Source organism: Malus sylvestris, chromosome 10, assembly GCF_916048215.2.
Source record: "Malus sylvestris chromosome 10, drMalSylv7.2, whole genome shotgun sequence".
Lineage (NCBI taxonomy): Eukaryota > Viridiplantae > Streptophyta > Magnoliopsida > Rosales > Rosaceae > Malus > Malus sylvestris.
The window spans coordinates 25904263-26191037 of NC_062269.1; the positions used below are offsets into that span (position 1 = coordinate 25904263).

The following is a 286775-nucleotide window of genomic DNA, read 5'->3' on the forward strand; positions in this document are numbered from 1 at the left end:
GTACGAATCCCATATCCTTAACTCCTTATAAAATGGCTCATGCTGAGTTACAGGAATTAAAAGTGCAATTACAAGAGTTAGTGGATAAAGGTTTTATTCAGCCAAGTACTTCACCTTGGGGAGCTCCAGTTTTATATGTGAGGAAGAAATATGGAACTTTGAGGCTGTGCATTACAGGCAATTGAATCGGGTAACCGTTAAGAACATTTATCCATTGCCTCGTATAAATGATTTATTTGATCAACTCAGAGGTGCCTGTGTATTTTCTAAGATTGACTTGAGGTCGGGATACTATCAGTTGAAGATTAAAAATGAAAATGTCCCTAAAACCGCATTCAGGACTCGATATGGTCATTATGAGTTTCTTGTGATGCCATTCGGGTTAACAAATGCACCGGCAGCTTTTATGGATTTGATGAATCGAGTATTCCAGCCATATTTGGACATGTTTGTTATTGTCTTCATTGACGATATCCTAGTATACTCTAAGTCTAAGGTTGAGCATGCTAGACATCTGAAGTTGGTATTGAGCAGTTTGAGGGAACACCAACTATATGCTAAGTTTAGCAAATGTGAATTTTGGTTGAATCAAATGGCATTTTTGGGACATGTCATTTCTGCTCAAGGCATTCAAGTGGATTCTCATAAAGTAGCAGCTGTGGAGAATTGGGAGCAACCTCGAACCGTCACCGAGGTACGGAGTTTTCTTGGCCTAGCAGGCTATTATAGACGATTTGTTAAGGATTTTTTAGTGATTGCTTTGCCACTGACGAGGTTAACGCGAAAGGATGTTAAGTTTGAGTGGGATAATAAATGTGAGCAAAGTTTTCAGCAATTAAAGTACTATCTCACTCATGCACCTGTTCTAGCACTTCCAAATGATAGTGGTAATTTTGAGGTTTATAGTGATGCTTCTTTGAACGGTTTGGGTTGTGTATTGATGCAACATGGCATGGGTAATCACTTATGCTTCGAGATAGTTGAAACCTCATGAGAAGAATTACCCTACACATGATTTAGAGTTAGCGGCTATCATCTTTGCTTTGAAGATTTGGAGACATTATCTTTATGGTGAGAAATGTAAGATCTTCACAGATCATAAGAGTTTCCAATATCTGTTTACTCAGAGAGATCTTAATCTTCATCAGCGGAGGTGGATTGAATTACTTAGTGATTATGATTGCACGATTGAGTATCATCCTGGTCGTGCAAATGCAGTGGCGGATGCACTTGGTAGAAAGACTCCAACCAGACTTAATGCCATTTATGATTGTCATGTTGTTCTTCTAGCAGATTTGAGGTCCATTGGAGTGGAGCTAGGAGTGGAAGATCGAGGAGAAGCCTTGCTTGCTAATTTCCAGGTTAGGCCAGTTTTAATTGATCGTGTACATGAGGCTCAGATGATTGATGAGGAGACCTAAGAAGTAATTCAAGCAAGGAACCAAGGTAAAAAGAAAGATTTTGAGATTCGAGAAATTGATGGCATGCTTATGCAGGAAAACAGGATGTATGTGCCGAATAACGCAGAATTAAAGAAAGAAATTTTGGATGAAGCACATGTTTCAGCATATGCAATGCATCCAGGAGGCACTAAGATGTATCATACCATAGGACCATTTTATTATTGGCCTGGTATGAAAAGAGAAATTGTTGAATATGTGAGTAGGTGTGCCATTTGCCAACAGGTTAAAGCTGAAAGAAAGAAGCCGTTTGGATTGATACAACCACTTCCCGTTCCATAGTGGAAATGGGAAAATATTACTATGGATTTTGTGTACAAGCTCCCTTGTACACAGAATGGTTATGACGCCATTTGGGTAGTAGTTGATCGGCTGACAAAGTTAGCGCATTTTATTCCAGTGAGGGAGAAGTATTCGTTAAGCCGATTAGCTAAGTTATTTATATCACATATTGTGAAGTATCATGGTGTGCTAGTTAATATTATCTCATATCGGGATCCCAGATTTACTTCCAAGTTCTGGATAGCATTCCAGGAAGCTCTTGGTACGAGATTGCTTTATATTACAACATATCATCCTCAGACAGATGGACAATCTGAGAGGACCATTCAGACATTAGAGGATATGTTGAGATCTTCAGTGCTGCAGTTTGGAGATGGTTGGCATGGTTGTTTGGATCTGATGGAGTTCGCCTACAACAACAGTTATCATTCGAGCATTGGTATGGCACCATTTGAGGCACTTTATGGGAAATCTTGTCGTACACCTCTATATTGGTTAGAGGTTGGCGAAAGAGTTTTGGTGGGCCCTAAGATTGTGGATGTGACTACTCAAAATGTTCAGGTAATTAAGTCTAACCTGAAAGCGGCCCAAGATCGACAAAAGAGCCTAGCAGACAAGCATGCCACTGATCGGAAGTATGATGTAGGTGACTGGGTATTTCTGAAGCTAGCACCTTGGAAATGTGTTGTACGATTTGGAAGGAAAGGAAAGTTGAGTCCTAGGTACCTTGGACCATATGTGATCACCGAGGGAGTCGGTGAGGTTGCTTACAGGCTTGAGTTGCCATCAGAGTTGTCAAAAGTGCACGATGTATTTCATGTTTCGATGCTTCGACATTATGTATCAGATCTTTCACATGTGATTCCTCCTCAACCTTTGGAAATCAATTCAAACTTGACTTATGATGAAGAACCAGTGACTCTGTTAGATTCGAAGGATAAAAAACTGAGAAACAAGACAGTTTGTTTGGTAAAAGTGTTATGGAGAAATCATTCAGTGGAAGAAGCTACTTGGGAGACAGATGATCGGATGAGAGAGATGTATCCACGCATGTTTTATGATTATTAGTGGATGTATTGGTTATATGTAATTTCGAGGATGAAATTTTATAAGGTGGGGAGATTGTCACAGCCCGCCCCGGAAGATTATTTTCGATGACAATTTTACCTTTGGATGTTAAAGTGTATTGTGTGATTTAAGTTGGATTTGGTCCCATTTATTATTTTTCCCTAAGTTGTTAGACCCAATTGGAAGTAAGGGAATTATTGGTTTGTGATTGGTGTGCATGTTTGGACCACACACATCCATACCTTTCTCTCTCTCACTCCCCCGTGCTCTCTCTTCTCTCTCTCAGTTTCACTCTCTCCCTCTCAGCATTGTGTACGGACAACACCAAAAACTTTGCAAACATGACAGATCGAAGTGGAAAATGGCACCATTGTGTTCGTGAAGCTCAGACGAACACATCTATACCATTTTCAGGTAAGGACAACTTCGTTTTCACATGAAAACCCTAACCCCAAATGAGGTACTGTTCATGCAAAAACTTATGACTTGTTTTTATGGAATTTGAAGCTTATAGGAAGCTTTGTAAGGTCCCTAGGAGGCTAGGGATAGTTTGTTTGAGGATTTTAGACGTCGGAAAGTGGAGATCGACACGTTTTAAAGCCAGAAAGTCGAGGTAATTTCCGACGCGTTCTCGTGAATTTCAAGGACCCAAATTGTTATATTGTGTTTCTACTTGTCCTTAGCTTCATTTTGGTTTAAATTTCATAAGTTTTGGTGAAGAAATGAGTGAGAACAAGAGTTTTAAAGTTTTACCCAGTTTTCCAGCGACCAACAACTCGCCGGAGAAGATGACAGCATATTCCGTCAGTTTGGACGGAATATGCTGACGTCGTCAGTCAAATGTAACGGAATCTGTTAGGTTTAAAAATATTTCGCCGGAGAAGATGACGACATATTCCGCGAGTGGGGGCGCGTTTTACCGTGCCCTTGCCAACGCGTGGTGGCGCGTGGGAGGTCCAAAAATATTTCTAAAAATATGAGGATGATCCTGAGGTTGTGTAGATCACTGTGGTATATTCATATACCTTTTTTGAGCAATGTATGAGAAGTTATTAGCTAGTATTGCCTATGTGCTTTAAAAATAATGTTTTTATAGTTAATTCGCATATAGGTGAGGCTTATCCCGAGGACGAGCGTATCCACGGGCGACTCGGGGGCTACGACCTTTCAACATATCAGTGAGTGGGCTTTTGTTTTCAGTATATATTTATATACTTGATATATTTCCCATAAATGCATTTTTAAGGAAAGTATGCTTTGAAATAATATGTCAAATGCTTCTATATTTTGAATATGCATTGCATGGTTGCATATATATATATATATATATATGGTGCTGTGGAGGCACAAGTGAGTTCAGGTAAGTTATGTTTGGTTGTGTGAATCATCGATGATGTGATATGTGATTAAGTAATGTTGAGCTCATAAAGCTACACCTAGGGTGATTGTGAATTAGCTAGAGATATGAAGTACATGCCTATTTATTTACGTCACCTCCCGCACTATATGCTCATATTGGATCCAACTTAAGTGCACAGTCTTGTCATATAGACCTTATTATGGTTCCGACTCGTATGTGACTAGCGATTTATCGCCCGACTATTATGAGAGAATAGAATTGAGCATAATTATATTTCACCCAATCTTGTCGTACATACCATTTTCAGTGGTTCCGACTTATGTGCAGTATATTGCCGTATAGGATATCGTAGTGACTCCGGCTAGATTAAGTTTGAGCTATGAATTCAGCCGTACAGACTACCACCGGCGTTCCGGCTAACATATCACGTTTCTATGAAATTGTTCTTACCTGAATTGTTTACTCTATTATATCTTGGCATGGCATATATACCTATGAATATGATTATGTGAAGCATGAACTGAATTGATATGATTTCAGATATATATATATATATATATATATGTATGTATATGCTTATATCTTGATTATGGGAAAACTATACATGTTTTACAGCAAGGGGTTAGTATATTGATAAATGAAATGAATTTGTACAACATTTGTTTTTGCCCACTCACGTTTTCTGTTTTGCACCCCTCCAGGTTTTAAGTAAGCTTGTTGTCGATGGCTCAGGATCGTCGGCAGTTCTGACCTATTTGAATAATAGTAGGACATTCTTGGTACTGTGTAACTAGTACTTGTCCTACTGGACTGCACCTAGACTTTATGCTCTGATTAGGAGGGTTCACTGTTGTAACTAATTCCTATCACTTTCGTTTAGTAGTGCATTCTAGTAATCTGGTTTTTAATTATTCGTATAGTTGCTATCTTTATCGCTTCCGCACTGTGCACATGGCTACGTCACCCTAACATGACGGCCAGCATGCCTTGACCTCAGTCGGGGTGTGTCAGGTTCCGTCGTCACCTTAACAATCCTATGTACTTATGAATTACACATGCAACTTTGGAGGTTAGGTTTTCCTAATTCATATTCTTCTTGTGATATTCAAGCAAGAATGTATATCTAACATGCAACCCGTCTATGATATTCAGATCAAATATGAACATGCAAAACTCATTAAGTTCTGTAAAAACCCTTTGAAAAACCATGCCACCCCTAAGAGCGTAATATTCATCTAAAGTGAAATTACAATTATCAACCACAAGAAGCAATACTCAATCCTCTAGTGATATTCTGACCAAATTGCATCCGATTACTTATCTAAACATCATAATGGTAGTTAAGCATTAAGATATAAAGACAGTTTAAACACAGTGATTAATAATTCAAAATATACATGCATAACATCATAAGCAGTTGAATAAAGACTACATATTCATGTTATGGCTCGTGGCCTTGCCTGATCAAACGAAAATTAGTAACGAACAACCATAAAACAAAAGGAATTTTATTAAAATATAAGAAGTATAGAAACCACCTTGAAAGAAAAGTACAAATCGTCAAAACTTAGCTAAGTTCTCCAAATTGATGCGTTCTCTAACCCTAATGGCTAAATAGCCTTATTTATACTATTACAAAATAAAATTCTACCAAGAAAAGGTCTTAGGATAAAACTAGGAAACACAATAAAATAATAAACTAGTAAATAATAGGTTTCCTATTTGAACTAAAATTCAGACTTCTAAAAAAAATAGACTTTTGACTAACCAAATCAATTCCGATTTGGTCCTAGAAGGTTTCTTTTGAAAGCTTAAGTCGATCCCAAAAAATCCTTAGAAGGATATTCCTCAAAATATGTCATCTTGACCTTCAAAATACCCTAAGCATCCAAAAACGTCAATCGGGGAAAGCTACGCGCTGGGCCACCATCCTCTAACTGAAATCACTTCAAAATTCATCCGTTTGATCACTTTTTGCTCAAGAGGAAGTCAAATGTCTTACATTAAAAATATAATTCAAAGTATCAAAATTCTTATAAAATAACCAATAAAATAATACTAAAATTAGGGTAAAATATATAGTATAATAACAACTCATCAATAATCATTCAATTTCACATCTCGGTAATCCAACAACATTGCCTGGGTACAGACAAAAATACCATAGAAGTTATTTCAATCTTGCAATCTCCACCCATGGACATGTACCCAAAGAACATAGCACTTCTTGGACTTTCATTAGACATTGATAGACATTCTTCTAATTCCTGATACATATCAAAATCCCACTTAGTCAAATGAAATCAATTAGTAAAAATAATAGAGCCTCACACCAGATTTAGGAACCCAAACAAAGATTAAAACCCAAAATAAAGAAAAAAGAAATAAGCTACTTTATTGAGGAACAGTTTTTCTCTCCTCGGCGAGAGCTCTTCCCTCCACTTGTGGGGGTCTATCTCTCCTTTTGTGAGAGAATTTTAACAGTTTCAATTTCTCACCATCCCTCCCGTTTCTTCAATTTCCCCATCCGATTGCCGTTTTGAAAGTCGGAGGCTTGGAATTATTCTTTTTACTTTCTATGTTCTTTTCATACCTTAGTCCCCATCTTGTAGCCCCTTTTCCTCAACCTTACCCCTTCTATATTTCCATCACCATCCTGCACATCAGTCCATTTCAACAATTTTTTGCCCACCATCTTCCTTCTCCCAAAAATTAGATCTTAAAGTTTTGGACCCGATCTGCAATTTCGATTTCTATACTTTAAGATTTGATTTTTGCTTTGTATATGCTTGCCATTTTTGGGTTGATTTTGCTGTGCCTTGGACTTTGCACCCACTCTAGTTTTGGATCTTCCATGGTGGCTTTTCTAGTGGTTGCTGGCCAGAGACAAAAGGCATAGGACTGTTTCTATTTGTTGGGGATTAAGGTTTTTTCGGATGTTTTGACTTTTGGGCTTAATGCTTTTGATGTTTTCTTGTTTTAGTTTGCTGCTGGTGACCCTCTTACTCATTTGTACATTTGTACATTTGTGGATTTCACATCTACAATGGTGGGTTGGACCTTTCGAGAGTCATGTTTAACTCATCATTTAATCGCTTGAAGATTACGCATGTTGCTAGTTCTAGTTGGATGCTACAATACCATATTCTACAGATCTCCCATTGAGGCTTCGGTCTCTTCTTTGTTTCACTGGTTTCTGGCAGCGGCGATTGCAGGAAAATTGAAGAAGTTCTTTGTCTTCTGTTTTTTCTTGTTTTGGGTTCCAATTTTTGTTTTGGCCCAAACTCCTGTTTGTTTAGGTCTTTTCTTTTCTCTTGTGCTTGCTTTTGTTTTTGGACTTCCTTTCATGTAATCTTGCTTTGTTGGTAATGACATTACCCTTGACAAAAAAAAAAGGATTAAAACAAATTCTCGATATAAAAAAGGATTAAAATGAATTCAAGTTAAGATAAGGTCAAAATTTAAAAGAAAACAAATATCACAACATGGAAGGAACCCCTGACTTCAAACATGGAGAAGAGTATCTCTAGCTTGAGGATCTCTATGTATTCATGGCTTTTTGAAAGAAATCACCCCACCACATTTTTCCTCTGAAACGCACAAAGGCTTTCCTAGCGGGATTTGGATTCTATTCGGATTCTCTTTGTGAGAATTATAGGAATTCGAATTCTCACTAGATTCTCCTTGTGAGGATTCCGAAGATTCGTAAATCATGTCCGTTCATCGTACATCGTACAGTCAGAAATCATTTTAAATATTTTTATTTAAAATTAAATACAAACAGTACCTAACAAAAACTGACTGCACGATATACGATGAACGAACACGATTCACGGATCCCCAAGCTCCTTACCAAAAGGATTCGGAAAGGATTTTGTTGGGAATCATAGCAATCCTCACATCCAATCCGTTTATCGTACATCGTACAGTCATAAATCATTTTGAATTTTTTTTATTTAAAATTATACACAAACTGTATCTAACGAAATCTAATCGCATAATATATGATAAACAATTAGATATGAGGATTCCTAAGATTTTCATAAGAATGATCCGTCCTCATCCCTGCTAGGATATCTTAATTGTATCTATGGCTTCTATTTAAAGGACTAGGATTCTCTCTTCCCCTCTTTCCTTTCCCTTTCATCCCCTCCTCTCACGTTCTTTTATTTTGTTATTCTCTTGTTATAAAAAAATTAATATAAGATATTGACGTGGCTTAACCGTAACCGTTCAAATAGGAGGGGATGGAAGGGGAGGGAAAAAAAAGAAGGGAAGGCGTAACCGTTTGATCAAATTTCAAAAGCTTAGATTAATTGATCCCTGAATTTAGGAGGGAGAGATCCGGAGAAAATCTATTTCCATATTTTATTTTTGCAAGTTTACATAAGCTGTACTATTGTCCAAAAAAAAAAATATTACTCTTGTAATCATGTCAAATGATTTTCTAGAAATTTGCAGGTGCATATTTATATGGATTAGTTTACAATTTAAAGGGCATATTGCATTTCAAAAGGGTATTGAATCCTCACCGGACCCTCTCCCTAGGGATCTTAGGGATCAATGCACACGGACCGTTAATAAAAAATTATGCAGTCACAATTTTTTCTTTTTTTATATTTTTCACGCAAAACGAAATTACTTTACTTTTAAAAATATAAAAAACATTTAATTCAGACATCATAATTTTTTATCAACGGTCTGTGTGCGTTAATCCCAAGGATCCCCAAGGAGGGGATCCGGCGAGGATCCAAATCCTTTATGTTGATGCACAAAATCAGTGAGGACTTTGGTACAACAGAAAGTGTCAAGTTTGTGACCTTCGCTAGATTGCTCTAGTCACTAGTGTGGATAAGTATGTAAATGGATAGAGACAGGGAAGCAAATACAAGATGTACGTGGTTCACCCAGATTGGCTACGTCCACGGAGTATAGGAGTTCTTATTAATTGTGAAGGGTTTACACAAGTACATAGGTTCAAGCTCTCCTTTAGTGAGTACTAGTGAATGATTTAGTACAAATGACATTAGAAAATATTGTGAGAGAATGATCTCTATTTATAGAAGAGAGTTTCTAGTTTCATTATGACATTAACACGTGTCGTGTTGTGATTAACTTTTGATGTTGACACGTGTCGCACTATGATTGGCTTCTGATGTCGACACGTGTCGTGCTGTGATTGGCCTCCTGGTTAGAGGGAAACTCTTTTGGGTTCTTGACAGTATAACGTTGATCGATGCTCAGTAGTTTCAGGATTGGTCAAGTATGGTACAAACAGTGCTCCTTTAAATTCCCAAGTGAAGGAAGCTCCTCGGTTGGGGACTTGCAAGATCCAAGCCATTGAATAATCACGAAACTTCTAAGTACTAAAGTGTGGTATCGTCTTCACTTGCCTTATTTGTTTCATAGGTGATGTGGCATCTTCTCTGGAAGTACTTTTCCTCCATCCGAGAGTGGTATCTTTAATCGGTGGAGATACACAAGGTAATGTATCTATTTCACTTGAAGCTTACTTGTAGTTTCAGGCTTGGTCAAGCGCGATACAAACCATGTAGCAAGAGTCCCCCAAGTCGCCGAGCTAGGAGATTTGCCGAATGAAGTAACAAACAAGGTAAGCAATCAGACTTCCAAGCAAGCATCTTGGATCGGAGGTTCGACTTCGGCTTCCAGTTGATTGTTCTCATTTTCCTTATGTCGTAAATAGCAACAAGGATAAGGAGAAGCTAATGGAGAAGAAATGATATGAGATACTTTTGCTTTTGAAGAAGTAACTTTCCACAGGCTTATTCTTGAACTGGGCTCGAAGGTTTTCTGGTTTCCTCCATAGTATAAGGCCTACTCAAGAATTTGAGGGTCAAAACAAGTCCATCAAATCTAGAGTACATTCGACCCTGATGATATGGGATACTTTTGCTGTTGACAAAGTAGTGGATGTATCAGCACGTGTTCTGTTACGCTTGTCTCCACATGCTTCCTTGTATTTTTCTCACTTGCCTTATCTGTTCATTAGGCAGATGTGGTATCTTCGCTGGAAGCATAAGATGTTGAAGATGGGTACTTGAGAGTAATGCCAAGTAAGTAATCAGGCAAGGGGTTCCAGGCAGTCAGTTCATGACTGGAAGCTTGATTCCAAGTGCTGACTGATTGCTCTCTTTCACCTTGTCTTGCAGGTAAGAACAAGGCCAAAGGAAAAGGGAAAAAGCATGATATAGGATACTCTTGCTTTTAACCATGATGATATGAGATACTCTTACTCTGGTGTGGCTTGTTTGCAAAGGTATTATCGGGGGGAAAAGAAGCTGAGTATTTCGAGAGACTCTGCAGAGAGTGCCCTCTCGTATGTGAAGAAAAGTTGAGCATTTTTTTTATTTGTAGGTCTGCCTGGCTATGGAGGATTAATGTCGGCATATATAGGAATTGTCCCAACAACGAGTGGTAAAGCTGTTCCTTTACCCTTTTCGGTATAGCAATGTAGTGGGAGCTGCAAGATTCATGTATTTTAACTTTGTCAAAGCACTTTGAAAAAGTGGTCTGTGGTATCTGGAAAGCTGATGGTGCGTGTGAAGATTGCAAACAAGCTTTATCCAAGGAAATCTAGCTCTCGAAGTTCAGAGAGCGATGCCTCTTCGGTTTTCGAACAAGCAATCCTATCAGGGATCTGACTCTCGAGATTCAGAGAACGGTGCCTCTTCGATTTTTGAGCAAGTAATCCTGTTCGGAGGCTGGCTTTCGAGATTAGGAAAGATGTGCCTCTTCGATTTTTGAGCAAGTAATCATGTTGGGAGTCTAGCTCTCGAGATTCGGATAGCATTGCCTCTTCGATTTTTTAGCAAATAATCCTGTTGGGAGTCTGGCTCTCGAGATTCGGATAGCGTTGCCTCTTCGATTTTTGAGCAAGTAATCCTATTGGGTGATTGGCTTTCGAGATTCGGAGAGATGTGCCTCTTCGATTTTTTAGCAAGTAATCTTGTTGGGAGTGTTTTCTCGAATGTAAGTAACGGTTGGGCATTTTTGCCAGTCTGCTTTGCCACGGAGCACCGAGGTTAACACACATAGGGACTTTCCAATTATCAAGCAGTGGTGTTGTTCTTTTACCCTTGTGTGTAATAGTAAGGTAGCTGGACCTTCAAAATTTATGTGTCTAAACTTTGTCAGAGATCTTTGGCAAAGTTATATGTGGTACCCGATGAGCTGATGTTGCGTGTGAAAAGTGGTGCCTCTTCGGAATTCAGAGAGTGGTGCCTCTTCGATTTTTAAACCAACGGCCCCGTTGCCTTTTATTTTATAAGGGCACCAATTGTGTGCAAGAAGTACATTCAGAAAGTTATTGCTTACAGGAATTTTCCCCTTACTTCAGAGATTTATTGCACCTCATTTCTCCTTCATTATTTCTGAGAATGTCTGGCCCATCCGACCGTCGTTTTGACTTGAACTTTGGTGAAGAGGCAACCATGCCTTCTCAAGACAACATATGGCGCCCATCCTTCTTATCCCCTACTGGTCCTCTTACCGTTTGAGACTTTGTGATAAAGAATGATATGACCGCTGCGGTGGTGGCCAAGAAACTTCTCACTCCTAAAGACAACAGACTACTTTCCAAACGGTCTGATGAGTTGGTTGTTAAGGATTCTCTGGCTTTCAATGTTCAGTGTCTAATATGGCCCAACGCCTATTTGCTGGAACCCGCCAAGTTGAATCATTGGCGGCTGAAGTGATAAGTCTCAAACAGGAGATCAAAGGGCTCAAGCATGAGAATAAACAGTTGCACATGCTCGCACATGACTATGCTACAAACATGAAGAGGAAGTTTGACCAGCTGCAGGAATCTGATGGTCAGATTTTACTTGATCATCAAAGGTTTGTAGGTTTGTTCCAAAGGCAGTTATTGCCTTCTTCTTCTGGGGCTGTATCGCATAATGAAGCTCCAAATGATCAACCTTCGGTGCCTTCTCCTTCTGGGGTTCTGCCTAGTACTGAGGCTCCGAATAATCACCCGGTGCCTCCTGTTTCTGGGGCTCTGCAAACTACTAAGACTTCTTCTGAGCAACCTTTGTGAAGGCTCCCTCTTGTTTGTTTATTTTGATTCATGTATATGTACATATTTGTAACTTAGCGAAGATATCAATAAACAAGCTTTGTTTCATTTCAACGTAATGTGTTAAATACACCAAGGCCTTCTTCACTAAGTTCTTTGAGTTTTTCTTTTGTTGAAGCTTGTATGCTGAAGCTTTGTGAGTGAAGCATGTATGTTGAGGTAGTGCTCCCTTAATTTCCCGAGTGAGGAAAATTTCTGGGTTTGAGACTTGAAAAATCCAAGCCACTAAGTGGTCGTGAGATTTCCGAGTATTAAGGTGCAGTAGCATATGGTAGGAGAGCCCTAAATCTCCGGTCGAGGAAGTTGACGAATGAGGTGTCTTGCTAGTAGCCAAGTTTCCAAAGTAACAAAACTTCACCATTTTCCTTTCTAAGTGGTAGCCCAAAACTCCTCATTCATATATATTTGTTATTAAAGTTGTTAGGCCCAAAGAAGATGAGGCATAGGCAATTTTTTTTTTTTTTGAATTTTTTTTATTATTTTTTTGAATTTTCAAATTTTCGAATTTTCGAATTTCTGAATTTTCGAATTTTCAAAAAAAAAAAAATATATATATATATATATATATATATTAAGCTTTGAGGTTGAAGCTTTATTGGATACCATGAATTGATTTTGGTTCACACTATCTTGAGAATTTGTAGTTGTCCTCCATTGATGAAGCTTTTGTTGGTGAAGCTTTTGTGGTGAAGCTTTGTTGGGTACCACGAATTGATTTTGCTTCACACTATCTTGATCAAGATAGTGTGAAGCTTTTGAGAATTTGTAGTTGTCCTCTATTAATGAAGCTTTGTTGAATTTCCCTTTTTTTTTTTTTTTGTTGGGAAACTAGAAATTTGAAAATGTAGGAAAGACAACATATACAAATTTTGCTTCCACATTATTGAGCAAGAGATTGTGATGCAAGCCACACCTTGTAGTAGTCGAAGGTTTGGATGAACCATATAAATTGAATTTGCTTCGAACAGTCTTGAATTTGCTTCAAAGGTTTGAGAATTGTAGCTGCCCTCCATTGATGAAGCTCTTATTGGCACCATAAATTGGTTTTGCTTCACATTGTCTTGATCAATAGTGTGTGAAGCTTTTGAGAATTGCGGTTGCCCTCCATTGATGAAGCTCTTGTTGGCACCATAAATTGGTTTTGCTTCACATTGTCTTGATCAAGAGTGTGTGAAGCTTTTGAGAATTGCGGTTGCCCTCCATTGATGAAGCTCTTGTTGGCACCATAAATTGGTTTTGTTTCACACTGTCTTGATCAAGAGTGTGTGAAGCTTTTGAGAATTATGGTTGAACTCCTTTGATGAAGCTTTTGTTGGCACCATAAATTGGTTTTGCTTCACACTGTCTTGATCAAGAGTGTGTGAAGCTTTTGAGAATTGTGGTTGCCCTCCATTGATGAAGCTCTTGTTGGCACCATAAATTGGTTTTGCTTCATACTGTCTTGATCAAAAGTGTGTGAAGCTTTTGAGAATTATGGTTGAACTCCTTTGATGAAGCTTTTGTTAGCACCATAAATTGGTTTTGCTTCACACTGTCTTGATCAAGAGTGTGTGAAGCTTTTGAGAATTGTGGTTGAACTCCTTTGATGAAGCTTTTGTTAGCACCATAAATTGGTTTTGCTTCACACTGTCTTGATCAAGAATGTGTGAAGCTTTTGAGAATTGTGGTTGCCCTACATTGATGAAGCTCTTGCTGGTACCATAAATTGGTTTTGCTTCACACTGTCTTGATCAAGAATGTGTGAAGCTTTTGAGAATTGTGGTTGAACTCCTTTGATGAAGCTTTTGTTGGCATCATAAATTGGTTTTGCTTCACACTGTCTTGATCAAGAGTGTGTGAAGCTTTCTACGAGTTGTAGTGTTTGCATTGTTATAGAGGGGAAATGTCTGAATTAGATGCAAGAGGGCTGAATAGTTTGATCTTCGTATGCCATGCACTAAAGTTGTTGTTGGCTTGCAATAAGACTTTGTTGGTAACTATAACTCTTGTTAGGCATAAGTGTTCCCCTAGTTGAGTTGTCAAGCTTGAGAGTCTTTTATTATTTGTGAATGCTAGGAGTTCACATGTAGAAGTTGTACAACTTGTCTTCTGGCAGGTGGAATGAATGGTGAGTTGCTTTCATCACTTGGTTGGTGGTACGAAGGTGAGTTCCTTCATCACCTTTCATCACATTTCATCACCTGGTTGGTGGCACGAGAATGAGTTCCTTCTTCACCTGGTTGGTGGCATGAATGGAAAGTTGTCAAATGATATTAGAGTACGGGTTATACATTTCATCACCTGGTTAGTGGCATGAAGGAGAGTACGGGTTGTACATTTCATCACCTGGTTGGTGGCATGAAGATGAGTTCCTTCTTCACCTAGTTGGTGGCATGAGTAGCAAGTTGCCAAATGATATTAGAGTACGGGTTGTACATTTCATCACCTGGTTAGTGGCATGAAAGAGAGTACGGGTAGTACATTTCATCACCTGGTTAGTGGCATGAAGGAGAGTATGGGTTATACATTTCATCACCTGGTTAATGGCATAGATGAGTTCATTATTCACCTGGTTGGTGGCATGAGTGGCAAGTTGCCAAATGATATTAAAGTACGGGTTGTACATTTCATCACCTGGTTGGTGGCATGAAGATGAGTTCATTCTTCACCTGGTTGGTGGCATGAATGGCAAGTTACCAAATGATATTAGAGTACGGGTTGTACATTTCATCACCTGGTTGGTGGCATGAAAGAGAGTACTGGTTGTACATTTCATCCCCTGGTTGTACATTTCATCACCTGGTTGGTGAGAATAAGGGCAAGGTGTCTAGGCACATTGTAGCAAGTGTCGAATGACACGAAGTATGTTGAACCCTTTCAAAACACAGTTGGCTTATGTATGAATGTGTTGGAATGTATGATTGAACGAATATATTGTGAAGCTGTTCGTTTATTTGTATAGTCTTGTTGACATATACTTAGACTTTGTTTCATGTTGAAGCTTTGAACACAAGTGTTTCATTGCTAGGAATGTAAGAGGATTAGGACCGAGTTGTCTAAATAACCTCTTTATTGAATTCATGCCAAATAGTTTTCGTTATATAGGATGCCGAACGGCTGAAGCTTAACACTTGTACAATGTGAGTTTACTTGTAATAGTACTTCAAGTGATCAGCGTTCCATGGATGGCCAAGGGTCTTGCCATCGGAGCTTCTAAGCTTGTAGGAGCCAGGGCAACTGATGCTAACAACTTCAAACGGTCCATCCCAGTTTGGACTAAGTGTTCATTACTCGGGACTCTGTTGTAGAGTAATCTTTTCTTCAATACCCAGTCCCCCACTTTGAAAGAACGAGGTTTGACCCTTTAGCCAGTAATATCCTTGGTGAAAAGCCTTATGTGCTAGGGATTGAGATCCAACATGATATCCGCAGACTCCTTCATGTATTTCCAGAATGACAGTTTCCGCCTCTACGGGCATAAGGCATCTTAAGTATTGTAGGTTAAAACCCCGCTTGTAAAGTTGGTCATTAATGATCAAGTAACGGGTAGCCTTGTATCAAATCTGCTTAGCTTGGACTTTGTCATTTGGAAGGGTGCCATGAGCAAGGAATCTATAAATTGGGGTAACCAACTATCCCCATGTTGTAAGTTGCACACTTTCACAGCCATGGTGCTTGGTGCTGCCAACAATTCGACCTGAATTTTTCTCCCAATCTTGTCTTTCACCGCTGAGGTGAGGCGAGCCAAAGCATCTGCATGACTGTTTGCCACTCGAGGAATTTGGGTGATCTGGTAGTGGAAGTGCTTGAGTAACAATTGTGTTTGTGCCAGATATGCTGCCATAGAGCTATCCTTAGTGTCAAAGTTGTTGATGACCTGGTTAACCACCAATTGGGAGTCACTGAAGATATCAATTCGTTTAACCCCAAGGTGTTTGGCCAAACATAAGCATGCTAGGAAGGCTTCATATTCGGCCTCATTGTTCTACGCCTTGAATTTGAAACGAATAGCATACTCCATTGCCACTTTGTCAGGGGTCGTAAGGACTAGTCCTGTTCCACAACCCTGTTGGTTGGACGAGCCATCAACATATAGACTCCATGCTGGGGCTGTTGGTTTTATTTTCTGAGCTTCCGAGGGTAATGAAACCACTTCTTTAGTCGTAGAAACAATGTCAACAGGATATGCGAAGTCGGCGATGAAGTCTGCCACTGCTTGGCCCTTCTCAGCTGGCTTTGATTAGTAGGAGATGTCAAACTCACCCAATGCTATCACCCATTTGATCATTCGCCGGAAGTGTCAGGACTTTGGAGTATCTGTCGAAGATGATGATTGGTAAGCACGATGATGGGGTGTGCTTGAAAGTAAGGGCGAAGTTTTCGAGCAGACATGACCAATGCTAGAGCCAATTTCTCAATGTTGGAGTATCATGTCTCCGCATCTTGTAAGGCCTTGCTAGCATATTAGACAGGCCGTTCGACATCACCATCCTTTCGAATGAGAACAGAACTTACTGCTCAAGCCGATACCGACAGATAGATAATGAAAGTGTCACCAATCTTAGGTTTGGAGAGAAGATGAGCTTTACTTATGTAGTCTTTGAGGTTCTTAAATGTCTCAGTACATTCATCAGTCCATGTAATGTACTTCTTACTTCCCTTAAGTGCTTTGAAGAAATGAGCACATATGTCTGTGGCCTTAGAGATGAACCTAGTTAAGGCTGCCACCTTGCCAGTAAGGCTCTAGATGTCTTTTGAAGTGACCAGTTTCTTCATGTCGATGATTGCTTTAATCTTCTCGGGATTAGCCTCAATGCCTAGTTGGCTTATCATGAAGCCTAAGAATTTGCCAGAGCCTACGCCGAAGGCACATTTGTTGAGGTTCAACCTTATTCGATACCTCTTTAGAATGGTGAAAGTTTCAGATAGGTTGGTGATGTGTTGGTCAGCATGTTTGCTCTTGACTAACATATCATCAACATAAACTTCCATGCTCTTCCCAATCTGTTCGGCAAACATTGAATTGACCAGACTCTGATAAGTTGCTCTTGCATTCTTTAAGCCGAAGGGCATGACTTTATAGCAATATAATCCCCTGTCAGTAGTGAATGCTGTGTGTTCTTAGTCCGGAGAGTTCATGAAGATTTGGTTGTATCTTGAGTAAGCATCCATGAAGCTCAGGAGTTCACACCCTGACGTAGAGTCTATAAGTCTGTCTATGAGAGGAAAAAGAAATTTATCATTCGGGCATCCTTTGTTTAGGTCGGTGTAATCGACACACATTCTCCACAAGACCTTTTAGAGCATAAGACTTTCCTTGGTCGAATTCTTCTTAACAAGGACAACATTTGCTACCCACATTGGATAATTGACTTCACGAACGAAACCTATGCCCTTAAGTTTTTCAACTTTTGCCTTGATTGCCTCGTACCGTTCAGCGGCATAAGATCTTCGCTTTTGTCTCACTGGCTTGATCTTGGGGTCAATACTTAAGCGATGACAGATGATATCGGGAGAGATGTTTGGCATGTCCTCGTATGACCAGGCGAAGACCTCAGTGTTCTCTTGCAAAAAAGAGATTAATGCCAACCGAATGGGTGGTGACAAGGTGGTGTCAATCTTCACCATGCGATCCGGATAATCTTTTAAGATAGAGACCTTCTCCAACTCTTCAGCGGGTTATGCTTGTTGGGTGAAAGAGTGATCTCGAGGATCGTCGGGTTGACTGTTGCCACCGTGAAGATCCAAGTTGGCTTCGTCTGGGCTGGTCTTTATGACTTGGTCATGTATAGAAAGGGTTTCCTTGGGCACAGGCAGGTGTTGTTGCTTGACCGAAGTGTTGTAACTGATGTGAAAATTAACTTAACACACAAATTAAACCCTCTTTTATCAATTGTAGTAAAGTATGTAAGTAGGGATCGTTCTAGGCCGGGGATTAGGAGGGATTGCTAAATCACTTGGAAACTGACTTGAAAACGTAAAAACAAAGTTTAAAACACTAAACTAGACTCAAAGAATGCAAAACTATACTTTAAAACACTAAAACAAACCAAAAGACTCAAAACAGCACCTAAACACTCAAAACTGCCTTAAAAACACAATCTGGGCAGTTTTGAACACTAAGGAAGAATTTGAACGAAAACATGTTATAACTTGACTCAAGACACTTAAAAACACAAACTAAATTGATTTCTAACTAATATGACTCAACAAAATAAAGGGGGATTGATTTTAGACGAATTTGAAAACAAAACAAGAACTTTGTAAAACAAAATAGGTTTTAAAACGAGATTGATCAAATTGAATGGATGAGAAGCTAGCTAAGGGGTTCTTCTCCACACATGTTATACTTGCATACAAAATGATTTCCAATTGCTCTTCGACAAACCATGAATACTCAACGCCCCAAATTAACCGTGAATTGCACTAATTAACCCTCAGTTTTTCCACAAGTTATTAGGTTGGATGATTGCATACGACAACCCAAAACATTCCCTACAAGTTCCCTACATGAATTGCATAATAGAGATACACGCAAGAATCATTAAGTTCTATGAAAAACATAAGCATTGACGAGGCACTCGTTACTATGAATTGCATGAAACTTATGCCAAGAATTTACTTAACACGATTGTGATCAACAACCTTTACTACTTATGAATATAAGTTCATAACGATTAGGTGAAACTTCCTTATATCCTAGCATCAAACTTATGCATGAAAATTAAGCGTGCACTCTCAACCAACATACACAAATTAGTTTTAATTCATAGAGATAAGTAAATTAAATTCACAATTCATGAAACGCAATTGGAAGTAATCAAATCATTTAGCAAGCATAAATATGGTTTTGAATCCCCCCCTAGCCAAGGGGGGTTTAGTTCCTCATACTCGCAATTACACAAAGATAACTTAATTTAAACATTGAAATCAAAGATAGAAAACACCTAGAAACGCTCCAACACTCCCAAGGCTTGGGCATAGGCACGGCACAAGATGTTCCTTCTCTTTACATTTACACACACATGCTTCATCATTTCAACCACAACACACACACATTTTCTGCCCTATTTTCCTTTACATTTACACACACATGCTTCATCATTTCAAGCACCAAACACCCACATTTTCTGCCCTATGCCATGTGCTCCCATGTGGTTGCTTCAATGTTCTTCTCTTTGCCATGTGTTTGCTTTCTTTGCCATGTGTTTGCTGCCATGTTTTCCCCTTTACATTTACACACACATGCTTCATCATTTCAGCCACAAAACACACACAATTCCTTCTCCTTTGCCGTGAGTTTTGTTTTCACTTTGCATGTGGGTGTCTTTGCATGTGTTTTCTCCCTCTCTTGCCATGTGTTTGCATGTGTATGAGTTGTCATTGTTTATCCTTGCAATTGCACACACATGCACACACATATGCCCAAAACGTCCATCCTCATGCATGCAATCCATTTCAACCCAATATTGATCCAACATGCACCAAAATGCACTTTTCTTGCCAAGGTTGTTATTAAGACCTACAAACAAATGAAAATGGCTTTAAACACTAAAATAACTAAGGAAACACAACGTAAACGCACGAGAACAAGACAATTAAGTCGCATAAATATGCTCATATCAGTAACATGATCGTGCACTAAGTTGATCTCCTCTGATGTAACCATTGCCATAGAGGGTTGGAAATTTCATTAACAACATATGTGTGGATACCATGGCCTTGAGATCATTGATGCCTATGTCTCCGAAGATGACATTGTATGCCATTGGGCAATCAACCACCAGGAAGTTAGTGGTAATGGTAGTTGTGTAAGGGCATGTACTAATGGTGAAAGGTAAGTGTATACTCCCCAAAGGTTGCACGATATCACCGGAGAAGCTTATCAGAGGGGAAATCGAGCAATTGAGCAAGTGTTCAACTACATTAAGTGCCCTAAAAGCTTCAGCAAACATGATATTGACCAAAGCCCCCGTGTCTACCAGGATTTGTCGTACTTCAAAGTTGGTTATGTGAGCTTCCACGATCAGTGGGTCGTTGTAAGGGTAGATGATACCCATTTGTTCCTCAGGGTAGAAACATATTGGATCCCAGTTAGGCTTTTGATACTTACCTCCCCTGATGTCTTCCACGTGAAACACTTGGTGGCCAGACCTTAAAGCTCATTCCTTATTTTTCATGGCCCTGTTGGATGATTTAGATATGGGTGTGCCACCACTTATGGAATATATCACATTCACCTGGCGTTGGTTACGGTTACCCCTTAGAGGATGAATGAGGAATTGATCAATTTTTCCTTCATATGCCAAAGCTTCAATATGATCACGAATGGTGATACACTTCTCGCCGTCATGGTCATTATACTCGTGGTAGCAACAAAACGTGCCCGTGTTCTTCATGGGCTTGTAATCTGGGTGCCTCGGCTTTAGCTTCGGTATCAGGTGTGTTATGCTAGGGTAAATGGCCACACATGTGGCGTTCAAAGGTGTGTATGCCTCATACCTCGGGGTAGGGGCTGTCCTGATATGTGCTTGACCTATTATGTTGACTGCTTAGGGTCGGGGATTATCATAGCGATACCCTTGGTTATCGCGGTAGTGTCCCTTACTCCTTTTACTAAAATGAGACCGGTGAGGATGGAAATCTTTCCTTTTGCCCTGAGATTGATATGTCTGTTGACTTGGCAAAGTATTAAGTAAGGCAGGGGAGGCACTGCTACTGTTTCGAAGATCGAGGTCTTCTCATTTGGTTGGATCTGGCTTCCACTCCCTACTTGCTGATAAGGGGTGGCTGTGGGGGGTTTCCTTTGATATGTCCTTGCCTCGGCGGAGGCATGGTTGTAAGCCTATGCCATCACCTCAGAGTAAGTCTTCCAAGTGTTGGCATTGATCATGTACTTAAAGAAACAGTCACGTAGCCCTACCGTGAAGGCTTTGAGGGCAGTCTTGTCATCTGCCTCGGCACAACGAGAATACTCATGGCTGAAACGACCGACATACTCTTGTAGTGACTCGTCCAGCTTCTGACAAATAGTGTACAAGTCATCTGCAGAATGCAAGCAATCGGTGTGGAATATGTGTTAAGAGACAAATAGTTTCCTCAGTTCCTCAAATGAGTCTACTGTCTCAGGTAGAAGACGACAATACCAGTTTAGAGCTCCGTCAGATAGGGTGGAGGAGAAGAGAAGACATTGCTCTTCGTCGGTGTGCATCCGATATGCCATGGTGGACTCAAAGAGGTTAAAGTGTTCAATTAGGTCCTCCCTTCCAGTATAGAGTTGTAAACCAAGCTTTTGTTTTGTCTTTGCTTGAATGGGGGTGTCGAGGATCCTCCTTATGAGAGGGCCAGGCCTGGGTTGGTTCCAGTCAAGTATCTCGGCCTGACGTTCAGCCTTCAACTTGTTTACTTCCTCAATGAGTTGTAGGACAATGAGGTCTTGAGTAGAGTCATGTACCACTGGGATTTTCTTTCGTAAGTCTCCATCGCCTCTTGGAAGTAGGAAAGTTTAAGTAAGGGCATGTGATTTTTCCTTGGACTCGCCGTACTGACTTCTAGGACTAGTCTGTCGAAATACCTCAGAGTCCCATTTACCTTCATGTTCATCTGGGACTTGTCGTTTCTTCCCTAGATTGGCAGCTGGCCTGGGTTGTGCGAGAGGACCGAGTCTTTCAGAAACCTTTGGGTCATTGATCTTCAAGCATATGTGGAGGGGATTTTCTCGATGTTGCTTTACGAAGTCTCGGCAGTCACGATAAACGGCTTTCGATCTTTCCAACCCTTCTGTAATGAGGTGTTTTCCTCCACTTCTCCTGCTTCGGGTCGAAGCAGCTGGGTTGAGAGAAGTCTCATGTTGATTAATGTTTTGATGATTAGCTCGCTCCTTATCAGAGATACCCATGTCGAAGGAAGGTAACCCTCCGTGTTGGGGGGCACTCAGATGATGGTTGATGTCCACAGGGTCAACGAGCTCGCGTGTTTGAGTACGCCTAGTTTCGTGGAGCTTCTCATACTGCTCCTGGATGACCTCATTTTTCATTACTATCTTGTTGTTTTAAGCTTCTAGCTCATCCACTTTAGCTTAAAGAGCAACCCTCTTTCATTCCTTATTTCGTTGCTTCGCAATAGGTGCAAAATAGGTGTCATTCTGTGTGTTGTGGCTTCCTTCGCTCCCCATGTTGAAGAGGGATACCTGGTCAAAATAGAGTGTACGAATGGTGGAAACCAGCTTGAGAAAGCTGAAAAGAGTGGGAATAAGTGTCGTTCCCACAGACGGCGCCAAATGTTGATGCACAAAATCAGTGAGGACTTTAGTACAACAGAAAGTGTCAAGTTTGTGACCTTCACTAGATTGCTTTAGTCACTAGTGTGGATAAGTATGTAAATGGATAGAGACAGGGAAGTAAACACAAGATGTACGTGGTTCACCCAGATTGGCTACGTCCACGGAGTAAAGGAGTTCTCATTAATTGTGAAGGGTTTACTCAAGTACATAGGTTCAAGCTCTCATTTAGTGAGTACTAGTGAATGATTTAGTACAAATGACATTAGGAAATATTGTGAGAGAATGATCTCTGTTTATATAAGAGATTTTCTAGTTTCATTCTGACATTGACACGTGTCGTGTTGTGATTGGCTTCTGATGTTGACACGTGTCGCGCTATTATTGGCTTCTAATGTCGACACGTGTCGCACTGTGATTGGCCTCCTGGTTGGAGGGAAACTCTTCTGGGTCCTTGACGGTATAACGTTGACCGATACTCAGTAGTTTCGGGATTTGTCAAGTATGGTACAAACACTTTCAAAAGAATTGTTTTCATGTGTTGATTATGATTTTAGAATGTTTAGTGGAGGATTAAATAAATAAATGTGTAAAACAAAAAAAAAAGGTGTAACATAAATAATCATTTCCAAACATCCTGTAGAAATGTCATACAAATATAATATGGGGTGTAATATCCACACACCCCATTTTACTTCTCACACACCCTTCTAATTTTCGACCGTCGGATCAGATGAATGGAAGAAGATCAACGAACAGAAATTAACAAAGGCGTGTAGAAGTAATTTGGGGTGTGTGGATAGCACACCCCTATAATACACACACACACACACACACACACACACTCGCGATCTTCGTTCCCTTTGAAGCAAAGATCCAATCCAATCCAATTCAAGTTTTTTTTTTTTTTTTGAGGGAACAATCCATTTCAAGTTGAAGACAGAAAAGGGCGTAACAGAGATTATGCCCCGACTTAGTGTAAAAAAAGTCAACAAATTGAATCATTTTATATATTTTCATCTTTGTTTATTGGGAAAATATATAATATAAGATGAAGTGCGCTTTAATCCTTGAACTATTATTTAGTAAAAATTAAGTTTTGGAATTATTTTTTTCAATAAAATAAGTCCTTAAATCAATTAAAAATTACTAATTTCATATTTACTATTATACTTAAAGTTAATTAATTTATTACATTTTTCGTCAACTTAAGTCACTTGACATATTATAAAGTGTAATACCGTCATTTTCTCACATATAAACCCTTAATATTTTATATAGGTTGCGAATCTAATATCTAATTTATTCTTCAAAGTTAACTCTATACATTATTTATTTGTGTAAAATTATCAATCTATCATTCAATATGTATTACATGCAAGTAACGTGATTTAAATTAACGAAAAATTGAATATAATAACTTCAAATATAATATTAGAATATAATTGACAAATTTTTATAATTCAATGATTGATTTTTCTAAAAAAAAATTAAGTACCTAATTTTTACATAAATGATAATTCAAGAACTAAATTCATAGTTTCTATAATATATACTTAAGATCTTCATTCCCTTCGAGGCAAGATCCAAATCTCGACTATATAAGATTGTATTGAAAATTGCCATCTGACTACAACCTGTCACCGCAATAATGGTACGGGAGGGCAAGGGAAGTGGGAGGGCATAATTAAGTCATGTCAACATTTTATAAAACTATTTATTTTTGCCTTATTATCTCTATAAAAAAAATATAAAATGTTAACGTGGCTTAATCGTGATCACACAAAACAAGAGAGCACGGGAGTGCAAGGGAAGTGGGAGGGTAGAGAATCTGCCTACTAATGGTACATAATATATAAGGATTATATAATGGAATATGATTTTCTCTCCTCCTATTTTCATCTTCTTCTCCTCCATCATCTCACATATTATTTTTTGTTTTATTGTCTTTATAAAAAAAATCAATATAAGATATTGACGTGGCTAAACTATAACCATTCAAATAGGAGAGGAAAAAATGTGAGAGATTAGAAGGGGAGATAATAGAGATGGTTTTCATACGTTACTTAAAAATTTTGAATATACTTTAATATATTTTGTCAATTGAATAAATTAAACAGTAAACAAATTAAATACATGTGTATAGGAGGTTAAAAAGTTGTGTATATGTCATTTCTCATTATATGCAATTAAAAGGGATTTGTTTACACAGTCCATTCTCCACCAAGCTAACAGTTGGGCTAAGAAGTAGACCTAGTTTTGTAAGTTAATTGTAACAGTGTGTTTCTCTTAGGCTTACAAATTCGTAAAACTGTTTATATAGTTTAGATTAATTTGATACAGACTCTCTCATATATCAAAAAAGATGGGGCTAAGAAACTTACTGATTATATGCTTTGCTTGAATTAATCTAAATTAGGTCTGAGAAGGAGTTTCTATATCGAATATATGGGGAAACTATCTGATAAGCTCATATTTATATATATTTTACATCAAATTCACTTGTCTTTTCTTAGTTAGTTCCTTATATTTTTGAGCTATTTACTTTGTTTTTTTTGTTTTGTGGGATTTGTCAAGCAAATAAAAAAACAATAGCACAAGTAGGATTTTTAGTAACAAATTCGTCAAAACTGCCTGTGCAGATCAGCTGACTTTGGAAGCAAGTTGCGAATAGCTCATAATGAATTAGAGAATGAACCTTATATGCTTGGAAAGCTACGGATGTCTATTTTCTAGAGAATTTTGCGGATTGTTAATATCATTTTTCTAGAAGAAGTTATGGCTGTTTAAACACTAAAATGTTACCAAGAGGCTGAGCAGTTTGTAACTGCTCTGAAAGCAATAAATCCAATAAATCTAGCAGCTGAAACTGATGCAGTCAAGAACAAGTCAGCTGACACCTATTCAAATATTAGAGGAAATGGAATTAAAAATGAGGATTAAGAGGGAGTAATTGGCATAAAGGCTACCTAAAGTGTTACAAATGTTTTACCACATTTCCTCTCACTTATTGTCATCACTAAATGGCTATTAGAAGAAAATGATGCAGCAAGAATGGGTTTAAAAGCAGCATTGGGGAAGGAAGGAAGAGGAGAGGAGGCCTCGGTCGATTTCTTTCAGTTTTATCTTCTCAAACTCATGTCTATCTTTTGTTTTAACTTAAGGATTGTGTGTAACTAAATTTTTAGTAGTTAGGGGCTATTTTGAAGCCCGAATATGATTGCAATTTTGTTATGACATTTCGTTGAATTACTTTTATGAATGGATGAAAATTGGTTCACTACTTGTTTCATTGATGAATTCTTTATTTGTTTTCTATGGATGCATACGTAGTAAGCATATCTAGGATTCTAATGCTATGAATATGGGATTCTAATGCTATGAATATGTGTGTGCTTGCCCTTGTCGAATGAGGACCTACATATATTCTAGAGTAGTACTTGTTAATTGCGATTAACATGTGAACCAATTTCTAGGATAAGTAAGACAACGCCAGTACTTACGATGCCTTGTGATGACTCAAACTATTTTCGTTCTTAATGATTTCTACTTGTTAAATCTATGAACATGCCATTCTAGATTGCATGCTAGGGACTAAGTTAAGTTAAAAACGTCATTCTCTTAACATACTACGTAAGAAAGAGTAATAGGTTGAGTTCTAACATTGAGCCAACTTGAGCATCTTCATCCGGAAATAAAAGGAATTTGAATGAAACATAACATGTTTGCATGATTATTTGGTGGTGGATAGCAATACCCCTAACTCGTTTTTCTTAATTTGTGAACTACTTAATATCTGTTTCTGTCCTATTTTTGTTCGATTTAATTTAAATAGCAAATCAACTCCAAAAATCCCAAAAATTTGTGTATAGTGGTAAGTATTCCCGTCTGTCACGCGGGTGACCAGGGTTTGATCCCCGGCAACGGCGCCAAAAATTTGATAAGATTAAAAGCACACCACAAAGTAGCACACAAATGTCCTATTGATTTTCCTTACCCCCAAACCTAAACTGGACATTGTCCCAATGTCAGAAAACACAATAATGCATAAAATAAAAATAAAATAAAATAGTAAGAAACAAAATAAAGCATTTGGATTGAAAACTTCCCCAATTTGTATTTAAATCAAGCGTATGCATCCATAGAAAACAAATAAAGAATTCATCAATGAGACAAGTAGTGAACCAATTTTCATCCATTCATAAAAGTAATTCAACGAAATGTCATAACAAAATTGCAATCATATTCGGGGCTTCAAAACAGCACCTAACTACTAAAAATTTAGTTACACACAATCCTTAAGTTAAAACAAAAGATAGACATGAGTTTGAGAAGATAGAACCGAAAGAAATCGACCGAGGCCTCCTCTCCTCTTCCTTCCCTCCCCAATGCTGCTTTTAAACCCATTCTTGCTACATCATTTTCTTCTCCTTAACTCACCCACTAATAGCCATTTAGTGATGACAATAAGTGAAAGGAAATGTGGTAAAACAATTGTAACACTTTAGGTAGCCTTTATGCCAATTACTCCCTCTTAATCCTCATTTTTAATTCCATTTCCTCTGATATTTGAATAGGTGTCAGCTGACTTGTTCTTGGCTGCATCAGTTTCAGCTGCTAGATTTATTGGGTTTATTGCTTTCAGAGCAGTTACAAACTGCTCAGCCTCTTGGTAACCTTTCAGTGTTTAAACAGCCATAACTTCTTCTAAAAACCTGATATTAACAATCCGCAAAATGCTCTAGAAAATAGACATCCGTAGCTTTCCAAGCATATAAGGCTCATTCTCTAATTCATTTTGAGCTATTCGCAACTTGCTTCCAAAGTCAGCTGATCTGCACAGGCAGTTTTGACGAATTTGTTACTAAAAATCCTACTTGTGCTATTTTTCTTTTATTTGCTTGACAAATCCCACAAAACACAAAAACAAAGTAAATAGCTCAAAAATATAAGGAACTAACTAAGAAAAGACAAGTGAATTTGATGTAAAATATATATAAATATGAGCTTATCAAATACCCTCACACTTAGCTTTTGCTAGTCCTCGAGCGAAACGAAGAAAATATGAAAAAGTAGCAACAAGAAAAACATTAGCTTCCCTCTTTGTGACCCTCATAGAATTTCATTCAAGAAAACAAATCATCAAGAACCTTAGCTAGCACCAAACAAGCTAATCCAAATTCATCTTCCTGATTCAAATGTTAGCAGAAACCTTTTAATCATCCATGAAGTGTAGTGTGTGTAATAGCCATGCTAATGCAATTTCAAGTTTTTTTTAAAACACCACACGCAAACTAGTGACCTTCTCACGGGACATACACTCAATCACACACATGTTTAGTTTAACGTGTTTCGCTCAAAGAATTAAATGTGAAAGATCTACCATAAGCTTGCATAAAGATCTCATCTCCACAATCATAATTGCAAAACTTAAATCAAGAGGACTTTTATTGGTTGTAATGAGGCTTAGGGAGAGGGTTATAGAAATGAAATGATAGGTAAACACAAGTTCCAAGCTACATTGCAAGCAATTCTCTTGTTGAGATTTACAAGAACTCAAGCTCCAACCACTCTACTAATACCTCCAAACTGAAACTTAAAAAAAAAAACTTTTATTTGCTTTGTATACAATTTTTCTTTTTTTTTTTTTTTTTTTTTTTTTTTTGAACCAATTTTGCACATAACTAAATACAAACATGAAATACCCCCACACTTATTCTTTTTCCAAACTCCTTCAAAGTACTTCACAAATATTTCTCATAAGACAATCTCACATTGCTCACTAGCTAGCTTAGAAAGGGTAAGGAAAAATGTTTAAGGTATAAGGGTAAACATATCTGGTGATAAGAAATAAAAGGCTCAACATATACGGCTCCAATTGGCAATCTAATAATATCATTTTTCTTTAGGAAACATGCTTATTTGGGCCATGGTGATAAACCTAATGCCTCTATCCTTTTCAAGTTCATGCAATCAATGACCAACATTTCAAAAGATCGTTACGCAAGTTCTAGAGATGTAAGTCATATAAGTTCATCACACATGAAAGAATATGAGTGTATGAAAAATGCACACACTTTCAATAGGCTCAAAAACTCACATAGGTTGTATATGGTCACTATATTCACATGCGAAGTTTTAAGTCATACTTTAGTTTCACATCAATAAGGCTATGTGCATTTGGTTTTTCAAAGATGATTAAACATGTACAAGGCTAACAAGAGAATAAGGAATTTCACACAACACATGCTTACTAAGTTCTTGATCACCGTGGTTCAAATTCAATCTAATTATATCATTGGGTCAGGAAACTAACAAAAATCTAATTCAAAATAATAAATAAAACAAGACAATATTTTTGGATTTTCAAATTTTCTGAATTTTCTCTTTTTTGGGTTTTATTTTGGTTTTTTTTTTTAGAGTAAACAGAACTAATTAAGAAAACAAAAAGAAACAACACGGAAACAAATCAAACCAGTTCTTAGTCGAAGGTATGAAAATTTTCAATTTCGTCAGTTTTTCAATCCTTACCCCCAAACCTAAACTGGACATTGTCCCCAATGTCAGAAAACACAATAATGCATAAAATAAAAATAAAAATAAAATAAAATAGTAAGAAACAAAATAAAGCATTTGGATTGAAAACTTCCCCAATTTGTATTTAAATCAAGCGATGACCCCCAAACTCCAATTTTACAATCAACTTCAAGGGTGGACATGATCAAACTTTCGGAGAGTAATCATCCAAGGGGGGTTGGTTCTTGGACCTTCGAGTATGCATATACTACAAAGAGTACCTGACATAAAAACAAAAACAAAAACACTAATTAGACAAGAAAAGAAAACAATAGAGAAATAAGTAATTAGAAATAACAATCCCCGGCGACACGGCGCCAAAAATTTGATAGGATTAAAAGCACACCACAAAGTAGCACACAAATATCTTATTGATTTTCCTTTTTAAAGCTAAGATTTGTCAATTGTAGCATATGAAAATAAGGGTCTTTCCCGCAGAAGATTGTTTTATCTAACTACTTAAAATGTCACAAAAACTGGTTGATGTCCCTACTGACCAGCCACCGAAAAATAATTATTAGACTGACTTACACTAATCTAAAGTCTACGAAATTTTATAAGCAAACACTAGACACACAGAGCTACACTTCTACAAATTTTTGAGATTTTTGGAGTTGATTTTCTATTTAAATTAAATCGAACAAAAACAGGACAGAAACATATATTAAGTAGCTCACAAATTAAGAAAAACGAGTTAGGGGTATTGCTATCCACCACCAAATAATCATGCAAACATATTATGTTTCATTCAAATTCCTTTTATTTCTGGATGAAGATGCTCAAGTTGGCTCAATGTTAGAACTCAACCTATTACTCTTTCTTACGTAGTATGTTAAGAGAATGGCGTTTTCAACTTAACTTAGTCCCTAGCGTGCAATCTAGAATGGCGTGTTCATAGATTTAACAAGTAGAAATCATTAAGAACGAAAAGAGTTTGAGTCATCACAAGGCATCGTAAGTACTGGCATTGTCTTACTTATCCTAGAAATTGATTCACATGTTAATCGCAATTAACAAGTACTACTCTAGAATATATGTAGGTCCTCATTCAACAAGGGCAGGCACACACATATTCATAGCATTAGAATCCTAGATATGCTTACTACGTATGCATCCATAGAAAACAAATAAAGAATTCATCAATGAGACAAGTAGTGAACCAATTTTCATCCATTCATAAAAGTAATTCAACGAAATGTCATAACAAAATTGCAATCATATTCGGGGCTTCAAAACAGCCCCTAACTACTAAAAATTTAGTTACACACAATCCATAAGTTAAAACAAAAGATAGACATGAGTTTGAGAAGATAGAACCGAAAGAAATCGACCGATGCCTCCTCTCCTCTTCCTTCCTTCCCCAATGCTGCTTTTAAACCCATTCTTGCTGCATCATTTTCTTCTAATAGCCATTTAGTGATGACAATAAGTGAGAGGAAATGTGGTAAAACAATTATAACACTTTAGGTAGCCTTTATGCCAATTACTCCCTCTTAATCCTCATTTTTAATTCCATTTCGTCTGATATTTGAATAGGTGTCAGCTGACTTGTTCTTGGCTGCATCAGTTTCAGCAGCTAGATTTATTGGGTTTATTGCTTTCACTTGGTGCGATAGCAAGTGTCTTCGCCCATGAGCGGTAGGTCTTGGGTTCGAGACTTGGGAGCAGCCTCTCTATAAATGGGGGTAAGGCTAGCCGACATTCACCTCTCCCAGACCTTGCGTAAAGCGGGAGCCTTGTGCACTGGGTACGACCTTTTTATTGCTTTCAGAGCAATTACAAACTGCTCAGCCTTTTAACCTTTTAGTGTTTAAACAGCCATAACTTCTTCTAGAAAAATGATATTAACAATCCGCAAAATGCTCCAGAAAATAGACATCCGTAGCTTTCCAAGCATATAAGGCTCATTCCCTAATTCATTCTGAGCTATTCGCAACTTGCTTCCAAAGTCAGCTGATCTGCACAGGCAGTTTTGACGAATTTGTTACTAAAAATCCTACTTGTGCTATTTTTCTTTTATTTGCTTGACAAATCCCACAAAACACAAAAACAAAGTAAATAGCTCAAAAATATAAGTAACTAACTAAGAAAAGAAAAGTGAATTTGATGTAAAATATATATAAATATGAGCTTATCACTATCAATGCCGGAGCAACGACTATAACATTCACAGACACTGTTGGCTACAATTTTCCCAGTGAAGTGGAGCAATTTGTTAAGGACTTGAAGGCCAATGTAGTAGGGATTGAAAATGCAATCATATAAGTGCATTGCCATAACGATCTTGGCCTCGCCAATGCTAATACACTAGCTGTATGTGCACCTATGACTCTCGTGCTGAGTTTAAGTTAATCACTCTCTCACTTGTAAAGAACTCGACACAGAACTTGAACTTGCTTTAGGGTGCATATGCGGGTGCTAGACAAGTTGAAGTCACAATCAATGGCATTGGTGAGAGAGCTGGAAATGCTTCGCTGGAGGAGGTAAATCTCTATTTTGGTCATCAATATATAATGGAGAATGATCATAAAAAGACACAATTTTAGACACCAAGATCGTTACGGCAATGCATGGATATGTCTGCATCGTCACCTAAAGACTCAAAACTTGTGTCTAAAATTATCTTTCATAGCATCATGGATCCTTCCCCATATATAATTATTTCTTATATTATGTAATTTAAGAATGAATTAACTAATCGATTATCTAAATTCATTATATAACACAAAACATGCCCATACTATTCTTATATACACTGTAGTTTGTGATAGCTGTCAAATCTCGTGGTAAGGACATACTCAGGGGCCTTCACACAGGAATAAATACAACGCATATTGTACCTGTTAGTAAGATGGTAATTCTTCTTTGTCTTCATTATTATTTGTCTTGTGGGTGTTGCTATTTGCACTAAGAAAAATTCATCATCCATTCCTTCGTAATGTTAAAAGTTAAAGAAGAAAGAAATGCGAGATGATTTTTTTAAAATACTAATACCAATTCTCGTTCTTTATATTGTAACTTTGTACTACGTACTTAAATGATAAAACTTTTTACATGCACTAAAAATTAGGTGGAAGAGTACAGTGGACTATCTATACAACCACATAAGGCTATAGTTGGAGCTAATATTTTCTCTCATGCCAGTGGAATTCACCAGGTTATATTTCCATATTAACTTTTAATTTGCAGTTGAAATAAATAAATTAAATAATTTCATAAAATATAGTTGAAGAGAAATCTCATCCTCTCCCTCCGTGTGTGTGTTTTAGGATGGAATTCTTAAAAACAAAAGTACCTATGAGATTATTTCGGCTGAAGAAATATTGGCTACGTCCTTTCTAATGAAACTGGCATTGTCCTGGGAAAGCACAGGTTAGCGATAAAAGATAATACTTTCGTCCACCTCATGAGTATCACAGTAGCGTTTAAACATCTCGCTTTCTTTTCTTTTTTTCTTATTAGTGGCCGTCATGCTTTGAAGTCTCGCCTCTTGCAGGTATTAAATTCTTTTTAGTATCTTTTTTGTATGAACTTTGAGATATTAATGATATGGACGATAAGACATTGGAGGAGGTGTTTGGACGTTTCAAGTCATTGGCTGAGACAAAGAAGGTAAAATTAACTTTTAAGTTGATAAGTAGTCATTGACATGTTCTAGTTTCGATTTTAGTGTTAGTGAGTCACATGATGGTAGTCGGGGGAGGCTAAAATGTCTTTGTGAGTCTTCCCAGACCTGAAATAATGAACTACCGTGACAAAGTCACCAACTGGTCTCCTTTTCAAAAAAGATTATATAGTTTTATGTTTTAATAGGTTAATGGAACATAAGTCAACAAATTAATCTTAATTCTACCATCATGGACATGACTTTAAGAACCTACTGGCCATTATGGTCCGATGAACCGCCGTGGTCATAACCATCGGTATCGCTAGCGGTCTTGACAAAGGAATACAAGCCGAAGTTGATTGTTGCCACCAATGTGGAGGCATAGATTGACGGTGTTCTTCTCACAGTGGAGGAAGAGGAAGATGACATGAGGGTTGGTCAAGCCCCGGTTGTGGGGAGGGTGGCCAAGGCTAGTCGGATCGAGGTGGTGGAAATCAGTAGGAGATGCTTAATGGTGGAGATCCGTTCGGAGATGCGAATTTTTACACGGTTATGGTGGACGCGGTGAGGTTGATGGTTTGATTTGGGCTGTAAACGTTGTATGGCTTTCACTTTAGTTTATAGGGTTTGGATTTGAAAGAGATTCACTTTGATGTTTCTCGTTTTGTACTTCAACAAATCTACTGACAGCCACCCATGCACGAAACAAGAATCTACCTTTCAATGCTGAAGTTCACTTAGTTCATAAAGTGAGCAAAGAAATGAATCAAGAGCTAGAACAGCTCGACGAGCTATTCATCGTGCTTGAAAATAGTCTCATAGGACTTGCCGGACAAATGATGAACTAAGCTTGTTGCATGTCTAATCGAAAACTTTTAACTAGAAAGCGATTTCATGAAGAATGACAACAAAGTAGACGACGACAATACATAACCTCAGAGATTGATAATTTACCATCACCTACAAAAACATAACACAGCACGACTTTCAAAGTTCTGAAACCAAAATACCAAGATGTTTTCTCCTCCAAGAATCTTGTACCAGCGTTTGTGGTAATATCCCGGCAAGCAGACATAAGATTTTCAAATAAACCTAATAAAAAGCTCGCAATAAGTTGAGAACGAGAGATGAACCTCCTTCTTCATTAATAATTGGAGTAATTTGCTTGCATGCCCCCCTGCCTCCTCTATTCTAGATCAACTAATTTGCTCACATGCCTTTGTCGAGTTCAGAAACATAACATGATTCTATTGGTAATAAAATAATCACCTGAAAACGAAAATCATGTAAAGACCGGACAGCAGTCTTCACGACTCTTATTGTGTTTTGTGTTTCTTCGACTTCTTGACATGATGGTCATTATTGACTGAAACTGTTTCAACACTGGTTCTACTAGGCTCTTGCATAACTGATTCTCCATCGTTTCCTTTCCTCCTCTTAGCACTCCTGCAAATTCTTTCAACAATTACAATGCAGAATCTACTTTTTTCCTTTCTCAAAATGGATTATATACTGTTAAATGCAGACTCTTTCAAGTTAAATTCCAAGGTCAGAGAAGTACCCATCTGTTAGCGAAGTATCTTCAGTTTGTTTATCCAACCAGATAATGTTTCCCGTGTGAGCTGGAAGCAAGGAACCATAAATGTACAGTGTTTCCTCATCCACACTGCAAACATCAATGTTATGAAAGTACACAAGTATAATAACACTTTTTTTTTTTTTGAAAAGGCGAAGTACAATAAATCTATCACTTAGTTGAGAATCTACAACGTGAGCAAATGAGTACCTAACCACATATATAGTGCACGAAAATATAGTCAACCAGACATTTTTAGTTTACAAGATATGCAGAATCCCCACAATATGAACACTTAAGCAAGCATGCTACCTCTCTCCCTCATCACTATTTCGTGACTCAAGCATCTAATTCACAAATCTCGAAAATGATTGTGAGTTGTGACTTTTTGGAGTACACTTTAGAATGTGTTACAACCTGGCTTTAAAACCGTAATGCACACTATTCCACTAAGTGAACGAGAACACCATTCCTCAGTTAAATAAAGAAAAGAAAAACCGCAAGGACTAAACCACGAAGAGCAATGCTAGAGTGACCATTTTTTCAGACCACATTCTGTGGCAGGTGGGGTTAACTTATGACATCAACCATTATGACCGGTTGGTAGTTGACTGATCAAAGAGGTCGCACTTGGTGCGATGGCAAGTGCCTTCGCCCATGAGCGGTAGGTCTCGGGTTCGAGACTTGGGAGCAGCCTCTCCATAAATGGGGGTAAGGCTAGCCGACATTCACCTCTCCCAGACCCTGCCTAAAGCGGGAGCCTTGTGCACTGGGTACGACGGTAGTTGACTGATCACCTGCCAGTGCTACATTTCATGTGGTCTAAAAATGCAGTCTCTTCAGCATTGCTGCTACCAAATTTCAGTTTTCTTTCAAATCACAAGAAGGTAATTATAATCAAAGGTCACCTTTTGACTAATAGTCGTATCATCGTTCCAACTTTTATTACATGCCGCTTGTGAGATCTGCTAACAAATAATTGCTTGCCATGTTTCTATAAGAACAATGGTGCACCAGAAGAAGGATGAATTAATAATGGGAAATATTAAGGATATGAACGCTGAAACACAATGATGAAGAAAGCACTTACAGATTTATATTGAAATTCCTCGCGAATATCTCTGTCTGTTATGACAGCAGACGAGAAGCCAAGGATAATGACATGAATTGATTCTTGTGTGACTTTCACAACCTTTCCTTCTGCAGTGGCAGAACATCACATAACAAGCAGCAGGATCACCATTAAAGAAGTGTATCATTTGATAACAGGATGCATTTTTTATAACAAAATAAATCAAACTTTGAGCATAGTATTCTCGCAAGGTATAAAATTTGTATGTATGTTACTTCATTAGTTAACACAGAACAAGAATACTACCTACAAGCATATCGGGCTTTGGAGAATAAAGTAATAACTTTGCTTTTAGTCTGACAGTAAAATAAGGATGAACTCCGGGAAGAATCTTTGCGTCCTTATCTAAAATGTTGAATTCATAAGCCAATACAATACCATCAAATGTATCATTGTACCTGCATGAGAAACCAGAGACAGAAAATTAAATACCAAAGTTGTTACCACATCACAAAGACTCTTAACTATGATTCTCATAATTACACAAACACGTGAAACGGAATATTACTCCAACGCGGGCTACAAACGCCCTCAGCACTTGAACAATACAGAGTAGCCAACTAATGAATTTGGAGACAGTAAAAACGAATCCGAACACACTGCATGAAGATATCATTCCTTAAATCTAACAAATCAGCTCTCATTTGCAGTCTTTCTTAAGCAAATTACTTATTTGTTGCAAGGCATTGAGGAAAAGTTTAAAACCCAAACAAAGATTTAGGAACCCAAACAAAGATTAAAACCCAACATAAAGAAAAAAGAAATAAGCTACCTTATTGAGGAAAAGTTTTTCTCTCCTCTACGAGAGCTCTTCCCTCTGCCTGTGGGGGTCTATCTCTCCTTTTGTGAGAGAATTTTAATAGTTTCAATTTCTCACCATCGCTCCCGTTTCTTCAATTTCCCCATCCGATTGCCGTTTTGAGAGTCGGAGGCTTGAAATTTTTCTTTTTACATTCTATGTTCTTTTCATACCTTAGTCCCCATCTTGCAGCCCCTTTTCCTTAACCTTACCCCTTCTATATTTCCATCACCATCCTGCACATCATTTCAACCATGTTTTTCCCCACCATCTTCCTTCTCCCAAAAATTAGATCTTAAAGTTTTGGACCCAATCTGGAATTTCGACTTCTATACTTTAAGATTTGATTTTTGCTTTGTATATGCTTGCCATTTTTGGGTTGATTTTGCTAGGTCTTTGCACCCACTCTAGTTTTGGATCCTCCATGGTGGATTTTCTGGTGGTTGCTGGCCAGAGACAAAAGGCGTGGGACTGTTTCTATTTGTTGGGGATTAAGGTTTTTTCAGATGTTTTTACTTTTGGGCTTAATGCTTTTGATGTCTTCTTGTTTTAGTTTGCTGCTGGTGACCCTCTTACTCATTCTTACATTTGTGGATTTCACGTCTGCGATGGTGGGTCGGACCTTTCGAGAGTCATGTTTAACTCATCCTAAGAGCAACTCCAGTGTAGGAGCCCTCCCCCCAGGCAATTCACTATTTAATCCACCTAGTGAACAGTAACTGCCTTTAATGAATAGTGCATTCCCCTGGCAATTGCCTTTTGCATCTCCACCCCTGCACTGAATAGCCCTGGCAATTGGTAATAAAATATTAGTATTTTTTTATTTATAAAATAATACATAATAATTTTATTTGTAATTTCGGATAAGATTTTTAATCGTTCTCGTTGCGCCACGTGTCATTATCCGAAAAGCCAATAGCAATAAAATTTTTGTATTTTTGTATTTATAAAATAATTCAAAATAATTATATTTGTTATTTCGGATAAGATTTTTAATCGTTCTCGTTGCGCCACGTGTCATTATCCGCAAAGAAAATTATTGGTGATGGATTTCCGATAAGATTTTTAATCGTTGTGTCAAGGCACGTGTCATTATCTAAAAAGACAATTATTGGTGATGGATTTCTGATAAGATTTTTAACCAATCACGTCATGCCACGTGTCACAATCCGATTACAATCTTTGAGGATAGATTTCCACCAGATTTTTAACGAATGACGGCATGCCACGTGGCATTATCTACAACATAATCCCTTCTGAATCCTCCATATAATCCCCCATCCATCCTCATAAATCTCACACCAATTTTCTCAAGATCTCTATCATTATTCATAGTTTCTGCTTCCTTCTTCGCCAAAATCCCTATCATTATTCATAGTTTTTGCTTCCTTCTTCACCAAAATCTCTATCATTATTCATAGTTTCTGCTTCCTTTTTACAATGTCTTCTTCTTCTTCTTCAAAGATGATGTGGGAAATCGAGCAAGAAGAGGAAGAATTGTTTAACCAATCACAAGGAATGTTCAATGTTAAGGATTGGGCCCAAAATGAGATGGAAGAGGATGACGAGCGTAGACGGAGAGATGACGAATCAAGAATGGCAGGAGCCTCACAATCCCGTCGAATCGTCTAAGCTGTGGCTCATATCTGCAGGCCCAACCGTGCTGTAAACATTGATAGAAACAGGCAACGACGAGGTCAGGAGCTCTTGGACGATTATTTTGTCTGTAACAGTGCATTCCCTGAAACATACTTCCGACGTCGTTTTAGAATGGAACGACATTTGTTCAACAAAATCATGGGCGCTGTTTGCAACCATGATTCTTACTTTGTGCAAAAGCCGGATGTTTTTGGTGCTATGGGTCTCCTGCCTCAGCAAAAAATTACTGCTGCCTTGCGGATGCTTGCATATGGAGCAGCTGCAGACCAAGTGGACGAGATAACGAGGATGGGACAATCAACCATTCTTGAGTCCCTCATGAGGTTTTGTTCGGCAATCGAATCTATCTACACCGCAGAGTACCTCCGGAGACCTACTCATATGGACTTGCAAAGGCTTCTGAAGAAAGGCGAGATGCGAGGTTTTCCAGGGATGATTGGAAGCATTGATTGTATGCACTGGACTTGGAAAAACTGTCCAAGTGCATGGCAATGCGCTTATGGGGACAGAAAAGGATCAAAAAGTATCATTTTGGAGGCGGTGGCATCTTTTGATACATGGATTTGGCACGCCTTTTTCGGGGTTCCGGGAGCTCAAAATGACCTCAACGTCCTTGCCCAATCCCCAGTGTTCAACGATGTCCTGCAAGGAAAGGCACCAAAAGTCACGTATGAGGTCAATGGACGTATGTACGACGGGCCATACTACCTAGCTGATGGCATTTACCCAAGGTGGTCAGCATTTGTCAAAACAGTGCCACGTCCGCGCAGTGCAAAGGAAAAACACTTTGCAAGATGTCAAGAAGGGTGCAGGAAGGATGTGGAGCGTTGTTTCGGTATCCTCCAAGCTCGCTGGGCGATCATCAGGGGTGCTGCCAGATTGTTTGATGTAGAGTCGCTTCGATCCATCATGATGACGTGCATCATTCTTCACAACATGATTGTGGAAGATGAGTACGATTATGAAGCCGTTGATGAATATGAGCCAGACACGATGAACAATTCAAGAACACGTATATATTATGCTCATGACGCCACCGATGAGCCCGTGCAACATGAGCCATTAGAAAGGGATGGACGTTACAATGAAATGATCATCCAACGATATACTGCACTTCAAAGGTCAAATATGCACAATGCCCGCCAACTTGACTTGATAGAGCACCAGTGGGAATTTAGGGGTGCTGACGATACTTAAGTTCATTAGTGTTTGTTTTTATTTGGTGTGTTTATTTTATTTTATGTGGTGTGTTTTTTTAGTTCATTTAGTGAGTTGAAATGTAATTTTATTTTATTTGGTGTTTGTTTTTATTTGGTGTGTTTATTTTATTTTATGTGGTGTGTTTTTTTAGTTCATTTAGTGAGTTGAAATGTAATTTTATTTTATTTGGTGTTTGTTTTTATTTGGTGTGTTTATTTGGTGTGTTCATGTTATTTTATTTGGTGTGTTTAAATGTGTTTTGAATAAAGTACTAAGTTCAATAAATTGGAAACAACATAAAGTACTCTATTCAATGAATAAGAAATTACAACCCGAATAAGAAATTACAACCCGAATTGATTGGAAAATTATGGGTTCGTGAATGGATGATAACCATCACCTAACCAATTTGTGGTGCTAGGATGATCTTCTCTTGTCATGCTAGGATAATCTTCTCTTGTGGTGCTAGGACCATCTCCTCTTGCTCTCGCTTCTCTTGCACGCCTCCTTCGCAACACATCCGCTTTCTCTGACTTCCAAAAATATTTAGAGTCTGGAGACTTCCCTTCTAAAGGCTCCTTCATAATATCACGATCTCGTTCAGCCATTCTTTCTTCTCTTCTATGTTCCCTTTCTTGCCGAAGTAGTTCTCTTTCTCTCTCATCAGCTTCAAATTTTCTCTCAAAAGCTGCAGCTTTTGCATCCTCTCTAGCCTTATCAGCCTCAAATTTAGCCATTTCCCGGGCCAAATTCAATTCACCTTGGCGGGCAAGATCTTCCATATACTTTGCATAATCATTATTGGAAGCATTACCTTTTCTCTTTGAAGCCTTCTTACCTTGAGGCCTAATTGGATAACGGGTCGACCCCGACGCTTGTTCAACGGGGGGCGTTTCAGGCACTTCTTCATCATCTTCATCATGATCATGCGAGGCATGCTCAGGTGTAGAGTGTAGAGGGGTGCTGTTCATGAAAACTTCTGGACCGACATGCACAACTCTAAATTTAGGACAATCTTTGACAATATTCCAACATTCAAACCGGGTGAATGTTTTGTTTTTGCTTTTGGTTTTGGCACCATACCAAGCTTGTGCTTGAAGTTCCTACACAAACAAATAATTATAATGAGAATAGGTAACAAATAAATAATTATAATGAAAGTATGTAACAAATAAATAATACAAACAAATAATTATAAATGAAAGTAGCTAACAAATAATTATAATGAAAGTATGTAACAAATAAATAATACAAACAAATAAATATAATGAAAGTAGCTAACAAATAATTATAATGAAAGTAGGTAACAAATAAATAATACAACCAAATAATTATAATGAAAGTAGGTAACAAATAAATAATACAAACAAATAATTATAATGAAAGTAGCTAACAAATAATTATAATGAAAGTAGGTAACAAATAATACAAACAAATAAATATAATGAAAGTAGCTAACAAATAATTATAATGAAAGAAGATAACAAATAAATAATACAAACAAATAAATATAATGAAAGTAGCTAACAAATAAATAATATATTGTTACCTGATCCGTTAAATTTTCCCCACTTCGAAGATTACCACTAGCTTGTGCCAAGGCGTCTCTCCACGTACTAAACGATTGACTAAGTAATTTCCAACGACTGGACATCGATTCCTTAGTTCTTTGCCCACCCATTTTCTCAAGATAATTGGTATGAATAAGACTCCACATTTCTCGCAACTGCATCTCATTACCCGTAATCGAATCATGAGTAACTTGAACCCAACTAGTACACAACGCAACATCTTCAAGAAGCGTCCAATTCGTACCTGGTTGAGTAGTCATTTTGTTGGAAAAAAATTGGATTGAAACTTTGAAAGAAAGATAGGAATGTGGTTGAAAGTAGTTGAGAAAATATGAAATTGTGGTGTAGGGTAGAAGATAATGAGAAGGTATTTATAGGTGAAGTGAAATCAAAATTTTTTATAATTTTTCATAATTTTTTTTCGGATTTTTTCGGATTTTTTTACATTTTTTTAAAATTTTTATTCACCTAATTAATCTCTGCCGTTGGATTTAAAAAAATTTAAATTCCAACACTCCAGATTGTGCCACGTGTCACAACGGTAACATTTTAGATTTTTAAACTTTTTTTCTTTTTTTTTTAATTTACAAAGCCTAATAACGTGGACCGTTGATCTTAGATCAAACGGATGAAATTAAATTAGATTTTTAAATGTTTTTTACCGTTGGAAATCCAACGGTCCATAAAATAGGACCGTTTCAATCGAACGGACATGGGGAAGCCACGTGGCTTCCCCAACGGTAACTTTTGATAACTGAAATCGCGGGCCCCTGCCCTGTTTTTTTGTCGGACGACTCGCACCCACGCGCGCGTGAAACGCACGCGCCTGACGCAGCCCTCAGGCTCTCGGGCTGGCAATCCTCGACGGGCCTGCTCCTCGGGCCTCGCCTGTCGCTCGGGCTTCCATACGCTGGAGGTCATCCCCCCAGCAATTTGCTACTGTTTGACCCACTGGCCCCCGAGCAACCTCCCCCGCTGGAGGTGCTCTTATTGCATAAAGATGACGCCTATTGCTAGTTCCAGTTGGATGCTACAATACCATCTTCTACATATCTCCCATTGAGGCTTCGGTCTCTTCTTTGTTTCACTGGTTTCTGGCAGCAGCAATTGCAGGAAGATTGAACAAGTTCTTTGTCTTTTGTTTTTTCTTGTTTTGGGTTCCAATTTCTGTTTTGGGCCAAACTCCTGTTTGTTTAGAAGGTCTTTTCTTTTCTCTTGTGCTTGCTTTTGTTTTTGGACTTCCTTTCATGTAATCTTGCTTTGTTGGTAATGACATTACCCTTGACCCAAAAAAAAAAACAAGGATTAAAACAAATTCTCGATATAAAAAAGGATTAAAACGAATTCAAGTTAAAATAAGGTCAAAATTTAAAAGAAACAAAAATATCACGACATGGAAGGAACCCCTGACTTCAAACATGGAGAAGAGTATCTCTAGCCTAAGGATCTCTATGTATTCATGGCTTTTTGAAAGAAATCACCCCACCAGAGTCTTCCTCTGAAACGCACAAAGGCTTTCCTAGAGGGATTTGGATTCTATTCGGATTCTCTTTGTGAGAATTATAGGAATTCGAATCCTCACTAGATTCTCCTTGTGAGGATTCCGAAGATTCATAAATCATGTCCATTCATCGTACATCGTGCAGTCAGAAATCATTTTAAATATTTTTATTTAAAATTAAATACAAACAGTACCTAACAAAAACTGACCGCACGATATACGATGAATGTACACGATTCACGAATCCCCAAGCTCCTTACCAAAAGGATCTGGAGAGGATCCTGTTGGGAATCACAATGATCCTCACATCCAATCCGTTTATCATACATCATACGGTCATAAATCATTTTGAATTTTTTTATTTAAAAATATACACAAACTGTATCTAACGAAATCTAATCGCATGATATATGATAAACAATTAGATATGAGGATTCCTAAGATTTTCACAAGAAGGATCCGTCCTCATCCCTGCTAGGATCTCTTAATTGTATCTATGGTTTCTGTTTAAAGGACTAGGATTCTTTCTCCTCCTCTTTCCTTTCCCTTTCATCCCTTCCTCTCACATTTATTTTGTCATTCTCTTGTTATAAAAAATTAATATAAGATATTGACGTGGCTTAACCGTGATCGTTCAAATAGGAGATGAGGGAAGGAAAGGGAAAAAAAGAGGGAAAAGAATCTTACTCCCAGTTTAAAACGATGAGAGCTTTTCTTCTCTGCCACATGTCATGTTTCAAATGGTGGATACTATCAGGGACTAGTTCAACCATCTAATAAATTATGTGTCGGTAAGAGGAAGAGGGAGAGAGAGCATGAGATTAAAGTGAGGTAGACTGTCATGGCAAATAAGGGAAGATCCAATAATTGTAAAGGGAAAGAGATTCCCTCCGGATCTCTCCCATCAAAATCCACAAATTAATTAATCTGGATCTTTAAAATTTAATTCAACGGTTACAAACAGAAAGTTTCTTAAAAAATTATAATAATTTTAACCTTTGAATCAAATTTCAAAGTCCAAATTAATTGATTAGTGGGATTTAATGAGAGAGATCGAGAGGGGATCTTTTTCCTTGTAAAAGGTCTCTTTCAATAATTGTCCACCATATTAATAGTCTATGTTAATCATTGTCCTATTTTATCACTGTTTCTGTCGATCAAATCGACCAGCTGACCCACGAAGACATCATAAAATTTTCATCTATAGCTTTGGAGCAGGTGTATAAAATATATTATATGTTTTATGTATGAATAAATAAATAAAAAGATAATATTGACTTTGTTTCTTTGTTTATATTAATGTATAATTTGATATGTCAAGTAATTTGTATAACTTGTGTGAATTAAAAAAATATATATATATATATAAAATTTCCTTCATTTTAGTTTTACATCATAAAATAATTGCTTGCCATCAATTGCAACATTATACAATACTTTTAAAATATTACAGTATCATACATTTTTTATTATTTAAAATATATTAAATTAACCTTGAAATGACCAGTGCCAAATATAAGATTCACATTTGTATCCGTGTGAATGCCACTTGCTCCACATGTCAAACAGTTAATAAGAATATTTATTTTTTTAAAGATTGTTTTATTTCATTTAATATTTACTTAAAAAATAATAAAGAAACCATTGCTCTTCGCAGCGCACCATCGCCATTGCTGCCAAGTCCAACAGTGCTTCAGCACCTCATCGCAACGAGAACGGAACACGCCCCGCTCGCCTTGAACTGCAGCTGTGATGGGTGATGCAGGTTTGGGTAGAACTGAATGTGCGGCAGGATTCGTCATCGACCTCTGCTCCACTCTGTCTGAACCACCACCACAAACTTATTTTTTAGGCTTTTCTAAACTTATTTTTCTTTTAATTTTATGCGTCGTCTTGTCGCATGATGATCTGTTCGGGTTTGTGGTGGTGGTTCAGGCAGAGTGGAGCAGAGTTCGATGACGAATCTGGTGCCGGCGGTTCAGGTAGAGCACAACAGAGGTGAACACCCAAAGGCAGCCGAAGATGTCGTCGACCAAGACGACGCCGTCTAAACTGGACGAGATAGAAATAGAGATTCCGGAAGTGTTACGGGATGATGAGGCAGCCACAGGGAACGACGAAGCAAGAAATTACCTCCACAGATTCGATAAAGTACGAATCCAGAGAAGCCAACAACAACTCCACCATTGACGCCAAATCTAGAGTTTCCGTCGCCAATCTCGAACTCGCCGTGTGTGGTTCCTCAGCTGGCGTCTTATTTTCCTCATTATTCTAGCTCCTCCGACTTTGAATCGTCCTATTTTAAACCGGATTGAGCTGACGGGGGAGGTTTCGGCCGGGGAAATTGTGTCGGAGGAGGGGCGGGCGGGGCTGGGTAGAGTGATAGGATATAAAATTGCGAGCCCACTTTTTTCTTATTTAATTATTTGGCATATAATATTATTTTTCTTTTTTAAATTGATTTATTTTATATTTGTTACCAATTTGATTGCTACATCAACATAAATGTGAACTTCTATATTTGACACATCATTACTTAGTATAAAATTGAAATGAAATAATAAGAAATGTACGAGATTAAAATATTTTAATGAATTTTGCCCAAACATCGGTAATAAAATGCTAGGAAACCAAATTTTTAAGAATCCCAAGGGGATCAAAATTTGAAGGATACCGATATAAAGATCAAATTTGTAAATTAATTATATGTCACAAATAAGATATAAGCATGTTAACCAATATTTAAATAATAATTTAATCATCAATATCCACATTATTTAGTTTACAAAATTGATGTAAAAATTTCATCTGCCTAGTATTATCCAAATATAATTTACTCTTTTGTTATTGTACTAAGGTTTTTTTCTTTTTTTTTACACCCTTTTGTTATTGTACTTTGTTTTTTTTTCGGGTAAGATTACATTCCTTTAAAATGGGCAAAGCGCAAAGCTATTCCATTGCCAGAAGCATTAAGCATACACAGAGAGGAGAGAAGGGTTTGGTTTTTGTGCACACCATGACCTTCTCAGCAGAAAACCTTCTTTTCATTTCATCCCCATCCACAGCTTCCCTAATCAAACCTTCAAAACCCACAAACTCAAACCAGTTCACCTTCCTCTTTCCCAAACCCTCATCACTCTTCCTTTTCTCACAACAACGCGCCGTCTTGAGAACAAACACGCGCTGCTCCGCTTTCTCCCAAACCCCCACTCACCCAGATTACATTCCCAACCGAATTCCAAACGAAACCTATGTCCGAGTCATGGACACGACCCTCCGGGACGGAGAACAAGCCCCAGGGGCGTCCATGACTAGGACGGAAAAGCTGGCCATTGCACACCAGCTGGTGAAGCTGGGAGTGGATGTTATCGAGGCTGGGTTCCCCGCTTCATCCAAATATGATCTGGAGACAGTGAAGCTCATAGCAAAAGAGGTTGGAAGCCGAGTTGACGAGTGCGGCTACGTGCCTATCATAGGTGCATGTTGTAGGTGCGTTCGCAGCGACGTCGACGCTGCATGGGAAGCGGTGAAGGACGCGAAACGTCCGCGAATATGTATATTCATATCGACAAGCGAAATCCACATGAAGTATAAGTTGAACAAGACTGCCGATCAAGTTCTCGAACTTGCGGAGGAGTCGGTGAGGTATGCTAGAAGCCTTGGAGCTGAGGACATTACATTTATCTGTGAAGACGCCGGAAGGTTTAGTTAACTCTCTATCTCCTTCTTTCCGAGACCAATTTGTACAAAACGAGTTTGTTGTCAAGTGATGTTCTAGTCTAATAAGTGATGATATGTGAAAAATATTTACACATAAACTATATTATTTGATGTTTACCCAAAAAAAAAAAAACTATATTATTTGATTAAGAAAGTCATGTTGCCGATATACAATAGTTGCATTTAGTTTTTAAAAGTTTTTATTAACTTCTCTATTTTTAACTATTTCATCAAATTTCAAAAGCTCAAATTAATTGATCCCTAAATTTATGAGGAAGAAATCAGAGAAGATCTCTTTCCATATTTTATGTTTGCAAGTTTACATAAGCTGTACTCTTGTCCAAAAAAAAAAAAAAAAAAACTGTATTCTTCTAATCATGTCAAATGATTTTCTAGAAATTTGCAAGTGACTATATTTATATGGATTAGTTTACAATTTAAAGGGCATATTGCATTTTCAAAAGGGAATTGGATCCTCTCTTAGGAATCAACGCATACGGACTGTTGATAAAAAATCATGCGGTCATAATTTTTTTTTTTATATTTTTCATACAAAACGAAATTACTTTACTTTTAAAAGTATAAAAAATATTTAATTGAGATATCACGATTTTTAATCAACGGTTATGCGTTAATCCCTAGGATCCCCAGAGGGGATCCGGCAAGGATCCAAATCCTTCAAAAGCATTGTTTTCATGTGTTGGTTATGATTTTAGAATGTTTAGTGGAGGATTAAATAAATAAATGTGTAAAAGAAAAAAAAAGGTGTAACATTAATAATCATTTCCAAACATCCTGTAGAAATGTCATACAAATATAATACACACACACACACTCAGGATCTTCGTTCCCTTTGAAGCAAAGATCCAATCCAATCCAATCCAATTTTTTTTTTAGGGAACATTCCATTTCAAGTTGAAGACAAAAAAGGGCGTAACAGAGATTATGCCCCGACTTAGTGTAAAAAAGTCAACAAATTGAGTCATTTTATATATTTTCATCTTTGTTTATTGGGAAAATATATAATATAGGATGAAGTATGCTTTAATCCTTAAACTATTATTTAGTAAAAATTAAGTTTTTGAATTATTTTTTTCAATAAAATAAGTCCTTAAATCAATTAAAAATTACTAATTTCATATTTATTATTATACTTAAAGTTAATTAATTTATTACATTTTTCGTCAAGTTAAATTACTTGACACATTATAAAGTGTAATACCGTCATGTTCTCACCTATAAACCCTTAATATTTTATATAGGTTGCGAATCTAATATCTAATTTATTCTTCAAAGTTAACTCTATACATTATTTCTTTGTGTAAAATTATCAATCTATCATTCAATATGTATTACATGCAAGTAACGTAATTTAAATTGACGAAAAATTGAATATAGTAACTTCAAATATAATATTAAGATATAATTGATCATTTTTTATAATTCAATAATTGATTTTTCTAAAAAAAAATTTAAATACCTAATTTTTAGGTAAATGATAATTTAGAAACTAAATTCATAGTTTGTATAATATAATATATACTCAAGATCTTCATTCCCTTCGAGGCAAGATCCAAATCCCGACTTGATATGATTGTATTGAAAATTGCCATCTGGCTACAACCTGTCACCGCAATAATGGTACGGAGGCAGATTCTCTGTCTCTCACATCCTTCTGTATCCTCCTATTTGTGTGATCACGGTTAAATCACGTTAATATTTTATATTACTATTTTTTTTTATCTTTTTATCTCTATAAAAAAATAATACAAAATATTAATGTGGCTTAAACGTGACCACACAAAATAAGAGGGCACGGAAAGGCCCTAAAAGTAAGAGGGCAGAGAATCTGCCTTCTAATAGTACATAATATATAAGGATTATATAATGGAATATGATTATCTCTTCTCCTACTTTCATCTTCTTCTCTTCCCTCATCTCACATATTGTTTTTTGTCATATTATTTTTATAAAAAAATCAATATAAGATATTGACGTGACTAAACTATAACCGTTTAAATAAAAGGAGAGAGAATAAAAGAGAGATTAGGAGGGGAACGAATCCCCTTTCTTATATAATAGAGATGGTTTTCATACGTTACTTAAAAATTTTGAATATACTTTAATATATTTTGTCAATTGAATAAATTAAACAGTAAACAAATTAAATACATGTGTAGAGGAGGTTAAAAAGTTGTGTATATATCATTTCTCATTATATGCAATTAAAAGGGATTCGTTTACACAGTCCATTCTCCGCCTAGCCAACAGTTGGGCTAAGAAGCAGACCGAGTGTTGTAAGTTAATTGTAACAGTGTGTTTCTCTTAGGCTTACAAATTCGTAAAACTGTTTATATAGTTTAGATTAATTTGATACACACTCTCTCATATATAAAAAAAAGATGGGGCTAAGAAACTTACCGATTATATGCTTTGCTTGAATTAATCTAAATTAGGTCTGAGAAGGAGTTTCTATATCGAATATATGGGGAAACTATCAACGCCGGAGCAACGACTATAACATTCACAGACACTGTTGGCTACAATTTTCCCAGTGAAGTGGAGCAATTTGTTAAGGACTTGAAGGCCAATGTAGTAGGGATTGAAAATGCAATCATATCAGTGCATTGCCATAACGATCTTGGCCTCGCCAATGCTAATACACTAGCTGTATGTGCACGCATGACTCTCGTGCTGAGTTTAAGTTAATCACTCTCTCATCACTTGTAAAGAACTCGACACTGACCTTGAACTTGCTCTAGGGTGCATATGCGGGTGCTAGACAAGTTGAAGTCACAATCAATGGCATTGGTGAGAGGGCTGGAAATGCTTCGCTAGAGGAGGTAAATCTCTATTTTGGTCATCAATATATAATGGAGAATGATCATAAAAAGACACAATTTTAGACACCAAGATCGTTACGGCAATGCATGGATATGTCTGCATCGTCATCTAAAGACTCAAAACTTGTGTCTAAAATTATCTTTCATAGCATCATGGATCCTTCCCATATATAATTATTTCTTATATTATGTAATTTAAGAAGGAATTAACTAATCGATTATCTAAATTCATTATATAGCACAAAACATGTCATACTATTCTTATATACACTGTAGTTTGTGATAGCCGTCAAATCTCGTGGTAAGGACATACTCGGGGGCCTTCACACAAGAATAAATACAACGCATATTGTACCTGTTAGCAAGATGGTAATTCTTCTTTGTCTTCATTATTATTTGTCTTGTGGTTGTTGCTATTTGCACTAAGAAAAATTCATCATTCGTAATGTTTAAAGTTAAAGAAGGAAGAAATGCGAGATGATTTTTTTTAAATATTAATACCAATTCTCGTTCTTTATATTATAACTTAGTACTACGTACTTAAATGATAAAACTTTTTACATGCACTAAAAATTAGGTGGAAGAGTACAGTGGACTATCTATACAACCACACAAGGCTATAGTTGGAGCTAATATTTTCTCTCATGCCAGTGGAATTCACCAGGTTATATTTCCATATTAACTTTTAATTTGCAGTTGAAATAAATAAATTAAATAATTTCATAAAATATAGTTGAAGAGCAATCTCATCCCTTCCCTCCGTGTGTGTGTTTTAGGATGGAGTTCTTAAAAACAAAAGTACCTATGAGATTATTTCGGCTGAAGATATTGGCTACGTCCTTTCTAATGAAACTGGCATTGTCCTAGGAAAGCACAGGTTAGCGATAAAAGATAATACTTTCGTCCACCTCATGAATATCACAGTAGCGTTTAAACATCTCGCTTTCTTTTTTTTCTTCTTATTAGTGGCCGTCATGCTTTGAAGTCTCGCCTCTTGCAGGTATTAAATTCTTTTTAGTATCTTTTTTGTATGAACTTTGAGATATTATTTGATAAAAATGTTTTTTTTTCTTCAGTAATTACAAATTATTTGGATTATTTGGTTTTGTCAACCAGCTTGGTCATGATATGGACGATAATACATTTGAGGAAGTGTTTGGACGTTTCAAGTCATTGGCTGAGACAAAGAAGGTAAAATTAACTTTTAAGTCGATAAGTAGTCATTGACATGTTCTAGTTTCGATTTTAGTGTTAGTGAGTCACATGATGGTAGTTGGGAGAGGCTAAAATGCATCTGTGAGTCTTCCCAGACCTGAAAGAGTGAACTACCGTGACGAAGCCACCAACTGGTCTCCTTTTCAAAAAAGATTATATAGTTTTATGTTTTAATAGGTTAATGGAACATAAGTCAACAAATTAATCTTAATTCTACCATCCATTCCTAATAATTGATAGTTTACACTGCAGAGTCTTACGGACGAGGACCTAGAATCATTGGTTCATCAGGTGGCCATCCATCCCTAGCCGATAGAGGGAAAATTCTTCATTGCCGATCCTTGTCTGGTGTTGAAGACAATCTTTCTTAATATTTTTCTTTCTCTTGTCTTTGCTTATCTTATTTTCCAAGTATCTTCTTGTATCGGTTGTGGTTGCTTTTTCGCTCTAATGAAGATAGCTTTCATGGTCATGGTAGTTCCCTCTGTCCATGAGATTCTTGTGTTTTTTTGTGGTTTGTACTCTTGAAAGTAGACTATTAGTACGAAGCTAAAAATAAAAAATAAATGAAAAAAGAAAATCATGTATGGGAGGTGACTTATGCATGTGTGTTTTTGCTAACACTTTCAAGATCATTCGAGGGTGGTGCCGACCTTCTTTATGGTGCCTTTGCAGTGGTTATCCAAACATGCAAGGTTTAATCTTCGTGAGTGTTATTTCATGTTAGTTGTGTAGAAATTCATGATTCTTTGAGAGAACAATCAGAGATAGAAAGAGAAAGAATTTTAGAGAGAGAGAGTATTGAATAGAATGATTTTCATTATATTCAGACTATGTACAATACAATATATATAGATACAACCACCTACTCTATCAACTATATCTTAACAGATAAGAAATCTTTTTAATCAGATATGGGCTTAGTTGGTGGTCCTATTGTATCCTTAACACACCCCCTCAAGCTAAAGTTAGGGGGTCTAACTGAAAGCTTGGAAGTAAGCTCGACAAAACGAGGAGCAGGCAAGGATTTGGTGAAAATATCTGCCAGTTGAAGAAGAGATGTAACATGATGAACACTAACAGTGCCACTGAGAACCTTTTCCCGAATATAATGGTAGTCGATTTCAACATGTTTTGTCCGAGCATGAAAGACCGGATTGAAGGCCAAGGCAATTGCACTCTTGTTATCACAGAAAATCGCAGGCGTATGGAGAAGAGGAAAAGAGATATCATGCAGAATCTTACTGACCCAACTGAGTTCAGCAGCTGTATGGGCCAGAGACCTGTACTCAGCTTCAGTAGACGAGCGGGCAACAGTGCATTGCTTCTTGGCACTCCAAGAGATGAGATTAAGGCCAAGAAAAACACAATAGCCACTTGTGGAGCGTCGATCAATAGGACAGCCTGCCCAGTCCGCATCAGACCACGCAGTAAGGCTTTGACAACCTTTAGTGAAACACAAACCAGAATCAAGAGTACCCTTCAAATGACGAAGGATTCGTTTGACTGCCTGCAAATGAATGGTCCGAGGAGAATGCATATATTGACAGACTTGGTTAACAGCGAAAGCCAAATCGGGTCGTGTCCATGTGAGATACTGCAAGGCCCCAACAATTGATCTATAAAATGTAGGATCAGAAAGTGAAGTACCAGAGTGATCCAGTTTGGCAGATGCAACAGGAGTGGAGCAAGGTTTAACACCAACCATATCAGTCTTCTTTAACAAGTCAAGAGCATATTTAGACTGGTGAAGAAAGAGTCCTGTAGCAGATCTGTGCACCTCAATTCCCAAAAAGTAATGAAGATCACCCAAATCCTTGACAGGAAACATAGTTTGTAATTGAGAAATGATGGAAGTGCAGACAGAGGTAGAGCTCCCGGTGATGATAATGTCGTCGACATAGACTAAGATGAAGGTGATGGTAGAATCCTTTTTTATAAACAAGCTGGTATCAGAGGAAGAAACCAAGAATCCCAAGGACAAAATAGCTTTGTAAAAGGCTTCATACCAGGCCCGAGGGGCCTGTTTTAAACCATAGAGAGAACGCTTGAGTTTACACACATGGTGAGGGTAGTTGGAGTCAACAAAACTAGGGGGCTGGATCATGTAGACATCCTCTTTTAAAGTATCATGCAAGAATGCATTACTGACATCAAGCTGATGAATGAACCAGTCATAGGAAACTGCAATGGACAGTAAAATGCGAATGGTAGTTGGTTTAGCAAATGGACTGAAGGTCTCAGTAAAATCGAGGCCCTCTTGTTGATGGAACCCTTTAGCCACCAGCCGAGCCTTATACCGTTCTATTGAACCATCTGGTCTATGCTTGAGTTTAAAAACCCATTTGCAACCGACTAAATTCAAGGCAGGCTGAAAATGAACTAGATCCCAAGTCCCAGTATGCTGCAAGGCTTGAAACTCGGCCTCCATGGCAGCCAGCCAGTGCGGATGCTTGGAAGCTTGTACAAATGTGGTAGGGGTTGGAGGAAGACAAGTAATGGAATCAACAGAAGCAGGAAGAGAGTGTTTAGTAGCAGTGAAAACCTTCGGCTTGTGAATTCCAGCTTTAGCCCTTGTAGTCATTGGATGAAGATTAAGAGGAGTAGGTGTGGGAGTAGGGGAGGAACCCGCTGGTATAGGACAGGGAAGAGGAGAGGAAGAAGCAGCAGAGGGTGAAGAGGTGGAAGATGGGTGTAAAACACTGTCGGGATGTGCCAACTGAACTGTACTTGGGTAAGAAGAAACAGGAATAGTCAGAGGTATAGGGGCAGGAACAGTACTTGGAGGAGAAGCATCAGAAGACAGAGGAGAACCTGAGAACAACCCAGTCTTGAACGGAAATAAGTGTTCATCAAATGTAACATGTCGAGAGACATACAGCTTATTAGCCACAGGATCAAAGCATCTGTAACCACTATGATGAAGACTATATCCCAAAAATACACACAGTTTGCTCTTGGTATCCAGTTTATGCGATGAGTAGGGCTGCAACCAAGGATAGCAAGCACAACCAAAAGCTTTCAAATTATGATACTTAGGAGGCGCTTGAAATAGTTTCTCCCAAGGACTAACTGAAGAAGCTTGAGGTGGCAGGCGGTTGATGAGGTACACAGCAGTGTGAAAAGCTTCTACCCAGAATTTTGGTTCCAAACCACTCTGAAAAAGAAGAGTCCTGCCCATTTCAACAACATGGCGATGTTTCCTTTCGGCACACCCATTTTGTTCAGGGGTATGAGGGCAACTTAATTGATGTGTGATCCCTTGTGCATTAAGAAACCCCTGAAATTCCTTGCTTAAAAATTCACCACCAGAATCAGACCGTAAACATTGTATTTTACAATCGAAAAACGTTTGAACTTTGTGTACAAAAGTCTTGAAGACAGAGCAAACATCAGACTTATAGAACAATGGATATAACCAGCTGTATTTCGTGTAATCATCTACTACAATGAGATAGTATTTATAACCAGTACAGGAGGAAGTGGGAAAAGGACCCCAAACATCAGTATGGAGTAAATGAAATGGCCTATTTGAAGTACACGGCAAAATGGAAAAGGGTAGTTTAGAGGCCTTTCCCAACTTACAAGCAGTACAAATAGAATCTGTGTTAACAGAACCAATCACAGGTAGTTGGTGTTTATTCACAACATTATGAAAAACTAGACTCGACGGATGACCGAGGCGTTGATGCCAGACATGAGCATCCGCTTTAGTAATCATCAATGCATGAGGAGAGAGAGCAATGCCTGAGATTCCATTGGATGCATCCCAGTAGAAAGGATATAAGCCACCTTCACAGGGGCCCTGGAAGAGCATCTTCCCAGTACTTAGGTCCTTGATATAGAACCCAAACGGATCAAAAGTCAGAGAAGCCCAATTATCACAAACAAACTTGTAAACAGATAACAAGTTATGTGAAGCTTTGGGAACTAACAACACATCATTAAGTCGAAATGTAGCATTCATAGTGCGAATTAAAGCAGATCCAGTGTGAGAGATACACAGACCTTTACCATTACCAACAAAGAGTTGATCATTGCCAGTGTAGGGAATGGCAGAATTGAGAGAAGCAGGATCCGGAGTTACATGATGAGAAGCACCACTATCAGTTAACCAATAGCTTGGTGGAGGAGAAGTAGAAGCGGTCATACCAAGAGGAGGTCCAGGATGAGATCGTTGAGATGCAAACTGAGAGAGCTTCTCACAATTGAGAGCTTCATGACCAGATTTGAGGCATAACTGACACTGAAGAAACCGACCAGAATAAGAGGTATTATTGTGCTGACCAAATCCATTGTGCTGACCAAATCCTGTAGATCTTGAATTTGGACCCGAGCCAAGCAGACCACTAGAATTGTTAGGAGTAGGACGATTGCCTCCAAACGTGCGATTGTTATGATAGCGATTACGATTCTGAAAGCGACCTCGAGAATGACCTCGGTAAGAGTTGATACCAGAAGATCCTTGTTGAGCCGTATAGGCGTGAAATGGTGCAGATGATGAAGAAGAGGCTCTGGTCTTTCGTTTCTGAAGAGAAATTTCCTTACCAAGAAGTAATCCATGAAGTTCATCAGTGTTGATAACCTCAGTTCTTGTTTCAATAGAGTCAACGAAGGAATCATACTCATCAGAAAGACCAGAAAGGATGTAGGCAACAAGATCGGATTCAGAAATCAGATCGCCAGCCGCTGCAAGTTTATCAGAGATCTCCTTGAGAGAGTTGAGGTAATCCGTCATCGAGGAGTCACCTTTCTGAATTGTTTGGATCTTCGAGCGTAAGCTGTGAATATGAGTGCGAGAAGCACCAGAAAAACGACGTTCAAGAGACTGCCAGAGAGACTTGGAATCATCCATGCCAACCGTCAAAGGAAGGAGATCTTCAGATAAAGTCGAATTGATCCAAATCATCAAGAGTTGATCGCGTTCACACCAAGTTTCATACACCGGATTAGGAATTTGAGCGCCGGAAGAATCAAGCACAAACGGAGAAGGACACACATCAGTGCCATTGACAAGCCCTAAAAGCTTGAATCGCTTCAGAACAGGGAGGAAGAGACTACGCCAGGTGATGTAATTGTGACGAGTGAGTTTCGTCGCCACCATACCAGTAATGTTCTGAACGGTAATCGAAGAGAGAGATTGAGCTGACAAATTTGGACCGTCGACATGAGAACCAGATGAAGCAGCCGGAGAAGAAGAGGTCGCAGCCATCCAGAAGAGTAGAGAAGAAAAATTCAAGAATTTCAAGAAATTGAAGAAATTAGGGCAGAGAAGATCTGTTTGGGAGAAGAGAAAGAGGTGAGAAAATTCAAGAAGATGGAAGCGGTGGATCGAAGTCGATAGACAACGGCGAAGATACCATGTAGAAATTCATGATTCTTTGAGAGAACAATCAGAGATAGAAAGAGAAAGAATTTGAGAGAGAGAGAGAGGATTGAATAGAATGATTTTCATTATATTCAGACTATGTACAATACAATATATATAGATACAACCACCTACTCTATCAACTATATCTTAACAGATAAGAAATCTTTTTAATCAGATATGGGCTTAGTTGGTGGTCCTATTGTATCCTTAACAAGTTGAATGCAAGTCATCCATGGCGAATGAATTGTACTATAATTCTTTGCATGTGATCAATATTCTAATAAATAGGGTGTTAGGTTTCTACCTATACGTTCTGAGTTCCAGACTCACTCTCTCTTAATTATTATAATATTTTCTAACCCTCACCCCCACCCTTTAATAAAAAGAATTCTTTTAAAAATTGTAAAATTGTGGCGTGTTGGGTATCCCGTTTGAATTCTTCCTGAGTAAGGTTTGCTCTTAGACCTACTCCAATGTTTGGAGTAAAACTCAAATTTTAGGTTCTAAACTTACCCCAACTTGCTCCAACCCTTGGACCAAATATGAGTTTTAATCCAAAACTCATTTCTGGGGCAAATTGAGTTCATAATTCTCCCTGGGACCATGTAAGTGTCCCTTTTTTGGTTTTATCTTTATAAATTCATTGAATCCAACGGCTAAAAAAATGATCTAACGGTCCAAAATTTAAATCCAACGGCTAAATAATTAAAAAAAAATCTTTCTTGTGTTTCATATTCTTTTATAGTATTCCACGAGTTTCATGGTATCGGTTTAGTGATTTTTCAATATTTATCAAAATATAAATATTTTAAGGTTAAAATATTCATAAAATTAAATTAGGATAGTCTACATCATTCTTTTTCTAAAAAAAGAAAAAATTATCATAAATTTATTCTTTAATAATTTCAGACTAAAAATTTAACCCAGAAGGGTTGGAGCAGAAAAACTGTTTCTAAGTTTTTAGGTTTTAACCAAAAAATTGAAGATGTTCTTAGGATCCCGTTTGACATGCCTATTCAATGTAAGTTCTTGATCGTTGTTAATAAAATTTCATTTTATCTAAAAAACTAAAGTTGGGCTATGTAAATCTCATGTTGTTTTTGCGCAGCAGTACGATGGCATACAGTAATGCACTCAGAGTATCCTCAAGGGGAGAAATTATAGTACAGTACAAGAGTACGACGTAGACCTAGTTTGGGAGTGAGGTGCTTAAAAAAAAGCTGTGAGGGTTTTAGGTGTTTGGTAAACTGAAAAAAAAAGGGCTTATTTTGGAAGCTGCTGTGAGAATAAGCTGAAATCAAAGGAAAAAACTGAAGCTGCTATTTGCAGCTTTGGAAAACTGGCTTTTTTTTCAAAGCACACGGAGCTACAATGCTCCTTTAATGAAAAGACCCACTATTAGACTGTTTTTTTTTTTCCAAAAGCACTTTTACAAAAAAGTTTACCAAACACTCTGCTGATTTATTTCACAGCCGCTTATTCTCACAGCAGCTTTTTTTCAAAGCACAGCAATACCAAACCAGCCCGTAGTCGGATAGAGCCCATAAAACTTGGTTTTTGCCAAATTTGAAGAGCCACGTAGGTTTGTAAGCTCCAACAGAATTGATAAACTGGTCGTTCAAATTTTGGGACTTTTACTTTACTCTACACTTAGAGACCCCTGCCCAGTCAGCGAACATATTTTACAATCATTCAAATCTATCTTTTCGTCATTGGACATGACTTTAAGAACCTACTGGCCATCATGGTCCGATGAACCGCCGTCGTCGTAACCATCGGTGTCGCTAGCAGTCTTGACAAAGGAATACAAGCCGAAGTTGATTGTTGCCACCAATGTGGAGGCATAGATTGACGGTGTTCTTCTCACAGTGGAGGAAGAGGAAGATGACGTGAGGGTTGGTCAAGCTCCGGTTGTGGGGAGGGTGGCCAAGGCTAGTCGGATCGAGGTGGTGGAAATCAATAGGAGATGCTTAATGGTGGAGATCCGTTCGGAGATGCGAGTTTTTACACGGTTATGGTGGACGCGGTGAGGTTGATGGTTTGATTTGGGCTGTAAACGTTGTATGGCTTTCACTTTAGTTTATAGGGTTTGGATTTGAAAGAGATTCACTTTGATGTTTCTCGTTTTGTACTTCAACAAATCTACTGACAGCCACCCATGCACGAAACAAGAATCTACCTTTCAATGCTGAAGTTCACTTAGTTCATAAAGTGAGCTAAGAAATGAATCAAGAGCTAGAACAGCTCGACGAGCTATTCATCGTGCTTGAAAATAGTCTCATAGGACTTGCCGGACAAATGATGAACTAAGCTTGTTGCATGTCTAATCGAAAACTTTTAACTAGAAAGCGATTCATGAAGAATGACAACAAAGTAGACGACGACAATACATAACCTCAGAGATTGATAATTTACCATCACCTACAAAAACATAACACAGCACGACTTTCAAAGTTCTGAAACCAAAATACCAAGATGTTTTCTCCTCCAAGAATCTTGTACCAGCGTTTGTGGTAATATCCCGAAAAGCAGACATAAGATTTTCAAATAAACCTAATAAAAAGCTCCCAATAAGTTGAGAACGAGAGATGAACCTCTTTCTTCATTAATAATTGGAGTAATTTGCTTGCATGCCCCCCTGCCTCCTCTATTCTAGATCAACTAATTTGCTCAAATGCCTTTGTCGAGTTCAGAAACATAACATGATTCTATTGGTAATAAAATAATCACCTGAAAACGAAAATCATGTAAAGACCGGACAGCAGTCTTCACGACTCTTATTGTGTTTTGTGTTTCTTCGACTTCTTGACATGATGGTCATTATTGACTGAAACTGTTTCAACACTGGTTCTACTAGGCTCTTGCATAACTGATTCTCCATCGTTTCCTTTCCTCCTCTTAGCACTCCTGCAAATTCTTTCAACAATTACAATGCAGAATCTACTTTTTTCCTTTCTCAAAATGGATTATATACTTTTAAATGCAGACTCTTTCAAGTTAAATTCCAAGGTCAGAGAAGTACCCATCTGTTAGCGAAGTATCTTCAGTTTGTTTATCCAACCAGATAATGTTTCCTGTGTGAGCTGGAAGCAAGGAACCATAAATGTACAGTGTTTCCTCATCCACACTGCAAACATCAATGTTATGAAAGTACACAAGTATAATCACACATTTTTTTTTGAAAAGGCAAAGTACAATAAATCTATCACTTAGTTGAGAATCTACAACGTGAGCAGTACCTAACCACATATATAGTGCACGAAAATATAGTCAACCAGACACTTTTTAGTTTACAAGATATGCAGAATCCCCACAATATGAACACTTAAGCAAGCATCCTACCTCTCTCCCTCATCACCATTTCATGACTCAAGCATCTAATTCACAAATCTCGAAAATGATTGTGAGTTGTGACTTTTTGGAGTACACTTTAGAATGTGTTACAACTTGGCTTTAAAACCGTAATCCACACTATTCCACTAAGTGAACGAGAACACCATTCCTCAGTTAAATAAAGAAAAGAAAAACCGCAAGGACTACACCACTAAGAGCAATGCTAGAGTGACCATTTTTTCAGACCACATTCTGTGGCAGGTGGGGTTAACTTATGACATCAACCATTATGACCGGTTGGTAGTTGACTGATCACCTGCCAGTGCTACATTTCATGTGGTCTAAAAATGCAGTCTCTTCAGCATTGCTGCTACCAAATTTCAGTTTTCTTTCAAATCACAAGAAGGTAATTATAATCAAAGGTCACCTTTTGACTAATAGTCGTATCATCGTTCCAACTTTTATTACATGCCGCTTGTGAGATCTGCTAACAAATAATTGCTTGCCATGTTTCTATAAGAACAATGGTGCACCAGAAGAAGGATGAATTAATAATGGGAAATATTAAGGATATGAACGCTGAAACACAATGATGAAGAAAGCACTTACAGATTTATATTGAAATTCCTCGCGAATATCTCTGTCTGTTATGACAGCAGACGAGAAGCCAAGGATAATGACATGAATTGATTCTTGTGTGACTTTCACAACCTTTCCTTCTGCAGTGGCAGAACATCACATAACAAGCAGCAGGATCACCATTAAAGAAGTGTATCATTTGATAACAGGATGCATTTTTTATAACAAAATAAATCAAACTTTGAGCATAGTATTCTCGCAAGGTATAAAATTTGTATGTATGTTACTTCATTAGTTAACACAGAACAAGAATACTACCTACAAGCATATCGGGCTTTGGAGAATAAAGTAATAACTTTGCTTTTAGTCTGACAGTAAAATAAGGATGAACTCCGGGAAGAATCTTTGTGTCCTTATCTAAAATGTTGAATTCATAAGCCAATACAATACCCTCAAATGTATCATTGTACCTGCATGAGAAACCAGAGACAGAAAATTAAATACCAAAGTTGTTACCACATCACAAAGACTCTTAACTATACAACAACAACAACAACAAAGCCTTTTCCCACTAAGTGGGGTCGGCTATATGAATCCTAGAACGCCATTGCGCTCGGTTTTGTGTCATGTCCTCCATTAGATCCAAGTACTCTAAGCCTTTTCTTAGAGTCTCTTCCAAAGTTTTCCTAGGTCTTCCTCTACCCCTTCGGCCCTGAACCTCTGTCCCGTAGTCACATCTTCGAACCGGAGCGTCAGTCGGCCTTCTTTGCACATGTCCAAATCACCGGAACCGATTTTCTCTCATCTTTCCTTCAATTTCGGCTACTCCTACTTTACCTCGGATATCCTCATTCTCAATCTTATCCTTTCTCATGTGCCCACACATCCCACGAAGCATCCTCATCTCTGCTACACCCATTTTGTGTACGTGTTGATGTTTCACCGCCCAACATTCTGTGCCATACAACATCGCTGGCCTTATTGCCGTCTTATAAAATTTTCCCTTGAGCTTCAGTGGCCTACGACGGTCACACAACAATGCTGGATGCACTCTTACACTTCATCCATCCAGCTCGTATTCTATGGTTGAGATCTCCATCTAATTCTCCGTTCTCTTGTAAGATAGATCCTAGGTAGCGAAAACGGTCGCTTTTTGTGATCTTCGCTAAATTGCTCCGGTCATTAGTGTGGATAAGTATATAAATGGATAGAGATAGGAAAGCAAACACAAGATGTACGTGGTTCACCCAGATTGGCTACGTCCACGGAATAGAAGAGTTCTCATTAATTGTGAAGGGTTTACACAAGTACATAGGTTCAAGCTCTCCTTTAGTGAGTACAAGTGAATGATTTAGTACAAATGACATTAGAGTACAAATGACATTAGGAAATATTGTGGGAGAATGATCTCGTAATCACGAAACTTCTAAGTATCGGAGTGTGGTATCATCTTGACTTGCCTTATCTGTCTCATAGGTAGATGTGGCAGCTTCTCTGGAAGTACTCTTCCTCCATCCAGGGGTGGTATCTTTAACTGGTGGAGATGCACAAGGTAATGTATCAATTTCACTTGAAGCTTACTTGTAGTTTCAGGCTTGGTCAAGCGCGATACAAACCATGTAGTAGGAGTCCCCCAAGTCGCCGAGCTAGGGGATTTGCTGAAAGAGGTGACAGACAAGGTAAGCAATCAGAGCTCCGGCTGATTGTTCACCTTCTCCCCATCTTGCAGCAGCATGAAGGATAAAGAGAAGAAAAATGAGAAGAGATGATATGGGATACTTTTGCTTTTGAAGAAGTAACTTTCCACAGGCTTATTCTTGAACTGAGCTGGAGGGTTTTCTGGTTTCCTCCAGAGTATAAGGCCGACTGAAGAATTTGAGGGTCAAAACAAGTCCATCAAATCTAGAGTACGTTCGACCCTGCTGATATGGGATACTTTTGCTTTTGACAGAGTAATGGATGGATCGGCACGTGTGCTGTTACGCTTGTCTCCACATGCTTCCTTGTATCCTTCGCACTTGCCCTATCTGTTCCTCAAGCAGATGCGGTATCTTCCCTGGCAACATAAGATGTTGAAGATGAGTACTCGAGAGCAATGCCAGGTAAGTAATCAGGTAAGGGGTTCCAGGCTGTCAGTTCCTGGCTGGGAGCTTGATTTCCAGTGCTGACTGATTGCTCTCTTTCTCCTTGTCTTGCAGGTAAAAACAAGGCCAAAGGAAAAGACAGGGAAAAAGCATGATATGGGATACTCTTGCTTTTAACCCTGATGATATGAGATATTCTTGCTCTAGTATAGCTTGTTTGCAAAGGTATTATCGGGGGGAAAGAAAGCTGAATATTTCGAAAGGCTTCGTTGGGAGTGCCCTCTCAGATACGAGGAAGGGTTGAGCATTTTTGCAGGTCTGCCTGTCCGTTGGGGATGGAGGTCGACATATATAGGAGTCTCCCTAACAACAAGTAGTAATGCTATTCCTTTACCCTGCTTGGTCATAGCACGGTAGTGGGAGCTGCCAGCTTCACATGTTTTAACTCTGTCAGAGCACTTTGAAAAAGTGGTATGTGTTATCTGGCTCTCGAGATTCGGAGAACGATGCTTCTTCGATTTTTGAGAAAGCAATCATGGTGGGGGTCTGGCTCTCGAGATTCGGGGAGCAGTGTCTCTTCGATTTTTGAGAAAGTAATCATGTTGGGAGTCTGGCTCTCGAGATTCGGAAGGCGGTGCCTCTTCGATTTTGGAGTAAGCAATCTTGTTGGGAGTGTTTTCTCGGATGTGAGTAAAGGTTGGGCATGTTTGCTAGTCTACCTTGCCACGAAGCACGGAGGTTGACACACAGGGACTTTCCAATTATCCAGCAGTGGTACTGTTCCTTTACCCTTGTGGGTAATAATATGGTAGCTAGACCTTCAAAATTTATGTGTCTAAACTTTGTTAGTGCTGTTTCTTTGCTATTCTTTTACCTTTCTTGGTCAGAGCGATGTAGTGGGAGCTGCAAGCTTCACGTGCTCAACTTTGGCAGAGACTTTGACAAAGTTATCTGTGGTACCTATGAGCTATTGTTGCGTGTGGGAAGTGGGTGATTGAACAGTAAGATTCATGTGCTTTCTACTTCACCAGAAGTCTTCGACAGAATGCCCATAATTTCCGCAAAGCTAAGTGTGCGTGTGACAGGTGCTGACAAGGCTAGAAAAGAAGGTGCCTCTTCGATTTCTGAGATCGGCCCTCGTGGTCTCTGAGCAGCCCATCTTTTGAGAAAGCGAGCGCCTCTTCGATTGATTCGGATAACGATGCCTCTTCGATTTTTGAGAAAGCGATCATGCTGGGGGTCTGGCTCTCGAGATTCGGGGAGCAGTGTCTCTTCGATTTTTGAGAAAGTAATCATGTTGGGAGTCTGGCTCTCGAGATTCGGAGGGCGGTGCCTCTTCGATTTTGGAGCAAGCAATCTTGTTGGGAGTTTTCTCGAATGTGAGTAAAGGTTGGGCATGTTTGCTAATCTACCTTGCCACGAAGCACAGAGGTTGACACACAGGGACTTTCCAATTATCCAGCAATGGTACTGTTCCTTTACCCTCTCTTCGATTTTTGAGAAAGTAGTCATGTTGGGAGTCTGGCTCTCGAGATTCGGAGGACGGTGCCTCTTCGATTTTGGAGCAAGCAATCTTATTGGGAGTGTTTTCTCGAATGTGAGTAAAGGTTGGGCATGTTTGTTAGTCTACCTTGCCACGAGGCACAGAGGTTGACACACAGGGACTTTCCAATTATCCAACAGTGGTACTGTTCCTTTACCCTTGTGGGTAATAATATGGTAGCTAGACCTTCAAAATTTATGGGTCTAAACTTTGTTAGTGCTGTTTCTTTGCTATTCTTTTACCCTTCTTGGTCAGAGCGATGTAGTGGGAGCTGCAAGCTTCACGTGCTCAACTTTGGCAGAGAACTTTGGCAAAGTTATCTGTGGTACCCATGAGCTATTGCTGCGTGTGGGAAGTGGGTGATTGAACAGTAAGATTCATGTGTTTTCTACTTCCCCAGAAGTCTTCGACAGAATACCCATAATTTCCGCAAAGCTGAGTGTGTGTGTGACAGGTGCTGACAAGGCTGGAAAAGTAGGTGCCTCTTCGATTTCTGAGATCGGCCCTCGTGGTCTCTGAGGAGCCCAGCTTTTGAGGAAGGGAGCGCCTCTTCGATTTCTGAGATCGGCTTTCGTGGTCTTTGAGCAGCCCAACTTTTGAGAAAGCAAACACCTCTTCGATTTATGAGATCAACCCTCGTGGTCTCTAAGCAGCCCAGCTTTTGAGAAAGCAAACGCCTCTTCGATTTCTGAGCAGGCGCCTCTTCGATGTCTGAAGCTCCGTTGAGTGCAGCTTTTTATAGGGGCTGGCATTAAGTTCCAAAGCACACTTGAATCTCCACCAGTAGAAGCTCCATTCTTGCACTTCTAAGATCTTGATTTGTCCGACCTCTTCTCTCTTCAATACCTTTGAAAATGTCTGGCCCCTCCGACCGTCGTTTTAACTTGAACCTTGTTGAAGAGGCAGCCCCGCCTTCTCCAGACAACATATGGCGCCCATCCTTCGTCTCCCCTACTGGTCCTCTTACCGTTGGGGATTCCGTGATGAAGAATGATATGACCGCTGCGGTGGTGGCCAGGAACCTTCTCTCCCAAAGATAACAGACTACTTTCCAAACGGTCTGATGAGTTAGCTGTTAAGGATTCACTGGCTCTCAGTGTTCAGTGTGCAGGTTCTGTGTCTAATATGGCCCAACGCCTATTTGCTCGAACCCGCCAAGTTGAATCATTGGCGGCCGAAGTAATGAGTCTCAAACAGGAGATTAGAGGGCTCAAGCATGAGAATAAACAGTTGCACCGGCTCGCACATGACTATGCTACAAACATGAAGAGGAAACTTGACCAGATGAAGGAAACTGATGGTCAGGTTTTACTTGATCATCAGAGATTTGTGGGTTTGTTCCAAAGGCATTTATTGCCTTCGTCTTCTGGGGCTGTACCGCGTAATGAAGCTCCAAATGATCAACCTCTGATGCCTCCTCCTTCTAGGGTTCTGTCCAGTACTGAGGCTCCGAATGATCCCCCTCCGATGCCTTCTCTTTCTGGGGCTCTACCGACTGCTGAGACTTGTCCTAAGCAACCTTTGTGAAGGCTCCATCTTGTTTGTTTATTTTGACTCATGTATATGTACATATTTGTAGCTTATCGGGGATATCAATAAATAAGTTTTCCTTCATTTCAACGTATTGTGTTAAATACACCAAAGCCTTCTTCGCTAAGTTCTTTGAATTTTCTTTTGTTGAAGCTTGTATGTTGAAGCTTTCTGAGTGGAGCATGTAGGTTGAGGTAGTGTTCCCTTAATTTTTCGAGTGAGGAAAACTTCTCGGTTGGAGACTTGGAAAATCCAAGTCACTGAGTGGGATCGGCTATATGAATCTTAGAACGCCATTGTGCTCGGTCCTGTGTCATGTCCTTCGTTAGATCCAAGTACTCTAAGTCTTTTCTTAGAGTCTCTTCCAAAGTTTTCCTAGGTCTTCCTCTACCCCTTCGGCCCTGAACCTCTGTCCCATAGTCGCATCTTCTAATCGGAGCGTCAGTAGGCCTTCTTTGCACATGTCCAAACCACCGTAACCGATTTTCTCTCATCTTTCCTTCAATTTCGGCTACTCCTACTTTACCCCGGATATCCTCATTCCTAATCTTATCCTTTCTCGTGTGCCCACACATCCAACGAAGCATCCTCATCTCCGCTACAAACACGTGAAAAAATGGAATATTACTCCAACGCGGGCTACAAACGCCCTCAGCACTTGAACAATACAGAGTAGCCAACTAATGAATTTGGAGACAGTAAAAACAAATCCAAACACACTGCATGAAGATATCATTCCTTAACTCTGACAAATCAGCTCCCATTTGCAGTCTTTCTTAAGAAAATTACTTATTTGTTGCAAGGCATTGCAGGAACATTCAGAAATTACAATTAAATGGGGAAAATTGTCTGCTTCTGTTCGAAATTCTGACTACATAATCGGTATTTTACAAACATAGTCTCCAAAAAACTCATGTTTGTTGCAAGGCAGAGTCCAAACAGAGGCATACATTGTGGGAACATTCAGAAGTTACAAAAAAATCGGTAGCAAACATCTCTCTTCAAAACACCGAACAAAGTAACCCGCTGTTTCGCAACATAGCCTCCGAAATGCTCATGCTTTTTCCCGAAATTCAACTCAGTTGACTCAGCCAACAAAAAAAACAAGAACCTTTACGAGCAATCCTTACGCGGGCAACATTGAAACCAATCATACAAACAGTGTCAAGCTTACAAATCCTCAAAAACATAAAAAATTAGAAACATCGAAGAAAGGTTGCTGAGAAAGTACCTCAAAAGCATCGAGCTGAGCTCGCGCAGGATTGCTTTGTGGACATTGTTGCTCGTCGACGGATGCAAATACACAACCAAATTGGCATCCGAAACGCTCAGCCCCTCCATTGCGTCCCCAAACCAAACCGGAGTGGGGTTTTTGCAACTATGGCGGAAAGCCTAAAACCCTAGCAGATCGCCACAGACTCTTCAGCACGCGTTGGAACGTTTGATGGGTTTACTCGCCATTCTCCAAGATTCAAACTTTATTTGGGCTGCGCCAAAGTTGGGCCGTAGTCTTCAAACCGGGTCCATGACTAATAAGTGTCAAGAGGGTCCCACCGCACATTACATCAGAGCCGTTAAAATATGTATGTAGATCAAGAGAGACTGGGTTTTCACAAATTTCTTCTCCCAAAGTTGGAGGCAGAAGGTCAGAGACGAGCGTGAATGCAATCACTGGCGGAAGGAAGCAAGTAAGTTTCCATCTGGCTTTTGAGAAATGAGCTTATTCAACTAAATATACTAATTTTTCAATTAAAAAAGATAATCTTTTAATTACAAATGATAATTGGGGATTAAAGGCCCTTCCTTTTGATTATGCGTGGGCTAGGGTTATGCAGAAAATTGGATTAAATTAAGCCTGTGTTGCAGTGTTAGCATCTACTGGAATATTTATTGGGAAAATTAGTTAAATTTCTGCACTTTTTGTTTTTTGTTTTATCTGGGCTTTGATTGCTTAATATATGATGCTGTTAATTTTGGCGGGTTAGTATTTTGGACCCTTTTTCTTCCTCCTAAATTTGTTGGCTTCGAGTCATTGGATGTTAAAGTTTTATTCTTGGCAGAAGTCTGAAGCATCTGCATTGTCATTTAGGATTCTGATTTGTGCAAATTGAAATTCATGAAAATCGCGTATTTGAAACGAAATTTACTTTTTTTTTTTTTTTGGTGGATAACTTATCTGCATACAAATGGCCCCAACACGTTCGTTTTCAATTTCATATTATCCAAACACTGGACTTATTACGTTCGTTTTCAATTTCATATTATCCAAACACTGGACTTATTGCCTATCATATGACTAGCAAAAGCCGACACTCGCGTGCATGAATTTTTTGGGAGAAAAGCAATGCAGAGGAAAACATATTCCCTATAAATGGATACTTGTGAAGATGATTAATTTGTTTTTGTGTTCAATTCTCGTTTTCCAATTTGATTTTTGGAATTTTCCATTCGATTTCCCTATCGTTTGCTTTGATTTTGCATTACGAACGTGTATCACATCCATTTACTTGCATTGGTTCTGTAAATGTAGTTTATATTTGTACGATGTTGTGAACTTCACAGCTTATGGAAGTGAGAATTACAGAATGGCTGCAGATCCTACTCCAATGGAATCTGAAGCGGATTTGAACAGGCTGGTCGTGGAGAGTCCAGTTGAAAGGGATATTCCGAACGCTGAAAGTGGAGAAATGCTAGACTCAAACAATGTGACAGACTTGAATGAAAATGAAGTAGATGGTATTCTAGAACCTTATGTTGGTATGGAGTTTGACTCTGAAGAGGCTGTCAAGGAATACTATGATGCATATGCCACGCGTGTGGGTTTTAGAATCCGTGTTGGTAATTTCCATCGTTCAAATCGTGATGGATCCATTAACAGTCGTAAGTTTCTTTGTAACAAAGAAGGTTTTCGTGACAATAAGCAGTCAAAAAGGGGCGAAGTAAGGAGGCCGAGGGAGGAAACTAGGGAGGGCTGCAAGGCAATGATTATGGCAAGGAAAGAGAAGTCCGGGAAGTGGGTTGTTACAAAGCTTGAAACAAAACATTGTCATCCTATGTGGATTTCTAGAGGCAAGAGAGTCACCATTCCGGCTCCATCACAGGTCAGTTGCTCTAATAGACACAGTGTGAGTTCTTTGATGCATGAATGGAATAATATTTTCCTGGGAAGCTTGTGAAATAGTAGTGTCACAAATAGACCTTTGATTGATTTCGAATTTCTGAGTTCTGCAATATTATACATTTATGAAATAATATATATCATGTATGTGCAGGACGAGAAAGATAAGAAAATTCGTGAGCTATCTGCAGAGCTTTATCGAGCGAACCAACAGTTAGCAGGGTGTAGAAAAACACTTGAAATGGTCCTGAAAGAGGTAGACCAACATGCAGACCGCCTTACTAAAAGTGTTCAAGACATAGTTAAGAATGTAAAACAGATTGAAGACAAGGATAGAGAGAATTTATAACATTCTTAGTTATAACAGTAAAACTTATATCTCCTATTGTGCCAATGAAAAAGCCGGAATTTGGTACGCCTTTTAGACAGTCTAGTAGACGAAGGAAGAGACAGCGAGCCTTATTGCTAGGTTCTGTATCATTTTCTGTACATTTTTCATTGGTTAAACAGAAAAGTTCTCTCCAGTAATGTGGGATGACCTCCTGCATTAGTATGTTGTGGTGGTGGCTGTTATTCAGTAACTCGAAGGTATGAAAGCGAAATACAGTTATGCAAGGACAAGGTTCCTGGTGTCCGGAGATGCCATTCTCTTTTACACAGGTGCAGAAGTCGTCGTCAGCATCGGAATTGGTAGAATGGCTAGAGCGTATTAGGCCTTGCATAGTCGGAGCCTGAAAGTGTTGAATAACTCGAAGGAAAATACTTGGTTCATTCGCTTGGACGCAGCCATGTCTACTTGCATGCTAATCACGGTTTGACATTGTGCGTAGAAATCTTACTTTCTTGTGTTTTATAAAGTTAGCTAGTAATTGATTTTCCCAACAGGACATCGAAATTATACAAAAAATATACATCTTAGAAAAATGAATTATAGACTAATCCCTTTTTTGTGCTACAATACTGTTCATTCCACGGTATTTTGACCTTTTTGCCTTGTTTTGCTGTTCTTTTTCTCATTTATTTTTCATCCTGCACAGTAAAGTTACTAGAATTCCCCTGTGGGGCACGAAAGGGTCAATTTCTTGACCTGTCCGATTAAGATTCTCTCCCTTTCTATTTCACTCTCTTTTCCTCCCCTCCTTCACATTGTATTCTTCAATGCAACATTGTTGTTCATTTACTTACCTCTCAAGCTTGCTTAATATACCAATGTCTTGTCTTCCTGTATTTGCTATTATTAATAATGCTTGCTCATAATGTTGAGGAATCACTTTCAAGGATATACACCAATTTATATTTTTCGTAGAGTATTTATCAATAATAGTCAAAATTTGACACCTTATTACATAAATATCACATTTTATAAAAACTTTCAAATATAGCAAAAAACTCATGTAAATAGACCTAAATACCCTCAAAATCCCAAAACATATTTACACATAAAAGCCAAAGCACTTGAATAGATCTCCTCTACATCGTTGTTCAAAGTGTGAGGCCACGAGGACCGTTGGTAAATGTCGTGGAGCAGTTGCGGGTGTTGTCCAACTGTCAACTAATTGAGCACCGACTTGAAAATTTGTTGGTCATGTCTGAAACTCAAACTCAATCGTTGCTGTTGATACAATATCGTCACGGCAAAATATTATTTGTACAATCATTTTAGCAGACATGATATTAGTTGAGGATTCTAACTCATTGAAACCAAATTCCAATCCGATTGTGCTTACGAATTTGCCTTAAATTTGATGGATGACAGGGATTTAAAACCATAACAGTTTTCACAAGAGGATCATTCCAATTAAATTCGTGCTTCTCTTCCCCGCAAATATAATTAATCTATAACCCCTATTAGCAAGTTCAAAATTGTACCGGATCTCACAAACCAATCAAAACTAAATAATGGAGTGAGGGTGTGCGAAAATGCTGCTCTCAACAATGGGGTTAAAAATATTAATCCATGTGCAGAAAGTTCTAAATTTTTAAACATGAAAATGATTGGGAAGTTCAGCAATGTTGCTGCTTGTATATATAGTTGTGGGGTGAGAGTTTTGCCACTAATTTTTATTTGGTTTTAATTTTGAGGGTATTTAGGTTTATTTAAGTAAGTTTTCTGTTATATTTGAAAGATTTTATAAAATATGACATTTATGAAATTAAATGTTAAAATTTGGCTATTATTGATAAAAACTCGTTTTTCGTAAGGGAAGTGACGTGAGGTAACTAGTTTGACAAACTTTATCATTTCTGCATGTAAATAGCACAAGCTTCTACTGCTTTTTGTGTGTAAGTGCCTGTGTGGAATGTTAAATCTTTTTATGATAAGAATAAGGGATTATTCTATCATAAATACGTTTGACTTTTTTTACGGGTAGGGATGCCTTGAATAGTCGTTGATCTTTGTATGCTCTACCTCAGCTGTGCATGGTGAATGAGGTTGCTCCCTGCTCATTTAATAGGGGCATCCTTGTCTTTCTTGGGAAATAATCCACGTGTTAGCTCCATGATTTTTGGGATTATTTTTTGCTCCACACCGTAGTAATACGGTCTTGTAGTATTCTTTTTCACTTGTAAGTGAGAGGTCTTAGGTTTGATTCTCACCAAAAACAAATTTAACCACATTATTGGTAGTCCATTATGAGGCTTAGCTCACTCGTATACCTCATTAGTGTAAATAATATCATTTGTTCAAACAAAACAAAACAAAAAACAAACAAAAAAAAAACAAAAAATGTTCATTGTGTGTAGGCGTATGCTAATATTCTTATCACACCTCAAAGCCCACATCCAAGGTTTAAGCCCAAATTTCATTTCTAAGTCTATTTATCCAATTTTTTGGTAAGAATAACAAAGTGTGAAAAATGTTTTAGCTTGACCAATGTAAGACAAATGAGTTACAAGGAAAATTTCACTCAAAAAGTCCAACACTACCAGCTATCGGTGCCACGTGGTGGTACCGTACAATCTAATGATTTAAAAACCTATCATCATAATATGGATAGATCCTATATCTGGTAATTATCAATACTTCTTGTTATTTTTCCTTAAGTAAAAAGGAATAAAGTAAAGTGAGATTATGATTAGTAGAAATAACGTGGTAATTAGTTGATCCAGAATAGAGGAGGCATGGGTAGGGATGACAACAGGGCAGATCAATTTTGGATGTGCCATCTCCATACCCGAACCTGAAACCGAAGAATCTCCGAACGGGTTTTCCCAATAACTAAACCCGTCGGATAACGGATTTATCATTGGGTAATGATTTTTTCCATTATGATATTTATATTTTTAATGGTTGATGTCCTTAGTGTTTGTAAGTTGCGTTATGATGAGTTGGGTTAGGTTGGTTGGGGTTTTTTTACCTGTCTTTCCGTTATCTGGGATATGTATGATTCATCACCTACTGAATTTTCTCATCCTTGTGGATTACACGTAACGAGAAATGTTGGATAAAAAAGACGAACCCAGTGATTGAGGGTTTTGGTTTTCTAATAAATGCTGCTCCATTTAGTTGTAAATATTGAATTCTAATGCACTCTCCATGATGCATGCATGTGTACTAAATTCTGGCTATTAACTATTGACTATTTATATTTTTAATTATATAATGCGTATAATTACTAGCGCAGATTTTCATATTTAATAATGTATAATTATTGATAACACATTTAATAACTCATAATTAATGATAATTCGTTTCTCCATATTATATTTTTTTTGTTAAAAAATGAAAACGGTTCGGTTTTGGGTATGGGTTTGGGACAGATACACCAATAACAATAACTGAAACCGAAACCGAACAAATTTACCCAATGATTACCCATAACTGTAAAAAACTTGAAAATTAATCCCCAAAACCGAACCGTTCAAGATGGTGTTTGACAGGTTAAATTGACATCCCTAAGCATGGGGTATGCAAATTTATATAACATTGTACAACACATATTTGATATTCAATTAGTCAATCCAAAAAGTGAACATTAACAACAAAAACGTGGTTTCTCTCCTCTCTCTAAACTTTCCTCCCCTTTGCCTTCAAGCTAAAAGAAACTCTCCTAGCCGCAGCTCCTTGCTCCGGCTGGTCTAAAATATCAATATTATCCCCATATTTCCATCAAAATTTCCGTGTTTTTGGACTACCGATATTTTAGACCTTGATAGGAACTCTATGTGATACTAAGTTACTCATGTATCTTACCATGCAATGTATAAAGTATAAAATATTGTACTAATTCATTATATATAAATGATTATGGTGTGTTTAAACTTCTTTCATTAATTACTACATGTACTCACAATGTTTGCCAGCTCGCTATATAATCAACTTAAATCAGTTAAATCTATCATGCAATGCATTTCCTTCCAATTTTTTTTGTGATAAACTAATAGATAATTGACTAAATAAACATCCTGCAAAGTTTGAATAAAATTTTCCAAGTTTTTCTTACAATTTCCGTGGTTTTTATTCAATTTTTATCGATATCGATAATATCTCGATATTTCCATCGAAATTTTTGTGTTTTTGGACTACCGATATTTCCGATATCATCGATATTTTAGACCTTGGTGGCAGCCCAACTCCCCATCTTTCTAGTCTTCCTTCCCCCTTTCTCTTCCTTCTTCACCCTCTGCATCTTCCCTATTCCCCTTCTTTCCTCCATCCTTCCCACCTTTTTCTAGCTCTTCTTCCCCCTTCCCATCCACCTCCACTCTCTACTTCTTTTACCCCCTACTTTCCTTCATCCTTCACCCCCATTTTCCATTGATCCATTTGTTCTGTTGGTTCGTTCTCTTGATAGTGGTGGTGGCCTTGAGATGGAGGTGCATCTGGTGGCTGCTGGTTTCGTTCCATTCTTAGGGTTTTTTTTTGTTGTTCTGCTAGCCACTTTTTGGCCTATCTATTGTAATTTTTTTTTTGGTTGGGTTTGTATTTAGGTAGTGGGCTACCCTTTGAGCCCTTATTTTTTTCCTTGTACTTGCTTTATTATTTAATGAAAGTAATTTAGTTTGATCGGAAAAAAAAAATAGTCGATGGAGCTATTTAAGGGTGGTTGGTGGGAGGTAATGGGTGCAAATTAAAGAGAGGAATTTGGCTCTTTAAGATTGTTGAGGAATTCTTTCTTTATTTATTTCGTGTTTATTTTCATAACTGTTTATGCTGTAAATCATTTTGTAAAGATCATTTTTATAGAGAATCAATTAAATTAAAGTCGTTAAATCAATTAATTATAGCAAATTAATAGACGGTTTATAATGTTTTTACCGAATCTGTCCATCTTTTGTATAGATTTGATGACTAAATGATCTCATATTTTAGCAATTTTAGCAGAGATGATCTTTGTGGAGTGATTTCTAATATTAATGGTTCCACTCATAAGTGCAAAATTCCGGAAACGATTACAAAGTGAATTGAGGAAGAAGTCTCATGTCCAGCTCTGTTTCTGGCTTTTCATTAGGGCTGCTGTGGGTTCTGAAGGTTTGATTAGGGCTGCTGGGAATGTCGATAGAAAGAAAAGTAGGTTTTGTGCTGAGACGGCCATGGTGTATAAAAAAACCGAAGCATGTGTGTAATGGCACAGCTTTGCACTGTGACGATTTTTAAGGAATGTAATTTGACAAAAAAAATCAGTAGATTAACAAAACTGTAACATTTAGTGATTTACACAATTCAACTAAACTTCAAGAAAGAGAGATTCGGACCTGGGTGCAAACTGCAAAAGTGGGAGATTCATAATTGACCTTTCAAACGTTATCGTTGTATTTTCTTGTTATCGGAGATTCGGAGAGTTTATATAATAAAATAAAATAATTGAAAATCAGGGTAAAGAAACAATATATATACTTGCTGTTAGTATGAAGTTTTCTTTTTCACCAATAATCAGCACAAGAACAAACCCCACTCTCAAAATGGTGGAACCTATTGCGATCCCTAACGACAATCTTTCTGTTGGTGATCTTAGCTATCAATTTGATCATTGAGTGGCAGTCACTGCAAACCCTTAAGTTATTTACAATCCTCAAAGTCGTACCTCGTTTTGTAGCAATTAGCCCGTAGCATATGGCAAGCCTCTCGCTATGTATCGACAGTGCCAATTCCTTTTGTGTATCTTCAATATCATGCAAAACCGCCTCTGTTGCAGGCAAGTATCCTTCCGATTTCAGTTCATGGATTAGCTCCGTTAACTTTTTGTAGATTTCCTCTCTCTTCGGGTGTCTGAGGTCTCCCAAGAGGAACTCATGGATCTCATTGTTTACTTCAATCAAGCTACAACCAGGCTCCTTTGGGGTTCCACCTTCCTTCATCTTTGCTCTCACTTGTGCAGCCTCTTTCCACCTCCCCGATGAAGCATATACATTTGATAGCAGTACGTAAGTTCCCGAATCTGCATTACCACAATTCACCAAGATTTCGGCTACCCTTTCTCCTAATTCAAGGTTCCCATGGATTTTACAAGCACTTAGCAAAGCCCCCACCATGATATGATCCGGTGCCATTTTCATTCTTGCAATGAAATTGTAAGCTTCTTCAAGCTGACCAGAGCGACCTAGAAGATCAACCATGCATCCATAGTGTTCTATCTGTGGTTGAATGCCGTGAATATTAGTCATGGAATGAAATATCTCAAAACCCAAACCCGACAAACCTCCATGACTACATGCATTCAATACTCTAACAAAAGTAATGCTATTTGGCCTTAGTCCTTGTTTTATCATTGTCTGGAACATTTGGATAGCCTCCATGCTCTTCCCATGCATAGCAAGCCCCTCAATCATGGAATTATAACTACTCACATCTCTCTCTTTCATCTTACCAAACACCGCCAGTGCCTCATCAATATCGCCACACCTCGAGTACATATTAATCAGAGCACCACCTACAATGTAATTGAATTCGATGTCATACTTATCTATGTAAGAGTGAACCCATCTTCCAAGCTCCAACGCTCCCAAATAAGAACAAGCAGATAAAACACAAACAACAGTAACTTCATTAGGCCTCACATTATTCCTCTGCATCTCCCTAAACGCCTCCAAAGCCCTATTCATCTCCCCATTCTTAACCAACCCATCGATCATAGCAGTCCAACAAACCGTATCCTTACTCCTAGCCCGGTTAAAAACACCAATCGCCTCCTCAATCAACCCATAATCAGCATAAGAAGTGATCATCACCGTTGACGCAACGACATCCTTATCAGGCATTTCATCGAACACCCTCCGTGCACACTCAAATTCACCACACTTCCCATAAAGAGCCAGAAGCTTCATCCTCACCGATCGATTCGATGACAACCCAAGCTTCAAAACCTGCGTATGGACTCCTCTCCCCTCCTCCAACGCCAACCCAAAGCCACAAGCTTTTAACACAGAAGTTACCGCGTAGTTATCCGGCGAAACAAACCCGTTAACCATTCGACAGTAAACCCGAATCGCATCGAGGTAAAACCCAGATGACACGAACCCATCAATGAGAGCAGTGTAGAGGTAGACATTTGGGGTTTGAACTTGTTGGAAAATCGTGGTGGCGTAGTCGATTGAGTTGAGGTTGGAGCAGAGGCGAAGAAGCTCGAAGACGACGAATGGGTCTTGGTCTTGGAAATTTCTTATGATTTTTGCGTGGATTGGTGGAATCTGATGAATGTGTTTGCATTTTTGTATTAGAGAGATTGTTTCTCTCCGGTTTTGAGAATCCTTGGCTTTTGGATTTGAATTTCGCGGGAATGCTGAGTTCAATGTAACCGTTGTCGCTGAGTAACTCATATTTTTGGCGGTTCATTCACCAAGTAGCCAAGGCGGCCGAGGTCCAACGCACCACTCTTTCATGCTGTCGAGGGACTTTCCAGTCCCAAAAACATAATGCGGTACTCCAATCCAAGTGTCATAATACAAGTGGTTAAAAACAAAATTTATATCTCCAATCGCTTGTATTATGACAATTATTGCACCAGACTGTGTTTCTGGCACATTGAATTTTTTTTCCAAGTTAATATGTTAACACTGTAGTGGGGTATTCGGTATTTTTCTCATTTGTAAATTATTATGTCAGGTCATAGTGTGCTTTGCGTGACCTTAGATTCAAATTTGGGATGACGAATTTAATACCTAATTATTATGTCAGGTCATATTGTGTTTTTTCTAAAAGTGCTTTCATTGAAAGCACGTTTCAAATTCATATTAGAACTTAAAAGGGGGCTTTGTATTTCTTAAGAAAATGCTTCTACAACCCCAAAACATTTTTAACTATTTAACCAGATGCTTACATGAATGCTTATAGTTGTAACCTTTCCAAATCCGTCCAAAACACAAATAGACATAAGTTGTATTATAACATGTGAATTTGCTATGCATGCGATAGTCGCAGTACTTGTTTGCTCCCTAAATCCGTCATGAGCCTCGCGGGCAAGCTGGGGATTTACTTCACATATGAGATTGGTGGGTGCGGGCGTGCCACTACTAGATGCCGCTAGTAGACGGGATTTGAATGATTGAGGTTGGGCCTTTTGACTTCAAATCAAGAGATTGTGTCATTTGAGTGGGAGTTGCTCAAATCAAGGTTCTTTCTTTGTCTTAAAAATAAGGATTTTACTTATATGGAGAGATAGAACAATATGTAAATGACAAGGTTGCTCGGAAATGTAAATGATAGAGGAAAGTGACTAATATTGCAGATTGCTTGTAATTTATATGACTGGAAATGAGTACATAAAAGCTACAAATGAGATCGATACCGCAAGTGAGCAGCAAAGCTAATAAACTAGATAAAAGAAGGCTTTTGGCAAATCTGGTTTAAGCAGAGTTTGTGCTTGTATTTGTTTGGTTGTTTGATTGTGTCCATAATCCTTCTCCATCTGCTTCTTACTTGCCCGAAAGAAGCTTGGGCAGCTTGCATTGCATTTGCCAACTTGCATGTAGAAACAATATTTAAAAGGGAAACTTGCATCTCCACCACATGTTTTTAGCACATGTCTCCTCACTTGTAATAAACTAACAATTAAAAAAGAAGCAAGTTGCATCTCCACCACATGTATTTTCCCATTTGCAATAAAATAATTAAAAGAAGCAAACTAGCTTATTTCACTACCCATTCTTGCCCGAAAGCATGCATGGTATCTTTCCATCCACTTGCATGAAAAAGCATGCACTTATCTTGATTAAACAACTCTCTTGGCAAATATCCACCACCAAAACAAATGGGAGAAACAATATTATAGTGCCAACCTATCCCACTTGATAGCTAAATATCTTTCAAGTTAGTCTTCTTGCTCATTAATCCTCCAAATGCCATATTTTACCCAAATTGCCCAAATAAGTAAAAATGGGTATATTTTGAGTGCAAACAGTGCCCCCCAAGTTTTACAAATTTGAGCAAAGTTTGTGAAACTTACAACTCCAATAAGCTCATCCAGAAGATTGATGATATAGCAGGCATAAGAGACATTTGAGCATGAAGAACACTTGATCACAAATGGCAACTTTGTTTGCTATGACTTCCCAAAAGCCTTGGAGGCTCCAGTGCTGCTAGAAAGGAAGAGGCACGTCTACCTCTTCGGTCCTTCTGTCGTTGATAAACATGGCAAGATGAGCAAGGCAATTGGTAGTGCAACTAGCATTGGAAAGAATGTTTCTGTCTGGCTTGTATTCCTTCTTGTGGATACCAAAAAACATGGGAGCAACCTCACTGGTTACATAGATAATAAACTGGACAAATGCCCGAAGTCGGGCAAACTGGAAAACACAGAAAAAGATAGAGAAGAGAGAAATTTGGGCAACTTTTCTTTTTATTGTTCTTTTTCTTTTTTGCCTCTATTCATATGTAATATAATATAATATAATATAAATACAAATATATATATATATAGAGGGCCCATTCGGGCAAAGTGTTGCTCTGTCTCTTTTTCCTATAATCTAGTATAATAATATATATATATATATATATATATATATATATAGACCTTTTGGGGAAAGTCGAAAGAAAGAGGGAAAGAAAGGGACAAGGAGACAAGAGAATGGAAAAAAAAGAAAAGAACAGAAAGAGAAAGAAATAATAAAAAAGTGAGAATGAGGTGCCTTTTCAGGCAAAGAGGAACATAAGAGAGAGAAAGAGGAAGAAAGCCCTTTCGGGCAACAACAAAACAACCCATCTATATATATATATATATATATATATATATATATATATATATATATATTTTTTTTTTTACTTAACAAAATATAATATAATATAGTCTATTGCCCTTTTGGGCCAAGTGAAAGACAGACTTGAGATGGAGACAGAAAGGAAGAGAAAGAGAGAAAGAGAGAGAGATCCCTTCTTTATATACTATAATATAATACTATATAATATATATAGGGAGCCCTTTCGGGCAAAGTAAAGGAAAGAGAAAGGAAGAAAGGAAAAGAAAGGGAAATGAGAGAAAGAAAAGGAACCTTGCAGTCAGGGCCTTCCTTCTCAGATCAAAGAGAACCCCACTGGCTTCTATCCGTGAGTGAAACGAGTGAGCCGACTACTACCCAGGGAGTGTGTGGTGGGGGAGTGCGGGGGAGTGCAGGGCTTGGGAGGACTCTCTGCGATTTGGGGCAGATCTGAAAGTTTTGTTTCTTCCCAGATCTAGTTACAAGGTGGGCAAAGGGCGGTTTGCCGGGGGAGGGCCTAATCTCCTGCATGGTAGGAAGTATCAACAGGGAAGTGATGGACGAGCTAGGTTCCAGATTTGGATCTAAGCTGAGGTTGTCGGAGAAAGAACACGGTGGCATCATAATAGAGAGAAAGGATGTTGAAGGCGCTATTCTTGGACTCCAATATACTTTGATTGCTGAAGTACTTACATCTAAGGAGGTCAATGGGGAGGTTTTTACTGATCGCTTCATGTCACTCTGGAGGGGTCGAGAGGGGGTTTCAATCAGAGACATCGGGAATCGAAGATTTTTAGCCAGGTTTGCCGGCCAACGAGATCTACTGAGAGTGGTGGAGGCAGATCAGCCATGGACGTTCAAAAATGATCTAGTAATGGTGGCGGACCGAAAGGAAAATGGCAGGAATCGATGGGCACCCTTATCCGAAGGTACCTTCTGGGTCCAAATGCACAATGTTCCGGTGTTAAGTATGACCCAGGCAGTAGCAAAATCTATTGGAGGACTGATGGGTGTTGTTAGTAAGGTGGATAAATCCGGAAGTAGGGATTGTATTGGAAGATTTCTCAGGGTAAAAATCAATTTCAATGTCCGTGAACCCCTTATGCGTGGGACTTTTGTGAACTTTCCCGACGACGGCAAGATATGGGTTGACTTCAAGTATGAAGCTCTACCCAAGTACTGCCTGGCTTGTGGAATGCTTGGACATGCTACCAGGATATGCCATGAAAATCAGAATGCTAATAGGGATGATGGAGGGAGCTCAGAAGAGAGGAAAGAAGAGTTCGCGTTCCAGGGTTTAGATGCAACATGCGACTTGCGAGGAAATCCTCTGAGCTCTGGAGGCAAGAGTAAGGTATCTCAGGGATCAAATGAGGGGAGGAAAAACACGGACAAATGGCAGGATGAGAAGAGCGAGGACAGGGACGGGGGATGGCGATCGGCTCGTTCCTCCACAGCCTCTGGAGCACGAACTCATGCACAACATTTTGGATCTAGAACCCATAGTGAAAGTGGATGTACTGATAAGGCAGATGAAGATGAGATGGATATTGCTATCTCCCCAAATAAGCCTCGAGGATCATCAAACAAACAAAAAAATGACCGTCTAGAGCTAGCAACGAAAATCCGGAACCAAAGGAAGGGAGAGGAAATTGCAAGGGAAGCCAGAGAATTAGCTTTTGACGCTGGTCTCATTGGATCGGGGGGAGTCGTTGCTCATGGAGCTGAACATATCACCCTACATGACCCCCCTGAGCATGAAGCTTGGATGCCTGTACCTGAGGTATCTCCAGAAAACGAACAGGGCTTTGATCTAAATGTAGAGCCTGATATTGCTGGGGTGGGAGCTTTTGTCGTAACGGAAGGGGGGGTGACGATTGCTGACAAGACTAATGAGGAACTATCTGCAGGAAACGGGAAGCACATTGATGATGATCCATTCGATTTGGAGGAAATCATTGAAGCGGTAACGAAGGAAAACAAAAGTAGGAAAAGATCTTTCCGTGATGTAGAATCCACGGTGCCGGTTCTTTGCTTAGAACCGAGGTGCACTAAACAAAGAAGGAGTTTATTTGCAGAGGCGGAGGAGACCAGCCTTACAGGGTCTCCCAATGCCCCATGAAGCTAATCACATGGAACTGTCAGGGTATCGGGGGTGACCTGATAGTTGACAATCTGCTGGAATCAAACCGGCTTCACACCCCTGACATAGTGATACTGCTGGAAACTAAAAACAAGAGTCATCGCTATGAGTTTTTGAAAAAGAGTCTAGGTCTGGAATATATGTTTGCTGTGGAACCTCAAGGTCTCAGTGGCGGACTATGTGTGTTCTGGAAAGATGGCTCTCAGGTTACTTTGCTAAAGTCTGAGGAGTTTGTGATTGAAATGAAGATATGGGATGAAAATTTAAACAAACAGTGGCGTCTCTTCGCCATCTACGCTAGTACAGATGAGAAGAAGAGGAAGGAACAATGGAAGATGTTGGGTAAAAGAATCGAGCAGGATTTGGATTGCTGCTTTCTAATTGGAGACTTTAACGACATCCAATGCAATGAAGAAAAGGAAGGAGGAAATTACAGACCGGCTTCCAGTATGAGAGACTTCAGGGAGTTCGTGGCCAGGAATGAACTCATGGATCTTGGATACGAAGGATATCCCTTCACTTGGAGAAATAATAGAGAGTCCCTACCTATCCAACAAAGGCTTGACCGGGGGCTAGCAACGATGGGTTGGAACAACATCTATCCGGACACTACAATCAGACATACGGTGCTCGAAGGATCTGATCATGCCATGCTTTTTCTTTCCACTGAAAAGCTTAAAGCGTGGAGAGGAAGAAAATTCTCTTATGATGCCCGTTGGAGCAAACTGTAGGAATGCCGGGAGCTTGTGGCACATGAATGGGAAGGTAATCTTGGTGGATCCCATGCTTTCCGGATCTGTGAAAAACTGAAAAAAGCTCAGGAAGAGCCTCAAGGTGTGGTATCAAGGCAGGGGTAGAAATTCAAAAAAAACCATTGATAAGCTGAAAGAAGAGATCAGGAGGGCTTACATGTCTAACCAATTTGCCTCTGAGGAGGTCAAGCTGAAAGAGAGAGATCTTCGGTATGCCCACAGAAACGAAGAAGCCTAGTGGAAAGCTAAATCTAGAGTTCAGTGGCTGCGAAAGGGAGACAAAAACAAAAAAAATTTTCATGCTCAAACTTTGAAAAGAAGAAGATACAATCAGATAAAGGGTCTGGAGGACTCCAACGGGAAGTGGCATGATAGTGACAAAGATATCTGTGATATTGCCAACTCTTATTTTACTGGTTTATTTCAGTCCTGCAGGCCCAGCCAAATCAAGGATGTAGAAGACTGTATGGAGACTAGGGTGTCACCGGAGGATAACCGTGACTTAGTGGCACCTATCACTGATGAAGAAATAAAGGAGGCGGCTTTTCAAATTCCATCTGCAAGAGCCCCGGGGCCTGACGGATTTTCTGGATGCTTCTATAAAGATCATTGGACGACAGTGGGAGAGGATGTGGTGAAGGCCATCAAAGCTTTTTGGCACTCGGGAAACCTGCTGAGGAAACTTAACCACACAAATTTAGTACTTATTCCTAAGGTAAAATGCCCAAAGAACATGACGCAATTTAGACCTATTGCCCTCTGCAATGTTATCTACAAGATCCTGGCTAAGGTGATCACCAACAGACTCAAAAAGATAATGCCTAAGGTGATTGGCGAAAATCAATCGGCTTTTGTTGCTGGGAAGCAAATTCAAGACAATATTCTGGTGGTACACAAGATCCTGCACTCCCTGAACCATCAAAGCAAAGATATTCAAAAAGGAATGGCCATCAAGTTGGACATGGCAAAGGCTTATGATCGTGTGGAGTGGGATTTTCTTCTCACCATGATGTCTAAATTGGGGTTTGCGCCGATGTTCTGTAATAGGGTAAAGGAATGTATTTCTATTGTATCTTTTAGTATCCTCATCAATGGCTCACCGACGGGTTACATCCAACCGAAGCGAGGTTTGAGACAAGGGGACCCCCTATCTCCTTTCCTTTTCCTAATCTGCACTGAGGGTTTCTCCAGTTTGATCAGGAAAGGGCTGGAGCGTGGAGTCCTCCATGGCTACAAGTTTACACCTAACGGGACTCCTCTTACCCATCTCTTCTTCGCAGACGACTCGGTCCTCTTTGGGAATGCTACGGTTGAGGAGACCCAAGGTGTGGCAGATATCCTGAATGTGTATGCTAGCGGATCTGGGCAGGAGATTAATATGTCCAAGAGCTCGATTTTCTTTGGAACTTCGACTTCTAAGAGGACCAAAAAGAGAATAGGGGATACACTGGGGATACCATATAAGGATGGTTTCGGGAAGTACCTTGGTCTGCAGGCTGATTTTGGACTCTCCAAAAAAGCTGTCTTTGCGGAGATTCGGGATAAGATTGAAGCCAGGTTAGCTGGTTGGTCAGAGCAATTCCTATCCCAAGCTGGAAAGGAAGTCCTGGTAAAGGCAGTTGCTATGGCTTTGCCAAATTTTGCCATGAGTTGCTTCAAACTCCCCATTGGGGTCTGTAGGGATGTGGAGAAAGCAGTCCGGAGCTACTGGTGGAGAGGCAATGATCAGAGAAGGGGATGTCATTGGATTTCATGGGATCGACTAATGAAACAAAAATTGGCCGGTGGTTTGGGGTTTAAGGATATCCAGTGTTTTAACCTTGCCTTCCTGGCTAAAATTGGATGGCGTTTGATCCAAAACCCCACTTCCCTTCTGGCAACTGTCTTGAGAGATAAATACTTCCCAGGGAAAGGTTTCAAGGATGCTGGAAGAGGGAAGAACACTTCGTGGGGATGGAAAGGCATCTATGAAGGTCGCATGGTACTTCAACACGGTGTAAGGTGGCGGGTAGGAGACGGGGAAAGCATTAATATTCGAAAGGATCCGTGGTTACCGACACCTCAAACCTTCTTGGCTAACCCGATGGATAGCCTAGAAGAAATTAAGGTACGAGATTTAATTGATCCGGTCTCAAAGTCCTGGAAGGATGAAGTTATCTTGGCTGGTTTCAATCGGGATGAAGCGAGGAAAATTTTAAGTATACCCCTAAGTCAATCTGGCTGTCATGATAGATTAGTTTGGCATTATACGGTGAATGGCGATTATTCTGTTAAAACTGGGTATGGAGTGGCAATGAATTTGATGGAGAACGGCGCCCTGGGCAGGAAAGGTCGGGGTGCGCCTAGTGAGCACCGTAAGAACAACTTGATATGGAAAAAGATTTGGACGTTGCAGGTTCCCAACAAAATTAAATTCTTCATCTGGAAGTGCTGCAACAATGCCCTGGCGGTGCGTCACAATCTTCAACGTCGTCAAATACTAGTCGAAACATCTGTGGGGTATGTAACACCTTTGATGAATCGGAAAATCATTTATTCTTCCATTGTGATTTCAGCCATCGATTTTGGTTTGGTTCTCCTCTACATTTAAACTCTCACGAGTTGGCGGGAGCCGACTTCCTAGAAAGTTGGGATATAATTTGTACCAGAATCAAGAATTCGGAAAAGAAATAGGAGATTCTCCAGGAGGTTGCTTTTGGTCTGTGGCGACTCTGGAAAAATAGAAATGAAGTGGTTTTCAATGGTGTACACAGACAACACCTGGAAGTCATGACGCTATGGAGAAAGAACATTTCTGAGTACCGTGAGGCCCTGTCCCCGAGTCTCGAGGGAGAATGTCAACTGATCTCCAAACCCCACAAGATGGTGAATCGTCCGCAGTCTCAATGGAAGAAACCTAAATTTGGCACCATTAAGGTGAATACCGATGCGGCCTGGTGCAGGTCTTCTTTGCGAGCTGGAGTGGGATGGGTGGGCCGCGACTTTGCGGGTCTGCTTCAAACTGCTGGAGGATCGGGAACTGGTATATGTCATAGCGCGGCAGCTGCTGAGGCATGTGCTATCCGGAGTGCTCTGATGGCCTGTATCGAAAATGGCTTTGATAAGGTGGTAATTGAATCTGATGCTTTAGCTATTATTCAGATGCTAAAAAAGGAATCTACACAAGACTACAGCATTGAATGCATCCTTGGTGACATCGAGATTCTAGTACAGAGGTTAACGTCAGTGACGTTTTCGTTTGTACCTAGGGAGAGCAACCGTGCGGCTCACTCGGTGGCGAAGTTTGCCTTGCAGCAAGGTGGTGATTTTGTTTGGGATTGTATTGGGCCGGAATTTTTGTTTAATGTTTTAGCCCACGATGTAAACATTCCTTTTCGTCTTTAATTTATCCTATCTCCGGTTTAAAAAGAGAAAGAAAAGGAAAGATAGTGACATCCACTTCGAGCAAGTGGAAATAAAAACAGATAAAAAGAGAGACTTGCCAAGCTACTAAAACAGTAAAACATAAAGAATATAAAGACAAAACTCTTTTGGGTGAACCAAAACAACAAAAAGAAAGCTCTTAGTCGGGCAACAGAAATGCCTACTCGGGCAAGATGAAAAAGATTACCCAGATTTTTTAAAAGCAAAAGAAAAGGAGAGAGAGAGAGAGAGCCATTTTCGGGCAAATTAAAACAAACCAAATTTTAATTAATTTTTTATATTTTCTTTGTTGTCTTTTTCAAAACTATAATATAATATACTATATAATATATATATATATATATATATATATATATATATATATATATAGTAAGCCCATTCGGGCAAATTACTTCCATTTCCCTCTCTTCATATATAATATATAGGGTAAAAGACTGTTTACTACCCTCATGTTTCGTTGTTTTCAACATTTAATACATTAAGTTTTTTTCGTCTCAGAGTCATACCTAAAGTGTAAATTTTGGGACAGTCTCATACATCTGTTAATCAAACTGTTAAATGTGCCGTTAATTGTGACGTGGTGCCCATGTGGACAATGACTGGGCGCTACGTGTCAGCCACGTTTTTTTTTTTCTTCTTCTTTCTTCTTCTTCTTCTTCCTCCAACTGCAACTTTTTTTTTTCTTCTTCCTTCTCCTTCTTCCTTCTTCCTTCTTCCTTCCCCTTCTTCTCCTTCTTCCTTCTTCTTTCTTCTCCCTTCTCCTTCTCCTTCTCCTTCTTCTTCCTTCGAATCTGGGGAAGTTTTTTTTTTTTTTCCTTCTTCCTCCTCCTTCCTCCTTCTTTCTTCCTTCTCCTTCATCTTCTTCCTTCGAATCTGCCCAGATTCGTTTTTTTTTTTTTTTTTTTCTTCTTCCTTCTTCTTCTCCTTCTTCCTTCCCCCTTCCTCCTTCTTCCTTCTTCCTTCTTCCTTCCCCTTCTTCTCCTTCTTCCTTCTTCTTCCTCCGAATCTGGGGAAGATGAAGGTTATTTTTTTTTTGAGGAAGATGAAGAAGAAGGAAGAAGGAAGAATGAGAAGAAGGGGAAGGAAGAAGGAGGAAGGAATAAGGAGAAAAAGAAGGAAGAAGGAGGAAGAAGGAGAAAGAAGAAGAAGAAAAAAAAAAGTTGCAGTCGGAGGAAGAAGAAGAAAAAAGAAGAAAAAAAAAAGGCGAATCTGGGCAGATTCGGAGGAAGAAGAAGAAGAAGAAGAAGAAGAAGAAGAGGAAGGAAGAAGGAAGAAGGAGGAAGGAGAAAGAAGAAGGAGAAAAAACAAACTTCCCCAGATTTGGAGGAAGAAGAAGAAGAAGAAGGAGAATGGGGAGGAAGAAGGAGGAAGAAGGAGAAAGAAGAAGAAAAAAAAGAAAAAAAAAACCGAATTTGGGCAGATTCGGAGGAAGAAGAAGGAAGAAGGAAGAAGGAGGAAGGAGAAGGAAGAAGGAAGAAGGATGAAGTAGGAAGAAGAAAAAAAAAAAAAATCCTTCCCCAGATTCAGAGGAAGAAGAAGGAGAAGGAGAATGAGGAAGAAAAAAAAAACGTGGCTAACACGTGCCGCCCAGTCATTGTCCACATGGACGCCATGTCACAATTAACGGCAGATTTAACAGTTTGACTAACGGATATATGAGACTGTCCCAAAATTTACACTTTAGGTATGACTCTGAGACGAAAAAAACTTGATATACTAAATGTTGAAAACCATGAAATATGAGGGTAGTAAACAGTTTTTTACCCTAATATATATATATATATATATATATATATATAGCCCTTTTGAGCAACCTGTTTTTCATTGTGCCTCTTTTTTTTATTTTTTATAATATAGTATATGATATATATACATATATAGACATAGCCCTTTCGGGCAAAGTAGAGGACAGGACAGAAAGATATAGAAAGAGACAGGAAGAAAGAAAAAGGAAAGAAAGAGAAAAGGAGGAGAAGGGTACTGGAGAGAATGCACAAAAGAATAACACCAGAGAAAGCCATTCGGGCAACTTGGATGAAGCCCCTTGGCTGCTCAAATGTTATTTTTCTCTCAACACTCAAATCTTTTCCTCTTTTTAAAATTGAGTATAGAGAGATCAGATCCACCATTTAAATTGGTCATGCCATGTAGCTTGGGAACCATAGGAGGAGGCCATTCATGTTTCACTCCAAGCTTTGTCCTTTTTGAGATCTTGGTGTGGACAACATGCTTGTGTTGGCGGAGAAGAGTGTGGGAACTTTTTTCTTCTTCTTCGGGCTCCACATGAGGTGTGAGTTCGAGCCTCCCGATCGTTGGTGTTTGGCCTACAACGGCTTGGTCTTCTACAACCATATCCATTTTCATGGATTTTTCATTGGGTGGGGCCATTGTTTGGCCTTTATCAATATGTATGATTTGTTCTTCCTTGGTTGGTAGTAGGGTGAGTGTGCTTTGTACAGGGGATTTGACACATTTGATCTATCAACTTTCTCAAAGTTTCTCCAAAAGTTGTATAACTTTCCTCCACCCTTTTAAAACACTTAGTCACCTCTTCACCAGACTTGATGTTTGCCACATGGAGTTTGGACACCTTCTCTAATTTGACCACATCCTCTTTGTAGAGCTTTTCATCCGGATGATCATGAGTTGGCATCTCATATATTGGCTCTATGTACTCATTGGAAGCATTTTGATACTCAAAGCCATTTGTTGGCCTATCATAGTATTCATGAAAGTGATTGTCTTCAAAAGAATAATAACCTTCATCATAGCCATAAGTTGGCCAATCTTCAAGATTATTATTTATTTGATGGCCATTAGTTGGCCGACAATCATATTCCATGGGACTTCAGTACTCTTCAGCCATGTACCCATAAGTTGGTAACTCATAGGTTGGCTCTATGTGATAGCCATAGCTTGGACGCTCTTCCACACCGTCATCCTCTGAAAAAGTAGAAAAATCATGAACATAAGGATTGTTCATGATCTATCTTCATATAAGGGTCCCACCGGGCGTGCCAAAATATGTTTGCTCCCTAAATCCGTCATGGGCCTCGCGGGCAAGCTGGGGATTTACTTCACATACGAGATTGGTGGGTGCGGGCGTGCCACTACTAGATGCCGCTAGTAGACGGGATTTGAATGATTGAGGTTGTGCCTTTTGACTTCAAATCAAGAGATTGTGCCATTTGAGTGGGAGTTGCTCAAATCAAGGTTCTTTCTTTGTCTTAAAAATAAGGACTTTACTTATATGGAGAGATAGAACAATATGTAAATGACAAGGTTGCTCGGAAATGTAAATGATAGAGGAAAGTGACTAATATTGCAGAGTGCTTGTAATTTATATGACTGGAAATGAGTACATAAAAGCTACAAATGAGATCGATACCGCAAGTGAGCAGCAAAGCTAATAAACTAGATAAAAGAAGGCTTTTGGCAAATCTGGTTTGAGCAGAGTTTGTGCTTGTATTTGTTTGGTTGTTTGAGTGTGTCCATAATCCTTCTCCATCTGCTCCTTTATATAGAGGTCTGGAAGAGCCCCCTTGCTGAGATCTTTGTACTTGCCCTAAAGAAGCTTGGGCAGCTTGCATTTCATTGCTTGGGCAGCTTGCATTGCATTTGCCAACTTGCATGTAGAAACAATATTTAAAAGGGAAACTTGCATCTCCACCACATGTTTTTAGCACATGTCTCCCCACTTGTAATAAACTAACAATTAAAAAAGAAGCAAGTTGCATCTCCACCACATGTCTTTTCCCACTTGCAATAAAATAATTAAAAGAAGCAAACTAGCTTCTTTCAGTACCCATTCTTGCCCGAAAGCATGCATGGTGTCTTTCCATCCACTTACATGAAAAAGCATGCACTTATCTTGATTAAACAACTCTCTTGGCAAACCCTCACCACCAAAACAAATGGGAGAAACAATATTATAGTGCCAACCTATCCCACTTGATAGCTAAATATCTTCCAAGTTAGTCTTCTTGCTCATTAATCCTTCAAATGCCATATTTTACCCAAATTATCCAAATAAGTAAAAATGGGTATATTTTGAGTGCAAACAGTACTCTTTCTGCTAAGAAATCAACTTTCCTTTGCCAATGCCATGAGCCCCTTCTGTCGTTAGCAATTGTGAGAAATGCCCTCAATGTGAGCACAACTGCATCTCTAACACATGTATTGTCTGTTTTCAAGAGATACCTAGCACAACCATCACTAGTACCTGAACCGGTAACTACTGTGAATTCTGCAGGACTTCCACGACGAGGAATCGTAACTACCGTGTTTGTCGAAAACTTTTCTGCAACCACGGAACTCCCCTTAATTTTGTAACCTTTCCTGGTAATGTCCAACGTATAGCAGGCTGCCATATATTAAGGTATCCGATGCATTGAAATATCTTGAATGAAGCATGGCCCTCGCGAACCATCTTCTCTATCTGGCTTTGCATTTCAGGGAAAGAAGTAATCATTTTCCGCTCACTGGCGAAGAGCTTTACGGCCGTCCCCCTGCGCTTGTTGTTGTCCCGAGGCTCGACTTCAACAGTAAGGTACGTACCAACATCATTGGCAGTAATAAGGTAGTTTGGTTTATCTCTGCTCCTTCAATGGGATTAAAAGATCCATTGTCTAGATGTCGAAACCACTGAAAATTGCAGACGGTGGTTCCATTGATGGGGGTATATGCACGCTATGACGAGGCTCTCTATGACGAGGTCCGTTTCAACATGCACTGAAATCTCTTCAACAATGTGCTGAATACGTCTAGATTCAGAATCATGCCTGCCAAAGCAAATGATAGATTTCTTGGAATGACGTTTTATGTTTTATACGACAACGAATATAAAACATGAGTTTTGTAGATGTGCACATTAATAGATTCTTTTTTTTGTAAAGGAAAAATGTGCCGAGACAACATCACTTATATTATGTTCGATACAACTGAAATTTTCTTAGACACATTTGTCTTTGAAAGAAGAACATAATGCTATGTCTAGAGAAGATCGAGTTCTATACACATTCATTTAATTAAGTTTTACACTGGAGTGACACTTGGTATCAATATTATCACTGGAGCGATTCTTGATATATATCGTTATTATGAAGGACCACCCCAGAACAAAATTTGGATGGATGGATTTTTTTTAGTGCTAATTGTTAATACCTCCTAAGACAATATCAGTCACTCAAATTCAATCCACAGAAAAACGAAAAATTACAGCCCACGCTCGTCCTTGTATATTCAAAGCATAGCTAGAGTTAAATTGTTAATTTTTCAATTTTCTTTTAAACAATCATGAGATAACTTAATAAGAATAAAATACTACTACTACTACTAAGGGAAGGATAGAAATTTATACTCCCAGAGGCCACCTGATAAGTTTGCTGCTTCCGTTAGAGCTTTCCTCCATTTGTGCACATTCTTTATGTCGTCTTTATATTTGCCTTCAAGTTTAGCAAGTGCATCACCAAAACTACCTCTATGTTTTCTTACGTCCGACGGATTCACTTTGTAAAAAACTGGCCAAACCATTTGTTTCTTCGATTCTTTGCATTCGAGGGTCTTGACAAGTTCATCCAAGCACCAATTCGAGGACGCATAGTTTTCGGAGAATATGATGATAGAAATCTTAGAATCTTTTAACACTTTGTAAAGGGCAGCGGATATTTATTCTCCTCTTGTAAGCTCATCGTCTATAAAAGTTTTGATTCCTTTTTGACACAAAGCAGTGTATAAATGATCTATAAAATTATTGCACGTATCTTCGTCTCTGAAACTCAAAAACACGTTGTACTCCCATGAACGGGTCAGAGAAGAAGCACCTTCAATATCAGCCGTGGAAATATTATAACACACCTTCAAAAGCTTTCGATCTCTCTTGCTATACCTCTACAGACATACATACATAATGTGTGTGTGTATATATGTGCGCGCGCGCGCGCGTGTGGAGTTAAGTAATTCTTTGAAACTTCAAAGTCTTCGACGCGTTTTCAGCCCACCAACGTGTAGACCTGTGATGATAGAAATCTTAGAATAGAATCTTCTATAGCTTTGGAAAGGGCCGAGGATATTTCTTCCTCATCGCCTATGAAAGTGTTTGATTCATTTTTGACACAAAACAGTAAAAGTTTACAACAACAAAAAGTGTAGACTCTTTCCTCTCTGGGTGTTTCGCAAAGTCGTTTCCATATTACCAAAAAAAATTCATATTTCGATAGTAAATTATTTTTTTCGTAAAAACGAGTGCAACAATGGCTTGTTTTGTTAATACTCTACATATTTTTTAACACATCCCACATTTGCTTTTCTAATCAAAGTTTATCTTAATGCATTCTACATAGTTTCCCATAATACCCTCACACCCTACACTTTTAATATACACCCCACATTTTCTACATACACACCACGCTTCACATCTTAAGTGCATATACATATTTTATAGTTTTGTTTTTATATCTTAATTATGTAATCATAACAATAAAATCGGGTTAGAGAAGAATGTGAAGTGTATGTAGAAAATTGGATCGATGCCTTCATGAATCAATGGGTTTTTATATTCTTAGCAATAAAGGTGTCCATTTTTAACAGCAGTCTTCTTGTGATTATATTCTTACCAGCAGAGGTGTCCAGGCTTTCTGCTTGAGTCTAGAACAAGAGACTTCCAATTTGAATACTGGTGGCAGTTGAATGAGTGAATTTGGCATGCAGCTCTTTAACCAAAGAATACATAGTTGTCCAACTGACATGGCCGCTGCAAACTTGGTATTCTTTGCTCATCAAAAGATACAAGCAGGAGGTGGACGTCCAACTGAAAAAGAAAAAAAAACAAAAACAAAAAAACGTTTGATCCAACCATCTCTCGGGATGTTTATGTTAAAGGCCGAAATTATCATTGCATATTAGGGTATAGAACTATACAAGTTATTCGGTATTAAATTTTGAGGTATATTCAATATCATGTGGAGTACTAATAAAACAAACCCTCCATTTTTTATGGCAACTTTCAAATTTAATTCAAACCATTGATCTCCAAATGTAACAAAGTAAAAAAATAAAAGGGTTTTTATCACAAATGGTCCCTGAGATTGATCAAACTCATCATTTTGGTCTCTCACTTTCAAAATCAATCAAAGTTGTCTTTGACATTCACTACTGCACATCAATTTGGTTATTATGTTAAGATTCTCTCACATATTCTGTTAGTTTGTATGTAGGACCCACAAATCCAATTCAATGGTGACACGTGGATTACACAAAATAAGAGTTTTTATCGTAAGTAGTCCCTGACATTGATCAAACCCCTCATTTTGGTCCATGAGTTTCAAAAATCAATAAATTTGGTCATTGACTTTCAATACCACATGTCAATTTAATCATTCTGCTAAAGTTCCGTCAATATTTTTTGTCCCACTATCCAATCATCTGGCGTCACATGAATTAACTATAAGAAACTATTTTTTTTAAGATTTAAAACTAAAAGTAAAATAAGAAACTAAAAACCAAAACTAAAAGATAAAAAAAGGAAGGTGGATTGTCTGCCCTATCATTTCCATAATCTCCTCATCATCTCTTGTTTGTGTGGTCAATGTTAAGTCATATCAATAATTTATATTGATTTTTTTATAAAAATAATAAAATAAAAAGTAATAGGAATATAAAATGTTGACGTCACTTAACTGTGATCACACAAAACATGAGAGGATGGGAAGAGTATGGAAATGGGAGGGCAGACAATCCACCTCCTAAAAAAAGTCATCGTTGTCTTCATCAAGGTCTCAAAAAAAACAAAAAACAAAAGGAGGCACCATGACACCACAAAAGTACTTGGCCCCCTGAACTCACTCCTCATTCCCTGTAGTTAGTTATAATCCTATTAAATTTGAATTGAATTTGGATTCAATTTTTATCGAATTTAGATTGAGTTTTTTTTTTTTTTTTTTTTTTTTTCAATTGGGTGCTAGAAATGTTAGCGCATAATACTCATTCGTTGGTTCACTCTTAAAAAAAATAGTTTCTTATAGTTAATCCAAGTGGAGCTGTATATGATTGGATTAGCGGGACCACATCAGAACATAAACGAAAAATATTAATGAAATTTTTAAGAAATGACTAAATTGATGTGCGGTAGTGAAAGTCAAGGACCAAAATGAGGAATTTGATCAATGTTAGGGACCATTTGCGATAAAACCCTTATTTGGTGTAATCCACGTGTCACCATTTCATTGGATTTGTGGATCCACATACAAACTAATAGAATAGTTAATGGAATCTTAACGAAATGATCAAATTGATGTGGAGTAGTGAATGTCATAGACGACATTGATTGATTTTGAAAGTGATGAACCCAAATGATGAGTTTAATCAATCTCATTGACTATTTGTGATAAAAACCCAAAAAAAAAAAATACACCCTAATGCACACTGCACTAGGTCACATTTCAAGTTTTAAAATTGTCCCAGTAGTTTTACATAGTTTCAGACATAACTTGTTCGTTATAGCTCCGAATTGAGTTCTGTCTGCGGTCACGTGTCCATAAAAATGAGTACTATTCGAAACTAGTAAAATAAGACTAGAAAAGTGAAAGGAAAATTGAGGTCCACATGGAAGGCCTACGTGGCCTCTCAGGGGCATTTTAGTCATTCCACTACTATTAAGAATAAAATATAATAAATCTCGGGACAGGATGTCCCACTACCAACTTCTCATCGGTTGGTGTTGGAGTTGAGATTGAACTTCTCAACAATTTTAGCCTACAAAGTTTCTTATTTTGATTCGTGTCAACGACACTATATTTGCTAGTACAAAACTCATGCCAAGCACAAAGCAACATCTTCATCATGTGACCAAGTACGCCCTCTAGTATGATCTTGTGCCATCTTGAAAAATTTGGGAATGGAAAGAAATGGTTTTGGAAGTGGGTAGAAAGAAAAATTGAAAGAATTGTAAGCGAAAAGTGAATTTTGTGTGGATGTTTGAATAAATACATGTATTTATAGAGTTTTTTGGTGAATTTTGATTTAGATAAAAAAAATTAATTGTTTTAGCCGTTGGATTTAATTTTTAGCCGTTAGATCTTTTTTTAGTTAGATTTGATCATATTAAAGTTCAGCCGTTGGATTTAATGAATTAATAAATTAGAATTAAAATATTAAAAAAATTGAATTTGGACCTTTGGATAAACTATCTCCAACGATCCATTAATCTTAGTTGTTGGATCATGAAAAGAGCCGTTGGGCTCCAGCTGGTGGCCAACAACTGCCTTGACAAGGAAGCCCACAGTTGCTAAGCGCTGCAGGCCAAGCGTGAGTGAGGCGCGTAGTGGGCTGCCAGATTATTTTTATTTTATTTTTTTGACGTATATACGCACATAGGTAGGCCAATGGCTTTACCTTAATCTTTTTCTTGAGTTAAATTTGCCCCAAAAATCCCCAAAACTAATTTTTGGTCCAAAGATTGAAGCAAGTTGAAGGGGAGTTTGGTTTGTTTTGAATCACGTGACCAAGACAAAACTATTGCTTGAACGTCTTCATCCTACTTTATAGGTTAGGGACACTGATCCTTTTGCGAGAGTAATTCAACAAACCCCACACTTTTCAATTTCTTTAATCCCTCACCTACTTTTTTCAAAGTCTCAAACCTTTTTTATTGGTTGCTATTATTTTATTATTTCATATGTTCATTAAGATCTGTCATCCAGTTCGTATCCTCCCGAGCATAGGGAGCTAGCTGAGCAACCTATTCAAACATTAAAATTTGATTACAATTATTATAATTTTTTTAGAGATCTTTATTTGTAATCGTCGGATTAAATTTTAAGAGCCTGATAAGTTGCTCAGCACGCTCTAGTCCTCATGCTAAGGAGGCGATTCAGTTCCATCTTTTTCAATCTATCAAGTTCAACAGTTAAAAATAAAAATTAAATTATAAAAATTAAAAATAAATGTGTAAATAACACTATTTTTTTTTTACAAAAGTCTTACAACTTAAAAACCAATCCAAAGTCTCGTAACCAAAAAAAAAGTAAATTGTAACAATAGTTCATCAATTAAAAATTCATTACCATTGGTTCATTGATTCATCAAAACATGTAGCTATAGTCATTTTCGTCAACGTCGTCAAAATTTTGTCAAACTTAGTTATGTTGGAGTGACCATTGCTACAATTAGGTTAAAGTTGACAGATTATTTCTCCAATTGGGTTAAAGTTGAATGATCATTTCTCCAATTGGATTAAAGTTAAGAGACCATTGGTAATGAATTTTTAGTTGAGAGACCATAGCTGCATGTTTTGATTAGTTGAGAAACTAATGGTAATAAATTTATAGTTAAATGGTCATTACTCCAATTAAATTAAAATTGAAGAATCTTTGCTATAATTTACACGAAAAAAAAAATTCAAAAACAAAAGGGAAAGCATCTTTCCTCTCCCTTCTTTCCTCCCATCTTCCCTAAGAAACAAACAGAAAACACTAACACTACAAGCAACTACATTTAGCAAGAAAATAAAAATAAATACATAAACCCCACAAGCAAAATTACAATCTCGACGCCATGGATGAGTAAGACATACAATCTCTCTCCCTCTCTCAGGTTTCAGCTTCAGAAATTGACCTCTGAAACGAAAAATTAATCATCTTTTTGTGCTTTTTGTCTTGATTTCCAGATCTGACGACTACCCAAAAGAGTGCTACACCCAAGACGGCCGGAGAGTGATGTCGTCATCGTCAACGACGAGCGTGCACGTCACGGCGCTGGACGGCCTGGTCAACGTCAACTCACTCTTCACCATCGCCGTCTTCGTGGGGCTCTCCCTGACAACTCCGGGACAGAGGAGCCTCGAGAACCGGACATCCTGCGACGCCGGGATCGACGTGGCGAAGAAGCTGCTGGTGTTCGAGGTTGTCTCCTTCAGCTTCTTCCTGTTCTCGTCGCTGGTGGCGCAGGGACTGAAGCTGGCGATCAACCTGCTCAACAGCAAAGACGTCGACGAGGCGTTCCGGGCCCACATCAATCTGAAGGCGTTGAGATTCGGGATGTTGGGGTCCGCTTTCGGATCGGTCATGGGTTGTGTGTTTTTGGTGCTGTCGATGGTGAATGTGATTCAGATCAGGCTGGGGATGCTGTCGTGTGGCAGCAAATCCGCCGTCCATTCCGTGGCGGCGCTTGTTGTATTGGTCACGACGGCGCTTCTGGTCTATATTTCCACTGCTGTTTATGCTTTTCTTCACTAGCTGCTGAATCCGATTTTATATTTATGTAAGTTTCTTGTTCGATACCATCAAGATTGTATATTTTTGAATCTGATTTTTGGATGTCAATGCAACGGTATTTCAAGTCGATCATGCGCACGCTCTCTCGTTGCAGGGAAGTTCTTCTCCTTTGTTTGAGGTTTTAGGTGACCCTGTTTTGGTTGAGAGTGAATCTTGAAAAGATGGTAACTTGGAATGGAATTTGCTTCACCTAAGTAATTAGACAGTTGATGTTGGTCGGAAACTGGGATTTAGGGTTTATGGGTTACATATGTTTGGAGAGGAACTTACCTACATAGGCAATGACCTGTGGCGATCTCCCAAGCCAATCACGAACGGCGTGATTACCTTGAGATACTGTCACATTAGCATCCCATTACGGAGCTGTCATTTCACTCGAATTAGCAGCTGATGCAAAATATGGATTAAATTTGTATGACACCATCAGATTATGTAGAGTACGGTTTTTGGTGTCCGTTGCTGGTCTGTTTTGTTTGTACGAGGTTTCTCACTGTCGGGACATGGCAGTATGTTTAGCCTGCTTATCTGTTGTATGGTGCCGCCCTTCCCGGACGTGAGGTGGCACCACAGAGCTCTTATATGCGTCTCTCATGTCGATACTTTACCGAATAGCGTACTGCGAGAAATATTGGCCCGTGTACTGTGCAGCGCTGGCTGATATTGTTATCGGGGATTCCTGCCCCCTCATAGGCACATGACAACACCCGTGAAGTCCTATGCCGGCCCCCTCGACATCATGCGCACCCTCTCTATATGACATTTTGCGTCAACTCAACGGAACAGTCAAAAGGATTGACAGGTTCATCAGTTGGGCATTTCGATCTCCCGACTGACTGCTGAAGTAAGCCTTGGTATTGCATTTGAGAACTCGTTTTTTGTTTGTTGAACATTTCCACCGGAATTTGATGAAAGCAGTTGAGGTTCGACTATAAAACTAATTTACAATACAAAAAGTAGACTAACTTATAAGCTCGTGTAAAATATCTCATTCTGTTAACGTGGAATTGATTCTCTAACTCGTGCTTGACGAGGGACTAGAGCTTCCGCAAACTACTAGAAACCGGCACTTAAATCTCTATTTTTTTTTTTTTAGGACCCTCTTGATTTATAATATTATTTATTACCCATAAAATTATGATCTGAAATTTCTTGGGACAAAGAAAGAGCATATAACATGGAAGAAGCCGTTACGCTTAGAAGGCACAAAACCTATAAGCAAAGAAATAAGTTGTTTACACGTAAATCCAACAAGAAGTTAGGAGCAGAGCAGAAGATGGTAACCCGATGGGATTTTTCAAGCTTAGGTACTGCAACTTGATGGGTCAAGTTTGGCGTGCCCTGACCTATCTCCAACCTCAATCCTCGTAGCCAAATTTTCTGTTTCTGCGCTCCTCCTTTTGTTTACGTTCCTTAATTTTTCAATCGAGCAACTAGAAAAAGAGACCGAAGGAAGAAAACCGGGTTATAAAAAAGTCTACGGAGTTAAAAGGTCTTGCTACTTGTATGTAGGTATAGTACAAACTAGGGTAAATAAACCAAAAAAAAAAAGTACAAAACAAAAAAAAAGAAGGAAAATTATTGTTTACCACAGTAACGGAAAACAATCATGCCTATGGACCTTGATGATCGGTCCATCCCCACTTACTCCCTCTCTCCCCTAACAACAGCCCACTATCGCTATCGCTTGTCACAAAAAGAAAGCAAATTACTGGGTAATTCAGTTTCTAATCAACCTAAAACTAAGATTTACAGTTTTACTGTTTAACAAGTCAATAATCTAAACTACTCTAGCCTACGGGGAGGGGGATTCGAACTCATAGAATAGGCACAATGTCTTGACCAACTAGTCTAACCCACATGTGCATATTTCCAGTCTTGATTGCAAGGAATAGCGTATGAAAGGAGCTGAACTAATCGAGCAGGCTCTTAACCGTTTGAAGGTGCTACCCTCTTTGATTCGATTTCTTTCACGCTTTGGACTATACCGTCGATGTTTCTCGACAGGTGATTGGAATGCTGTTCCATCTCCCTCAAAACCATATCAAGCTGTTCTTGATAGGTGGCAGACCTTTTTCGCTCACGTTGTAGCTCAGCAGTCAACTCCCGAATTTTCAGGTCTTTTTCATCCTGGAACAAACCAAAAAGCAAATCAATGGTAAATATCGATTGTTATTGAAAATACTAACAGAATGGAAAGCAGGTCTTCCCATGCCGTCACAAACATGCATCGGGTATCTGCTAGATGGCTTTAACAAGCCCCGATAAAATATATAAAATGTTACTGTAACCACTGTAAACTAGAGCACATTACATGTACAACATTTACCGTAACTGCGATAGCTATAGCACAATACCAAAAGAAACCATCAAAACTTGAACTGCACAGAATCCAGACACCTACATCTCACAAAACGGCCAGAGAAGCAAGTACATATACCACACGAGACAACTTGTACAAATTCTAATAACGGTACCAAAATAATTTATGAAAACTTCTTTATTACTTCTTGAGTAAACTTACAAAGCTAAGGACCAATTTGATAAACATTTCATTTTTAGTTTGTAGTTCTTACTTTTTGTGCTCGAGAAGGGAAAGTATATGGGCGAAACAAGGAATGGAGATGGATGAAGGGAGGCGGTGTGAGGGTGGAGGGAGAAATGTAGATTATATGAAAACAAAAACATGAAACTGAAATCAACTTAAAACTGTTTTCTCATTTTGTTTGTCATTTTCATACTCATTCCTTTCATTTCTTCCACCCTCCTTCCTTTACCCTTCTTTATTTCTCCTTTCCTTTCTCCCACAAGTGCTTCTCTATCTATATCACCAAAAATGAAAAGTACAGCAAAAAACGAAATGGTTACCAAACAAGTCCTACGTTTTAGATTGAACAGAAAAACTGGTTTGAACATTTGGAGGTGATAGAACATGGGTTGCCTAACATGAAGTTGAGAAATATATGAACTATAATCTTTGAACTATGAAAACCATAAGAATGACAGCATCGAGTAACCTGTTCAAGCAAGGGGCATCTGCTAACTTCATCCACAAACCAGAATTCCTATTAATATCATGTAAGATGCATAAACAAAAAGTAACTTTCCAGCTTGCAAACGCTCCAAACCACTTCCAGGCAACAGATACTAGAACACCTAATGCACTTTCAAATCTACAACGAACATAAACTAGATAATTGACCATCATAACCAAGACAGGTAAACAAACTAACTAAATCAACACAAATCACAATGCATCTGTCTTACAAATAAACCTATAGGCCATAAAAGAGCAACTAAAAAATGCAGATAAGAAGCACTCACTGGTGTTTGAGACAGAAGCATACTGCGGCGACCATTTGCAGGTGTACCTACTAGTGGATGGTTATGCTCCTTTATAAATCGTGTTACGACCCATTTCCCTGACTTGTCTTTCTTTACCACAATCATTGCTTTGCACCCTTCTCTGGTGATTGCTCGAGGCTTCCTGTTCTCAGTTCTTTTGGCTCGCGTCTTGCGAAATCCCTCTTTATTACACACAAGCCTACGCCAAACTACCTTACCATCACGCATTGATCTCCGGAAGGCATCAACTCTCATAATGAAACCCACCTGTGTTGCATACGCATCATAGAACACCTTGGCAGCCTCTTCAGTTTCAAACTCCATACCCACAAATGGTTCCGCATCCGAGTTCCCCTCAGATGTGACTGCATCTTTCCCAATGGAACTCTCTAACACGTCCTCATCCTTGCTCATAGAAAGTTCTTCATCATCCACTGCCAAATAAGCATTGTGATAAGACTCTAAGGTTCTAACTTCCAAAATTCAAGCGAAAAAAAATAATTTTGCGACGAAAAATTGTGATCTTTTATACCAAACTAGTTTTCAATTACCTAATAAATTGTACAAAGTCTCACATCATAGTGTAACCAAGCAAAACCCTACTAAATTCATTTTACCAATGATTCTGATCACATATGCTGAACAACACACATATCTCAAATATCCACCGGAAAACAGCACTTGGGTTGTGTTTGGCTGCCGAGAAAACACAAGAAAATACTAACAGACTGGAAAACTGAGAACAACCCAAAACTGGGGTTGCTGAATTCTAAGTTACCCACATCTTATAGTCCTCTACTTTTTCTCAGCTGTCAAACAGATTAAGGAAATTCCAAAAACAGCAAAACAACACAATCATAGGTTTACACTAAGGGCAGATTAACAAATGATTAGGAAATTAAAGAGTGAAAATGCTAAGAGAAAATGATTAACTCACTTGTTTTGACAGAGAGATCGCGACCCAACAGTTTGCTTGGCTTCTGCAACAGAGAGGAAGCAAAAAGGGACGAACTTTTTGCTTCTTCTGGTTTTGGGAGGTGGCGGGCGCGGGCGCAGATGGCAGATGAATGATCCACTGCGGCGAAAGAACTGCGTATTTCTCTACGGATTACCTCCTTTCCTTTTCTTAACTTTCTTTTCTCTTATTTTTAAAAATCTAATTTTCCATTTATGTTTTTATTTGCCATTTACAATTATCCATTTATGTTAGTTTTAGAGAAATAATTTAAATACTCTAATTTTTATTTTTGACAAAAATAGAAACATCCTCCTTTATCTCAGATCATGCAAGAAGAAAGGCAATCAAGAAGCTAATGCGGCGACATATAGATTCTGTTTTTTCCAAGCAGAGTACAGACGTTTGCTTGAACTAACTAAAATATGGCTTTTTTACTCGCTACGCTATTTAACAGTGCCTCGTTATAAATTTCTCATGCATTTGATAAAAACATAAACTGTCTTTCATGCTCGCTCTAAGAACATAGAAGTTGACTATCACTTCGTTCTCCTTTCAATATCTCACTGAGTCGCCTAACTCAAGTAGTTGTTGGCTTATATTCTATCGTTCCATGCCTAGAATGTTTAGTTCATTTGGGTGAGGAGGGAAAGTCTCATTTAACATCTTGTTCGGTTCCAAAATTTGTCAATGTGTTGTAAAATCGACGGTGGGTGCAGTGAAATAAATAAGCAAGACACAAAATTTACGAGGTTCCTCTATAGTTAGTGTGACCGAAGTATGTCATCGGGGCAGCAGTGGTGCTTTCATTATAATTAGGAATAATAAGAGTACAAAGATAACTTTCTCTATTCTCTCCTTTCTTCTTCCTCTCTTTGCTTTCTTTCTCTTCCTTCCTATCTTTGCCGTGAGTCTCTCTACTTTGGTGTTGTGTGGGGTTTGTATTTATATAGAAAAAAGGAGTCGTAGGAAGCAAGCTTCGGCAGACAGTGGAAGGGCAACTTGCCCATTATTTAATTATTTGAGTGGACATCCACTGTTCTACAAAACTCCCCCTTGGATGACCACAAGTCTTCGATTGACTCGTTAAAATCTTGATCTGTTTTTGGATGCTCCCCTTGATGAGTAGTACCATATCTGTTGTGCTCGTTGACTTTCCACAGGCTTGTTCTTGAACTGGACTGGAGGGCCTTCTGCTAGACTTCCTCCAAAGGTATGAATTTACTCATTTTATTTAGAGCTGAATTGGATTCAAGGGTGGTGGACACTTGATCTTGAATTGGATTTGTGATTTCTTCAAAGGCCTTGAGACTTGTTCTTGAATGAAATGGGACCACGAGCAGCTCCACGTCACAAGTGATCTTCGGCTCCGTCGGGGATGAATCAACACAAGTTTTGTTGTGCTTGTCTCCACATGCTTTAATGTATCATTTTCACTTGCCTTATCTGTTCCCCTTGCAGAAGTGGTATTTTCCCTAATTTTCCCCATGCAAGTGTGACATCTTCTCTTGCAGTATTTGTCCCTTGATGTAGGAGTGGAAAACAACCCTTGCATTTGAATGGTCATTCAGAACATCACTTATCAACGACTCATCATGCTTGGCAGCTTCAGTGTAAATAACCAACATAAACAATTGAAAATGAGTACTCGAGAGCAATGCATGGTAAGCAACCAGGCAAAGGTTCCAGACAATCAGTTCCAGATCGGAAGCTTGATTCCAAGTGACGATTGATGGCTCTTTTTCTCCTTGTCTTGCAGGTAAGAGCAACAACATAGAAAAAGGACAATGGAAAGCATGATATGAGATACCCTTACTTTCGACCTTGATGATATGAGATACTCTTGTTATGGTGTGACTTGTTTGAAGAGGTATTCTCGGAGAGGAAGAAAACTGAGTATTTCGAGATGCTTTGTTGAAGATGCATTTTCGGAGATGAGGAAGAATTAGGTATTCTTGTAGGTCTGCCTTGTTATGGAGAATGGATGTCGACATATATAGAGATTTCCCAATAGCAAGTAGTGGTGTTGTGCCTTTACTCTTGTTAGCAACTGTGGTGTAATTAGAACAGTAAGATTTACGCGTTTTCAACTTTGTCAGAGATTTTTGACAAAGTTGCACGTGATATCCGAAAAGCTAATATTGCATCTGAAAAATACCAACGAACTTTATTCAGGAACATCTAGCTTTTGAAATTCGGAGAGCAGTGTCTCTGCAATTTTTGAACAAGTGGCTCTGTTGCATCTTCTTTTATAGAGACATTAATTTTGTTTAAAATGCACACTTTGAAGATTGCCCGCCTGTGAAAATTGTCTTTGTTGTATTTATGAGTTTTCACTCTACTCAACCTTTTTCTTTCATCAATTTCTGAAAATGGCTTGCCCATCTAACATTTGCTTAGATTTGAGTTTTACGAGTGATACAGATGAGCCACGCCAGGATAATATATGGCGCTCGTCCTTCTTATCTTTTAATGGTCCTCTTATACTTAGGGACTCTGTGATGAAGAACAACATAACCGCTACAATGGTAGCTAGGAATCTTCTCACTCTCAAGGATAACAGAATCCTTTCAAAATGGTCTGATGAGTCGGTCATTCAAGACTTATTGGCTCTCAGTGTTCAATGTGCGGGCTTTGTATCCAACATGGGTCAACGCCTACTTGCTCAAACTCGCCAAGTTGAATCATTGATGGCTGAGGTGACAAGTCTTAAACAAGAGATCAAAGGGCTCAAGCAAAAGAATAGAGTTGCACGTGCTTATAAATAATTACTCAATGAGCATAAAAAGAAAGCTCGACCAGCTGCTAGAATCCGAAAGTCAAATTCAAAGTGATCACCAGAGGTTCATTGCTAGATTCCGAAGGCAACTGATGCCTTCCCCTTCTGGTGTTTTGCCAAGTACTGGGGTGTCACATGATCAATCTCCAATGCCTCCCCCTTCTGGGGTACTGCCAAGTACTGAGGCTTCACATGAGCAACTTTTGTGAAAACTCAATCCTGTTTGTTTTTTTTAACCCATATGTATGCACATATCTGTAATTTCTCAGAGATATTAATAGATAAGCTTTATTTCATTCAATGTATTGTGCTAAATACAATAAAGCATATACTTCACTAAGATGTGGCACTTCTGGACCAAATATCAATTTATCTTTACCCTCACAAAGATAAATGATTTTTCTTAGTGTCAAAATATTAATTAACCACTTGAGTATTCAACTCATGATCTTTAATCCATATAGTTCTTTAATACCATAAACATCATGGATAAGATTCGTGTTGGTAGATTATTTGATCTGCAGCTCGAGACAATATTTCTCTCAACACTTTACAATCTTTCTAGACTATTCAGGAGTTTCAAGTTAATATCAACAACTCTTGCAAGAGATTTTAGTATGTTGCAACAATATCATAATGATAGTACTCACTAAGGCAGTTTATACCATTCATTGGTATGTAAGCAATTTGAATCCTTCAGAGATTTTCTACACTTCATGACACATTTTCCTTTAGACCATATACAGAGCAATTTGCTCCCATGTATACTTGAGGGATTTACTTATGGAGATATAATGTGGGCGACTCACAACCCTTCCATTCATATGAACTCATTTACAAGAGTATAATTTCAGGTTTCAATTAGTAACCTTATGTCATATCATATGAGTGTATTTCACTGAATTACAAATGCTCATATGTAACCTCCTTGGTTTAGCTTCTTTTGGCTATTTGTATCATATTCAAATATATATATATAGGTCCATTTCTCCACATTCTTACAAAATTGTAATGGAATTGCCTTTTTCCATTTTGGCCAATAATTTTTGTTGACAAAAAAGAACAGGACTCAATATCTACACAGCTCATTGATAAATTTAGTACCTACTTATAAAAACTAAAATTACCATTGGTTATCATCAATTTGTGATCCCATATTCTCATGTGCATGCGAATGCATAAAAGCTTTTCATTTCTTTGGATATCCATTGCCTCTTCAAAGACATTACATTATCTCTTCCAGGATAGTCATAATTTAGAGAATGCGGATCATAACCTCCTATTGAGTGTTATAGAGCTTGGATTTTAATCTCCATTTATGGGATTTGAGTCATTGGAACCTATACGTCTATCATGCTTCATGCATGAGACATCAAAATTCCCATATCTGCGGATTGTCCTTTCTAGGACTTGTATCCATGCGTCAACTGTTATACTTCCGGCATACAACAGTTATGCTTCGAGAATGCAATAGTTCAGTAATGTCATATTCTTTTTCTTTCAAATGACCAAACCTTTTGAGTTTGAAAGTCTACCACGCTTCAGGCGTGCAACAAATAAATGATTTACTGTCTCACTATATTGTCTAACAGGGACATTAATTCTTGTAGGCACATTTGCAGTAAGTGTATGTGATTTTATCACTTTCGTTACATCATTCAATTATTCTTACTTCATTTTTATATTGATTGCTTCGTAAATCAAAATAAGACAAATTCTATTCGTTCTTCTGGAACAGTCATTTCTCATCATTCTTCTGCAATGATATTTTCTCATCATTCTTTTGGAACGATGTTATTTTCTCCACCTAACGGTGGGAAAATTGTCTTATCAAAATGACAGTCCGCAAACCACGCGGTAAACATATCCTCAGTCAAGGGTTCCAAATATTGAATGATAGATGGTGTTTAATATCAATGCCCAATCCACGATGATGCCTCATTTCAGTACGTTGTGGTAATGCAATAAGCACAAAGATAACACAACCAAAAACTCGTAGATGTGTAATGTTTGGTTAGTGCCCAAACACGAGTTGTATTGAAAAATATTGATGGTTGGCAACATGTCTCAACCAAATTAATATTGCATCATGTAAAATGACATGTCCCCATGTAGAAACTGGCAATTACGTTTTCATGTGCAGAGCGCAGGTAATCAATTTCATCCGCTTAATAAATGCTTATGCTAAACCATTTTGAGTATGGACATAAGGAACTTCTGGTCCTTATTTAATAGTCTGTGGACTGAAACTCTTATGACTTTTATTACAATTGAGTTGAGGCACTGCAGCACTTCAGACTTACGGTACTCATCAAGGAACTTCATGTCCTGATCTTAAGGATCAAGGGACTTCATGCCCGATCTTTTTGTATGATGGAACTTCAGGTTCTGTATATACTCATCGTAACAAAAGAAGTACAATAAATAAATTAAAGTAATAGATGGTAATTCCAGCCATAGTAAATAAATTGCATATAAGTAAATAAAGATTGTGACAAAGGTTTTAATTCAGCACCATTCACATAAATCAAAACTTAAAGCAGTAGGCGGTAAAACCGTCCATGATAAATAAATTGCTTTAAAGTAAATATAACTTATGAAAGGATTTTAAGCCAACACCATTCACATATAAAATGTATCATGCCCCTTTTTTTTTCTCTTTTATGTCGGCACCGTTTCAAACCTTTTCCTTTTTTATTTATTATTTTTGTGGTGTTGATGCACCATGTTCCCTTTCCTTTTTTTTAAAATTTTTTTTTTATTATTTATTCTCTTTGTTATATTTTCAAAAGTTCCCATTGCTTTTGCCTTATCCTCCAGCTCTTCCACATAATACTTTTTCCTCTGCTTAGAAAGTTGAGCACTTTCTCTGTTTCTCATCAGTCTCGCCTTCCTCGTTCAGTGGTGTCCTCAGAGGACATATCAGCAACACAAGGAGCAAGAACAACTGCACTGTCCAACATGCTTATGCTCAGAACCTTGACTTGGAGCTTGGTTCATCGCTGCCCTTACACCTCCATAGTTCTGTGCTTGCAGCTGACCTCCCTGAAGGTTGTGAAAATTTGGAGACTGAGAATTAGTAGCTCCATGCAGTGATGCACCGAAGCCATTGAACATAAGAAACCCCATGGCCTCCCACTTGATTGGGGATTTGAAAAAGGAGCCGTCGTAGGTGGCAGAGGAAGTTGTGTTTTCCACTGACACGAGAGCTTCTCGTGCTGATAACGTGTTGTAAAATCGGCGGTGGGTGCAGTGGAATAAATAAATAAGACACAAAATTTACGAGGTTCCTCTACAGTCAGTGTGACTGGAGTACGCCATCGGGGCAGCAGTGGTGCTTTCATTATAATTTGGAATAATAAGAGTACAAAGATAACTCTCTCTATTCTCTACTCTCTTTTTCCTCTCTTTTCTTTCTTTCTGTTCCTTCCTATCTTTGTTGTGAGTCTCTCTACTTTGGTGTTGTGTGGGGTTTGTATTTATATAGAAAATAGGAGTCGTAGGAAGCAAGCTTCGGCAAACAGTGGAAGGGCAACTTGCCCATTATTTAATTATTTGAGTGGACATCCACTGTTCTACAACACAATGATTTTTTTTGTAACTTTTTTGTTTTATTTTTTATATTTTAAAATGTGTGAAAAATAACTACAAATTAGATCCTCAAAAGCTTATACAAACAACTCAAAACCTAACAATCCTAGTAATTGTTGGATATAAACTAACAATCAATGATAAATATATATAGAGATAAATTTGAATATGCTAACAAACACTAAATTACAACTAAATATACTGATAGAGTATAAAGCAAAGAAGATAATCTTTAAACAAGTAAAAATAATAAACTCTCTTTGCAGAAGGAAAACCCCAAAGAAAACCATCTTATAGCCGCCGGCCCTAGCCTTTGGCTTTAGGGTCGGTGGTAGCCCCCTGATTATCTTGTTTTCTGCTTTTCTTCCTCCCTTCTTCTTCTTCTATGTTTTCGTCTGAATTTTATTTCAGCTTTTTGAGCTCTTGTCTCATTTTTTGACCTTCTCCTCACTCAATGGTAGATCATCGCCAAACCCACCTTCCCTCCGTATTGCACCCCTATTTCCTTCCTTCCCCTTGCTCCCCCTCATATTTTCCAACCTTTAATCAGAAATTAGGTCTCAAGGTCTTGGGCTCTGTCTTAACACTAGAGCCAACCCACACAATTCACTATTGATTCTGCTTGCCGAAAAAATTAGGCAAAGTGTGGAACGATTCACGTCGAAACAAGGGTGTTTTGCACACCCCCTTTGCTCTCCCCCTCCTTCTGTTACGGTTTGTGTCTTTTCTTCCAGGTGTTGTGGCGGTTTTGGTTCTTAGAGGATGGATTTTGCACAACCTTCTTAGATCTAGCTTTTAGTTAGGCACTTTCTTTAGTTTAGGGCAATGTATTCCTTTGTGGCGGCTGTTGCGGTGGTGGCAACGATGGTGGCTGCCATTGTGTTGATTAAGATTAGGGTTTTGTTGTTGTCTTTTCTTACTTTGCCTACGGGCCTAATTTTATGTGGGCCTCCTGTTATGTATTGGGTTGTTGCTCTCTCTTTGCTTGGGCCTGTTTTTATTTTATGTCTTGCTATTCTTTTGTTTTGGTTGGGTTTAGGCCTATCTTGCACATATTGTAATCTCCCTTTCATGAATGAAGCTTTATTTTTTACCAAAAAAAGTAAAAATAATGATCGAGGCTTGCGTACCGCAATGTCCTTGAAACATAATTCCATCCCTACTCGGTGCTTGTAATTTGATGGATATCTACTTCATCAGGATTCAACGATCAAACCAGGATTCCAGCACCGGAAAACTTGGTTTAAACATGTATGAATTTGGGATGCATCTTCTGAAAGGGGTGCATTGCTCTTTGGCGTTTTTTCGATGTCTCAGACTTCATCTAAAATGATGAGTATGTTGGTTTAAAAAATAATTAATTAAATCCGAAATTAAAAAATTAATTTATTATTGGACTTGATATCAAAGCCCAACCCCAAGGTTTGAGCCCAATTTTGCTCCCAATGGTCCATCTTTCCAATTATTTTGTATGATGGATTTGATGTTATAAAGTGTGTGAAACTTCTCAACTTGACCAATGTGGGACAAATGAGATGTAAGGAAAGTTTCACTCCAAAAAGAAAATATCATGTATCAATAATTAAAAGGGTCTGTATAGTAACTCATTGTATTTGCTAACACATTTAGATTATATAGTAATCCATTTTGTTACTTATAAACTTCATATGGGCTCTTCTTTGTATAATCACTATCTAATTCTTTAGTTAACGTTTGCGTAATGCTACACTTACCACAAATTTGTATCATTATTTGTACAATCTTTCTAATAAAGGTAGGTCCCGTCATGCATGTGGGTCACACCTTATTAGAGAGATGGTACAACTATATGGTAATGTAGAATTTTTGCTAACGTTTAGTACAATTGGTAAGCTAATGATGATATTCAAACTTAGTTCAAATCCTAAAACATTTGGTAATTGGTGGAATTTTGTTTTAAAACCAAATTAGACATTAATTTTTCCCTAATATATATGTTTGGTGCGAATTTTTATTTTATTTCAAACTTGTTGAATGAACCACCGATGAAAAAAAATTCAAGTAGAGAATAAAGAAGGGTGAATTTTGAGATAAGTAATCATTGGAAAATTTTCGAATCTGTTCATGAATCAACTTTAGAATTCTTTGATAGCAATCTTTTGAGTTTATGATTATTATTTTATGATAGTAATCCTTATCACCCTGCAATCATCAATACTTTTGACTCAGTTCAATTTCCGCAATTGACTAATTTGCTTGTTAATGATTGCAGGGTGATAAGAATCGGAAAATCGAGAAAAACTACTTGGTTTTACGAACAATGCAAAATCTTTCTCGTTGTAGATAGCAGCATTGGAAAATAAAACTAGGATTTCATCTGTGAATTACTCACCATTCAGCTCCATCACCAAAGAATGTACAGTGTTAATTGCAATCAATTTCTTTATCACAAATAGAGATGTGCCATTATTCTACAGTTCAATGAAAATCCAACATTCTTCCACAAACTTTCATTGGTTTTTTTCGTTCGATTAAACAATGAAGGTTTATCGGTTCAAGACATTTTTCGAGATTGCTTGTGCGATAAATCAGCCAAGCCAACTCTGCTGTACAGTATGTTAGTCTGTCAGAATACTCCCGAGGAGAACATTAGTCGAATCCTCATGCAACTAGTATGCAGAGAGCCATACTTCTGTCTCTAATTGTCGCCTGATTGATTTTGTGGAAGCTCTTGAACTTCAGTCTCCGTTTGATTTTGAGGAAGCCCTCGAACTTGACTCCATTTGATTTTCTGGAATCCCTTCAACTTGAGTCTCAAATTCTCTTACATAGTTAACGACTCCTCTAACTTTCGTTGCTATGTGTTCCGTCTCCTCCTCAACATTATTCAGCAATGTAAGTAGTAGCTCACGATATTGTCCACATAATTGCTCTTCACGCTCCAGGTCCATAGTGAGTTCCGCAATCTTCATATCCTTTGCATCCTGCAAAGTTATTTGAGAGAAAATCAGATTCAGAGGTTGCAAGTAATGCACTTCCGCTATCATATACCCATAAACACTTTCAGATCCTTTGTCGAACCATATTTCCTAATAGCAGAAACAACCTAAATAAGAGATTCTTCATCTTAAAAGGAAAGAAAAATACGCCCATCCTGAATAATATATTTTCCGATTATCTGGAACATCCAAAAACTAAGCCTGTGAAACTCCATTACATGGAAACCTGAAAGGCCCCATTCATAGAGAAGCTGGTGAATTACATTAGACGGAAACCATGCTAGTTATAGCAGGGGTGAGGAATCTAAACCACTTAGACCTGATCAGAAGATACATAAACTACGATATCAGAAAATAAAGTTTCAGCAACGCAGTCAATAAGCAAAGTTCCATCGATCATTTTCTCCTCATGCTTTAGAAGTTCGATAAGAAGAGCAACAGGCATAAAAGAGCAACTTCATTTACTAAAAAATAAAGTAAAGATTCGGGCAATGATTACTTTTTTCTTGAATTTAGATAGATAAACTTACCATAGAATTCCCGGAAGAAACTATAAGTGGATGAGTATGGTCCTTAACAACTCTTGTAATGACCCATTTTCCAGATTTTTTAAGTTTGACTAGCATCATCGCTTTACACCCTTCTCCTGTTGTAGGTTGCGGTCTTCGAACTGACCGGACTTGGTCTCTAGCTTTTAAAGAACGCCCACCTTGCTTATTGCAGGATAGCTTACGGGAAAGAATTCTCTTCTCAACATGCGATCGACGACACTGGCCTATACGCATGATGAATCCAACACGCCTTGCATAATCTTCGTAAAACTCCTTGGCAGCATCTTCAGACTCAAACTCCATACCAACATATGGTTCTCCAACTGCATTCAAGTCCCTTTCGACCGAAGTTTCAGGTGCTCCGGCTGTCCAATCCAAATTCACAACCACACGTCACATACTATTACATTCGAGAAACATAATAACTCTCTCTCTCTCTCTCCCCCCCCCCCCCCCTACAAATCACATTCTACTGAATTTCCTCCTACCCTGAAGATTTATATGCTTTTGTTGAACACCAAAGTTAATTCTTCCTCATGAATCAGACAGTTAAAAACTAAATCCTTCAAGTAAAAAACAAGATTTTGAGTAATTAAACGCTGGAATTACAGAAATGGAAGCCAAATTCATTCTTCCCTAAGCCATTTTTTCACCATAATCAATTAGAAAAGTTCATATCTTTAAACTTTCAAGAGCTTTTCATTTAACTTTTCTTTTCTGGGCAGAAGTTTCTGTACACTCCAAACCAAAAAAACCATGAAATCCCAATTAAAAGGCAAAACCCATGATAGATTACACTTGTACACAAGCAGCTCAAAATCTCATTCAAATTTTCTCGGCAACCAAACACAAAATTACTGGATGGAAGAGAAAGCTAGCACAAAACTTACGGGATTTGGGGTCGTTTCCAATCAAACCAAGCCAAGGTCTTGGTCTTCTATCGAATCTACGCTCCATTTTTCTGCGCTTGCTCACAAATGGCAACAAAAATTTCACGGTTTCCAATTCGCTTTCTAATCGCACCTCCCCTCGCTTATTTATTTGTTTGTTTATTGTCCCAACGTCGTACGACCTCCAAACGACATCATTTTACTAGTCGTTTAGTTGTACCACTTGTTTTTAGCTGGGCTTGCTTTTCCTTTTGTTTCCTGAGAAAATAAGTGAGAAAGTGGTAAGGATTGAATTTTGGTAATTTCCCACCTGCCAGTTTTTGTTGGGAATCTTAATTCAGGTACGGATTCTGGGTGTTCATATTTGGATTATACAAACGAATTTTTGAATTTGATTCGTTTCAGAATGCTAATGAATCATATTTTGTTTTTTCTTTACAAATCAATTTTTTCTAAAACGCGTCTTACGGTCCATTGTATGTTATCATGTTTAGACTTTGACATGGTATCATAGTAACCTTATATTTTCTGCAGAGCGTGTAAGGAAGTATATACCAAAAATTAAGATAACATAAAAAATCAAGTATCTGACTAGAAGAAGAAGAGCAATTATCTAACAATCGAATTGTGATCACAAGCAATTTACAAGCGTCTCATCTACTTTTTTTCCTTAAAAGTGAAGCAGCACGCAGAAATATTCGATCAACCTCATCAAAATTTGGCAAGCCAGCATCTTCGTCCAATGATTTATCCTTCTTTGCATCCCTAGATATTTGACGCAGGTGATCCTTAAAATCTTCAGGTTCTCCATCACTTTCAATAGTAAACTTTTCAAACTCTTCCAAATACAGAGGTCGGTCTGCCTTCTTCTCGGTCTCCTTGTCAGAATCAGTACAGAAAATATCGGATAAATCTTCAGAGTCCGAAGATATATCCACGTCTGTTGAAAGGTCATCCTCAGAGCGTCCCTTGCTTCTATCCATCATTTCTTTTACCTTATTTAAAGCCTCGAGCTTCAACTTTGAGGAGCTCCCAGAGTCTACATTATCAGTAGATTCAGTACCAGTTTCCTGCGTTTCTTCCATAGAATCTGTATAAATGTTTACTTTCCTTTTAGCCTGTGCTCAAAGCAATTCAAGTTCTTGTTCAAGTTTTGGGATATACTTTCTTACAGTGCGAAGACCATCCTTGTACTTCGATTTATCTAAAGCCTGTATGGGGGAGCAGAGAATACAAGGGAAAACATTAGAACAAATAATGACATACAATGCTTCAACTATATGATCAGGGAACCTAGTTTTAATTTCAACACCTGTAAAAAGTCTAACTGTCTTATCGAACATATACCTGCATCTCTTTGTATATTTGTGTTTTATTTACTGATGGATCTTTTAAACTAACATATTATACAAGGAAAACTTGTTTTCCGGTCATGAGGAAGCAAGCAAAGGACTTGATTGTCATGGTATCGGGCATTGATTTATAATGTTTATCGGAAAAGAGCAATGAGGTGGTTACAGCATGGAAAAATAATTTCAAATATGTAGTTAAAAAGCATTCTGCTTGGGCTTGACATGCAGTGTTCTAATGGAGACAGTTTAAGTCTAAATTCTCTGAAAGATGTACGTTTAGACAAATATTGGACAAGCGAACCTTCTTCCTGGAGAGAGTGATCCTAGGTGACATGATTTCTGTTGGAGGCTGATAATAGTTCTTCCCTCTATACATAATTATCGTGTATTCTTCATGAATGCCGAGCACAATCCTTCCGGTTAATCTAGCCAGCTCAGAAGCAATCTCCTTAACCTCCTCAGGTGAGAATGTTTTCACCACAACCTGCAGCGTTTGATGTTTCTTCCAATGCAAGTGCATGTTCAGAATCACACCCTGGTATCCCGTCTTCCAACGGGCACATAATTCTTGCACTTGAGACCCATCTTAAGAAAGAAGAAGTGTTCCTCTGGCGTCAATATTTCTGGATCATGGTTTGCCTCCGATGGCTCCGAGGGCTCAATTTTCTTAAGAGCTTCAACAAGCCTTTCCTCTTTCCTATGAGCCTGCAAAAACAGCAACCACATATCATCATCAGTCTCATAACATTTTCCAGAACCGTGCTACATTTTTCATGCAAACATCGGTTGGAAGATATGCCGAGAACTTAAAAAATTGTCAGATAACTTGTACGAAATCATTAACCGTATACAATTCTTAACGTACAGATTAGTTTACCTTTCTTAACTTGTGGAGAATTTTCTCCTCAGCAGTCATTCTCTCATAATATTTTTTCTTCTTATACCTGAAGAACTTGAGCCACCTAACCACTGCCCTTTTCCCCTTGAGCTTTTTCCTTTTCACTCTACCATCACCAGCTCCATCGGCACCCGCGCCGCCGTCTTTCGAATTTTCCAACGGCTCCACAGCTTTGTGCTCTGTGTTAACATACGGAGCTGAATAAACCCATCGACGGCCCTCCGGCGGAAACCACGCAGTACCCACCAAGTCCCCAAAAGCAGCAGGCTTTTCGTCGAACATCTTGCATACAACATCACCCAAGCTACTGCATTGTGAGGTCCAAACATGAAATGCTATACATTTCAATGAAACTTTGGTTGAAAATTCACTACTTTTTGAGATTTAGAGAAAGATGGGTACCTGGGTCGGTGGATTCTGAGGTGTTTGTGGGATTTGAGAAGGCGCAGTGACCGGAGAAGGCTCGGCCGCGCCAGTTTCTGCATTGGGGCTGAGCTGCACTAGCAAATAGCAATTCTCTGATTGGAGGATCTGAAAGAAGGCGAGTTTAGATCATCTGGAATTCCAAGCTTCAAAATCCAGCGTTTAGAATTCGACAATTCATTGTCAACATCGCAACAAATTTAATTCTAATATGATTTAAGTTCGCAGTAGCCTAGTGCCTCAAAGAGATTTCTTACTTAAGTAACGAAAAACTTGTTCTTTTTGGAGCAACGTAAACCTTTCATGACCTAATTTCTTTATCGAAGATTTAAGACAAACGTTCATTATGTCACTCAGTATTACGGTCTGGTGGTATTTCTTTTTGCTTAGAAGTGAGAAGTCCTAGGTTTGAATCTCGTGGATGACGAATTCGATACCAAATTAGGCTACTCATTTTGTGGTTTAGCCGAACTCCCATTTCTCTAGTATAAAAATATTCACGTACTCAAATAGAGAGAAATAAAGGTCCTTCCGGTAGAAAATGATTTTTCTTAATTAACAAATGAGTAGTAGTACAATATTTATACAAGGATTACAATAGTAACAGTGCTATACTAATGATACCGTAAATTACAAATGAATGGCATAATGGAAAGTGGTTACAGACCACGATGAATTGGCATTGAATTGGTGATTAAGTGTGTAACTCCATAACACTCCCCTGCAAACTTGACGGCAGTGAGTAGACAAGTTTGGAAATAAGACAGTTAAACTGATCGTGAATTTAGAGTGTCTCGTCTCTCGTGATCTCAAAGCTAGCATGAGTTTGAATTCGACTAGCTGTGAGATTGGACTGTATCTCCATGTCATGCATGTTGGAGTTTTGAGCTCCTTTAGTCCCACATCGGGGAACTCAAGTTCCCTAGAGGTCCTTATTTATTCACCTTCATTAGCGATTAGGTATTGGACAATTTGGAATAAGAATTGAGGTTTGGGGCACTAATTGTGTGGATTAGGCTTATGATAATTATATCATAATATTAATATTAATTAATCAAGACAAGGGCCTTGGCACTTGGGGCCTAAGAAGTTAAAATTAGTCAGAGTTCATTAATTTTAATTTTGAATTAAATTAATTAAAAAACGTTTTGGTATTGACACAACTATTTGGAAAGAGTTGTGTGGTTTTAAATACATCCAAAAGGTATTTGAAAATGTATGAAATAACCTATATAACTGAAGTTTTAGTTCCATCGTACATCATCTTTTTCCTTTCTATCTCTCCCATACAAAACCTTACAGAGAGTAAACTCACAAAGTAATTCGTCAGAATTCTATAATCCAGTGCATGTTGTAGAATTAAATAGTTGTATCCTGGTCGAACAGTTGTCGTAGAACCACAAGCATAAGAGTGCGACGGAAATACTGTTCGAATGATTTTCCTTTCTATCTCTCCCATACAAAACCTTACAGAGAGTAAACTCACAAAGTAATTCGTCAGAATTCTATAATCCAGTGCAAGTTGTAGAATTAGATAGTTGTATCCTGGTCGAACAGTTGTCGTAGAACCACAAGCACAAGAGTGCGACGGAAATACTGTTCAAATGACATAGTTTTTGCGTTAGCCTCTATTTGTGATTCAATCAAGTTAGTACCATTTTAATTCTTGTATTTATTTCTGTTATTTCATTCTGTATTGCAAGTATTTTTCGTTAATAAAGATTTGTAATTTCAAGTTATGTTATTTTTTATTTATTTCTGAATTGTTCTCAAACAATGCATGCAATCCACATCGATCGACACCAAATGAAACAATTTGTTTAGAGTGTGTACTAGCTGTGGGAATGTGGTCGCATTTTGATTCTTTGTTTTTCTCTTGTTGCTCTTGAGGTTTGAACTTCCGTTTGATTCCTTCTTCTTTTTTGTACGGATTGATACTGTTAGCTGGTAGTGGTTATCAATTCATACTTAGATAGAACATGGCAATTAGCTTGTTGCATTTTCAGTTTGTGAAATCAGATCTTGCCACAAATTTAGAAGCCAAAAAAATAAAAAGCTATGTTCTTTTTGGGTAATGAAAAGCCTCCACGACGTACGAATTTCCTTATAGAAGACCATATTTTAGTCGTACGATAAACCTCGAATACGTTCAATCACCACACACACATAACTATAGAAGATAGGGAAAGAAAAACGTGATGCTATTCTGATCAACGAAATTAAAAGGAAACTAACGAACGACGGGAAGATAACCCGAAAGGTACAAAGAAATGAAAGAGTTTGCATTCTTTGATATAAAATGGAATTATACAAGAGAGAGAGGGGCCTCTAAACCTCTACACAACAAGGCTGCTCTTCTTTTGTATCTCCTCTGTTGATAAAAAAAAAACACAACAAAGTGATTTCCGTACTCCCTTTTTACCTCCTGCACCCCTTGTTTTTCTAGTCCTCGTATCGAATAAACTCAAAGGCGAATCAAGGTACGCAAATAATGGGAGGAGTGTAGAAGGAGAAAACGGAAATTCGAAAATCACTACCATGAAAAAAAATCCTTCTATTAGTTAATTTGAACTTAAAGCAGCAAACCCACCACCTTTCATCATCTGCTTAAACTCCTTGAAATTCACCCTCCCATCACCATCCACATCAACCTTCTTTATCATGATCGTGCAATCCTCCAGTGTCTTCCCTTGCTTGAGCCCCAAGGAAGACAAAACCGACCGCAGCTCGTCCACCGTGATGAACCCGTCTCCGTTCTGATCAAACACATTGAACGCCTCCCTCATGTCCTCCTCCTCGTCCCTCTCGTCCATGATCGTCTGGTACAACGCCCCGAACTCATCCATGTCCACGAACCCATCTCCATTCACATCGATTTTTTCGATCATCTGGATCAAGTCCTTGTCCGGAATGTAAATCCCCAGCTTCTCCAACGAGTCCCTCATCTCCTTCTTCGTGATCCGTCCGTCCCCGTTCTGATCAAACATATGGAAAACCCGCCGTAGCTCCGCCTTGTCCATTAAAATTGCTACAAATTGATTGACCACCAAATCCCACGATTCGAAATTCGATCGGATATTGAGGAACCAGCAACAAAGCCCAAATGATCAAATTATTTTGTTTTCTTGAAGAAGTGGGGAACGAAGGGTAGAAAATATGGGGAAAACCTGAAGAAAAAAATGGTTAGGAAAATTGGGTAATACCGAACTGACAATTTGTGGTGGGAGTTGGTCGGAGTTGTTATAAGGAAAATAGAGGTGAAAAAACGATGAGGGTCAAACGTTTGAACGTTGGTGAATGATTGGATTAAAATTTTGGTTTTTAACGTTGTCGGTTGAAAAACGCGGGTATTGGTTTGAAGTCGTTTGATTTGAAAGCCGCGTTTTTGCGGCACTGCGTTTATAAGGAGTTTCAAACGTTCATCTGACCGTTATTTGTGGCGCCGTATTTTCTCAAATTAGGACTTTGATTTTAGGGTTTTTTTTTTGTCGGTCAAAGGTATTGCTTTTTGTTGAACACAAGTTTTGGGGAAATCCTAAGTTTGGGCATGCCTAAAATATAAGAGGGAGTTTTGGATAATGTTCCAAAACTTGCTTGCTTTTTGTGGTGAGGATAACTTCCATTCAATTATCATACTCAGTAATTAATACTGCTCGTGCTCGACTCCCATGACTTGGGTTAATTTGCAATTAAAGAGGATGTGTAGACGTGAGTTAAGCTAGTTTGCAATGATAGAGAATGACGTGAGTTAGGCTAGTTTGTAGTGATAGAGGATTCATATGTAATAAGGTTTATTTGTACCATACTTTACCAATCATGAAACTACCAAGTACCAGTCAACTTCATACGTTCAAGGACCCATTGTAGGATTCGTGTTTAGGATCCCATGTTGAAGCACAAGAGTTTCTCTCCAAACAGGAGGTCAATCACAAACTGACACATATCAACGTCAGAATAAAACTCCTAGAGTCCCACATCGATTGTGGGCAAAAGCAAGAGACTCTTCTCAACTATAAAATGAGACTATTATCCTACAATTGTGCTTAAACCATTGTATTATGTAAACTTTACATTATTAATAAGAACTCCTCTACCCTCGTGGACGTAGCCCAACTTAGGGTGAACCACGTACATCTTGTGTTTGCTTCCCTATCTCTATCTTTCTACATATTATTCTCACTAGGTGACTAGATCAACATTGCAAAGGTTATAAACTTAAGACTTTACGTTGTCCAAAGTCTTACTGATGTTGTGCATCAACATTTGACGCCATCTGTGGGAACGACACTTATTCTTACTCTCACAAGCTTTGTCAAGTTGGTTTCCATACACTCTCCTTCGATCAAGCATCCTTCTCCAACATGAGGAGTGAAGGAAGCCACATCACATAAAAGGACACCCCCTCATGCCTAGCGCGAGGCAATGAATGAAGGAGGGAGAAAAAAAAGGTTGCTCTTCAAACTAAAGTTGAAGAGCTTGAAGCTCATAACAACAAAATGATGATCATGACTAAGATGCTCTTCAAACTAAAGGTTACTTCATGCAAAAAGAAAATCAACATAGCGTTTGCTTAATACTTATTTATCCAAATTTTATAAATGAAAAATGGGGGGGGGGGGAAATAGGAAAAGAATAAAGATGTGAGAGTAGTAAAAGGGCCCGAAGAATGAGGAGCAAGTCAGATTCAGGCGAGAGCTACGGACCATTTGGATTTCGCAACGTTTCTAATTCTGGTGCAGACGACGATACGTACTGCTCTCTCTGATGTCGAAGTGTGCGTTTGGTACGCAGACGGGACGGGACGGGACGGAACGGGACGGAACGAAGGTGTAATTTTTGAAAAAGACATGGGGTATATTTGTCTTAAAATGGTAAAACATTGTGTTCCACAGACGTGGAACAAACCCGTTCCAGGGGGGGCAGGTGGGACGCAAAAACACCCAAAATCTGTCCCGTGGAACAGCCCGTTCCACCCATTTTTGGCGCACCAAACGCGGGACGGAACGCCTCGTCCCGTTCCGTCCCGTCCCGTCCCGTCCCACATACCAAACGCACATGAGCAGCCACTAGGGTTCTATTTTGCTCAAGAGGCTCCGGCCCATAGATTTAAAAACTAGTGATCTCGGACCATTGGTTCAAGGTTGGGCTTTGTATCAAGACTGACAAAAATTACTCGCGGCAGTGCTGGTACGACGGTATTACAAATTAATAACTTGTTATAATGTGTTAATTTTTGGCCATAACTGATTAACTTGAGATACTACAACAGTAGCTGAATGAAAGTACTTTTCGTACAACAAGACTCATGATAACCATTCGAAATAAATAACGAATAATTCTTTTATTGAGGAAAAATTCAATTACCTCGTTTCAATCATTGATTGTGGTTCAAATTGCCACATTGATTTTCTATTTGGGTTTGGGACTCCTTTGAAAACTTTATACGTTCAGACTTAGCTACAGACTACAGTATATGCATTTACTTGATACACTCACCATTGAATGGCCGGATATCCAATAAAAAAGAGCGAATGTCATATCCATAAGTAGTTTCGTTCAATGTTTTGGTAAATAGTCACATGCAACGCATGTGAGCCATTTTTCTAAAATAATTTGGTATTTATGTCTATTTCTTCCCCTCACATCGGCTTAAAGCCTAGTTTAGAAGGCACTGCTAGATTTTTCCTTTTTATGTATGTGAAAGAACCCATCAAGGTACCACTAGATCATGCAAATAGGGATGGGCAATGGTTATGGCGGGCGGGTAACCGCGGTTAATTTATCTATAACCGTTTATACTCATACCCGCATAACCGTTTACCTGTTGGGTAATTGCCTAAACGGTTATACCTATACCCATAACCATTTAATACCCGTTTACCCATTTATCCTTTTTAACCCGTTTTTCGTCTTCTTTTTTTACCATTACTCTTTTTTCACCTGTCTACATGTTTTTTAACAACTTGAAAATTAAAAAAAATTTATCATAATTTTTTTTTTGACAATTAAACACCGTTATAGGTACATTCATCATACATTTCCCTATTTTAATTTTTTAAGTCCTTATACCATTCCAATAATTGAAATAATAGTTTACGGACGATATTTTTAACTATTACCAATGAAGGTAAATATAATATTTGCTAAATATTATTGGGTTACAAAAATTGTTTAGAAGACATTTATGTCAAAGCATTTCTGTCAATTTCACGGTTACCCGCAAAGAATTTAAGTTAATTTGGCCAATTCCTTGATGATGAGAATCATCATTCCTGTAGTAGTGTTATTGAGAGAAAGACCGATGAATTTCTTGCTAATTTATTGGGTGCTAAGTATTATTGGATCGAGAACATGATTTATGTTATTTTTACATATATAAAATAAATGAGTAAACGGTTACCCGTTTATAACCGCGGTTAATACCCATAACCGCTCATTTAAATTTCGCGGGTAAACGGTTATACCCATAACCGTTTATTTATCTAAACGGTTACCCATAACCGTAACCGTTTAATTTAAATGGACGGGTAACCGTGGTTATCCATAACCAATGGGTATTTGCTCATCCCTACATGCAAACCAGGAAGCAAGACATTACATAAGGCAGAAAAAGGGGACTCAAACTAAGTAGTCACTATTACAACTATCTCTTCTGCCCTCTTTTGTTATAGTTTGTATGGTTCTGGAGAAGAGGTGAGAGCACAGCGCCATCACATCCTCCAACCACTATAATTCACCGTTCAACTATGTTCATCTTCAAACAGAATCCAAAATACAGGGTATATGTGCTTCCCGAAGAGCTCTAGTCACTTAAACCGATCTTCTCATGGTTCCCTGTCCTGCAAGGTACCTATCCCTTATTCTTCCAGCAAGCCGGAAAGAAAGAGTTTGGAGAGATGTTTCGACATCTCCACTACCCAGTACACAAAGAACAAAGCTCGTATAATATCTCAAGTAAACTCCACTAGATACTAGCAAATAATCACAACAGAACAAAACATTTCAAGTGTAAAAGTACGGGTAACCAAAGTCACCATAACAACCACATGTAATGGAACAAAACTTTGCTGAACAGTGCGCAGAACAAAGAAGTTCATAGAAGCAGGTTTTAAACATAAACCAGTCTGTTACTTTGTTTCTCACACAGCTACACTAATCTCAAATTCACATAAGCCTTTATGATTCAGCCCTATCACCAGCTCAAGCAACTATAGCCATCTCAAAACAAACGCCCCATGAACATTAGCACTTGCCTAGTTCATCATCATTGATACTGTAACTAATATTAGGTAAAAATCTAAACTCACGAACCTCCTTCGTACGCTTGTTGAATTATATTACCCTTATGTGACATTCCATAGAATTCCACAATTTACAGAGGTTATGCTGCACTCAAGTCCAGTAAACTTAGCTACCACTCTTCGCTCACATAAGCTATGGCTTTTACAAACTAAAGATCCCCAATCCAGCTAATTTAAGTCAAAATCTAAGATTATTTCTCAAGCTGCGCCTACGAACTGAGACCCACATTCATACTCCATCCAAATCACAATGTATGCTTTATTTCCTTGATTTGCTCCTACTTCAGAAACACTACCCTCGTATTACTAAATGGAACAATTGAATAAGCACTTCTGATCCCCAAATCTATGGCTCAAGAACTTTACTTCATTCTCCTACATTTTGTCAATAATCACCAACGAAATCAGACACCGACAAAAGCACTTAGATTACGACAGGCAGAAACCACAATAAGCAATTCAACATTCCAACATATTCAAATCATGAAATTGAGCAACAATTTTCTCAATTCATACACAGAAATCCAAAGCATTACACCCACAGCATTAAACAACTGGTTCCACAAAATTCCCGCGGAGCCAGAAAATCGCATTATTATATTCAAAAACAGAGTAAGATCCCTGGAATTTCACTACCCTAAGCTTATGGAATGTCCCAGGGTTTGGCCTCAGGGACAGCAACCACCATACCTTGAAGCTCCGGAGTGAGGACGACCTGGCATCCGAGCCTGGAGTGCTTGTTGAGAACCCTAGCCCTCGAGTTCCTCTTCAGCACGTACTCCTCGTCGTAGGACCGCGGCGGGAGCTTGTCGAACCATTCCTGAGCGATGTTGACTTCGCACTCGGCGGAGCAGGCGTCGATGTCCTCGAGCCGGTGGGAGGCCGGTTCGATAAGGCCGCCCTGGGCCAGGGCCTTGAGGAGAGTGTGGCCCGATAGGCCCACGACCTCGCGCTTGCGGCCGTCGACGTCGATCGCGAAGAGCTTGACGATTCGGTCGGAGACTTTGGCGGAGTGGGTGGAGGAGGATGGGGAGGTGGAGGAGGCGGAGGATCTGGAGATGAGGGAGAGGGAAGGGAGACGGTGGAGGATTTGGGAGTGACGGAGTCTCTGAAGGCTCGCCATCGCCATTGTTTTGTTTCAGGTTCGGGAAAGATTTGGCTGTTGATGACAGAGGTTTTCAGAAAATGGTTTGTTGTAAAATGAAAAAGAAAAGAAAATAGAAACTCCACCACGAAATGGAAAAAGAGGAAAATACACCAAAATATGAAACATATGGAAAATTGTGTCATTTTGCATTCCTCGTGTACAAATCTTTTTACATTTTTAGTAGTACTAGTCCCTTGTCACACGAATTTTTTATTTTTTTGCACAAACCAATTTTTTTTTCTCAAGTCTTACCTAAATGTGATTATAATATATCTCTACTATTAAAAATAAGAGTAAATTATAGCAAATGTCTCTCAACTTTAACCGAATTAGAGGAATAATTCTTCAACTAAAAATCTATTATCGTTGGCCCTTCAATTCATCAAAACATATAGCTATGGTCATTTTCGACAACTCCTACAGAATTATGTCAAAATGAGTTATGTTGGAATAATCATTGCTACAATTAGATTAGAATTGAAGGATCATTGCTCTAATTGGGTTAAAGTTGAGAGACTATTTTCTCCAATTGGATTAAATACAATTTTTCTTATTTGATTTTCCATATTTGCCCTTTGATTCAGTCTTATGTGCATGGTACGTGACTCATTTTGACAGAAGTTCTAACGGAGTTGACGAAAATGATCATAACTGCACGTTTTGATGAGTTGAGGGATCAATGATATTGGATTTTTAGTTCAGGAACCATTGCTCCAATTGGGTTAAAGTTGAGAGATTACTACCCTTTGATTAACGTTGGTTTGGTATTGCTGTATTTATAAAAAAAAATTACTTCTGTTGTGCTGTAAAAATAAATCACTGTAAAATAAAGTTGTGTGTTTGATAAACTTTTCTTTTTGTAAAAGTGTTCCGGCCAAACCACGACGATGATTTAGTCGTCAAGTAAGGTATCATTTTTTTTGTCTCGTGGAGAAGTATGATTTTTTTTTTAATCATTCGATTTCGTTGAGTATTGAAGAAGTTACGAATGTTTAAAGTTTATTCAGTTGAATCTTATTTTACACTTTCCTATCTTCATTTTGATATATTATAGGTCGAATTTGGTTAGATTGAGTTACGAAGCTTTGAAAATTGTCCAAATTTTTGGTCAAGAGCTTCGGGACATTTAATGGAGTTTTTAACATAATAACTAAAATAATGGATGGTGGATAATCTCAATGACCATTTCTATTGATTTTCAATTTTAGGAAGCAAAATGATGTGTTATGCAAATCTCAATGATATTTTGGCTAAAAAACCAATTGAAAATTACTTATTAAAGGTAATGTATTTTGTGGTTCATAGTTTTCAGTCAGTAATCAGATTTTCTGGCAATCAGAAATTTGACCTTATACTTTCAATCTTCTGTTTTCTGAACCTTTCTGCACCAGTATTTAGCTGTCGGAGTCTTACCAGGAAAGCTTCCTCAACTGCACCGAGACCTGAACTTTCTGTGTATACACATGAGCTTCAATGATGCGAATGATATTTTAACTACTTTCTGTCTTCTGAGAAGCTTCCCTGCTCTACAGGAGCTTGAAATTCGGGTGAGTTTAATTTTATTCTGTTGATGCATGCATATCCTGGTGTTGAATTAAGAACGTCGACCCAACTCTCTACTCTAGAAATTTTAGTATCTGATGATGTAGACTTGTGTAGGCCAATAAAAAAGATCAGGCTGTTGTGGGAGATGTGAACTATGGGTTAGACAACAACCAGAATTGCTTATTGACCAAACTGCGACTTGTGAAGATAACCGGCATCTCTGGTGTCGGAGCTGAACTAGATGTCATCAGGTTTTTGCTTTCAAGTTCACCTGTGCTCAAGAAGATGATTGTTGCGCCTGCTACTGTCAATGAATGCAGCAGAAGACTAATTTGGAAGTGCTTTTAGAAAGGATTGAAAGCGCTTTTGGAAATATTTTGGTAGAAAAAGTTGAAAGTTGCAAGATCCTCTCCTCCTGGAGTTGCTAAATGAACATTTAAGATGCGTTTGATGCAAGCAAACTAGAAGAAATTACATGGACAGCAATTTTTGGTTTTCGATTCTGCTGTACTGGTCATTGCTATGCGTCATGTGTCATACAATTAACTAAAAGAAAGGGTTTTGTTCAGATAACCTCCAGAATCGAGGGCAATGCCTGATTGCTCTCCATGTTTGGGATAGCACGACAACAATTCTCGATTGTTCAACAACGAGTTTTAGAACAAAACTGATCTCATTTCTAACATATGGAGTTTTACATATTACAAGTCATCAAAATTAATCGTTGAGTCGCTAGACCAATAAATGTCTTTAGAATATGTAGATGAATTAGCTTCCATAAGGCAGTCCGAGTCTTCCAAGGCTTTGTCCATGGACTCTGCTAAATCTGCCTCCCACAAGCCTAACCTGCAGACTCTATTGTAAGTTTCATAATTCGATGCTCTTAGGCCCTCCGAAACGATCTCCCTTAAAGAATCACAAATCTCTTCACTACTGACGGCATCCAGAAAAGTTTGGGATAAAGCAGGTTGCCAGAAAACAACAATGGCACAGCTCTTATCCACTAACCGAACATCAAATTCTTCAGAGAAGACGGCATGTGACTTGTGCAACAAGCTCTTGAGCATCCCCGCAGTCATCCCATTTCTGAATCCCCATAAGAATACCAAATGATCACAGCTGACCTTTCTCATGTTCTTTGTCCAGACTCTGATATCCCCATTGGTTGATTCTTGGGGGTTGTCAGAACACGGATTGGAAATGTTTGTATACTCTTCGAGGGCTGGATCCAACAGTGCATTGTTAGATACCATAGCATTTTCGGAAATTTTCAGAATGGAGCAGAGCTTTGCAAAAAAGTAGCACATCTTCACAACACAAAGATTATGAATGTTGCCTTCATTTTCTGTAGATGACAACTCAAAAGAAGTTAGGTTTGCTCTGAAGTAAAGAGGGCATGACGGAAACCAATCTCACAAAAATGAGGTCAAAATATCTTCGAAACAGTGATTTGACACAAGAAATTCACAAGAGAACCAAGTAAACCCTCAAGAGCAACAAACATGTGATTACTGCACTCTATCCGACTGTGTCTGTGTGTTATGTGAAAACTAAACTATGTTTGGATGAAGAAATTTAAGATTACTAAGGAATTTTAAAATGATGGAAATTGAAATGAAGGGATTTTATTTTCTAGAATTTGTGAATTTTGTTGTTTGGTTAACTTAAAAGAACAATGGAATTGAAAACGAAATTTGTTAATTTTAAACTCCCAATCATAGAAATTGGGAAATGACACCTATTTACATGGAATTTAAACTTGGAAATTAGAGGCCCCAAATTCCAAGTTTTTTTTCCACGCGGAAATTCTAAATTTCTATGTTATAAGTCCAAACAAGGGAACTGGTGCATGTCAATTTATAAATTCTGACTTTTATCCAAATTCCAAGTTTATTTCCCTCATCCAAACATAGTGACGGTATTGACTATACCTTGAGGCGAAATTTCCATATCAATGGGTGTGAAGTAATGATTATTCAAGTATGAAATAGCTGCAGGAATATTCTTCATCAGATGGCTGACATCAAGTATGTGGGGGAAAACCGAGCGCAAGGAACCCACAAACTCGTCTACATTAGTCGGCAGGGGAGAGAGAAACTCTGAATGAATAACTGTGAAATCTGCACAAAGCAAAATTAAACTATAAGTTGAGAAACTAGAAAAGAACAGAGGCCAAGTCAAGGGCATTAAAGCTCACATATATTTATTAAATAGAGATACACCATTAAGGGAATTGTGGGAGACAACAGGTTTCTGTGAAGCAGAAATCAAATCGATCACCTCTCGAAATCCACGAACTCTCTTGTTCTGTTCCTCCTCGAGGTTTTGAAGCTCTCTCTGCAAGCACACATTCAAACCAAATGCTTTATAAAAAGCCTGATGATGCAAAACACCAAGACTTGAAAATCACGTCACTACCTCAAACAATTCCCTGTCCTCTTTAGAACTTGTCAAAACAACACGAACAGCCTGAGTTCCTCCGCCCTTTGCTGGGATTATTAAAGGAACAAGGTCATCAGAGAACTCCTTCAACATCTGTAACCAACGAAAAAAAACATTGAATGGGATAAAATTCTGATTAAATATACCGTCATGGCGGCACCAGAAAAAAGGATTAAAAAGAACAAACGATCAACATACCTCCAGTGCAAGCTGGACTTGACGTTCACTACAAACATCTAGATCCATGCAAGGTCTTGTTCCGTACATTTCACTTCGCATTACAATTTTTCTCAAGGAACTCAACAGAGCATCTGCAAAATGACAAGAGGATACACATTTTAACACAAAATATAACAAAATCGAAATAGAATCTAGAACCCTTTTCTGTCCTTACCATCTTTCTTTGTGCTTTTGAATGCAGTTTTCCAATGCGTAACTCGCGATTTAATTCTTTCTACGAAAACTGTATCAGCAATGGTATGGGTCGAAGAAGTGTTCGTTACATAGCTGCTGGCGGCCGGATTCCCTATCCAAACTTTAGCCGCAGATTCCTGTGCTCTAGACAAGTACGAAATACCTGTCTCATTAGAAAAACACAAAATCTCAAAACAACATCAAAGTTACAGACTTGCAAAATCCCAAATTGTACAGTTTCCCCAATTCATCGAGACAAATTTCTTTCCGTAATTTCTTCTCTAGTTTTCGTAAAAATATTAACTTGGGTAAAATCAGATTCCACAAAATTAGAACTGGGGAGTGAAATTAAACACCAAAACTTTACAGGGGAGGCTTACCATTATATATGCAGGCATTGAAATCAAAACCTTCTTCCGCCATGGAAGTCAAATGTGATGTTTGAGCTGAAAAGCTATAAGTTGGCATCCCCATCTTCAATTCATCCCTTGGGAACAATACAAAGTTGTATCTGCACCAATATCATCAAACCCACATCACCAAGTCACATTATTATACATATATATATATATATATGTATATGTAAATGTATATGTGTATGTATAGGTATAGTAAGAGTGTACGGACGGGTGAAGGGTGAGCTTAGAGGCTCTGAGAGTGAAAGGGCAGGCGGCGAACTGGAGAAGCTGGAACCGCTCGGCGGCGTACTTGGCTTTCCAATACGACGTGTCGACGGTGTCGAAGGGCTGGGGGCGGAGCCACGGCGCACGATGCGACCCCGTTTTCTGCAGCGAGACGGCCACGAAGTCGGAACTGGACAAGTGGTTCTTGAACTCCTCCAGGGACTCGGAATAATTGGACTTCGTCACTTCCTTCACGGCCCATTTCCTTGAGACATTGGTGGTGGTGGTGGTGGTGCTGAGAAAACGGCGCCGTATTTGTGGAGGCAGAGACGCCATGGTTTTCTTCTCTCCAGCGTCAACTCAGCCGCTACCCGTATCTGTACCGTACTTGTTTTTCAATTTTGAAAGTACTCTTAAAGGAGAGATGTTCTCTTCCTTTATTTTGTTACTTGATTGATTAAAATTTTTTTTTTTCAATTTTTGATCTATGTCTTTGAGTATTAATAATATAATAAATTATTTCAATAATAAAATATTTTTTATTTCTAAATATATTCATTTAATTTTAAAAATGTTACAATTAGTATATTTATATTTATGAATAAATTTTTTATCATATATTTTTAGTTTTAATTTGTACCCGTTTTTAATTTGTAATTCTTTTTTAACTTGTACCAATTTTATTTTCAATTTTAATTTATACCCATGTATTAATTTCTTTTTGTGCTCATATTTTTTAAAGTTTATTTGTTTTTCTACCCATATATATTTTTTTTGTACTTTTTATTTTGCTAAATGTACCCATTCATGTAAAACTTTTTAATCTTAAAATGTACTCATTCTTAAATATACCAATTTTGTCACAGCCCGTCCCGGGATTTTTCATTCCGAGGACGTGAAATTTCAAAAATAACCTTAAACGAGATTAAGGTGTGTAAAGAGATGACATTTGTTTTATTTAAAGTTCCTAAACTATGGTTAATTTGTGTTAGGGACTAAAACTAGGTTGTAATGTTGTGTTTGGGTTAAGGTGGGATCCTCATACCTCAAAGCACTCCCTAAAACCCGTAACCTTTCCTTCTCTCTCTTCTTCTTCCATTTCAGATCTCTCTCTCTCTCTCACCCTCTCGAACACACGGCAACCACCAAGACCACCACAAAAAAAACACCCTAAACTTCCACCAACGACGGATTTAAGAGTGCCATCGTACTCCTGAAGACCATACGATCACGATGATACCCATTTCAAGTAAGTTTCACTTCGAAAACCCTAGTTTCTAAAGTTGCCGTGAATGTGTACTGTTCATGAGCTTTGAATTGGTTGTGTTTTAGGCCAAACCAAGCTCATAGTGAGCTTTAGGAAGTCCCAAGGATGCTCGGAGTGCTTCGTTGGAAGTTTTTGGACGTAAGAACACGGAGATCGACAAGTTCAAAGTTTGGCCGAAGCTTTCGAGGCATTTTCCGGCGAATCCCCGGCGAGTTAGGAGTCGAGGTAGGTATCAATCTCTTCGTCTCGTAAAGTACTACAACTTTCCTTTTTGTTTCACTCAATTTCGTTGAGTATTGAAGAAGTTATACTCATTTGAAAAATACCCAGTTTCCGGCGACCTCCGAGGCTTTCGAGGCAGTTTCCGGCCAAACCACGGCGAACTAGGTGTTGTGAAAGGTACCATTCTCTTTGTCTCTTCAAGGGCTACAACTCTCGTTTTTTAATCACTTGATTTCGTTGAGAAATGACAAAGTTATGGCAATTTGAAAAACTGCCCGGAAAACGGCCGCCGGAAAAACCAGTCCGGCGACCCAAGGAAGAAGAAGGTGCTACAGTAAAAAAATAAAAATAAAAATAAAATTATTTTAAAAATATGTCGACGTCCGTGACGTCGAGTAGATCACTGTGGTATATTCATATACCTAAATTGAACACCGTATGAGAAAGTTATTGAAGATTGTTGGTTAGGTGTTCAAATAACATTTTATAGTTTTCACATTTAGGTGAAAATGTGAATTGATGATCCGACCGTTGGATCGTCACCAAACTTTGATACGTTGTAATACGTAATATTTGAGGATTATTGGAACTTACGGATTGGGAATCCGAGTTACGGATCTTCCGGAATTGGAATTGTAAGTCCATAATATAAAATGTTAACCGTCACTTAGTTTTGGAAATTGACGGAGATCCGACCGTTGGATGGTAATGAAATTTTAGGATGTTGTCCTAGAGGTATAATGTGGACCTCTGGAAGTTATGGATTTAAAATCTGAGGGGTGGATCTTCCGGATCAATCTACGTAGTGACGTATTTTATATAAGTTATATATTCTATCGATATGAATTCTGAGGTTGGAATTGATTATTGTTTTAGGCGCCGATCGTCATGACGCCTTGGCGTATTGTGCTAGGGAGTTGTAGGGCGAACTCCAGGTGAGTGGGCAGTTTTGTTTTCCGTATATATATATATACTTAACGTTTTCCCAGAAATTGAAAATGCATGAAATTATGTTTAAAATGAAATGCATATGAGTTATGTGGAAAAACGGGAAGTGAAATACCATGCATAGAATTGATATGAAAAGTATATAGAAATGTGAGTTGAAATGCCATGCATGAATTAATATATGATGCATATGTATGAATTGGTGCGGTGGACGCACAGGTAAGAATTGATTTATGATGCATATGTATGAAATGGTGCGGTGGACGCACAGATGAGTATTTAATTACTGTTATGATGATGATGATATATATTGAGCTCAAATCCTGCACCATGGTTTAGTGCTTATAGTATTCACCGCATCGCACGCTCGCCTTGGATCCAAGTAGATACTAGTCGTACAGTCCACGCGGAGTGGGTACGACAGACCAGTCGCGAGAGTGTTAGTGAGATTCCGACTGGTGGGTGACCTTAGATTATGTGCACAGATGATTTATGAGAAGCACTAGAGCGTAACTTGTGTGCAGAAGGCCGGACGGGTCACGGAGGTGACTCCGGTAGAGTGATAATGATAGATTTTGAGCTCTAGGTTCAACCGTATAGGGCTATTAGAGGGCCTACGGTTGATTACTTTCTTGCACCTGATATGATTATGTTGATGCATTCATACCTTATTACTGTTGAGATGATGTGGCATGGCATAATTAATATGAGAAATGTTGAGATGACATGGCATGGCATGATTGATAAAGAGATAATGTTGAGATAGTAAAAATGAAGTTTTGAGAATATATATGTATATTTATATTTTACATTTCTGGGAAAGTATACAGGTTTTACGGAGAGGGGTTACAACGTTTTGAGAAATGTTTGGATTTGGAAAAGAATTGTTTTACTGACCCACTCAATTTTGGTTTTGCGCCCCTCCAGGTTCAGGAATCACAAAGGTGTGGTGACTACGAGGAATTCGACGGTGTTCTGACAGATTGGACAAAATTAGGACTCCCTTCGGGTGTATCAACTTATAAATTGTATCTTAAAGCTTCCGTACTGTGCAAATGGTTACGTCACTCTCACGTGACGGCCAGCATGCCCTCCTTCGGGACGGGGTGTGTCAGTTGGTATCAGAGCATGGTTGCAATCTTGGACATTTTGAGAAGTTCTAGTGAATTCTGTCAGAACTACACCGCCTCGTAGCAAGCCACTTAGTTAGAGGAATTTAGTCTCCCTAATATAACGGTTTAGGGGAAACTATTATTATGGTGATTCAGTCTATTATAAAAAGGGACATTTTAAGATGGGTTATGAGTTGAATTTGAATCACCTTATGAAATGATGAACCTGAGGGAGCGAAGTAACGGTTTAACCGTTTGGAAAAGAAGTTTTGGATTATGCAAGTCAAAGGAATCTTCCTTCTGACAAGGGGTCGAGACGACTACCTGGTTTTGGGTATGAATTTGTATCCTGGTGGAAACAGGATTGTTAATTGTTGTCACCGGAGAAAACAGCTGATTGAGAATTATTTAAGGACTTGTTTAAGGAAAAGTTTATCCCTCCGGCATTTATCGATGGTAGTAAGCAAGAGTTTGCAAATGTGAATCAAGGAAGTTGACGATAAATGAATATTATAGAAAGTTTTCAGACTTGCCTCGTTCCATCCAGATATTTGAGACAAGGTGTCTCGAGTAAAGGAAATGTACCTTGTGCAGCAGGTACAAAATTAACACTTTGGGAAGTGTGAAATTAATGAATGTGTTTATGTGAACAGAGGGGACACAGAATTGTGAATCGTCCCTAAAATCAGTTGTACCCAACAGTTTTCTATGACATCGTAGTATCGATTCAGTAGGTTTATGGATTTAGTAGTTTGGTCGGATTGACCGTGGGTACAGAGAGATTTGATGAGTTATATGTTCAGCCATACAGGCCACGAGAGGTGGATTCGACTGACACATGAGAAATTGGTGAGTTATAGGCTCGGCCGTACCGACCACGCGGAGTGGATCCGGCCGACGTATTATTGAGATAAGAGTTGAATCAGCCGTATTGGTCATTCTAGTTGACTTCGGCTGATATATTTCTTATTATGTATGTTATTACCTAGAGAGTAGTAAATAAATGTAATTGAGACGAGTGAATGTATTTTACATTGAGTGACAAAATAGTAATGTTATATCTTTGAGAGTGGTTGCCTACTTATCGAGACAACGATGATTTATCAGTATTGCGGGCTGCAGACCGTAATATTAATAACTCATTCGTGGATTCGTTAAGCAAGCAACCCGGTAGATTATTTTATGTTAGTATTGTACTTATTTAGAATGCTTAATAATAATAGAATTTATATTGTATCAGTTAATTTTATTCCATTAGATTGGTTGTTTATAGTTGTGACTAGATGGAATGTTACGGGAAACCAGTTACTTTCCATCGATCTGGATGACCAGAGATTACTTTTGTAAGTATGCAAAGTGGATTGAGTCAGGCCGTTATTTATGCTGTGAGAGCAAAGAGATTGTTTTCGAAAGGCTGTCAAAAATACTTAGCTCATGTGGTGCTAAATAATGTTGTTTGGAGTAGTGTGAATAATGTCGAAAGGGTTAGACTTTTCTTGATGTCTTCCCTGAAAGTATACCTGGATTGTCTTCAGGCAGAGATATGAGGTTCACTATTGATTTGTTGCCAGGTATAAATTTATGTTAAAGATTGGTTCATGATGAGTTAAGGGAATTGGAAATTCAGTTGAAAGAATTGGTTGATAAAAGTTTTATTCAACCTAGTACAACGCTTTGGGGGAACCCTAGTTCGTTGGTGAGGAAGAAAATGGGCTTTAAGACTATCCCTTGATTATAGACAATGGAATCGGGTAACGATTGGGAACCGTTATCCATGGTGATGTACTGATGTTTATTTAACCAGCTCAGAAGTAATTGCGAATATTCAAAGATTGAATTGAGATCTGGTTACTACCAATTGAATATTATAAGTGACGTTGATCATAAGATGGTTTTCTGGACTTGTTATGGTCCTTATGAAGTTTGGTGATGCTATGTGGATACTCATGCTGTTTTATGAGTTGATGGATGAAGTATTCCAATAATGCCTTGATAAATTGATATCATTTTCATTGAAGATATTCTGGCATATTCTGAACCAGAGCAGAGCATGTAAATGTATTAAGTCGGTGAAGCAAAGATTGAGAGAACGTTGGTTGTATGCTAAGTAGCAAATGCTAAAGTTAGATGAATCAGGTGGCATTCTGAGATTTGTTATATATTCTTAAGGTATTCAAGTGAATCCTTAAAAGGTAGCAGAAATTAAAAATTTGGAACAACCACAAGCCATAATTGAGATTCGGAATTTCTTAGCTTACCAGGCTATCTTGGATGGTTGTGAAAGATTTTTCAGTCCTTGCTTTGTCATTAACGAGACTGTGGAGAAAAGAGGTTATGTATGAGTGGGAAGGAAATTGTGAGCAAAGGATTCAACAACTGAAGTATTTCCTCACTCATGCACGTATTTTAGTAATCCCAGAAGATAGCGGTAATTATTGGTTTATGGTGATGGTACATTAAATATTCTTGGAGATGTATTGATGCAAATGTTAGGGTGATTGAATATGTTTCACGACAAATGGAACCTAATGAGATGAATTACCCTACTGGTGACTTGGAAGTCACGATTATCATCCTTGCTGTGAAGTTGTGGAGACATTATATGTTGAAAAGAATGCAAGATTTTACAAATCAAAAGAGTCTCCAATATTTGTTTATTCGGAAGGATTTTGATATGAGGCAACAAAGGTGGATTGAATTACTTAGTTATTATGATGGTACGATCAGGGTGATCGTGAATTGTTGTAGCTGAAGCACTTGGTGAGAAGACTACAGTATGATTAATGTCTGGCACGTTTGCCAAGAGTATCATCTTGTGGATTGAAAACCAACGGAAGAAAAATTAAGAATGGAAGATCGAGAAGAAGTTATACTTGTTAAATTTCAAGTTAGGCCTGTTTGGTAAGGTCGTACTCGAAACTTAAATGTTTGACGAGGAATTTAAGAATTAACCAAGGCAAGGAAAGAAAGGAAAAAGAATGAGTACATGATTCGTGAATCAAATGGTATGTGGATACAAGAAAGTAAGAAGTATGTACCGAATGCTGAGGATTTAAAGCAAGCAATTTTGGACGAAGTACACTGTACAACTTCTGCAATATTCCAAAAGTAATGAGATCTAGTATACCATTTGACGTTTTTATTGGTCAACAGATTGAAGTAGAAAGAAGTAAACCTTTGGATTGAGACGGTTATTTTCTGTTTCGCAGTGGAAATGGAAAAATATTACTTTGGATTATGTGTACAAGTTTCATGATACATAGGATGGTTATGATTGAATTTGAAGCGATAGTTGGTCAATGTACCAAGTTAGTACATTTACTCCAGGGTTGAGTAACGGTACTTATTTGTTTTATAGAAAGAAGAATTGGTTTACGGAACTGCTGAGTTTCTTAAGTATGTTGGTTGTGCAGTTTCTGAAGTAACGCCATAAGGACCATGAAATGTGTCATGTGAGTCGGTTTTTGTTGACTTGTGAATGGAATGTTTCTGGGTAGAGAAAGATTCGATCACGAAAGAGTTTTTGTAAACCCTGAGACTATGGATGAGTCTCCTCAAAGTATTCAGGTGATTAAGTTAACCTGAAGAAACCAGGAATGGCAAAAGAGATCAACAGATGAATATGCCACTAATCGAGTGTATAACGTAGATGATTTTATATTTTTGGAAATTTCACCATGAAAAGAAATAGCAAGATTTGGAAAGGAAGACAAGATAAGTCTTAGACACATCAGATCGATTTGATCACTAAAGGAATCGATGAAGTTGCATACAAGTGGTGATGTCTTCAGAGTTGGCTAAGGTACTTAATGTATTTTGGGTTCGATACGTTGTCACTAGGTGGCAAATTCGTCACATGAGATCCTGATGCAACTATTGAGAATTAAATTGGATTCGACTTGATAAGGAACCAAGGATGACTTTGGATTGGAAAAAGAAGGTCCTGAGAATTAAGACAGAGTAAGTGGTAAAAGCTTTGTGAAGGAAATCATTCAGTGGAAAATTATGTGGGAGAAAAAGAATCGGATGAGAGATTTTTAACCGAAGCTATTGTTGGAGTATGGTTGATTTAGTTGGTTGCTGGAATTTCGGGGACGAAATTCTATAAGGAGGGAAGATTGTCACAGCCCGTCCCGGGATTTTTCATTCCGAGGACGTGAAATTTCAAAAATGACCTTAAACGAGATTAAGGTGTGTAAAGAGATGACATTTGTTTTATTTAAAGTTCCTAAACTATGGTTAATTTGTGTTAGGGACTAAAACTAGGTTGTAATGTTGTGTTTGGGTTAAGGTGGGATCCTCATACCTCAAAGCACTCCCTAAAACCCGTAACCTTTCCTTCTCTCTCTTCTTCTTCCATTTCAGATCTCTCTCTCTCTCTCACCCTCTCGAACACACGGCAACCACCAAGACCACCACAAAAAAAACACCCTAAACTTCCACCAACGACGGATTTAAGAGTGCCATCGTACTCCTGAAGACCATACGATCACGATGATACCCATTTCAAGTAAGTTTCACTTCGAAAACCCTAGTTTCTAAAGTTGCCGTGAATGTGTACTGTTCATGAGCTTTGAATTGGTTGTGTTTTAGGCCAAACCAAGCTCATAGTGAGCTTTAGGAAGTCCCAAGGATGCTCGGAGTGCTTCGTTGGAAGTTTTTGGACGTAAGAACACGGAGATCGACAAGTTCAAAGTTTGGCCGAAGCTTTCGAGGCATTTTCCGGCGAATCTCCGGCGAGTTAGGAGTCGAGGTAGGTATCAATCTCTTCGTCTCGTAAAGTACTACAACTTTCCTTTTTGTTTCACTCAATTTCGTTGAGTATTGAAGAAGTTATACTCATTTGAAAAATACCCAGTTTCCGGCGACCTCCGAGGCTTTCGAGGCAGTTTCCGGCCAAACCACGGCGAACTAGGTGTTGTGAAAGGTACCATTCTCTTTGTCTCTTCAAGGGCTACAACTCTCGTTTTTTAATCACTTGATTTCGTTGAGAAATGACAAAGTTATGGCAATTTGAAAAACTGCCCGGAAAACGGCCGCCGGAAAAACCAGTCCGGCGACCCAAGGAAGAAGAAGGTGCTACAGTAAAAATAAAAAATAAAAATAAAATTATTTTAAAAATATGTCGACGTCCGTGACGTCGAGTAGATCACTGTGGTATATTCATATACCTAAATTGAACACCGTATGAGAAAGTTATTGAAGATTGTTGGTTAGGTGTTCAAATAACGTTTTATAGTTTTCACATTTAGGTGAAAATGTGAATTGATGATCCGACCGTTGGATCGTCACCAAACTTTGATACGTTGTAATACGTAATATTTGAGGATTATTGGAACTTACGGATTGGGAATCCGAGTTACGGATCTTCCGGAATTGGAATTGTAAGTCCATAATATAAAATGTTAACCGTCACTTAGTTTTGGAAATTGACGGAGATCCGACCGTTGGATGGTAATGAAATTTTAGGATGTTGTCCTAGAGGTATAATGTGGACCTCTGGAAGTTATGGATTTAAAATCTGAGGGGTGGATCTTCCGGATCAATCTACGTAGTGACGTATTTTATATAAGTTATATATTCTATCGATATGAATTCTGAGGTTGGAATTGATTATTGTTTTAGGCGCCGATCGTCATGACGCCTTGGCGTATTGTGCTAGGGAGTTGTAGGGCGAACTCCAGGTGAGTGGGCAGTTTTGTTTTCCGTATATATATATATACTTAACGTTTTCCCAGAAATTGAAAATGCATGAAATTATGTTTAAAATGAAATGCATATGAGTTATGTGGAAAAACGGGAAGTGAAATACCATGCATAGAATTGATATGAAAAGTATATAGAAATGTGAGTTGAAATGCCATGCATGAATTAATATATGATGCATATGTATGAATTGGTGCGGTGGACGCACAGGTAAGAATTGATTTATGATGCATATGTATGAAATGGTGCGGTGGACGCACAGATGAGTATTTAATTACTGTTATGATGATGATGATATATATTGAGCTCAAATCCTGCACCATGGTTTAGTGCTTATAGTATTCACCGCATCGCACGCTCGCCTTGGATCCAAGTAGATGCTAGTCGTACAGTCCACGCGGAGTGGGTACGACAGACCAGTCGCGAGAGTGTTAGTGAGATTCCGACTGGTGGGTGACCTTAGATTATGTGCACAGATGATTTATGAGAAGCACTAGAGCGTAACTTGTGTGCAGAAGGCCGGACGGGTCACGGAGGTGACTCCGGTAGAGTGATAATGATAGATTTTGAGCTCTAGGTTCAACCGTATAGGGCTATTAGAGGGCCTACGGTTGATTACTTTCTTGCACCTGATATGATTATGTTGATGCATTCATACCTTATTACTGTTGAGATGATGTGGCATGGCATAATTAATATGAGAAATGTTGAGATGACATGGCATGGCATGATTGATAAAGAGATAATGTTGAGATAGTAAAAATGAAGTTTTGAGAATATATATGTATATTTATATTTTACATTTCTGGGAAAGTATACAGGTTTTACGGAGAGGGGTTACAACGTTTTGAGAAATGTTTGGATTTGGAAAAGAATTGTTTTACTGACCCACTCAATTTTGGTTTTGCGCCCCTCCAGGTTCAGGAATCACAAAGGTGTGGTGACTACGAGGAATTCGACGGTGTTCTGACAGATTGGACAAAATTAGGACTCCCTTCGGGTGTATCAACTTATAAATTGTATCTTAAAGCTTCCGTACTGTGCAAATGGTTACGTCACTCTCACGTGACGGCCAGCATGCCCTCCTTCGGGACGGGGTGTGTCAAATTTGTTTATGAAAATGTACCCTCTTTTTTTTTTATATAAAATCTATTCAATTTTTTTCTAATCCATTTTTAAACTTATATGGGTACATTCTTTTTTCTTTGATTTTAAAATGTATCCATGTCAAGTTTAATCGAAGAAATTTACTAATGTTATTAAGCCTAATATCTTTTTTTTTTTGTGATTTTGAAGAATGTACCCATGTTTTGATACAATAAATTTTTTGGTTAATTTTAATAAATGTACCCATGTATATATATATACATACACAATAGTATATTTATATTTTAATATTTTTAATCCCACAAATTATGGTTTTTTTATTTAAAATCTCATTTATATAAACAACTAAAATTTCTAATTTTTAATTAAAAAAATATAGTAACGTGCATAGAAATAAATTATCACATTAATTTCAGGGACCTCGATCAAAAATTAAAAACCAACAATGTTTCAATCAAAGAATATTCATAACTAAAGGCCGCATCCAAAGTCTCCCATTTTTAAAATGATTGAAATTGATTAGACAGAATTTGTTTTTCAAAATTCAATTACGTTATTACTAAAGATTGGTTCTTCAATCATTTTAAAAGCGCTTCCAAATGAGCTTTGAGTTCCGAGTTCTGCTCATACATTTAATTGTCAAGACAATATCCATGGGTTTACCAAAAATAAAAAACAGACATTATCCATGGAGATATTACAAGTTGGGTGTCTCCACTCTAATCATAACTATAGAATACGGCTATATTCTAAATAATAAGAATATCATTATACCGTAGTATTAAATGAAGAAGAATATCCTTATGCTATAGTGCTAAGTGGCTACCCTTTTGGCACAATATTCATGATGTTAGTGGAGAATTGACATTAAATTTGAAGTGACAGAAAATTCATATAAAATCATACTTTGAGAAGGTCCTTAGAGCATCTCCAATAAGTACGGACTCCCACCACCACCTTTATGGACTCATTTAGGAATTTTAGAGAAATATTCAAGTCTCTAAAAGAATATTATCTACAATGAAAACTCCTTATAGTACAGTAGCTAAATATAACGACTAAAATATTAAAAAAATATTTTTCATTTCATTGAAATATTGTTACCATTGATAAAAATAAAAAAATAACTATCTTTACCATAGACTTTTCAAGAATTAAAAAAAAAGGCAAATGAGAAGTTGCCCCACTTGGGTGGGTTCAAAACACAAGGAAAAAACACGTTCTCACTCAAAATTAATATAGAGTCCACAATTTGAGTCCCTATATGTAGTACTCATGTTTGAGAATTCTTTTGAGGTATCAGCCAAGTCCCTATGTATTGAGATACTTTGAGAACTTCAATTCTGATCCATTGAAAATCATTTGTCCTTGTATTTAAGAACTATACGATTGTAGGGATTCTATTAAAGATTGTCATTGGAGATGCTCTGAGGCGTTAGGGCATGAGAATGTAGCCAGGCAAAAGCGTATACCATGGAGATGCTCGTCCCATTTGTTTCTTCAATCTTCATTTACCAGACTGAGCTTAAGACTTGTCGTTGGTTTCCTAATTAAGCCCAAACAAACCAGAGTATTTGGGCCCATTAAACGAGCGGTGGCCCAGGATGATCAGGTAACAAATAAACCAGTCAGGTGACACGTGGTCGTGGCAGATCGCGAGCCATCGTTTCCCCAATTGCAATCGATTAGGGCATTTTGAAGTTGGAAGCCTTATATATGTGAAACCACCAAAACCCCCAACGAGCCGAGCGAACGACTGCGTCTCCAACTATAAACTCCGGCGGACCTTCGATCGTCGATCAAGCAGTCATCGAGCTCCTCCGTCAAACCCTCATCGCCTCCATCTGCTCTCCTCGAGGTTTGAGACGTTTCTTCATAGCCGCCGTTTATTTTCTTTGCTGAATCTTTGTATTTTTTTTTTTATTTTTGCATTGCTCGTTAGTAATTTTTTCTGCAATCCAATATGAAATGGAAATGTTTCCTTTTTTTTTAAAAGAAAAAATAATAATAATTTTGGTTGATAGAGTAATAAATGAGTGCATAATATAACAAATGAATGGTTTTATGGTGTTAACCGGGAAGTATTTTAATTTATGAAACTAATTTTGAGGGTTATGTGATTAAAGTTTGTTTCTTTGCTATTAATATTGTTTATTTTTTGAAAATATTGGGGTTTATGTGATTTGAGCTAGCATTCTTGAATTATTATTATTTATTTTTATTTTTATAATGCAGGTGTGTTTGTGTTTTAATTATGTGTTCATTGCTCTATACATGTCAAATTCCTAGTTATTTTCATCTTTCCGTATCGGAGATATTCGGGTTGATTTTTTCTTTGTTTGTTAGTGCAGTGTGGGGATTGTGCATTTATATTAAGAGGATTTTGAAGTGCAGTGGAGCTTTTTCTTGGGGTACTAAATTTGTCGATTTATCTGGCTACTGTGGGTTTGATATAATCATCATGCCTTTCCAAAGCAAGTTTCGCCTTATTTCGTACTCCCAAGAGTTGGTAGATGGTCAACCGCTGTATGCTTCTTCAAACTGCCTTCCTGTCAAGGCTTTGAATCGTGAACCAGCCGGGCATTCTTTCCATGCTGTCGCTCTGAAGCTTCGTGGGTGTGTGGAGGAAAAGAAAGAAGTTGAAGATGAGAAGGTGGTTAATAACAAGGAGCAGACTTCTATACCATCATTTGATTCGTACAGCAGCAAAGGTAAGAAGAAATCTGGTGGCGAAGGCAAAGAACAAGATCACTATGCACTGTTAGGTTTGAGTCATTTAAGATACCTTGCAACTGAGGAGCAGATAAGAAAAAGCTATCGTGAGACTGCCCTGAAATACCACCCTGACAAACAGGCTTCTCTTCTTCTCAATGAGGAAACTGAAGCTGCAAAACAAACAAAGAAGGACGAGATAGAGGGTCACTTTAAGTCCATCCAAGAAGCGTATGAGGTGTTAATTGATCCTGTGAAGCGAAGGATCTATGACTCCACTGATGAGTTTGATGATGAGATCCCCACTGAATGTGCCCCACAGGACTTCTTCAGAGTGTTTGGTCCTGCTTTTATGAGGAATGGGCGGTGGTCAGTTAACCAACCAATCCTATTTTTAGGCGATGAGAATACTCCACTGAAGGAAGTAGACAATTTCTATGACTTCTGGTACACCTTCAAGAGTTGGAGAGAGTTCCCACATGCTGACGAGTTTGATCTTGAGCAAGCAGAGTCTCGTGACCATAAGAGATGGATGGAGAGGCAGAATGCAAAACTTTCAGAAAAGGCTAGGAAGGAGGAGTATGCACGAATTCGTACTCTTGTTGACAATGCATATAAAAGAGACCCGAGAATACAGAGAAGAAAGGAAGCAGAGAAAGCTGAGAAGCAGAGGAAAAAAGAGGCCAAATACATGGCCAAGAAATTACAGGAAGAGGAAGCAGCCAGGGCTGCAGAAGAGGAGAGGAGACGGAAAGAGGAGGATGCCAAACGAGCTGCAGAAACAGCTTTACAGCAGAAGAAGCTGAAGGAGAAAGAGAAGAAGCTCCTGCGGAAAGAGCGGGCTCGCCTTCGAACAGTTTCAGGGCCTGTTACTTCGAAGCGTTTGCTCAATCTTTCTGAGGATGATGTGGAAAGTCTCTGTTCGTCTGTTGGTACCGAGCAGCTTAGGAGTATATGTGAGAAGATGGAGGGCAAAGAGGGGCTGGAGAGAGCAGAAGTCCTTAGAGATGCATGTGGATATAAAGACGATTTGGTGGGTAAGAAAGAAGAAGAGAAGAAAGCAGAACAACAGAATGGTTCCGTGAAGTCCAATGGTACCATTCAGTTAGCCAGCTATGAGAAGAAGGAAGAGAAGCCTTGGAGCAGAGAAGAAATTGAGCTTTTGAGAAAAGGAATGGTAAAATTTCCAAAAGGAACATCTCGGAGGTGGGAGGTTGTTTCAGATTATATTGGTACTGGAAGATCCGTTGAAGAAATTTTGAAGGCAACAAAAACAGTCCTCCTCCAGAAACCTGATTCTAGCAAAGCTTTTGATTCTTTTCTTGAAAAAAGGAAACCCTCACCATCTATCGCTTCTCCACTTACTACCAGAGTTGAAGTAGAAGGGGTACCGACTACTCAGGCCACTGAAACACCTGCCGTGAAGACAGATGAAGCGGTAGAGTCGTCAAGCGTAAGTGCAAAAGACCAAACTCCTACATATCCGATTGTTGAAAATGGATTGTTGTCAGGTTCCGAGCAAGATGTATGGTCTGCTGTACAAGAAAAAGCGCTGGTTCAGGCTCTGAAAACCTTTCCAAAGGAAGCCGCTCAGCGATGGGAGCGAGTTGCTGCTGCTGTTCCGGGGAAGTCTGTGGTTCAATGCAAGAAGAAATTTGCGTTGCTGAAGGAAAGCTTTAGAAACAAGAAGAGTACCGCTTAAGTTGCTGCAGTTTCCTAATGTTGCCAAAGATTAGTAAGGTGCTTGAGAAGATCGTTCTGAGCATCTATCCTACATTTCTAATTCTTTCTAGGTAAAGATTCAGTTTCTGCCATATGGATTTTGCTGTTGAGCCATACAGGTCTTTAGCTACTTGCGACGAGGGGTTATATTTTGTATCGCTTTCCAGAGCATGTTTTTCGTTTTGCTATATCGGGGATTCACTGCACCGAGGGATCTGTGGAAGGTCTGCAGGTGCATGGAAATAGGAAGGGGATATTGATTAATGTTTAGATTAGTTTGATGTTTTTTTAGTAGGGATCCTGTTGAATCTCATTGGTAGAGGGAATGGATTCTATTTGACAGCCAAATTTTATACTTTACTCTTCACTCAAATCGTGTTAATTTCTCATGTGGCTATGGAGGTTATCTTCGTGATTAGGGAATCAGATTCGAACATAGGTGCAAATGATCATTGTACCAAAAAATTACCATGCGATAACATTACGTGACGTTGGACCGAACAATTACTTGTTAGAAAAAAGAAATGTATCCTAATTTCTATGGTCGAAGATAACGCATTCTCCAGTGAAGCATTTTCTATGCCGCTGAAAGAACATCAAAATTAGATGTGCTTTACATGAACAATTAATTAATGAGACAGGAAATCGTACACCATCCCTAAATCTTCATTTTACAGCAACCTTCAGAAATCCCAGTACCGTCCAGATTACTTTGCTAGTTTGCTGCTTCAAGCCGTGCCCGTATCGAATCTGGATTTGACATTTTGTTAATGCTGCAAGAACAGAGATCAAATGTCATCAAACAATTTGATTAAGTTTCTATCGTTTAACCCCAAGGCAGAATTCATTTACGCAACACATCGTTTCTTTTCGGGACTAGATAAAACTCACTGGATCAAAAGCAAATCTCCTCCGGATTCCGACTTTTCTTCAGAAATCCATTCTGGAACCAGATCTAGCAGCAAGGTAAGCTGCTCTTCAACTTCATCTGTGAAGATAATAGAAACGGAGTTAGGTTCACCAGGAGCTTTCGTGAACCGTAATGGAAATGATTTACTTTTATACGATGGCGTACTTGTGTCGGTAAATTCAAAATTATTCCAAATTAGCTTGTGCACAAGCTCTTCTTTTGTGATGGCAGAATAGTTGAAGGACTGAAATACGAAATGAATCATGTCGACGAGCTTAAGTAGGCCGGAAATCCTCTGCTGATCCCTCTTTGCATGTGAGATGATTGGAATTTGCTCCTCCATTGCCATCCTCTCCTCATCTTTCAGTTGTAGAAAGATGAATGGATACTTCTAAAAAATGTTGTTCATATATTCAAGTCCAAATAGATGCAAGGAAATGCTGCATAAAGAATGCCTTAATGATTGATATTGCGATTGATTTTCAACAATGTAAAAGTTTCAACTTAAAATGGTTCCAAAAACTTTCATAACCTCGAGGGCAACTAAATACATCTATGTTGAACAAATACGATTCTTCTTCAAACTTAAACAAACAAAATACATATTGTAACAACCCGTCCCGGATTTTACAGAACGTCAAGGGCAATTTCGAGATTTCACTTTGGTTAGGGTGTTTATTTTAAATGGTTGCTTTTGGTCTTATTTGGTGTGCCTTGTGGGGCCCACCCTTACACCTTTGTCCTTCGACCCACTCCCTCTTTCCCTCTCCCTTTCCCCATGACTTCCCTCAGCTCCCTCTTTTCTCTACCTCTCTATTTTTCCCCGAGCTCACCCACACACACACAGGACCCAACAATCTTCACACACACTCTTTCTCTTTGACCTCCCTCATGACTCTCTCACACCTCTCGTCCTTCTTCTTCCTCTGCAAGTGCAGACACCGAGACCTGGGCATCTTGGGAGCTGGTGGGAAAACAGGGGAAATCCGACAAGTCTGATCACCTATGACATGGGTAAGCCTTGGAAACACTCCAAAAACTTCTCCTTTCGTTCTCGTAGTTCATTTTTTTATTGTGTTTGTGTTATGGGCATCGAGGCATCGCAGAAACACCTCGAGAAGGCTTTCCTAGTTTTCCAGTGAGAACCCGAGACTTCTAGGCCATTTTTCGGCCAATTCCGACCACCACACAGCTCCAAATTGGTACGAACCTCTTCTTCTATTTCTAAGCTTCATTTCCATAGCTTGTACGTTGAAAATGGTGAAGAAATGAGCTTAACGGTGCTCTAGAAGCTCTACCCAGATTCCGGCCGACCCATATCCTAAAATCGGGTTCACCCGACCTGCAATCCAAAACCTAACCTAGCAAATTGGGTCCAACTCGGCACCTAGCCCAAACCTATAACCAGGCCCAACCCAACAACCCTTTAACCAGATCCGACCTAACCCGAGTCGGATACTCAATTCCATAATCAGCACGTGGGCACGCGCGCCATCCACGGTGGTGCTGACAACTTTTCTAGCCAACTTTTCGACGACTCAACTCGGCGCGTGGCCCCCAAGGCCACTGCCCCATGACAGCGTGTGCGGCGGCGTGTGGGGTACCCGAGGTCCCCTCTTAGTTTTTTCGACGTCCGTTTTCCCAAATTCAATCATTTTAGTAAAGTTTTATTAATTGGTCCCTTTATGTGCTTAAGTGCATTTTCTTGTGGTGTTTCCATCTTCTCTAGTTTGCACGACTCTTAGAAGACGGAGTATCTGTGAGTGGACCCTTTCTAAAATGCATGATTTTATTATTAGAAATGCATACATGAAAATCATGATTTTATGACTACATTTATGAATAAATTGGATTTACGCTTTATGAAATATCATGCTTTAGCAGATTTACATTCTCTGAAATAGTTATGACTACATACTTACGAACATGGTTTATGATGATGTTTTGAGCTAGAACACTCCTATGGTGTATGATATGATGTTGGAGCTATTGAGCTCCGATGATATATATTTTGGAAAGATTATGTTCATGATTTTATGTGCTTACTTAGTGAATGATACTTATATACGGCTTCGGTCAGGTGATGAAGGGCCTTCGAGCGAATGATACCTATATATGGCTTTGGTCGGGTGATGAAGGGCCTTCGGGCGAATGATACTTATATATGGTTTCGGTCGGGCGATGTAGTGCCTTTGGACGATTATGAAACCACTTCTAAGCACACTTTATATGATATATGAAAGGTTTTATGGCATACTAGGGTTTTCAGAAAACCTTTTACTTATTATGCTATATGAGTTTTCTAAACTGGGGGTTAGTGCATTTGAAGAATAACTGCTTTAGTATTATTTAACTTGGTCCACTCATGTTTTGTTTTATGCCCCCTCAAGACTTAGAATTGAGGTGTACAATCCCGGCGTCAAGGCATTCCCGTATCAGTATCTTCGAGTCTTCTCGGTGTAAGACCCTTCCTTTTGTTCGACATTTTTATAATATTCCTTCTACAATATTCTGGATTAGTTGTATGCTCTGAACATGTTCCACAATTGCATATTCAAAGTTTAATTTACGAGTTTAATTTATGTTCGTTCGTTCTTCATAGTTCTCATGCATGTTAATTTGGTTTCGTCACCTTCGGGTATCGGCCAGCATGTGCCTACCTTGGTGTTTGAGAAATTTCAGGGTCGAGCATGTCACATATGGTTGTATCCAAAGGTGCCATACGGCTTTCTTTCTGTTGAATACCGTGGAATGTGGAAAAAAGGTTGAACAAAAACAATGTTGTGGGTTGAATGAACTTAGTAATATTACAGTACACCACTTAAGCTAAAGTCAATTTCAGAAAGCTTTCACATAATAAGTAGACAAAATGTTGTCATAAGTAAATAAAATTTTGTGCAGGTGGTTAAAGTAAGCTCCAGCAACTTTTATAGAACTATAGACATATAAGACATGATATACCAATTCCAGAAGAGTATCAAAAAAGCCATTATCAATTGATGCATTGTCCATATCAAGTACTTCATCGTCAACCTTTTTCTTATTCACAGGAGTGTCAAATTTCAGTGACCTAAAGCGTGGAGGACAACCAACCAATTTTTCTAGAGAACTAGTATAATCGTCATCTGGGCTTATATAACAGCACATTGGTGGGTGCAATACTGGTTTGGCTAACATCAATTTGGCAGAAGTTGAAGTAACCTTTGGTAGAGTGTATTGAATACTAGCACCTTTTATGTGCAAATTTTCTATGGGGCCTATCTCTTTCGATGAAGCTGAAGCAAGTTTGAACGCTAGCACTTTTCATGGGCAAACCATTTTGATTTTCTATAGGGTTGAGTTCTTTCATTGGTGTTGCAGACACTTGGCCAGACGATGAAGCAGCAGTATCAACTTCATCAGGGGAGCAAACTATATTGGGAATTGACTTTGAAGCTGAAAAATTTCGAGCTTGGAAATATGGCTGAGAAAAGTGCTTTGAAAAGATCAAGGAAGATGATATGTTATTGCTAGTTGTTATTCTACTAGCGTTTTAAAAGATGATGCAGCAATACTAGATTCCTCAATCGAGCAAATTATATTGGGATTTGACTCTGGAACTAAAACATTTCGATCGTGGAAGGCTGGTAGAGAAAAGTGTCTTCGAAAAAATTAAGGAAGATGAGTTGTTATTGCTGGTAGCTGCTATTAATGCTTCACATGATGTCTCAGTGGGCAGTGACGGGTCAGGAATTCCGCTTATGTTTGAATTCAAATCTTCCTTTGATTGTTCAGAGGGAGTTAAAATGTGTTTCATCTGCAGTCGCATCACCTTGAAGAGAGATTTTAAATGCTTTTGGTTGCTCAACTGTGTGTACACCAATCAATGCCTCGGGAGATGATGATAAAGAACACTTAATCGTATCTTGATGCATATGTTGCTCTGCACAATTGAATGGTTGGGGTAGAGTTTCTTCTAGAATTTCATAACCTTGAAAGCATAAAACCCATTTTCAGACTGCATGTTATTTGAAAATTAGTTCAAGAAAAATAATGTTGAACCAATAAAACATATCTTGAATTGCTAAGTAGCTTGTTAGAAAAGAGTGTAACAAGGAATAAGCTCAAACTTTTGAAAACAGTCAAACAAACGAAAATCTCAGAGATTGCTCGGAACATCCAATGTAAAAATGGATTCCATTAACCTCAAATCTTACTAGAAGATTCAATAATATAGAATACTTAAGAAATTAAACCATGTTAGTTGTGTACCACTGAAAATGAGTAGATCTATACCTCAGGTTGAGATTTTGAAATCTCTCCAAGCTTATGGCGAAAGGCTCTCCTTAAATGCATATGCCCACCACCATCATATTTTGACTTGTTGTCATTCTCTACTGCATCAACATTCATGGTGACACGAAGATCCGACTTCATATTATTGGTTATCCTATCCTTAACAAGCACTTTTGTAATCTCAATAACCTTAGGTAAAACAAACTTCAGCTGAGCCAAGTGACTAATTGTAAACCTCCTAAAAAACCAGATGAAGAAATAAAATCAATCACTTTTTATGCCTAATTGATTTCTTCAGCAACCAACCAAACCAAATAACAGATTAAAAAGAAACCTTTCTCAAGACCTATCAGTTAAACACTCGATTTTTGGGCGAAGATTGGTAAAACTTGGCATCAAACCTCTCAACTGCAACAATCGAATTGCAGCATCCAAGCAATCGAAAAACTCACTCAAAATCTCATACCTACAACAACAACGAAAAAAACACACACACAAAAAAAAAAAAAAAATCAATCAAAATCCACCAAAAATGTTAGGAACAAAATACGAAAACATAATAAAGAACCAAAATTCACGAAACCTTACTTTTCCAACAGCCTTTCAGAGGCTCCAACATGGGTCTCAATCGGGTTTTCCTCGGACCAAGAATCGATCTTTCATCTCGAAGATCGGATCTGAACCGCTGGTTGCTTTGGGGGTCTACTCCCATAAGAACTTATGACGGAACTGTTTTGGCTTCTCAGGGGTTTTGGAGCTTATTGAGTCAATTTCTGCAACTCGGAGCTTTGGGTTTAAATGGGGTTTCTCCAATTTGAAGGTTAGAGAGAAACTGGGTTAAGCAATCATTTGAGTTTCTGAGCAACTCATTGCGAAGAGAGAGAAAGAGCTTTGGAATTTGGAGTCAATAAAAAAGTTGCCGATTTTGAAGGTGAGAGAAAGAGAGCAGTGGCTAAATGGCCAGTTGGGGGCTTTTGGGTATTTTAATAGGGTTCTCTGGTGGAGGGAAAATTTTCCCGTTGCCTCCCACGAAATAGATTCGTTGGGCAAATATGTTATCTTCCATATCAAGAGAGCACTGTTATTTGGGATAGTGCTAGAGACACCAAATTTTTAAACTAAATTTTGCAAAATAAATGACGTGGATGTTGAGCGTAAGTGGCCATTTACCATAGTGGTGGAAAACCCTTGCATGACGGTGTGGGTTCAAACCCTGTCAATGGCTAACATAACATCTACTCTAACAAATTCTATCATTTGACAAAAAAAAAATGACGTGGATGTTCATGATTGGATTATGATTAAGTGTTGATAAGTGTGCTTGTTTCTTATTAATAACATATCATTTGGTTTGCACACCAAATTTTGTTAAGAATTACATGTTATTGGGTAAAAACCTTCCTCCGTCTCCCTTCTTTTTATTTTTCCAAGTCCATGGAGTATCCAATTTTCTTGCTCAATTCTGTCTCTTAATTAAATGCTTAATTCTAGCTGCCTTTTGTGTTAAGAACATAGATGTAAAATGCCACGAGAACGCGTAATGACAATTTTCATCAAAACGACTACTACAAATTTCTTGGGTGGGATATGAGAATGCTCAAACCCTACAAGTGATAAAAGCAAAAACGAAAGAAAATAAAATGCATCTATTTGGCTTTTTGTTTCTTTTATATGATTTGGAGGGCACATTGGTCTTTTAAGCGAGTTTTTAGCTTTTGTTATAAATTTTTTTATAAAAACTGACAATTATAAAATTAAAGGTCAAATTTTGAATATAAACAATAAATTCTTTAGCCAAGGACTATATTTTTATTATTTTTGGAAGCGTGATTAATGTTGAGGTTTGATGATATTTTACTGTAGATTTGGAGTCCACTTGATTAGTGTCATTAGTAGCAAAATATTGTTCATTAATGACCAAATTCATATTTGTACTTCTACTAGTTTACCCAACCTTGTTAATGTTTCATGTGAGACCATGAATGGTGATTTATATGCGAGGACTATTAAGATGACGGTTTTGTTCTTAAATTTCAAGTTTCGTAAATGGATAAACTTTCATGTTAATCTAAGTATAATTTCGGATTATTTCAAAAAAAAAATTCATTTTTTTTTTCATTTTGTATAAAATATCTTCTTCAACAAAATAAAAAGTATCGTTCAAAATCAAATCTAGCAAACACACAAAACTCGACATCTAGTTTGTTGGGCCGGTCATGACATGATTGAGATAAAGTCCAACATAATTTATCTTCTAGAAGTCCTTTTATTTCTTACAAAAGAGCATTTATCTCTACATTCAAAGATTATTCCTTTTTAACATCATAAGTGGTCACTTTTGTTTTCGAAGTCCCGACTTTGGAAGGAAATTTGTTTTTCGAATCACAAAAACAAGTGTTCTAGTCCAAACATAAATCCCATTTACACATGTGAGCAGAGATGGATATCGTTTTTTAATTGGATTAGAGTTTGAGCACATTGACCACAACAGGAGATTGTATGTAGTTAGGGAACGTAATTCCTATTCAGTGCAGGATTAGAAAACATGAAACCAAAACCCCCTATATATATTCATTCACCACATCAACAATCTCACCTACCACAATCTTTGCATCCTAATATTTGCTTTGGAGCTTGCAATTTCTCACGAATCACGATGAACAATTCCAATTTAGCTTGGAATTTCTCACCACATCAACCAAAACCCTATATATATTCATTCACCACATCATCAATCCCATCAACAATTCCAAATTAGCTTGTGCACAAGCTCTTATTTTGTGATGGCAGAACATTTAACAAATTGAAACACGAAATGAATCATGTCGACGAGCTTAGGTAGGCCGGAAATCCTCTGTTGATCCTTATTTGCATGTGAGATGGCTGGAATTTTCTCCTCCATTGTCGTCATCTCCTCATCTTTGAGCTGTAGGAAGATGAATGGATACTTCTTAAAAATGTTCATATATTCAAGTCCAAGTAAATGCAAGGAAATGCTATATAAAGCACACCACAATGATTGATAATGCGATTGATTTTCAACAATGTAAAAGTTTCAACTTAAAATTGTTCCAAAAACTTTCATAACCTCGAGGGCAACGAAATACATCTATGTTGAACAAATACGATTCTTCTTCAAACTCAAACAAACAAAATACATATGGTTGATATCCAAGGGCGCCATACGACCTACTTTCTGCTGGATACTATGGAATGTGGAAAAAAGGGTTGCACAAAAACAATGTTATGGGTTGGATGAACTTAGTAATATTGCAGTACATCACTTAAGCTGAAGTTAATTTCAGAAAGCTTTTGCATAATAAGTAGACGAAATATTGTCATTAAGTAAATAAAATTTGGTGTTTTGTTTCCTTTATTTGATTTGGAGGGCACATTGGTCTTTCAATCAAGTTTTTGGCTTTTGTTATAAAATTTTTATAAAAACTAACAACTATAAATTTAAAGGTTAAATTTTGACTATAAACGATAAATTTTTCAGCCGAGGACTACATTTGTATTATTTTTGGAAGCGTGATTAATGTTGATATTTGATGATATATTACTGTAGATTTTGAGTCCACTTGATTAGTGTCATTAGTAGCAAAATATTGTTTTTTGATGACCAAATTCATATTTGTAGTTCTACTAGTTTACCGAACCTTGTTAATGTTTGATGTGAGACCATGGATGGTAATTTGTATACGAATATTACCAAGATGACGGTTTTGTTCTTAAATTTCACGTTTGGTAAATGGATAAACTTTCGTGTTAATCTAAGTATAATTCCACATTATTTCAATATATATATATATATATATATATATAATTTATGATACTTTTTTTCATTTTATATAAAATATCTTCTTCAACAAAATAAAAAGTATCATTCAAAATCAAATCTAGCAAATACACAAAAATCAACATCTAGTTTGTTGGGCCAATCATGACATGATTGAGATAAAGTCCAACTCAATTTATCTTCTAGAAGTCCATTTATTTCTTACAAAAGAGCATTTATCTCTGCATTCAAAGATTATTCCTTTGTAACATCAAAAGTGGGCACTTTTGTTTTCGAAGTCTCGACTTTGGGATGAAATTTGTTTTTCGAATCACAAAAACAAGTGTTTGAGTCCAAACATAAATCCCATTTAGACATGTGAGCGGAGATGGATGTCATTTATTAATTGGATTAGAGTTAGAGGACATTGACCGTAATAGGAGATCACATGCAGTTAGGGAACGTAATTCCTATTCAGTGCAAGATTAGTAAGCATGAAACCAAAACCCTATATATATTCATTCACCACATCAACAATCCCACCCACCACAATCTTTGCATCCTAATATTTGCTTTGGAGCTTGGAACTTCTTACAAATCATGATGAACATACACCGCTAGAATAACGCACAACTCCAAAAGGGTTCAGGTGCATTGATCGTGAAGAGAGCAAGAGAGAAACATCTGCCGCTAAGAGAGAATTTAGGTGCATTGATCGTGCCAATACAAGAGAGAAATGTGTGCCGCCAAGAGAGAAAGGTATACCTTATTTGACACGCCCGACCCTAACATTCCCCACACACCATGGTAGGCACATGCTGACAAACACCCAAAGGTGATGAAGCCATACTAGGATGCATGAGAACTAAGAACAATTAACTGACATAAATAAAAATTATGGATCGTGTTAAGAGAATACAACTAATCCGAGATACTAAAAAGGAATAATATAAAATTGAATGAACAAATGGATGGATCCCACACTGCAAGGACTCGAAGATGCCGATGCGGGAGTGCCTTCACACCAGGATTGTATACCTCGATTCTAAGTCTTGAGAGGCACAATACAAAACATGAGTGGACCAAATTGATATATAAGTAATACAAAAACAAATAATCTTTAACGTACTAACCCCCAGGTTTAGAAAACTCATATAGCATAATAAGTAATAGGTTTTCTGAAAACCCTAGCATGCCATAAAACCTTTCATAAACATATATCGTATATAGTGTGCTTAGTAGTAGTAGCACAAGGCACACACACACACACACACACACACACACATACACACACACACACACACACACACACACACACACACACACACACACACACACACACACACACACACACACACACACACACACACACACACACACACACACACACACATACACACACACACACACACACACACACACACATATCTTCATTAGGCCGAAACCACCAACCTACGCCCGGTCGAAACTTACACACACACACACACACACATATCTTCATTTGGCCGAAGCCACCAACCTACACCCGATCGAAGTCGATATAAGTATCTTCCTATGCCCGGCTGAAGCCAATATAAGTATCTTCCGGCTAAAGCCACCAACCTATGCCCGGTCGAAGCCAATATAAGTATCTTCTGGCCGAAGCCACTAACTTATGCCCGACCGAAGCCAACATAAATATCACTTGCCCGTAGGCAAGACTATTCACCCATAGGCAATATCATTTGCCCATAGACAAGACCGTTCATCCGTAGGTAGTATCATTCGCTCGTAGGCAAGACCGTGCGCGCCCGTAAGTAAACACATAAAAACATTAACATAATATTTCTAATATATATATCTCAAATAGGAGCTTAGTAACTAAAACATCATATCGTAAAACCACGTTCATAAATAGGTATATAGTCATCAATCATATATACCACAAAGAATGTAAAGTCAATAAAGCATGATAATTCATAAAGTGTGAAACCAATTTATTCATAAACATTTCATAAAACGTAGACATAAAATCATGCTTTTCATGTATGCATTTCTAATATTAAAATCATGCATTTTAGAAGGAGTCAAATCACAGATACTTCGCCGTCAAAGAGCCATGCAAATTAGAGAGGATGGAAACACCATAAACAATTGCACCTAAGCACATAAAGGTACCAATTAATAAAACTATACTAAAATAGTTGAATTTCGGGAAACAGATGTCATAAACAGATTTAGGACATCAAAAAACATAAGGGGGACCTTGGGTACCCTCACACGCTGCCACATGCCAATTTGAGTTGCCAAAAAGTTGGCCGCAAAAGGCAAATGCCCATGTGCCGACTGGAATCTGGGTTGGGCCAGTTCACATTTGGATTTAGGCAAAAGGCTTGGGTTGGGCCAGGTCATAAGGACTGGGCCTGGGTTATAGGTCATTAGATTGGGCTGGGCCTAGGCTAAAGAGTTGGACTTGGGCTGGTTTTGGGCTTGGTTACAGAGGCCTAAGGTTTGTGCCGAATTAAGGGATTGGGCTGGGTTCTGCGTGTAGGGTTTGACCTATTTTCAGGTCGGGTTAGGTGATTCAATGGAAAAGAAAATCAGAGCTTTCCTAAGCTCCGGTCAACCTCAATTCTCAACCATAACCTGCAATCTACTTACCAAAATAAAGACAAACAAGTGTAGATTACGATGGTACCTTTGGTTTCCTCGGTCATGGCTCGAGGTGGCCGGAAAATGGTTCGAAAGCTATCGAACTTGCCGAAAAACTAGAAAGGAGAAGAACACATATGAATAGGGTTAAAACTTTCAGTTTTTCAGCTCAAGAACAACCTAGGTTCCCAGAAACTCTCATTAGAAACGAAGATACAACCTAAACTCAAAGAACTCGCATCGATTCGTCGGGTTTTCAAGTTAAGTCATTGGAGCAAATGGTGGTTCCGTCGTATATGCCCAGTTTCAGAGTTGATAGGGACGAGAGGGGAAAGGAAGTGATGATCTTGCTGTGATGGTGATGATTGTCTATGTATGTGTTGGTTCTCGGAGGCAATGGTGGAGAGATGAAGAAAGGTTTCCCGGGGAGATAAGGGAGAGAGAGAGAGAGATCCGAGAGTTGTAACGCGGAGGAGGAAGAGAGAAGTTCAAGTGGACCAGGGGACAAAAATGTAAATGGGCCCTACTTGGCACACCATTTAAGACCCAAATAGTAGCCATTTCAAAATATCTAGCCCAATCCCATAAAATTACCAAAATACCCTTCAGATAAAAAATTTGTAAAATTATTCGGGATGGGTTGTTACATTATTCAAAGAAGAAGAGAATCAAAAGAAACACCGGTAGAAGACGAGATGTTATTGTTGGTTGTTGTTCTACTAGCGCTTCAAATGATGACGCAACAATACTAGCTTCCTTAACCGAGCAAATTATATTGAGATTTGACCCTGGAATTGAAACATTTCGACCTTGGAAGGTTGGTAGAGAAAAGTGTCGTCGAAAAGATTGAGGAAGATAAGTTGTTATTGCTGGTAGCTGCTCTATTGGTGCTTCAAATGATGTCTCAGTGGGCAACGACAAATTAGGAATTTCGCTTATGTTTGAATTCAAATCCTCATTTGATTGTTCAGATGGAGTTAAATGTGTTTCATCTGTAGTCGCATCACCTTGAAGGGAGGTTTTAAATGCTTCTGGTTGCTCAATTGTGTGTACACTAGTCAATGCATTAGGAGATGATGATAAGGAACACTTAATCGTATCTGGATGCATATATTGCGCTACACAATTGAATGGTTAAGGCATAGTTTCTTCTTGAATTTCATAACTCTGAAAGCATAAAACCCATATTCAGACCGCATGTTTTTCAAAAATTAGTTCAAGAAAAACAATGTTAAATCGATAAAACATAGTCTTGAACTGCTAAGTAGCTTGTTAGAAAAGAGTGTAACAAGGAATAAGCTCAAACTTTTAAATCCAGTCAAACAAACGAAAATGTCAGAGATTGCTCAGAACATCAAATGTAAAAATAGATTCCATTAACCTCAAATCTTACTAGAAGATTCAATGACATAGAATACTTAAGAAATCAAACCATGTTAGTTGTGTACCACTGAAATTGAGTAGATGTATACATCATGATGGAATTTTGATATCTCTCCAAGCCGATGGCAAAAGGCTCTCCTCAAATGCATATGCCCACCACATTCATATTTCAACTTGTCATTATTCTCCACTGCATCAACATTCATGGTGACACGAAGATCTGGCTTTATATCAATGGTTCTCCCATCCTTAACAAGCACTTTTGTAATCTCAATAACCTCAGGTAAAATAAACTTCAGCTGAGCCAAGTGACTAATTGTAAACCTACTAAAAACCCAAATGAAGAAAAAAATCAGTCACTTTTTATACCTAATTTATTTCTTTAGCAACCAACCAAACCAAATAACAAATTAAAAAGAAACCTTTCTCAGCACCTATCAGTTAAACACTCAATTTTCTGGCGAAGATTGGTAAAACTTGGCATCAAACCCCTAAACCGCAATAATCAAATCGAAGTATCCAAGCAATCGAAAAACTCACTGAAAATCGCATACCTGAACAACAATGAAAAAAAAAAAAACCACACAAAAAAATCAATCAAAATCCACTAAAAATGTCAGGAATAAAATACAAAAACATAATAAAGAACCGAAATTCACGAAACCTTACTTTTCTGGCAGCTTCTCAGAGGTGCCAACATAGGTCTCAGTTGGGTTTTCCTTGGACCAAGAATCGATCATTCGTCTTGCAGATTGGATATGAGCCGCTTGTTGCTTTTGGGTATACTCCCATAAGAACTTATGACGGAATTGTCCTGGCTTCTCAGAGGTTTTGGAGCTCAGTGAGTCGATTTCTGCAACTCGAAGCTTTGGGTTTAAATGGGGTTTCTTCGATTTGAAGGTTAGAGAGAGACTGGGTTTAGCGGTCCTTTAGGTTTCGAAGGAACTCATTACGAAGAAAGAGAAAGAGCTTTGGAATTTGGAGTTGATAAAAAGTTGCCGATTTTGAAGGTGAGAGAGAGTAGTGGCTAAATGGCCAATTGAGGGCTTTTAGGTATTTTATTAGGGTTATCTGGTGGCAGGTAAATTTTCCCACTGACTTCCGCGAAATATATCCATTGGGCAAATATTTCATCTTCCAAATCAAGAGAGTACTATTATTTGGGATAATGCTAGAGACACCAAATTTTTAAACTAAATTTTGTAAACCAAATGGCGTGGATGTTGCACGCAAGTTGCCTTTTACTACAATGGTGGAAATGTGTTGAGCCCTTGCATGACAGCGTGGGTTCAAACTCCATTGGTTGCTAATCTAACATCTACTCTAACCAAATTTATCGTTTACAAAAAAAAAATGATGTGAATGTTGATGAGTGAATTATAATTAAGTATCGATTATCGTGCTTGTGTCCTATTGGTGTGATATTATTTGGTTTGCATTGGCCTTCGATATGCTCCATTCAACGAGATTTTATAGTATATAGCCAAATTAGTTTCCTAAATTTATAAATGTTAATTTTTATGAAATTATTCAAATAGAGCAAAAACTCTATTTTAACTGTCCTCAAAATTAAAACCTAATTACACCTACAAACTAAAACCGTTATTTTGTGAAAGGAGGGAGAGTGGCCATTGCGGAACAGTGTGGCCATTGCAAAACAACACATTGTTGAAGAAACCAAGAACCATGAATGTGTATGTCAACTACACCATTGCAAAACTGAAATACATTTTGGTTGGCGACAATAAGCACACATGTTGAAGAATAAATTAATTTGTTGGTACCATATATTGGGCCTCGTCTTTGGGCCTCATTACTGAGCCCATAACCCATGTAAGAGGAGGAAACCCTTACTTTATAAAAGGGATCATCCTCACCTTCACTAAGGGAGAAAAAAGAGAGAATCTCACATCCTGAGAGCCTCACAACAATAGAGGGCAATACCTTCTCAACCAAACAGAGAGCAAAATGGCAAGGGCTGCATCCCCAGAGAGCTCCCTTGCATCCATACATTCATACAGTGAAATGGAATCAACATCAGTGTGGATGTAGCCTAAACATTGGGGTGAACCACGATACATCTTTGTGTTCTTGTGCGTTTGTGTGATTCATGGTCGGATTTACGTTGGTCCAAGATCCTCCGGATTTTGTGCATCAACATTTGGCGCCGTCTGTGCGAAACGACATGAAAAGCTATATCGTTTCTCTTTCAATTTTTCATCTCACCACCGTGAAACCTTCACAACCTCACCACTGTCCACCGTGGATCTGTAAAAACCCAAGAAATCAGAAACATAAAACCTATCTAGTCCACCGCGCTCTTATCTCCATCGAAAACCCCGACTCCGACCACACAAACACGCCTCACGCGCCGCTCAACCAAGAAAATGGAGGGTCTGTGGCAGGCGACGACAGACCAAGACCTGAGCCCGGAAGAGTACACCGAAATCGAGTTCTGGTCCAACCCTGAGCACACCACGTGGCTGACCAAGTAGGGCGAGTACATCAAGACGTGGAGGTGCCACTGGTTCGTCTTGAAACAGCAGAAGTTGTTATGGTTCAAAGACAGTCACGTGACGCTCTCGTCGATGCTGCGTAGTGTGATCTCGGTCGGCACGTGCCTGACTGTGAAGGGCGCCGAGGACGTGGCCCACAAGCCTTGCGCCTTCGAGCTGTCGACTACCAACCATGACACGATGTACTTCATTGCCGATTCAAAGAAAGAGAAGGAGGAATGGATTAACTCGATCGGAATGTCCATAGTTCAGCACTTCAGATCGCTCGCGGATTCCGAGGTTGTCGATTACGATAGCAGCCGACAGTGATCACAACCTCTCGATTTTCATGTAAAAATGAGGCAGCAACAGATCCAGCTGTCCTAAAAAGATTGGTGGATAAGTTAGAATTGACAGGTATAGCTGAACTCACATAAGAGTCACTAGCCTTGCATGAGATGGTTACTTTCAGTGGTGGGGATCCTGGGGAGAGCATCGAGAAGATGCCCACCAACTTCTGAAAAAGATAAGACTTTCATCATGAAGGGGAGTGCATGTTCCCACCATGCCCACTTTCTGAAAAAAAAACCCACGAGATAACTGTGAAGAAGATAAGAACTCCACCTCCCTTTTAAAATAACACAATTTTAATCATTATGAACACTATATTTATTATTTAAATATTATTTTCATACATAATTACTGTATATGCGTCATACACACCATACTGCCTATTTTGTTCACTATACATTAAGTGCCACTATATATATAAGTAATTGCTTTATACACTTTTTTCAATCTTGTCACAATGATAGTCAGCATGATATTTAGATAGTACTATTTGCATTTGATTAATAGTTCATGACATGGTATGTGCAACATGACAAATAGAGTCATGCAGCTACTGATACAAGTGACAAGTACAAACTGATATGCATAGTTATATGTGCATGAATTGTGACTGCCTCATAACTATACAATATTTATTCATATGTGAGTGTCCAATTACTTATACAATATTTATTCATGGCCTAGAGTATTGTGACTGCTATTAAACTATGTCACTTATACAACATGTGATTTACCACACGACTCAATAAATTATTTATTTATAGAAGGCACATAGTACAATATTTTGCCTTGACAAACTTTGTCAATTTGATTTATTCATTATACGGTCATACTTATACTGTCATTTATTGTCAGGAATTATTGAGCAACGAGATCCACTGATCAACATTGTTGCTGATTAAAGAAGTCTACCAACTTATAAATTGATGGGCCACATGCTTATGGTGACAAAGATTTAGTCTGAACGGTGATCTCTTGTCTGACCAGACACCCATTTGCTCGGACACTCGCTTATTTGGACACCTATGTGCCTAGACACCCTTGAGCTCGAACCTCGACTCACGGACCCGACTCGATGACCTTACGTATGGCCCCGACTCAAAGACCCTATTTATGGACTCGATCCGTAGATCCGACACATAGACTAATATGCGAACCCGACAAGCGGACCCAAGTCATGTCAAGAATCAACTCATAATGAGTGCACACTGACGTCGAGTGCATACTCGCAACGAGGAACGCCATAAGTTGAGCCGCCTCACAACGAGCACCGCCTCTAGCCGAGCAACTGCCTCGCTGAGAGCATCGCCTCTAGCCAAGCAGCCTCGCAACGTGTGCTACCTCTAGCTGAGTATTGCTTGACGTTAAACACTGTCTCATGTCGAGTACCAGTTTTGGACGACATCTAGTCACTTCGGCCCGTACATGGATTGGATTTGAAGTCTTCAGCCAAAAGACTTTCTTGACTGAAGACTTGGGGGACTTCTATTGGTACCATATATTGGGCCTCGTCTTTGGGCCTCATTACTGAGCCCATAACCCATGTAAGAGGAGGAAACCTTACTCTATAAAAGGGATCATCCTCACCTTCACTAAGGGAGAAAAAAAAGGGTCTCACATCCAGAGAGCCTCACAACAATAGAGGGCAATACCCTCTTAGCCAAACAGAGAGCAAAATAGCAAGGGCTGATTAATCATCCTGACCATTTATTTATTTATTTTCTACAACAATCTAGTGCATTACCTTAAATCATGACTACATTGTTATTCAGGGCAAATTATTCTCCTTATGTATAATAGTAAAACATCTCTACTAATTTACCTATATAAATAGTATTGCCCTATAGTAGGTTATTTACCTATAGTATATACACATTCTCATATTTCTTTTGGCAATTTACCTATGATATATGCTGTTGGTACCACACATATTGGACCTCAGACTTTGATACATTGGGCCTCATTACCCAGCCCATATGATTATGTAAAATGAGGAGCCTCTTATTCTATAAAAGGGGACTCCTCCCCCCCTCACAAATGGGACTCTGGGAACCCAACAGAGGGCAATACCCTCACAAACACAACAACACTCTCTTTCTCTAGGGGACTCCCCCTCACCCTTGTAATCCATACATACAGTCAGAGAAATATAATCAGTGTGGACGTAGCCCAAACCTTGGGGTGAACCACGATATATCTTGTGTTATTTACATTTCTTGCAGATTCACGGTCGGATTTACGTTGTTCCAAGACCTCCGGTTTTGTGCATCAACATTTGGCGCCATCTGTGGGAATCGACACAAAAAGCTATGTCGGTTCTCTCTCAATTTTTCATCTCACCACCGCGACAACCTCACCAATGTACACTGTGGATCTGCAAAACTAAAAGACATTATCTCTCTATCTCTCTCCCTCGCCTCGTAAATCTTTCTTCTCATCTACCTCAGTCTCAGTCTCTATTTTCTTCCACCCAGCAAATTAGCCAAGCCATATCACGTTTCAATCCACTGAATCCCCTATTTCCTGGATCAGAAGTTAGCAAAACCATCAAAGCAAAATTATGAGTTTTGAAAAGGAGGACCTTGATCTGGTGTTGGTCCCAAATGGATTGCTCATCATGTTTGTCTATCACATCATCATTCTCTACAGATATATCCATATCCCTCATACCACAGTGGTTGGCTTTGAAAACAATGACAAAAGGGCTTGGGTTGAAAAATCATGCAGGTTGATAAAAGAGATGTAGGAAGAGATGTAGGCACAGCCTTAAGTGTGATTTCATCCAACAAATCAGCAGCAACTTTTCTGTGTTCCATCTCCTTAACTCTCAGCTCCCTCATCGGAGCTTGTATTGGAAGTAATTCGAGCCAGACAGTCACGATGCTTCCTTAACGAGAAGATAAGCACTTCATCTTCTACAAATTATTTCTATTTATTTAAATATCTTATTATTATTTTATATTATTTATTACATGATTACCCGGTGAAGATGCCTATTACATATGTTATATTATTTCTGTTGGATAAGCACTCCATCTCCTACATGATTGTTGACACTTCACGTACAAAGTATGTCTGTTTATTTAAATATCTTACTATTATTTTATATTATTTATTACATGATTGCTGACACTCCATGAAAGCTTTTACTATTGCTACAAAGTATGTCTGTTTATTTAAATAACTTACTATTATTTTATATTATTTATTACATGATTGCGGACACTCCATGAAAGCTTTTACTATTGCTAATGGAGTAATAAAGTTGAAAGTGGAGCTTACCTCCACGAATTGGGTATCTTTACTTAAAATGAATACCTCCCAACTTTTGCTTTAAACCTTCCCCACAAACAGCATGATATCTTTACTTTTTCTTTTGTATTTTATTTGCTGAAAGTGGATGTGAGTCGGGAGTCGAAAATATACAGGCTAGTCCGCACGATGTCTTTATATTATTTTATTATTTGATGTCTGCATCACACACACTAGGAACATCATTACAGGCTACATATTGTGCAATATTTATTCATTACCTAGTGACATGTGATTGCCTTTAAACTATGTCACTTATACAACTTGTGATTTATCACACAACAGAATAAATTATTTATTTATAGAAGGAACATAGTACAATATGTTGCCTTGACAAACTTTGTCAATTTGATTTATTCATTATACGATCATACTTATACTATCATTTATTGTCAGGAATTATTGATCAACTAGATCCACTGATCAACATTGTTGTTGATTAAAGAAGTCTACCAACTTATAGACTGATGAGCCACATGCTAATGGTGATCTTTTGTCTGACTAGACACCCACTTGCTCGGACATTCGCTTATTGGGACACCTATGTCCCTGGACCCAACTCGATGACCCTACAGATAGCCCTAACTCGATGACCCTACGTATGGCCCTGACACATAGACCCAATATGCGAACCCAACAAGCGGACCCGAGTCATGTTGAGAATCAAATCATACTGAGTGCATGTTGACATAAAATAGATACTTGCAATGAGGAATACCACGAGCCAAACCGCCTCGCAGCGAGCATAGCCTCTAGCCGAGCCGCCTCGCAACGAGCATAGCCTCCAGCCGAGCAAACGCCTCGTTGTGAGCATAGCTTCTAGCCGAGCAGCCTCCAGCCGAGCAGCCTCGTAACATGTGATATCTCTAGCCGAGTATTACTTTATGTTGAGCATTGTCTTGGGTTGAGTACTGGTTCAAGACATTGAGCCACTTCGGCCCGTACATGGATTGGATTTGAAGTCTCCAGCCAAAAAACTCTCTTAATTGAAGACTTGGGGGACTACTGTTGGTACCACACATATTGGGCCTCAGACTTTGATACATTGGGTCTCATTACCTAGCCCATATGATTATGTAAAATGAGGAGCCCCTTATTCTATAAAAGAGGACTCCTCCCCCCCCTCACAAATGGGACTTTGGGAACCCAACAGAGGGCAATACCCTCTTAAACACAACAACACTCTCTTTCTCTGGGGGACTCCCCCTCACCCTTGTAATCCATACATACAGTCAGAGAAATACAATCAGTGTGGACGTAGCCCAAACCTTAGGGTGAACCTCGATACATCTTGTGTTATTTACATTTCTTGCAGATTCACGGTCGGATTTACGTTGTTCCAAGACCTCCGGTTTTGTGCATCAACATATGCAAATAATATTCTCATATTTCGTTGGTATTTTACCTATAATGCAAGTAGGTAAATTAATAGAAAGTAGGTAAATTGTGTACGTGATACCAATTTACCTACATTTTTTATGTGAACCAAATATTCTACACTGTATATGTAAATAATTTACCTATAGTTGGCTTTTTTTTCTTTTTCTTTATCCTAAAATTAATTTACTTGCAACTTTATCTCCATTAATTTATATACTTTTACTTTGACAACAATTTTTTTTTATATATGTTTAAAGTACAATAATTCACCTATATATAATATGGACTCATTGTAATGGTAAATTGGAATTCGAGTGTGCCAACTATAGGCTTTTCTCCTTTTTAAATGTGGTAAGGAAAGATTGAACCAACAAATCCGTAAATTTGTGACAATTCGAAATTGATTGTCAAATTGATACTATCACGGATCCAAACCAACAAATCCCTACATTTATATGTAAAATATTATTTTGGGTAATTTTGTATAAAATCAATAAAAAGTTACAATATTGACAATAGATCAACAATATTTATATTAATTATAAATAGGTTAATCATGTATTATAATACTTAAATGCCTTTAAAATAAACAATAATTACAAAATCTGTCACTACAGCTGTCACCCACTTGAAATGACACACTGTTTCTCATATATTTATATTTTGGAATATGTCAATACGAATTCAAACATTACAATGCAGTGTCTGTTTCCTGATTTTGTTTTTCACATTTGGATTCAGACGTTGCGTTGCAGTGTCCACTTCCTAGTTTTGTTTTTCCCATCATTCATTGTGCGACTCTTGATTTTTTTACATTTGGATTCAAACACTACAATGCAGTGTTTGTTTCCTGGTTCAATTTTTATATTATTTTTACCTCCGTACTCCCTATCCCGCTCGCCTCACGCCCTCACCCGCCTCCTCCCTCGCCCCCACCTCCGTACTCCCCATCCCGCCCGTCATCCTGGACGCACCTCCGTACTCCCCATCCCACCCGCCTCACGCCCTCACCCGCCTCCCTGCCCTCCTGGACGCATCTGCAGAACCTGACAAAAAATAATATTAAAAAAGGCGTATGACGTCAACTGACGTCAGATCCACCTCAGGCGCTCGGGCTGGCACGAATCCACCGGCCTTGTGCTCGGGCTTACTTGGGCTCCCTCGCTAGCCAACGCTGGACTTCCTCCCACCGGCCCTCGGGCCCTTACCTGGAGCCTGTCCCCTAAGCAACCACCAATGGTGGACTTGCTCTTAAATCATGACTACATTGTTATTCAGGGTAAATTATTCTCCTTATATATAATAGTAAAACATCTCTACTAATTTACCTATATAAATAGTATTGCCCTATAGTAGGTTATTTACCTATAGTATATACACATTCTCATATTTCTTTTGGTAATTTACCTATGATATATGCAAATAATATTCTCATATTTCGTTGGTATTTTACCTATAATGCAAGTAGGTAAATTAATAGAAAGTAGGTAAATTATGTACGTGATACCAATTTACCTACATTTTTTATGTGAACCAAATATTCTACACTGTATATGTAAATAATTTACCTATAGTCGGCTTTTTTTTTCTTTTTCTTTATCCTAAAATTAATTTACATGCAACTTTATCTCCATTAATTTATATACTTTTACTTTGACAACAATTTTTTTATATATATATATTTTTAAAGTACAATAATTCACCTATATATAATATGGACTCATTGTAATGGTAAATTGGAATTCGAGTGTGCCAACTATAGGCTTTTCTCCTTTTTAAATGTGGTAAGGAAAGATTGAACCAACAAATCCGTAAATTTGTGACAATTCGAAATTGATTGTCAAATTGATACTATCACGGATCCAAACCAACAAATTTGATGGCACAAACAACTTCGGGATGTGGCAATGTGAGGTCAAAGATGTGTTGGCTCAACAAGATCTACTTGCCGCTTTAGGAGAGAAGCCGGAAGCTATGTCGAAGCCGGAATGGGAGAAATTAAATTTGTGGGCTTGCTCTTCAATTCGGTTGTGCCTTGCAAAAACTCAGAAGTATTTTGTGATGCGGGAGACATTAGCAAGTGTGTTGTGGCAAAAATTGGAAGACAAGTATATGACAAAGAGTGCAGAGAACCGGCTACACTTGAAGAAAAAGCTCTACCGCTTCTAATACAAAGAAGGTACAAAAATGATTAGACACCTTGATGCTTTTAATAAGTTGATTGCCGACTTGTTAAATTTAGATGAGGATATTAAGGATGAAGATAAGGCCTTAATATTGTTGAATTCATTGCCGGACTCTTATGAGCATTTTGTTACCACTATTATGAATGGTAAAGAAACTGTGAAATTTGAAGATGTGTCAAATGCCTTGATGAATTATGAAATGAGGCATAGAGATAAAAATCATGATAGTACCTCTGAAGCTTTATTTGTTAGAGGTAGATCATCGGAGAGAAGATCATCTTCTAGTAGGAAAAAATCACAGTCTCGACCTAGAGGAAACTCTAAAGGTAGAAAACCTTTGGAAATGGATGAATGTGCCTTTTGTCGTAATAAGGGCCATTGGAAGAAAGATTGTCCTAAATTGAAGACCAAAGGCAAAGAAAGTTCTGAAGCTAATGTTGCTGAGGTTGAAACAGATTTTTCTGATTTTGCTTTAACCACTTCCTCATCATTTAATTGTGCTACTAAGTGGGTGTTGGATACGGGTTGTACTCATCATATGACTCCTCACAAGGATTGGTTTTCAAGCTTGAAAGAGTTTGATGGTGGAGTTGTGTTCATGGGAGATGACAATCCTTGCACAACAAAAGGGATTGGTACAGTTCGTTTGAAGTTGCATGATGGCATGGTTAAAGAGTTGACAGGTGTTCGGTATGTACCGAATTTGAAGAAAAATCTTATTTCTTTGGGTACTTTGGAATCCAAGGGTTTCAGGTTTCATTCAGATGGACAGACATTGAAAGTTACTTATGGTGCACTTGTTGTGATGAAAGCTCCTACATGTGGCCATTTGTATTTATTGCAGGGAAGCACTGTGACAGGTGAAGCATCTGTAGTCTCTGAAAATATGGGCACATCTGATTCAGATACTACTAGATTGTGGCATATGAGATTAGGCCATGCCGGTGAGAAAGCTCTACAAGGGCTTGTGAAAAAAGGTCTTCTAAAAGGTGCCACGACTTGTAAGCTTGATTTCTACGAGCATTGTGTCTTGGGGAAGCAAACTAGAGTGAAGTTTGGTATTGCTGTACATCAGACGAATGGCATTCTTGATTATGTGCATTCAGATGTTTGGGGTCCTACAAAGACTCCCTCTTTGAGTGGTAGACATTGGTTCGTGACCTTTGTTGATGATTATTCAAGAAGGTCTTGGGTTTACACTATGAAGCACAAGAGTGAGGTATTGAGCATTTTCTTGAGTTGGAAGAAAATGGTTGAGAACCAGACTGGGAGAAAGATTAAGATTTTGAGATCGGATAATGGTGGTGAATACACATCCGACCCTTTCTTTAAAGTTTGCAAAGAGGAAGGAATTGTGAGACATTTTAGTGTTCGGGGAACTCCACAACAAAATGGAGTTGCAGAAAGATTGAATCGAACCTTGCTTGAGAAGGTTAGATGTATGTTGTCTCAGTCGGGTTTAAGCAAGTCATTTTGGGCAGAAGCAGTTAATTATGCATGTCACATCATCAACCGGTTACCCTCAGTTGCTGTTCAGGGTAAGACACCAATGGAGGTATGGACTGGAAAACCTTCTTCTGATTATGATTATATCCGTATTTTTGGTTCACCTGCTTATTTTCATGTGACTGAAAATAAACTTAATCCAAGAGCCAAAAAGGCTATCTTTCTTAGTTTTAGTAGTGGTGTCAAAGGTTACAGGTTGTGGTGCCCAGAGATGAAAAAACTTGTAATCAGCAGAGATGTGACATTTGATGAAGAAAGTATGTACAAAGTCTCTGAGAAGAATGTGAAAGATGTCCAACAGGTGGAGCTTGAGAAAGTTGCCTCTGGTACTTCAAATCCTATTTCCGCTGATGTCGAAGCCACTACAAGTGAAGAAGTTGGAGACCATGAAGATGTTAAAGAAGTTGAACTTGAAGATTCTATTCAAGTTGAAGAGGAAGTTTCACCTCAAGAGTCTATTGCCAAGAACAGAGGAAAGAGACAAATTACCAAGCCAGCTCGGTATAGTGACTATGTTTCTTTTGCTCTTCCTATTATCACTGATGAGATTCCATCCAATTTTGAGGAAGCTATTGAGAGTGAAGAAAAGGAGAGGTGGTGCAATGCCATGGGTGATGAGATGAATTCTCTCTTGAAGAACAAGACTTGGGAGTTAGCTAAATTGCCTAAGGGCAAGAAAGCTATCGGTTGCAAATGGGTGTATGCCAAGAAGGAAGATGCTGATGAGAAAAGCAATGTGAGATTTAAAGCAAGATTAGTTGCTAAAGGGTATGCACAAAAGGAGGGCATTGACTACAATGAAATATTTTCTCCGGTTGTGAAGCACTCCTCAATTCGTATTATGTTAGCTCTTGTTGCACAATATGATCTTGAGCTTGTGCAACTCGATGTGAAGACGGCTTTCCTACATGGTGATTTGAATGAAGAGATCTATATGTGTCAACCGAATGGGTATATAGTGAAAGGGAAGGAGAATTTGTTTTGCAAATTGAAGAAATCACTTTATGGCTTGAAGCAATCTCCAAGACAATGGTATTTGAGGTTTGATAAATTTATGAGAGGCCAAAATTATTCTAGAAGTCAATATGATCATTGTGTGTACTTCAAGAAGTTGCAAGATGGGTCTTTCATTTATTTGTTGATATATGTTGATGATATGTTGATTGCCTCAAAGAATGTTGAAGAGATTGAAAAATTGAAGAAGCAAATGAAGAATGAGTTTGAGATGAAGGATCTTGGTGAAGCGAAGAAGATCCTTGGCATGGAGATCACTAGAGATAGAGAGAAGGGTTTGGTCAGTTTGAATCAAAGACAATATCTTGAAAAGTTGATTCGGAAATTTGGAGTTCATGATTCAACCAAACCGGTTAGTACCCCTTTGGCTCCTCATTTTAAATTGAGTTCTTTACAGTGTCCTAAAACTGATAAAGAGAAGCTGCAAATGAAAAATATACCATATGCAAATTTGGTTGGTAGTTTGATGTATGCAATGGTATGCTCTAGACCGGATATTGCTCATGCAGTTGGCATGGTGAGTCGATATATGCATAATCCTGGTAAAGAGCATTGGCAAGCAGCTAAATGGATATTGAGGTATCTCCATGGTACTCGAGATGTTGGTTTATGCTTTGAGAGAGATGACTCTGGTATTGGTCATTTTGCAGTTGGTTATGTTGATTCAAATTATGCAGGTGATCTAGATGGAAGGAAGTCTACTACAGGCTATGTGTTTACTATGGCTAAAGGGCCAGTTTGTTGGAGGTTTATTTTGCAGTCGTCTGTTGCATTGTCTACTACAGAGACTGAATATATAGCAGTTGCTGAAGCTATAAAGGAGGCCATTTGGATACATGGGTTGATTAGAGATTTGGGGGTTGATCAGAAACAGGTGGAGGTACATTGTGATAGTCAGAGTGCCATTTATTTGGCTAAGTATCAGGTTCATCATGCGAGGACCAAGCACATAGATGTGCGTTATCACTTTGTTCGTGAAGTTGTTGGTGAAGGAGAAATCATTCTACAGAAGATTCCAACTAAAGACAACCCCGCTGATATGTTGACTAAGGTTGTTGGTGTAGCCAAGTTTGTTCATTGTTTGAACTTGGCTCACATTTTGCCTATATAAAGAAGGTGTTGAGCAGTAGGAGTTTTTTGGAGCATTTGGCTTGGCATGAATTGTTCTCTTGCTAGTGTTTGGGAGTGATTTTTTGGGTCAATTGTGTTGGTTGGCTTATCATGGCATTTTCGGAACTTGGCCAAGGTGGAGATTGTTGAATTGTGGTCATCTTTACTTTGGTTTTGTTTATTAGTTGTTTTAGGATGGATGAATGTTAGCATACGGAAGTGAGAAAGAGTGAGGAAGGAGTGTGCACCATTTTCTGTTTTAGTAGTCCATCTTTGAGAGAGCAAAGAGAGCTGCAGAGAGCAGAAAACTGAGAGCAGAAAAGAAGAAGAAGGTGCTCTTCTTTTTGGTTAGCAATCATCCATCATAGTTATTGTTGTAATAGCTTTGAGCTACATGTATAGAGAAGAAATTATTCATTATATTTCTTTCTCTATTTGTTTTTGTGGTGTGTGAGAGCTATTGGGTGTATTGGGTTATTTGGGTTGTGAGATTGCCAACACTTTGTAAACTCCCATTTGGTTGATAGTGGATTATTGGGCGAGCTCCTACTGCTCCGAGGACGTACTCCAGTTACACTGTTGAGGAACCTCGTTAAAATCTTGGTGTCTTTAATATTTTGTTCTTGCATTTCATTTGATATATTTCCTGTGGGTTATCAAGAGTTAGTTCCATAAGGTTTGGTGCTATCCTAGCACAACAGACCTGCACTCCTCGTCGTCGTCGTCGTAAATAGGTTGCTTCAACGACAAGCGAGGCCTCAATCCCCAAGGGTTTGCCAGATTTGATTCGGCTCCAAAAGATGTGAGCTTTCTGCCTCTTTTTTTTCTGGGTACCCACTGTTTTTGTTTCCTTGCGTTCTTATCTTATATGCCTGATTAGATTGAGAAATCTTCCGAGATTAATTGGGAATTTCAGATGATTAGGAAGGCACAGAAAGTCGTAGAAAAATTACTGATTAGGTAATTGTATAACTATTTATATGGGCTTGACACCATGTAACATTTCTTATTGACCTATATCTAATTAACAAAAATATTTCATTGATTAAGTTCAAAAATAAAATTGACCATTGATATATGATTCATTAGTAAAAATTTTATTGACCTTTTACTAAATTTCCTTATTATTTTTGTAAAATCATTAATTCCCCTTTACAATTTGTTTAGAATTAATTGCGTACATTAAACATTTAAATGAGGGTATGTTAGGCATCTGAAAAATTTTAAATACGTATAGTCAAACATAATTAATGAATTTGCTTATTTAGAGTCTAGTCAATGAGTTTTATTCGAGCAAAAAACGTATTTTGGGTTTTATATGGAAAAAATTGAATTTCAAGCGTTAAAGTTATATTTTTAGTTTTTCTTCTAATTACAAAAACAAATGTTCAAGTCCAAACATAAATCTCATTTAGACATATGAGCGGAGATGGATATCGTTTTTTAATTGGATTAGGAGATTGCATGCAGTCTAAGTTAGGGAAAATCATTCCTATTCAGTGTAGGATTAGTAAACATGACACCAAAACCCTATATATATTCATTCACCACATCAACAATTTCACCCACCACAATTTTTGCATCCTAATATTTGGTTTGAGCTTGGAACTTCTCACGAATCACGATGAACGTACACCGCCAGAAGAATGCACAACGGCAGAAGGGTTCCGGTGCGTCGATCGTGACGAGAGCAAGAGAGAATTCGGATGCGTCGATTGTGCCGAGAGCAAGAGAGAAACGTCCGCCGCTAAGAGAGAGAGGTATACCTTATGATCAGATTGATGTCTCAGACATTGATTTTTTCATTTACTTGGCTCCGAAACCGGAAGAGATTGAGCTTTCCTCTCACTTGAATCGGTTGTCTTGGTCGAAGGGGTCCGATCGAGAGGCGGCGCTAGCCTCGTTAATCAAGCGATTAATTAAAAAGGATTTCATGGATGATTATGACTATCTGGAAGGAAATTTAATAACTTTTACATTTTTTCTACAGAGATGCTTTAATTTCCAGAAAAAGGATTCGGCTTCCCTCTTAGAGAAGCAGCTTTCGCTTCATACCATAGGCTTGCTGGCCCTGATCGTCGAGGGCGAGGATAAAATGTCCGAAATCTACGGACAGTTGCTTCCCCTGATTTCCATGTCTCTGGAATCGGGACATGAACCGGCGGTGAAGCTGCTGCAATGCTTGGCTGTTGTGAGTTTCTTTGGTGCAACTAACTCGGAGGAGACTGAAACTGCAATGCAGGTTGTTTGGAATTTTATCAGTGCTCCAGAATCTGCGAAAGAGCTTTTGCCAGAGGTTCTGGTTGCCGGAATATATTCTTGGATGTTTCTTCTTACAAGCATGGAGGGATGGCGGCTCAGCTACAACTACTGGAATGGGGCGATTTCTTACTTCTGTAATCGGTTAGAGCACGGCGATAAATCAGTATGTGTGGCGGCTACTGAAGCTCTAGCTTTGATATTTGAGACTGGTAGTTTGGACAAGTTCTGGAGATCTGAAGAAAAGGTTCCGAGCTCGATCAAGTATTCGGATTTGCAACAATTGCTGACAGAGAATGTTTTGACGAAACTCAAGTCTGTTTACCCAAACATGAGAGGTGATGTGAATGCTACGAAGAAAGTCCGCCAAATTATGATTTATTTTCAGAATTTTTGCTGCCCGGGAGCATCTGTAGCGGTCAATGGGATTGATCTGAAGTTATCGTCTTGGTACCAGATGATTCAGTGGCAGTTTTTGAAGGGTTTTATAGCTGATGGGTTTGAACTACATATGAAGGAAAATGAGAAGCTGTGGAGGGTGTTCAATTTTGATCCATACGAAGTCGCCGAGGTTGGTGAAGAATTGTATGCGTCTACTACTGATAAGAGCAGGACCCGTTTCTTTTTACCGAAAGAAAGAGATCCGTACTTGCTAACGAAGGAAGCTACAAAGAAGGAGAGGGTTTGGAGGAACTCTCATTTAGACAAGGCGAGAACGCAGTTGATGAACAAACAACGCCGTTTGTCGCAGGAACTGAACAGCTGGATCTAGTTCATGGCAGAGTTGTTAGCTTTAATTCTTGCTTGTTAGCATTTCAGAGATAATTTCTAGAGAAAGAATGTTAGCAGAGTCAATGTAAAAGTAGTTTAATTCAATAGTAATGCAAACTTTTCTTTTTCTGATCATATGTTTTATTATCTCTAAAACTTGTGTAGCATAAGCAATAAATAGCAACATTGAATGGTTGGGGCAGAGTTTCTTCTAAAATTTCATAACCCTGAAAGCATAAAACCCATTTTCAAACCGCATGTTAATCGAAAATTAGTTCAAGAAAAACAATTTTGAACCAATAAAACATATCTTGAATTGTTAAGTAGCTTGTTAGAAAAGAGTGTAACAAGGAATAAGCTCAAACTTTTGAAACCGGTCAAACAAACGAAAATCTCAGAGATTGCTCAGAACATCCAATGTAAAAATGGATTCCATTAACCTTAAATCTTACTAGAAGATTCAATAGCATAGAATACTTAAGAAATTAAACCATGTTAGTTGTGTACCACTGAAAATGAGTAGATCTATACCTCAGGATGGGATTTTGAAATCTCTCCAAGCCGATGGCGGAAGGCTCTCCTTAAATGCATATGCCCACCACCTTCATATTTCAACTTGTCGTCATTCTCTACTGCATCAACATTCATGGGGACACGAAGATCCGGCTTCATATTATTGGTTATCCCAGCCTTAACAAGCACTTTCGTAATCTCAATAACCTTAGGTAAAACAAACTTCAGCTGAGCCAAGTGACTAATTGTAAACCTCCTAAAAAACCAGATGAAGAAATAAAATCAATCACTTTTTATGCCTAATTTATTTCTTCAGCAACCAACCAAACCAAATAACAGATTAAAAAGAAACCTTTCTCAATACCTATCAGTTAAACACTCGATTTTTGGGCGAAGATTGGTAAAACTTGGCATCAAACCCCTCACCTGCAACAATCAAATCGAAGCATCCAAGAAATCGAAAAACTCACTCAAAATCTCATACCTACAACAACAAAGACAAAAAAAACCACAAAAAAAAAATCAATCAAAATCCACCAAAAATGTTAGGAACAAAATACGAAAACATAGTAAAGAACCGAAATTCACGAAACCTTACTTTTCCAACAGCTTCTCAGAGGCTCCAACATGGGTCTCAATCGAGTTTTCCTCGAACCAAGAATCGATCTTTCACCTCACAGATCGGATCTGAGCCGCTGGTTGCTTTGGGGGTCTGTTCCCATAAGAACTTATTACGAAACTGTTTTGGCTTCTCAGGGGTTTTGGAGCTTATTGAGCCAATTTCTGCAACTCGGAGCTTTGGGTTTAAATGGGGTTTCTCCAATTTGAAGGTTAGAGAGAAACTGGGTTAAGCAATCATTTAGGTTTTGGAGGAACTCATTGCGAAGAGGGAGAAAAAGCTTTGGAATTTGGAGTCAATCAAAAAGTTGCCGATTTTGAGGGTGAGAGAGAGAAAGAGCAGTGGCTAAATGGCCAATTGGGGGCGTTTGGGTATTTTAATAGGGTTCCCTGGTGGCGGGAAAAATTTCCCGTTGCCTCCCGCGAAATTGATCCGTTGGGCAAATATGTTATCTTCCATATCAAGAGAGCACTGTTATTTGGGATAATGCTAGAAACACCAAATTTTGCAAAATAAATGACGTGGATGTTGAGCGTAAGTGGCCATTTACCACAGTGGTGGAAAACCCTTGCATGACGGTGTGGGTTCAAACCCTGTCAGTAGCTAATATAACATTTACTCTAACAAATTCTATCATTTGACAAAAAAAAAAGACGTGGATGTTCATGATTGGATTATGATTAAGTGTTGATTAGCGTGTTTGTTTCTTATTAATAACATATCATTTGGTTTGCACACCAAATTTTGTTAAGAATTACAATTTATTGGGTAAAAACCTTCCTCCGTCTCCCTTCTTTCCAAGTCCATGGAGTATCCAATTTTCTTGCTCAATTCTGTCTCTTGATAATGCTTAATTCTAGCTACCCTTCTGTGTTAAGAACATAGATGTAGAATGCCATGAGAACGCGTAATGACAATTTTCATCAAAACGACTACTACAAATTTCTTGGGTGGGATATGAGAATGCTCAAACCCTACAAATGAAAAAAGCAAAAACGAAAGAAAATAAAATGCATCTATTTGGCTTTTTGTTTCTTTTATATGATTTGGAGGGCACATTGGTCTTTTAAGCGAGTTTTTGGCTTTTGTTATAAAAATTTTATAAAAACTGACAATTATAAAATTAAAGATCAAATTTTGAATATAAACGATAAATTCTTTAGATTTATATTATTTTTTGAAGCGTGATTAATGTTGAGGTTTGAAGATATTTTACTGTAGATTTCGAGTCCACTTGATTAGTGTCATTAGTAGCAAAATATTGTTCATTAATGACCAAATTCATATTTGTACTTCTACTAGTTTACCCAACCTTGTTAAGGTTTCATGTGAGACCATGGATGGTAATTTATATGCAAAGACTACTAAGATGACGGTTTTGTTCTTAAATTTCACGTTTCATAAATTGATAAACTTTCATGTTAATCTAAGTATAATTTTGGATTATTTCAAAAAAAAAAAAATATCAGATACTTTTTTCATTTTGTATAAAATATCTTCTTCAACAAAATAAAAAGTATTGTTCAAAATCAAATCTAGCAAACACACAAAAATCGACATCTAGTTTGTTGGGCCGGTCATGACATGATTGAGATAAAGTCCAACACCATTTATCTTCTAGAAGTCCTTTTATTTCCTACAAAAGAGCATTTATCTCTACATTCAAAGATTATTCCTTTTTAACAGCAAAAGTGATCACTTTTGTTTTCGAAGTCCCGACTTTGGAAGGAAATATGTTTTTCAAATCACAAAAACAAGTGTTCGAGTCCAAACATAAATCCCATTTAGACATGTGAGCGGAGATGGATATCGTTTTTTAATTGGATTAGAGTTTGAGCACGTTGACCACAACAGGAGATTGTATGCAGTTAGGGAACGTAATTCCTATTCAGTGCAGGATTAGAAACCATGAAACCAAAACCCTATATATATATACACACATTCACCACATCAACAATCCCACTTACCACAATCTTTGCGTCCTAATATTTGCTTTGGAGCTTGCAATTTCTCACGAATCATGATGAACAATTTCAATTTAGCTTGGAATTTCTCACCACATCAATCAAAACCCTATAGATATTCATTCACCACATCAACAATTCCAAATTAGCTTGTGCGCAAGCTCTTCTTTTGTGATGGCAGAACATTTGACAGACTAAAATACGAAATGAATCATGTTGACGAGCTTAGATAGGCCGGAAATCCTTTATTGATCCCTATTTGCATGTGAGATGGCTGGAATTTGCTCCTCCATTGCCGTCGTTTCCTCATCTTTGAGCTGTAGAAAGATGAATGGATACTTCTAAAAAACGTTGTTCATATATTCAAGTCCAAGTAGATGCAAGGAAATGCTACATAAAGCACACCACAATGATTGATACTGTAATTGATTTTCAACAATGTAAAAGTTTCAACTTAAAATGGTTCCAAAAACTTTCATAACCTCAAGGGCAACTAAATACATCTATGTTGAACAAATATGATTCTTCTTCAAACTCAAACAAACAAAATACATATGGTTGATATCCAAGGGCACCATACGACCTTCTTTCTGCTGGATAGTATGGAATGTGGATAAAAGGGTTGCACAAAAACAATGTTGTGGGCTGGATGAACTTAGTGATATTACAGTACACCACTTAAGCTGAAGTCAATTTCAGAAAGCTTTCGCAGAATAAGTAGACGAAATATTGTCATTAAGTAAATAAAATTTGGCGTTTTGTTTCCTTTATTTGAGTTGGAGGGCACATTGGTCTTTTAAGCAAGTTTTTGGCTTTTGTTATAAAAAATTTATAAAAACTGACAACTATAAATTTAAAGGTTAAATTTTGAATATAAACGATAAATGTTTCAGCCGATGACTATATTTGTACTATTTTTGGAAGCATGATTAATGTTGAGATTTTATGATATATTACTGTAGATTTCGAGTACACTTGATTAGTGTCATTAGTAGCAAAATATTGTTTTTAGATGACCAAATTCATATTTGTACTTCTACTAGTTTACCGAACCTTGTTAATGCTTGATGTGAGACCATGGATGGTAATTTATATGCGAAGACTACCAAGATGATGGTTTTGTTCTTAAATTTCACGTTTGGTAAATGGATAAACTTTCATGTTAATCTAAGTATAATTCCAGATTATTTCAATATATATATATAGATATATATACATATATATATATATATATATATCTTCTTCAACAAAATAAAAAGTATCATTCAAAATCAAATCTAGCAAATACACAAAAATCAATATCTAGTTTGTTGGGCCCGTCATGACACAATTGAGATAAAGTCCAACTCAATTTATCTTCTAGAAGTCCTTTTATTTCTTACAAAAGAGCATTTATATCTGCATTCAAAGATTATTCCTTTTTAACATCAAAAGTGGGCACTTTTGTTTTCGAAGTCCCGACTTTGGGATGAAATTTGTTTTTTGAATCACAAAAACAAGTGTTTGAGTCCAAACATAAATCCCATTTAGACATGTGAGCGGAGATGAATATCGTTTTTTAATTGGATTAGAGTTAGAGGACGTTGACCGTAACAGGAGATCACATGCAGTTAAGAAACATAATTCCTATTCAGTGCAAGATTAGTGAACATGAAACCAGAACCCTATATATATTCATTCACCACATCAACAATCTCACCCACCACAATCTTTGCATCCTAATATTTACTTTGGAGCTTGGAACTTCTTACAAATCACGATGAACATACACCGCTAGAATAACGCACAACGCCAAAAGGGTTCGGGTATCGATCTTGAAGAGAGAGAGAGAGAGAAACATCTGCAGCCAAGAGAGAATTTGGGTGCGTCGATCATGCCAATACAAGAGAGAAATGTCTGCCCCCAAGAGAGAAAGGTATACCTTATTTGACACGCCCGACCCTAATATTCACCAAACACTAGGGTAGGCATGTGCTGGCCAACACCCAAAGGTGACGAAGCCATACTAGGATGCATGAGAACTAAGAACAATTAACTGACATAAATAAAACTTGTAAATTTAATTATAATGAATATGCAATTGTGGATCGTGTTAAGAGCATACAACTAATCTGAGATACTAAAAAGGAATAATATAAAATTGAATGAACAAATGGATGAGTCCTACATTGCGAGGACTCGAAGATGCCAATGCGGGAATGCCTTTACACCAGGATTGTACGCCTCGATTCTAAGTTTTGAGAGGGCACAATACAAAACATGAGTGGACCAAATTGATATATAAGTAATACGAAAACAAATAATCTTTAACCGTACTAACCCCCAGGTTTAGAAAACTCGTATAGCATAATAAGTAATAGGTTTTCTAAAAACCCTAGCATGCCATAAAACCTTTCATAAACATATATTGTATAAAGGGTGCTTAGTAGTAGTAGTACAAGGCGCGCACACACACACACACACACATATCTTCATTAGGCCGAAGCCACCAACCTACGCCCGGTTGAAACTTATACACACATACACACACACACACACATCTTCATTCGGCCGAAACCACCAACCTACACCCGGTCGAAGTCGATTTAAGTATCTTCCTATGCCTGGCCGAAGCCAATATAAGTATCTTTTGGCTAAAGCCACCAACCTACTCCCGGCCGAAGCCAATATAAGTATCTTCTGGCCGAAGCCAATATAAATATCATTCGCCCGTAGGCAATATCATTCGCGCATAGGCAGAACCATTCATCCGTAGGCAGTATCATTCGTCCGTAGGCAATATCATTCTCTTGTAGGCAGATCGTATGAATAACCACTAAGTAAACACATAAAAACATTAACATAATATTTCTAATATATATATATATATATATATATATATATATATATATCTTTCTCAAATAGGAGCTCAGTAACTAAAATATCATATCGTAAAACCACGTTCATAAGTAGGTATATAGTCATCAATCATATATACCACAAAGAATGTAAAGTCGATAAAGCATGATAATTCATAAAGCGTGAAACCAATTTATTCATAAAAATTTCATAAAACGTAGACATAAAATCATGCTTTTCATGTATGCATTTCTAATAGTAAAATCATGCATTTTAGAAGGGGTCCACTCATAGATACTTCACCGTAAAAAAGCCATGCAAACTAGAGAGGACATAAACGCCATAAACAATTGCACCTACGCACATAAAGGTACCAATTAATAAAACTATACTAAAATAGTTGAATTTCAGGAAACGGATGTCATAAACGGATTCAGGACATCAAAAAACATAAGGGGGACCTTGGGTACCCCTACGCGTTGCCACGAGGCGGCGGCCAGGACAGCCACGCACTGCCACATGCCAATTTAAGTCGTAAAAAAGTTGCCCGCAAAAGGCAAACGCCGACGCGCCGACTGGAATCTTGGTTGGGCCAGTTCACATTTAGGTTTGGGCCAAAGGCTTGGGTTGCGCCAGGTCACAAGAATTGGGCTTGGGTTCTAGTTTATTGGATTGGGCCCATGTTAAAGAGTTGGACTTGGGCTAGTTTTGGGCTTGGTTACAGAGGCCTAAGGTTTGGGCTGAATTAAGGGATTGGGCTAGGTTCTGCGGGTAGGGTTTGACCCATTTTCAGGCCGGGTTAGCCGATTTCAATGGAGAAGAAAGTCGAAGCTTTCCTAAGCTCCAGTCAACCTCAATTCTCAACCATAACCTACAATCTACCTACCAAAATAAAGACAAACAAGTGTAGATTAGGATGGTACCTTTGGTTTCCTCGGTTATGGCCTGAGGTGGCCGGAAAATGGCTCGAAAGCTGTCGAACTCGCCGAAAAACTGGAAATGAGAAGAACACATATGAATAGAGTTAAAACTTTCAGTTTTTCAGCTCAAAAATAACCTGGGTTCCCAAAAACTCTCATTAGAGACAAAGATACAACCTAAACTCAAAGAACTCGCATCAGTATGTCGGGTTTCCGAGTTAAGTCGTTGGAGCAAGTGGTGGTTCCGTCGTATATGCCCAGTTCCAAAGCTAACAGGGACGAAAGGGGAAATGAAGTGATGATCTTGCTATGATGGTGGTGACTGTCTATGTGTGTGTTGGTTCTCGGAGGCAATGGTAGAGAGATGAGGGAGGGTTTCCCGGGGAGAGAAGGGAGAGAGAGAGATCCGAGAGTTGTAATGGGGAGGAGGAAGAGAGAAGTTCAAGTGGGCTGGGGGACAAAAAGGAAAATGGGTCCCACTTGGCACACCGTTTAAAACCCAAATAATAGCCATTTCAAAATATCTAGCCCAATCCCATAAAATTACCAAAATACCCTTCCGATAAAAAATCTGTAAAATTATTCGGGATGGGTTGTTACATTATTCAAAGAAGAAGAGAATCGAAAGAAACACGGGTAGAAGATGAGATGTTATTGTTGGTTGTTGTTCTACTAGCACTTCAAATGATGACGCAGCAATACTAGCTTCCTCAACCGAGCAAATTATATTGAGATTTGACTCTGGAATTGAAACATTTCGACCTTGGAAGGTTGGTAGAGAAAAAGTGTCGTCGAAAAGATTGAGGAAGATAAGTTGTTATTACTGGTAGCTACTCTATTGGGGATTCAAATGATGTCTCAGTGGGCAATGACGGATCAGGAATTTGACTTATATTTGAATTCAAATCCTCATTTGATTGTTCAGATGGAGTTAAATGTGTTTCATCTGTAGTTGCATCGCCTTGAAGGGAGGTTTTAAATGCTTCTGGTTGCTCAATTGTGTGTACACTAGTCAATGAATTGGGAGATGATGATAAGGAACACTTAATCGTATCTGGATGCATATATTGCTCTGCACAATTGAATGGTTGGGGTAGAGTTTCTTCTAGAATTTCATAACCCCGAAAGCACAAAACCCATATTCAGACTGCATTTTTTTTAAAATTAGTTCAAGAAAAACAATGTTAAACCGATTAAACATAATCTTGAACTACTAAGTAGCTTGTTAGAAAAGAGTGTAACGAGGAATAAGCTCAAACTTTTAAATCCAGTCAAACAAACGAAAATGTCAGAGATTGCTCATAACATCAAATGTAAAAATAGATTCCATTAACCTCAAATCTTAGTAGAAGATTTAATAACATAGAATACTTAAGAAATCAAACCATGTTAGTTGTGTACCATTGAAAATGGGAAGATGTATACATCATGATGGAATTTTGATATCTCTCCAAGCTGATGGCAAAAGGCTCTGCTCAAATACATATGCCCACCACCTTCATATTTCAACTTGTCATCATTCTCCACTGCATCAACATTCATGGTGACACGAATATCCGGCTTTATATCAATGGTTCTCCCATCCTTAACAAGCACTTTCGTAATCTCAAGAACCTCAGGTAAAATAAACTTCAGCTGAGCCAAGTGACTAATTGTAAACCTCCTAAAAACCCAAATAAAGAAGAAAATCAGTCACTTTTTATGCCTAATTTATTTCTTCAGCAACCAACCAAACCAAATAACAAATTAAAAAGAAACATTTCTCAGTACCTATCAGTTAAACACTTAATTTTCTGGCGAAGATTGGTAAAACTTGGCATCAAACCCCTCAACTGCAATAATCAAATCGAAGCATCAAGCAATCGAAAAACTCACTCAAAATCTCATACCTGAACAAGAATGAAAAAAAAAACCACACAAAAAAATCAATCAAAATCCACTAAAAATGTCAGGAACAAAATATGAAAACATAGTAAAGAACCAAAATTCACGAAATCTTACTTTTGCGGCAGCTTCTCAGAGGTGCCAACATAGGTCTCAGTCGGGTTTTCCTTGGACCAAGAATCGATCTTTCGTCTCGTAGATTGGATATGAGCCGCTTGTTGCTTTTGGGTATGCTCCCATAAGAACTTATGACAGAATTGTCCTGGCTTCTCAGAGGTTTTGGAGCTCAGTGAGTCAATTTTTACAACTCGAAGCTTTGGGTTTAAATGGAATTTCTTCGATTTGAAGGTTAGAGAGAGATTGGGTTTAACGGTTCTTTAGGTTTCGGAGGAACTCATTGCGGAGAGAGAGAAAGAGCTTTGGAATTTGGAGTTGATAAAAAGTTGCCGATTTTGAAGGTGAGAGAGAGTAGTGGCTAAATGGCCAATTGAGGGCTTTTGGGTATTTTAATAGGGTTCTCTGGTGGCGGGAAAATTTTCCCGCTGCCTTCCGTGAAATAGATTCGTTGGGCAAATATTTCATCTCCCAAATCAAGAGAGCATTATTATTTGGGATAATGCTAGAGACACCAAATTTTTAAATTAAATTTTGTAAACCAAATGGCGTGGATGTTGCACGCAAGTTGCCTTTTACTACAATAGTGGAAATGTGTTGAGCCCTTACTTGATAGCGTGGGTTCAAACTCCATTGGTTGCTAATCTAACATCTACTCTTACCAAATTTATCGTTTACAACAAAAAAAAATGATGTGAATGTTGATGATTGGATTATAATTAAGCATCGATTATCGTGCTTGTGTCCTATTGGTGTGATATTATTTGGTTTGCATTGGCCTTTGATATGCTCCATTCAACAAGATTTTATAGTATATAGCCAAATAAGTTTCCTAAATTTATAAATGTTAATTTTTATGAAATTATTCAAATAAAGCAAAAACTCTATTTTAATAGAACCAACTATCCTCAAAATTAAAACCTAATTACACCTAAAAACTAAAACCCTTATTTTGTGAGAGGAGGGAGAGTGGCCATTGCGGAACAGTGCGGCCATTGCAAAACAACACATTGTTGAAGAAACCAAGAACCATGAATGTATGTCAACTGCACCATTGCGGAACTGAAATACATTTTGGTTTGGCGACAATAAGCACACATGTTGAAGAATACATTACTTTATTAGAATCATTGGGAGACATAAAAACAGCCATTAAATCAATACATTGTTTTGATGACAATTTTCATCAAAACAATTACGTCAAATTTTGGGGGTGGCATATGAGAATGCTCAAACCCTACAAGTGTAAAAAGCAAAAATGAAAGAACATAAAATGCATCTATTTGGCGTTTTGTTTCTTTTTTATTTGAATTGGAGGGCGCATTGGTCTTTTAAGCGAATTTTTGGCTATTATTATAAATTTTATAAAAATTGACAATTATTTTTGGAAGCATGATTAATGTTGAGATTTGTTGATATTTTACTGTAGATTTCGAATCAACTTTATCAGTGTCATTCGTAGCAAAATACTATTCTTTGATGACCAAATTCATACTTGTACTTCTACTAGTTTACCCAACCTTGGTAATGTTTCATGTGAGAATATGGATGGTAATTTACATGCGAAGACTACTAAGATGACGGTTTTGTTATTAAATCTCACGTTCGGTAAATGGATAAACTTTCATGTTAATCTAAGTTTGTGATACTTTTTTTCATTTTATATAAAATATCTTCTTCAACAAAATAAAAACTATAGTTCAAAAATCAAATCTAGCAAATACACAAAAATTAACACCTAGTTTGTTGGGCCAGTCATGACACGATTGAAATAAAGTTCAACCTAATTTGTCTTCTTGAAATCTTTTTATCTCTTACAAAAGAGCGTTTATCTTTGCATTAAAAAAAGTATTCCTTTTTAATATCAAAAGTGGGTACTTTTGTTTTCGAAGTCCCTACTTTGGAAGGAAGTTTGTTTTTTTAAGGGTTCTTTAGATATTGGTTCTAAAAAAAATCATGATTTCTAAATATAAACCTACATATAATTGAACATCCAACAAAAATTCAAAAGTCAAATAAACTGCCACATGAGAATATAAGTAACCTACTATTACAGATTATTTACAATTTTTGCCACACCATTTTACACTGTATCTCACACTTGAATTTTAACTTCAATCAAGGGCCTTAAAACATTTATTTATTTATTTTCTACAACAATCTAGTGCATTACATTAAATCATGACTACATTGTTATTCAGGGTAAATTATTCTCCTTATATATAATAGTAAAACATCTCTACTAATTTACCTATATAAATAGTATTGCCCTATAGTAGGTTATTTACCTACAGTATATACACATTCTCATATTTCTTTTGGCAATTTACCTATGATATATGCAAATAATATTCTCATATTTCGTTGGTATTTTACCTATAATGTAAGTAGGTAAATTATGTACGTGATACCAATTTACCTACATTTTTTATGTGAACCAAATATTCTACACTGTATATGTAAATAATTTACCTATACTTGATTTTTTTTCTTTTTCTTTATCCTAAAATTAATTTACTTGCAACTTTATCTCCATTAATTTATATACTTTTACTTTGACAACAATTTTTTTTATATATATATTTTTAAAGTACAATAATTCACCTATATATAATATGGACTCATTGTAATGGTAAATTGGAATTCGAGTGTGCCAACTATAGGCTTTTCTCCTTTTTAAATGTGGTAAGGAAAGATTGAACCAACAAATCCGTAAATTTGTGACAATTCGAAATTGATTGTCAAATTGATACTATCACGGATCCAAACCAACAAATCCCTACATTTATATGTAAAATATTATTTTGGGTAATTTTGCATAAAATCAATAAAAAGTTACAATATTGACAATAGATCAACAATATTTATATTAATTATAAATAGGTCAATTATGTATTATGATACTTAAATGCCTTTAAAATAAACAATAATTACAAAATCTACCACTACAGCTGTCACCCACTTGAAATGACACTGTTTCTCATATATTTATATTTTGGAATATGTCAATACGACTTCAAACACTACAATGCAGTGTTTGTTTCCTGATTTTGTTTTTCACATTTGGATTCAGACGTTGCGTTGCAGTGTCCACTTCCTAGTTTTGTATATTATTTTTACATTTGGAGACAGATTCATTTCCTGACTCTGTTTTTTATTTTTTTTTTTTGACGTTTTGATTAAGACACTGCAATGCGGTAACCTTTTTCTGAATTTGTTTTTTATGCGGTATCTGATTTGGGCTTCAATTAAAACATGTCGAAAACCTATTTGTCTTTCGTTATCCATGGCTAATCCCATTGATCATTGTAAATGGAAAAGTGTGCAAATCCGAAAGAGAAGTCCTACTGCATTGTCACATTTGGATGTAAATGGAAAAGTGTGATTGTTTGTATGCTAACGAGCAACAAAGCGATAACTGTGTCCATATTCAAGTGTTACAAAAATCTAGTTACAAATAAACTAAAAATCAAAGTGAGTTGGGCATTTGGGCATGCTTGAAAATGCAATCTCAGTTTCGAGCCCATCAAATTGGGCACCTCCCTAAATTCCCTTCAAATTTACTGTCAACGTCTGAAACATGTAAAGCAGCACCAAAGTTTCCGTCAATTCGAAATGTGAGACCAATCCAATAATCCATAAACCAAAAAGATGCATACCCAAATCAAAATCAATCAAAACACATTGGAAAATCATCGCAAACTAAACGGAAAACAAAACCCACCAGGAAGAAACTCACAGATTGAGCTATCAAAAAACGAAAACAAAACCGACCCAGATGAGAAAAACCGAACCTTTTCAACAGGAAGAGTAAAACAAGCCGTGTCAACGGCGGCCACAAGGAGGAGGAGGAGAGCGATCCTGAGCGCGAAACCCCAAGTGAACGCCGTGGAAAACCTCCGACCCCAAGGCCTGCACTCCTCGTCGTCGTCGTCGTCGTTGTAAATAGGTTGCTTCAACGACAAGCGAGGCCTCAATCCCCAAGGGTTTGCCAGATTTGATTCGGCTCCAAAAGATGTGAGCTTCCTGCCTCTTTTTTTCTGGGTACCCACTGTTTTTGTTTCCTTGCGTTCTTATCTTATCTGCCTGATTAGATTGAGAAATCTTCCGAGATTAATTGGGAATTTCAGATGATTAGGAAGGCACGAAAGTCGTAGAAAAATTACTGATTAAGTAATTGTATAACTATTTATATTTATATGGGCTTGACACCATGTAACATTTCTTATTGACCTATATCTAATTAACAAAAATATTTTATTGATTAAGTTCAATATAAAAATTGACCATTGATATATGATTCATTAGTAAAAATTTTATTGACCTTTTACTAAATTTCATTATTATTTTTGTAAAATCATTAATTCCCCTTTACAATTTGTTTAGAATTAATTGCGTACATTAAACATTTAAATGAGGGTATGTTAGGGATCTGAAAAATTTTAAATACGTATAGTCAAACATAATTAATGAATTTGCTTATTTAGAGTCTAGTCAATGAGTTTTATTCGAGCAAAAAACGTATTTTGGGTTTTATATGGAAAAAATTGAATTTTAAGCGTTAAAGTTATATTTTTAGTTTTTCTTCTAATTACAAAAACAAATGTTCAAGTCCAAACATAAATCTCATTTAGACATATGAGCGGAGATGGATACCGTTTTTTAATTGGATTAGGAGATTGAATGCAGTCTAAGTTAGGGAAAATCATTCCTATTCAGTGTAGGATTAGTAAACATGAAACCAAAACCCTATATATATTCATTCACCACATCAACAATTTCACCCACCACAATCTTTGCGTCCTAATATTTGGTTTGAGCTTGGAACTTCTCACGAATCACGATGAACGTACACCGCCAGAAGAACGCACAACGGCAGAAGGGTTCGGGTGCGTCGATCGTGACGAGAGCAAGAGAGAATTCGGGTGCGTCGATTGTGCCGAGAGCAAGAGAGAAACGTCCGCCGCTAAGAGAGAGAGGTATACCTTATGATCAGATTGATGTCTCAGACATTGATTTTTTCATTTACTTGGCTCCGAAACCGGAAGAGATTGAGCTTTCCTCTCACTTGAATCGGTTGTCTTGGTCGAAGGGGTCCGATCGAGAGGCGGCGCTGGCCTCGTTAATCAAGCGATTAATTAAAAAGGATTTCATGGATGATTATGACTATCTGGAAGGAAATTTAATAACTTTTACATTTTTTCTACAGAGATGCTTTAATTTCCAGAAAAAGGATTCGGCTTCCCTCTTAGAGAAGCAGCTTTCGCTTCATACCATAGGCTTGCTGGCCCTGATCGTCGAGGGCGAGGATAAAATGTCCGAAATCTACGGACAGTTGCTTCCCTCTTAGAGAAGCAGCTTTCGCTTCATACCATAGGCTTGCTGGCCCTGATCGTCGAGGGCGAGGATAAAATGTCCGAAATCTACGGACAGTTGCTTCCCCTGATTTCCATGTCTCTGGAATCGGGACATGAACCGGCGGTGAAGCTGCTGCAATGCTTGGCTGTTGTGAGTTTCTTTGGTGCAACTAACTCGGAGGAGACTGAAACTGCAATGCAGGTTGTTTGGAATTTTATCAGTGCTCCGGAATCTGCGAAAGAGCTTTTGCCAGAGGTTCTGGTTGCCGGAATATATTCTTGGATGTTTCTTCTTACAAGCATGGAGGGATGGCGGCTCAGCTACAACTACTGGAATGGGGCGATTTCTTACTTCTGTAGTCTGTTAGAGCACGGCGATAAATCAGTATGTGTGGCGGCTACTGAAGCTCTAGCTTTGATATTTGAGACTGGTAGTTTGGACAAGTTCTGGAGATCTGAAGAAAAGGTTCCGAGCACGATCAAGTATTCGGATTTGCAACAATTGCTGACAGGGAATGTTTTGACGAAACTCAAGTCTGTTTACCCAAACATGGGAGGTGATGTGAATGCTGCGAAGAAAGTCCGCCAAATTATGATTTATTTTCAGAATTTTTGCTGCCCGGGAGCATCTGTAGCGGTCAATGGGATTGATCTGAAGTTATCGTCATGGTACCAGATGATTCAGTGGCAGTTTTTGAAGGGTTTTATAGCTGACGGGTTTGAACTACACATGAAGGAAAATGAGAAGCTGTGGAGGGTGTTCAATTTTGATCCATACGAAGTCGCCGAGGTTGGTGAAGAATTGTATGCGTCTACTACTGATAAGAGCAGGACCCGTTTCTTTTTACCGAAAGAAAGAGATCCGTACTTGCTAACGAAGGAAGCTACAAAGAAGGAGAGGGTTTGGAGGAACTCTCATTTAGACAAGGCGAGAACGCAGTTGATGAACAAACAACGCCGTTTGTCGCAGGAACTGAACAGCTGGATCTAGTTCATGGCAGAGTTGTTAGCTTTAATTCTTGTTTGTTAGCATTTCAGAGATAATTTCTAGAGAAAGAATGTTAGCAGAGTCAATGTAAAAGTAGTTTAATTCAATAGTAATGCAAACATTTCTTTTTCTGACCATATGATTTATTCTCTCTAAAATTTGTGTAGCATAAGCAATAAATAGCAACATCGCTCTCGCTCTCTTATTGTGGTTTTCCAGCCAAAAACCGGCTAAACAAATCAAACGCCTCTCGTGGTTTGTACTCTGGAACTGTATGTCCAGACCCCTGCACCAATACATTAAAACGAATGTATTAAAATCGCAACTGAATCCAATCAAAAGGACCAGCTAGTACAGTTTCAGTATAGCCTATCGTAGAAAGAAAAACATTTTCGTGCGCTGACCTTTACAGTTAGAAAGGTGAGGTTATTCTCGTAACCCTGTGTGTACCTGCGGCCATTTACATTCCATTATTCACTACACCAGTACCATATTTCACAATGTTTGATGTCGGAAATATGTAATAGTATTTACCCAGCAACTTGTCCGTTCGAAGTCCATGGCCTCCATTCATCCACAATCTTATAACCAAGTGATCTAGTCCATGCTTCACTCCCAGTGAAAGGAACACACATATCATGATCACCGCTGCCACAAAAAATCGAGCAGGAATGCATATCAGTTATAACATTCAATTTTCATTTACTTCTCCCATTTTAGCGCAATCAAAGCGAACATTGTAGCGAAGGTGAAAAGAAAGCTTTAGAGAATTTTCGACAGGCATGACTTTAATAGATGACATTGTAATTGGAGATTACCTATATATAAGTGCCCGATAACCCTTTGCAGTGAGGTTCTTGTGGTACTTGATCATACTTCCAGAATCATGATAAAATTCAATTCTGCTTGTGCATAATTCCCATGAAAAATCCTACATAGTGCAAAAAGGATTTCAAAAAGCTACAATGCTTCTCGGAGCCAGCAGGACTAGACATTGACAAACTTTCGTTTCTGGTTTAAAACATTAACTTTGATAAACCTTACCGTTTCTGCATGGATTGCCTTCCTAACAGTTTCGTTGTTCAACCATTCAGTAGCAACCTCATCATTCTGCAGGAGACATATCAAATCTAAGGCTTCTTGTACACGAGAATAATATTCTAGTATCGAAGTTGAACAATCTTTCTTTTAGCCTTTTCGGGGAAGTATACTTACTATCGAATCAAACTTTTGAAACCAGTCAAACAAACAAAAATCTCAGAGATTGCTCAGAACATCCAATGTAAAAATGGATTCCATTAACCTCAAATCTTACTAAAAGATTCAATAACATAGAATACCTAAGAAATTAAACCATGTTAGTTGTGTACCACTGAAAATGAGTAGATCTATACCTCAAGATGGGATTTTGAAATCTCTCCAAGCCGATGGTGGAAGGCTCTCCTTAAATGCATATGCCCACCAACTTCATATTTCAACTTGTCGTCATTCTCTACTGCATCAACTTTCATGGTGACACGAAGATCCGGCTTCATATTATTGGTTATCCCATCCTTAACAAGCACTTTCGTAATCTCAACAACCTTAGGTAAAACAAACTTCAACTGAGCCAAGTGACTAATTCTAAACCTCCTAAAAAACCAGATGAAGAAATAAAATCAATCACTTTTTATGCCTAATTTATTTCTTCAGCAACCAACCAAACCAAATAACAAATTAAAAAGAAACCTTTCTCAATACCTATCAGTTAAACACTTGATTTTTGGGCAAAGATTGGTAAAACTTGGCATCAAACCCCTCAACTGCAACAATCGAATCGAAGCATCCAAGCAATTGAAAAACTCACTCAAAATCTCATACCTACAACAACAACGAAAAAAAAAACCACACAAAAAAGAAATCAATCAAAATCCACCAAAAATGTTAGGAACAAAATACGAAAACATAATAAAGAACCGAAATTCACGAAACCTTACTTTTCCAATAGCTTCTCAGAGGCTCCACATGGGTCTCAATCGGGTTTTCCCCAGACCAAGAATCGATCTTTCATCTCGCAAATTGGATCTGAGCCGCTGGTTGCTTTGGGGGTCTGTTCCCATAAGAACTTATGACGGAACTGTTTTGGCTTCTCAGGGGTTATGGAGCTTATTGAGTCAATTTCTGCAACTCGGAACTTTGGGTTTAAATGGGGTTTCTCCAATTTGAAGGTTAGAGAGAAACAGGGTTAAGCAATCATTTGGGTTTTGGAGGAACTCATTGCGAAGAAGGAGAAAGAGCTTTGGAATTTGGAGTCAATAAAAAAGTTGCCGATTTTGAGGGTGAGAGAGAGAGCAGTGGCTAAATGACCAATTGGGGGCTTTTGGGTACTTTAATAGGGTTCTCTGGTCAAACGGGAAAATTTTCCCGTTGCTTCTCGCGAAATAGATCCGTTGGGAAAATATGTTATCTTCCATATCAAGAGAGCACTGTTATTTGGGATATTGCTAGAGACACTAAATTTTTAAACTAAATTTTGCAAAATAAATGACGTGGATGTTGAGCGTAAGTGGCCATTTACCACAGTGGTGGAAAACCCTTGTATGACGGTGTGGGTTCAAACCCTGTCAGTAGCTAATATAACATTTACTCTAACAAATTCTATCGTTTGACAAAAAAAAAAAGACGTGGATGTTCATGATTGGATTATGATTAAGTGTTGATTAGCGTGCTTGTTTCTTATTAATAACATATCATTTGGTTTGCACACCAAATTTTGTTAAGAATTACAATTTATTGGGTAAAAACCTTTCTCCGTCTCCCTTCTTTTTATTTTTCCAAGTCCATGGAGTATCCAATTTTCTTGCTCAATTCTGTCTCTTAATTAAATGCTTAATTCTAGCTACCTTTCTGTGTTAAGAACATAGATGTAGAATGCCATGAGAACGCGTAATGACAAGTTTCATCAAAACGACTACTACAAATTTCTTGGGTGGGATATGAGAATGCTCAAACCCTACAAATGAAAAAACCAAAAATGAAAGAAAATAAAATGCATCTATTTGGCTTTTTGTTTCTTTTGTATGATTTGGAGGGCACATTGGTCTTTTAAGCGAGTTTTTGGCTTTTGTTATAAAAATTTTATAAAAACTGACAATTATAAAATTAAAGATCAAATTTTGAATATAAATGATAAATTCTTTAGATTTGTATTATTTTTGGAAGCGTGATTAATGTTGAGGTTTGATGATATTTTACTGTAGATTTGGAGTCCACTTGATTAGTGTCATTAGTAGCAAAATATTGTTCATTAATGACCAAATTCATATTTGTACTTCTACTAGTTTACCCAACCTTGTTAAGGTTTCATGTGAGACCATGGATGGTAATTTATATGCAAAGACTACTAAGATGACGGTTTTGTTCTTAAATTTCACGTTTCGTAAATGGATAAACTTCCATGTTAATCTAAGTATAATTTCGGATTATTTCAAAAAAAAAAATTCAGATACTTTTTTTCATTTTGTATAAAATATCTTCTTCAACAAAATAAAAAGTATTGTTCAAAATCAAATCTAGCAAACACACAAAAATCGACTTCTAGTTTGTTGGGCCGGTCATGACATGATTGAGATAAAGTCCAACACAATTTATCTTCTAGAAGTCCTTTTATTTCTTACAAAAGAGCATTTATCTCTACATTAAAAGATTATTCCTTTTTAACATCAAAAGTGATCACTTTTGTTTTCGAAGTCCCGACTTTGGAAGGAAATATGTTTTTCAAATCACAAAAACAAGTGTTCGAGTCCAAACATAAATCCCATTTAGACATGTGAGCGGAGATGGATATCGTTTTTTAATTGGATTAGAGTTTGAGCATGTTGACCACAGCAAGAGATTGTATGCAGTTAGGGAACGTAATTCCTATTTAGTGCAGGATTAGAAAACATGAAACCAAAACTCTCTATATATATATATATATACATTCACCACATCAACAATCCCACCTACCACAATCTTTGCATCATAATATTTGCTTTGGAGCTTGCAATTTCTCACGAATCATGATGAACAATTCCAATTTAGCTTGAAATTTCTCACCACATCAACCAAAACCCTATATATATTCATTCACCACATCAACAATTCCAAATTAGCTTGTGCACAAGCTCTTCTTTTGTGATGGCAGAACATTTGACAGACTGAAATACGAAATGAATCATGTTGACGAGCTTAGGTACGTCGGAAATCCTCTATTGATCCCTATTTGCATGTGAGATGCTGGAATTTGCTCCTCCATTGCCATCCTCTCCTCATCTTTGAGCTGTAGAAAGATGAATGGATACTTCTAAAAAACATTGTTCATATATTCAAGTCCAAGTAGATGCAAGGAAATGCTACATAAAGCACACCACAATGATTGATACTGCAATTGATTTTCAACAATGTAAAAGTTTCAACTTAAAATGGTTCCAAAAACTTTCATAACCTCAAGGGCAACTAAATACATCTATGTTGAACAAATATGATTCTTCTTCAAACTCAAACAAACAAAATACATATGGTTGATATCCAAGGGCGCCATACAACCTTCTTTCTGCTGGATAGTATGGAATGTGGAAAAAAGGGTTGCACAAAAACAATGTTGTGGGCTGGATGAACTTAGTGATATTACAGTACACCACTTAAGCTGAAGTCAATTTCAGAAAGCTTTTGCATAATAAGTAGACGAAATATTGTCATTAAGTAAATAAAATTTGGCGTTTTGTTTCCTTTATTTGAGTTGGAGGGCACATTGGTCTTTTAAGCAAGTTTTTGGCTTTTGTTATAAAAAATTTATAAAAACTGACAACTATAAATTTAAAGGTTAAATTTTGAATATAAACGATAAATTTTTCAGCCGAGGACTATATTTGTACTATTTTTGGAAGCGTGATTAATGTTGAGATTTTATGATATATTACTGTAGATTTCGAGTACACTTGATTAGTGTCATTAGTAGCAAAATATTGTTTTTCGATGACCAAATTCATATTTGTACTTCTACTAGTTTACCGAACCTTGTTAATGCTTGATGTGAGACCATGGATGGTAATTTATATGCGAAGACTACCAAGATGATGGTTTTGTTCTTAAATTTCACGTTTGGTAAATGGATAAACTTTCATGTTAATCTAAGTATAATTCCAGATTATTTGAATATATATATATATATATATATCTTCTTCAACAAAATAAAAAGTATCATTCAAAATCAAATCTAGCAAATACACAAAAATCAATATCCAGTTTGTTGGGCCTGTCATGACACGATTGAGATAAAGTCCAACTCAATTTATCTTCTAGAAGTCCTTTTATTTCTTACAAAAGAGCATTTATATTAGACTTGGCAGTTTCTGACACGACACGAAAACGACACGAAAATAACGGGTTTCGGGTCAATACAATAACTTATCGGGTCATTAACGGGTTCTTAACAGGTATACACGTGGGTGACCCGTTTCGACCCGTTAAGAAAAAAATTAATTTGATAATTTTAAAGTTTAATTACTAAAAGATTTATTATAAAATACAATAGCCATATTAATATATACAATATATTCTATATTAAATATATAGTTTTGTTTTATTATTCTATATAAGTTATAAAAAAAGTTTTAGTCATTATTTATTTTTAGGGGCTTTTAGATCTAGGTCCAAAAATATAGATGATTTTTAGGAGTGAGTCCAGTTATATAATTACATGTTTTTATTTCTTTTATACTCATTTTATATTTTTTTTAAATATTAAAAATCAATTAAAATCTTCTAATATGAAGGATTTTTCAACTCCAAAAAATCTAATTAATATCTTATAACAGAAAAAACTAATATACTAACATAAATTATCTACAAAACATTCTACCTTAACTCAAACAACAAATATATGAATATATATTATACCTGTAAGTGAGATATGAAACCTAACTAAAAAGTAGGAAAAACATAATATACCTACAAGCGAAGCAAGACACATTAATTTGTAATACGTTAATTATAAAGAAAAATTTGTCATATAGATACATAAAAATAATTAACCTGTGATATAGGTTGATTATAAAAATTAAAAATAAAATCTATAAATGAGGTTTAAAGAGGGAGGAAGAACAAGAAATAACAAAATAATAATAATAATAATAATCAAAGAGAGAATTAGGAAGAAATTTGATTTTTATAATAAATCTTATTATTGAATAGATAATTATTGATAATAAAATAATTAAATTTAAAGAATTGGACTTATTTTAATAAATTGGACTATTCCTACTATTGGCTAAAAAAATTGGACTTATATCAAGTTTCCCCTTATTTTTATTATGAGAGTTCTTTATTATCATTACTAATTTACTAGGATAATAAATTTTAGTTAACAGTTAACATGTTCTTGTCCAAAATTAAAATAAACTAGTATAGTATTTGTATAGGCAAGAACTAAGAAGACATACATACAATACAAGTATGAAAAATGTGAAAGAATATATAAACACTTGCGATTCATCATTATTCCTCTACGAGTAGATAATAGTTATACTTTATCGTTTAGATTTTTAAAATCCTCCCAAACCCTCATGAATAATGTTTTTTATTTGAAGGAAAAATTAATAAAATTAATAATAATTATTGTAGAAGTCTAAAAAATGTAAAAAAAAATATCCAATCACTCATAATGACAAGCTTTACAACTTTCATGAAGGGGTCAGCTTCGAAATCCAACAGTGTAATCCATAAACCTTCAATTTATATTTAACCGTCGATTATCATTTACGCTTTATTCTTGTTACTGAATTTCATTTTTTAAATTTTCTTTTTTTAAAACATGATCATCTAGTGGATGTGAGAAGATGAACAGTTCAGATCTTTGATATCACGTTTCGATATTTACAGTTAATTGAAATATGAGTCGATGTCATATAGTTTGTATAAACTTTATAAACATCAAGCAATATTTTCACTAATCGTAAAACTCTGAACATAATATCAACAATCCAAACCGTTCATCTTCTTGCATCCTCTAATAGATCATGTTTTCAAAAAAGAAAATCTGAAAAAACAAAATTTGATGAGAAAAATAAAGCGTAAATGTAAACAATAATCAACGGTTAAATTTTGATCTATGATTTATATGATTATAGTGGCGAATTTCGAAGTTAAGTTCTTCACGAAAGTTGTAAAGCTTGTTATTACGAGCTTTATATATTTTTTTCTATATTTTTTATACTTCTACATTAATTAAAAAACTATTAAAGACTTTACTTAAATAACAGCTGTTAGATCAATGAGATTAAATATGTACCGTTGGATTCTATTTCAATTATATTATTACAATTTTTTTGGACAAAAAAACCCCTCATATTTTCCATTGTTTTCCATATGAGTCCTGATTGATTTGATCAAAACAAAAAAACCCCACTGCCTAGCCCTAAATTCTTTCTGTCTATTCTCTCCCCACTCCCGGCCGTAACCCTCTCTCCCAACCCGTCTGAGGCGTCGTTTGTTCTTCCTAGCCCCTCTCTCCCGCCGTCTTTCTTCCAAAATTCCGACAGCCATGATCTTCTCGTCTTCCATTCTACGACATCTTCCTATGTAAGTATTTCTCCCTCTTCAACCTTTCTCTCTTTTCAGTCTTTCTACACTCATATTTCCCATTTCTGACCACGAACGATTGACACAGCTTCTTGCGTTGGATTCCTCTCTTCCTCTTGTTGATCTCTTCAGTGTTACATTGTCCAGGTAAGAAATTCGATGTCATCATCTATTGTTGTTTTTTTTTATGAATCGGGATTGGACACCCAATTTTTCCCTCGCTTTGAACACCCAGTTTTGATATGCGTTCATGTCCGATTACACTTGGTACAATTTTGATTGTTTTGTTTTCAATTGTGCATTAAACATCTAAAACCTAAAACTTGGATAACACTCACCCATGTTACAACTCCCATTCGACACTTTTGCTGATCTGTGTATCTCAATTTTTTTTTTTTTTAAATTGATGCTTTAATGACTTTACGAAAAATAATTTTATGCTTGAAAATTTGGAATGAGTTGTTTTTTATGAGTATTAGCAGTGATTTTCACATGCACTTTGTTTTCTCCTTTTATACTCATTTTTTGGGCTTCTTGATATCTAAATGCTGGAGAATACAAGCGAGTGCAAAGAAGAAAATAAAAGTTCGAAAATCTCTTTTTATTTGTATATGTATTGAGCTAATTGTGAGTAAGGATAACAATATTTGAATGAAATCTGGTGTATGTATTGAGCTAATTGTGAGTAAGGATAACAATATTTGAATGAAATCTGGTGTGTGTGTGTGTGTGTGTGTGTGTGTGTGTGTGTGCTGTCTGTGTGTGCGATGTGTGTCTGTGCTCTGTGTGTGTGTGTGTATGTGCTCTGTGTGTGTGTTGTGTGTGATGTGTGTGTCTGTGTCTATTCTTCCACAACCTTTTGAAACACGCTTTTATATGAATTAGTTTTTTTTTTTCATATCTAGCTAACATCTAAACTATTAGATCATGCTGTGTGTGTGTCTATGTGTGTGTGTGTGTACTGCAAGTCTGCAACCCAGTGTGTGTGCTATTAGTGCTTGACAGACCTGCAGTCATGCATAAAACCAAGGCAAAGAAGCCGTGTTCTCTCATCGGATTCTACATTATCAAGTCTGTGTGTGTGTGTGTGTGTGTGTGTGTGCGTGCTGTGTGTGTGTGTGTGTGTGTGTGTGTGTTGTGTGTGTGCGCGATGTATGTGTGTGTGTGTATGTGCTCTGTGTGTGTGTTGTGTGTGTCTGTGTTTATTCTTCCACAACCTTTTGAAACACTCTTTTATATGAATTAGTTTTTTTTTTCATATCTAGCTAACATCTAAACTACTAGATCATGTTGTGTGTGTGTGTGTGTCTGTGTGTGTGTGTACTGCAAGTCTGCAACCCAGTGTGTGTGCTATTAGTGCTTGACAGACCCGCAGCCATGCATAAAACCAAGGCAAAGAAGCTGTGTTCTCTCATCGGATTCTACATTATCAAGTCTATATATTAATTTGCATCAACTATTTACTTTGGGAAATATTTTCGCCACTTTCTCTCCATGCATTCTTCTTGCTTTTTCCAGTCTTAGAACTGATAAAAAAGAGAAATAAATGCAGAATGAAAAGAACGAAGTTTTTGTCACATGCCTCCTCCGCATACTGGTATTGCATTATGTGAGAAAATAAGTGCGTTGGTAACTGAGTGGGGGATTGAGAAGAAGTTATTTTCTATTACTTTGGATAATGCTCCTTCAAATATTTGTTTTGTTAACATTTTGAGGAATCAATTAAATATTAGAGGTCTTCTCTTGATGAATGGTGACTTCTTTCATGTGCGTTGTTGTGCTCATATTTTGAATTTGATAGTCCAAGATGGACTTAAAGAAATTGATTCTTCGGTGGTAAAAATTTGTGAATGCATCAAGTATGTAAAGGGTTCTGAGGCTAGGAAACTAAAGTTTCAAGAATGTGTTAAGCAAGTAGGGATATTGGATTGTAAAAGAGGTTTGAGACAAAATGTCCCTAGTAGATGGAACTCAACCTATCTTATGCTAGATAGTGCCATTTTCTATCGATATGCTTTTATTAATTTAGGGTTGAGTGATTCAAATTTTGAAAGTTGTCCTTCTTCTGAAGAGTGGGATAAAGTGGTGAAGATTTCGAAGTTTTTGGGGTACTTTTATGATGTTACATGCTTATTCTCTGGGACAAAGTACCCCACATCAAATTTATTCTTCCCTAAAGTGTTCGTAATTTAGCTTCAAATTAAGGCAACCATTGATGATTGTGATAGTTTCATGAATAAGATGGGGGATTATATGCACATGAAGTTTTAGAAGTATTGGTTAGACTACAGTTTGATTATGTCAATTGCAATCATCTTGGATCCTCGTTATAAGCTACATTTTGTGGATTGGGCTTACACAAAGCTTCATGGCGTGAATTCTATGGAATATAAAAATGTTCATGGCACATTGATTGCTCTCTTTAATGTGTACTCGGAAATATCTGCTCATCTTTATTATTCAAATATTCCAATGAACTCAATGCCTAATCATCAAACAGAAGGTGGAGAAGGATATGCTCTCTTTGAGGTAACGTAAAGTTTGTATTTTCCTTTTTATACATAGTACTTTAAAATTATTAATATCATATTTGAAATTGGGTTATGCATAATTTTTATGATGTTTCTGTTTTTTTTTTTAATTTTTATGATGTAGGATTGTGATAATAATTACAATGGTACAAACTCAGTTAAAAAAGGTGAATTACAAAAGTATTTGGATGATAAAAGACTAGATAGAAGACAAGATATAGATGTTCTTTCTTGGTGGCAAATGGAGCGTTTTCATTATCCAATACTTTCTCAGTTAGCACGAGATGTGCTAACAATTCTTATTTCAACTGTTGCTTTAGAATCTGCTTTTAGTATTGGGGGTAAAGTGCTAGATCAATATCGTACTTTATTGTTGCCAGACACGGTTCAAGCGTTGCTGTGTACACGAGATTGACTTTTTGGAAAAGGAGGTAGTATATAGTTTTTATCTTTTCATAATTATTTTTAGTACCCATAATTTGAATGGTTTACATACAATGTTTGATTTTTCTATGTTTAGTTTATGCGGAAGAGAGTGCTAATGTGGAAAGCCTCAATGAAAACATCTTCAATATAACTCTTGAAGATTGAAGGGTTTTCCCATGGTGATTGAGGAAAATTGAAGGGTTTGATTGGAAGAAAATGTGCAAGATGTTCTAATGTTCCAATGTCCTTAATTTTGCAAATCTTTTGAACATTTGATATTTTGTAATGTTCTAATGTTTTTTTTATTATGCTCTTATTTTGGATATGTAAATATATACTTAAAATGAAAATTGTGTTTTTATGTTTTGGTTTTGGATGTGACAATATGGTATGTATTATCTATCGTTATAGACCATACCAACAAATAATATGACTATTTGGAAGCAGGGGTATGGGTGTGAATTAAATTGGTGTACACATATTGGCTCTAGCAGACTCTAGAAAGTCTAGGTTATGTCCATTGTGTATGGCATCACACTCACAATAAGGTGGGCAATGGGATCCCTTGCATAATCATATAGTCTCATATGATCTCCTTTATTGTCAGTGCCTATAGGCATGGCAATCGTATATATATCCTCTTGTCAATGGCACCAATCAAATAACTGGGCCACATGCATTCCTTTGACAGTAGATAATTTATGCTCTTATTTTTATTGTCGCGCCTTTTTTCTTTCATTCACTTATTGCTTCCTAAACCCTTTTTTTCCGCACAAAGCTTCCTCACCATCATTGCTATGGTGCTTTGGTAATTTTGATGGCACATAGCAAGAGTAGTCTTCGTCGTGGCCTGCAATACCATTCTTGCACGGTTAGAAGATTGATTTGTGTTTTGGTTCTAATCAAGCAATTGTGGGTTCAACCTTTTTTTCACTCAAAAAAAGTATTATGTTTTTTATTTAATTATTTATTGGTTTAAATTATATTTTCTTTAACGGGTAACGGGTCGGGTCATATTACCCGTTAATATTATCGGGTCGATTTCGGGTCGGGTCATTTTACTCGTTTATTTTAACAGGTGTTACACGACACGACCCATTAAGATATTGGGTATGACATGAAAACGACACGAACACGGGAAACACGACACGAATGCCAAGTCTAATTTATATCTGCATTCAAAGATTATTCCTTTTTAACATCAGAAGTGGGCACTTTTGTTTTCAAAGTCCTGACTTTGGGATGAAATTTGTTTTTTGAATCACAAAAACAAGTGTTTGAGTCCAAACATAAATCCCATTTAGACATGTGATCAGAGATGGATATCGTTTTTTAATTGGATTAGAGTTAGAGGACGTTGACCGTAACAGGAGATCACATGCAGTTAAGAAACATAATTCCTATTCAGTGCAAGATTAGTGAACATGAAACCAGAACCCTATATATATTCATTCACCACATCAACAATCCCACCCACCACAATCTTTGCATCCTAATATTTGCTTTGGAGCTTGGAACTTCTTACAAATCACGATGAACATACACCGCTAGAATAACGCACAACGCCAAAAGGGTTCGGGTGCATCAATCTTGAAGAGAGAAACAGAGAAACATCTGCCGCCAAAAGGGAATTTGGGTGCGTCGATCGTGCCAATACCAGAGAGAAATGTATGCCCCCAAGAGAGAAAGGTATACCTTATTTGACACGCCCGACCCTAATATTCACCAAACACCAGGGTAGGCACGTGCTGGCTGACACCGAAAGGTAACGAAGCCATACTAGGATGCATGAGAACTAAGAACAATTAACTGACATAAATAAAACTTGTAAATTTAATTATAATGAATATGCAATTGTGGATCATGTTAAGAGCATAAAACTAATCTGAGATACTAAAAAGGAATAATATAAAATTGAATGAACAAATGGATGGGTCCTACATTGCGAGGACTCGAAGATGCCGATGCGAGAGTGCCTTTACACCAGGATTGTACGCCTCGATTCTAAGTCTTGAGAGGGCACAATACAAAACATGAGAGGACCAAATTGATATATAAGTAATACGAAAACAAATAATCTTTAACCGTACTAACCCCCAGGTTTAGAAAACTCGTATAGCATAATAAGTAATAGGTTTTCTAAAAACCCTAGCATGCCATAAAACCTTTCATAAACATATATTGTATATAGGGTGCTTAGTAGTAGTAGTACAAGGCACACACACACACACACACACACACACACATCTTCATTAGGCCGAAGCCACCAACCTACGCCCGGTTGAAACTTATACACACACACACACACAAACACACACACACACACACACACACACACACACACACATATCTTCATTCGGCCGAAGCCACCAACCTACACCCGGTCGAAGTCGATATAAGTATCTTCCTATGCCTGGCCGAAGCCAATATAAATATCATTCGCCCGTAGGCAAGATCGTTCGCCCGTAGGCAATATCATTCGCGCATAGGCAGAACCGTTCATCCGTAGGCAGTATCATTCGTCCGTAGGCAATATCATTCTCTCGTAGACAGATCGTATGAATAACCACTAAGTAAACACATAAAAACATTAACATAATATTTCTAATATATATGTATATATCTTTTTCAAATAGGAGCTCAGTAACTAAAATATCATATCGTAAAACCACGTTCATAAGTAGGTATATAGTCATCAATCATATATACCACAAAGAATGTAAAGTCGATAAAGCATGATAATTCATAAAGCGTGAAACCAATTTATTCATAAAAATTTCATAAAACGTAGACATAAAATCATGCTTTTCATGCATGCATTTCTAATAGTAAAATCATGCATTTTAGAAGGGGTCCACTCATAGATACTTCACCGTCAAAAAGCCATGCAAACTAAAGAGGACGTAAACGCCATAAACAATTGCACCTAAGCACATAAAGGTACCAATTAATAAAACTATACTAAAATAGTTGAATTTCAGGAAACGGATGTCATAAACGGATTTAGGACATCAAAAAACAAAAGGGGGACCTTGGGTACCCCTACGCGCCGCCACGAGGCGGCGGCCAGGACGGCCACGCACTGCCATATGCCAATTTGAGTCGTCGAAAAGTTGGCCGCAAAAGGAAAACGCCCACGCGCCGACTGGAATCTTGGTTGGGCCAGTTCACATTTGGGTTTGGGCCAAAGGCTTGGGTTGCGCCAAGTCATAAGAACTGGGCTTGGGTTCTAGTTTATTGGATTGGGCCCATGTTAAAGAGTTGGACTTGGGCTGGTTTTAGGCTTGGTTACAGAGGCCTAAGGTTTGGGCCGAATTAAGGGATTGGGCTGGGTTTTGTGGGTAGTGTTTGACCCATTTTCAGGCCGGGTTAACCGATTTCAATGGAGAAGAAAGTCGAAGCTTTCCTAAGCTCCGGTCAACCTCAATTCTCAACCATAACCTACAATCTACCTACCAAAATAAAGACAAACAAGTGTAGATTAGGATGGTACCTTTGGTTTCCTCGGTTATGGCCCGAGGTGGCTGGAAAATGGCTCGAAAGCTGTCGAACTCGCCGAAAAACTGGAAATGAGAAGAACACATATGAATAGGGTTAAAACTTTCAATTTTTTCAGCTTAAGAATAACCTGGGTTCCCAGAAACTCTCATTAGAGACAAAGATACAACCTAAACTCAAAGAACTCGCATCGGTTTGTCGGGTTTTCGAGTTAAGTCGTTGGAGCAAATGGTGGTTCCGTCGTATATGCCCAGTTCCAGAGTTAACAGGGACGAAAGGGGAAATGAAGTGATGATCTTGCTATGATGGTGGTGACTGTCTATGTGTGTGTTGGTTCTCGGAGGCAATGGTAGAGAGATGCTGAAGGGTTTCCCGGGGAGAGAAGGGAGAGAGAGAGAGATTCGAGAGTTGTAACAGGGAGGAGGAAGAGAGAAGTTCAAGTAGGCAGGGGGACAAAAAGGAAAATGGGCCCCACTTGGCACACCGTTTAAGACCCAAATAATAGCCATTTCAAAATATCTAGCCCAATCCCATAAAATTACCAAAATACCCTTCTGATAAAAAAATTTGTAAAATTATTCGGGATGGGTTGTTACATTATTCAAAGAAGAAGAGAATCGAAAGAAACACTGGTAGAAGATGAGATGTTATTGTTGGTTGTTGTTCTACTAGCACTTCAAATGATGATGCAGCAATACTAGCTTCCTCAACCAAGCAAATTATATTGAGATTTGACTCTGGAATTGAAACATTTCGACCTTGGAAAGTTCGTAGAGAAAAAGTGTGGTCGAAAAGATTGAGGAAGATAAGTTGTTATTACTGGTAGCTGCTCTATTGGTGCTTCAAATGATGTCTCAGTGGGCAATGACGGATCAGGAATTTCACTTATATTTGAATTCAAATCCTCTTTTGATTGTTCAGATGGAGTTGAATGTGTTTCATCTGTAGTTTCATCGCCTTGAAGGGAGGTTTTAAATGCTTCTGGTTGCTCAACTGTGTGTACACTAGTCAATGAATTGGGAGATGATGATAAGGAACACTTAATCATATCTAGATGCATATATTGCTCTGCACAATTGAATGGTTGGGGTAGAGTTTCTTCTAGAATTTCATAACCCTGAAAGCACAAAACCCATATTCAGACTGCATGTTTTTCAAAAATTAGTTCAAGAAAAACAATGTTAAACCGATAAAACATAATCTTGAACTACTAAGTAGCTTGTTAGAAAAAGTGTAACGAGGAATAAGCTCAAACTTTTAAATCCAGTCAAACAAACGAAAATGTCAGAGATTGCTCAGAACATCAAATGTAAAAATAGATTCCATTAATCTCAAATCTTACTAGAAGATTTAATAACATAGAATATTTAAGAAATCAAACCATGTTAGTTGTGTATCACTGAAAATGGGAAGATGTATACATCATGATGCAATTTTGATATCTCTCCAAGCCAATGGCAAAAGGCTCTGCTCAAATGCATATGCCCACCACCTTCATATTTCAACTTGTCATCATTCTCCACTGCATCAACATTCATGGTGACATGAATATCCGGCTTTATATCAATGGTTCTCCCATCCTTAACAAGCACTTTCGTAATCTCAATAACCTCAGGTAAAATAAACTTCAGCTGAGCCAAGTGACTAATTGTAAACCTCCTAAAAACCCAAATGAAGAAGAAAATAAGTCACTTTTTATGCCTAATTTATTTCTTCAGCAACCAACCAAACCAAATAACAAATTAAAAAGAAACCTTTCTCAGCACCTATCAGTTAAACACTCAATTTTCTGGCGAAGATTGGTAAAACTTGGCATCAAACCCCTCAACTGCAATAATCAAATCGAAGCATCAAGCAATTGAAAAACTCACTCAAAATCTCATACCTGAACAAGAATGAAAAAAAAAAAACCACACAAAAAAATCAATCAAAATCCACTAAAAATGTCAAGAACAAAATATGAAAACATAGTAAAGAACCAAAATTCACGAAACCTTACTTTTGCGGCAGCTTCTCAGAGGTGCCAACATAGGTCTCAGTCAAGTTTTCCTTGGACCAAGAATCGATCTTTCGTCTCGCAGATTGGATATGAGCCGCCTATTGCTTTTGGGTATGCTCTCATAAGAACTTATGACAGAATTGTTATGGCTTCTCAGAGGTTTTGGAGCTCAATGAGTCAATTTCTGCAACTCGAAGCTTTGGGTTTAAATGGAGTTTCTTCGATTTTGAAGGTTAGAGAGAGACTGGGTTTAGCGGTCCTTTAGGTTTCGAAGGAACTCATTGCGAAGAGAGAGAAAGAGCTTTGGAATTTGGAGTTGATAAAAAGTTGCCGATTTTGAAGGTGAGAGAGAGTAGTGGCTAAATGGCCAATTGAGGGCTTTTGGGTATTTTAATAGGGTTCTCTGGTGGCGGGAAAATTTTCCCGCTGCCTTCCGTGAAATAGATTCGTTGGGCAAATATTTCATCTCCCAAATCAAGAGAGCACTATTATTTGGGATAATGCTAGAGACACCAAATTTTTAAATTAAATTTTGTAAACCAAATGGCGTGGATGTTGCACGCAAGTTGCCTTTTACTACAATGGTGGAAATGTGTTGAGCCCTTACTTGACAGCGTGGGTTCAAACTCCAAATCTAACATCTACTCTTACCAAATTTATCGTTTACAACAAAAAAAAAATGATGTGAATGTTGATGATTGGATTATAATTAAGTATCGATTATCGTGCTTGTGTCCTATTGGTGTGATATTATTTGGTTTGCATTGGCCTTCGATATGCTCCATTCAACAAGATTTTATAGTATATAGCCAAATAAGTTTCCTAAATTTATAAATGTTAATTTTTATGAAATTATTCAAATAGAGCAAAAACTCTATTTTAATAGAACCAACTATCCTCAAAATTAAAACCTAATTACACCTAAAAACTAAAACCCTTATTTTGTGAGAGGAGGGAGAGTGGCCATTGCAGAACAGTGCGGCCATTGCAAAACAACACATTGTTGAAGAAACCAAGAACCATGAATGTATGTCAACTGCACCATTGCGGAAACTGAAATACATTTTGGTTTGGCGACAATAAGCACACATGTTGAAGAATACATTAATTTATTAGAATCATTGGGAGACATAAAAACAGCCATTAAATCAATACATTGTTTTGATGACAATTTTCATCAAAACAATTACGTCAAATTTTGGGGGTGGGATATGAGAATGCTCAAACCCTACAAGTGTAAAAAGCAAAAATGAAAGAACATAAAATGCATCTATTTGGCGTTTTGTTTCTTTTTTTATTTGAATTGGAGGGCGCATTGGTCTTTTAAGCGAATTTTTGGCTATTATTATAAATTTTATAAAAATTGACAATTATTTTTGGAAGCATGATTAATGTTGAGATTTGTTGATATTTTACTGTAGATTTCGAATCAACTTTATCAGTGTCATTCGTAGCAAAATACTATTCTTTGATGACCAAATTCATACTTGTACTTCTACTAGTTTACCCAACCTTGTTAATGTTTCATGTGAGAATATGGATGGTAATTTACATGCGAAGACTACTAAGACGACGGTTTTGTTCTTAAATCTCACGTTTGGTAAATGGATAAACTTTCATGTTAATCTAAGTTTGGGATACTTTTTTTCATTTTATATAAAATATCTTCTTCAACAAAATAAAAACTATAGTTCAAAAATCAAATCTAGCAAATACACAAAAATTAACACCTAGTTTGTTGGGCCAGTCATGACACGATTGAAATAAAGTTCAAATTTGTCTTCTTGAAATCTTTTTATCTCTTACAAAAGAGCGTTTATCTTTGCATTAAAAAAAATTTTCCTTTTTAATATCAAAAGTGGGTACTTTTGCTTTCGAAGTCCCTACTTTGGAAGGAAGTTTGTTTTTTTAAGGGTTCTTTAGATATTGGTCTTAAAAAAATCATGATTTCTAAATATAAACCTACATATAATTGAACATCCAACAAAAATTCAAAAGTCAAATAAACTGCCACATGAGAATATAAGTAACCTACTATTACAAATTATTTACAATTTTTGCCACACCATTTTACACTGTATCTCACACTTGAATTTTAGCTTCAATCAAGGGCCTTAAAATCTGATTAATCATCCTGACTGTTATAAAAATGTAAAAGTTATAGAGAGATAACCTTTATTCGGGACAGGAACGAACAGTTGCAGAGTATTATACCAACACAAGCTGTTGCAGAGGAAGTAATGTATATTATTGCTATTAGATATTTTTCTTTTCCTTTTTTCTCTCTCTGCTTTGTTGAACATTCGTAAAGCTCTATTTATAGAGCATCACCATGGAAACAAACAAAAACACTGTTAAACATATGACATGTTTACTGTATGCATGTGGGCATACATATTATACTATTTACAACACTCCCCCTTGGATGCCCACATATCAACATCAGTTGCCTCATTAAAACCTTGCTTGGAAAAACCCTGTGGGAAAAAAAACATAGCGAAGGAAAAAGAGTACAACTTTATCCGGATGGTGTTGAGCATGCTTATGTTGCCTCGTTAAAACCTTGATAGGAAAAACCCAGTGGGAAAAATCCTAAGCGAAGGAAAAAGAGTACAACATGCATGTATCATGAATGCTCCCCCTGAATTGGATCTCCCCCTGATTCTGCATTCTTCAAATTTGTAAGCCGACGTAATCCGATTCCCTGCACCAACTTCTGAAATATGCACTTTGGTAGAGATTTGGTGAACAAGTCTGCTAAATTTTCATTGGAACGGATTTGTCTGACTTCAATAACTTTAGCCTTCTGAAGCTCATGCGCGCTGAAAAATCTTGGAGATATGTGTTTAGTCTTATCACCTTTGATAAATCCTTCCTTCATCTGGGCGACACAGGTTGCATTATCTTCATGGATGACAGTTGGAGTGTCTGTCTTTGAAGGTAGACCACATGAATTCCGGATGTGATGGATCATTGATCTTAACCAAGAACATTCACGACTTGCTTCATGTAGAGCAATTATTTCCGAATGATTGGAAGATGTTGCAACTAGCGTTTGCTTCGTTGATCGCCATGAAATTGCAGTATCTCCATTAGTGAACACATATCCATTTTGTGAGCGGGCTTTATGCGGATTGGAGAGAAAACCAGCATCTGCGTATCCAACAAGGATTTGTTCATTTGTGGGCTTGTCTGAGTAGAAGAGACCCATATATGTTGTCCCACGAAGGTATCGTAGGACATCTTTGACTCCCTTCCAATGACGAATTGTTGGAGCAGAGCTGTACTTGGCTAACAAGTTAACTGAAAAAGCTATATCTGGTCTAGTACATTGTGCTAAATACAATAAAGCACCTATTACGCTCAAATATGGTACTTCTGGACCAAGGACCAGTTCATCATCTTCCTTTGGACGGAATGGATCTTTCTTAATGTCTAAAGAACGAACGACCATTGGGGTGCTAAGTGGATAAGCCTTGTCCATGCCAAATCGCTTCAGTATTTTTTCAATGTAAGCTGATTGATGGACCAAAATTCCACTAACACAATGCTCGATCTGCAGGCCTAGACAATATTTGGTTTTCCCAAGATCTTTCATTTCAAATTCGCTTTTCAGATATTCAGCAGTTTTATGGAGCTCTTCAGGAGTCCCAACTAAGTTCATATCATCAACATATACTGCCACTATAGCAAATCCAGAGTTGGATTTCTTAATGAACACACAAGGGCAGATGATATTGTTGATATATCCTTCTTTAATCAAATACTCGCTCAGACGATTATACCACATTCGCCCAGATTGTTTCAGCCCATATAGTGATCGCCTTAATTTGATTGAGAACATACCCCGTGGTTTGTTTGTTGCTTCAGGCAACTTAAGTCCTTCTGGGACTTTCATATATATGTCAGTATCTAATTCTCCATATAGATACACGGTGATGACATCCATAAGTCGCATGTCAAGTTTTTCTAAAATCACCAAACTTATTAAGTAACGGAACGTAATTGTGTCCATTACAGGAGAGTATGTCTCCTCATAATCAATTCCAGGTCTTTGTGAAAAGCCTTGTGCAACGAGTCGTGCTTTGTATCTAGCAATCTCGTTTTTCTCATTGCGTTTCCTTGTAAATACCCATTTGTAACCTACGGGGTTTACATCAGTTGGGGTTTGGACTACTGGTCCAAAAACACTTCGCCTTTCCAAGGAATTTAATTATGCCTGGATTGCATCTTTCCACTTAGGCCAATCTTGTCTCTGTTTGCATTCATCAACAGAGCGGGGCTCAATATCATCACTTAATATGATTTCAGTGGCTACTGCGAATGCAAACATATCGTCAATGATTATTTCATTCTGATCCCACAATTCATTAGTACATGCATAATTTATGGAGATTTCTTTGCTTTCATGTACTTTTGTCTCTTCAGGGCCATTTTCTTCTTCTGGAAGTCCAGAGTCATGAATTGTGGATTTGTCATTTACTCTCTCTTCCTGAATGATTTCATTTGGATTCAGTTGTGCCCTCGTCTTTCTCTTTCGAGGGGCTGAATCTTTTGAACCTGGTGGTCTACCACGCTTCAGGCGTGCACCAGATGAATCATTCGCTGCCACTTTATTTTGTCCAACAGGGACATCAATTCTGGCAGGTGCATTTGCAGCTGGTATATGCGATTTTGTCACTTTCATAGCGTCATTAAATGCATCTGGCATTTCATTGGCAATGCTTTGAAGATGAACGATCCTTTTCACTTCATTTTCACATTGAATGGTTCGATGATCAAAGTGAGACAAGGTGGGAACAACCCATGTCAGCTTTTTCCGTTCTTCTGGAACGGTCTTTTCTCCCCCTAACGATGGGAAGACTGTCTCATCAAAATGACAATCAGCAAAACGAGCTGTAAACATATCATCTGTCAAGGGTTCCAAATATCTAATAATAGATGGTGAATCAAAACCCACATAAATTCCCAGTCTACGCTGAGGTCTCATTTTAGTGCGTTGCGGGGGTGCAATAGGCACATAAACAGCACAACCAAAAACTCGTAAATGTGAAATGTTTGGCTGATGTCCAAACACGAGTTGTATTGAGGAGTATTGGTGGTTGGCTATAGGTCTCAATCGAACCAATGATGCGGCATGTAATGGCATGTCCCCATGCAGAAACTGGCAATTTGGTTTTCATAATCAGAGTGCGGGCTATTAACTGAAGCCGCTTGATCAATGCTTCTGCTAAACCATTTTGAGTATGGACATGAGGAACAGGGTGTTCAACATCAATGCCCAATGTCATGCAGTAATCATCAAAGGTTTGAGACCTAAATTCACCTGCGTTATCAAGTCGGATTGATTTAATGGGATAATCTGGGAATTGTACTCGTAACTTAGTTATCTGAGCAAGAAGTCTCGCAAAAGCTACATTCCGAGTAGACAAAAGACAAACATGTGACCATCTGGTGGATGCATCAACCAAAACCATAAAATATCGAAATGGTCCACAAGATGGTTGAATAGATCAACAGATATCCCCTTGAATTCTTTGTAGAAATGATGGGGATTCAGCATCAACCTTTAGTTGTGATGGTCTAATTACCAACTTCCCTTGAGAACAAGCCTTGCAAGGGTTATCATTTGAGATAGCAATGTCTCTGCTCAATAATGGATGTCCATTAGAGTTGGTAATGACCCTACGCATCATGGTGGATCCTGGATGACCCAGACGGTCATGCCAAAACATGTAAACCTTTGAATCAATGAACTTCTGGTTCATGATAGTATGTGATTCAACTGTCCTTATGTATGTATAATATAATCCACTCGAAAAACCACGCAACTTCTCCAATATACGCTTATGGGTATCATTGGAGGTAATGCATAGATACTCCACATTTTTTGCACTTTTCGTTTCAATGTGGTATCCATTTAGACGTATGTCTTTGAAACTCAACAAATTTCGAGTAGATCGAGTAGCATACAATGCATTTTGTATGGACAATATTGTTCCATTTGGTAACATAATCTGGGCTTTCCCTGAGCCTTCAATCACATCTGAAGGTCCTGATATTGTTGTTACCCCTACTTTTGTAAGCATTAAGCTTGAGAAATACTTTCGATCACGAAGTATTGTATGTGTGGTTGCACTGTCTGCAAGATAAATATCTCCGCCATTTCTCATGTTCTGAGAATAACCACAGTTTTTATCCATGCTTTCTGAGTAAATGGAATCACAGTTAACAAACAATTTATAACAGGAAATTTACATGCCATTTTTATTGAATATGAAAAACTAGTTTTAGACAACAAGTTCAGCATAATAAAAGTACATCAAACATAAACGATTTAGTCGGACCGATATACTTCATTCCCCCTTTCCATAATGAAGTCTGAAACATCTAGGTGAGTTGCGTCAAATTGCCCTGATAAATCAAACACTGGATGAGGTATATCCATTGGTTTAGCCTGGTCGAGAAAATTGGTCTCGACACCCTTCTTCTTGAGGGAGGCTTGATACAACTCCACCAGATGTTTTAGGGTACGACAAGTTCGCACCCAATGCCTATTGCCACCACACTTATGGCAGGCTCCTTCAGAGTTCCTGGGAGCATTGGTCATGTTAGCTTTGCCTTTGTGACGATTCACATTTTTGAAGCTTGGGCCAAAATTATGCCTCTGAACCTGGTTGTGAAACTGACCACCATGGTTCTTGCCTTTCCTATTCCATCGACCTCGTTTGTGGCCACGTCCTTGTTTATGATAATTACCATCAGAGGATGTGGCGTTCACTTCGAGGGAAGCAGCATTTACTTCTAGGAATGGTGCAGATCCAGTAGGTCGGGAATTATGGTTTTTCATCAGAAGCTCATTGTTCTGTTCAGCTACCAGGAGCACAGATATCAGCTGGTTGTATTCAGTGTAGCCTCGCGCTCTATACTGCTGCTGCAGGAGCACGTTATTGGCATGAAATGTGCTGTAAGTCTTTTCCAGCAACATTTCATCAGTAATGGTATCCCCACATAGCTTCATCTGAGAGGTAATCCTGAACAACGCAGAATTGTACTCCGCCACTGATTTGAAATCCTGAATTCTCAGGTGAGACCACTCATAGCGAGCTTTTGGAAGAATCACCGTTGTCTGGTGATTGTATCTACTTCACAAGGCCTCCCAGAGAGCTAACAGATCTTCAACCGTTAAGTTAGCCTTCGCCCGATTTTGAGAAGATGAGCTGCTTTCTTCCCTGATGGTATCTCCAAGATTCCCTGCTTCCAGATGGATCTTGGTATCAAGTACCCAAGTAAGGTAATTCTTCCCGGTAATGTCCAGGGCAGCATATTCAAGCTTAGCCAAGTTCGTCATTTTCTTTTCTGAAAGAAAATGAGATGTGTAAGAACTTGCAGTAATATGTATTCCTAGAGGAATGTGATGTTAGAACTTCTGGTTCTTACAAATTTTTCATTTTGATCTTCAGGCCAAAATGATAAGCACTCGAAACTTCTGGCTCGAGATTTTCAGGGTGAATGAGAAGGGCGATTGTACCGCACCATTCTCATTGAAAGAATGTAACATGGAATGGGCGATTAGTCCGCACCACTCAAGTAGCAAGAAAATTGAAATACGCAGAGCAGGGTGGGCGATTATACCGCTCCACTTGAAATTTGCACTAAAAGTAGATCTGTAGTCCAAGATAGGCGATGATACCGCACCATCTTGGATCGCAGTAAGATGAAATTTGCAGTTCAAGATGGGCGATTGTACCGCACCATCTTGGATTGCAGTAAAATCAATATAAATACTATGTTAGTAATCAATATCCAAACCAAACAAGTAATCAAAGATGTATGTAACCGCTAGTTGGAGAACTACGAGCAGGCATGGAGCAAATAGTTCGTCGTGAGGATATACCGCGCAGTTGAGGCAGATGAAGAAGATGAACAGGAAAAACCTTAGAGGAAACATTTTTTGTTTTGTTTTTTTTTTGTTCGGCGGAGAGAAATGAGAGAATGATTTCCTTTATTGTTTAGTGAATGTAAATGAGACATGGTTATACTTAGAGACTCGTGCTGATAACGTGTTATAAAAATGTAAAAGTTATAGAGAGATAACCTTTATTTGGGACAGGAACGAAGCAGTTGCAGAGTATTATACCAACACAAGCTGTTGCAGAGGAAGTAATGTATATTATTGCTATTAGATATTTTTCTTTTCCTTTTTCTCTCTCTGCTTTGTTAAACATTCGTAAAGCTCTATTTATAGAGCATCACCATGGAAACAAACAAAAACACTGTTAAACATATGACATGTTTACAGTATGCATGTGGGCATACATATTATACTATTTACAACACTGACCATTTATTTATTTATTTTCTACAACAATCTAGTGCATTACATTAAATCATGACTACATTGTTATTCAGGGTAAATTATTCTCCTTATATATAATAGTAAAACATCTCTACTAATTTACCTATATAAATAGTATTGCCCTATAGTTGGTTATTTACCTACAGTTTATACACATTCTCATATTTCTTTTGGCAATTTACCTATGATATATGCAAATAATATTTTCATATTTCGTTGGTATTTTACCTATAATGCAAGTAGGTAAATTGTGTATGTGATACCAATTTACCTACATTTTTTATGTGAACCAAATATTCTACACTATATATGTAAATAATTTACCTATAGTTGGCTTTTTTTTCTTTTTCTTTATCCTAAAATTAATTTACTTGCAACTTTATCTCCATTAATTTATATACTTTTACTTTGACAACAATTTTTTTTATATATTTTTAAATTACAATAATTCACCTATATATAATATGGACTCATTGTAATGGTAAATTGGAATTCGAGTGTGCGAACTATAGGCTTTTCTCCGTTTTAAATGTGGTAAGGAAAGATTGAATCAACAAATCCGTAAATTTGTGACAATTCGAAATTGATTGTCAAATTGATACTATCACGGATCCAAACCAACAAATCCCTACATTTATATGTAAAATATTATTTTGGGTAAATTTTGTATAAAATCAATAAAAAGTTACAATATTAACAATAGATCAACAATATTTATATTAATTATAAATAGGTCAATCATGTATTATAATACTTAAATGCCTTTAAAATAAACAATAATTACAAAATCTGTCACTACAGCTGTCACCCACTTGAAATGACACTGTTTCTCATATATTAATATTTTGGAATATGTCAATATGAATTCAAACACTACAATGTAGTGTCTGTTTCTTGATTTTGTTTTTCACATTTGGATTCAGACGTTGCGTTGCAGTGTCCACTTCCTAGTTTTGTTTTTCCCATCATTCATCATGCGACTCTTGATTTTTTTACATTTGGATTCAAACACTACAGTGCAGTGTTTGTTTCTTGGTTCAATTTTTATATTATTTTTACATTTGGAGATAGATTCATTTCCTGACTCAGTTTTTTTTTTTTTTTTTTTTTTTTTTTTTGACGTTTTGATTAAGACACTGCAATGCGGTAACCTTTTTCTGAATTTGTTTTTTATGCGGTATCTGATTTGGGCTTCAATTAAAACATGTCGAAAACCAATTTGTCTTTCATTATCCATGGCTAATCCCATTGATCATTGTAAATGGAAAAGTGTGCAAATCCGAAAGGGAAGTCCTACTGCATTGTCACATTTGGATGTAAATGGAAAAGTGTGATTGTTTGTATGCTAACAAGCAACAAAGCGATAACTGTGTCCATATTCAAGTGTTACAAAAATCTAGTTACAAATAAACTAAAAATCAAAGTGAGTTGGGCATGCTTGAAAATGCAATCTCAGTTTCAAGCCCATCAAATTGGGCACCTCCCTAAATTCCTTTCAAATTTACTGTCAACGTCTGAAACATATAAAGCAGCACCAAAGTTTCCGTCAATTCGAAATGTGAGACCAATCCAATAATCCATACAACAAAAAGATGCATACCCAAATCAAAATCAATCAAAACACATTGGAAAATCATCGCAAACTAAACGGAAAACAAAACCCACCAGGAAGAAACTCACAGATTGAGCTATCAAAAAACGAAAACAAAACCGACCCAGATGAGAAAAACCGAACCTTTTCAACAGGAAGAGTAAAACAAGCCGTGTCAACAGCGGCCACAAGGAGGAGGAGGAGGAGAGCGATCCTGAGCGCGAAACCCCAAGTGAACGCCGTGGAAAACCTCCGACCCCAAGGCCTGCACTCCTCGTCGTCGTCGTTGTAAATAGGTTGCTTCAACGACAAGCGAGGCCTCAATCCCCAAGGGTTTGCCAGATTTGATTCGGCTCCAAAAGATGTGAGCTTCCTGCCTCTTTTTTTCTGGGTACCCACTGTTTTTGTTTCCTTGCGTTCTTATCTTATCTGCCCGATTAGATTGAGAAATCTTCCGAGATTAATTGGGAATTTCAGATGATTAGGAAGGCACGAAAGTCGTAGAAAAATTACTGATTAAGTAATTGTATAACTATTTATATGGGCTTGACACCATGTAACATTTCTTATTGACCTATATCTAATTAACAAAAATATTTCATTGATTAAGTTCAAAAATAAAATTGACCATTGATATATGATTCATTAGTAAAAATTTTATTGACCTTTTACTAAATTTCCTTATTATTTTTGTAAAATCATTAATTCTCCTTTACAATTTGCTTAGAATTAATTGTGTACATTAAACATTTAAATGAGGGTATGTTAGGCATCTGAAAAATTTTAAATGGGTATAGTTAAACATAATTAATGAATTTGCTTATTTAGAGTCTAGTCAATGAGTTTTATTCGAGCAAAAAACGTATTTTGGGTTTTATATGGAAAAAATTGAATTTCAAGGGTTAAAGTTATATTTTCAGTTTTTCTTCTAATCACAAAAACAAAATGTTCAAGTCCAAACATAAATCTCATTTAGACATATGAGCGGAGATGGATACCGTTTTTTAATTGGATTAGGAGATTGCATGCAGTCTAAGTTAGGAAAAATCATTCCTATTCAGTGTAGGATTAGTAAACATGAAACCAAAACCCTATATATATTCATTCACCACATCAACAATTTCACCCACCACAATCTTTGCATCCTAATATTTGGTTTGAGCTTGGAACTTCTCACGAATCACGATGAACCTACACCGCCAGAAGAACGCACAACGGCAGAAGGGTTCGGGTGCGTCGATCGTGACGAGAGCAAGAGAGAACTCGGGTGCGTCGATTGTGCCGAGAGCAAGAGAGAAACGTCCGCCGCTAAGAGAGAGAGGTATACCTTATGATCAGATTGATGTCTCAGACATTGATTTTTTCATTTACTTGGCTCCGAAACCGGAAGAGATTGAGCTTTCCTCTCACTTGAATCGGTTGTCTTGGTCGAAGGGGTCCGATCGAGAGGCGGCGCTGGCCTCGTTGATCAAGCGATTAATTAAAAAGGATTTCATGGATGATTATGACTATCTGGAAGGAAATTTAATAACTTTTACATTTTTTCTACAGAGATGCTTTAATTTCCAGAAAAAGGATTCGGCTTCCCTCTTAGAGAAGCAGCTTTCGCTTCATACCATAGGCTTGCTGGCCCTGATCGTCGAGGGCGAGGATAAAATGTCCGAAATCTACGGACAGTTGCTTCCCCTGATTTCCATGTCTCTGGAATCGGGACATGAACCGGCGGTGAAGCTGCTGCAATGCTTGGCTGTTGTGAGTTTCTTTGGTGCAACTAACTCGGAGGAGACTGAAACTGCAATGCAGGTTGTTTGGAATTTTATCAGTGCTCCGGAATCTGCGAAAGAGCTTTTGCCAGAGGTTCTGGTTGCCGGAATATATTCTTGGATGTTTCTTCTTACAAGCATGGAGGGATGGCGGCTCAGCTACAACTACTGGAATGGGGCGATTTCTTACTTCTGTAATCTGTTAGAGCACGGCGATAAATCAGTATGTGTGGCGGCTACTGAAGCTCTAGCTTTGATATTTGAGACTGGTAGTTTGGACAAGTTCTGGAGATCTGAAGAAAAGGTTCCGAGCACGATCAAGTATTCGGATTTGCAACAATTGCTGACAGGGAATGTTTTGACGAAACTCAAGTCTGTTTACCCAAACATGGGAGGTGATGTGAATGCTGCGAAGAAAGTCCGCCAAATTATGATTTATTTTCAGAATTTTTGCTGCCCGGGAGCATCGGTAGCGGTCAATGGGATTGATCTGAAGTTATCGTCATGGTACCAGATGATTCAGTGGCAGTTTTTGAAGGGTTTTATAGCTGACGGGTTTGAACTACACATGAAGGAAAATGAGAAGCTGTGGAGGGTGTTCAATTTTGATCCATACGAAGTCGCCGAGGTTGGTGAAGAATTGTATGCGTCTACTACTGATAAGAGCAGGACCCGTTTCTTTTTACCGAAAGAAAGAGATCCGTACTTGCTAACGAAGGAAGCTACAAAGAAGGAGAGGGTTTGGAGGAACTCTCATTTAGACAAGGCGAGAACGCAGTTGATGAACAAACAACGCCGTTTGTCGCAGGAACTGAACAGCTGGATCTAGTTCATGGCAGAGTTGTTAGCTTTAATTCTTGTTTGTTAGCATTTCAGAGATAATTTCTAGAGAAAGAATGTTAGCAGAGTCAATGTAAAAGTAGTTTAATTCAATAGTAATGCAAACATTTCTTTTTCTGACCATATGATTTATTCTCTCTAAAATTTGTGTAGCATAAGCAATAAATAGCAACATCGCTCTCGCTCTCTTATTGTGGTTTTCCAGCCAAAAACCGGCTAAACAAATCAAACGCCTCTCGTGGTTTGTACTCTGGAACTGTATGTCCAGACCCCTGCACCAATACATTAAAACGAATGTATTAAAATCGCAACTGAATCCAATCAAAAGGACCAGCTAGTACAGTTTCAGTATAGCCTATCGTAGAAAGAAAAACATTTTCGTGCGCTGACCTTTACAGTTAGAAAGGTGAGGTTATTCTCGTAACCCTGTGTGTACCTGCGGCCATTTACATTCCATTATTCACTACACCAGTACCATATTTCACAATGTTTGATGTCGGAAATATGTAATAGTATTTACCCAGCAACTTGTCCGTTCGAAGTCCATGGCCTCCATTCATCCACAATCTTATAACCAAGTGATCTAGTCCATGCTTCACTCCCAGTGAAAGGAACACACATATCATGATCACCGCTGCCACAAAAAATCGAACAGGAATGCATATCAGTTATAACATTCAATTTTCATTTACTTCTCCCATTTTAGCGCAATCAAAGCGAACATTGTAGCGAAGGTGAAAAGAAAGCTTTAGAGAATTTTCGACAGGCATGACTTTAATAGATGACATTGTAATTGGAGATTACCTATATATAAGTGCCCGATAACCCTTTGCAGTGAGGTTCTTGTGGTACTTGATCATACTTCCAGAATCATGATAAAATTCAATTCTGCTTGTGCATAATTCCCATGAAAAATCCTACATAGTGCAAAAAGGATTTCAAAAAGCTACAATGCTTCTCGGAGCCAGCAGGACTAGACATTGACAAACTTTCGTTTCTGGTTTAAAACATTAACTTTGATAAACCTTACCGTTTCTGCATGGATTGCCTTCCTAACAGTTTCGTTGTTCAACCATTCAGTAGCAACCTCATCATTCTGCAGGAGACATATCAAATCTAAGGCTTCTTGTACACGAGAATAATATTCTAGTATCGAAGTTGAACAATCTTTCTTTTAGCCTTTTCGGGGAAGTATACTTACTATCGAATCAAGAAATTAATGGCTGACAATGGGAAAGGGGATCAAAAGATGAAAATTGTAACAGACTAAGCAACTTACAATACACGGAACACTTTCACTATCCATCAGCTCCGGCCAAGTTGGAACAATACCATCCCTCACAGGAGCTCTAAGAGGCCAGGCACGACCAAACATTCTTTTTCTGACAGCAAGTGGCCTTTCAGTCTCACCCAACCGTCGAAAGCTAGATGACATTGTAATTGCAGATTTACCTATGTATAAGTGCCCGATAACCCTTTGCAGTGAGGTTCTTGTGGTACTTGATCATACTTCCAGAATCATGATAAAATTCGATTCTGCTTGTGCATAATTCCCATGAAAAATCCTACATAGTGCAAAAAGGATTTCAAAAAGCTACAATGCTTCTGCAGTCGCATCCCCTTGATGGGAGATTTTAAATGCTTCTGGTTGCTTAACTGTGTGTACACCAGCAATGCCTCGGGAGATGATGATAAGGAACACTTAATCGTATCTTGATGCATATGTTGCTCTGCACAATTGAATGGTTGGGGCAGAGTTTCTTCTAGAATTTCATAACCCTGAAAGCATAAAACCCATTTTCAAACCGCATGTTATTCGAAAATTAGTTCAAGAAAAACAATGTTGAACCAATAAAACATATCTTGAATTGCTAAGTAGCTTGTTAGAAAAGAGTGTAACAAGGAATAAGCTCAAACTTTTGAAACCAGTCAAACAAACAAAAATCTCAGAGATTGCTCAGAACATCCAATGTAAAAATGGATTCCATTAACCTCAAATCTTACTAAAAGATTCAATAACATAGAATACCTAAGAAATTAAACCATGTTAGTTGTGTACCACTGAAAATGAGTAGATCTATACCTCAAGATGGGATTTTGAAATCTCTCCAAGCCGATGGTGGAAGGCTCTCCTTAAATGCATATGCCCACCAACTTCATATTTCAACTTGTCGTCATTCTCTACTGCATCAACTTTCATGGTGACACGAAGATCCGGCTTCATATTATTGGTTATCCCATCCTTAACAAGCACTTTCGTAATCTCAACAACCTTAGGTAAAACAAACTTCAACTAAGCCAAGTGACTAATTCTAAACCTCCTAAAAAACCAGATGAAGAAATAAAATCAATCACTTTTTATGCCTAATTTATTTCTTCAGCAACCAACCAAACCAAATAACAAATTAAAAAGAAACCTTTCTCAATACCTATCAGTTAAACACTTGATTTTTGGGCAAAGATTGGTAAAACTTGGCATCAAACCCCTCAACTGCAACAATCGAATCGAAGCATCCAAGCAATAGAAAAACTCACTCAAAATCTCATACCTACAACAACAACGAAAAAAAACCCACACAAAAAAGAAATCAATCAAAATCCACCAAAAATGTTAGGAACAAAATACGAAAACATAATAAAGAACCGAAATTCACGAAACCTTACTTTTCCAATAGCTTCTCAGAGGCTCCACATGGGTCTCAATTGGGTTTTCCCCAGACCAAGAATCGATCTTTCATCTCGCAAATTGGATCTGAGCCGCTGGTTGCTTTGGGGGTCTGTTCCCATAAGAACTTATGACGGAACTGTTTTGGCTTCTCAGGGGTTATGGAGCTTATTGAGTCAATTTCTGCAACTCGGAGCTTTGGGTTTAAATGGGGTTTCTCCAATTTGAAGGTTAGAGAGAAACAGGGTTAAGCAATCATTTGGGTTTTGGAGGAACTCATTGCGAAGAAGGAGAAAGAGCTTTGGAATTTGGAGTCAATAAAAAAGTTGCCAATTTTGAAGGTGAGAGAGAGAGCAGTGGCTAAATGACCAATTTGGGGCTTTTGGGTATTTTAATAGGGTTCTCTGGTCAAACGGGAAAATTTTCCCGTTGCTTCTCGCGAAATAGATCCGTTGGGCAAATATGTTATCTTCCATATCAAGAGAGCACTGTTATTTGGGATATTGCTAGAGACACCAAATTTTTAAACTAAATTTTGCAAAATAAATGACGTGGATGTTGAGCGTAAGTGGCCATTTACCACAGTGGTGGAAAACCCTTGTAGACGGTGTGGGTTCAAACCCTGTCAGTAGCTAATATAACATTTACTCTAACAAATTCTATCGTTTGACAAAAAAAAAAGACGTGGATGTTCATGATTGGATTATGATTAAGTGTTGATTAGCGTGCTTGTTTCTTATTAATAACATATCATTTGGTTTGCACACCAAATTTTGTTAAGAATTACAATTTATTGGGTAAAAACCTTCCTCCGTCTCCCTTCTTTTTATTTTTCCAAGTCCATGGAGTATCCAATTTTCTTGCTCAATTCTGTCTCTTAATTAAATGCTTAATTCTAGCTACCTTTCTGTGTTAAGAACATAGATGTAGAATGCCATGAGAACGCGTAATGACAAGTTTCATCAAAACGACTACTACAAATTTCTTGGGTGGGATATGAGAATGCTCAAACCCTACAAATGAAAAAACCAAAAATGAAAGAAAATAAAATGCATCTATTTGGCTTTTTGTTTCTTTTATATGATTTGGAGGGCACATTGGTCTTTTAAGCGAGTTTTTGGCTTTTGTTATAAAAATTTTATAAAAACTGACAATTATAAAATTAAAGATCAAATTTTGAATATAAATGATAAATTCTTTAGATTTGTATTATTTTTTGAAGCGTGATTAATGTTGAGGTTTGATGATATTTTACTGTAGATTTTGAGTCCACTTGATTAGTGTCATTAGTAGCAAAATATTGTTCATTAATGACCAAATTCATATTTGTACTTCTACTAGTTTACCCAACCTTGTTAAGGTTTCATGTGAGACCATGGATGGTAATTTATATGCAAAGACTACTAAGATGACGGTTTTGTTCTTAAATTTCACGTTTCGTAAATGGATAAACTTCCATGTTAATCTAAGTATAATTTCGGATTATTTCAAAAAAAAAATTCAGATACTTTTTTTCATTTTGTATAAAATATCTTCTTCAACAAAATAAAAAGTATTGTTCAAAATCAAATCTAGCAAACACACAAAAATCGACATCTAGTTTGTTGGGCCGGTCATGACATGATTGAGATAAAGTCCAACACAATTTATCTTCTAGAAGTCCTTTTATTTCTTACAAAAGAGCATTTATCTCTACATTAAAAGATTATTCCTTTTTAACATCAAAAGTGATCACTTTTGTTTTCGAAGTCCCGACTTTGGAAGGAAATATGTTTTTCAAATCACAAAAACAAGTGTTCGAGTCCAAACATAAATCCCATTTAGACATGTGAGCGCAGATGGATATCGTTTTTTAATTGGATTAGAGTTTGAGCACGTTGACCACAACAAGAGATTGTATGCAGTTAGGGAATGTAATTCCTATTTAGTGCAGGATTAGAAAACATGAAACCAAAACTCTCTCTATATATATATATATATATATACATTCACCACATCAACAATCCCACCTACCACAATCTTTGCATCCTAATATTTGCTTTGGAGCTTGCAATTTCTCACGAATCATGATGAACAATTCCAATTTAGCTTGAAATTTCTCACCACATCAACCAAAACCCTATATATATTCATTCAACACATCAACAATTCCAAATTAGCTTGTGCACAAGCTCTTCTTTTGTGATGGCAGAACATTTGACAGACTGAAATACGAAATGAATCATGTTGACGAGCTTAGGTAGGTCGGAAATCCTCTATTGATCCCTATTTGCATGTGAGATGCTGGAATTTGCTCCTCCATTGCCATCCTCTCCTCATCTTTGAGCTGTAGAAAGATGAATGGAAGTCCAAGTAGATGCAAGGAAATGCTACATAAGGCACACCACAATGATTGATACTGCAATTGATTTTCAACAATGTAAAAGTTTCAACTTAAAATGGTTCCAAAAACTTTCATAACCTCAAGGGCAACTAAATACATCTATGTTGAACAAATATGATTCTTCTTCAAACTCAAACAAACAAAATACATATGGTTGATATCCAAGGGCGCCATACAACCTTCTTTCTGCTGGATAGTATGGAATGTGGAAAAAAGGGTTGCACAAAAACAATGTTGTGGGCTGGATGAACTTAGTGATATTACAGTACACCACTTAAGCTGAAGTCAATTTCAGAAAGCTTTCGCAGAAGAAGTAGACGAAATATTGTCATTAAGTAAATAAAATTTGGCGTTTTGTTTCTTTTATTTGAGTTGGAGGGCACATTGGTCTTTTAAGCAAGTTTTTGGCTTTTGTTATAAAAAATTTATAAAAACTGACAACTATAAATTTAAAGGTTAAATTTTGAATATAAACGATAAATTTTTCAGCCGAGGACTATATTTGTACTATTTTTGGAAGCATGATTAATGTTGAGATTTTATGATATATTACTGTAGATTTCGAGTACACTTGATTAGTGTCATTAGTAGCAAAATATTGTTTTTCGATGACCAAATTCATATTTGTACTTCTACTAGTTTACCGAACCTTGTTAATGCTTGATGTGAGACCATGGATGGTAATTTATATGCGAAGACTACCAAGATGATGGTTTTGTTCTTAAATTTCACGTTTGGTAAATGGATAAACTTTCATGTTAATCTAAGTATAATTCCAGATTATTTCAATATATATATATATATATCTTCTTCAACAAAATAAAAAGTATCATTCAAAATCAAATCTAGCAAAAACACAAAAATCAATATCTAGTTTGTTGGGCCTGTCATGACACGATTGAGATAAAGTCCAACTCAATTTATCTTCTAGAAGTCCTTTTATTTCTTACAAAAGAGCATTTATATTAGACTTGGCAGTTTCTGACACGACACGAAAACGACACGAAAATAACGGGTTTCGGGTCAATACGATAACTTATCGGGTCATTAACGGGTTCTTAACAGGTATACACGTGGGTGACCCGTTTCGACCCGTTAAGAAAAAAATTAATTTGATAATTTTAAAGTTTAATTACTAAAAGATTTATTATAAAATACAATAGCCATATTAATATATACAATATATTCTATATTAAATATATAGTTTTGTTTTATTATTCTATATAAGTTATAAAAAAAGTTTTAGTCATTATTTATTTTTAGGGGCTTTTAGATCTAGGTCCAAAAATATAGATGATTTTTAGGAGTGAGTCCAGTTATATAATTACATGTTTTTATTTCTTTTATACTCATTTTATATTTTTTTTAAATATTAAAAATCAATTAAAATCTTCTAATATGAAGCATTTTTCAACTCCAAAAAATCTAATTAATATCTTATAACAGAAAAAACTAATATACTAACATAAATTATCTACAAAACATTCTACCTTAACTCAAACAACAAATATATGAATATATATTATACCTGTAAGTGAGATATGAAACCTAACTAAAAAGTAGGAAAAACATAATATACCTACAAGCGAAGCAAGACACATTAATTTGTAATACGTTAATTATAAAGAAAAAATTGTCATATAGATACATAAAAATAATTAACCTGTGATATAGGTTGATTATAAAAATTAAAAATAAAATCTATAAATGAGGTTTAAAGAGGGAGGAAGAACAAGAAATAACAAAATAATAATAATAATAATAATAATAATCAAAGAGATAATTAGGAAGAAATTTGATTTTTATAATAAATCTTATTATTGAATAGATAATTATTGATAATTAAATAATTAAATTTAAAGAATTGGACTTATTTTAATAAATTGGACTATTCCTACTATTGGCTAAAAAGATTGGACTTATATCAAGTTTCCCCTTATTTTTATTATGAGAGTTCTTTATTATCATTACTAATTTACTAGGATAATAAATTTTAGTTAACAGTTAACATGTTCTTGTCCAAAATTAAAATAAACTAGTATAGTATTTGTATAGGCAATAACTAAGAAGACATACATACAATACAAGTATGAAAAATGTGAAAGAATATATAAACACTTGCGATTCATCATTATTCCTCTACGAGTAGATAATGGTTATACTTTATCGTTTAGATTTTTAAAATCCTCCCAAACCCTCATGAATAATGTTTTTTATTTGAAGGCAAAATTAATAAAATTAATAATAATTATTGTAGAAGTCTAAAAAATGTAAAAAAAATATCCAATCACTCATAATGACAAGCTTTACAACTTTCATGAAGGGGTCAGCTTCGAAATCCAACAGTGTAATCCATAAACCTTCAATTTATATTTAACTGTCGATTATCATTTACGCTTTATTCTTGTTACTGAATTTCATTTTTTAAATTTTCTTTTTTTAAAACATGATCATCTGGTGGATGTGAGAAGATGAACGGTTCAGATCTTTGATATCACGTTTTGATATTTACGGTTAATTGAAATATGAGTCGATGTCATATAGTTTGTATAAACTTTATAAACATCAAGCAATATTTTCACTAATCGTAAAACTTTGAACATAATATCAACAATCCAAACCGTTCATCTTCTTGCATCCTCTAATAGATCATGTTTTCAAAAAAGAAAATCTGAAAAAACAAAATTTGATGAGAAAAATAAAGCGTAAATGTAAACAATAATCAACGGTTAAATTTTGATCTACGATTTATATGATTATAGTGGCGAATTTCGAAGTTAAGTTCTTCACGAAAGTTGTAAAGCTTGTTATTACGAGCTTTATATATTTTTTTCTATATTTTTTATACTTCTACATTAATTAAAAAACTATTAAAGACTTTACTTAAATAACAGCCGTTAGATCAATGAGATTAAATCTGTACCGTTGGATTCTATTTCAATTATATTATTACAATTTTTTTGGACAAAAAAACCCCTCATATTTTCCATTGTTTTCCATATGAGTCCTGATTGATTTGATCAAAACAAAAAAACCCCACTGCCTAGCCCTAAATTCTTTCTGTCTATTCTCTCCCCACTCCCGGCCGTAACCCTCTCTCCCAACCCGTCTGAGGCGTCGTTTGTTCTTCCTAGCCCCTCTCTCCCGCCGTCTTTCTTCCAAAATTCCGACAGCCATGATCTTCTCGTCTTCCATTCTACGACATCTTCCTATGTAAGTATTTCTCCCTCTCCAACCTTTCTCTCTTTTCACTCTTTCTACACTCATATTTCCCATTTCTGACCACGAACGATTGACACAGCTTCTTGCGTTGGATTCCTCTCTTCCTCTTGTTGATCTCTTCAGTGTTACATTGTCCAGGTAAGAAATTCGATGTCATCATCTATTGTTGTTTTTTTTTATGAATCGGGATTGGACACCCAATTTTTCCCTCACTTTGAACACCCAGTTTTAATATGCGTTCATGTCCGATTACACTTGGTACAATTTTGATTGTTTTGTTTTCAATTGTGCATTAAACATCTAAAACCTAAAACTTGGATAACACTCACCCATGTTACAACTCCCATTCGACACTTTTGCTGATCTGTGTATCTCAATTTTTTTTTTTAAATTGATGCTTTAATGACTTTACGAAAAATAATTTTATGCTTGAAAATTTGGAATGAGTTGTTTTTTATGAGTATTAGCAGTGATTTTCACATGCACTTTGTTTTCTCCTTTTATACTCATTTTTAGGCTTCTTGATATCTAAATGCTAGAGAATACAAGCGAGTGCAAAGAAGAAAATAAAAGTTCGAAAATCTCTTTTTATTTGTATATGTATTGAGCTAATTGTGAGTAAGGATAACAATATTTGAATGAAATCTGGTGTGTGTGTGTGTGTGTGTGTGTGTGTGTGTGTGTGTGTGTGCGCTGTCTGTGTGTGCGATGTGTGTCTGTGCTCTCTGTGTGTGTGTGTATGTGCTCTGTGTGTGTGTTGTGTGTGTTGTGTGTGTCTGTGTCTATTCTTCCACAACCTTTTGAAACACGTTTTTATATGAATTAGTTTTTTTTTCATATCTAGCTAACATCTAAACTATTAGATCATGCTGTGTGTGTGTGTCTATGTGTGTGTGTGTGTACTGCAAGTCTGCAACCCAGTGTGTGTGCTATTAGTGCTTGACAGACCTGCAGTCATGCATAAAACCAAGGCAAAGAAGCCGTGTTCTCTCATCGGATTCTACATTATCAAGTCTCTGTGTGTGTGTGTGTGTGTGTGTGTGTGTGTGTGTGTGTGTGTTGTGTGTGTGTGTGTGTGTTGTGTGTGTGTGCGCTGTGTGTGTGTGTGTATGTGCTCTGTGTGTGTGTTGTGTGTGTCTGTGTCTATTCTTCCACAACCTTTTGAAACACTCTTTTATATGAATTAGTTTTTTTTTCATATCTAGCTAACATCTAAACTACTAGATCATGCTGTGTGTGTGTCTGTCTGTGTGTGTGTGTACTGCAAGTCTGCAACCCAGTGTGTGTGCTATTAGTGCTTGACAGACCCGCAGCCATGCATAAAACCAAGGCAAAGAAGCTGTGTTCTCTCATCGGATTCTACATTATCAAGTCTATATATTAATTTGCATCAACTATTTACTTTGGGAAATATTTTCGCCACTTTCTCTCCATGCATTCTTCTTGCTTTTTCCAGTCTTAGAACTGATAAAAAAGAGAAATAAATGCAGAATGAAAAGAACGAAGTGTGAAAATCACTACCTTTTCGTATATCATTTAAACGTCATTTTATATTTTCAATCTTGAACGGACCTACATGTTTTTGAGGTTGAACAATATATTAAAATAGTATTATTTTCTTGACAATTTCTTGTAGGTTCATATGTAAATTATATTCTTTACAGCTAGCTCACTGCTGTGTGTGTGTGTGCGCACTGTGTGTGTGTGTGTGTACTGCAAGTCTGCAGCTCATTGCTATGTGTGTGTGTGTGTGTGTGTGTGTGTGTGTGTACTGCAAGTCTGCAACCCACTAGTAATATCCTACTAGTTTAAAAAGCTATTAATTAATTTATACCCATTTTGATTCAGAAGCAATGGATGCTAGAGATTCAGATTCAGTAACCGATGAGGAGTCCGTAGAGATTATAATGGGAATGGAACGAGATCTTGGAAGCGAAAGTATAGACAATACAAATTCGAGTTCTACAAAGAAAAAGGCTAGAACAATCAATTTAGGTAAGCGAAAGCTTCGATCTCCTGTTTGGAACACTTTCACTAAATTGGATACTATTTTTTAAGATAGTAAAAGACGTGTTCAATGCAAAGCTTGTAAGAAGGTAATGATAGATGATAGTCATCATGGGACAGGAAATATGAAAAGACATTTGAATACATGCCCTGCAAAAAATAATGTTGAATTGTTTATGTCGGCATCTGAATTGTGTTCCCAAAAGTTTGATCCTTTAGTATTTCGTGGCTTATTAGTAGAGGCAATCATCAAGCATAATCTTCCTTTTAATTTTGTTGAACATGAGGGAATCAAGGCTTTGTTTGCATATGTATGTCCTGATATTAAGCTACCATGTCGAAATACTATCAAAGCTTGTGTGTTGAGGATGTTCAAAACTGAAAAACAAGCATTGCATAATTTATTAGGCTCGGTTGAAGGTAGAATTTGTTTGACATCAGACTTATGGTCATCTCAGTGCACTGATGGGTATCTTGCACTTACTGCTCACTTTGTAGACAAGGATTGGAAATTGAATAAAAGAATTATAAGTTTTTGTCACATGCCTCCTCCGCATACTGGTATTGCATTATGTGAGAAAATAAGTGCGTTCGTAACTGAGTGGGGGATTGAGAAGAAGTTATTTTCTATTACTTTGGATAATGCTCCTTCAAATATTTGTTTTGTTAACATTTTGAGGAATCAATTAAATATTAGAGGTCTTCTCTTGATGAATGGTGACTTCTTTCATGTGCGTTGTTGTGCTCATATTTTGAATTTGATAGTCCAAGATGGACTTAAAGAAATTGATTCTTCGGTGGTAAAAATTTGTGAATGCATCAAGTATGTAAAGGGTTCTGAGGCTAGGACACTAAAGTTTCAAGAATGTGTTAAGCAAGTAGGGATATTGGATTGTAAAAGAGGTTTGAGACAAAATGTCCCTACTAGATGTAACTCAACCTATCTTATGCTAGATAGTGCCATTTTCTATCGATATGCTTTTATTAATTTAGGGTTGAGTGATTCAAATTTTGAAAGTTGTCCTTTTTCTGAAGAGTGGGATAAAGTGGTGAAGATTTCGAAGTTTTTGGAGTACTTTTATGATGTTACATGCTTATTCTCTGGGACAAAGTACCCCACATCAAATTTATTCTTCCCTAAAGTGTTCATAATTTAGCTTCAAATTAAGGCAACCATTGATGATTGTGATAGTTTCATGAATAAGATGGGGGATTATATGCACATGAAGTTTCAGAAGTATTGGTCAGACTACAGTTTGATTATGTCAATTGCAATCATCTTGGATCCTCGTTATAAGCTACATTTTGTGGATTGGGCTTACACAAAGCTTCATGGCGTGAATTCTATGGAATATAAAAATGTTCATGGCACATTGATTGCTCTCTTTAATGTGTACTCGGAAATATCTACTCATCTTTATTATTCAAATATTCCAATGAACTCAATGCCTAATCATCAAACAGAAGGTGGAGAAGGATATGCTCTCTTTGAGGTAACGTAAAGTTTGTATTTTCCTTTTTATACATAGTACTTTAAAATTATTAATATCATATTTGAAATTGGGTTATGCATAATTTTTATGATGTTTCTGTTTTTTTTTTTAATTTTTATGATGTAGGATTGTGATAATAATTACAATGGTACAAACTCAGTTGAAAAAGGTGAATTACAAAAGTATTTGGATGATAAAAGACTAGATAGAAGACAAGATATAGATGTTCTTTCTTGGTGGCAAATGGAGCGTTTTCATTATCCAATACTTTCTCAGTTAGCACGAGATGTGCTAACAATTCTTATTTCAACTGTTGCTTTAGAATCTGCTTTTAGTATTGGGGGTAAAGTGCTAGATCAATATCGTACTTTATTGTTGCCAGACACGGTTCAAGCTTTGCTGTGTACACGAGATTGACTTTTTGGAAAAGGAGGTAGTATATAGTTTTTATCTTTTCATAATTATTTTTAGTACCCATAATTTGAATGGTTTACATACAATGTTTGATTTTTCTATGTTTAGTTTATGCGGAAGAGAGTGCTAATGTGGAAAGCCTCAATGAAAACATCTTCAATATAACTCTTGAAGATTGAAGGGTTTTCCCATGGTGATTGAGGAAAATTGAAGGGTTTGATTGGAAGAAAATGTGCAAGATGTTCTAATGTTCCAATGTCCTTAATTTTGCAAATCTTTTGAACATTTGATATTTTGTAATGTTCTAATGTTTTTTTTATTATGCTCTTATTTTGGATATGTAAATATATACTTAAAATGAAAATTGTGTTTTTATGTTTTGGTTTTGGATGTGACAATATGGTATGTATTATCTATCGTTATAGACGTTACCAACAAATAATATGACTATTTGGAAGCAGGGGTATGGGTGTGAATTAAATTGGTGTACACATATTGGCTCTAGCAGACTCTAGAAAGTCTAGGTTATGTCCATTGTGTATGGCATCACACTCACAATAAGGTGGGCAATGGGATCCCTTGCATAATCATATAGTCTCATATGATCTCCTTTATTGTCAGTGCCTATAGGCATGGCAATCGTATATATATCCTCTTGTCAATGGCACCAATCAAATAACTGGGCCACATGCATTCCTTTGACAGTAGATAATTTATGCTCTTATTTTTATTGTCGCGCCTTTTTTCTTTCATTCACTTATTGCTTCCTAAACCCTTTTTTTCCGCACAAAGCTTCCTCACCATCATTGCTATGGTGCTTTGGTAATTCTGATGGCACATAGCAAGAGTAGTCTTCGTCGTGGCCTGCAATACCATTCTTGCACGGTTAGAAGATTGATTTGTGTTTTGGTTCTAATCAAGCAATTGTGGGTTCAACCTTTTTTTCACTCAAAAAAAGTATTATGTTTTTTATTTAATTATTTATTGGTTTAAATTATATTTTCCTTAACGGGTAACGGGTCGGGTCATATTACCCGTTAATATTATCGGGTCGATTTCGGGTCGGGTCATTTTACTCGTTTATTTTAATAGGTGTTACACGACACGACCCGTTAAGATATCGGGTATGACATGAAAACGACACGAACACGGGAAACACGACACGAATGCCAAGTCTAATTTATATCTGCATTCAAAGATTATTCTTTTTTAACATCAAAAGTGGGCACTTTTGTTTTCGAAGTCCCGACTTTGCGATGAAATTTGTTTTTTGAATCACAAAAACAAGTGTTTGAGTCCAAACATAAATCCCATTTAGACATGTGAGCAGAGATGGATATCGTTTTTTAATTGGATTAGAGTTAGAGGACGTTGACCGTAACAGGAGATCACATGCAGTTAAGAAACATAATTCCTATTCAGTGCAAGATTAGTGAACATGAAACCAGAACCCTATATATATTCATTCACCACATCAACAATCCCACCCACCACAATCTTTGCATCCTAATATTTGCTTTGGAGCTTGGAACTTCTTACAAATCACGATGAACATACACCGCTAGAATAACGCACAACGCCAAAAGGGTTCGGGTGCATCAATCTTGAAGAGAGAAACAGAGAAACATCTGCCGCCAAAAGGGAATTTGGGTGCATCGATCGTGCCAATACAAGAGAGAAATGTCTGCCCCCAAGAGAGAAAGGTATACCTTATTTGACACGCCCGACCCTAATATTCACCAAACACCAGGGTAGGCACGTGCTGGCTGACACCGAAAGGTGACGAAGCCATACTAGGATGCATGAGAACTAAGAACAATTAACTGACATAAATAAAACTTGTAAATTTAATTATAATGAATATGCAATTGTGGATCATGTTAAGAGCATACAACTAATCTGAGATACTAAAAAGGAATAATATAAAATTGAATGAACAAATGGATGGGTCCTACATTGCGAGGACTCGAAGATGCCGATGCGAGAGTGCCTTTACACCAGGATTGTACGCCTCGATTCTAAGTCTTGAGAGGGCACAATACAAAATATGAGAGGACCAAATTGATATATAAGTAATACGAAAACAAATAATCTTTAACCGTACTAACCCCCAGGTTTAGAAAACTCGTATAGCATAATAAGTAATAGGTTTTCTAAAAACCCTAGCATGCCATAAAACCTTTCATAAACATATATTGTATATAGGGTGCTTAGTAGTAGTAGTACAAGGCACACACACACACACACACACACATCTTCATTAGGCCGAAGCCACCAACCTACGCCCGGTTGAAACTTACACACACACACACACACACACACACACATATCTTCATTCGGCCGAAGCCACCAACCTACACCCGGTCAAAGTCGATATAAGTATCTTCCTATGCCTGGCCGAAGCCAATATAAATATCATTCGCCCATAGGCAAGATTGTTCGCCCGTAGGCAATATCATTCGCACATAGGCAGAACCGTTCATGCGTAGGCAGTATCATTCGTCCGTAGGCAATATCATTCTCTCGTAGACAGATCGTATGAATAACCACTAAGTAAACACATAAAAACATTAACATAATATTTCTAATATATATATATATGTCTCTTTTTCAAATAGGAGCTCAGTAACTAAAATATCATATCGTAAAACCACGTTCATAAGTAGGTATATAGTCATCAATCATATATACCACAAAGAATGTAAAGTCGATAAAGCATGATAATTCATAAAGCGTGAAACCAATTTATTCATAAAAATTTCATAAAACGTAGACATAAAATCATGTTTTTCATGCATGCATTTCTAATAGTAAAATCATGCATTTTAGAAGGGGTCCACTCATAGATACTTCACCGTCAAAAAGCCATGCAAACTAAAGAGGACGTAAACGCCATAAACAATTGCACCTAAGCACATAAAGGTACCAATTAATAAAACTATACTAAAATAGTTGAATTTCAGGAAACGGATGTCATAAACGGATTCAGGACATCAAAAAACAAAAGGGGGACCTTGGGTACCCCTACGCGCCGCCACGAGGCGGCGGCCAGGACGGCCATGCACTGCCATATGCCAATTTAAGTCGTCGAAAAGTTGGCCGCAAAAGGAAAACGCCCACGCGCCGACTGGAATCTTGGTTGGGCCAGTTCACATTTGGGTTTGGGCCAAAGGCTTGGGTTGCGCCAAGTCATAAGAACTGGGCTTGGGTTCTAGTTTATTGGAATGGGCCCATGTTAAAGAGTTGGACTTAGGCTGGTTTTAGGCTTGGTTACAGAGGCCTAAGGTTTGGGCCGAATTAAGGGATTGGGCTGGGTTTTGTGGGTAGGGTTTGACCCATTTTCAGGCCGGGTTAACCGATTTCAATGGAGAAGAAAGTCGAAGCTTTCCTAAGCTCCGGTCAACCTCAATTCTCAACCATAACCTACAATCTACCTACCAAAATAAAGACAAACAAGTGTAGATTAGGATGGTACCTTTGGTTTCCTCGGTTATGGCCCGAGGTGGCTGGAAAATGGCTCGAAAGCTGTCGAACTCGCCGAAAAACTGGAAATGAGAAGAACACATATGAATAGGGTTAAAACTTTCAATTTTTTCAGCTCAAGAATAACCTGGGTTCCCAGAAACTCTCATTAGAGACAAAGATACAACCTAAACTCAAAGAACTCGCATCGGTTTGTCGAGTTTTCGAGTTAAGTCGTTGGAGCAAATGGTGGTTCCGTCGTATATGCCCAGTTCCAGAGTTAACAGGGACGAAAGGGGAAATGAAGTGATGATCTTGCTATGATGGTGGTGACTGTCTATGTGTGTGTTGGTTCTCGGAGGCAATTGTAGAGAGATGATAGAGGGTTTCCCGGGGAGAGAAGGGAGATAGAGAGAGATTCGAGAGTTGTAACAGGGAGGAGGAAGAGAGAAGTTCAAGTGGGCAGGGGGACAAAAAGGAAAATGGGCCCCACTTGGCACACCGTTTAAGACCTAAATAATAGCCATTTCAAAATATCTAGCCCAATCCCATAAAATTACCAAAATACCCTTCTGATAAAAAAATTTGTAAAATTATTCGGGATGGGTTGTTACATTATTCAAAGAAGAAGAGAATTGAAAGAAACACTGGTAGAAGATGAGATGTTATTGTTGGTTGTTGTTCTACTAGCACTTCAAATGATGATGCAGCAATACTAGCTTCCTCAACCAAGCAAATTATATTGAGATTTGACTCTGGAATTGAAACATTTCGACCTTGGAAAGTTGGTAGAGAAAAAGTGTCGTCGAAAAGATTGAGGAAGATAAGTTGTTATTACTGGTAGCTGCTCTATTGGTGCTTCAAATGATGTCTCAGTGGGCAATGACGGATCAGGAATTTCACTTATATTTGAATTCAAATCCTCTTTTGATTGTTCAGATGGAGTTGAATGTGTTTCATCTGTAGTTGCATCGCCTTGAAGGGAGGTTTTAAATGCTTCTGGTTGCTCAACTGTGTGTACACTAGTCAATGAATTGGGAGATGATAATTAGGAACACTTAATCGTATCTAGATGCATATATTGCTCTGCACAATTGAATGGTTGGGGTAGAGTTTCTTCTAGAATTTCATAACCCTGAAAGCACAAAACCCATATTCAGACTGCATGTTTTTCAAAAATTAGTTCAAGAAAAACAATGTTAAACCGATAAAACATAATCTTGAACTACTAAGTAGCTTGTTAGAAAAAGTGTAACGAGGAATAAGCTCAAACTTTTAAATCCAGTCAAACAAACGAAAATGTCAGAGATTGCTCAGAACATTAAATGTAAAAATAGATTCCATTAATCTCAAATCTTACTAGAAGATTTAATAACATAGAATATTTAAGAAATCAAACCATGTTAGTTGTGTATCACTGAAAATGGGAAGATGTATACATCATGATGCAATTTTGATATCTCTCCAAGCCGATGGCAAAAGGCTCTGCTCAAATGCATATGCCCACCACCTTCATATTTCAACTTGTCATCATTCTCCACTGCATCAACATTCATGGTGACATGAATATCCGGCTTTATATCAATGGTTCTCCCATCCTTAACAAGCACTTTCGTAATCTCAATAACCTCAGGTAAAATAAACTTCAGCTGAGCCAAGTGACTAATTGTAAACCTCCTAAAAACCCAAATGAAGAAGAAAATCAGTCACTTTTTATGCCTAATTTATTTCTTCAGCAACCAACCAAACCAAATAACAAATTAAAAAGAAACCTTTCTCAGCACCTATCAGTTAAACACTCAATTTTCTGGCGAAGATTGGTAAAACTTGGCATCAAACCCCTCAACTGCAATAATCAAATCGAAGCATCAAGCAATTGAAAAACTCACTCAAAATCTCATACCTGAACAAGAATGAAACAAAAAAACCACACAAAAAAATCAATCAAAATCCACTAAAAATGTCAAGAACAAAATATGAAAACATAGTAAAGAACCAAAATTCACGAAACCTTACTTTTGCGGTAGCTTCTCAGAGGTGCCAACATAGGTCTCAGTCAGGTTTTCCTTGGACCAAGAATCGATATTTTGTCTCACAGATTGGATATGAGCCGCTTGTTGCTTTTGGGTATGCTCCCATAAGAACTTATGACAGAATTGTCCTGGCTTCTCAGAGGTTTTGGAGCTCAGTGAGTCAATTTTTGCAACTCGAAGCTTTGGGTTTAAATGGAGTTTCTTCAATTTTGAAGGTTAGAGAGAGACTGGGTTTAGCGGTCCTTTAGGTTTCAAAGGAACTCATTGCGGAGAGAGAGAAAGAGCTTTGGAATTTGGAGTTGATAAAAAGTTGCCGATTTTGAAGGTGAGAGAGAGTAGTGGCTAAATGGCCAATTGAGGGCTTTTGGGTATTTTAATAGGGTTCTCTGGTGGCGGGAAAATTTTCCCGCTGCCTTGCGTGAAATAGATTTGTTGGGCAAATATTTCATCTCCCAAATCAAGAGAGCACTATTATTTGGGATAATGCTAGAGACACCAAAATTTTAAATTAAATTTTGTAAACCAAATGGCGTGGATGTTGCACGCAAGTTGCCTTTTACTACAATGGTGGAAATGTGTTGAGCCCTTACTTGACAACGTGGGTTCAAACTCCATTGGTTGCTAATCTAACATCTACTCTTACCAAATTTATCGTTTACAACAAAAAAAAATGATGTGAATGTTGATGATTGGATTATAATTAAGTATCGATTATCGTGCTTGTGTCCTATTGGTGTGATATTATTTGGTTTGCATTGGCCTTCGATATGCTCCATTCAACAAGATTTTATAGTATATAGCCAAATAAGTTTCCTAAATTTATAAATGTTAATTTTTATGAAATTATTCAAATAGAGCAAAAACTCTATTTTAATAGAACCAACTATCCTCAAAATTAAAACCTAATTACATCTAAAAACTAAAACCCTTATTTTGTGAGAGGAGGGAGAGTGGCCATTGCAGAACAGTGCGGCCATTGCAAAACAACACATTGTTGAAGAAACCAAGAACCATGAATGTATGTCAACTGCACCATTGCGGAAACTGGAATACATTTTGGTTTGGCGACAATAAGCACACATGTTGAAGAATACATTAATTTATTAGAATCATTGGGAGACATAAAAACAGCCATTAAATCAATACATTGTTTTGATGACAATTTTCATCAAAACAATTACGTCAAATTTTGGGGGTGGGATATGAGAATGCTCAAACCCTACAAGTGTAAAAAGCAAAAATGAAAGAACATAAAATGCATCTATTTGGCGTTTTGTTTCTTTTTTATTTGAATTGGAGGGCGCATTGGTCTTTTAAGCGAATTTTTGGCTATTATTATAAATTTTATAAAAATTGACAATTATTTTTGGAAGCATGATTAATGTTGAGATTTGTTGATATTTTACTGTAGATTTCGAATCAACTTTATCAGTGTCATTCGTAGCAAAATACTATTCTTTGATGACCAAATTCATACTTGTACTTCTACTAGTTTACCCAACCTTGTTAATGTTTCATGTGAGAATATGGATGGTAATTTACATGCGAAGACTACTAAGATGACGGTTTTGTTCTTAAATCTCACGTTTGGTAAATGGATAAACTTTCATGTTAATCTAAGTTTGGGATACTTTTTTTCATTTTATATAAAATATCTTCTTCAACAAAATAAAAACTATAGTTCAAAAATCAAATCTAGCAAATACACAAAAATTAACACCTAGTTTGTTGGGCAGTCATGACACGATTGAAATAAAGTTCAAATTTGTCTTCTTGAAATCTTTTTATCTCTTACAAAAGAGCGTTTATCTTTGCATTAAAAAAATTATTCCTTTTTAATATCAAAAGTGGGTACTTTTGCTTTCGAAGTCCCTACTTTGGAAGGAAGTTTGTTTTTTTAAGGGTTCTTTAGATATTGGTCCTAAAAAAAATCATGATTTCTAAATATAAACCTACATATAATTGAACATCCAACAAAAATTCAAAAGTCAAATAAACTGCCACATGAGAATATAAGTAACCTACTATTACAAATTATTTACAATTTTTGCCACACCATTTTACACTGTATCTCACACTTGAATTTTAGCTTCAATCAAGGGCCTTAAAATCTGATTAATCATCCTGACTGTTATAAAAATGTAAAAGTTATAGAGAGATAACCTTTATTCGGGACATGAACGAAACAGTTGCAGAGTATTATACCAACGCAAGCTGTTGCAGAGGAAGTAATGTATATTATTGCTATTAGATATTTTTCTTTTCCTTTTTTCTCTCTCTGCTTTGTTGAACATTCGTAAAGCTCTATTTATAGAGCATCACCATGGAAACAAACAAAAACACTGTTAAACATATGACATGTTTACTGTATGCATGTGGGCATACATATTATACTATTTACAACACTCCCCCTTGGATGCCCACATATCAACATCAGTTGCCTCATTAAAACCTTGCTTGGAAAAACCCTATGGGAAAAAAAACATAGCAAAGGAAAAAGAGTACAACTTTATCCGGATGGTGTTGAGCATGCTTATGTTGCCTCGTTAAAACCTTGATAGGAAAAACCCAGTGGGAAAAATCCTAAGTGAAGGAAAAAGAGTACAACATGCATGTATCATGGATGCTCTCCCTGAATTGGATCTCCCCCTGATTCTGCATTCTTCAAATTTGTAAGCCGACGTAATCCGATTCCCTGCACCAACTTCTGAAATATGCACTTTGGTAGAGATTTGGTGAACAAGTCTGCTAAATTTTCATTGGAACGGATTTGTCTGACTTCAATAACTTTAGCCTTCTGAAGCTCATGTGCGCTGAAAAATCTTGGAGATATGTGTTTAGTCTTATCACCTTTGATAAATCCTTCCTTCATCTGGGCGACACAGGTTGCATTATCTTCATGGATGACAGTTGGAGTGTCTGTCTTTAAAGGTAGACCACATGAATTCCGGATGTGATGGATCATTGATCTTAACCAAGAACATTCACGACTTGCTTCATGTAGAGCAATTATTTCCGAATGATTGGAAGATGTTGCAACTAGCGTTTGCTTCGTTGATCGCCATGAAATTGCAGTATCTTCATTAGTGAACACATATCCATTTTGTGAGCGGGCTTTATGCGGATCGGAGAGGAAACCAGCATCTGCGTATCCAACAAGGATTTGTTCATTTGTGGGCTTGTCTGAGTAGAAGAGACCCATATCTGTTGTCCCACGAAGGTATCGTAGGACATCTTTGACTCCCTTCCAATGACGAATTGTTGGAGCAGAGCTGTACCTGGCTAACAAGTTAACTGAAAAAGCTATATCTGGTCTAGTACATTGTGCTAAATACAATAAAGCACCTATTATGCTCACATATGGTACTTCTGGACCAAGGACCAGTTCATCATCTTCCTTTGGACAGAATGGATCTTTCTTAATGTCTAAAGAACGAACGACCATTGGGGTGCTAAGTGGATAAGCCTTGTCCATGCCAAATCGCTTCAGTATTTTTTCAATGTAAGCTGATTGATGGACCAAAATTCCACTAACACAATGCTCGATCTGCAGGCCTAGACAATATTTGGTTTTCCCAAGGTCTTTCATTTCAAATTCGCTTTTCAGATATTCAGCAGTTTTATGGAGCTCTTCAGGAGTCCCAACTAAGTTCATATCATCAACATATACTGCCACTATAGCAAATCCAGAGTTGGATTTCTTAATGAACACACAAGGGCAGATGACATTGTTGATATATCCTTCTTTAATCAAATACTCGCTGAGACGATTATACCACATTCGCCCAGATTGTTTCAGCCCATATAGTGATCGCCTTAATTTGATTGAGAACATACCCCGTGGTTTGTTTGTTGCTTCAGGCAACTTAAGTCCTTCTGGGACTTTCATATATATGTCAGCATCTAATTCTCCATATAGATACGCGGTGATGACATCCATAAGTCGCATGTCAAGTTTTTCTAAAATCACCAAACTTATTAAGTAACGGAACGTAATTGTGTCCATTACAGGAGAGTATGTCTCCTCATAATCAATTCCAGGTCGTTGTGAAAAGCCTTGTGCAACGAGTCGTGCTTTGTATCTAGCAATCTCGTTTTTCTCATTGCGTTTCCTTGTAAATACCCATTTGTAACCTACGGGGTTTACATCAGTTGGGGTTTGGACTACTGGTCCAAAAACACTTCGCCTTTCCAAGGAATTTAATTCTGCCTAGATTGCATCTTTCCACTTAGGCCAATCTTGTCTCTGTCTACATTCATCAACAGAGCGGGGCTCAATATCATCACTTAATATGATTTCAGTGGCTACTGCGAATGCAAACATATCGTCAATGATTATTTCATTCCGATCCCACAATTCATTAGTACATGCATAATTTATGGAGATTTCTTTGCTTTCATGTACTTCTGTCTCTTCAGGGCCATTTTCTTCTTCTGGAAGTCCAGAGTTATGAATTGTGGATTTGTCAGTTACTCTCTCTTCCTGAATGATTTCATTTGGATTCAGTTGTGCCCTCGTCTTTCTCTTTCGAGGGGCTGAATCTTTTGAACCTGGTGGTCTACCACACTTCAGGCGTGCACCAGATGAATCATTCGCTGCCACTTTATTTTGTCCAACAGGGACATCAATTCTGGCAGGTGCATTTGCAGCTGGTATATGCGATTTTGTCACTTTCATAGCGTCATTAAATGCATCTAGCATTTGATTGGCAATGCTTTGAAGATGAACGATCATTTTCACTTCATTTTCACATTGAATGGTTCGATGATCAAAGTGAGACAAGGTGGGAACAACCCATGTCAGCTTTTTCCGTTCTTCTGGAACGGTTTTTTCTCCCCCTAATGATGGGAAGACTGTCTCATCAAAATGACAATCAGCAAAACGAGCTGTAAACATATTACCTGTCAAGGGTTCCAAATATCTAATAATAGATGGTGAATCAAAACCCACATAAATTCCCAGTCTACGCTAAGGTCCCATTTTAGTGCGTTGCGGGGGTGCAATAGGCACATAAACAGCACAACAAAAAACTCGTAAATGTGAAATGTTTGGCTGATGTCCAAACACGAGTTGTATTGAGGAGTATTGGTGGTTGGCTATAGGTCTCAATCGAACCAATGATGCAGCATGTAGAATGGCATGTCCCCATGCAGAAACTGGCAATTTGGTTTTCATAATCAGAGTGCGGGCTATTAACTGAAGCCGCTTATTAACTGAAGCCGTTTGATCAATACTTCTGCTAAACCATTTTGAGTATGGACATGAGGAACAGGGTGTTCAACATCAATGCCCAATGTCATGCAGTAATCATCAAAGGTTTGAGACGTAAATTCACCAGCGTTATCAAGTCGGATTGATTTAATGGGATAATCTGGGAATTGTGCTCGTAACTTAGTTATCTGAGCAAGAAGTCTCGCAAAAGCTACATTTCAAGTAGACAAGAGACAAACATGTGACCATCTGGTGGATGCATCAACCAAAACCATAAAATATCGAAATGGTCCACAAGATGGTTGAATAGGTCCACAGATATCCCCTTGAATTCTTTGTAGAAATGATGGGGATTCAGCATCAACCTTTAGTTGTGATGGTCTAATTACCAACTTCCCTTGAGAACAAGCCTTGCAAGGGTTATCATTTGAGATAGCAATGTCTCTGCTCAATAATGGATGTCCATTAGAGTTGGTAATGATCCTACGCATCATGGTGGATCCTGGATGACCCAGACGGTCATGCCAAAGCATGTAAACCTTTGAATCAATGAACTTCTGGTTCATGATAGTATGTGATTCAACTGTCCTTATGTATGTATAATATAATCCACTCGAAAAACCACGCAACTTCTCCAATATACGCTTCTGGGTATCATTGGAGGTAATGCATAGATACTCCACATTTTTTGCACTTTTCGTTTCAATGTGGTATCCATTTAGACGTATGTCTTTGAAACTCAACAAATTTCGAGTAGATCGAGTAGCATACAATGCATTTTGTATGGACAATATTGTTCCATTTGGTAACATAATCTGGGCTTTCCCTGAGCCTTCAATCACATCTGAAGGTCCTGATATTGTTGTTACCCCTACTTTTGTAAGCATTAAGCTTGAGAAATACTTTCGATCACGAAGTATTGTATGTGTGGTTGCACTGTCTGCAAGATAAATATCTTCGCCATTTCTCATGTTCTGAGAATAACCACAGTTTTTATCCATGCTTTCTGAGTAAATGGAATCACAGTTAACAAACAATTTATAACATGAAATTTACATGCCATTTTTATTGAATCTAAAAAACTAGTTTTAGACAACAAGTTCAGCATAATAAAAGTACATCAAACATAAACGATTTAGTCGGACCGATATACTTCATTCCCCCTTTCCATAATGAAGTCTGAAACATCTAGGTGAGTTGCGTCAAATTGCCCTGATAAATCAAACATTGGATGAGGTATATCCATTGGTTTAGCCTGGTCGAGAAAATTGGTCTCGACACCCTTCTTCTTGAGGGAGGCTTGATACAGCTCCACCAGATGTTTTGGGGTACGATAAGTTCGCACCCAATGCCCATTGCCACCACACCTATGGCAGGCTCCTTCAGAGTTCCTGGGAGCATTGGTCATGTTAGCTTTGCCTTTGTGACGATTCACATTTTTGAAGCTCGGGCCAAAATTATGCCTCTGAACCTGGTTGTGAAACTGACCACCATGGTTCTTGCGTTTCCTATTCCATCGACCTCGTTTGTGGCCACGTCCTTGTTTATGATAATTACCACCAGAGGATGTGGCGTTCACTTCGAGGGAAGCAGCATTTACTTCTGGGAATGGTGCAGATCCAGTAGGTCGGGAATTATGGTTTTTCATCAGGAGCTCATTGTTCTGTTCAGCTACCAGGAGCACAGATATCAGCTGGTTGTATTCAGTGTAGCCTCGCGCTCTATACTGCTGCTGCAGGAGCACATTATTGGCATGAAATGTGCTGTAAGTCTTTTCCAGCAACATTTCATCAGTAATGGTATCCCCACAGAGCTTCATCTGAGAGGTAATCCTGAACAACGCAGAATTGTACTCCGCCACTGATTTGAAATCCTGAATTCTCAGGTGAGACCACTCATAGCGAGCTTTTGGAAGAATCACCGTTGTCTGGTGATTGTATCTGCTTCACAAGGCCTTCCAGAGAGCTAACGGATCTTCAACCGTTAAGTTAGCCTTCACCCAATTTTGAGAAGATGAGCTGCTTTCTTCCCTGATGGTATCTCCAAGATTCCCTGCTTCCAGATGGATCTTGGTATCAAGTACCAAAGTAAGGTAATTCTTCCCGGTAATGTCCAAGGCAGCATATTCAAGCTTAGCCAAGTTCGTCATTTTCTTTTCTGAAAGAAAATGAGATGTGTAAGAACTTGCAGTAATATGTATTCCTAGAGGAATGTGATGTTAGAACTTCTAGTTCTTACAAATTTTTCATTTTGATCTTCAGGCCAAAATGATAAGCACTCGAAACTTCTGGCTCGAGATTTTCAGGGTGAATGAGAAGGGCGATTGTACCGCACCATTCTCATTGAAAGAATGTAACATGGAATGGGCGATTAGTCTGCACCACTCAAGTAGCAAGAAAATTGAAATACGGAGAGCAGGGTGGCGATTATACCGCTCCACCTGAAATTTGCAGTAAAAGTAGATCTGCAGTCCAAGATAGGCGATGATACCGCACCATCTTGGATCGCAGTAAGATGAAATTTGCAGTTCAAGATAAGCGATTGTACCGCACCATCTTGGATTGCAGTAAAATCAATATAAATACTATGTTAATAATCAATATCCAAACCAAACAAGTAATCAAAGATGTATGTAACCGCTAGTTGGAGAACTACGAGCAGGCATGGAGCAAATAGTTCGTCGCGAGGATATACCGCGCAGTTGAGGCAGATGAAGAAGATGAACAGGAAAAACCTTAGAGGAAACATTTTTTTTTTTTTGTTTTTTTTTTTTGTTTTTGTTCGGCAGAGAGAAATGAGAGAATGATTTCCTTTATTGTTTAGTGAATGTAAATGAGACATGGTTATACTTAGAGACTCGTGCTGATAACGTGTTATAAAAATGTAAAAGTTATAGAGAGATAACCTTTATTTGGGACAGGAACGAAGCAGTTGCAGAGTATTATACCAACACAAGCTGTTGCAGAGGAAGTAATGTATATTATTGCTATTAGATATTTTTCTTTTCCTTTTTCTCTCTCTGCTTTGTTGAACATTCGTAAAGCTCTATTTATAGAGCATCACCATGGAAACAAACAAAAACACTACAGTATGCATGTGGGCATACATATTATACTATTTACAACACTGACCATTTATTTATTTATTTTCTACAACAATCTAGTGCATTACATTAAATCATGACTACATTGTTATTCAGGGTAAATTATTCTCCTTATATATAATAGTAAAACATCTCTACTAATTTACCTACAGTTTATACACATTCTCATATTTCTTTTGGCAATTTACCTATGATATATGCAAATAATATTTTCATATTTCGTTGGTATTTTACCTATAATGCAAGTAGGTAACTTGTGTACGTGATACCAATTTACCTACATTTTTTATGTGAACCAAATATTCTACACTGTATATGTAAATAATTTACCTATAGTTGGCTTTTTTTACTTTTTCTTTATCCTAAAATTAATTTACTTGCAACTTTATCTCCATTAATTTATATACTTTTACTTTGACAACAATTTTTTTTATATATTTTTAAATTACAATAATTCACCTATATATAATATGGACTCATTGTAATGGTAAATTGGAATTCGAGTGTGCGAACTATAGGCTTTTCTCCGTTTTAAATGTGGTAAGGAAAGATTGAATCAACAAATCCGTAAATTTGTGACAATTCGAAATTGATTGTCAAATTGATACTATCACGGATCCAAACCAACAAATCCCTACATTTATATGTAAAATATTATTTTGGGTAAATTTTGTATAAAATCAATAAAAAGTTACAATATTAACAATAGATCAACAATATTTATATTAATTATAAATAGGTCAATTATGTATTATAATACTTAAATACCTTTAAAATAAAAATTACAAATTCTGCCACTACAGCTGTTACCCACTTGAAATGACACATTGTTTCTCATATATTTATATTTTGGAATATGTCAATACGAATTCAAACACTACAATGCAGTGTCTGTTTCCTGATTTTTTTTTCACATTTGGATTTAGACGTTGCGTTGCAGTGTCCACTTCCTAGTTTTGTATATTATTTTTACATTTGGAGACAGATTCATTTCCTGACTCTGTTTTTTTTTTTTTTTGACATTTTGATTAAGACACTGCAATGCGGTAACCATTTTCTGAATTTGTTTTTTATGCGGTATCTGATTTGGGCTTCAATTAAAACATGTCGAAAACCTATTTGTCTTTCGTTATCCATGGCTAATCCCATTGATCATTGTAAATGGAAAAGTGTGCAAATCCGAAAGAGAAGTCCTACTGCATTGTCACATTTGGATGTAAATGGAAAAGTGTGATTGTTTGTATGCTAACGAGCAACAAAGCGATAACTGTGTCCATATTCAAGTGTTACAAAAATCTAGTTACAAATAAACTAAAAATCAAAGTGAGTTGGGCATTTGGGCATGCTTGAAAATGCAATCTCAGTTTCGAGCCCATCAAATTGGGCACCTCCCTAAATTCCCTTCAAATTTACTGTCAACGTCTGAAACACGTAAAGCAGCACCAAAGTTTCCGTCAATTCGAAATGTGAGACCAATCCAATAATCCATAAACCAAAAAGATGCATACCCAAATCAAAATCAATCAAAACACATTGGAAAATCATCGCAAACTAAACGGAAAACAAAACCCACCAGGAAGAAACTCACAGATTGAGCTATCAAAAAACGAAAACAAAACCGACCCAGATGAGAAAAACCGAACCTTTTCAACAGGAAGAGTAAAACAAGCCGTGTCAACGGCGGCCACAAGGAGGAGGAGGAGAGCGATCCTGAGCGCGAAACCCCAAGTGAACGCCGTGGAAAACCTCCGACCCCAAGGCCTGCACTCGTCGTCGTCGTCGTCGTCGTTGTAAATAGGTTGCTTCAACGACAAGCGAGGCCTCAATCCCCAAGGGTTTGCCAGATTTGATTCGGCTCCAAAAGATGTGAGCTTCCTGCCTCTTTTTTTCTGGGTACCCACTGTTTTTGTTTCCTTGCGTTCTTATCTTATCTGCCTGATTAGATTGAGAAATCTTCCGAGATTAATTGGGAATTTCAGATGATTAGGAAGGCACGAAAGTCGTAGAAAAATTACTGATTAAGTAATTGTATAACTTTTTATATGGGCTTGACACCATGTAACATTTTCTATTGACCTATGTCTAATTAACAAAAATAGTTCATCGATTAAGTTCAAAATAAAAATTGACCATTGATATATGATTCATTAGTAAAAAATTTATTGACCTTTTACTAAATTTCCTTATTATTTTTGTAAAATCATTAATTCCCCTTTACAATTTGCTTAGAGTTAATTGTGTACATTAAACATTTAAATGAGGGTATGTTAGGCATCTGAAAAATTTTAAATGGGACAGTCAAACATAATTAATGAATTTGCTTATTCGAGCAAAAAACGCATTTTGGGTTTTATATGGAAAAAATTGAATTTCAAGGGTTAAAGTTATATTTTCAGTTTTTCTTCTAATCACAAAAACAAATATTCAAGTCCAAACATAAATCTCATTTAGACATATGAGCGGAGATGGATACCGTTTTTTAATTGAATTAGGAGATTGCATGCAGTCTAAGTTAGGGAAAATCATTCCTATTCAGTGTAGGATTAGTAAACATGAAACCAAAACCCTATATATATTCATTCACCCCATCAACAATTTCACCCACCACAATTTTTGCATCCTAATATTTGGTTTGAGCTTGGAACTTCTCACGAATCGCGATGAACGTACACCGCCAGAAGAACGCACAACGGCAGAAGGGTTCGGGTGCGTCGATCGTGACGAGAGCAAGAGAGAATTCGGGTGCGTCGATTGTGCCGAGAGCAAGAGAGAAACGTCCGCCGCTAAGAGAGAGAGGTATACCTTATGATCAGATTGATGTCTCAGACATTGATTTTTTCATTTACTTGGCTCCGAAACCGGAAGAGATTGAGCTTTCCTCTCACTTGAATCGGTTGTCTTGGTCGAAGGGGTCCGATCGAGAGGCGGCGCTGGCCTCGTTAATCAAGCGATTAATTAAAAAGGATTTCATGGATGATTATGACTATCTGGAAGGAAATTTAATAACTTTTACATTTTTTCTACAGAGATGCTTTAATTTCCAGAAAAAGGATTCGGCTTCCCTCTTAGAGAAGCAGCTTTCGCTTCATACCATAGGCTTGCTGGCCCTGATCGTCGAGGGCGAGGATAAAATGTCCGAAATCTACGGACAGTTGCTTCCCCTGATTTCCATGTCTCTGGAATCGGGACATGAACCGGCGGTGAAGCTGCTGCAATGCTTGGCTGTTGTGAGTTTCTTTGGTGCAACTAACTCGGAGGAGACTGAAACTGCAATGCAGGTTGTTTGGAATTTTATCAGTGCTCCGGAATCTGCGAAAGAGCTTTTGCCAGAGGTTCTGGTTGCCGGAATATATTCTTGGATGTTTCTTCTTACAAGCATGGAGGGATGGCGGCTCAGCTACAACTACTGGAATGGGGCGATTTCTTACTTCTGTAATCTGTTAGAGCACGGCGATAAATCAGTATGTGTGGCGGCTACTGAAGCTCTAGCTTTGATATTTGAGACTGGTAGTTTGGACAAGTTCTGGAGATCTGAAGAAAAGGATCCGAGCTCGATCAAGTATTCGGATTTGCAACAATTGCTGACAGAGAATGTTTTGACGAAACTCAAGTCTGTCTACCCAAACATGAGAGGTGATGTGAATGCTGCGAAGAAAGTCCGCCAAATTATTATTTATTTTCAGAATTTTTGCTGCCCGGGAGCATCTGTAGCGGTCAATGGGATTGATCTGAAGTTATCGTCATGGTACCAGATGATTCAGTGGCAGTTTTTGAAGGGTTTTATAGCTGACGGGTTTGAACTACACATGAAGGAAAATGAGAAGCTGTGGAGGGTGTTCAATTTTGATCCATACGAAGTCGCCGAGGTTGGTGAAGAATTGTATGCGTCTACTACTGATAAGAGCAGGACCCGTTTCTTTTTACCGAAAGAAAGAGATCCGTACTTGCTAACGAAGGAAGCTACAAAGAAGGAGAGGGTTTGGAGGAACTCTCATTTAGACAAGGCGAGAACGCAGTTGATGAACAAACAACGCCGTTTGTCGCAGGAACTGAACAGCTGGATCTAGTTCATGGCAGAGTTGTTAGCTTTAATTCTTGTTTGTTAGCATTTCAGAGATAATTTCTAGAGAAAGAATGTTAGCAGAGTCAATGTAAAAGTAGTTTAATTCAATAGTAATGCAAACATTTCTTTTTCTGACCATATGATTTATTCTCTCTAAAATTTGTGTAGCATAAGCAATAAATAGCAACATCGCTCTCGCTCTCTTATTGTGGTTTTCCAGCCAAAAACCGGCTAAACAAATCAAACGCCTCTCGTGGTTTGTACTCTGGAACTGTATGTCCAGACCCCTGCACCAATACATTAAAACGAATGTATTAAAATCGCAACTGAATCCAATCAAAAGGACCAGCTAGTACAGTTTCAGTATAGCCTATCGTAGAAAGAAAAACATTTTCGTGCGCTGACCTTTACAGTTAGAAAGGTGAGGTTATTCTCGTAACCCTGTGTGTACCTGCGGCCATTTACATTCCATTATTCACTACACCAGTACCATATTTCACAATGTTTGATGTCGGAAATATGTAATAGTATTTACCCAGCAACTTGTCCGTTCGAAGTCCATGGCCTCCATTCATCCACAATCTTATAACCAAGTGATCTAGTCCATGCTTCACTCCCAGTGAAAGGAACACACATATCATGATCACCGCTGCCACAAAAAATCGAGCAGGAATGCATATCAGTTATAACATTCAATTTTCATTTACTTCTCCCATTTTAGCGCAATCAAAGCGAACATTGTAGCGAAGGTGAAAAGAAAGCTTTAGAGAATTTTCGACAGGCATGACTTTAATAGATGACATTGTAATTGGAGATTACCTATATATAAGTGCCCGATAACCCTTTGCAGTGAGGTTCTTGTGGTACTTGATCATACTTCCAGAATCATGATAAAATTCAATTCTGCTTGTGCATAATTCCCATGAAAAATCCTACATAGTGCAAAAAGGATTTCAAAAAGCTACAATGCTTCTCGGAGCCAGCAGGACTAGACATTGACAAACTTTCGTTTCTGGTTTAAAACATTAACTTTGATAAACCTTACCGTTTCTGCATGGATTGCCTTCCTAACAGTTTCGTTGTTCAACCATTCAGTAGCAACCTCATCATTCTGCAGGAGACATATCAAATCTAAGGCTTCTTGTACACGAGAATAATATTCTAGTATCGAAGTTGAACAATCTTTCTTTTAGCCTTTTCGGGGAAGTATACTTACTATCGAATCAAGAAATTAATGGCTGACAATGGGAAAGGGGATCAAAAGATGAAAATTGTAACAGACTAAGCAACTTACAATACACGGAACACTTTCACTATCCATCAGCTCCGGCCAAGTTGGAACAATACCATCCCTCACAGGAGCTCTAAGAGGCCAGGCACGACCAAACATTCTTTTTCTGACAGCAAGTGGCCTTTCAGTCTCACCCAACCGTCGAAAGCTAGATGGCAATCCGCTCTTTGTAACTTTTCTGTTCTTACTCGAATCTGTGCTGTGATAGCATGGTTCCAGAATGTCATATATGTTCAAATCTTCTATGTTCTGGGATCAACAAAAATCTTAAAGTCAGTTAAATAAAAACATAGCATTGCATGTTATACACAAAATATTGAGATTTGTATTACCTTGTCAACTTTTTTAAGCTTGCTCTCACAATTATCATTCACCGGATAAATGTAGTTTCCTCCGCACGCCGTGTTAACCTCCTGAAGCACAAACACGTCTCACCCAAATTACTACCCCTTTTTTTTTTTTTTTTTTTTTTGGGGTGGGGGGGGGAGGGGGCGACAAAGGGGGTGAAATAAGCATTACAGTTGCTAGTGTCAAATTGGTTATTCTATACAAACCTCGTATAGATCATCTGATATCAGTCCCATCCCGTGTGCAAACGGAACAAGAGCGTTACCATCGAATTTATCATCCGTAACGCCATTTCCCACCAGATAACCCTGTGTTATGCAGTCATTTGAGGTTTGGAGCCAGAAATTATTCAAATTTACAAAAGGACTACCTATACAGATAAATACCTTGAAGTTGAGAACAGGCGTTACACCAGCATCAATTCCTGTTGAAACATCGGGAGCTCCACCTTAGATTTTGGTTTCAATATGTAAGTTAACTTCTAACGTTAACATTATTGACTGATTTACCTTTCACTACTTCAGAAGAAAGCGTCGGCACGTAGACTCCGGCATATGACTCCCCAGCAATAAAAAATGGGTTGGAGAGGAACTCAGGATAAAGTTCAAACCACTGTTTACAAGAGAGCAGATGCATTAGTACTACTCTGGGAAATTAGAACAAACAAAATGATAAACGAGTTCTTATCTATACATCAATGTAAAGTATACATTGCCTTTCAAATGGATCGCATCCACCTATTAAGTTCTCTTGGATTTTTTGACTTCACATCTAGCCGTTAAATTTCACAATGTATACCATACATTGATGTAATCTAGATTTTTCGGCGAACATCTTTTCAAGTTGTTTCCTTTTTCACCTTGAGGAGAAATGCGTGGGAATCAGAGGCAGTCTTTAGATCCCCAGTTTCATAGTCAGTCTCATTTTTTGAGTAAGAAAATCCAACACCAGCAGGAGAGTCCAGATATATAATGTTGGAAACCTAATAACATGAAAATAATTGATTTCACTTATACAAAGAAAAATAAGAAATAAAATTCAGAGATAATATTCATTTCACATCTCAAAGTAGCAACCTTCGACCAGCTATATGGATTAAGGTGGAGTTGGGGCAGACTTCCCTTGGTCTTGGCCTTTCCAAAATTGAATGGCCCTGAAAAATATGGACAGAATCAATGTTTTCATAGGCTAATTAAATTACAAAAAGTTTTCAACTTTATGAGAATTATCCTATTAGTAAATTTTATTGAAGGTGACGGTAGAAGATGAATTACGTTGGTAGAAAATTTATCTATTCCAATCCTCAGAAAATGGTAGGATTAACAATTTATTACGTATCCCCTCTAATCCCACAAAATGAAAAACACTTCGCCTCTACCTTTATTTCTTACTTCAACATATATGAGTTATCCGATCGAATTCACTCCTAAGCACCAAACGAGCCCAATATGTTTTAGCCATTTGAAAGTAGACACATTATTTCAAACCAAGAACATAGAAGAATCAAATACTAGAAGACAACATGTAATGACTATAAGCAATAAAGTGAACTGGGAAACATTACCATGCTCATAAACAAAGCCATCAAAGCTGGAGCATCCAGGTCCACCATTGAGCCACAGAACCACCGGATCCTCCGCCGGCTTCCCTTCTGATTCGACGAAATAGTAGAACAGGTTCCTCCCATGACTCTGGTCAACCGTCACATACCTTCAAAACAAACCCACAAAAAAATGAACAACCATAACACGAACAATCCCAGAAATCCACACGCACTTAAACTGACAAAAATCTTACTTACCCAGCATAATGTTTTGAAGGAAGAGTGCCACTGAATCCAGGAATCTGGGATACGAGTGCAGATTGAGGAGCTGATTGGGTTGGCAAAATGCTCAAGAAAGTGTAAATTAGTGGCACAAAAAATAAATATAATATTCTCCCAGCCATTACCTCTTCTGATAAAATTTAGAAAAACAAGAAGGGTGTCGTATATCAAATCAAAACACTGTGACAAGAGAATTTATATGATCTTTTCTGGGATTAATTAATAGTTAAGTGGGATGATTAGTGATTGAATTGATTAGTCTGCCATACAAGTTGCTGACTTTTGCAGCTGTTGCTTACAAGCCAAGAAAAAGAAACAGAAAAGTGGAATAAAAGGATGATTAAAGTGAGAGTTGCTAAAAGCATCAAATGCTGACGCCGCTAAAACTCTGCTGTTGTGCTGCAGCGGCAAGAGTGTGGTCTTCTAGACCAATGGGTGTCTGACACGTGTTGAGAATTGACCAATCAGGTGTCGTGGCAACTGAAAGTGGAAAGGTGCCCCATAATTGGGGACAGTTTTGGTGTTTCTGGCCATCATTAGCGCTTAACGTGTGAGGGTGGGAGTAAGAGTGACAGGGAAGAAATGTGTGATGCCAATGGATTGACCAAGACTCTTTTTTGAGGTTAAATTAATTAATTAACAGTTGACACTTAGTACCTCAGTTTAATGATATTAGTTTTTATTTGTTAGTGAGAGATTTTAAATTCGATTATCATCAAATGCGAATTTAAACCACATTATTATTAGGTCATTATGAGGCTTAGGGCTAGTTTGGTATTACTGTGCTTTGAAAAAAAAAATGTTTCTGCTGTGCTGTGAGAATAAGCAGTTATGAAATAAAACAGCAGAGTGTTTGGTAAACTTTTTTGTAAAAGTGATTTTGAAAAAAAAAACAGTATTATAGTGTTTGGTAAACTTTTATGTAAAACAGATGTGAAAAAAAATTAGTTTTTCACAGCTTGGTTTTGCAACTTCTTGTTTTTAGCTTTTTTTTCACCCAAAACTGTGAAAAAAAACTGAAGCTGAATGTTTACCAAACACAAAAACAGCTCCTAGCTTTTTTTTATACCAGCTTTTTTTAGAATCACCTCAGTACCAAACCAGACCTTAGTCCACTCTTCTTAATGTGATAATATCATTTGTTAATAAAATATTAACTATTATATTAGAAGATAATATATTTTAGCTTCACGTTTGGTCACTTCCAAATTAACTACACATGTTCTAAGAGAATACAAACTGATAAGAGTAAATTGTAACAATGGTTCCTTAACTTTAACTTAATTGGAGCAATGGTCCATCAACTAAAAATCCATTACCATTGGTCCCTCAACTTATCAAAACGTGCAGCTATGGTCCCTCAACTAAAAATTCATTACCATTAATCCCTTAACTTTAATTCAATTGGAGAAATGATCCCTCAACTTTAAACTAATTGGAGTAATGGTCACTCAACTTTAACCCAATTGTAGTAATGATCATTCCAACATAACTCATTTTGACAAAATTCTGACAAAGTTGGAGAAAATGACCATAGTTATATGTTTTGATGAGTTGAGGGACCCAATTATAGCAATAATCCTTCTAACATATTTTATTTTGACAAAATTAATTTACTCGATTGATAAAGTAGAGTTCTATGAGTAGTAAATAACGGATTTTCTAAGAAATTGATAAAGTAGAGTTCTATGAGTAGAAAACAACGGATTTTCTAAGTTGCTTATGTACATTTTTCTAGTAGTATTTTTTTTTTTTTTAGTAATGCTAGAAAAACTAAATTTTGAAAATTAAAAGACGTGGAAGTTGATGATTGGTTTATTACCTAAGTTTTGATAAACATGCTCATTTCTATTGGTGACACATCATTTAGTTTATAAATTTTATCTACAAATTTAGTCTTTTTTTTTATATATTTTTTTATAACATTGTCTTTGTGACCAAACAAGAAATTAAGTGACTTGTAAGATGGTAAATACCAAACTAATGGTGGATGTGATTGTTATCTGTTTGCGAAACTAATGTTTTTAGGTAAGGTCACATTAAGCACGTTTTGAGCCCATGAGTTAGTAGAGCAATCCTCATCCACTAGATTGCTGACGAGAAATAATTTCAACACATCATGTTTCACCTTTTTACACAACTCCTCTTAATTTTAACCATTGATTCTCCTTCAACTATTACAATATTAGGAAAACTAAAGAAAAGTTCAAAAAAAACTTTAGTTTTAATGAAAAATGACAAATAAATGTGTAATAAATAGTACTATGAAAATATAAAAATGTAATTTTTTGTTAAAAATAAACAGTATCAGAAGTGTTTAGTTAAAATTTCCTACAATATTCCCACCTATCTTCATAAGAGAATAATGATTATGTGTGGGGTTTACTCTTCTAAGTATTTTGAGTGGGATGATATGATGATGGTTTTCAATCTCCTTTCCCTTTCTTTTAATTCAATCAAACAACAAAAAAACAAAACAAGAGTGAGGGACCCAATAATCATGACATATTTCAAGTACCATTTCACTATCAGAGAACCGTGATGCTTGTCTTTGCACCTGATTTTTCACACCTTTAGTCTAATTTTAGGCACCCAAATAAAAGATTTGAAGATACTTTATTGGCAGAAATTGGGGAGGATCCATATGTTAAGCCAATTATCTCAATAGCCACTTTTTCAATCAAGATAATTAGAAAAACTGTTGAAATTGATTGATTTATGATATTAGACCATCCAAGACATAAAGATGTTATCGGAACTCCAAAGAAATGATTTTACACTCTTTGTAAATGTTTTTTCGTTCTTTCTAAATATACAAAATTTAGAGTGGCCACAATTGAAAATAAGATGAGAGAAAATCGGTTAAGGTGATTTACACATGTGAACCGAAGGCTTCCAAATACTCGAGTTAGAAAATGCGATTGTGAAACAATCTCAGAGTAAAATGGGTAGGGGAAAACCTAGAAAGACTTGGAAATGAACTCCAAGAAAAGACATGAAATACTTGAAGCTAACGAAAAACTTGACACAAAACTGAGCCCAGTAGCGTTCTAAAGTTCATACAGCAACCCTATTTAGTGGAATAAGTCTTTGTTTGTTTATATGAAAAAATTAGAGTGCAAATTAGTTTTTTGGAGTCCAATAATTGCACCCCCAAGGAAATTAGCTATAAGATGTTATCCTAATTATCTCAAGAGGAAATTGTAGTAATGGTCCATCAATTAAAAATCCATAACCATTAGCCCCTTAAGCATCTATAGTCCTTTTTATCAATTGTCAAAAGGAGTCATGTTGGAAGGACCGTTGCTTTAATTGGTTTAAAGTTGAGCGATCATTGCTCCAATTGAGTTAAAGTTGGCGGACCATTTCTCCAATTGGATTAAAGTTGAGGGAACATTGCTACAATTTTTCTCATTTGGTTTTCCATATTTATCCCTTGATTCAGCATCATGTACGTGCACATGACTCATTTTGACAGAAGTTCTAACAGAATTGACGAAAATGACCATAGATGCACGTTATGATGAGTTTAGGGATCAATAATCACGAAATTTTAGTTAAGAAACCATTACTCCAATTGCGTTAAATTGATGACCATTGCTACAATTTCTTCTTATCTCAAATATATGGTTTGGTTGAATATTGGTTCTTTTAAAAAGAGAGAATCTAAACTCAGAAGAAGAAGAGGCAAACAAATAACCCAACGTTTAGTTGAAGCTCCTTCAGCTTCAAGTCTCTTTAGTTCATCATCTTGCAACTTTACACAGTTCATTTTCCTTGTCGTGCCGTTTTAGGTCGACTTTCGGATAAACAGTTCCTTAATGCAAAGCAAATTTCAAAAATAATTCATGCATTACTGCCTAAAACTACCAGCAAGGAGGTAAATTACAATTACAAATAGTTTGCAATGTAATACTAAATTACATGGTACATACTACAGTTATATTGCTATATGGATTGTATCCCAACTTTCCTACTCTCATCTCACTCAGCATGTTTTGCATTTCTACCATCCCCTTAAACTACATTTGCGCGTAAGGTACCAGTTCGGTAGAAAGAATCGCAGCGCGCGCTTTGCTTATAGCTGATCGTAACTTGATTACCGAATGAAAGCCACACATGCTAAGATTAATGGTGCACTAGAGAACTTGACTCCTCTCTGAGTCTGGTCCCTGGAGAAGAAAACCCAACAGAGCTATGCATTAGCAGAGTTTGAAATGAGGGTTTTTAATCTTCGGCATGCTATTGTCTTTATTTAATCATTCTATGAATATAAATTTCGATGGACAAGTAAAACAAATGGACGAAAACTTGGAGGAGTTCTGATATCTTCTGTAAAGAGGAAAGTTGTCAGGCAAAGAATTTTCGTTTTGGTCATTCTCGCGATTCACGACACTCAAATAAACTTCTTAGCCTAGATACCATGAGTCCAGATTCTGTGTACGAAGGTTCCAAATTCCCGCGTTGTCAAGAACAACCAATATAGCTGTCCAAGATCCAGGGAAGACCTATAGCCATATGAGCATGAAGCAATGAATTAACAATACGCAATCAACCTAAAAGTGGATCAACCAAGAATCTTGTTCCATTCCATGCGCATGCAAATGTGAGTGTGTCCAACAAGCCCATTGAACCAAGGTGTACCTGTGTTGTGCAGCGAGCAACGCCATTCCATTTGTTGTAAGTGCTTCTGCTATTCTCTGTCCACACTCCCACATCCATACTACAGGGCAACATCAAATTGTTCGATCATGTTTGTACTTTGGCAATTCCATAATTAGGAACAGAGACAGATTACGAATTCAAAACTAAAAGCTCACCCCACGACAAAAAATGCAGAGCCATCCAAATGGTAGTTCTGAACAGTGGTGTCATTGTTCTGAAAGATGATTTCCATGAAACCTTTGAAAGTACCATTAATCAGGGATGTGTCGACTTTGGCAGGTCTGTTCATCAGTTTATTCGGGAAATCAAGCTTGTAAACCCCTTGTTTGGGTTAATATTTAAACTTTGGGCTTTCAAGAAGGGAAGCCCAAAAAGAGCTCAATAAGGAGATTTCGCTCGAGACCCAGCACCTAAGCCCAGATCATCCATCTAAAAGACCAATTGGCACTCCCCCATTAATGCAAAGGCTAGTTGCTTACAAGAAGTGACAACCGATGAAAATTCACCAACTGTAGGCCTAAAAGTGCTTTTTGGATGGCAAACACGTAAAAAGGTTGATGACTCACTACCCTTTAGTTACTTTCGGGTAAGAGCAGAAACACCACGGCTGGGCCAATTCGTCTATAAAAGGGGGAAGAGGGCCCAGAGACAAAGACATTCAACCAATCAAACAAACAAATATACAACTTGTCTCTCAGCCAAGCAAATTCTCATAAAGATGCGCTTTGTCCAAATTCTGCACTCTTTTAGCCTCAGATTTCCAATAGAAAGACATTTTTTGTCTATGTAAAAGCTTTGCTACCTTTTTTCTAAATGTTGTAGTATTGATCTCTCATATGTAAACTCTTTTCTAGTCATCCCCTTTAAGTACTCAACTCTTTTGTTATTGCCAAGAGAAGAGACCGCAAGACGTTTTAACCTTGCCCAACAAGGTGAAATCTTGTCCGACTCTCTTTGTTTTTGCCTTTCCATTAATAGATCTGGTGTTATAATGTATCCCTCAGTATATATGCAAGTCCTTTTCGGTCTCTTGATGATCCAAAGTTCCATTAACTCTCAGATCTGGTTCACTTAGTACTTTTACTATCGTGAAAGTAAATGAAACTGATGTCTTAATCCGATCTAGACCTTCACCTTTTAAAGCATACAAGATAAACAAACGTCCTCGATCTCAAGGCATAGAAAAGAACTTAATGTAGACTTAACACATCCATGATAATCCTTTGATGATGAGAAGTCAAAATAACTTGGGACGCAAGTAATCAGCTTAAATACATTCATTCTACATTTGCCATACAGAGATGGCAGTGGCACGCCTCAGCATTTAGTTAGTTTTGATTGCGAGCCTCATGGCCTACACCTAAGGCCCAACAAAGACACCTTTCAGAACTAACTCTGTCCTCTTCTTGCAGCCCGACAAGCTAGCGAGAGCCCGACAGCCAACCAAAGTGCCAACTCCTCGGGGAGTTGTGTGCTCGAGCCAGGGACCCTTCCCAGTGAAATTCCTGCCCGACCACCCCTGAAATGTTGAACTTTTGGGCAAGCTTAAGGGGCGTTGAAGGTGGTATGTACGAAATACCATTGAGGGTAGTGCACCACTTCCCATTTATAACTTCTGCGGGTCTATTGAGGATAACGTATACATCTGTAACAGTGATTTCAACGTATTAAAAAGATCCTTATGGGTTTGGAGGGCAGCACTAGCAGAAACATTCCACCTGCAACTGCACAACCGTCATGAAGAAGTAACAACATTCAACCCAGCATTTGAGAGCAAATACAGCATCAAAGAAAGACCCAAAAAAAGGCTATGAATGTATGGACTGCCAAGGGAAACAAACAAAATATCATGCAGATGTAACTTTCCCTAGATGTTTGGTCCGTTTGGATGTAATATCATTCAACATTCTCGTATGTAATATAAAGCAAAAAGCTATGAAAAAGGATTAATTTGTCGAAGATTGATGACTCTGACAACACTGAAAGAATGAGCAATTTCTGTATGTATGAAAATTATCACCATCACCATTTAAATTATAAGAGCAAGTGAATGAGATTTTTTATTCTTTCAAATATATTTGCTGGTAAACCAAAAAGAAACGTACACTACAACAACCTTACGGATATTGCTTGATTCATTGAGTAAAATGTGTCGTAATCCTTAGGAGGATCAGAGAGAGGACCTGATGCAGGTCCTTGAGAATTGGAGTAGTGCAAGATGGCAACCCCAGTAGCTTTAGCCCATGAAGATGAATTGACAAAACGGGGGCTGGAAACGATTTAGTAATCGCTGGTGGCATTCAATCTAGTTGAGATACTAACATTGTGCACACGGAAGATGTTAGAATTAGAAGAAAATGTAGTACAACAATGGAGTATATGCTGCAATGACTAGAGTGAGAGAGAGAAAAAGAAGAGAGCAGAGAATATGACACTGCAATTCTTTTCACACGCACTGTTTGATTGCTCACTTAGTGAGAGAGGAACATCTCTCTACACTTAACAGTTACACTTCCAAACTTTTGGCAGTATTCAAAATTACATCCAAGTAATCCTAGCCATCCATCTTACACCCTATGAGATGAAGACACATGTACACTCACTTACTTAAGAACTATGAGACTTAGATAAGAAAGCATACAACCAATTTAGCTAATCATCCTAGCAATATAAGCTAGAAATACAACTACCACATCAGATCACAATTTACACACTAACAGCCCCCTTTAAATTGTGAACTGATTTAACTCCAAGAAGTTCCCTCAGATAACTGAATTGTTCTCTTGCCAATGCCTTTGTAAAGATATCAGCAATTTGCTCTTTCGTAGGACAATGCAACAGCTCAATTACTCATTGCTGCAATGCTTCCTTTATGAAATGGTATCTCCTGTTGATGTGCTTGGTCTTCTGATGAAAAATAGGGTTTTTAGTGATAGCTATGGCTGAAGTATTATCACAATTCATTGGTGTTGCAACTGTTTGCATTTCACCAACGTCCTCCAAAACAAATCTCAGCCATGTAGCCTGTGCAGTTGCTTCAGATGTACTAATGTACTCTGCTTCAGCTGTTGATAATGCAACACATTGTTGCTTGACTGAAGACCAAGAGAAAATTCCACTGCCAAAGGTAAATGCATACCCCGATGTACTTTTCATATCATCTTCTGAACCGCTCCAGTCACTGTCACAAAATCCCATTAAGATTGCTCCTTTGCCTTTCTTGTATTCCAAGCCAAAATCAAGAGTCCCTTGAACATATCTTAGTACTCTCTTTGCTGTCCTAAGGTGCTTGTTGGTTGGACAGTGCATAAACCGTGATAGCATACATGCAACATACATTATATCAGGTCTAGTTGTTGTGAGATACAGCAAACTGCCTACAATTTGTCTATATTGAGCTTCATCCGCAGTTCCACTTCCATCCTCTTTTCTCAATTTATCACTTGGAACCAATGGAGTACTCACTGACTTACAGTCTTGAAGTCCAAATTTCTTCAGTAGAGAATAAGCATATTTTCTCTGATGAATGAAAATATACTCCTCAGTTTGCATTACTCCCATACCAAGAAAGTGATGTAAGAGTCCAAGATCAGTCATTTCATATCTGAGCATCATATCAGATTTAAAGTCATCCATCAATTTCTGACAACTTCCAGTGTATATTATGTCATCAACATAGATAGACACTATAATCATTTCTGAACTTTTCCTCCACTTGGTATACAGAGTTGCTTCGCTAGTGCTTTTCTTAAACCCACAGAGTGTAAGATATGAGTCTATTTCACCATACCAGGCCCTTGGTGCCTGCTTCAGACCATACAGTGTTTTATGTAACCTGTAGACCTTATCTTCTTCCCCTTGTACAATAAATCCATCCGGCTGATCAACATACACTTCTTCTTCTAGTACACCATTCAAGAATGCCGATTTTACATCCAATTGAAACAACTTCCATTTGTTCTTTGCTGCCAGGGCAATTAATGTTCTGATTGTATCCAACCTTGCCACAGGTGCAAAGGTTTCATTATAATCAATTCCGGGCTTTTGTGCATAGCTTTTTGCAACAAGCCTAGCCTTATTCTTTTGAACTGATCCATCCAAATTCAATTTAGTTTTGTACACCCATTTCACACCAATCACAGGTTTATCAGATGGTCTTTTCACTAATTCCCAAGTCTTATTTTTCTCAATCATGCTGATTTCATCTTTCATAGCTTTCTTCCATGCTTCATCCTGTGCAGCTTCATAATATGATTCTGGTTCAACAATACACACATGACATCTTTCATAGATTTCACTCAAACTTCTATATCTCAAAGGAGTATGATCAATCTGAGATGCAGAAATTGAGTCACTAGCACTTCCAGATTCAATGAGTGGAGAATCTGTAAGTTGAGTCTGAGAACCTTCAGCAACAGCTTGTTCCATGGAATCCGAATCCTTATCAGCTTCTTTCATCTCTGAAGATTCACTTGCAGCAATTGGAATGTACACTTCTTTGATCTTCTGTCTATCCCAATCCCATGTACCATTCTCATAAAAAATAACATCTCTTGAAATGATTACTTTCTGATTTTCAGGATTAAGCAATCTGTACCCCTTTACACAAGTGCCATATCCAATAAAAATACCAATGACACTTGTTTCATCCAGCTTCTGTCTCAGGTTTCCAGGAATAAGGGAATAACCTAATGAGCCAAACACTCTCAAGTGTTGAATTCCAGGTTTTCTTCCACTGAATTTCTCAAAAAGTGTCACATTTTCCAATGCTTTTGTAGGACATCTATTTAGCAAGTAGACAGATGTAACTACAGCTTCACCCCAAAGACTATAAGGAAGACCTTTCTCATGAAGCATACACTTTGCCATCTCCACTATAGTTCTATTTTTTCTCTCTGCAACTCCATTCTGTTGTGGAGAGTATGCAACAGTAAGCTGTCTCTCCAAACTCAAAGCTTCACAAAACTGTTCAAATTCATTTGAGGTAAATTCTCCTCCTCTATCTGTTCTCAATTTCTTCACTGAAAGACCACTTTGAAGTTCCACCATAGCTTTGAATTTCTTGAATACATGAAAGACATCTGACTTGTGTCTCAAGAGATATATCCAGCACATCCTCGAATAGTCATCAATGAATGTAACAAAGTATCGATTTCCACTCATGGTTGGTGTTTGCATAGGGCCACACACATCTGAGTGTATAAGTTCCAATGGCACTCTTGCTCTCCAGATTGACTCCCTTGGAAAGGACACTCTATGATTCTTACCAAATGCACATCCCTGACATACACCTTCACTGTCATGCATTTCAGGTAACCCAAGAACCATATCATGCTCCTGCAATTGTTGCAAACTTCTAAAATCCAGGTGGCCAAACCGTTTATGCCACATTGTACTACTCTGATGCACATTGGTTTTCAGTACCAAATGATCGTTTGACTTGAACACAAGTGGAAAGCATCTGTTCCCCTTTTGTTTCACACTAACCACTAAATTTGTCAGAGTTCTATCATCAAAAATATCCACCTTATAATCACCAAATAACAGAAAATACCCATGTTCAGTCATCTGCCCAACACTGAGAAGGTTTTCTGCAATTCCAAGTACTAACATAACTTCTCTTATGTACCTTTTTCCTTTATCCGCGTCAATGACCAAGGTTCCTTTGCCTTTCAAATCAACAAGAACCCCTGTGCCAACTTGCACTTTTGCTTTAATACTTCTATCAATTTCCACAAGTAACTCCTCTCTGGAAGTCATGTGATTACTGCACGCACTGTCAATATACCAGGCATCACTCACAGCTTTCACTTCAGTTGATTGCTTGACCATGAAGAGATTTCCAGGTTCTCCCACCTTGTTTGTAAAATTCCTTTGCTCTCCCACTTTGTCTGCAAAATTCCCTTGCTGAGCATTTTTGTTTTGATTGCAGATCCTAGCAATATGACCAGGTTTTCCACACTTGTGACATTTAATCTTCCCTTTTAGCCAACATTCACCATAGTGAAGCTTATCACAGTATTTGCATGCCCCTCCAGTGTTGTTAGCTTCATTTCTTACACTTGGAGTAAACCTGTTAGTCCACTGCTTCCCTTTGAACTTGAAGTTCTTCTGATATTTTGATCCACCAGTATTGGTATGTTTGTTGAGCAAAAATTGTACATAATATGTAAACAAATAATTCACTCGACACAATTTCACCTTCATTCAGTTTTCCAAATAGGGTTTTATTAATTTGAGTTCGACCCATTCTAGGCTACACGCCTATTAATTACAATCTTTCTTTTGGGAAAGAAATACCCTTTGATTCCAATTCGAATAAAAATGTAACTTGAGGATTTTGGTATTTGTTTGATTTTATGACTGTACCTAGGTTGAATCCTAGATTGCCTACGTACCCTCTTGAGGGATCAAGTCACTCGTAGTTCATGTATTTGGTACTTGTTTGTATTTGATGCCTTGTGCAGTTTTAGCTCATGAGGGCGAGGAGCATAGTGCCTTATGCAGTTTCAGCTCATGCGGGCGAGGAGCAACTGATGCCTTGTGCAGTATTAGCTCATGCAGGCGAGGACTTTAAGCCATTGGAGCATTTGATTCGGCTTCATGCCATTTGAGATTTTTCTTCGGCTTCATGCCACTCGAGATTTGATACGGCTTTGTGCCCTTTGAAACTTTTCTTTGGCTTCGTGCCATTTTGGTATTTGATAGTATGAGTGAATTTAGTTTATATAAACCAGGGATTCGTTTCGGTTTCACGGTTGCGTCTAAAACTTGATATCAGACTGCCTACGTATCCTTAACGAAATCAAACCGGCGTAGTTCATATATTTGATTTGGGTTTGCATTCTTGTGTTCAGACTTGGAAAAAATGAGAAGTCAATCGGGTATTCAGACTTGTTTGAAACCCATACATGACCTTTGGTAATATTCAATAGATCTTTGTGAAATGGGACTTTATCTTTGCTTGACTTTTCCTCATGGTTTTGTAGCAACTCCATCCTATTTGAAATAGGACTTGGTGAAATAGGGGTTTTATCTTTGTCTTTTCCTTAAGTAGTTTTGAGGAAAAAGTGGCTGAAACTTTTCCCACGTGAGATACACAAATCAATCCTATTTAGAGAACTTCCTTTTTTTTTTATATATATTTTTCCTTTTGAAATTTCAACCCCATTTAACATGGGATTTTAAATTCACTTAAATCCAAGTCTTCTGACAGCAAACCTTACTCCTTTTTTTTATGCCTTTAAAGCTTCCAAGTTCCAATAAGACTTGAAAGTTCTACAACTTCTCTTCCTCTCCACGTGAGGGGGTAGACTTTTTCACCTTCTCTTTTTTTATCTAATGTTGATGAGATGGTTGCTCATTTTCTTTGTTCTGTGACTTTGTCAGTTGTCTCCATTCCTCAATTCCAAATAAAACCCATAATTTAGATGGGGCAGTCACTAGGCAATTTTCCACGTGGTGTGCAGTCTTGATTTCCAAATCCAACAACTTCCAATTTTCAACCTCTCTGTTCTTCTTCACGTGAGGTGCAGGCCTTCCGTGGCATCAGGAAAAAAAAACAAGTCATACTTAGCTTTATAAAGGTATCTGGAACACTTTTCTTCCTTTAGAGTTTTTAAACTCATTGTATATACTTTTCCTTCCTTGTGCAGAGAAACAGACATGAAATTGGAATAAAAGCAGTCGCCCATCTTGCTGTTTTTCTTCACATTTCTCAAGCAGAAGACCTCTTCGATTTTTTCCAGAAGCAGAGAGTGCTATAGCATCGTCATCTCGAGTACTAAACAAAACTTTTCTTGATGAAAACTTGCTTATTTCCTTTACTTTTGATTTGGAGCTTCCATCAATCCATTTCCATCTCATCTTTTCTTTGTGTTTGTGTCAAATTTCCCAGCAACTTTGAAGACAATTTCCTATTTTTATTCCCTGCCGTGGCTTTCTTTTTGCAGACCTTACAATCTCCATTTTTTCCTTCTCTTTCAGGTTTGATTGGAACTTCACGGGGTGGTTTAGACCCCGAAGAAATTCATGGGATTAAACTGCAGCGGCACAGAGCGGAGCTCTTGGATTTGATCGGAACTTCACGAGGTGGTTTAGACTCCGAAGAAATTCATGGGATTAAATTGCAGCGGCGGGGAGCAGAAGTGGTGATTTCGTTGGCTTTGTTGGACTGCAAATCGAGAATGCTGGGGAGTGGGAAACGTTGGAGATGCAAAGTGCCTCTTTATTCCCTGCGAGACCGAGAGATACCAAACAAAGAAAAAATTTTAAGAAAGCTGGATTTTTACCTTTTGAATGCTTTGTTGGTTTTCCCCTTGCTTTCTTGCTTTGTTCTTCTTTGTCGTCCGTTCTTTAACATCGTCTCTCAATTTCTGCAGAGTCTCTCCTCTTGTTTCCGTCTTTCCCCCTTTTTTTGTTGCAGCTGATGCTTATTTATAGGCATCATATGAGAGTTCTAGAGCTTGTTACGTGGGGGGGAAAGATGGAGGGCATGACTTCCTGCCACTCTCTGTTAACCACCATTTCTGACTCCACGTTCCTTTTTGTTTGCAGAAAATGGGGAGCACCTGTATTTTTTTTTTTTTGTGTACGTTACTTCCCCCCTTTTGTAGGAGAAAATAAATTTTTTATTTATTTCTGAATGTTTTTGTGGGTAAAGCCCATCCTCATCTTTTGGGTTTGGATTACACTTTGTAGTTTGACCCAATTTGTGTGGACTCTATTTTTTCATATGTTTATTATTTTTTTTGTTCAACAATGTTGATTACCAAATTTACTATTCTTAGATGAGATATCTAAGCTAGCAAATGCACGTTCTGTGCTACTCTCTTCATTTCTGATTAATCTTAGTTCAAACCCTTTCAATATGGCAACCACATCTTGTGCATCAATTACATCAATATATTTAGTATTTTCTATAACAGAAGCAATGCTATCATATGTTTTGGGTAAACTGATCAATAACTTTTGCACAATTCTCTGATTACTAAGATCTTCTCCATAGCTTCGCATCTGATTTATCAGATCAAACAACCTAGCTAAATATGCAGCTAGAGATTCACTTTCACTCATACGGGTATATTCAAAATCACGACGCATACCTTGTAATTTCACAGATCGTACATGTTTGTCCCCTACATACTCTTGCTTCAGAATATCCCAAGCTTCTTTCGCAGTTTCCAAGGTTGCAATGCGTGGAAAAATTTGATCCGATACGGCTCCCTGAATGATTCCAAGAGCCCTTGCATCCTTGCCCAGATTTTCACTCCGCAACTTCGTTTCCACCTCAGTGAGTTCTCCTTCCCCTTTTGCTAAAGTGGTAAAACCTTTTTCAACAATATTCCATAACTCGTGAGATCGGAAGATTGTTTTCATTCGAATCTGCCAGAAATCGAAATTTTCTCCGTTGAACACCGGAGCTCGAAGCTCCCCTCCACCAGATCCAGCCATGTTAGACTTAGATCACACCTCTCTCTACTATTTTCTTTGCAACGATGTGTTGCAAACACTTGCTCACTATCTCTCACAGAATCGACGCCCAGAGATTCAGACCCAACAAGGCTCTGAGGCCATGTTAGAATTAGAAGAAAATGTAGTACAACAATGGAGTATATGCTGCAATGACTAGAGTGAGAGAGAGAGAAAGAAGAGAGCAGAGAATATGACATTGCAATTCTTTTCACACGCACTGTTTGATTGCTCACTTAGTGAGAGAGGAACATCTCTCTACACTTAACAGTTACACTTCCAAACTTTTGGCAGTATTCAAAATTACATCCAAGTAATCCTAGCCATCCATCTTACACCCTATGAGATGAAGACACATGTACACTCACTTACTTAAGAACTATGAGACTTAGATAAGAAAGCATACAACCAATTTAGCTAATCATCCTAGCAATATAAGCTAGAAATACAACTACCACATCAGATCACAATTTACACACTAACAGAAGAGGTATGTTTTTCCTGTTCCAGGAAATTACCAGTAACCGGATCCTGTTAAAATTGCAAGATAATAAAAGCGCAAATGTAAAATCATATCAGCAGAACAATAAGAACCCGACCCAAAAGGGTGTTCGATAACAACTTAATGAGATGCCAAGTTTCAAACCCCAGAAAAATACCTGTTTTGTCATTTACTGTCAGGAAGGGATTGCCTCCTCCAATAAGTCCCTCGTCAAAGCGAAAGGGACCTATTCAGTTGATGAGGATACCTTCAGGAATTCCAAGGCTAGTACCACTTTCAACATCTATCCTTAGGTCCTGTTTCCTTACAAACATGAGTCACGCCTAAGAAACCGAATAAATAGGTAGCCAAACACAAGCAGTGGCCAAACACAATTTACACTAACCTTATGACTCTTTGTGCACCAATCAGTAATAAAGAGGGTAATATCTCTATCTGGCACCTCAAAAGGTAGTGGAATAACAGCTCGATTGTTTATGTTGATTCCACCATATCCACCTGAAGCTCTCTGGAAGTTCAGGGAAGGGAAGTAAAAAAACTCCCTATTTGATCTTTAACCTGAAATTCGTACGTCCAATTCCATCCAGCATGAATTGGACAATTAGTCCCTGATACACCATCTTGCCAAGAGTTTTTCCGATGTTGTATGCCATTCCTGCATTAAACTAAGCTTTATTAGCATTAGTATCACCAATACTTGTTGCTGAAGGTATACATATAGTTTACCATGTGAGAAGCAATGGCTCATCCAGGTTATTCTTCACATTGATAACAACATTCCAGTTTGTAATAACAAGAGGCGCTTGTTTTTGTTCCGGGTCCCATTTTTATACCAATTTTCTGAAGGATGGCTGATGGAGGCCACGGCCACAGTGGATTACCCTTTGCCCTTTAAAGGTACGGTAGCTGAGAGGCTGAGAGCTGCAACTGAGAAAATCTTTTTGACTCATTGCTTTGGGATCAAGACCCTCTTGTCATTGTCGCCGACTATCAATCTATTCGACAAGCTTGCATTTTGACTCATTTTTCGTTTTTCAATTCCATCTTGAACATTTTAGGATTAGATGTTGCACTGTGAAATTTTTGGGTAGTTTTACTTTATTTTATTTTTTTTATGATTTTTTTTTACGTCCTAAGTTGGTCCTAAATTTTTAAAAGTGGACTCAATATGGACAATGTTGAAGTTTGTTACAACCATACATAAGTTGGGCTCAGATACAACGGAAGTTGGTTATGACTGTGAGCAAAAATATGAATTGAGTCTATCTACGTTATGAGCATTCTACAAGGATTAATGGAGATTGGAGAGCAAAGATGAAGATGAATACGACAGGGCATTCGAAATTGATACCTCTTTCAACATTGAAAAAAAAAAGTATCACTAGATAGCTAGTTAGTGATTGTGGGTAGTTTCCACAAGGGGTTGTAAGTTAATAACTAAATTGGATTTCATTCAAAAATAGAATAATTACCAATTAAGACTATAGACTAGTGTGTTTTTCTTCACTAGTAAGTGAGAGGTTACAGGTTCGACTTACATAAAATCATAAACCGTATGAAGATACATTCTTTGTGTTGAGTTAGATTTCTAATTATGGTTGACTTATTATGTAATCTAGTTCACTCCTTTATTCTATAAAATATCAAATCTTCTTAAGAGTATAATATTATTGAATGGGTAATACTAGGGAGACTCAATTTGTTAATTAAATGATGTGTCACCAATATGAATAAGTAGGTATATCAAACACTTACGTAATAGACTAATCATCAACTTTTATATCCATTAGTTTTTAAAATTTTGTCTACAAATTTAATGTTCATAGCATCACTCTTATTGTATAAAAAAATAATAATGATTATATTGGGCCAACGTCATGGCCTAGAAGGCTAGAAGCACTATCCAACCCAGTTCTCTAACTCAACGTTTTGACTTGGGACGAAGGCCGCTGAGCTTAGAACAACTCCATTGTTGCAAAGGCTTCCTAGGGCAAGTCACTATTGAATAGCCTCAAATGAATAGTAACTACCTTTAATGAATAATAAATACCTTTTGCATCTTCACCCTTATACTGAATAGTCATGGCAATGGGTAATAAAATATTAGTATTTTTTATTTTATAAATAATTTCGAATAAGATTTTTAATTCTCGTTGTGCCATGTGTCATTATCCGAGAAGAAAATTTTTTGTGATAGATTTCGATAAGATATTTATCCAATGCCGTCGTGCCACGTGTCATTACTCTTTCAGAATCGTTGAGGATAGATTTTCGATAAGATTTGTCGCACCACTGTCACAATCTGTTTACAATATTTGAGGATAGATTTCGATCAAATTTTTAATAAATTACTGCATGCCACGTGGCATTATCTACAACCTAATCCTTTCTTTTTCCTCCATATAACCCACCATCCATCCTAAGAAATCACACACCAAAATCAAAATCTCTATCATTATTCATAGTTTCTACTTCCTTCTTACAATGTCTTCTTCTTCAAGGATGTTATGGAAAATCGAGGAGCAAGAGAAAGAATTGTTTAAGCAAAGGGAAAAAATGTTCAATCTTCAAGTGGCCCAAAATGAGATAGAAGAGGAAGAAGATGAGGAGCGTAGAGGGAGAGATGACGAAGCAAGAAGCCAAAGAGCCTCACATTCCCGTTGAGTCATCCAAGCTGTGGCTCAGATCTCCAAGCCCAGCCGTTCCTCAAACCTTGATAGAGGCATGCAACGATGAGGTACAGATCTCTTGGACGATTATTTTGTCCATAACAGTGCATTCCCTGATACATACTTTAAACGTTGTTTTAGAATGGAATGACATTTGTTCAACAAAATTATGATTGCTATTTGCAACCATGATTCTTACTTTGTGCAAAAGAATGATGCTTTTGGTGTTATGGGTCTTCTTCCTGAGTAAAAAATTATTGCTGCCTTGCGGATGCTTGCATATAAAGCATCTGCAGACCAAGTGGATGAGTAGCGAGGATGAGGAAATCAACCATTCTTGAGTCCCTGATGAGATTTTGCTCCGCAATTGAATCTATCTACATCGTAGAGTACCTCTGAAAACCTACTGAGATGGACTTGCAAAGGCTTCTGAAGAAGACCGAGATGCGAGGTTTTCCTGGGATGATTGGAAGCATCGACTGTATGCACTGGACCTGGAAAAACTGTCCAAGTGCGCAAGGAGCTTATGGGGACAGAAAATGAGCAAAAAGTATCATTTTGGAGACGGTGGCATCATTTGATACATGGATTTGGCACGCTTTTTTTGGTGTTCCGGGGGCTCAAAATGACCTCAATGTCCTTGGCCAATCCTCAGTGTTCAATGATGTCCTGCAAGGAAAAGCACCAAGAGTCATGTATTGGGTCAACAGACGTAAGTACCACGGGCCATACTACCTAGCACACGACATTTACCCAAGTTGGTCATGATTTGTCAAAACAGTGCCACGTCCACGAAGTGCAAAGGAAAAACACTTTGCAAGCTGTCAAGAGGGGTGTAAGAAGGATGTGGAGCGTTGTTTTGGTATCCTCCAAGCTCGTTGGACGATTATCAGGGGTGCTGCCAGAATGTTTGATTTAGAGTCACTTCGATCCATCATGATGACGTGCATCATTCTTTGTAACATGATTGTGGAAGTTGAGTACGATTATGATGCCGTTGATGAATATGAGCCAGACATGATGAACAATTACAGAACACAAATATATTGTGCTCATGATGCCACCGAAGAACCCGTGCAACACGAGTCATTACAAAGGGATGGACATTACAATGAAAGGCTCATTCAATGATGTACTGCACTTCAGGACCCATATATGCACAATGAAAGGCAAATTGACTTGATAGAGCACCAATGGGAATTGAAACAAGCTCAAGAAACTTAAGTTCATTTAGTGTGTTTGTTTTTATTTGGTGTGTTTATTTAATTTTATTTGGTGTGTTTTTTAAGTTCAGTTAGTGAGTTTTTTTTTTGGTGTGTTTGTAATTTTATTTGGTATGTTTATATAATTTTATTTGGTGTTTTATGTCCTTTGAATAAAGATTCTCTTAGTTTAAATAAATTACCAAATTACAACATAAAGTATTCTATTCAATAAATTGGAAACAACATAAAGTATTCTATTCAATAAATAAGAAATTACAACCCAAAGTGATTGGAAAGTTATGGGCTCCAATTAAAAACAAATTCCCTAGTCCTTCGTGAATGAAAAATCATCACCTAACTAGTTTGTGGTGCTAGGATCATCTCTTCTTGTGGTGCTAGGACCATCTCCTCTTGTTTACGCTTCCCTTGCACGCCTTATTCGTACCACGTCCGCTTTCTCCGAATTCTAAAAATATTTAGAATTCGGTGACTTCCCCTCTAAAGGCTCATTCATAATGTCACGATCTTGTTGAGCCCTTCTTTCTTCTTTAATCTCTTCCCTTTCTTGCCTAAGTAGCTCTCTTTCTCTCTCATTAGCTTGAAATAATCTCTCAGCAGCTGCATCTTTTACCTCCTCTCTAGCCTTATCAGCCTCAAATTTAACCATTTCCCGCGCCAAAGTCAATTCACCTTGGCAAGCAAGTTCTTCCATATATTTTGCATAATCATTCTTGGAAGCACTCCCTTTTCTCTTTGAAGCCTTCTTACGTTGAGGACTAATTGGACAACGGGTCGACCCCGACACTTGTTCAGCGGGCGTTTCCGGCACTTCTTCTGTGTTTCCTTCAACATGTGAGTCATGAACGGGCGTAGAGTGTAGATGGGTGCTGTTCATGACAACTTCTAGATCGACATGCACAACTTTGAATTCAAGATAATCTTTGACAATATTCCAACATTCCCTCCTGGTGAATGATTTGTTTTTGTTTTGGCATTATACCAAACTTGTGCTTGAAGTATCTACACAGTGAGGGAGAAGAAATAATTATAATCAAAGTAGCTAACAAATAAATAATACAAACAAATAATTATAATGTAAATTTGGGTATAGTACAAACAAATAAATAATATATTGTTACCTGATACGCTAAAATTTCCCCACTTCGAAGATTAGCACTAGCTTGTGCCAAGGCATCTCTCCAAAGACTAAACGATTGGCTGGGTATTCTCCAACGACTGGACATCAATTCTTTGGTTCTTTTCCCACAAATTTTCTCAAGATAATTGGTATGAAGAAGACTCCACATTTCTCACAACTGCATCTCATTACCCGCAATCGGATTATGAGTAACTTCAACCCAACTAGAACACAACGTAACATCTTCAAAAAGCGTCCAATTCGTACATGCATCATTAGTCATTTTGTTGGAAACCAATTGGATTGAAACTTTGAGAGAAAGATTGGAATATGGTTGAAAGTATTTGAGAAAATTTGAAATTGTGGTGTAAGGTAGAAGATAATAAGAAGGTATTTATAGAAAAGTAAAGAAAAATTTAAAATTTTTAAAAATTTTTTTGGATTTTTTTATTTTGATTAACTTAATTAATTTCTGCCGTTGGATTAAAAAAAATTGAAATCCAAGCCTCCAGGTTGTGCCACGTGGCACAACGATAAAATTTTTAGATTTTTTTATTGTTATTTCTTCTTCTTTTTTTTTAAATTTATAAAGGCGAATAACGTGGACCATTGATTTCAAATCCAACGGTTGAAGTTAATGAAGGTTTGATTCTTTTTTTTTTTTACCGTTGGAAATCCAACAGTTCACAAAAAGTAACCATTGAAATCCAACGGAAGTGAAGCTACCACGTGGCCTCCAACAGTAACCTTCTACCGTTTGCACCGCGGCCCCAACCTTCTGAAATGTTGTCGAGACGTGCCCCCATGCGCGCTTGTTATGCACGCGCCTGATGCAAAAATAATATAATAGTGGTTGACACCACCCTGACATCAACGTTGCATCACATTCCCATCAGGTTCTCGGGCCACCAATTCGCACTGGGCCTCTCACTCGGCCCCCTCCCTCCCCAATCGCCCGCATGGGCTGGAGGTTGTTGCTAGGGCGTGTGGGTCTCCTTCCTCGCCTGTCCATCGGGCTCCAGCATACGCTGGAGTTGCTCTGATGGAATCCAGGATACAAAACTCAACAACTAGAGCAATTATTCTGTGTATTTGGAACACGTTGTTGTAGTGTTGTTACTTTTAAGAGAGAAATATCAATCAATTTTTTTTATAACACATGAATTAATGCATTTTATTATAACACGTGAAATAATACACTATATAACTTTTGTTTGCAATATTCATAACTTTTGTTCGAGCCACTAACTCGTAGATATCATTTGACCCTAAGAAACGTTAAAAGTCATTATGCACAAAAGCTTAATCATATTACTATGAGTGTGTCATGTCTATGGACTTGTTTGAAAATATTTTAAAATGGTTGGAAACTTTTTCGGTGAAAATGTTTTTTAAACCAATTCTTAATAAAAATGTAATTGAACCCTAGAAAAACACTTTATTACTTCATGCAATAAGCATCTAACTCTTGCTTCTTGCAAAAAGCACTTTAATTGCTTTTAGAACCTAAAAATATTTTTTAAAGTGTTTTCAATTATTTTAAAAATAGTTTCAAACAAACCCCATGATGTTCTCCATAACATTATATTATGAATATACGAATGAGATCTTTATAATTATAATGAAGAAAGTAGAGAGTTGAACCAATAATTGAAATGTATACACGTTATAATCCCCTAAAGGAAAGAGCAAAGAGAGAAGAAAGAAATAGGAGACAAAGATTCGGAGGAGAGGTCTGTGAGTAGGACAGGAGCAAAGAGAGAAATGAGAGAAATAATCAGATCATGTGAGGGATAGAACCAAACTGGATTATCTTTAAAGTCAAAAAAGCGTTTTCTCTCCGGTTTCTCAAGTCTGCAAACACTCTCGCGTTTTCTCTTTTGGTTGCAAGTTTGGTACTTTTGTGCTACGATGTCTTGGTCATTTTCTCTGGTGTTGCTGCTTGGGTAGCTGTTGACAAGACTTTCATGATCATAAAGCGGGGAATACGACTTTCTATAGTTAGATATTAGGATGTGGGCTTTAGCTTTTGCTTATATAATTGGACTATGCTTTTATATATCTATTTCTCCCCAATGCATTTGGGTTGTAACCTTGTTTCAAAGTAATGAAATTCACTTTTCAGACCAAAAAAAAAAAAAAAAAATCCCCTAAAGATTTGTTTAGCAGACTTATCTTCAATCAATCACTGAAATTATTGTCCGTAAATTGGTCAAACACAAAATCATAATAACTTATACCCAAGTAATGTCTTAGCGTAATATTGTTATTACCTTTCGCAAGCTACCTTTGGTTTCCCATGTGTCACAACATTATCATCTTCATACTTGCAACCTCTAGAAATTTTTAACGTAACGAAATATTATAATGCAGATAATATTGTTTGTTTAAAAAAATACCGATTGTAATGAGTTTGTTACCGATTGAATTCTGGCCAAGTGGCTCGCTAGAGAAGCATCTAGAAATATGTTATCACCTACAAATTAATTTTTGTAGACATGACGTAAAATAGATGTCAAATCAATGTACGAGTAGCCAGATAACACGAAATTTGGACCATACATGATGCATTTGAAGAAGGAAGGTGGATTGTCTGCCTCCCATTTCTATACTCTTTCTATTCTCTCCTGTTTGTGTGGTCACGGTTAAGCCACATCAACATTTTATATTGATTTTTTTTATAAAAATAATAAAACAAAAAGTAATAGGAATATAAAATGTTGACATGGCTTAACCGTGACCACACAAAACAGGAGATGATGGAAAGAGTATGGAAATGGGAGGGCAGACAATCCATCTCCTTGAAGAAGGACCTGGATTGTCTACCCTCCCACATCCCATACTCTTTCCATCATCTCCTATTTATGTGGTCACAGTTAAGCCACGTTAACATTTTATATTGATTTTTTTTATAGAAATAATAAGACAAAAAACAATATGAATATAAAATGTTGACGTGATTTAACTGTGATAACAGAAATAGAAAAAGATGGGAAGGATATGAGATGGAGAAGACAGACAATCCAGGTCATGTGATGAAAGACACATCTCCTGCTCATTTTTGGCGCGGCTATATCTTATATCATAATGGTCTATGAACAATAATTAATGTGTCAAATCAACTATGAACATGAAAGCAGTACATACATAATGTCACGACAAAAAAACTATTGCATCAACAATTAAGGGATAAATACACATGTGTATGTTCCAAAAAAAAAAGTACACATGTGTATGAGTATAATTGTATGAAAAAAAATTACAGAAACAAAATTATATACAAATTATAGTATGCAAAGGAAAAAGAAAGAAAAACGACCCTTGATGACACGACACTAAACTTTATGCATGACCAAATGAACAAAATTATATACAAATTATAGTATGCAAAGGAAAAAGAAAGAAAAACGACACTTGATGACACGACACTAAACTTTATGCATGACCAAATGAACGATAAATTTATAAGAGTAATGCTAGGAAGATTAAGTTTGTAGACAAAGTTTTAAAAATTAAAAGATATGGAAGTAGATGATTGGTTTATTACTTACACGTTGATAAAGTTTCACCTATTCTGATTGGTGACATATCATTTAGTTTGCAAATTTAATCTCTTTAACATTACCCAATTTATAATTGTATACAAACGACTGTATGTGAAATCGCATACTATATACAAATCAACCAACAACCTTTCCTTTTTTTAACGCACCATTGATCCCTTTTTTGTGTACAAAGGTCAAGGTCCAATTTTCTTTAGAAAAACTAATAAAAATGGCTTGAAAACTTTGAGTTTTAATGGTAAGGACAAAATAAAGGATAAAGTGAATAGTATCATGATTGACTTTTTAGTGTAAAAATGTGGTTTTTCGTTAAAGTGAACAATACTAGGAGCTTTTTGTTAAAATTCTCATTTTCTTTGTGGTGGGAGAGTGACCAAATACTACTCAATGTTAATAAATATTTGAGCAATGAATTTAATTTAAAAAATGCTATTTTTATCATCTATTTGTACTATATTTCCAATAGAGATGAGACTTATGGGTGCATTTATTTGATCTGACTGTCTCAGATTAGTTAGCTTCAAAAACTGTGTTAGACTAGCATAGAATAGACTAAGTTTGACTAATTTAGTAAAGTGTTTGGTGCAGTGTAAGACTAAGGAGAAGGATTATGAAAAAGTAATTAATCTTTTTAAATTTGTTAAAAAAATCTTTTAAAATTATAAAATCCAAAATATATATGATTAATAAATCTTCCATCTCATCCCCAACTTTATGATTAATAAAATGAGTGTAGACATTGAACTTCCGGTAAAATAAATTTTCAGTAACACATTAAAGTTTCGACATGTTAGGGCATACGTGGCATGCGTCATGTGTCTCACAAATCGCACACATAAATGTGACTCATCAAAATCGGATAAGTCATCAAGAAGGACTCTGAAACTCTTCAAATGTTAATTGCTGGAGTAAAATCACGAACCGGTGCGTAAATCGAGTCCTTTTGTCAATCAATCAAGCCCACAATCAAGGCGAAATCCATATGTAAGCAAGGCTTGGAGAGTTAATTACTAGGCTCCAAGACAAAGAAAAAGGGCCAAAAAATCATTCACGCCCAGATGCTGAAGCTTTGAACCTCCGAAGTTCTCAAAACACTCAAACACTTAAACACTCAAGAAGACTTGGCAAACCCTTCGTGTTCTTCGTCAAACCCATGAAGAACCACCAAGCACCCCTACACATGCCTGCTCCTTTATTGCTAAGAGCCAAAACCTTGCGGCACCCGTTCAACCAAGATCAAGTTATCGCGGCCCTTGGATTAACAACACCACACACCTTACATTTCGGAGATCCAATCAAAGGATCAACTTGCAAAGAGATTGTAACCCTACATTTACATTAATAAAATTATTATTTTGTCCACGTGTTCTCGTGTTATTTGCTACGTGATTTTCATGTTTACAATGAGAACTAACAACTCATCCACTGTCATAGCCTCAACTCCTCCATTATTGTAGCCCCAACTCCTCAATTGCAGCCACAACCAACAACAACTCCTCAATTGCAGCCACAACCAACAACAACTCCTCCATCGCAACCCCAACTCCTTCATCGCATCCCTAACTTTTTCCATTAAAAAAACAAAAATTAATGGGCTAATTCTTGAAACGTGAAATCGATTCAAGCATTGCGTGGATTTTGAGGTGCAAAAGAAAGAGGACGAGCAAGGGTCGCGCAAGTCGAAGGTGAAGGTTCCGTAGACGAGTCAATGGCCTATGGTTTGAGTAGTTATGAAAAGAGGGCCGATCTATGCCCATGATGGTCGATTTGTGCCCACAATAGTCAGGGGATGGAGGTTTATGGATATTGTCGGAAGAGAAAGAGTCGCAAGGCAGAAGAGTGCAAAGAAGGAAGAAGGTCTTAGCAGTCCCCCTCATTTTCAGGCTCTCACGAAGAATTTATGTGGAGCAGTTAAACTTAGTCCCACAACGTAACCAACACTGGACTACATTAATAAGTGGTTCGGTCTCATCTAGTGAGAATTAGTCAGACCAAACAAATGCACCCTATATGTGTTGGAGGACTTTAGCTTTATTAGAGAGATGGTACAAATAGATGATAAGTGTAACACTACGCTTAAATTTAACTGTCAAATAGTTGTTAGCACCAGTGGCATAGCCACATTAGCACAAGGAGGGGGGCCGCCCCTCCTATCATCGAAAATCACCATGAAGGGCGAGGAACTACGTTTAAATCCTCCTTCAAATAATATGGTTAATTCAAATCCTCATTCGAATATTTTGAAAACAATTACTTTCATTAATATTGAGTCTATTATGTGATGTTTTTATAACATACAGTCTCATTGACACAATTAAAACTTGTTTATATTAATAAAATAAGAATGACATTAATATTGTTTACTATCTAAAAAAATTTGGTTGTCTAAGTTTTTTTAGACCCTTTTACCGTTTTAAATTTCCTCTCTCCCTACATCAATTTTTAGTTTCGCCACTAGTCGGCACCGCATGACACACATGTACCAAAGTACGAAGATACTGAAGAAAAATCCGGAAGACAGACAGCGCTTTTGGTTAGTTATGACGTCTAAAATTACGAGGTTTCGACTGTAGATTTTAACTGTTTAACCAACAACTTGCTCCTCGTGCCCAATCTCTTCTCCAAAACTCGATCCCAAATCTCTCCACCTCCTCCGCCGCCTCGTTTTCCTCCTCCTCGTGCTTATCAGATTCCACGACCAAAATACCCACAAATTCCCGCCAAATAACCACAACAACCGTTTACGTACCCACATGGCAGGCCCCCATTCGGCATCCACTTACACACTACAAGTCAAAAACACAGAGATTCACAGCCCCGCGGGCCCCACCTTCCCACCACCACTAATTGATCACTCTCCTAATCCTCTCTGTACTCACGCTGGCACCGCCGTCTCCTTCTCCACTTCTACTAGATCACTACCACCACTCCCAAAATCTTCTAATCCCATTCCCAATCCCTCCTCCAAAACCCTAACCCTAATTCCCCAAACCTCTGCAAATATCACTACCAAAAACAAAGTTCTCACTTCACTTCGTGCTTTTTACTTGACTCGGGCATTTTAACAAACACTTCAACATGCTGCAGCTGCCGCACTTCACCTGCTGTTTCCTCCTCTTACTGCTCCCGTTGATCACGTGCTCGAATTCGATGCTGACGACGGTGTACGACGTGCTGCGGGCCCACGGGCTTCCGATCGGACTGCTTCCGAAAGGGGTCGTCGATTTCGAGGTCGACGACGCCGGCAGGTTTACGGCCCACCTGGATCAGGCCTGCAATGCCAAGTTCGAGAGCGAGTTGCATTACGACAGAAACGTTTCGGGGACGCTGAGTTTCGGGCGGATCGGATCCTTGTCGGGTATTTCGGCGCAGGAGCTGTTCCTCTGGTTTCCGGTTAAGGGTATCCGGATCGACGTGCCCAGCTCCGGCATCATTTACTTCGATGTCGGCGTCGTTTATAAGCAGTTCTCGCTGTCGCTGTTCGAAACGCCGCCTGATTGCACGGCCGCCTCCGGCAGCTTTGAAGCCATTGGAACCGTTTCCAAGGTAAGTTCCAATCTAGTCTCTCACTTGTTTTGGAAATTGATAATTGGATTGATTTTTGATGAAAAATGAGACTAGTGTTGTGTGATTGATTGCTTGATGTGCAGAGTAAATCGGGGAAATTGCGGTCCAAGCTCAATTATGAACTTGGTGGGAGATATTTTGGGTAGAACTTTGGAGGGAGAAGTGGATTGGAATTGTGAGTTCTGCAAAGTCTGGATTAGTGTGTGTTGGGTTGAGTTTTTTTTCCGGTTTTCAATGGCCAGTGAATTCGATTCGAAACCGAAGATTGGAGGAGGCAGAGTTAAAACACAGTCAGTTTGTTGTGTCCCAGCTGCCAGAAGATTGAGTGAGGCAGAAGAAACAATGTGGTCAGATGAAGCCCAAATCAGGTGATGCATCTGCAAACAGGTTTTTTGTTGTATTTTGAAGCTCATAACTGGTATCATGAAAATGGTATAAAAGCTATCAATAAAAATCCTTACTTTTTGTAGCAATTGAATGTGGAGGTTTTATTCTCAGCCTTTGCTTTCATCGATACACACTCTACGTTCTACGTCAAACTAATCTAAACTGGAAGGAGCATTACTGCTCTAGCCGGCGTGGCTACGCGTAAATAGAGGAGTAAATGAGAGGAAGAGTGCTAACCCATCTTATGTTGTCTAATTCTATTTGCAAATCCAATTTCAATTGGGGATCTAAGATCTAACTTATTATGATTATGAATGATCAGGTCTAAAACCTTGAAGGACTCTGTGTCAGTTGTCTGAGAGAGTTAGAGCAGATGCTTTGATTGCTTAGTGATGTGACTCTAATCAGAGTAAATTCTTTTTGCACTGGATTTTTGTTCCGGGAAGTTTCTGTCCGATCAAATTTTGGTTTCTTTCATCCTTCTTTTCTTCTTTGTCAGAGCAGAAGCTCTGCAGATGGTATATGTGTAATATTTTGTTCTTTGAGAAATGTTAGGGAGATTCTCTCAAAAGTGGCATCCTCATGTACCTCTTTGTCACCTCATGTTTTTAGCACAATGGTTTATAATGCTGGCACGAGAATTAATGTTAAATTGTAAGGTAATAAAGAATCTATGAAGAGTCCAATTTTGAGTTAGTCTCCTTAGCATTTACCTTGTTCTTTTATGCAAGCAGAAGTATGGGAACTTCGAATGAAGGCGTAATGCTCTTAGTTACTTGAACTACGAGCCACTTACGTGATTATTTTTCTTTTAATTACATGTGTTCCTTAGTTGAGGCAGACTAACAATATAGTAAGAGCTCTCTTGAGGTAGAATTTCCTATATGTCAGTATTTTGATTGGAACTGTACCTTTAGCTTCAGTTTGAAGGGTTGTGCACAAGATCACTCACTTCAGAGTTTAAGCCTTCTGCACTCAAATTTGTATGTGGCTTCTCTGTCTCCTATTTTAGCTTTTGACATGTATTCACACCAACTTCAGTTTTGAGAAAAAAATAAGATAAAATAAAAAGAAGAAAAAAAGAGCAAAACGCGAACTTTGATCTCTTCACCATCAACTCTTAAACCGAAGAGATAGAGATCTGATATGAAAATCCCCAAGTGGCAATGGACCCTTCCAACCACTACCACAAGTACGGTATCCCTTTATACACCGCTGCTTGGCTCTCCGGCCTCTGCAAATCCAAATGACCCATACTGAATTAGCCCAATTCGATCCCGCCTCCGCTTCTCTCTTCAGTTACATTAAATTTGTAGACAATATTTTATAAACTAAATAACATGAAAGTTGATGATTCGAATATAACAAGTTGTCATTACCACTCACCCCATGAAGCATTATTATTTAGCATCGAATCATTTAGTGCAGGCATATCCAAGATTGTAATCATCGTATTTATAATTGAAATTGAAAGAGACGCACGTAAGAACTCATAAAACAACAAAAGACGGGTCCCCTCCACCGGAAAATGTATAAAGCTCGCAGACAACGACAAGAACATCAGTCTTAAAATTACAACAAAACCAAAGGGCATTTCTGCAAAAATCAAATCAAATTTCCCATCTTTTTCACCCGGCACGTTACCCCATCACGGACCGTGCATTTCTACGATACAAATCACACCCAACTTACACAGACCCATAGCTAGCAACTCCACCTTCCTTCTCTCTGTTTTTTCAATCGAATTTTATACAAATATAATCCGCTGAGTCTATCACTTCATCTCTTCCCAACCACCACCCAAAACCTCGCCGGAACAACTGTTCTCCGGCGGAAAAACCCCTTTCGCCACTTACCCATTACCATGTCCACCACTCCCATCTCCTATCCAATAACCTCAAGACCCTTTCTTTCTCTCGCACCCGCCACCGCAGCCTCAAAACTCTTTGCACGCCCGAATTCCCACACCAAAAGCTCTCTCTTTTCCTCCCCTTCGTCTTCCTCCTATCATTTCCTCAATAGGGTATTCAGAAATGGGGCTGCTCTGTCGATAAGAGCTTGCTCGACGTCGCCGTTTATCGGCAGAGTCGGGTCGCAGTGGAGGGAAGGCAACGCGTCGCTGCTGTCTTTTGGGATAAACCCACCAGCTCAAATATCCAAAGGGGCTTCCGACGACTCGTCGTCGTCTCAGGTCTTATCTGCAATGCTTCCTTTCGTCGTTGCTGCTACCGCCATTGCTGCTCTGGCTCAGCCGTCAACGTTCACTTGGTAGGTTGTGGTTTTCTTGAATTTTTATTTGGTTTTGAATGATTGCATGTCGAACTCTTGTGGAATTAGCAAGTGGGATTCAGTTTTTTGTAGTTTATGAAAGTCCAAGTTGGATTATTTTATACAGGGATACATATTACTTTCGTTTTTGCTGGGATAATTAAGGATTAAAGTTATAAATTAATACTATTTCTGGATACCCTTTTGTACACATTAGTCTAAAGTCATTATCTTTAATCCTGGATCATTTCAGTCAACTCTCAGTTTCTGAGAATTTGGTTTAGGAAAATTTAAAGGTCGTGAGCTGGGACTGCTTGCATGTGTTTGATTTTAGGCCCATGAGAGACTTGATTTTTGTTAATTTAGTTTAACGATGTATTAACTCAAAATTAATATAGGGTATCCAAGGATTTATATGCCCCTGCTCTTGGTGGGATCATGCTGTCAATTGGAATCAAACTGTCGATTGATGATTTTGCTCTTGCATTCAAAAGGTAATATCTTTATTCAGCATTGTGTATATATTCTTCTCACTGTCATTTATTTATTCTAATCTGTTAGCGAGGTTTTGAGTGTGCTCCCAATATTCTTTACTTCTCATCTGTTGCAGACCTTTACCCCTCTCTGTTGGGTTTATCGCGCAGTATGTACTGAAACCGGTACTTGGGGTACTAATTGCTAACGCATTTGGCGTGCCAAGGATGTTCTACGCTGGCTTTGTCCTCACTGCTTGTGTTGCAGGGGCTCAGCTGTCTAGCTACGCTAGTTTCTTGAGCAAAGGAGACGTGGCCTTGAGCATTCTCCTCACCAGCACCACCACCATTGCTTCCGTGATCGTAACGCCTTTACTAACCGGCCTTTTAATCGGTTCTGTTGTTCCGGTTGATGCTGTTGCCATGTCAAAGTCGATATTGCAGGTAGTTGGAGTTTAGTAATACAATGTTTTACCTTCTACGGCTATTATACTTAAATAGACATTTCATTGACATTGTTATTTTACATGTAGGTGGTTCTTTTTCCGGTCACAATTGGTCTTGTGCTCAATACTTATGCAAAACCAGTTGTCAATTTCCTTCGACCAGTGATGCCAGTTGTTGCTATGATATGCACTTCATTGTGCATTGGCAGTCCTCTTGCAATTAACCGGAGTCAAATTCTATCTGTAGAGGGTTTCCGGTTGATATTTCCAGTCATAGCATTTCATGCGGTGGCCTTTACACTTGGATACTGGGTATCCAAAACTCCAGGTTTGAGGTAAATCTTCCTCTGTCATAGAATGTTAAAGTTCATGCTTGGAAGTCATGTGTTGTCGACTGTGAGGAAGAGTTGTGAGCCATTGGCATAACAACCTTTGTTGCCAGTTACCCTTGTTTTGCACTTGAATTCCTCCACGACTATGTTTCAGTGGATGTCCATAGTTAGGTGTTTATCTTTTATCCCTCAACGATCTTGCAACTAGCATACATGTTTGATCGTTGCATCCCCAGTCTCAAATTCAAAATCTTGTTATTCATTCACTCTAGCAAGTATCTAAACCTCATCTGCTAATAGTTTCTAGGAGAGTCATTAAGCTCACTTGGTTCTAAGAAATTTTACATTTCAGAAATTTAAAGCCGGTGTCAGAAGTGTTTTAATATCCCCATGTTCTGTTATAGATAATGTTATTGTTGTCACCTCAGGCAAGAAGAAGAAGTTAGCAGGACACTTTCCTTATGCACGGGAATGCAGAGTTCCACTTTGGCAGGGTTACTTGCAAGCCAATTCCTTGGGAGCAGCCAGGCCGTTCCTCCAGCATGTTCGGTTGTTGCCATGGCCATCGTGGGCCTTTTTCTTGCGTCTTTCTGGGGCACCGGCTCTCAAATCAGAGACCTTCCGTCCCTACTAACACCTCGAACAGGTTCTCCAGTGAAGGCTTAGCAATGAGAACAACAATCAGAGAACTCACGGGGCATAGATAACGCTAAGTTAGTACACACTGATGGTCGTGGTTACTAGCGCAGAACATTACAAGGACAATACAACAGAAAGGATGATCGCTGTCATGTTGAACCACCTCAACTGGTTTGGAAAGCAACTACTGCTTACAGAGAGGATCGGGAACCGAAAATGGACAGACGGCGGGAAAACATAGTTTAGGCTAGAGTTGTAAAGTTGTAAAGCTCTTGTGCTATAGCTGTGTATCTTTATGTTATTACTTTTTTTTTTTTTGGAAACCTGGTAACATTAAAAGGCAAAGATGCCAAGCAAATACAAGGAAGCCTACCTAGAGGCAAGACACCAATAACAGCAAAGAAAGAAATACGAGTGGTTCACAACAATACCACGACGCCGCATCTAATGCTAAAGCGTCCCACATCGCATAACCCAAAAGGATAGCTAAGGGGGGCAAGGAAGGCCGTCATTACATAGAACATGAACAAGGGAAGATAAGGGTTTATCGACCCAAATCTGATCACAAGCTTCCCTACACTTACTCGACGCTAAATAGTCCGCCGCTGAATTGGCCGATCTTGGAACCCAAGACCAGCGGCAGTCAGGAAAATCCTTACCTAAGCCGCAACATTTCACCAAGATAGGAAAGGCATCCCAACTGCCATTCCTTGCCATATCCTTTAGACAAGAAATTGATTCCAATGAATCAGATTCAATAATAACGGAGCTCCATCCCCTACTTTTTCCAAATCTACACCCATTCAGAATAGCCAGAGACTCCATCATATTTGCACTAGACGCCTTCCCACTATACCTTTCTGCCTCCAGGAACCGACCCTCCTCACCCCGCGCCACCACCCCAATGAAGCTCGACTTGCTCCTGAGATTCCAACTAGCATCCACATTTATTTTCACACCGCCCATGTTCGGCGGACTCCACCTAATTCCAACCCCAGACTCATGTTGACCTGTGCTAGGCTCGGGCGACAGAGCTAGATGAGCAGCAGTGTAGAAGAAGCCGAGAGGGAAGAGGCAAAGATCACCTGCCTTGGATCAATCTGGTGGTTGTTGAAGAGGCAATTACATCTAGACTTCCAAATATTCCAGCATGTAAAAGCAATATACGAAAACATCTTTAGACTCACCTCCTTTGAGCCCTTCACCGAAGTAAACACCTGCAACAGCCAATGAGCCCACGACACTGTAGCCGAAATACCCACCCTCAAACTGAAACAACCTCCACGCCAGATAGCACTCACCCAGGGACACTGCAGAAAGAGGTGTTCGATTGTTTCCTCCTGCAATTGACAAATTGGACAAAGTGGGGACTGGGCCGATCTCCTTCGTGCGAGATTTTCCATTGTTGCAAGTGCCCCATGGAGAGTCTTCCACAGAATTACTTTGTAAGTAATGATCCATAGGTATACATAAATGTTGTCCTCTCTCTCTCTCTCTCTCTCTCTCTCTCTCTCTCTCAAGCTCATCCGGATTTGGAAATCTTTGGGTAGTAAGCCCATCAGGCCCAACATAGATAGACATTTTATGGGCTGACTACGGAGTGCTTGTTAGTTGTGATCTTGTGAATAGTAAGAGTTCACTGTTTACACAGATTATTCCTTATAAAATTTACAAAAACCAGTTACTAAAGGTCTCTTTGTCAACCTAACGGCAAAGCGATCCTTTGCGTTTTCAACATTGAACTCATAGAACTCTCAGCTGGTCTATATTTTGCTTAATTACGTGGACACTTAGCTGGTCTGTCTTTTGCTTACATGGACGCGTAGCTGGTTTGGATTTTGCTTACACGGACTCTAGTTCTATGACACATTGATAACAAATAAGACCTTTTTTCTTTTTCAAGAAAAAAAAAAAAGAATCCTTACAGATACAGAGAAACTGAACATAGCGGAAGTGACATCAATCTAGGGTCCATGCTAGGGTAATGATGGTCGGAAGCAGGCGGTTCTGGCGGACAAAGGGACCAAATGGTGTTACAATTTGCAAGTTATTTGGTCAGTTTTCAGAACGTTATAGACCTAAATAGCAGGGAAGTAAGTAGTGCCCTTGTTGGCTCGGGTGGTTACACCACCACCTTCCATCTGTGTGCCCTTGTTGGCACGATTACATGTGGGATATTTTCCCATGAGTTTCTTTCTCTTGATGGCTGCAGATTTGAGTTTTGTGGCATGATGGAGGTGGGTGGAACCTACCTGATTTCAGATTTGGAGGCTTCGTTTGCCTGGATTCTAGTGCCTGTGAAAGGCGGTGTTTCGTGGTCGGCGGTGTTGACAGCGTCTGTGTACTCAAGAGTTTTTTTGTTTGTCTTTTGTTTGTTCTAGCTCAATCTTCTGGTTGGGCTTTTTGTTTTGGGATTCATATTTTAATTTTGGGCTTTATTTGTAATTGGATCATAGTATGTAAATGTTTGTTGTTTTGGTAATGAAAAATTTACTTTGGACCAAAGAAAGAAAAAAAAATCAGGAAAGTAAAACGTTAATTGACCCTTTGATTTTGTTATACTACTTAACCCTGTGTGTTTGTGGTAGTTTTCAATTGAGGCAATTCCATATTAAAACCACGCTGGCCAGATTGTTTGTTTTCTAGGTAAATTACATTTTACTCCCTCTGGTTTGGGATCGATTGCAACCTCATACAATATCTTTAAAACATTTCAATTTCATACATTTACTTATCATTTTATTTCAATTTCATACATCCGTTAGAAGATCCGTTAAGTAAACCGTTAAATGATGGCGTGGCAAATATGAGATCCACATTTGTGCTGATGTGACTGCCAACTTTGTACCACGTGGCAAAATTTTCTTTTTATGCATTTAAAATATAATAATTTACCCTATTATTAAAAAAAAAAAACCCCATCTTCCTTCCCTGAACCCTTCCCTGCAACCCAAACCCCCTATCACACCCTACCCCCCACCCAAAACCCCAAAATCAAAAGGGGGAATTGAATTCCAGAGACGAAGTGAGGGAGTAAGGATTTTGGGAAGGGCAAAGCAAAGGAAATTCTAGAGAGAGAGAGAGAGAGAGAGAGAGAGAGAGAGAGAAGAGAAGTGGACTAAAAAAGAGAAAGATAAGAGAAGTGGACTGAGAAGGAGAAAACAGCTACAAGACCTAACCTGTCTTCTTCTCCTTGTCTTCGTGGGGGCACCTATGTGTGTCTTCTGCAACTCTTGCTTCCAAAAAATCCAACTGGGTTTTTTAGGGTCATAGGTGAGGTGAGGTGGGGTGGGGTGGGATGAGGGGTTTGGGTTGTAGGGAAGGGAAGGGGTCGGGGAAGGAAGATCCTTTTTTTTTTAATATATAATAAGGTATATTATTATTATTATTTTAATATATTTTAAATGCATAAAAATTATTATTTTTGCCACGTGGCACCAAGTTGGCAGCCACATCAGCACAAATATGGATCCCATATTTGCCATGTTATCACTTAACGGATTTTCTAATGGATGTATGAAATTGAAATAAAATGATAAGTAAATATATGAAATTGAAATGTTTTAAAGATGTTGTAAAAAGTTGCAATCGACTCAAACCTAATTGGGTAAAATGTAATTTACCCTTGGTTTTTTTTTTTTTTTACAACCCAAGTAACACGACCACAAAATCTTCTTTAGAGCATTTCCAATGAAGTCCCTAAATGGAGTCCTTACCACCCTCTACCACTGTATGTTTTTGAAGTTAGGGATTTTATGGCTTCCAATAGGGCAGAGCTCCAGTCCCTATAGTAGAGGGACTGGCCAGAGTCTATAAAAAACACAACATTTGAGGACTAATTTTAAGGACTCAAAATGGAATGGGCCCCATATGAATTATGAGTGAGTTATAACCACCACATGCAATACAAATGACGCTGATGTGCAGCAATAACAAACTCGCCAAACAAGCGCAAATAAAGCTTACTCGCCTGACACAGCGTCAAACCAGGTCCCACACTTTACCTTTGGGATCTAATGGTTCAACTGTCTTATTGGACTTTTTAATCTTGTAGTCGCTAAATTTAAGAATTATACTATGAGGATCATCCATTGGAGCTAAAATTTCTTAAGGACTCAAAGATTCCTTTAAGTCCCTAAATGAGTTTTCATATGTGGTGGTTGGAGTCCCTAAATAGGGACTCCCATTGGAGATGCTCTTAGTCCTTTTCCTTTTTGGATTCGTATTCACATCATTTTTTACTTGTTAGGCAAGCATTCCATGCATATAAAGAAATGTTGTAAATAAGGTACTTCATACAGTTAATCAAGAAGAAAGTTGAGGTTCCACCATTAAACTAATTGGCTATATAGCCTAATTGCTTATAAGCATATGCAATATCCTTTTTTCCCATATGTGGGTTTCATACACTCAACACGTCCCCTCATGTGTGGCGAATTTTAAAACGTAAATAACACAAATTAGGTGATATGGAGTCTGTGTAGCCGTTGGACTTCATATATGGGACCTCTAGTATATGGAAGGAAGTTAAGATTCCACCATATATAAAATTAATTGGCAATGTGCATGGGGAATAACCCAATTTACTTATAAGCACATGCAAGATCTCTCCTGTCACCAAATTCATTTTCAACATGTTCCACCACTTATGATGAATTTTCAAGCTTAGCACGTGGATAATACAAACGGAGTGACGTGGTGCATGTGTGATCATTGGGTTTCACACATAAGACAACCTACTTTGATACTATAAAGAAGTTGAGTTTCCACCATAAAACCAATTGATAATATAGACTAACCCAATTACTTATTATAAGCACATGAAATGTTCCTTTTTTTACTTGATGTGGAATTCATACTCTCAACAAATTGTTGGTAAAAACTTTTGGCTGATTAATTGATAGAAAGGAACACAGTGAGAAAGTTATAAGGTTTAGTTGTGATAAACTAATACCTTTAAAGGCTGTCCTCTCTTCTCTTTTTTGTTATCCATGAGCGACCAACTGCCAAACTAGCCGCAGCATGAGCGAGACACTGCGACCCTTGAAAAAGCGGAATTTTATGATGTGGTTCTCATCAATAATAACAAGAATAAATTTACATAATTTCATCAACACGTGATATTTACAGTTCTATTATCTCGAAATTATGTACAAGTCGTTTGGACATGCATTTGAGTGGGGAGTTTATGGATGAGTCAATACGAATTTAGATATTGCATTGTAGTTTATGTTATGGAAATCTATAAAGTAAGACTTTGCTTACAATTTCGTATTTATTATAGTCAAATTAATCTAATATTTGAATGGTATATAAAAAAAAATCCAACAAAAATACACTGTATTGCAGTGTCTGAATCCACAGGAAAACAAAACCACAAATACACACTTCAATGTAGTGTTTGATTCGACAAGAAAATAAAACCACAAAATATACATTGTAGTGCAGTGTCTGAATCGACCGCAAAACTAGCAAGTTAGCCTTTAACCCCTCTTTCAATCAACTTATGGATGCTAGGGTCCTAAGGATCTCACACTCCTCCAAAGTGGAGAGAGAGAAATTAATGATAGAAGAGTTAAGTTCTAACTATTTATAATGGCTTAAAGTTCGTGTGTAATTCATCATTGACATGTGCCAAAGTTATGCATCTTTCATGTCTTCACTCCTTAAGACTTAGGTCTAAATCTTGTAGATTTTAGATGCATTTTTTGATGTGACAAAGTTATGCATCTTTCATGTCTTCACTCCTTAAGACGTGACAGTTGGATGATACAAGTTGGATATTGGATGGCAAGTTAGGGAAGATTTGATATGCTTTACAAATAGTTGTGGTTTATTCTAAGAGTATATAATCTCCTAAAGCACTTCTTATTTGGCTATTGCAAATTTGATAATGTGCCTACATCGTTGCTTATTTGGCTTATCAAGGTTTCATCACTGTCAATGCATGCCTAGAAATTCAGGTATAACAAATTATTTAAATAAGCAGTCATTTATTTTCATTATTGTAATTGATGGCATATTTTGGATCTTGCCTTTGAATATGCTAAGTTTTTGTATTACAATGCTTTAAAACTTGATTTTGTTTTCTGTATATGTTTTAATAGCTACTATGTTGACTGCTAGAACTAGAGAATTCAACCGTGTAGAATGTAGAGTTTAATTGGTGTACAATGGATAAAGAATGGGCATACTTTCCAAGGTTATATTCTGAACTCTGTTTGTAAATGTTAAGATTTCTTTATTTATATTACACACATTGAATTAGTACTTTTCCCTTGTAGAAATTCAGCAGTGTATCAAAATGGGGTACGTAGTTTTTTGAATGATGTTCTGAATAAGGAGGGTAATCCAAAAAAAATAATATGTCCTTGCAAGGATTGTCTTAACATGCGCTTCCAACTTTCCACAGCAGTGTATGATCATTTAATTGAATACGGATTTGACCCTACATACGATAATTGGATTTGGCATGGAGAAAAATCGAATGCATCTCTTCAACATGAAGATGTGGAAATGTCCGATGTTTATAGAATGTATAAGGATGCATATTTTCAAGATGATGGTGTTGTAGAACCAGAACATGAAAGAATAGAGCCAAATTTTATAAGTTCATTGGAGGATGCCGAGCTTCCTTTATTTCCTAGTTGTACTAAGTACATAAAGATGAGAACAGTCGTTGTCTTATACAAGTTTAAAGCTATGTATGGGTTGATTGATAGTGGCTACAATGATTTACTTCAAATTTTGAGCGATATGTTGCCAGATGAGAACACACTTCGTGATTCCTTGAATTCGACAAAAAAAATATTGAAGACGTTTGATCTAGGTTATGAAAAGATCGATGCATGTGTCAACGACTGTTGTTTATTTTGGAAGGACCGAGAGCATTTGGAGACTTGTCCTGCATGTGATGCTTCAAGGTAGAAAGCTAATAAGCGCACTAAAAAGATTCACAAAGGAATACATGCTAAAGTCTTGCGTTATTTTCCTATAATACCTCAACTTAGAAGGATGTTTAGATCACCCGAGAAGGCTGAGCAACTGTTATGACATTCGAAGCATAAAAGTAAAGATGGAAAGATGAGACATCCAGTTGATTCATCGGCATGGGAAAGAATAGATTGTTAGTATCCTAATTTTGCATCAGATTCACGAAATCTTAGATTTTACCTTTCATCTGATGGGTTTAATCCTTTTGTTGATCTTAGTTCAAGATATAGTGTTTGGCCAATGGTACTAGTTACGTATAATCTTCCTCCATCATTATGCATGTCTAAGGATAATGTGATATTGTCATTATTAATTCCTGGGAAGGAGCAGCCAGGAAATGACATAGATGTATATTTGGAGCCACTGATTGATGATTTAAAAAAAAGCTATGAAACAATGGTACTTAAGTGTATGATGCATTTGGTAAATCCACGTTCAATTTGAAGGCTATTCTGATGTGGACAATAAGTGATTTTCCAGCCTATGGAAATTTATCTAGGCATCCTGTAAAAGGTAAAGTAGCATGTCTAATATGTGATATTGGCA

General features: G+C 37.7%; 24 protein-coding genes, 6 long non-coding RNA genes and 6 pseudogenes across 55 annotated transcripts; 18 read left to right on the forward strand and 18 right to left on the reverse strand.

The window, feature by feature from the left end:
• Positions 1–31859: 31859 nt before the first annotated feature.
• LOC126586489 (uncharacterized) lies at positions 31860–32421 on the forward strand. Its single transcript, XR_007610823.1, has 3 exons — positions 31860–31953; positions 32170–32256; positions 32369–32421. It is a non-coding gene; the product is annotated as an uncharacterized LOC126586489 (long non-coding RNA).
• A 1211-nt stretch (positions 32422–33632) lies between these two features.
• LOC126586475 (uncharacterized) lies at positions 33633–65838 on the reverse strand. 10 transcript variants are annotated; one of them, XR_007610813.1, is made up of 7 exons: positions 65594–65825; positions 59524–59675; positions 59236–59345; positions 59054–59139; positions 58316–58376; positions 57847–58200; positions 33633–33798 (listed from the first exon to the last, which is right to left on the reverse strand). XR_007610813.1 is itself a non-coding variant. In XM_050251327.1 (6 exons), the coding sequence occupies exons 1-6, from the start codon at positions 65701–65703 to the stop codon at positions 34023–34025; spliced, it is 693 nt and encodes a 230-aa protein (XP_050107284.1). In that variant the 5' UTR covers positions 65704–65838; the 3' UTR covers positions 33633–34022. The 10 variants fall into 10 exon arrangements, 7 of the variants coding, with proteins under 7 accessions (XP_050107284.1, XP_050107285.1, XP_050107281.1 ...); XR_007610811.1 differs by having other exon boundaries at positions 33633–33839; positions 57888–58200; positions 58316–58420; positions 65594–65824; XR_007610810.1 differs by having other exon boundaries at positions 58316–58420; positions 65594–65824.
• LOC126586470 (uncharacterized) lies at positions 39358–41224 on the reverse strand. The gene is made up of 2 exons (XM_050251318.1): positions 40622–41224; positions 39358–40175 (listed from the first exon to the last, which is right to left on the reverse strand). Exons 1-2 carry the CDS (start codon positions 40901–40903, stop codon positions 39441–39443), a joined length of 1017 nt encoding a protein of 338 aa, XP_050107275.1. The 5' UTR covers positions 40904–41224; the 3' UTR covers positions 39358–39440.
• On the forward strand, positions 43786–44671 carry LOC126586488 (uncharacterized). Its single transcript, XR_007610822.1, has 2 exons — positions 43786–43964; positions 44080–44671. It is a non-coding gene; the product is annotated as an uncharacterized LOC126586488 (long non-coding RNA).
• Positions 45059–50428, forward strand: LOC126586461 (2-isopropylmalate synthase A-like). 2 transcript variants are annotated; one of them, XM_050251300.1, is made up of 9 exons: positions 45062–45846; positions 48321–48534; positions 48627–48707; positions 48984–49076; positions 49285–49371; positions 49484–49584; positions 49674–49707; positions 49824–49898; positions 50175–50428. In XM_050251300.1, the coding sequence occupies exons 1-9, from the start codon at positions 45077–45079 to the stop codon at positions 50229–50231; spliced, it is 1512 nt and encodes a 503-aa protein (XP_050107257.1). In that variant the 5' UTR covers positions 45062–45076; the 3' UTR covers positions 50232–50428. The 2 variants fall into 2 exon arrangements, with proteins under 2 accessions (XP_050107258.1, XP_050107257.1); XM_050251301.1 differs by lacking the exon at positions 48984–49076 and having other exon boundaries at positions 45059–45846.
• Positions 61156–63279, reverse strand: LOC126586487 (uncharacterized). Its single transcript, XR_007610821.1, has 2 exons — positions 62920–63279; positions 61156–62008 (listed from the first exon to the last, which is right to left on the reverse strand). It is a non-coding gene; the product is annotated as an uncharacterized LOC126586487 (long non-coding RNA).
• Positions 61164–63301, forward strand: LOC126586486 (uncharacterized). The gene is made up of 3 exons (XR_007610820.1): positions 61164–61307; positions 61404–62374; positions 63287–63301. It is a non-coding gene; the product is annotated as an uncharacterized LOC126586486 (long non-coding RNA).
• A 54-nt stretch (positions 65839–65892) lies between the features above and the next one.
• On the forward strand, positions 65893–68095 carry LOC126586472 (protein FAR1-RELATED SEQUENCE 7-like). 2 transcript variants are annotated; one of them, XM_050251321.1, is made up of 3 exons: positions 65893–66050; positions 66947–67463; positions 67635–68095. In XM_050251321.1, exons 1-3 carry the CDS (start codon positions 66025–66027, stop codon positions 67827–67829), a joined length of 738 nt encoding a protein of 245 aa, XP_050107278.1. In that variant the 5' UTR covers positions 65893–66024; the 3' UTR covers positions 67830–68095. The 2 variants fall into 2 exon arrangements, with proteins under 2 accessions (XP_050107278.1, XP_050107277.1); XM_050251320.1 differs by having other exon boundaries at positions 65953–66050; positions 66893–67463.
• Positions 68096–73293: 5198 nt separating this feature from the next.
• LOC126586458 (putative pentatricopeptide repeat-containing protein At5g59200, chloroplastic) lies at positions 73294–75336 on the reverse strand. Its single transcript, XM_050251298.1, has one exon. It carries the CDS (start codon positions 75236–75238, stop codon positions 73346–73348), a length of 1893 nt encoding a protein of 630 aa, XP_050107255.1. The 5' UTR covers positions 75239–75336; the 3' UTR covers positions 73294–73345.
• A 4393-nt stretch (positions 75337–79729) lies between these two features.
• LOC126584368 (uncharacterized) lies at positions 79730–83890 on the forward strand. Its single transcript, XM_050248771.1, has 4 exons — positions 79730–80481; positions 80576–80716; positions 80942–83005; positions 83260–83890. Exons 1-4 carry the CDS (start codon positions 79730–79732, stop codon positions 83888–83890), a joined length of 3588 nt encoding a protein of 1195 aa, XP_050104728.1.
• A 4616-nt stretch (positions 83891–88506) lies between these two features.
• LOC126584369 (disease resistance protein RPV1-like) lies at positions 88507–90675 on the reverse strand (annotated as a pseudogene).
• A 3646-nt stretch (positions 90676–94321) lies between these two features.
• On the forward strand, positions 94322–95266 carry LOC126586477 (uncharacterized). Its single transcript, XM_050251331.1, has 2 exons — positions 94322–94488; positions 94593–95266. Exons 1-2 carry the CDS (start codon positions 94481–94483, stop codon positions 95158–95160), a joined length of 576 nt encoding a protein of 191 aa, XP_050107288.1. The 5' UTR covers positions 94322–94480; the 3' UTR covers positions 95161–95266.
• A 1145-nt stretch (positions 95267–96411) lies between these two features.
• Positions 96412–99817, reverse strand: LOC126586476 (protein FAR1-RELATED SEQUENCE 5-like). Its single transcript, XM_050251330.1, has 3 exons — positions 99479–99817; positions 98521–98975; positions 96412–97326 (listed from the first exon to the last, which is right to left on the reverse strand). Coding segments are annotated over exons 1-3 (657 nt in total). The 5' UTR covers positions 99480–99817; the 3' UTR covers positions 96412–97125.
• An 8452-nt stretch (positions 99818–108269) lies between these two features.
• LOC126586473 (protein FAR1-RELATED SEQUENCE 5-like) lies at positions 108270–110424 on the reverse strand. The gene is made up of 3 exons (XM_050251322.1): positions 110286–110424; positions 109375–109760; positions 108270–108829 (listed from the first exon to the last, which is right to left on the reverse strand). Exons 1-3 carry the CDS (start codon positions 110350–110352, stop codon positions 108584–108586), a joined length of 699 nt encoding a protein of 232 aa, XP_050107279.1. The 5' UTR covers positions 110353–110424; the 3' UTR covers positions 108270–108583.
• A 428-nt stretch (positions 110425–110852) lies between these two features.
• On the reverse strand, positions 110853–113237 carry LOC126586463 (uncharacterized CRM domain-containing protein At3g25440, chloroplastic-like; annotated as a pseudogene).
• A 1982-nt stretch (positions 113238–115219) lies between these two features.
• Positions 115220–116329, reverse strand: LOC126586480 (calmodulin-like protein 3). The gene has a single exon (XM_050251334.1). It carries the CDS (start codon positions 115976–115978, stop codon positions 115520–115522), a length of 459 nt encoding a protein of 152 aa, XP_050107291.1. The 5' UTR covers positions 115979–116329; the 3' UTR covers positions 115220–115519.
• A 4373-nt stretch (positions 116330–120702) lies between these two features.
• Positions 120703–121503, reverse strand: LOC126586479 (uncharacterized). Its single transcript, XM_050251333.1, has one exon. The coding sequence runs from the start codon at positions 121386–121388 to the stop codon at positions 120903–120905; it is 486 nt and encodes a 161-aa protein (XP_050107290.1). The 5' UTR covers positions 121389–121503; the 3' UTR covers positions 120703–120902.
• Positions 121504–122779: 1276 nt separating this feature from the next.
• Positions 122780–123495, forward strand: LOC126586482 (F-box/FBD/LRR-repeat protein At1g13570-like). The gene is made up of 2 exons (XM_050251335.1): positions 122780–122953; positions 123066–123495. The coding sequence occupies exons 1-2, from the start codon at positions 122870–122872 to the stop codon at positions 123297–123299; spliced, it is 318 nt and encodes a 105-aa protein (XP_050107292.1). The 5' UTR covers positions 122780–122869; the 3' UTR covers positions 123300–123495.
• Positions 123496–123498: 3 nt separating this feature from the next.
• LOC126586459 (poly(A)-specific ribonuclease PARN-like) lies at positions 123499–126819 on the reverse strand. Its single transcript, XM_050251299.1, has 8 exons — positions 126435–126819; positions 126188–126318; positions 125788–125970; positions 125592–125704; positions 125370–125486; positions 125174–125288; positions 124883–125071; positions 123499–124296 (listed from the first exon to the last, which is right to left on the reverse strand). Exons 1-8 carry the CDS (start codon positions 126764–126766, stop codon positions 123653–123655), a joined length of 1824 nt encoding a protein of 607 aa, XP_050107256.1. The 5' UTR covers positions 126767–126819; the 3' UTR covers positions 123499–123652.
• A 513-nt stretch (positions 126820–127332) lies between these two features.
• On the forward strand, positions 127333–136716 carry LOC126586485 (uncharacterized). Of its 4 annotated transcripts, none has more exons than XR_007610819.1 (7): positions 127333–127922; positions 128028–128096; positions 128796–128854; positions 129795–134732; positions 134838–134906; positions 135605–135663; positions 136604–136716. It is a non-coding gene; the product is annotated as an uncharacterized LOC126586485 (long non-coding RNA). The 4 variants fall into 4 exon arrangements; XR_007610818.1 differs by lacking the exon at positions 136604–136716 and having other exon boundaries at positions 127334–127922; positions 129795–134489; positions 134573–134732; positions 135605–136017; XR_007610817.1 differs by lacking the exon at positions 136604–136716 and having other exon boundaries at positions 127334–127679; positions 127763–127922; positions 135605–136017.
• A 1766-nt stretch (positions 136717–138482) lies between these two features.
• On the forward strand, positions 138483–141599 carry LOC126586456 (uncharacterized). The gene is made up of 2 exons (XM_050251297.1): positions 138483–138650; positions 139144–141599. Exon 2 carries the CDS (start codon positions 139254–139256, stop codon positions 141204–141206), a length of 1953 nt encoding a protein of 650 aa, XP_050107254.1. The 5' UTR covers positions 138483–138650; positions 139144–139253; the 3' UTR covers positions 141207–141599.
• Positions 141600–141849: 250 nt separating this feature from the next.
• Positions 141850–147281, reverse strand: LOC126586457 (CDT1-like protein b; annotated as a pseudogene).
• Positions 147282–153468: 6187 nt separating this feature from the next.
• Positions 153469–155153, reverse strand: LOC126584370 (CDT1-like protein a, chloroplastic; annotated as a pseudogene).
• A 1437-nt stretch (positions 155154–156590) lies between these two features.
• LOC126586481 (pleckstrin homology domain-containing protein 1-like) lies at positions 156591–157036 on the forward strand (annotated as a pseudogene).
• An 11253-nt stretch (positions 157037–168289) lies between these two features.
• Positions 168290–170722, forward strand: LOC126586467 (uncharacterized). 2 transcript variants are annotated; one of them, XM_050251316.1, is made up of 2 exons: positions 168290–168359; positions 169548–170722. In XM_050251316.1, the coding sequence occupies exon 2, from the start codon at positions 169653–169655 to the stop codon at positions 170586–170588; it is 936 nt and encodes a 311-aa protein (XP_050107273.1). In that variant the 5' UTR covers positions 168290–168359; positions 169548–169652; the 3' UTR covers positions 170589–170722. The 2 variants fall into 2 exon arrangements, with proteins under 2 accessions (XP_050107273.1, XP_050107274.1); XM_050251317.1 differs by lacking the exon at positions 168290–168359 and adding an exon at positions 169248–169317.
• A 7276-nt stretch (positions 170723–177998) lies between these two features.
• On the reverse strand, positions 177999–179723 carry LOC126586468 (CDT1-like protein a, chloroplastic; annotated as a pseudogene).
• Positions 179724–182888: 3165 nt separating this feature from the next.
• Positions 182889–214513, forward strand: LOC126586466 (uncharacterized). Of its 4 annotated transcripts, XM_050251315.1 has the most exons (4): positions 182889–183021; positions 211726–212151; positions 212991–213108; positions 213339–214513. In XM_050251315.1, the coding sequence occupies exon 4, from the start codon at positions 213444–213446 to the stop codon at positions 214377–214379; it is 936 nt and encodes a 311-aa protein (XP_050107272.1). In that variant the 5' UTR covers positions 182889–183021; positions 211726–212151; positions 212991–213108; positions 213339–213443; the 3' UTR covers positions 214380–214513. The 4 variants fall into 4 exon arrangements, with proteins under 4 accessions (XP_050107272.1, XP_050107270.1, XP_050107271.1 ...); XM_050251313.1 differs by lacking the exon at positions 212991–213108; XM_050251314.1 differs by lacking the exons at positions 182889–183021; positions 212991–213108 and having other exon boundaries at positions 211719–212151.
• LOC126586471 (uncharacterized) lies at positions 183025–185921 on the forward strand. Its single transcript, XM_050251319.1, has 2 exons — positions 183025–183456; positions 184649–185921. The coding sequence occupies exon 2, from the start codon at positions 184852–184854 to the stop codon at positions 185785–185787; it is 936 nt and encodes a 311-aa protein (XP_050107276.1). The 5' UTR covers positions 183025–183456; positions 184649–184851; the 3' UTR covers positions 185788–185921.
• Positions 185858–186936, reverse strand: LOC126586483 (serine carboxypeptidase-like 20). The gene is made up of 5 exons (XM_050251336.1): positions 186829–186936; positions 186603–186715; positions 186319–186432; positions 186189–186234; positions 185858–186070 (listed from the first exon to the last, which is right to left on the reverse strand). Exons 2-5 carry the CDS (start codon positions 186656–186658, stop codon positions 185987–185989), a joined length of 300 nt encoding a protein of 99 aa, XP_050107293.1. The 5' UTR covers positions 186659–186715; positions 186829–186936; the 3' UTR covers positions 185858–185986.
• LOC126586462 (serine carboxypeptidase-like 20) lies at positions 185858–248124 on the reverse strand. 4 transcript variants are annotated; one of them, XM_050251305.1, is made up of 15 exons: positions 247888–248121; positions 247651–247796; positions 247163–247239; positions 246946–247068; positions 246596–246698; positions 246473–246510; positions 246293–246394; positions 246071–246151; positions 245742–245987; positions 245493–245558; positions 245267–245379; positions 244983–245096; positions 244853–244898; positions 244636–244734; positions 185858–185977 (listed from the first exon to the last, which is right to left on the reverse strand). In XM_050251305.1, the coding sequence occupies exons 1-14, from the start codon at positions 248031–248033 to the stop codon at positions 244651–244653; spliced, it is 1485 nt and encodes a 494-aa protein (XP_050107262.1). In that variant the 5' UTR covers positions 248034–248121; the 3' UTR covers positions 185858–185977; positions 244636–244650. The 4 variants fall into 4 exon arrangements, with proteins under 4 accessions (XP_050107262.1, XP_050107261.1, XP_050107259.1 ...); XM_050251304.1 differs by lacking the exon at positions 185858–185977 and adding an exon at positions 214450–214569; XM_050251302.1 differs by lacking the exon at positions 185858–185977 and having other exon boundaries at positions 244522–244734; positions 247888–248120.
• LOC126586478 (serine carboxypeptidase-like 20) lies at positions 214450–215815 on the reverse strand. Its single transcript, XM_050251332.1, has 6 exons — positions 215670–215815; positions 215421–215486; positions 215195–215307; positions 214911–215024; positions 214781–214826; positions 214450–214662 (listed from the first exon to the last, which is right to left on the reverse strand). Exons 1-6 carry the CDS (start codon positions 215763–215765, stop codon positions 214579–214581), a joined length of 519 nt encoding a protein of 172 aa, XP_050107289.1. The 5' UTR covers positions 215766–215815; the 3' UTR covers positions 214450–214578.
• On the reverse strand, positions 231440–239430 carry LOC126584371 (CDT1-like protein a, chloroplastic). Its single transcript, XM_050248773.1, has 3 exons — positions 239281–239430; positions 239009–239154; positions 231440–231713 (listed from the first exon to the last, which is right to left on the reverse strand). The coding sequence occupies exons 1-3, from the start codon at positions 239428–239430 to the stop codon at positions 231440–231442; spliced, it is 570 nt and encodes a 189-aa protein (XP_050104730.1).
• On the forward strand, positions 241821–244585 carry LOC126586464 (uncharacterized). Of its 5 annotated transcripts, none has more exons than XM_050251310.1 (3): positions 241822–242250; positions 243063–243180; positions 243411–244585. In XM_050251310.1, the coding sequence occupies exon 3, from the start codon at positions 243516–243518 to the stop codon at positions 244449–244451; it is 936 nt and encodes a 311-aa protein (XP_050107267.1). In that variant the 5' UTR covers positions 241822–242250; positions 243063–243180; positions 243411–243515; the 3' UTR covers positions 244452–244585. The 5 variants fall into 5 exon arrangements, with proteins under 5 accessions (XP_050107265.1, XP_050107267.1, XP_050107268.1 ...); XM_050251311.1 differs by having other exon boundaries at positions 243066–243180; XM_050251308.1 differs by lacking the exon at positions 243063–243180 and having other exon boundaries at positions 241821–242250.
• Positions 248125–259811: 11687 nt separating the features above from the next.
• LOC126584836 (uncharacterized) lies at positions 259812–261309 on the forward strand. The gene is made up of 2 exons (XR_007610131.1): positions 259812–260356; positions 260563–261309. It is a non-coding gene; the product is annotated as an uncharacterized LOC126584836 (long non-coding RNA).
• A 12664-nt stretch (positions 261310–273973) lies between these two features.
• On the forward strand, positions 273974–275160 carry LOC126587022 (uncharacterized). The gene is made up of 2 exons (XM_050251993.1): positions 273974–274670; positions 274775–275160. Exons 1-2 carry the CDS (start codon positions 274203–274205, stop codon positions 274835–274837), a joined length of 531 nt encoding a protein of 176 aa, XP_050107950.1. The 5' UTR covers positions 273974–274202; the 3' UTR covers positions 274838–275160.
• Positions 275161–276734: 1574 nt separating this feature from the next.
• Positions 276735–279581, forward strand: LOC126587021 (probable sodium/metabolite cotransporter BASS3, chloroplastic). Its single transcript, XM_050251992.1, has 5 exons — positions 276735–277346; positions 277745–277840; positions 277957–278263; positions 278353–278600; positions 279026–279581. Exons 1-5 carry the CDS (start codon positions 276943–276945, stop codon positions 279261–279263), a joined length of 1293 nt encoding a protein of 430 aa, XP_050107949.1. The 5' UTR covers positions 276735–276942; the 3' UTR covers positions 279264–279581.
• Positions 279582–286775: the final 7194 nt, after the last annotated feature.

Coding starts and splice junctions, on each gene's coding strand:
- LOC126586470 (XM_050251318.1), bottom strand. CDS start 40,903: ATGACTACTCAACCAGGTACGAATTGGACGCTTCTTGAAGATGTTGCG. Junction 40,176..40,621: donor GGGAAAATTTAACGGATCAG/GTAACAATATAT, acceptor TTGTTTGTGTAG/GAACTTCAAGCACAAGCTTG.
- LOC126586461 (XM_050251300.1), top strand. CDS start 45,077: ATGGGCAAAGCGCAAAGCTATTCCATTGCCAGAAGCATTAAGCATACA. Junction 45,847..48,320: donor ATCTGTGAAGACGCCGGAAG/GTTTAGTTAACT, acceptor AATCTAAATTAG/GTCTGAGAAGGAGTTTCTAT. Junction 49,899..50,174: donor CATTGGCTGAGACAAAGAAG/GTAAAATTAACT, acceptor TTTACACTGCAG/AGTCTTACGGACGAGGACCT.
- LOC126586475 (XM_050251327.1), bottom strand. CDS start 65,703: ATGGAGGGGCTGAGCGTTTCGGATGCCAATTTGGTTGTGTATTTGCAT. Junction 59,676..65,593: donor CTCAGCTCGATGCTTTTGAG/GTACTTTCTCAG, acceptor TTTCTCATGCAG/GTACAATGATACATTTGAGG. Junction 34,153..34,267: donor GATACTTCGCTAACAGATGG/GTACTTCTCTGA, acceptor AAGAATTTGCAG/GAGTGCTAAGAGGAGGAAAG.
- LOC126586472 (XM_050251320.1), top strand. CDS start 66,025: ATGCAATCACTGGCGGAAGGAAGCAA. Junction 66,051..66,892: donor TCACTGGCGGAAGGAAGCAA/GTAAGTTTCCAT, acceptor CTGTAAATGTAG/TTTATATTTGTACGATGTTG. Junction 67,464..67,634: donor CCATTCCGGCTCCATCACAG/GTCAGTTGCTCT, acceptor ATGTATGTGCAG/GACGAGAAAGATAAGAAAAT.
- LOC126586458 (XM_050251298.1), bottom strand. CDS start 75,238: ATGAGTTACTCAGCGACAACGGTTACATTGAACTCAGCATTCCCGCGA.
- LOC126584368 (XM_050248771.1), top strand. CDS start 79,730: ATGAAGCTAATCACATGGAACTGTCAGGGTATCGGGGGTGACCTGATA. Junction 80,482..80,575: donor GATGCCCGTTGGAGCAAACT/GTAGGAATGCCG, acceptor AAAAAAGCTCAG/GAAGAGCCTCAAGGTGTGGT. Junction 83,006..83,259: donor CTAGTCGAAACATCTGTGGG/GTATGTAACACC, acceptor TGGTGTACACAG/ACAACACCTGGAAGTCATGA.
- LOC126586476 (XM_050251330.1), bottom strand. Junction 97,327..98,520: donor TGCTTCTGTCTCAAACACCA/GTGAGTGCTTCT, acceptor GGTTTGTTCCAG/GATGAAAAAGACCTGAAAAT.
- LOC126586473 (XM_050251322.1), bottom strand. CDS start 110,352: ATGGAGCGTAGATTCGATAGAAGACCAAGACCTTGGCTTGGTTTGATT. Junction 109,761..110,285: donor TGGAAACGACCCCAAATCCC/GTAAGTTTTGTG, acceptor TGGATTGGACAG/CCGGAGCACCTGAAACTTCG. Junction 108,830..109,374: donor TTTCTTCCGGGAATTCTATG/GTAAGTTTATCT, acceptor ATAACTTTGCAG/GATGCAAAGGATATGAAGAT.
- LOC126586480 (XM_050251334.1), bottom strand. CDS start 115,978: ATGGACAAGGCGGAGCTACGGCGGGTTTTCCATATGTTTGATCAGAAC.
- LOC126586479 (XM_050251333.1), bottom strand. CDS start 121,388: ATGGCGATGGCGAGCCTTCAGAGACTCCGTCACTCCCAAATCCTCCAC.
- LOC126586482 (XM_050251335.1), top strand. CDS start 122,870: ATGAGCTTCAATGATGCGAATGATATTTTAACTACTTTCTGTCTTCTG. Junction 122,954..123,065: donor TACAGGAGCTTGAAATTCGG/GTGAGTTTAATT, acceptor AGACTTGTGTAG/GCCAATAAAAAAGATCAGGC.
- LOC126586459 (XM_050251299.1), bottom strand. CDS start 126,766: ATGGCGTCTCTGCCTCCACAAATACGGCGCCGTTTTCTCAGCACCACC. Junction 126,319..126,434: donor TCTAAGCTCACCCTTCACCC/GTCCGTACACTC, acceptor ATATTGGTGCAG/ATACAACTTTGTATTGTTCC. Junction 125,072..125,173: donor CTCCCACAATTCCCTTAATG/GTGTATCTCTAT, acceptor TGCTTTGTGCAG/ATTTCACAGTTATTCATTCA.
- LOC126586456 (XM_050251297.1), top strand. CDS start 139,254: ATGCCTTTCCAAAGCAAGTTTCGCCTTATTTCGTACTCCCAAGAGTTG.
- LOC126586467 (XM_050251316.1), top strand. CDS start 169,653: ATGTCCGAAATCTACGGACAGTTGCTTCCCCTGATTTCCATGTCTCTG.
- LOC126586471 (XM_050251319.1), top strand. CDS start 184,852: ATGTCCGAAATCTACGGACAGTTGCTTCCCCTGATTTCCATGTCTCTG.
- LOC126586483 (XM_050251336.1), bottom strand. CDS start 186,658: ATGATCAAGTACCACAAGAACCTCACTGCAAAGGGTTATCGGGCACTT. Junction 186,433..186,602: donor TATCGGGCACTTATATATAG/GTAATCTCCAAT, acceptor TTTTTGTGGCAG/CGGTGATCATGATATGTGTG. Junction 186,235..186,318: donor TCGAACGGACAAGTTGCTGG/GTAAATACTATT, acceptor AAATGGCCGCAG/GTACACACAGGGTTACGAGA.
- LOC126586466 (XM_050251312.1), top strand. CDS start 213,282: ATGGATGATTATGACTATCTGGAAGGAAATTTAATAACTTTTACATTT.
- LOC126586478 (XM_050251332.1), bottom strand. CDS start 215,765: ATGTTTGGTCGTGCCTGGCCTCTTAGAGCTCCTGTGAGGGATGGTATT. Junction 215,308..215,420: donor AGGCAATCCATGCAGAAACG/GTAAGGTTTATC, acceptor TGCACTATGTAG/GATTTTTCATGGGAATTATG. Junction 214,663..214,780: donor TCACCTTTCTAACTGTAAAG/GTCAGCGCACGA, acceptor GTATTGGTGCAG/GGGTCTGGACATACAGTTCC.
- LOC126584371 (XM_050248773.1), bottom strand. CDS start 239,430: ATGACGAACTTGGCTAAGCTTGAATATGCTGCCTTGGACATTACCGGG. Junction 239,155..239,280: donor GCTCATCTTCTCAAAATTGG/GTGAAGGCTAAC, acceptor CTGAGAATTCAG/GATTTCAAATCAGTGGCGGA. Junction 231,714..239,008: donor AATGTGCTCCTGCAGCAGCA/GTATAGAGCGCG, acceptor TTGGGTTTTTAG/GAGGTTTACAATTAGTCACT.
- LOC126586464 (XM_050251307.1), top strand. CDS start 243,354: ATGGATGATTATGACTATCTGGAAGGAAATTTAATAACTTTTACATTT.
- LOC126586462 (XM_050251305.1), bottom strand. CDS start 248,033: ATGGCTGGGAGAATATTATATTTATTTTTTGTGCCACTAATTTACACT. Junction 246,699..246,945: donor CCCACGCATTTCTCCTCAAG/GTGAAAAAGGAA, acceptor TCTTGTAAACAG/TGGTTTGAACTTTATCCTGA. Junction 245,097..245,266: donor TATCGGGCACTTATATATAG/GTAATCTCCAAT, acceptor TTTTTGTGGCAG/CGGTGATCATGATATGTGTG.
- LOC126587022 (XM_050251993.1), top strand. CDS start 274,203: ATGCTGCAGCTGCCGCACTTCACCTGCTGTTTCCTCCTCTTACTGCTC. Junction 274,671..274,774: donor CCATTGGAACCGTTTCCAAG/GTAAGTTCCAAT, acceptor CTTGATGTGCAG/AGTAAATCGGGGAAATTGCG.
- LOC126587021 (XM_050251992.1), top strand. CDS start 276,943: ATGTCCACCACTCCCATCTCCTATCCAATAACCTCAAGACCCTTTCTT. Junction 277,347..277,744: donor CAGCCGTCAACGTTCACTTG/GTAGGTTGTGGT, acceptor AAATTAATATAG/GGTATCCAAGGATTTATATG. Junction 278,264..278,352: donor TGTCAAAGTCGATATTGCAG/GTAGTTGGAGTT, acceptor TTTTACATGTAG/GTGGTTCTTTTTCCGGTCAC.